The 280,888-nt window shown below is 41.8% G+C and overlaps 1 protein-coding gene, 1 long non-coding RNA gene and 1 pseudogene across 9 annotated transcripts; 1 reads left to right on the top strand and 2 right to left on the bottom strand.

Annotated features, from left to right (window-relative positions):
- Window positions 1-4,472: 4,472 nt before the first annotated feature.
- Window positions 4,473-56,293, bottom strand: LOC109277384 (5'(3')-deoxyribonucleotidase, cytosolic type-like; annotated as a pseudogene).
- Window positions 47,523-209,010, top strand: ADRA1A (adrenoceptor alpha 1A). 8 transcript variants are annotated; one of them, XR_002085090.2, is made up of 5 exons: window positions 99,203-99,533; window positions 100,762-102,316; window positions 202,557-202,942; window positions 207,115-207,224; window positions 207,334-209,010. XR_002085090.2 is itself a non-coding variant. In XM_019466879.2 (4 exons), exons 3-4 carry the CDS (start codon window positions 101,434-101,436, stop codon window positions 203,072-203,074), a joined length of 1,401 nt encoding a protein of 466 aa, XP_019322424.1. In that variant the 5' UTR covers window positions 47,523-47,642; window positions 99,365-99,533; window positions 100,762-101,433; the 3' UTR covers window positions 203,075-206,242. The 8 variants fall into 8 exon arrangements, 7 of the variants coding, with proteins under 7 accessions (XP_019322424.1, XP_019322425.1, XP_019322429.1 ...); XM_019466879.2 differs by lacking the exons at window positions 207,115-207,224; window positions 207,334-209,010 and adding an exon at window positions 47,523-47,642 and having other exon boundaries at window positions 99,365-99,533; window positions 202,557-206,242; XM_019466880.2 differs by lacking the exon at window positions 207,115-207,224 and having other exon boundaries at window positions 202,557-203,086.
- A 7,281-nt stretch (window positions 209,011-216,291) lies between these two features.
- LOC128776509 (uncharacterized) lies at window positions 216,292-217,747 on the bottom strand. The gene is made up of 3 exons (XR_008421584.1): window positions 217,550-217,747; window positions 216,574-216,722; window positions 216,292-216,402 (listed from the first exon to the last, which is right to left on the bottom strand). It is a non-coding gene; the product is annotated as an uncharacterized LOC128776509 (long non-coding RNA).
- Between the last annotated feature and the right edge of the window lie 63,141 nt (window positions 217,748-280,888).

A 280,888-nucleotide genomic window follows, 5' to 3' on the forward strand; every position in this document is an offset into this window, starting at 1 on the left:
GACAGCTCGGAGCCTGGAGCCTGCTTCGGATTCTGTGTCTCCCTCTCTCTCTGCCCCTCCCCGGCTCATGCTCTGTCTCTCTCTCACTCAAAATTAAATAAGCATAAAATAATTTAAAAAAGAGTTGGACACTCAACCGACTAAGCCGCCCAGGCGCCCCAGGATCTAAAATTTTAAAGCAAAGCTTTAAAGCTCTTGGAAGAGTTTTCTTAGAAGGAAACTTCTACTGTTAAGGATTTCTTAAGCAAGGCATTAAAAGCAAATTATAACAGAAAAGATTAATAGATTTGATTACATGAAAATTAAAACCTGCTATACAAGAACACTGTGAGTATAACAAATAAGATTTAGTTTGCTTCCATTTTTTTTCTCCATTACACTGCTATAATGAACATGCTTATACATATTTTTATGCAAATATTTCATCAAATAAATTTTTTAAAGTGGAATTGCTGAGTTGAAAAATAGGTACCACTTAATAGCTCCTGCTTTCTAAATAGTTTATCAATTTATATTTGCATTAGCACTAATTGAGAGTGTTTTCTTGACACTCTTTTCAACATTGGTTATTATGACTTTAACTTTATATGTACAATATTAATTTTGTTTCTGGTCTTCTGTTGTTTAGAGTAATGCTGCAGTAAACATCCTTGCACATGAGTGGTCTTGCATTCGTAAATGTTCCATGCAAAATATAGAACTGTGTAAGGTTCTATATGAAGTAGGCCTAGAGATGAAGTTGCTGAATCAAAAATGTGTATATTTTAATTGCTGTCAGAAGAGGTAATTACTGTGCCACCACCAAGAGTTCATGAGAGGGGTCATTTCCCCATATTCTGGGCAGCATTGTATCTGTCAAACTTCTCAAAGTTCTCCATTTTTGCCAATCTGACAAGTGAAGAATGGTATAGAAATGGTAAAGTCTGCATTTCTTTAGTTATGAGTTCGATTGAACATCTTTTCATATTTTCTAAAGCTACTTGGATTTCCCCTTTTTCTAAATGAATTGCGTGTTCATGTCCTTTGCCTGTATTTTGACCGCATTTATCGATTAACTCCACAGTCTTCATTGAGCACCTGTTGTAATGTACCAGGCTCTATTCTGAACTCTGAGAAAACAGTGCTGCAAATGGCAGATGAGGTCTTCTGGGTCCTGGAACTTACCATTTAGTGGAGGAAGTGAGGTAATAAACACATAAAGTGTAACTTCAATATAATGAAGAAGATAAAACCTGGCATTGGGACAGACAGCAACTGGCGGAGGGCACTGCTTTAGAAGAGGCAAGCAGAGGAGATGCCCTGTTAAATCTGCTCCTCCCACCTCCTCTTTACATTATCTGAACATATGTCTGAACACGTGATCTGTTTCCATGATGTCAAGGTACACACCATTTATGACTCTGTCTGGCAATCATAATTACCCCAAGAAGTTCAGCTTTAATTCTACCTTTAACGGATAAAATTCACATAACCATCCCTTCTTCCCACAGCCTTCACATTTCTGGGTTCATAGTTTTGACTCATTTATTGGTTTGTTTAGATTTTGTCTTAAAAGGGTTGATGTGTATTCTATCCCTTAAATTCTTGCATGCCTGAATAAGGCCAGTCTGTTGGACAGCTTAGCTCGGTATAAAATTCTTGAGTCCCAGTTTCTCTCCTTCCTAATTTTTTTTTGTTTGTTTTTTTAGAGAGAGATCATTAGCTAGGCAGAGAGTCCAAGAGAGAAGGGGAGAGATAATCCCAAGCAGGTTCCACGCGCAGTGTGGAGCCCAACGGAGGCTTGATTTTACAACCAGGAGATCATGACCTGAGCTGAAATTGAGTCAGACAATTAACCAACTGAGCCACCTAGACGCCCCATAATGTTTTAGTTTTTGAAGTGTCTTCTAGTATTGAGTACATTCTGTGACATCGTCTGAGGCCAATTTGATATTTCCACTTCTTCAACATGAATTACCCCTTAAACTGGCTATTTAGAAGATTCTCCCTTTACCCTTGAAGTTCAGAAATGAGACCAGGATATTGATCAGGTCTGTATCATTCTGTTTACATTTTTCCTAAGACATCATGCTCCCTTTCAGGATTGAGATTTGAGTAAATTTTAGTTTAGGCAATCTTCAATCTTTCCAACCTTACTGTTTTTTGAACTTCACATTCTTATTCTAATATCGCTTCTTAAAATGTGGTTTTAATTTACATAAGTTATTTTATTTTTCTCGTCCATTTCATTCCTGAACTCTGCCAGCTCACTCTTTTGTTGCCTTTTGTAGGGTTGTCATCTTGCTCTCTCTCTCTCTCCCTCTAACTCTTGTTTCAAAGAAGCCGTCTTTCTTTAATTCCTCTCAAGTCATGGATGCTTTAAAAAACCTTTCTCCTATTTTGAGGCCAAATTTGTTTTCTGCTTTGTGTTACTTATTTATTTGCCTTCTGATTTTCTTTCATGCTTTCTTTTTAAATAATAGTTTATATGCATAGGAGCTGCCATAGAGTGCATGTTTGTGTTTCCTCAATATTCGTATGTTAAAACCTATGCCCAAGGTCATGGTATTAGGAGGTAGGGTCTTTGGGAGATGATTAGGTCATGGGGCAGGGCCTTCATACATGGAATTAGTGCCCTTATAAGAGAAGCCCCAGAGCACTCCCTGGCCTTTCTGCCATGTGAGGACACAGTGAAAAGACAGGTGTCTATGAACCAGAAGGTAGGCTCTCACCAGATGTCAAATCTACCAGTGCTTTGACCTTGAACTTTCCAGACTCCAGAACTATTAGAAATAAATTTCTGCTGTTTATAAGCCACCCAGGCTATGGTGTTTTTATTACAGCAGGCTGAAAAGACTAAGAAAAGACTCATCACCCATTTCTTTCTCTTTTTTTCCTCATAATTTCTCATTTTAATGGAGGCTATTTTAGGGAGGAGGGAGATGTGAACTGCTGAGTGCCCACTTTTATTTCGATATGTTAATTTAGAACGCTTTCTCACTGGTTTTTATCCTTAGTGAAACAAGTCTCCCCACCCCCATTTTTAGCGGAATTTAAAACACTGAAATATATTTGATATATAACCCTGGATAAATTTAAAGTGTACAACATGTTGATCTGATACATTTATATATTGTAATATGATTGCCATTGTAATGATAATTAGCATCTCTGCCTGGCCACATGATTATCATTTCTTTTTAGTGGCTCGAAGAGTTAAGACCTAGTCTCTTAGCAGGTTTGATGGTTGTAATTGAGGTGAGCAGACAGCTACGTGACTCATGGTGGAGGGCGTACGTTTTCCGTATGGTTATTTAGACCAGTATTTCACCTGCTGTGATGGATGTGCAGACAAGGACCTGGGGCTTCCCGCTAAAATACACACCTGCCTTCATGGAGTGTGGGGTGGGACGGGAGAGTCTTCATATCTAACATACTCTAGATGTGTTTAATTCTGCTAGTCCGTGAGGACACTTTGAACTGAGGGGATTTGGGGTTTACTTCTTTCTTTTCAGCTGATTTAGTACAGCAGGTCCCAGATTGACCCACATCCCCCAGCCTGCCCTGCAGCTCTACCCGTCTCCTGCTCCTTCTGCCTGGGGGGGAGACGGGCTCTGGAAGACAGTTTTTGTGCTTTGTAGGCCTTTATGGGATTTAGGTTAACATTTGATTGTTAAGTTCTAATTCTACGGCATTGTTTTTAAGAAGTTGTTGATGATACAATTTCAGTTTCTGTTTTAGGAAATTTGTTAAAATATTTTTGTGGCCTAAATTACAGTCTGGTTTTGTATGTAGTAACGAAAAATAAATGCATTTCTTGCTTATAGAGGCCAAGGTCTCTCTTTCTCTTTCTCCCTGTCTCTCCCTGTCTCTCCCTCCCTCCCTCTCTCTCTCTCTCTCTCTTTCACACACACACACACACACACACACACACACACTTGACCTTATATCTTACATATTTTAAAATTCCTTTTAATAATAGCTTTCCCCCACTTGTCTACTTGACCTATGAAGAAGGAAAAGAGGTGGAGTGGTATGTTAAAGTCTCCCACTGATATTCTGGTTGTGTTGATTTTCTACAGATTGTTGCTCGCAGTAGAATTTTTGTTGCAGTATTATTCCAGGCATGAGATGTCCTGGCAGTTAAATCTTCAGTGTGAACTCTAATCTTTAAAAATATTTCCTGATTCTTGCAAGTTCCTTTTTTCTTTTTTCTCCGTGAGCCAAAGTGTTTTCTTAAAAAGGTTCCTGAGTGATTTTCCCACCATGCTTCCCGGCCAGCCATCTAGCGACGTTCCAGGTGGCTGGCCCTTGAGAACTGACGTTACTGTGTCTTTCTGCTTCAGGGTGCTGGGTGGTCACCGTCATTGCACTGCCCTGTCATTCAGCTCTGCTGGGGTTCCCTGCCAGCCTTCCTTCAGCTACTGTCCACTATCCCTGGCTTATTCCTGCAGCAGCCCCAGGCCCCCTTGGTCCCGCTGTACCCAGCCCCTTCACTTGCTGTCTATGATCTCCCTCCAGGTGTCCCTCCAGGTGTCCCTCCAGGTGTCCCTCCAGGAGAGCAGCTGTCTCCTAAAGGGGGCGGGGCCGGGTGCTGGTGGCAGCAAGTAAACAAGATGTGCTCCCAGCTTGGCGTCTCCTCTTGGCCTCAGATGGTGTCCTTGTCATCCACGAGCAGGTCCCCCAAGCCCGCCGTCTTGTCCCTCATCAGAATAGTGCAGTCCACGAACTGGCGCTCCAGGTGGTTCTCCACCCACTCAGCCAGCGCTAATTCTCGCCCGCAGTGTTCACACTTCAGCGGAGGGCAGGTGCACACGGGGACCTCGGCGTCCTGCATGTCGTCCACCTCCGCACGGCTTCCGAGGCTCCAGGGATCGGCTCCGCGTCTGGGGAAAAGCCTGGGACCTCGTACACACTGGCCACTTCGTCCACTAGGTCCAGCAGCAGGTCTCTGTACTGTTGCGGGTGAGGAACCCCAGGCGCTCGGCCAGCGCCTCGTCACCACCACCGCCCCCTCCCTGGGAACTGCCTGGGGAAGCCCTGCAGGAGGTCCGCTGGACGTTGGCCCACAAGTGGTTCAAGTCCAACAGCACCTGCGAGAGCCAAGGGCCCTTGTTTTGTTTTGTTTTTTAATAAACCATTTATTTATTTATTTATTTATTTATTTATTTAAAAGTTTTATTATTTATTTTTATTATTTTTTGAAAATTTACGTCCAAATTAGCCTACAGCGAAGTAACGATTTCAGGAGTGGATTCCAGTGATTCATCCCCTAGGTATAACAGAGCCAAGGGCCTTTTTCATGCTTATCGCCTGAGTTCTATTCTTGTTTGTATCAATTTTACAACCTTTGCTTGCTTTTTTTTTTTTTTTTTTGAATGCTTAAATGTTTATATTTGAGAGAAATAGAGAGAGCACAATCAGGGGAAGGGCAGAGAGAGAGGGAGACACAGAATTTGAAACAGGGTCCAGGCTCCCAGCTGTCAGCACAGAGCCTGACGCGGGGCTCGAACTCACGAACTGTGAGATCATGACCTGATCCCAAGTCTGGCAATTGACTGACCCAGCTACCCAAGCTCCCTGCTGTGCTTGCTTTTTATTTACGTTTGCTTATCTGCATCTTTTTACTTTTAATTTTTTTGCATCAGTTTGTTTTAGGTAAGTCTGCATGTATTTGGATTTAGTTTAGGCCCCATTTGATTTTTAATGAACTACTTTAACATCTTTAATTATTACTTAACAGTCGTATTTCATCTTGTATCAGTCACTGTGTTCCATGGTTTTTAAAATATTTATGTTTTCTCACTGTTTCAAGTTTTGATTTTTTTATTTACTTTTTTAAAAAAATATTTCTTTAGTTTTGAGAGAGCTCGTGTGAGCAGGGGAGGGTCAGAGAATGGGAGGCAGACGATGGGAATTGGGCTCCACGCTGACAGCGGTGAGATTCATGTGGGACTAGAACTCCTGAACAGTGAGATTATGACCTCAGCCCAAGTCCAAGGCTCAACCGACTGAGCCAGCCAGGTGCCCCTTACTGTTTTCATTTTTTTACAATGAAATACCATGTCTTATTTTTATCTTCTTCAGCATTTTGAAAATCATGTCCTATTTTTATGTCCCTTGGTGATTAACTTTTTCAAAAACGTTCCTTCACTATTTTTTCTAATTACCAGAGTTAAAAATACACATTTCAGACCCTTTCATTTGTGACGTGTAATTTCATACACTTTGAAAATGTTCTCTCAAAAATCCCTACATACTGATATTTATTATTTATTCAGGCTACGCTATGTGCCCCAAGGGGGTCCAAGTGTCGACTACCTCAGCGAACGAGGCAGACCACAGGACCCACCCTCATGGAGTTCACTCTGGCACAGCAAAGACAGGCAAGAACAAAAATCAGTGTGTCTACACTGCAGAATATGATTTCAGGAAGTCATAGGTCTATATCATTGTTCTTATCTAATTATATTTTATTCTCATGGAAAATATTTTTGCATTGAATAATATAACCAGATTGACAATAATATTTGGGCTTCTTCCTATTTGAACTGGCTATTGCTCCTGATATGCAATAGTTTTTCCCATTGAGAGATCTCAATTTTATCAAATTGCAGGAAGTAAAGATACAAATCTAAGAGCTTCAATGGGATGCCTGGGTGGCTCAGTCGGTTAAGCGGCCGACTTCAGCTCAGGTCACGATCTCGGGGTCCGCGAGTTCGAGCCCCGCGTCAGGCTCTGGGCTGATGGCTCAGAGCCTGGAGCCTGCTTCCGATTCTGTGTCTCCCTATCTCTCTGCCCCTCCCCCGTTCATGCTGTGTCTCTCTCTGTCTCAAAAATAAATAAACGTTAAAAAAAATTAAAAAAACAAAAACAAATCTAAGAGCTTCAAAACTTTCTAAAAACAATTCTAAGCGTTGGTTTTCCTGGCTCTATTTTCTAAGTTCTTACATTACTGAAAATAATTATTTGGGACTTTCATTTATGAAAGAACTAATATTGCTATAAAATTTTTGGATCTACCTTTGTTCCTTAAAATCCTGTACAGTGAAAGAAAATCTTGGGCAATTGTCTCATTGCCTCCTGAGATTTCATGTTATGCAAGGCGAAACTTGAGAAAGATTTTTGCCTGTTGTAAATCATCTACTTTATCTGCCTAGAAGCTTTCTTGTATGTCTCTACAGATGGCTTCTTTCAGTGATTTTCCAAATAAAGTATGGAGGGCATTAGAGTGGATATATATATCCATTTATTATGCCTGCCTTGTAGCACAACTCATGGAGTAGAAAAGAAAGCAGCTTACACCTGTAATGGCATGGGGCTCAGAGCTTCAACTCAAGCTTCCACTAAAGCTCTGAGATTCAGACCACTACAGACGTGCAGAATATGTACAATTTCTACATATGGGTTATTTTATTAAGGGAACATAGAAGTGTGCTATTAGCCTTAGACATTTTTTCCCCCAATTACCTTCTAATTTGTATGAAAATTTCCCCATAGCTTGACAGTTGTCTGTGAACTTTGTTTTAGTAAGAGGGTAAATTTTCGTCTTTTGTGTTTCCTCTTGAGTGATTTGTCGAAGAGTTTGGCAGATTCCCGGGTGGATGCTAATTAGTAGAAGAAATCCACAGTGTTTGTGATTAGTGACCCATTTACATGTTCTTTTGAAAGAGAATAATATTCAGTTTACAAACAATGTATAAGGTGTCAGAAACCATTTTTCAAAATGTATGAGAAATTGAATGCTTCAAACTTTTGAAGAATACTGTCTTGGTCAGAAAGCTATATTGCTCAGCCCTCTTCATTCAAGTGAGAGAAACCAAATTCAAGCTAGTTGAAAGAAAAAGAGAGTAGAGAATTTACTGGCACATGTGATAAAACATCCCGAAGTAAAAGTAACTTCAAGCATGACTGTCTCTAGCAGCTCAAAAAATGTGAACAACCCATTACACCAATGCAAAAATGTATTCTTTCCAGATTGTCCCAGAAAACCGTGTAGAATCGATGGGCTTATTTTGGGTTTTATGGCCACGCCACGGGAATAGTCATCCCATGAGAATGTTGACTGTCTAGGATTGTCCCTTTCCATCTTATAGGTACACACCATATTATCACGAAGGTTGATTTCATGTTCTAGAATTTTCAGAATATATTTTTAGTTGTTTTTTTCCCCCAGCTTTATTGAGATATAATTGACATATGACATTGTGTTAAGTATGCAGTATACAACCTGTTTATTTGATATACTTTACAAACTCATTACCAGCAAAGCATTATCCGACATCAGCATCACGTCACATAATTATCATTTCTTTTTTTGTGGTGAGAACACTTGAGACCAACTTTCTTAACAGCTTTCAAGGATATGATACAATATTTCCAACTATAATCACCGCGTTATACATTAAATACACAGAACTTATTCATGTTCTAATTGGAGGTTTGTACTGTTTGACCAACATCTTCCCTTTCCCCCTACTCCGCAGTCCCTGCTGACCACCATTCAAGTGTTTATCTCGATGCATATGGCTGTATGGCTTGTTTAGATTCCACATACAAGTGCTATCGTACGGTATTCGTCTTTTTTGACTTTGCTCTGTCTCATTTAGCCTAAAACCCGCAAGGTCCATCCATGTTCTCACAAATGTCAGTATGTCCTCCTATCTCATGTTCTGAATATTCTATTGTATCTATACAACACAACTTCTTTATGCACTTATCTGCTGACACACACTTAGGCTGTTTCCATCTATTGGCTGTTGTGAATGATGCTGCAAAGAACATGGGAATCTAGATATCTTTTTAAGATCCTGTTTTCATTTCTTTCGGATATATACCCCAAAATGGGATTGCTGGGTCATATGGTAGCTCCATTTTATTTTTTTATTTATTTTTTTAACGTTTATTTATTTTTGAGACAGAGAGAGAGCGAGCACGAACGGGGGAGGGTCAGAGAGAGAGGGAGACACAGAATCCGAAACAGGCTCCAGGCTCTGAGCAGTCAGCACAGAGCCCGATGCGGGGCTTGAACTCACGGACCGCGAGATCATGACCTGAGCCGAAGTCGGCCGCTTAACCGACTGAGCCACCCAGGCGCCCTGGTAGCTCCATTTTAATCTAAGCATCACCAAGACCCATGTCAAAATGCTTTCCACCCTCTATGTTTTCTTCTAGGAGTTTTACAGTTTCAGGTCTTACAGCCAAGTCTTTAATCCATTCTGAGTTGATTTCTGTTCATGGTGTAAGATAGGTGTTCCGTTCCATTCTTTTGCCCGTGGCTCTCCAGTCATATTCCAACACCATTTATTGAAGATGCTGTCCTTTTCCCATTGTATGTTCTTGGCTCCTTTGTTATAAATTAGTTGATGATAATGCTGGAGTTTACTTCCAGGTTGTCTATGCTGTTCCACTGATTTCTGTGTCAGTTTTATGCCAATACCATACAGTCTTGATTACTATAGCTTCGCAATATAATTTGAAATCAGGAAGTGTGATGCCTCCAGCTTTGTTCTTTCTTAAGGTTGCTTTGGCTATTCAGTCTTTTGTGGTTCTGTACAACTTTTAGGATTTTTTTTTCCACTTCTCTGAAAAAATACCATTGGAATTTTTATAGGGATTGCATTCAATCTGTAGATCATTTGGGGTAGTATAGACATTTTAACAATATTAATTCTTCCAATCCGTGAGCATAAAACATCTTTCCGTTTGTTTGTGTCTCCTTCAAATTGTTTCATCAGTGTTGTAGTTTTCTGTGAACAGATCTTTCACCTTCTTGGTTAAATTTATTTCTAGGTATTTAATCCTTTTTGATGTAATTGTATGTTCCTCCTATGTGCGATTTGTTGGGAGTTTTTATAATGGAAGATGTTGAATTTTGTGAAATTCTTTTTCTGCATCTATTGAGATTATCAGATGATTTTTACCCTTCATTCTCTTAATGTTGTATATCACATTGCTTAGTTTATGGAATTTGAACCATTCTTGCATCCCTGGAATAAATTCCATTTGAATGTACTGTGGAACTCAGTTTACTAACATTTTGTTGAGAATTTTTACATCTGTGTATACCAGGGATATTGGTCTGTAATTTTCTTTTCTTGTGGTGCCCTTGCCTGGTTCGTTATGAGGGTAATGTTGGCCTTGTAAAATGAGTTTAGCAGTATTCCTTCCTCTTCTATGTTTGCAAGGTTTTGAGAAGTAATTGTATTAATTCTTCTTTAAATTTTTGGTAGAATTCATCAGTGGTTCATTAGTTCATTAGTTCTAGACTATTTTTGTTGTCTCCACCTATTTGTACATGTTCCAGTTTTCTTCTTGTAACTTATTTTTGGTTTCATAGCATTTTGATTAGAAGGATGCTTGATGTTACTTCAGTCTTCTTAAATTTATGAGGATTTGTTTTATGGCCTCACATGTGATCCATACTGAAGAATGTTCCATGTGAGCTTGGAAGGAATGTGTACTATGCTGTTGTTGGACGGAAAGTTCTGTAAATGTCTGTTAGGTCCATCTGGTCTAATGTGTAGTTGAAGTCTGATGCTTCCTTATTGATTTCAGAATGCAGTTTTAGAGGTAGCTCCCATGAGGCACCATTTCACACCTACTATGAAAACGATAGTCAAAAAGATGGACAATAACAAGAATTCCAAAGATGTGGAGAAATTGGAATCCTCGTGCATTGCTGGTAGGACTGTAGAACAGTGCAGCTGCTATGGAAATACTTAAGCAGTGTTGCTATATGACTAAGTATTCCATTCCTAGGTATATATCCAAGAGAATTTAAAACTGATGTCTACACAAAAACATGCACACACATGTTCATAGCTTCATTATTCACAACATCCAAAAGCTACAAAAAAACCTGAGTGTCCATCGGTGGATGAACAGGTAAATAAAATGAAAAATTATTCAGCCATGAAAAGAGGCGAAATACCAATACATGCGACAGCATGGATGTACCATGAAAACAGGATGGGAAGTGAAAGATGCCAGACACAAATTGTCTGGTAGTGTATGATTCCATTCTTGGAATGTTCGGAATAAGCAAATCCATAGAGACAGAAGCTATATTAGCATTTCCTAGAGGCTGAGGAAAGGGAACAATAGTGAGTGGGTATAGGGTTTCTCCTTGTGGTGATGAAAACGTGTAGGAGTTAGTCCTGATGGCCTCACAACTTTGTGAATACACTAACGGCCACTGAAGTCTACACTTCTCAGGGGAGAATTTTGTACTATGGGAATTACGTACAATAGAAAAGAAATAATTCTTTTTAAATTTTTTTTTAACGTTTATTTATTTTTTTGAGACAGAGAGAGACAGAGCATGAACAGGGGAGGGTCAGAGAGAGAGGGAGACACAGAATGAGAAACAGGCTCCAGGCTCTGAGCTGTCGGCACAGAGCCCAACGTGGGGCTGGAATTCACGAACTGCAAGATCATGACCTGAGCTGAAGTCGGATGCTCAACCGACTGAGCCACCCAGGCGCCCCAAGAAATAATTCTTTAAAAATATAAAGATGGATTCAGAATGGAGAATGTGTAACCAGACATTTTAAATCAGCGCTTCCAAGAAATTATAACATCTCTGGGGAATTCTCTAGCAATCTAAGGGATGTGGACTGCCTTCAGCCGCTCCAGAGCATAAAGTGCAAACTATCATAAAAGGAACTGTTCAAGGCCCTATTTGTTTTGTTTTGTTAATTAGTGCTGCCTTCCTGTATGGCCAGAATAATTTCATATTTGCAAGTTTTAAATATGATTGATGATAATCATTAATACACAAAAAGCTTCCAAATACTGCTGAATTAAGTGGCATTTAACACCTGGAAGATATTTTAGGTCAATTATAATCTACTAAACTACAAAATCAGCATGCTGCTCATGAAGGTTTCTCATAAAGCAGAGTATAATTCAAAAAGTTCATGTGAAAACAAGAAAAGTACATTTTATGTATGTAAATGGTTTGCCCAAAAAAGGACAAATTTAGGCAAATAGTCGAAAGTTCTTATTTTCAAATTACAATAAAAGAACTGTAAATAATTTACTGTGTAACATTTTTGACTTTTAAACCTATTTTACTTTATCTTTTAAACTTATTTATTTTGAGAGAGAGAGAGAGAAAGAGAGAGAACGCGCATGCAAGCCCGGGAGGGGCAGAGAGAGAGGGAGAGGGCAAGAATCCCAAGCAGGCTCCACCCTGTAGGCACAGAGTCCGAAATGGGACTGGATCTCACAAACCATGAGACCATCACCTGAGCTGAAATCAAGAGTCCAGCACTTAACCAAATGAGCCAGCCAGGCGCCCCTAAAACTATTTTATTATAAAACAAACCACAAATACAGGAAGGTCTTCCGAACAAATACACAGCCTGATGAGTTTTTATGAGGCCTTTTTATAACTACCATCCAGGTGAAGACATGTGGCCTGATTCAATCACAATAACACTCTTACCCCAAGTAACTATTATACTCACCTTTGTAGAGATGACACAAATGTCCATTCTTAGAGATTGTAATTTAATCTTACTCACTTTTTTAAAAGTGTTCGGATTCCGTGTCAATTTCAGCCCACACATTTCTCCTCCTTCCCTTCCTTTTTCTTATCATTTATCTATTAAGGAATCGAGGACATTTGCCCAGCAGAATATTTCACACTCTCAATTCTACTTATTGTGGACTCATCGTGCAGTTCCTCTGTCTTCTTGAAAATTGGCAGCTGATCGCCAGGCTTGATCAGACTCAGTCAGGTTCGACTCCTTTGGCAAGACCGTGTGGAATGTTGTACTCTCACCAGGGGGGATCTGTCTGCTTGTCTCTCTTTGTGGTCTGAGCAGCTGTTGATACTCGATACCTGGATCCGTTCATTCAGTAGTGGTTGCAAAACAATGATCTTTCAATTCATCTTTTTTTTTTCATTTATTAAATAAAACGCTTTTACAAAGAGATGCTTTCCCTCTTCTACTGTTTGTACTATTCAGGCAGACAGTTTCTACAGAGCCCGGACAAACGCTGGATTCTTCGCTCTGAATATTTGCTTGGTTTCTGCACGGTGGGGGTAGAGACAAATGACCTACTAGTTTTTAAAGGTTTAATATTCAAGAATAAAAATCTGAGCCCCTACTCTTATGAAAAGAAAGAAGTAGAGATTTAATATTCTCGCGTATTTTTCACATCTTACTGAAGTATAATATATTTAAAGAGTGTCCATATCATAAGATTGTAGATCAGTGGTTCTTCACGAACTGAACATACCTTGTAATCAGCAACCAGATCGAAAACCAAGGCACTCTCACTACCCTAGAACAGCCCCTTCCAGTCACAACCATCTCTGAGGATAACCGCCCCCCCACTTCCTGATATCCAACAACTGTTTCTGTTTTGTTTCTTAGATAAGTGGGATCATACAGTATAATCTCTTTTGTACTGAGGTTCTTTGCTCTGTCATTATGTTTGCAGCAGTCACTGGATTGTGTATCCATTTTTCTGATAGGATTCAGATTGTTTCCAGTTGCCGGCTGGAGTGTTAAGAACTTTTCAGCGCATGCCTTTTGGGGCACGTAGATGTGCATTTCTTCGGGTATGGATTGCCTTCATTTTTAAACATGATACTAGAACCAGATAGTTTCTTGGGAAAACTACGGAAATATGTAAATAGCTTCATTTTTAAACATGATATTAGAACCGGGTAGTTTCTTGGGAAAACCACTGAAATTTCTGAAATTCTTTTATTGAAAAAATGAGTTGTTGTTAGTAATTATCACCGTACCTCATTTAGTTTCAAAATTGTAGCTGCTACCGCTGCTAACATCAAGTACCAGCCTGTAACAAATCTCAGAGAAAGTGGCACCGCCCATGGCTGCATTCAATCCACTGTCTATGCTTGTCGCAAAGAAAAACCGTAGACAGTTCAAAGCCGGAGGGGAATTTTACTTTTTCTTTTCGATGCCCTCTCGAAGCTCTGTCTGCTCCCTCAGAGCAGTGCCCGTTTACAGGCCACCAGTCGCTGAAGCAGCTCTGCTTAAAAACCTGAATTACCTGGAAATTTATTTTTAATTTACTTTTATAGGGATTCATCACCTGCTATGGGTTAAATCATCCTCCCTCCCCCAAATTCATACGTGGAAGTCCTAATCCCCAGTACCTCAACATATGACCTTATTTAGAAATAAAGTCATTGCATGTGTCATTAGTTAAGATCAGGCCATTAGGGTGGGCCCTAATCCAGGATGACTGGTGTCCTTATATAAAAGGGCAAATCTTGGGGGCACCTGGGTGGCTCACTCGGTTGAGCATCTTGATTTCGGCTCAAGTCATGATCTCATGGTTGGAGAGATAGAGCCTCGTGTTGGGTCTGCACTGACGGCATGGGGCCTGCTTGGGACTCTCTCTCCCTCTCTCTCTGTCTCTCCCTGCCACATGCACGCACACACACACACACACACACTCTCTCTCTCAAATTAAATAAATAGCTAAGAAAAAAAAAAAGGGCAAATCTGGACACAGACCTGCACACAGGGAGAAGGCCATGCAAAGAGGAAGGCAGAGATTAGGGTGATGCTTCTACAAGCCAAGGAACGCCAAAGATCGACCACAAGTCACCAGAAGCTAGGAGAGACACATAGAACAGACCCACCTCTCACATCTCTCAGAAGAACCAACCCTGAAGATACCTTGATCTCAGACTTCGGGCCTCCTGAACCGCGAGCCAATAAATGTCTCTTATGTAAGCCTCCCAGTGCGTGGTACTTTGCAACAGCAAACTTACACATCACCCTTTATAACGTGGTACCCTGGGCTGTTGCCCATTGTCATGATCCTTAATTTGGACTCTAACTTGGACTTCTAACTGACTGACAGCGTGTAATCTTGAGTAAAGGATTCAGCCTCCCTCTGTAAGCATCTGTGTCTTCTTACGTGTAATTAGGATAAAAATCATACCTCTATCACAGGCTTGCTGCAAGAATGGAGTAAAACCTGCATCTAAAGAACTTCTTAAAGTATCTCTAAATGATAATTATTATTTTTTTTTGCAGAAATATCAGAGCTTTATTCAAACTTAGGCCTTTCTAACCAAAGAACCTCTATTCTTTTTTAAAATATAATTTATGGACAAATTGGTTTCATACTAAATAGCAATTTTTCAAATAAGTATTAACTTTTATCATTATATACTAAGTCGCAACCATAATAAATTCCAAAAAGCAGGACTCGTACAAGCCGCGTTCTGTAGAACACAGAAACATGCACGAAATAAATAAATAAATGCAAATTATCCTTCACAACAGATACAAAAGGGCAATAAAAACTGATGTCACAGACCATTTGAGGACAAGGCAATCATGACATCTTATCTTATGGATACAACCACAAAATAAAATAAAAATGGATAGCTTTAAATGCTTTCCATCAAGGAAACATTTTCAGGACAAAACAAAACAGGTAGCTCATGAAACCAGAAAGAGTCACAAAGTGATTCTAAGCCAGCAGGATGAAGAAACTGATGATGACAAAAGCAGGAGAAAAATGGCATTCTGGTAACCAACGTTTACAAAGCATTTCCTAGACACCAAGCCCTGTGCTACATCCTTTTCCCAGACTGTCATGGAATGATCAGTACAATCTTATGAGGTAGGTACTACGATTATTCCCATTTTACAGGTAAGGACACTGAGGTTTCAGAGCTGGCGTAACTCACCCAAGATCATAAAACAGAGGCAGGATGGTGTCCCAGGAAGTATGACCACAGACCCCAAGTTCTTAATCACTGTATACTCCCCCGGTCTTCAGTCAAGGTACAACTGGTCACTCACGTTCTAGAGAACACCTCCCTTACTGCCTCTCATATACTGTTTCTACTGCATATCCTGCGCATTTGAATTTAGTGATTTCTTATAACTCGCTCTTACGGGGCCACATCCCCCAGCCCCATGCACACGCACGTGCGCACGCACACACCCCCACCTGATGCTTGTTTGAGCCCTCTCCATCATGAGACACGAGTGACACGGTTGAACAATCCTCATTCTTAGGCCGGACGTCTAACCATTGGTGAACAGCTGGGCCTCCTACCATTCAAATATGGAAAGGGTCTCAGGGCCCAGCCCTTCTGTGTCCATCTTGCATATGGGCCACTTCTCATCTCTGCTGCCTGGAGGGCACAAGCGGTCCCTGGAGCCCACCTGTGCCTACACCTTGCTGCCAGTGCTCCTCACTGTTTTCTCTGCCCTTCTAAAGGCTTCTGAAATTGGCCATCCGTGGCTTCCTTCACCCACAAATGATTTAAAGTCAAATTGAGAATAGATTTTTTTTCTTCACGTAAGATCCACAAATAAGAACGCATTCCAAGGACAGGAAAAGAAAAATTTAGTATTGGTAGATCTCTGGTTTCTATCAGCTCGGTAGATATTACTCATTAACCGAAAGAGTCAAATCTCCACTCTCATAAAAACAAATTAAATGCAGTTAGCTGAAATATACCTTTATTTGGCTCTTGTAGTTTTTCAGCTGTGACAAAGTAAACATTTTCTTTTCTTTTTTAAGGATCTTTATATAACATAAGAGATCGGTTTGGCATATCCTAAGACAAACCCCACCAATGGAACAAAGGTAGATTACAATTAGTTGTTTTGTAAGCATTATTTTTGGAAAGCCCAGTGTTGATTTCAGCTTTGCACATACCGTATAATGATATAGTAAAGCTGGAACCGTACACATTTAGAGACCGTAATTACAGCAATGCTGTACTTGACTCCCTTATTTGCTGAGTTGGAAACTGAAGTTAAGTGGAGCCAGAGTCTACCCAGTTTACTCCACAAATTTATCCCACTTAGAAAACAAGTAAGAATTACAATAACAACAACACGATGCTTTAAAAAGAAAAAAATGAAACTGCTGTAGTTTTTACCCCTTTGGAATTTGATGCCCCCTAAGGTAGAAAGGAAAAAAAAATAGGGATTTTCATTGGATTTTTATTGCCATTCAAGGAAAAACAGTTTGGGTTAGGTCTTTTGGTTTCTATTCATGTACCCCGTCATAATCAACGGGCCTCAGTCTGGCTGTCTCTTCACATTTCACATCCTTCCTAAAATGTTTTGGGTTCAGAGAAATTCAGAATGTACTTTGTGCTAAACACTCTTTCTTTTCCTTTTTAAGTCACTGTAAACATTTACCTCGGCTTCAGATTCATTTGCACTTATCCCATCCAAACTTCTCACCGCCTAACCCTGCACGGACTAAAATAAAACCAAACACTCTTGCTTATAAAAGACACCGGATTCCAGAATATCTCTGCAGATTCTACTAGGCACTTTCTTCGTGGAGGCATGACGTTCTCTTTAGCCAAGTATAGCTGAATTAAAATATCCACTGGGTTTTCATTCCATTTGAGCCTCCTTGTCCCAGCTGAGCCCCGGGATGCTGCTGGGCCGAGGCCTTTCCAGCCTGCATGGCTCTTGGTTCCATGATAATTCCATGACTGAAACCCAATGTACTCAAAACTCATCATCTCCCTTCCCAAATCTGTTTTCCCTTCTGAGTTCATTCTCAGGAAATGGCACCACCTTCTCCTGCAGCCCCAGCCAGAACCCAGAAGTCATCCTTCACCTCCCACCATGCCACCAGAGCGGGTACATTCACCTGTTAGCATTCGAATTGGCTTTCCCTTTCGTTGCCCCTGTCTATGCAACATTGTTTCTTGTCCACATTTGTGCAGTGACCTCCTAAAACTAGTTGGTCTGTCGCTAGACTTATCTCTCCCCAATCCCTTGCTCACTTAAAAATAGTGATCTTTCCTTTCAACAATAGCTAAATTATGGAAAGAGCCTAAATGTCCATCAACTGATGAATGGATAAAGAAATTGTGGTTTATATACACAATGGAATACTACGTGGCAATGAGAAAGAATGAAATCTGGACATTTGCAGCAACGTGGGTGGACCTGGAGGGTATTATGTTAAGTGAAATAAGTCATACAAAGACAGATACCATATGTTTTCACTCTTATGTGGATCCTGAGAAACTTAACACAAGACCATGGGGGAGGGGAAGGGGAAAAAAAAGTTAGAGAGGGAAGGAGGCAAACCATAAGAGACTCTTGAAAACTGAGAACAAACTGAGGGTTGATGGGGGGTGGGAGGGAGGGGAAAGTGGGTGATGGGCACAGGGGAGGGCACCTGTTGGGATGAGCACTGGGTGTTGTATGGAAACCAATTTGACAATAAATTTCATATTAAAAAATTATAAATTTATAATAAACTGCTATTTAATGGGAAAAAAATAGTGATCTTTCTAAAGGAAAAATTTGGTCACCTGAATCCTCTTCTCAAAACCATTCCATGGTCTCCCATCACTTTTGGAATAAATTACAAATTTCTGAGTAGATTTCACCAGGCGCTTCTTCACCTGCTCTTATCTTCCCTTTCACTCTTCTTTGCTCCTCCCTGCCTGTCTCTCACAAAGTCAAGGGAATTGCCCTCAGCTCCCCAAGTGTGTGCTGATATTTCTTCCCTTTAGGCCTTCTAGCTGTTTAGCATGATAATAGCTCTGATATACTGTTTTGTCATGTACCTGGTGCTGTTCTTTTTTTTTTTTCTTGACTTTTTTTTAATTTATACATTTTAAATTTATTTTAACTTTTTGTCAAATTGGCTAACATACAGTGTGTAAAGTGTGCTCTTGGTACCTGGCACTGTTCTACATAGAGTTAGTTCTGCTGTGCTGTGATATTTATCTTGCAAAAAATCACCATGCTGTGCAAAATCATGCGATCAAAATCTTTATGGAAAAAATGGAGTTGGGGGTGTACCACCCAAAATACAAATCAGTGACACATTTTAAAAAGCTAGAAAATGAATTAAAACTTTGACATAAATTTGATGGTTAAGAAACACATAAATACTCACCATACACATTTTTGCTCTTCTTCAAGGATTCCCAACACAGAGCTCCTAAAACCCTTGGAATTTCCTGAGAGATAGGGGTGAGAGAGGAATATCTTTTGTTATTCATAAGCCCTTTTCAGGGGTTTATGCTAATGAGTCACTCTTGAGGATACAGGCTGGTTATCAGAGGAATCAACTTTGTGATTAGAGGGAGGGAACTTTTAGCTCAGGCTCCTGACCTTTGGGGAGGAGACAGGGCTGGAGATTGAGTCAATGGCCAACGGCCAATGGTTTTAGTTTCTCAGATGATTTGAATGTGCAGCCAGAGTTGAGATCCACTTGGAGCAAAGCTAAACCTGCAGGTGCAAAACATCTTTTTGCAGAGTGATGTGAGAGCCAGAAAGGTCCTTTGCACCTCCACCAGCATTTGGACTGATTGGCCCCAGAAAGTCTGTGAACCTGTGATCAGTAAGACCATGCTGAGGAGAGAGCAATTCAAAGCACAACATTAAACCAGATCTGAAGCATTTGTATAATCTCCTCAAACCAGATTTTATATTATGAATTGATGCATGTACTGTGCCCCCCATTTATTTTTGTGAATTCCAAAACATTCTTGTCTCAGAACAAGAACATCAGCATTAGATAACCTGTTAAGTAGGTGAAGAAGCGTCAGATGCATGGAAAGATTTTAAGAATTGTGACAGTTTGGGGTGCCTGGGGGGCTCAGTAGTTTGAGCGTCCGACTTCGGCTCAGGTCATGATCTCATGGTTCGTGAGTTCGAGCCCCGCGTAGGGCTCTGTGCTGACCGCTCAGGGCCTGGAGCCTGCTTTGGATTCTGTGTCTCCCTCTTTCTCTGCTCCTCCTCTGCTCACGCTCTGTCTCTCTCTCAAAAATAAATAAAGATAAAAAAAAATTGTGACAGTAGTACCATTGGGTGATGAGTGTAAAACAGACAAATTGATCAGAACAGCAGTATTTTCTATGATGATTTAAAAGTTTAAGGATCAAGGTAAGCTCGTGACCCCAGGTTAATGGGGCAACTGTCACAGAATGTATCATAAATTATTAAAGTTTTCTATTCAGCCAGATGAAATGGGCAGAGAACAGTGTTTTCCAATGCATATTTCATGAAATCCCCATTTCTTCAGATTATATGGGAAATGCTAGGTGAAATAAAATGAGACAGGTTTCTTTACTGTCGGATTTTTAGTCTTTCTTATGAAGATGTAGATGGTGAATGTCTAAGAAAGAGATGACAGTAAACTATGTCTTCAAAATTTCTTTTTTTCTCTCCGTAGATTTGTACTTCAAAAGCACATATTGTTTTAAGTCCCAGCATAGAGGGCTGGGGGGAATGAGAACTAGTCAATTCCATCTTTCTCAAAACTGCTTCTAGCTCGTCTAAATATGTGGTTATAACTCTATGGCTTAGGTCATCTTCCCTGCCACTGGGTTCTGGACTTCACCGGGGCAGGGGCCCGCTCTAGGGACCAGAAGGAGCCTTAGCCAGCATGTCAGACTTCATCCGGTCTCTGCCTCCCTCACAGCAACCACCTGGAGAGGGGAGCGAGGATGACAGGGAATCCTAGGCACTTAGACCACTGCCCACACACAGAAATAGTCCTGTGGAGAACTGTCCCAGGTTGGGCCTGGACCTTCTTCAAGGAGCAGGGAGGCTGGCTTCTGAGGCAATATGGCTGGTTGCGGGGGGCAGGGGGGAACCTTGCTCTCTCTGCCTGTGCTGTACCCACCCCTTCACCAGCAAGCTCTCCTCTGCCCCAAAGAGACTTTGACATAAAACAGTACATGAATCAGTAAAGAAGTATAATACAAGAACTGAAAAAAACCACAAAAAAACCCTTTCATTTGCATCTCAAATTAAGCCCTGAATACATATGCTAACATAAATGAATAAGCTATTCATCCATGTGCAAAGAAATAATCTCTCCGCTCACTGATGAAAATAACCCAAGGCCCACTTCTACAGTAATCATGGGCTCCTGGTCCTCAGACTTGGCTACATCTGGGCTCACGGTGGCTCTCGGATGGGTGGTTTTTAGCTCTGTCCATCGTTGTTTTTTTTAAATATTTATTTATTTTTGGGGAGACAGAGAGACAGAGTGCAAACAGGGGAGGGGCAGAGGGAGAGGAGACACAGAATCTGAAGCAGGCTCCAGGCTCTGAGCTGTGAGCACAGAGCCCGACTCTGGGCTTGAACCCATCAAGTACTAGATCATGACCTGGGCCGAAGTCAGACGCCTAACCGACTGAGCCACCCAGGAGCCCCCATCATTGTTTTTGTGATGTATGATACTTCCCATCTCTAATACCTAGTCTCTGTGCTTCTTCTCAGCTTTTGAACAGGTGCTATGCAATTTACAAATCTTCCTGAATAGTAAAATGGACAAATGAGTTTTCTCTGAGCATGAAAGACAAATTGGTAAATGGACTAGCCTGGTCTGGGAGCCAGAACTTCAATGAATTTTCCAGCTTCAAATACAACGAACGCTATTTCACAGTGAGTTATTCTTCTCGGTTTCATTTTTGTAGTATGAATCCTGGATTTAAAATTAGCATGAAAAAGCACTTTCTTGTAGATAGATTCCTACTTCAGGCTGCTTTAAAGCTGCAAAAGGCTTGGTTCAGTGAGTGCCAACCACATAAAAGAACCACCCTCCCGGGAAAAGAATGTTCCTTTCTTCCTTGCAATCTTCGGACTGCTGGATCCCCCCAAAGCTGTCAGGGAAAAGAAATCTTTTCTCCTCTTTCCAGGGAAAGGAAATTCTAGAGTAAACACTAACCATTTAAATAATGATCTGTAAATCTTTTCATTAGTGGCCAGAGGGCAGAGTCTTTTAAAGGAGCGAGTGCAGGCTGTGGCCACTGTTCAATTTGCTCTGTCCTGGAGCCCTGCAGAAAAATGTGTCCTAAGGTAAGGGAATAACAACCCCTGCAGGGCCAGCCAAGGGGTGTTCCTGAGCTCTCTCTCATTCATATGTGCTGTCCAGAATGCCCCAAAACCTCTCTAGACTCTATAAAATAAGAATAAAGAGGGGCGCCTGGGTGGCTCGGTCGGTTAAGCGTCCGACTTAAGCTCGGGTCACGATCTCGCGGTCCGTGAGTTCGAGCCCCGCGTCGGGCTCTGGGCTGATGGCTCGGAACCTGGAGCCTGCTTCAGGTTCTGTGTCTCCCTCTCTCTCTGCCCCTCCCCCGTTCATGCTCTGTCTGTCTCGGTCTCAAAAATAAATAAACGTTAAAAAAAAAAATTAAAAAAAAAGAATAAAGAAATACACCTACAGAAATTAATGAATAGAAAATAGAAAGTCAGCAGAGATGATGAATAAATCTAAGGGCTCATTCTTTTGGCACTATCTTATTCCCTTGCCTTCCTTTTATTTTCTTCAGAGCACTCAAATTCCACTGCATTTTTGCTTGTTTCCTTCATATTGCCCCTTCTTCTTCAACCGTATGATCCCCAAACTGGAAGGGCCTTTTACTGTTTTGTTCACAAAGATACTCTCAGCACCTGTTAATTACACTGTGTGGAAGAGAGTAGGAGCTCAATAATTATTGTTCACTAGATGGAAAATAAAGAAGGAAATGAAAACAACATATGCTGGGGCGCCTGGGCGGCTTAGTCAGTTAAATGTCTGACTTCGGCTCAGGTCATGATCTCACGGTTTGTGAGTTTGAGCCCCGCATCAGGATCTGTGCTGACAGCTCAGAGCCTGGATCTTGCTGTGGACTCTATCTCCTTCTCTTTCTGACCCTCCCCTGTTCATACTCTGTTTCTCTCTCAAAGATAAATATTAAAAAAAAATTTTTTTAAACCCAACATATGCCCAATAGAAGACATCAGACAAAATTTATGTAATCTTGATATATATATAATCTATCTATATCTACATGTAGGTATAGAATATATATATATATATATAATCTTGGAAAAATTAGCTAAAAATATATAAACAATAAATGTTTTTATATTTTAGTTACACTTTATATCACATTAGTTACATGTTATTTACATGTTAGTTATACTTTATATCAGTAAGCCCCAGGTAAATTAAGATGATAATGTTAAACAAAATACAAGAATGAAATATTTATAAACTTGGGTCCTGGGCTGGGAAAAGTCTTTATAAAAGTGATCCCAGAGCAAGCAAAATAGAAAAGATTGGTAGTTGTGAATGTCTTCAAAGAACAAAAAAACCTTTCCAATGTTTAGAAACAAATGAACTAGGAAAGTATTTGCAACATACACTATAAACAAAGGATTTGCATTGCAATATAAAAGAGCCTTTAAAATTCAAGAAAAAGATAAGTGATGTTCACTAGCCTTATTGTGGGGGATCATTTTGTAAAGTTTAAAAATATTGAATCACTATGATGTACACCTGAAACTAAAATATTGTATGTCAATTATACTTAAAAGTATGCCTTTTCAAAATAGACAAAATGTAGAGACAAACGATTCACCAAAGAAAAAATGCAGGTGGCCAATAAACAGGAAAATGTAGAAATGCAAGCTCCTTGTAACCTCATTTTCACCTATTATAGTGGCCCAAAAGATAGCTAATAAAGGAAGATAGTCTTGGTAAAGATGCCGAGCACTGCCGATGGCTTGGCAAATTGGGTCTTTCTGGAAAACAGTCTCACAATTATACCTATTATACAAATCTTTAAAATAAGAGTAACTGTTACAACAGTAGTTTTGCCTCTCAGAATTTGTTGTAAGAAAAATGCTAAGGAAATAGCCAAGATTTAGTCACAGAGACGCCAATAACAATGCTGTTTATAGTCACCCTAAATTGGAAACAAACTAAATATCTATCAACTTTGAATTCAAAAACCAATCATGATTTATCTACATGATTTATATGGCCATTGAAAACAATTATGGACTGGGCATTAGTTGACACTGAACTATGCTTAATATTATTAAGAATATGATACGGACTGCGTTATGTTTTCTTTTAAAGTTCCTAGCTGTTAGAGATACATTCAGAGGTAGGTGAAATGATATCATGTCTTCATTTGGATTGACTTGAAATATCCCTCCCTTTCCCATTCCAAAAAGTATGTGGGTAAAAGAGATGAAAAAAAAAATCATGACTCTGGGGGTCAGTACTTTGTGACCCTGGGCAAGTGACTTGCCTCTCTGTGCTACAGCCCCCATGTGACATGAGGCCAATAGTAAAATTTACTTCTTCAGTTGTTGTGAGGGTTGAATAAAACAATATGGGCATCATTTTCCCACAGTGTCCGGTGCAGAGTCAGGTACCTTTCCAGGATATGGAACATGCAAGGTCGTAGCAGGTGCTCAGATGTGTCTTGTGATCTTCAGAGGGCAGACTACCCTGCTTTTGAAAGGTTAGCTTTTTTCTTCCAACGCATGCCCGTATTTTGATGGTGCAGGGGTAAGGAGGCCTGGGTAACACCAGTGGGGAGAATCCCACGCTGCTGGGAGAGAGCCAAATACTAGCAAAGAGAGTTACTTAATGGCTCAGAGTATCTCTGCTAGAGGAGAAGAAAAAACTGCTTCTTCCACAGTTGTTCTGGGTTTCCTCTGTTGCCTGTAATAACTAAAAAAGCAGTAGAGAGTGGGCAGGAATTGAGTGAGGAGGCCGGGCCAGAGACTGACTTCAGAACCAGCCCTCTGACCCACGGGCTCATTCTTGGTTTTCCTTCCTGAGCGTCATTTTAATTTGGGTAGGACCTTTCTGCCCAATGCAAAAGACTCACTAGTATGGGCATTAAAACTAATATGGGCTCTTCAGCTTAGAGGTGCCCAGAGGGCAGCCCTGTGCATAGGTCTGTTCCAGGGCTCTGCAGGGAAATTTATCCTCAGTTATTTTCCAACTGAGGCCAACATTGGGAGTCTCTGGTCCGTCTCTCTTCCTGTTAGATCCTCAGTGGGGGGGGGGGGGGGGGCATGGCTTAATCAATGAAAAGAGTTATAGGGTGGGATGGACGGGTCAATAAACGGTAGAGAAGAAAACGATCTTGGTCTGTTTTAAATTACACTTAATAAATCACAAAGTGTCGTAGATGAGCTGAGAATAGGAGTCCAAATTATTCTTTCTTTCTAAAACATTCAAACTCATCTCTGAAGCACCGAGTGATTAGACAGACAAGTGTGGCTTCTAATGCAGGCTTTAAAAATAAGACACGATGGGGGTGCCTGGGTGGCTGAGTCGGTTAAGGGTAGGACTCTTGATTCCACCTCGGGTCGTGATCTCATGGTGCTTGGGTTTGAGCCCTGCCCTGACAGTGCAAAGCCTGCCTGGGATTCTCTCCCCCCTTCCCCACCCTTCTCCCATGCTCTCTTTCTCAAAAATAAATAAATAAACTGTAAACTAAACTAAACTAAGGCATGATGGGGGGAAAGATTTGGTTCTTTTAGTTCTGTGTGGATATACTATATATCCTCAGCGTGAGATCGCTATGTCTTTCACGAATGAATATCACCATCTCAGTCCACTTGCCTGTCATAAAGGCAACACTGCACAGCTTCTTGATTTTTACTCCTTCCCTTATTTAAGCACATTTCTTTAAATCAAAAGGAAAGTTTCATTTTTACAAATACTGGGGGAATGCGGAGTTCAAGGCTATTATTCTATTTGCAGTCTTCCATCCGTATCTTCCACTATTGCAGCCAAATCCTTAATGGGTAAGGACGAGTAACAAGGACCCTGGCAACACCCAGTTGTAAGGACATTGATGCAGAAAAACATGATCCTCCAGAAATACTGATTGTGCTTCGGACAATAGAATCAAGGGTAGTGTGTTAGTTTGCTTGGGCTGTCATAACGACTTACCATAGGCTAGGTGGCTTCAACAAACAAATTTATTTGCTCACAGCACTAGAGGCTAGAAGTGCAAGGTCAAGGTGTCAGTAAGGGTGATCTCTTCTGAAGCCTCTCTCCTTGGCTTGTACATGGCTGTCTTCTCCTTGCAAGACCCACACCAGCTTGCTCTTCCCTGTCTGTCTCCTACCTTTTCTCTCTATAAGGCCACCAGTCATATTAGATTAAGGGCTCACTGATATGGCTTTATTTTACCTTAATTACTTCTTTAAAGGCCCCCTCTCCAAATATAGTCACATTATGAGGAACGGGGGTGCAGGAGGTAAGGAGTAACAGGAAAATTCAACATAAGAATTTGGAGGGCACAATTCCACCCATGACATCCAACCTTCTGGTCCACAAAGTTCATATCTTTCTCATATGCAAAATACATCTACCCCATTACAACAGCCCAAAAGTGAACCTATTCCAGTTTCAACTTGAAGTCCAAAATCTTGACTAAATATCATCCAAATCAGATACAGGAGAGACTCAAGGTCTGATCCATCCTAAAGCAAAATTCCTTCTTGGCTGTGAACCTATGAATCAGAAGGCAAGTTATCTGCTTCCAAAATACAATGGGGAGACAGCCATAAGATAGATATTCCCATTCTACAAGGAAGAAATAGAAAAGAAGGAAGCAGTCATGGATCCAAGCAAGTCTGAAAAATAGCAAGGAAAGTTCCATTAGATCTTAAGCCTCAAAAATAATCTTTGGTTCAGCACTCTGTCCTCTAGGCCTACCTACTCTAGTGGCCACCCCTGCTTTTCTGGTCCACCAGGACAGTGACCCTGGTTGGATAGACTATGTGGTTTGGGGACAGGAGCACTAGATTGAAGAGACCCTAGGTGTGGCTCTATTTAATAACCAGCTCTGCGACTTTGAACATGACATTCAAAGTCTCAGCATCTGGTTTCCTCATCTATAAAGTGAGATGGCTACCATTTCCAAGGCTATTTTTTTATCTCTAAAATTATTTAGGTTGTTAAGGAACGTTGGTCTTCTTTTTTGACTATTTCTGTCCTCACAAGAGGATAGATGCTCACTGATTCCAAAATACAAAAATGCAATAATATTTAGGGACCATTTATCTGTCTACAGAGATCACTAACATGATTTTTACAAAATAGTAAAGGAGATGTAGCCATTTTTCAGGATTCCTAATCAAGCAGTAAATCAATAAAACTTGAAACTAAATTCGAAGACATGCTTAATACAATAAAATGCAGACTTTTAGGTTTTGATCCAAGACTATGAAGTTCAGGTGCCTATTTACAGACCTGGCAATATGATAGCCGAAATCACCACTGTGGAGAAGCACTCTGTGCAACCAAATCCCTTCCTGCAAATCTGGGGAAAATTCTATTTTCAATGACACTTGGCACATCTTTCAGCAACTAATTGCCTACTCATTCAGCAGTTCTCCATTTCTCCAGTTAAAAATCCCCCATCTTTTGTCTTGAAGATGGAGGCAGGAAGTGTTGCAGCAGGAAAATTAGAGAAAATGCAAAGGAGTTAAAATGAGAGCTGATTCAAGCCATTAGAAAAATGTGAGTCAGCAGGAGGTAAAACTAAATTATAAGAACCCTGAGGTTAGCAAGTCTCACAGGCTCAGTGCATCAGAGTGCAATCATCTCATTAGGTAGCAAATCATGCCAATGAATTAATTAGCATTGTCATTTCTTAATAACATTGAAAGAACCTCAAGAAAGCCCTTTCATCGTCTTCAGCAATCCAGATCTCTAAAAGTTTAGATCTATCTGCATTCCAAGTGTTCTTTCAAGTAGAATCCAAGCCAGAAGCTAATACTGGCCACTCATCAAGCTGAGCATGGGAGGAGGGGGGTCATCTGCACTTGGGTGATGACTGTACATGTTGCAGAAGATCTATAAGTGACTGGGATTATTGACTATCAGAGACAGGAAGAAATTTAGAAGTTGTCCAACTGAATATTGTGACTTGTCAGATGGATCTCCAGTTCAGGAAAGTGAAGTACCTTGCCTAGACCACCCAGAAGATATAGGAATTCTTCACTATGTTCAACACTCTCCCAACTAAACTGACTCTATACCATAAAACACAAAGGATTTTGTCTTTTGTGGGGTTTGTTTGGTGTTTCTTTTTAATTTTGAAGAAGATATATGTGATAATTCTTTATTTCTAGTGGTCAGAAAGAGAGGTGAAGCTTTCAGCCAAAGTATAAACATAAAAAATTATATATATATATATATATATATACATATATGTATATATATATATATACACACACACACATATATACGTATGTGTATGTATCTATATGTATGTGTGTATATAAATATATACACACACACACACACACACATACACACAATAATGCTCATACATATTTAACAATGTTCAGGTGCATGTGTATATATATATATACATATATATGTTATATCTACATTTGGACATCCATTCTAAAAAAGATCAGCCAGTTTTCAGGCCTGGAAAAAAACATCTTTCATTTTGCTCAAATAATTGTTAAATATAAAAGGCAAGTAGCATAGGGAGAAAAAGTTGCATTTGGAATAAACAAACGGCAGCTTGGATTTGCTTGTGTCCCTTTTTCAACAGGGTGTTCTAGAACAGTACCAGAGTTGTTTTAGGGATTCAATGGCTGACATTCAAAGTGCCTACATAAGTGCCTGGCAACCTGGTAAGCAATTAATAATTTCCCACAAAACAAGATTCTGTTGTGCTTCTGGGGAAGACTGTGGAGTCAGCACGGTCCTCCCTCCAAGTCCTCCCTGCCAGCACTGCTGGACAATTGGCATGGAGCAATTAAGGGGAATTGCCTGAGGGCTGGATCCTAGAGAAAGGGGCCACCTACTCATCACAAGTTTTGAAGAATTGGTTTTAGATTTTATGCCTGTGGAGTTGATAACTATTTAGCAGATCTCCATATGGAGAGAAGAGCCAGAGGTAGCAGAATTAAAGTGAATACCAGCAGAAGCCCTCTTCTAGCTGCTAACATGAAGGAAAGAAGTGGAGGCCTAGATTGACTATTGTCACCAAGATGGCAACATAAGCTGTTGCTGAGTTTGCTCCCAAGAAGAAGAAGAGGAAGAAGAAGAAGAAGAAGAAGAAGAAGAAGAAGAAGAAGAAGAAGAAGGAGGAACAACTATTCAAGCACAAGACACCACTGAGAGAATCTTAGAACACAGTAGTGAAACTGAAGCACCCCTTGCACCACAAAGACTAAGATAGATTGCCCTAGAAGGATAAGAGAGGTAGCTCAATGTTGACTGCATGGCCCCTCCCCTGGCCAGCACAGCACCATGCAAAGAAGTCTCCCTCGAGCCTACAGTTTTTCCAGTTGGAAAAAATGGGGGGCCACCAACTCCCATCAGCATGAGAGTCTCTTTACAGAAGCCCCAGCTCTGATCTCACACCATGGGGGTTCAACTACTGGGAATCTGACTGTGAGAGAGAAAGGGGGAGAGGCTTGCAATAACTAGCATAAGGATGTTGGCAGACCAAACTTATACCTGCAGCGTCCAAACAGTAAAACCAACCAGCAGCTTTGCTCATCTATGGAACCAGGTTGGGATGCACTCTGACCAGGGAATTAGGTGAGATGGAGATCTGCCAACTTGGATCCTGACCAAAGAATCCAGGCAAACACAGAGCCTACTCTGCAGTCTCACTTGGGTAGGGAACCAAGCCAGCAGTCCTATCCAACTGTTCTCAGCCACCGGCAGATACTCCCATTCCTTTTCTCAGAACCTGACCAGTTGCCTTGCCCCAAAATGCACTATATTAGCAACCCCCTTTGCCCAAAGACATTAACCAGCGGCTAATTAACCAGCACATCCAGAAACCCAAACTGAGCTGACTGGTAAAGCACTGACTCTGCGAAGCAAATCTGTAAAGCCTGGAAGAGGAGTCCCATTGCTCAGATGCTCAGGTACCAATATAAGCAATCAAGGATCACAAAAAATTAGGTAAATATGACACCATTAAAGGACGCTAATGAAGCTCCGGTAACATCTCTGAAAGAAATGAATCTGTCAGACAGAGAATTCAGGATAATCCTCTTGAGGAAGTTTAGTGAACTACAGGAAAACACAGGTAGCTAAACAACGGTAGAAAAACAATGTATGAGCGAAAAGTTTGACAAGGAAATAGCTACTATCAAAAACAAACAGAAATCCTAGAGTTGAAAAATACCATACCTGAACTGAAGAATTCAATAAAGAGTTTGAAAAGGAGATGTGATCATACATAAGAATCAGTGATCTGGAGGATAGGACATTGGAAATTACCTAGTCGGAAGAGCAAAAAGAGAAAAACTATAAAGAAGGGGGAAGAAGCCCATGGGAATTAAGGGACATGATGAAAAAAATCCATATATTCATTATAGGAATTTCAGAGTAAGAGAAAGGGACAGAAAATGTATTTAAGGCAAAAATGGCTAAAAACTTCTTGAACCTGGAGAGAGAAATAGACCTACAAATACATGGGGTTCAGAGGACCCCAGATAGGTTGAACCTATATAGGGCTACATCAAGACACATTATAATTAGACTGTCAGAAGTCAAAGATATAGAAAGAATTTTAAGAGCAGCAAGAGAAAAGAGAGAAGTAACAGGAGATAGATCCCCTGTAAGATTATTGACAGAATTCTCAACAGAAACATTTCAAGCCAGGAGAGAATGAAATGACACATTCAAAATATTGAAAGAAAATAATGGCCAACCAAGAATCCCATACTGGATGAAGCTATGCTTCAGAAACAAAGAAGGATAAAGACTTTCCCAGACAAGACAAAAAAAAAGACAAAAAAAGTTGAGAGCATTCCTTACCACCAGACCGGCCTTACACAATGCTAAAGGGAGTTCTTTGAGCAGAAATAAAATGCTAATTAACATCATAAAAACATAAAAAGGCAATGCAAATCTCACTTGTAATGGTAAACACATAGTCACAGTTAGATTCTGCAATATGGTATTAGTGGTCCATCACTCACTTACAGCTTTATTTTTAAAGTTAAAAAAAAGAACGTAGCAAAAACAACCATAACTATAATAATCTGTTATTAGTTACACAATTAAAAAAAAACATGTAAATTGTAACAGCAATAACCTAAAACATGAGGGGGAGGAGGAGGAAAAGTGTGAAGTTGATAAATTCTACTGAAGTTAAGCTGTTATCAGTTTCAAATAGGGTGTTATAAGGGCACCTGGGTGGTTCAGTTTGTTGAGCGTTGACTTCGGCTCAGGTCATTATCTCACTGTCCGTGAGTTTGAGCCCCGCATCGGGCTCTGTGCTGACAGCTCAGAGCCTGGAGGCTGCTTTGGATTCTGTGTCTCCTTCTCTCTGCCCTTACCTTGCTTGCTCTCTGTCTGTCTGTCTCTCTCTCAAAAATAAATGAACATTAAAAAATTATTTTAATAAAAAATAAAATGGGGTGTTATAAATGTAAGATATTTTCTGTAAGTCTCATGGTAACCACAAGGGAAAATTCTATATAATTACACAAAAGAACACAATAAGGAAGTCAAAGCATTTGATATCAAATGCCATACAAACACAAAAACAAAGACAGCAAAGGAGCAACAGATCTACCAAACAACCAAAAAACAATCAACAAAATGGTAATAGTAAGTTCTTACCTACCAATAACTCCTTTAAACATAAAAGAAATAAATTCTCCAATAAAAGATATTAAATGGCTGAAACGGATAAAATAAAAAGAGCCAACAATATCCTGCCTACAAGAGACTAACTTTAGCCTTAAAGACACACATAGACTGAGAGTGAAGGGATGGAAAAAGATTTCAAGTGAATGATAACCCAAAAAAGCAGGGGTAGCAATACGTATACCAGACAAAATAGACTTTAAACAAAAATGGTAAAAATAGACAAAGAAGGTCATTATATAACGATAAAGGGGTCAGTACATCAAAAAGATACAGCAGTTTAAAATATTTACGTGCCCAACCTGGAAGCATCTGAATATGTAAGGCATAAGTTAACGAACCTAAAAGAAGAAATCAACAGTAATACAATGATAGTTGGAAACTTCAATGCCTCACTCTCAGCAATGGATAGATCATCCAGAAAGAGAATCAATAAGGAAGCAATGGCTGTGAATAATGGACCTAACAGACATATACAGAACATTCTATCCAACAATAGCAGAATACACACCCTTCTCAAGCATACATGGAACAGTTTCAACCTTCCATGCCTGGAGTAGAGTCTCTACCCTATGAGTGGAGGCTGGGTGAAGGAAGGCAGCCTCCAGCTTCTCGGCTTCACACGTCTGGAATCTTGCCTCTGTAACATGGAATGGGAGGGATGAGAAATGTTGGCAAACTGCTTCTTCCAGGGAGATACCATAGCCCTTGATCTTTGGGAAAGGAGTTCTATCATATTGACCACAACTGCACAGAGTGAAACTTTATCAAACTGAGGTACAGTGGACAAGAGGAAGGAGCCAGTCATGTCTCAAGCACCACAGACTCCTGCTATTCTTAGCAAGAGTCAGTAGATTTTCTTGAGTACATCTTTCTTCACTTGCTATATTCCCTTAGGACAATTTCCAGGGGCTTAAAGTTGTTGGGTGTCCTTTATAATTTTCCCCACTTATGCTTGGTTTTGCTGGTGAGCGGGTCCATGATGGTCCTCAGGACACACTTCCAAAAGTTCTCTTCTATCTGTCTCTTTTTAAATGAGGTTTTGTGGTTGTGTCTTTCAATGAAACATCCAATTGATACAAATTGATCAAGTATTGGCATATTGGCATAAGATCGTTCATAATACTATTATGATCCTTGAATATCTGTGGATTTTGTAGTGATATTACCTTCTTTGTAATATTGGTGATTTTCACGTTCTTCTTTTCTAGTCTAGGGTAAACCAATTTTATTACTTTTTTTTTAACGACCCAGGTTTTGGTTTTAGTGATTTTATATAATGTTTATCTGTACGCTAAAGTATTGATTTTTGCTCTGATCTTTATTATCACCTTTTCTTTTCACTTTGGGTTTTATTTGTTCCCATTTTTTTAGTTTCTTGAGTTTGGAACAGAGATCACTGACATGACAGCTTTGCTCTTTCATAATATAGTTTGTTTATACGACAAATTCTACCCTAAACACTACTTCAGTGACATTCTACATATTTCAACATGCTGTGTTTTCATTTCTTCAGTTAAAAATATAATTTTTCTTTTGATTTTCCCCCAATTGCTGAGTTATTTAGAAGTGTTATTTATGTTCCAAAGAATTCAAAATTGTTAAAAATATCTTTCTATTATGGGGGCGCCTGGGTGGCTCAGTCAGTTGAGCCTCTGACTCTTGATTTGGCTCAGGTCACGATCCCAGGGTTGTGGGCTCAAGCCTCACATGGTATGCACTGAGTGTGGAGCCTGCTTACGATTCTCTCCCTCTCCCCCTCGCCACCGCTTAAACATGCTTTAAATAAATAAATAAATAAATAAATAAATAAATAAATAAATTTCCAGGCTTTAAGCCCTGCTGATTGCAAGAACCACTTTATTCAGCCCTTCTCATTTTCCAAGCCAATGGCTTTAGGGAAATGTTCTCCTTGTGTATTCTCCTCTGTGTTCCTCTCTCTCTCTCTCTCTCTTGCCCTTCTCCACGACCATGGCTCCCTCTCCTCCGGAGCACCTGCAATCTGTTTCTTCCTAACCCATGTCTCCACCCTTCCTACCTTCTTCAGTGTGGCCTCTTCTCTCCCTTTAGCAGTGGAATTTGTTCTGTCAGTCTTCAGGGCCATTTCTGAGGTATTTAGGGTGATCTGATGGCTATGTCGTGGTGTTTGTGGGACAAAACAAGCCTACGGTCCTCCTACCTTTGATGTCTCTACCGCTTTAATGCTTTTAAATTTATTGAGTCTTGTTGTGTGGCCGTGAATATATTCTATCTTGATAAAGGACCTACGTGCGCTTGAAGCTAATATGTTTTCTGTTGCTGTGTGGTGTATCCTGTAAATGTCAATTAGGTTAAGTTGGTTGATAGTCTTCTATATCCTTACCGATTTTGTATATACTTGTTCCCTACATTATGGAGCAAAAGGTATAGAAATCTCCAGCTCTAATTGTGAATTTGTCTGTTGTTCCTTGCACTTCTATCAAATTTTGCTTCCTATATTTTGAAGCTCTATTTTTAGGTGCGCAAATGTTTAGGATTATTATACCTTCTTCATAAAATAAATTGAACCCTTTATTAATATGAAATGATCTTTTTTATAGTTGATAAAGTTTTCCTTGAAATCTGCTTCATGTGATTCTACCCAAGCCACTTCAACTTTTTTCTTCTTATTATTACCATGGTATATCTTTTCCATCTGTTCATTTTCAACCTCTTTGTGGGTTGTTTTTTTTTTTTTGGCATTTTATTTTATTATTTTATTTTATTTATTTTTTTTCCAATATATGAAATTTATTGTCAAATTGGTTTCCATACAACACCCAGTGCTCATCCCAAAAGGTGCCCTCCTCAATATCCATCACCCACCCTCCCCTCCCTCCCACCCCCCATCAACCCTCAGTTTGTTCTCAGTTTTTAAGAGTCTTTTATGCTTTGGCTCTCTCCCACTCTAACCTCTTTTTTTTTTTTTTTTTCCTTCCCCTCCCCCATGGGTTTCTGTTACGTTTCTCAGGATCCACATAAAAGTGAAACCATATGGTATCTGTCTTTCTCAGTATGGCTTATTTCACTTCGCATCACACTCTCCAGTTCCATCCACGTTGCTACAAAGGGCCATATTTCGTTCTTTCTCATTGCCACATAGTACTCCATTGTGTATATAAACCACAATTTCTTTATCCATTCATCAGTTGATGGACATTTAGGCTCTTTCCATAATTTGGCTATTGTTGAGAGTGCTGCTATAAACATTGGGGTACAAGTGCCCCTATGCATCAGGACTCCTGTATCCCTTGGGTAAATTCCTAGCAGTGCTATTGCTGGGTCATAGGGTAGGTCTATTTTTAATTTTCTGAGGAACCTCCACACTGTTTTCCAGAGTGGCTGCAACCTCTTTGTGTTTTTATATTCAATGTTTGCTTCTTATTAGCAGTATATTTTAATGCAACCTGAGAGTGTCCTTTAATTGGAGTGTTGGGACCATTTACACTTAACCCTTGGTTAGGCTACATTTAAGTCTGTTATCTTCCCATTTGTTCTTTGTTCCTTTTTCCGTCTTTGTTTTTTGCCTTCTTTTGGATTAACTGACTACTTTTAGGATTCCATTTCAACTCCTTTATTGGTTTATAAGCTGTATTTGTTTATTTTGTTATTTTAGGGTTTACTTCAGGCTTTATAATATACATTTTCAACTTATTATAGGCTACTTTCATGCAGTTTTGTTCCACTTCACATAGAGTAAAATAACTTTGCAATAGTATACTTCCATTTCCTCCCTCCTGGCCTTTGCGCTATTTTTGTAATATATTTTATCAAGACGTACCTTGTTTACTGCAGAATACAACATTATAGTTTTGCTTAAACAGTTTAAAAAATAATATATAATCACCTGCGTGGTTAGGACGTGTATCCCCGCCCTCCAAAAGTTTGCGTTCTACCGCTTTGCTTTTAGGAAAGGCCTACTGTTTTGGCTAACTACGTTAAATCCAAAAAGGGTTTCCACTTTGACGAAAACAAAAACAAAAACAAACATCACTGTACTCAGGGAGTTCCTAAAAGTGAAGTGGCATAATGTGAATTTTTGGAAAGCCAGGAGATACTTTATGCCATTTTCACTTGCAGATTAACACTCTACTTTCGTATAACAGGGAAAACCTTATTTCCATTCCTCTTCATTCCTTTGCATAGACGTAGGTTTTTATCTGGTATAATTTTTTTTTTTCCACCTGATGGAATTCCTTTATCATTTCTTGTATCGTGGGTCTGCTGATGGTAAGTTCTTCCCTCACTCTTGTATGTGAAAAATCTTTATTTTTCCTTCCTTTTTTAAAGATTGTTTTTTTCTGGGTAGAGAATTCTAGATTGACAGCCTTCTCTTCCACTATTTTCAAGATGCTGCTTCAGTGTCTTGCTTAAACTGTTTTTAAGAAAGCATCCACCATCTTTGTTCCTCTGTACATAACACGGTTTTCTCTGCCTGCTTTTAAGTACTCTCTATCATTGGTATTGAGCAATTAATTATGACAGGCTTTGACATAGTTTTTCTTCATGGATTTTTTCATATTCTTGAAGCTAAGAACTTATCATTTTCATCACATTTGGAAAACATTCAGCCCCAATTTCTTTCACTTTTTCTGTTCCCCGTCTCTCTTCGCCTTCAGAGGCTTAATTACATCTACCAGCTATTTCATGATACCTCACGCATTTAATTTTTCTTTGTGTATTTAATAGTAAGAGTTTCTATTGCTTGTCTTCAAACTCGATCATCTTTTCTTCTGCAGCATCTAGTCTTCCATTAATCACATCCATGTGCTTAACATCCTACATATTTTAGTTTTCATCTTTAGAGGTTCTCTTTCAATTTAAAAAATCATGTCCATGTCTCTGTTTCATATGTTGAACATATAGAATTCAATTATTGCCGTTTCAGTGTCTTTTTTTGGCTAATTCTATGCAACTGGTTTCAACTGACTATTTTTCTTTTCACCATGGATCATATTTCCTTGCCTTTTTGTATATCTGGCAACCTTTGTTTGGATGCCAGATATTGTGAATTTTGCCTTATTGAACACTGGATATTTTTGTATTCCTATGAAGATTCTTGAGCTTTGCTCTAGGATGCAATTAAATAATTCAGAAATGGGGCGCCTGGGTGGCTTGGTTGGTTAAGCGTCCGACTTCAGCTCAGGTCATGATCTCACAGTCCGTGAGTTCGAGCCCCGCGTCGGGCTCTGTGCTGACAGCTCAGAGCCTGGAGCCTGTTTTGGATTCTGTGTCTCCCTCTCTCTCTGCCCCTCCCCTGTTCATGCTCTGTCTCTCTCTGTCTCAAAAATAAATAAACGTTAAAAAAATTTAAAAAAAAAATAAATAATTCAGAAATAATTTGATCCTTTTGATTTTGCTAATATGATTTTCTAGGCAGGACCAGAGCAGAATCTCATCTAGTTATAATTATTTCCTACTACTAGTCAAGAACCTTCTTAGCACTCTATTCAACCCTCCATTAATCATAAAGTTTTCTAGTCTAGATGTTGGAAACAGGCACTTCTTCAAGCCCATTATGAGTAGCAGATACTGTTTCCTCTCATTCTTTTGAATTTTCTTTCCCCAAGGTCAAATATTTTCTTTTTCACATGGTGCTGTATGTTCTGCTGACCATGCAAGGGACCTGTGGAGATCTCCAATTTTCTCTGTCAGTGCAGTTTTCTATTCTCCAGTACTCAGTCCTACAAACTCTCATTGTTTTACTGTTTTGTTTTTAAGTTTATTCATTTATTTTGAGAGAGACAGACAGACAGAGGGGGGAGGGACAGAGAGAGAAAGAGACAGAGAATCCCAAGCAGGCTCCACACTCTCAGCATGGATCCCCATGCAGGACTTGATTCCAAACTGCAAGATCATGACCTGAGCCTGAATCAACAGCTGCACGCTTAACCAACTGAGCCACCCGGGCACCCCTCTTATTCTATCTGGACTTTCAGCTCTGTGCCCTCAATTCAAGGAGCCTACCATGCTTCACCTGGCTTCATTTTCTTGTTCTGATAGTTAAATGCTCTCTCAAGGCAGTAAGCTTGGACAATTATAGTGTTCATTTGATTTGTTTTCCATCTCTTAGGGATCCTTGTTCCTCACTGTTGATGTCTAGTGTCTTAAATATTGTCTCGTGTAAAGTCTGTTTTTGCCTTTTGTTTGTTTCAAGTTGGAGAATAAATCTAGTCCCTATTATTTCATTTTGGTTAGAAATGGAAGTTTTAAAACTTACAGGAAATGGGTTGAAATTTTAAATATCATCTGGTATCTTTCACAAGGAAATCAAATAAAACAAAACTGTATGTAAAAATAGAGAAAGATGCAGCTGAGATGATAAGAGAACTGACAACGTTTTAAAAAATGCAGAGAAAAAAAATGCCATGGTAACTTTATAAAAATAAACACTGTTTTTAAAAACAATATTGGGTTACAGAAAAATTGCAAAGATAGTACAAGGAATTCCCATATACCCCACACTGAGTTTTTCCTATTATTAACACTTAGCATTATATGGTGCATTTGTCATAATTGATGTAACAGTACTGATATAACATTTTTAACTCACATCCATAATTTATTTGAATTTCCTTAGGTTTACCAATTCCTTGGACCAATTTATGTTCTAGGACCCCACTCAGGATACTATAATAATTTTAGTTCATGTGTCCTTGGACTCCTTTTGCCTATGACAGCTTCTAAGACTTTCTTCTTTTTGATGACTTTGACAGTTTTGAGAACTACTGGTCAGGCATTTTATAGAATGTACCTCAATTGGAATTTAGCTGATTTTTTTCCCTACTGGTTAGACTAGGGTTATTTGTTTTGGAGAGGAAGATCACAAGGATAAAGTGCCACTTTCAAACTATCACATCATGAAAACAAACCAACATGATTTATGACTGCTGATACTGACTTTGTTCACCTGGCTGAAGTTGTCCGTACAGACTTTTCCACTGGGAAGTTCTTTTTCCCCCCATCCATACTACACTCTTTGGAAGGAAGTCACAATGTGCAGTCCACACTCAAGAAATGGGGATTTCTGTTCCATCTCCTTGAAGGCAGAGTTTCTACGTAAATTATTTGGAATTTTTCTGCATGAGTAATTTGTTTGGTCTTCCATATTTATTTATTTATTTATTCAATCAATCATCTATTTAAATCATTGTGGTGTCATAGATAGTTCCTTTATACTTGGGTTATAATCCAATACTACTTTACTTATTTTTTATTTTGTTGCTCAAATATTCTGGCTTTGGCCATCGGAACCTCTTTAAGTTGACTCCCGTGTCCCTTTTGCATACTTCCATCATTGCAGCCTCTATCATTTCCTTACTTTCTGACACTACAAGTTGTTCCAGAGTCATCTCATATGTTTCCTTCTCCAGTCCAAGAGCTAAGTATTTCTTCTGCAAGCCCTGGTTTCTTTTATGAGAAATGTATTAGAAACCAAGATCTGGGCCCTAGGAATGTTTATTGCCATTGGGGCGTCATTTCTTCTAGGCCTTCTTAGCTGACAGAGCAATAATATACATGTGTATACTGATCCAAATATATACACATATCTATAAATATTTCCACATGTGGCTTTATGTGTCTGTTTTAAGCCAAACATGAGTTTATATTGATGCCCCTAATCTAGTCCATTACCACATAGATCATTCTAGCATCCTTTTTCTGTGTATCTATAATATCCATCAGGGCAAATTTGGCATCCACCATATGCCATCCATTAACATAATTGTTCGATACCAGTATACACGTATAGTGGTATTAGAAGTGTTAACTCATACCCAAAGGGGAACAAGTATATCGGTTAGAATATGGTACTTATGTACAGTTCCTTTTAGTCTTATAGACTCTGATTATTTCCACAGGAACATAGGAGGTACTTAGTTTAGTGACTTTGCTCCCACCTGCACTGAGGTTATTTTATGTATTTGTGGTACAATCTGTGTGTGTGTATATTTGTGTATGTATGTATGTATGTATGTATATTACAATTTGATTTAGTCACATTCTTCATTCCATCTTGGATCTCCTGATTTATGACTTTTAAAACGACTTTAGGTATAGAGAATAACAGAATCAACATTGCATCAGATCGAATACATGATAAAAGTTTGAGAAATTTTCTTAGCATTCAGAAGAAAATGCCAAAATACGAAAATGACCAAAAAAGGAAAGCATGTTCCAAAATAATTAAGCTCAAGTAAATCAACATAACCAAAAAGTTTTTGGCATAAAGTAATAGTAGAAAGGTTTTCTGCAATACACTAAAACATGTTTTTAAGGTTGTAATAATTATAATAGCATGGTAAAGATACACCAATAGACTAAAAACCCAAGAGAATAAAAAACAGAGCCCAGAAGCCAACCTAAAAATATGTTAAAATTTAACATAGGTATGAAGGGAGCATTCAAAATAAACTTCATCTGGTATTCTTTTGGAGTCTAATGTCCATGCTAATCTTTCATCACACAATTGTACTGTTCAAATGCAACCATTCTATAATGAGCATTGTTCTTCAAGGTCATGGGGTATGACCAGGATATGCTGGCCTTGGCCACACAGACAGGTTTGGCTGATGTTAGAAAGTCTAACTCCTCTGTGAAATCGGTCCCCAAAGGGCATGACCAACCATCCAAAGAGGCTCAGCAGACCTGTTTCAGATTCGAGCAACAGTAATAGGGAAGACAACGTGGTCCAAGTGACAGTTCAGACAATAGAAATTCACAAGCCTCCAGTGAGAGGAAGTATTTGGGGTAAACTTCAGCCAGAAAGCCTGGTGTGGGGTAAGGATGTGATAGCCCCTGGTGAAAGACATCTAGTCTTGGTCAGCAGTGACAAGGCTTTAGTACAACTTGCTGAAGTTTAATTCACTGAACTTACTAAAGAATTAAGAGGAGCTGGACTGCCAGTCAGGAAACAAAGGCAAGCACCCAAACACATAAGTAAATCAACCCAGGCATCGAATAGTAGGAACAAGGGGGCAAAACCACTTCGGGTCTCTCAGACTGGTGCAGACCCTGGGGCCAGCTGAGCTTTTCAGAGGATTAAACGCTCATAGTCGGCAAAGTTGGAGATGGAGAGTGCAGGTGTTATGCAGACAGGACTTATGAAATGGGTTGCAAATAGAAAGGGCGGTAAGTGAAGGAAGGGGATACATGAAGAGAGATAATAAATAATATAAATAAATAATAAAAAGCTGCTGCAGAAAGTATACGTTGTGATTCTCTCAACAGATGTGTTCATAACAGAAGTTTATTATTTTTACAGGAGTAGTAATAGATCTCCCTCTACGCTGGGTCTGGAGGAGGTATTTTGATCAGCTATCATCTCATGAGGAAAGTGAACATGTTTAGAAGCTTTCTCTTAAGGCAGTGCTCCTCAAAATAGGAACTCTGTATCCCAGGTTGATGTGTTCAGAAGCCTCCCCTCACATCCTTGAAGCTGGTAGTGATGTCCAAGTGCAGGCTTTTCTATTTTTTTGGTCAATACCTCCTCATCCTTTCCCCCCACCCCATTCTGGCAGTCAGGAAGGTGCTGAAAGGAAGGTGCTTGCCAAAGTCAGACTTGAAGATTCATAATTTAGCCTTTGGCCAGGACGGCTGTGTTCATGAAAGAGCCAAGGATAAACCTAGTTCAGACAAATGCCACTTTTTGAAGCCAAGAAATGTTAGAATCGTGACCAGAGTATTATTCTAGAAAATATTGATTCTTTTCTTCTGTCACGTGTCTGTGATGCTTCATGTTTCATATTTACTTAGTATGTGTGCGTGTGCGTGCATAAGACTAGTGCTATATGTGAGAGTGAAACTAAATATGTGAACCTGTGTCCTACAGTGGTTGCCTCCTTGATTCCTTGACGTGAATTCCCAGACCAAGCCATCTCAATAGTTCTGATTTCTTCTATACACCCATCCCGCCCTGGTTCTTCACATCCAAAGAAGGAGCCTAAGTCTTACTTAGTCATGTAAGTAACTTTTACTCTCTAAAAGGAAACTAACATTTATAAAGCACCAAGAATGCATTATTTCATTTAACTCTAAAAATCAACAAGATAGGTATTATTGTTAATTTTATCAATGAAGAAACCTTAAGGATAATTCATTTGTTTATGACCTTACAACTATTAAGTGGCAGAAACAATATTGGTGTATAAGGGAGTGTGTTCTCAATACTCATGTCCTTCCTATACCTTCGTATGTTAGTGATCAGAATTTACTAATTCTGATTCAGAATCAAAATTCTTTTGGAGCTATAGGGGGAACAAAATGTACCTTACAAATAATCCAGAAAACACAGGATTCGATCAAATGCAACCTAGCTAATTTCAGGGCAAATAACTCTTTCTCCAGCCACTCCAGCCACTCTCTCTCCACCAGTTTGTTTACACATGCTAAGAGGAAACAGAAAAGAAAGAAAGAAAGAAAGAAAGAAAGAAAGAAAGAAAGAAAGAAAGAAAGAAAGAAAGAAAAAGATTTCTTCAACAGTGTATTGGGGCAAAATCTAATTCATCTTTATCCATTTTCAGAAATTGGTAGAGACTAGAGGGAAAGAGGAGCTAATGTTTCATGAATATGGAATGCTCGGCTAGAGGAAAATTAATTAAAAGATTGATCCTTTACACTTATATTTGGCAACCACAATTTTCAAAAGCACATCAATAGAGAAATGTGATCCTTTAGACATCAGCTATCTTAGAAATAAACAAAATTAAAGAATCGGAATTTTAAAATTTGCATGTACCTTAGAAATGATCTTAGCTAATAATTTTCAAACCTATGGAATCCTCAGGATTCTATGGAAATCCAAAACCATGGGAGGGGTGAGGGGTGGGAAAGGAGTGTCAGAGGAAATCAATGAAAATGAGTGAACTCCCAAACAAGAGTTAAAAAAAAATTAACTTATAAAAGCCTTTCTCATTAGTAGCAGAGTTCTAATCTTATTTGTGATGGTTAAGTACCCAGCTCAAAAGACTACATTTCCCAATCTCCCTCATAGAGAAGAAACTCTGGCCAATGAGATGACAAAAGAGGTATTACATGAGATTTCTGGGAAGACTTCTTGAAAGGTAAGGTTACCCTTTTGTCCACCCTTCTCAGCTGTGGCCTGGAATGTGCAGGTGATGGTTGGGATTCCAGCCCTCAACTTGAACTCTGGGGGACATTGAGGATAGAAGCCATGCTTTGAGGATAAAGGAACTCAGAATGAGGAGCTTCAGTCGGAGATGACAGTATGGAGCCAACCATACTGTATCAGTCCCAGACTGCCTGTCTCCAGACCTATTTTAAGAGTGAAAAAATAAAATTCTGTCCTGTTCAAGCCAGTATTCATTCCTGTCGCAATTCCTAGTGATAAGCCACATTTAGCATACAAAAGATCAGATGTCCTAAAAATTGCCTTTGAGGTATCAGTTCTAAAGAAGTTAAACATTTATTCACTGTTCTTTTTGAAATCCCAATTTGAGTAACTTCCCAGCCATCTGGGTGCTCTTAATGAAGACGTTGTGACTGTGTATAAAGCACGGATGTGCTCATGTTTCAAAGTGGACTTCACAAAAGAACAGGAAATTTTTATAAGCATTTTTGTGAAATTAAGTCAAGCAATATAAACTTATTCTCAGAAATAAGCAAAATCAGTACACTATGAAAATTAAAAGTGCACACATTGCATAATTTAGAGATGATAGTAAAAAACATTCTTACGTTAAATCAATATATTTTTATTTTTGGACAAAGCTTCACAAAAGCTTTAGAAGAAGAAACAGGTTGGGGCACCTGGATGGTTCAGTCAGTTGAGCGTCCGTCTTCGGCTCAGGTCATGATCTCGCAGTTTGTGAGTTTGAGCCCCACTTCCGGCACTGTGCTGACAGCTTGGAGCCTGGAGCCTGCTTCGGATTCTGTGTCTCCTTCTCTCTCTGCCCCTCCTCCACTTGGGCTCTGTCTCTCTCTATCAAAAATAAATTTTTAAAAATTTAAAAAAAAAAGAAAGAACAGGTATAAGCCGCCCATGAAAATCAGCTATAAAGTCAAAAAGTGGTAGGAAAATATTTAAGGTTGTAAGGTTAAAAAAAGGAAGTACCCAAACAATACATTCCTGTGGATATGTCTTTTCACCAAGGATGTTCAAGGAAGGTTTGAATTTGGTTTTGAAGCGGAGATTATGGAAAAGAGAGTCTGACCACATGTCATGGTGAAAGCTGGACTCCACACCCCATGGCTATAAATCCCCCCTTCATTTGTGAAATATATGAGAATTGTGAATTGTATGTAAAATAGATGAAAAATAAGATCGCAGCTCTCCTTCTCTACATTGCCCCGAAGAAAACCCAAAAGCCAACTCAACACCATGCCTTTCTGTTTTGTTTTGGTTTTGCACCGAGAGATTGTTTGAAGGAATACTTACATCGACATCCAGATTTCTCAACCTCAGCGCTGTTGACATTTGGACCGATAATTTCTTGTGGGATGCTGTCCTGTGCTTTGTAGAATGTTTAGCAGCATCCTTGGCCTCTGTCCACCGATGCCAGGAGCAACATTCCCCCCACAGTCATGATAATCAAAAATGTCTCCAGACATTGCCAGTGTCTCCTGGGGGCACGGTGTCGGGGAGCCGCCCTCCTGAGGACCACTGTTTCGGCTGTGTTTTACTTCCATAAAAGGTTAGAGAGAGTGCCTGATGTTAAGCGAGATTGAAGCAGGAAAAGAATGAGAAAAGATTCCAAGCACTCCTCCACCCAATTCTGTAAAACCTTTTTCTCTTAGAGGAGTGGGACAGCGACAGCAGCGATGACCTAAAGAGGCCCCCCAGCCACACGTCCTTCACGTGCAAGAACACGTTTCTCTGCCCAGGCACTCCTGATGGCCAAGTTGTCCTGGGCACGGTTAGAGCAAGGGAAACCCTCTCCCTGCTGACAAGTGGTCTCTTTTTCCCTTCCCTTTGGCCTCAGGGCACTTTCTGGCAGAGAAGGAAAAAAGGCCTAGACATCCATGAGTGGAAACACTGCAGTCTTTCTTTTGGCCAAGTTGGCTCTGGCTTTAATGAAATTACTTGCAGTTACAGCAAAAGGACCTCAACCTTCTCAAAGGGTCCACTGACTATACTGGACAGTCCATAGCTTCTCTTTCCAGGGCTGCTGCCGAATGAATGTTTGCTAAGACATACACGGACTCTGATTCAAGATGAAAATTACGTATTTACTTACTCCTTCCTCTAGATTCCCGATGGGGATGACCTAAGAATGCAGCACAGGTAAAAATTTACATTGCCATTAGAAACTACAGAAGTGTCGCATTCAAGTGAAGCGCCAGAACTATTAACAGAATTCTGCAAGAAATAAGAAGCTGGATTGAAAGGAAGGCCAATTCATGTGAGGGTCACCATATGAAGAGGGAAAAGCCCAGCCAGAGACTATATGGAAAGGATCTTCTGGGTCTCCTGGGGCAGTAGGTGGGGAAAATGTAAAGCTTACGTCTCTAGGTAATGCATCCGTCAATCAAGGATCACAGAGTGGAGATTCTAGTAAGAGGCTAGCTCCCAGCTTACATTTGACAGTGAGGAATGCGAAGTGAAGTATACACTGTTATTACCCATCAACCCATTCTGTCTCTTTCCCTCCCCCCCATCTTTGTCTTCCTTTTTTCCTTCCTTCCTCATATCTTTTCATCTTTCCTTCCCTCCTTCCACCTTTCTTCTCCTTCCTCTCCTCTTGCCCTCCTCTTCCCCTCCCCCCTCCTCCTCCTTTTTCTTCTTCCTCTTCTTCATCTCCTCCTCCTCCTTCTTTCTTCTTTCTTCTTCTTCTTCTTCTTCTTCTTCTTCTTCTTCTTCTTGTGTATAAGCAGACAGTCATTGAAAGCTTATTGTTCCCAGACACTATTATAAGCATTGGAGATATAACAATGTACAAGATAGTATACATTATACTATTTGTTCTCTATTTGGTAAGACTAGTTGGAAGGCAGAGAACAAAACTACCACCTGGATAAATTTTAGTTGCAGTGAAGGCATAAGCAGGATAGAAAACAGAATGCCACTAAGTCTTCTTCATTTGGGTTCCACCAGATCACAGCGGAACCAAAAGGAGTATTAGAGAACCAGGGGAGGGAGTAAGGTTTCCGCTCCTGCCCCCACCACTCAGACTAGGAAAAAGATGCTTCTACATAAGGGAAGACAGTAAAGGGAAAACATAAGAGGGAGAGTTCCTTGGGTTCCAGAGCAAGGAGTCCTGGCTCTTGGGAGATCTCAGGAAACAGCCAGATCCAGAGGAGTAGAGTTTGTGGAGTGTGTCACAGGCAGATGGGGCATTCCTGGTGAAAGATCATGGGAGCACAGCTGACACCTGGGTGGACTTACCCTGAACTTGGATACTATACTGAGGAAAGAATAACATTATAAATTAATGGAGTTTAAATTTCTACCAATCTGGTGACATAAGACATTATATCTTATGTCCAGTTTTAGAAAAATTCAGAAAAGTTGTCCATGCTGCACACACTAAATTTGTAAACTCGGATTCATACAGCTATATTCATAAGTCTCTCTTATCTAAAGTAAATTAATAAATCACAAAAAAATCCTTTCCTAAATCCCACATCTCTCTCTGTTATCACTCATTCACCTCTGTTCACAAATTTGTTAAACATATTCTTTATTAGCTACTGCAATTTCCTCCTTCCCTACACACTCACCCTTCAACCAACTCCAGTATGGTTTCTGTTCCTGTTATCTACCAGGAAAACATTTATTAAAGTTCTTGGTGACTTGTAGCCTCCTAAATGCAGTGGGTACTTTCCAGCTTATTTCGTTTCATTGTATTTGATCTTTAAACAGCATTTGGCACTGGTTTTGGCTCTCCTTTTTGAAACTCTGGCTTTCCTTGCTTTCATGACATCACACTCTCCTGGGCTTTCCTACTGGCTCAATCTTCTCAGTTACATTTGTAGGCTCATCCCCTCCTTGATCATTAAATATTGGTATTCCTCAAGATTCAGCCCTAGGACCCTTCTCTTTCTACTCTGTCATCCCTCCCTGCATGTTTGCATTTGTGACCATGGCTTAATGAAGCCATTGTTATATATCTATATCTATATCTATATCTATCTATCTATCTATCTATCTATCTATCTATCTATCATCTATTAAATGACTTTCAATTTATATCTTTTGATCAGTCCTATCCTCCATACATTGGATTCTTATATCCAACCACTTATTTGGACCATTCTAGAATATCTCAAACATGTCCAAATTTGACTTTTTGGTCTTCCATCCTGTGTAAACCTGCTCATCTTCTCTAGTCCTTTTATTGGTGATTGGCATCTATCTCTCCACTTCCTCCCATATGCGTCCTTACTCTCTGGCTTTGGGTCATACCGGCCTTCTCTTTGTCTTCAAATGGGCCATGCTCTCTTCCCCATAAGGGTATGCTGTTCTATCTGGAATGTTCCCCCTTGCTGCCTTCCCTTCGATGTAGACTCCTCTTCTGATCTCCACTCAAACATTCCTCCGCAGGAAGTCTTTCCTGTCATCGTGCGGACATCATTTCATTAGGCTCATCTGCTACCTGCCATCATAGCACCATGTTCCTTTTGTTTCATGCGATTGCACATTCATCAATCAGTATCTGACCCCTTCTCTCAATTATAAACTTCCTGAAGGCAGGGGCATTATCTGTTGCTAATCTCCATTTGACCCCAGTGTCAATATGCTTGGAATGAATAAAATAATTATCAGTAAAAGAGAGAACTGCTTTCCCCAAACTGAGTTGTTTGCCTTTTCTTTTTGATTTGTAGTGTTTTCACATGCGGACTTTTTTTTTTTTTTTTTTGTGAAATCTACCGTATCCATCTTTCCTCCTTTAAGGCCATTTTTAGAATGGCCTTTGCCACTCCAAGATTACATAAATATTCACCAAAATTTTCTTCCAGGACTTTTATGGTTTCATTTGCAAGATTTAATTCTTGAATCCATCTGGAATTTATTTCTGAAAGAAGCGAAATAGTGCCAGCTATTTTGTTTCAGAGCCAGTTCTTCCTAAATTGAAAACTTCAGCTATATCCAGTAGTGTGATGTCATTAGAGATAATAGGATTTAGAATCAGAAGGCCTGGATTTAAGTTCAGTTCCACCACTTGCTCACTGTACACATTTTAGCAAGTCATTTAATCTCTTTGCGAATTATCAGAAACCTTTATAGGAGGAAGACTCAGGGAAGACACAGTTCAGGAATCCTCACGAACAAAATGGCCATTGGAAAGGTAAGAGAGAGTGGAAGAATGGCACATCGATTAAGAGTGATGAGCAGTGGGTATTGTATGGCTGCGATGAATCACCGAATTCTACTCCTGAAACCAGTACTGCACTGTATGTTAAACTACCTAAAATTTAAATTAGAGAAAAAAAAAAAAAAGAAAGAAAAGAGTGTGGGTTGAGTCAGCCTATCTGGGTGGCAACCATTTTATCATCCACAAGATGACATAAAAACTGTAACTATCTTTATGCTTTATGGTGGGGCTTAAATACATTAGTGAATGTCAGGCACTTAAGGCTGGTGTCCATAAGCAGTAAGCGAGGGTCCTCATAGCAAGGGATGTCACCTTTTTAGTGAGGGTAGTGGAGAACAGGTCCGTCTGTGCTCTCTTGAAGGAACTAGGAAAGTAGGTAAAGTGTGCTAAGGAGCTAATAGGAATCTAAAGAACACGACGTAGAGCCGTCAGTTTCCTGGCAACACGACCAAAGCGATTCCCTCCCACCTCTGATTTCCGTTTGTTCTTGCAGATCTGCTGTGTGTGGTCTCGTCTTAACGTGTACAGAGGTTTAATGTTTTCAAGTGTCAAGGGTGTGAGCTTATGAAATTCAGTACATTACTACCTCGAAGTTTATAGAAACCTGGTCCTTTGATATCGACACGTCTTAATCATATATCTAGACATGAATACCTCTCAAAAGAAAGTAAAAAATGCCGGGGAAGTCTCCTTCCCCAGCAAGTGAGCTGGGGAAGAGTTACCTCATATGCCCACTGATAATGAACCTCTTCATCACGGTTTCGATCCCCTAAAGTGCAGAAGGAACTGGGGAGGTGGCATACAGGAACTACCTAGTTTCATGGAATAATAAACACTGAGTCGCCGTTGTCACTTACCTTTTCCTATTTCCTTGGGTTGCAGACCCTGACGTGGCCCAGACTCACATGACAACAGGCAGGGCCAGGCCAGGAGCTGCAGTGTCCACACACTGATTGAAATGATTAATGGAAGTGTATGTGTGTTTCACTGAGTTCCAACTAAGGGATTTATTACTGGCACTGGATTTAACACTGTAACTTATTTGAAATTGCTTATCATTTTACAGCGTGTCACATAACTAGATAGCATCAGTCACTTAACTGAGGATATAATAAATCCATTTTATTGGTTTTGTTTGAGGTTTTTGTTTTGTTCGTTTTGTTTTCCCTTTCGTGCTGGGAAGAAAAATGTTTTCTTTCGTTTCGTTTTGGTTTGTTTTTCTGACATGGTTCACTTTTATAGCAGAAAACATCCAACAAATTCCCACAGAGAATTCAGGTGCTTATTTGACATTGATGATTGTAAGTGCAGTTGAGTAATTTTAACTTTATTAACTACAAGATAAATTTATAAACAGAATTCCCATTAGCAGTTCCTATAATGTATCAATTCAGGGAAGCAGCCATTACTGGAACCTTGAAAATAACATGACTTTTCCCCCCACCTTTACCTCCCCCATCACCAGTTCAATGAGCGGGATTGTAGGTGGGGTGGGGGCAGGCATGAGTCTCGGGAGCGTTCTCTGCTACCCTGTTGAGAAAAACAATGCAAGCTCCCTTTCTCTGGTTCTCTCATGTTCGGTGATTAGTCCTCCTGGGGTGTGCAGACATGGTTTTCACTATATAGACTGTTCCAGCCAGATCTGTGATTCTTCTGTGCCAGCCTCCGGGCAGATAATTCAACTCAGCCCTCTGTTCTGCAGTGGGGACCAGTTACATCAAATGCAGAGGCAGGAGTAAAATGCCCCATTTTCTCTCAGGTTCAAGCCATATCTTTCAGGCAAGGATTGGCAACAGCAAAACCAATATTTTGATACCCCTCCCGTCCCCCATAAGCACCCAACCATTTGCTGGGTCGTGTTTCTTCTCTACCTATTGCCAGCCACAGAGAGAAAGTCATCATTAACTGGGACTCATGCTCTCATGACACGATATGATCAGTTTGCTCAATCCCAGGCACCAAGCAGAATCCTTGCTATTAAGGTCAGCAGCAGGTAAATGCCAGTTGACCACATGAGCTGTCATTTGAGTGGAAACAACAACAACAACAACAACACAACACTATTCTAATGCAATCAATTTCAGTTATTGTGTCTTGATGTTAATTATCTGAAACAGCAGAAAATCAAATGTTATCCTAATTTCTACTCAGAACTGAGACAAGAGTCAGATCCCATACAAGGAACATTTACCCAAAGCAGGAGAAATAGGCACAAAATCACGAATTGACCTCCACTGAGGGGGGAAAAAGAACAACAAAACATTCTTTCCTCTTTTGTAATTTTTCTCTCTTGAGTTTTCTTTCTCGGTTTTCGGAAGAAAAGTCCTCAGATGGGATATTAGTGCTTTTTAATTTTAGATGAGAATGAGTCACTTCTTTTTGGAAAACAGCTCCAGGCCATGCACGATTCCATTTCAGGATTTTGGATGGCTCTGTTGAGGTCTTCAGGCAACTGGCAACCCACTGGTCAAGGATTAGTGTCTGGCCCAATGTCACGCCCTCTAAGTTGCCACAGGCGTGTCACAAATATGCTCAATAGACCTAGGTCAGCACTGGCAAGATTTATTATTTTTATTATTTGTACCATTTACTTGAAGGCACTGTTTATTTTACTGGGAACAGGAACTATTTACATTTCGCCAGTTCTATTAGTTTCTTGGGCAGCCATAACAAACTACCACAAACTCGGTGGCTTAAAACAACCAAAATTTATTCTCTCACAGTTCTTGAGGCCAGAAGTCCAAAAATCAACGTGCCCACGGGGGCATGCTCCCTCTGAAGGCTCTGGGGAAGAATCCTTCCTCGCTTCTTTCAGTTCAAGTGGCTCCAGGCATTGTTTGGCTTATGGTCCCAACACTCCAATCTCTGCTCTGTCTTCACATGGCCTTCTCCTCCGTGTGTTCTTCCTTCCTTACTCTTGTTTTATAAAAGCACCAGTCAGTGAATTTATGGTCCACTTTTAGCCATGTTGTCGTCGTCAAGAGTTCCTTAATTTCATCTGTAAATATCCTTTTTCCAAACAAGATCACATCGACAGGTTCCCAGTGGACATGTCTTGGTGGGTCCCATTCAACACACCATGCCAGCTGTGTAAGGAGAAGATGTGGAAAAGTGAGTTAGCTGGCCCTGTATTTCTGATGTATTTCAATGATTTTGAGCCCCACAGAGAGCGCACTGCCTTTCTGAATCTTCCCAGTTGGCCCCATCCCAAATCTGCCTCTTGGCTAGGCAAATCTTGCACTGATTTAAGAAAGAGACACTTGAGGAGATCCTACCATGGCATTCTGTGCATCCTGCCTTTCCCACAACTCCCTGGTGAGTGTTCATTAAATGTCTCATGAAACTAAACTAATATGACAACCTCGTCCATTGTCCGCCCCAGGTAAAACCACCATGCTGTTTAACCTCAACACTCACCTTCCCACACCTATTCCCAAGTGTAGACCAAAGTACCGACTGACCTCATACAGAATTGACGACTGCCAACAACAAACGGACATGGAACACAGATTGGCAATCCTACCTTGTTTTCTAAGCATGCTTTCCAGGACAATATTATATACCTTCACTGTCCACAAGAATCCCTCCCCCAACACTCCTAGTTGTGGATCTTACTTGTCACTGTATTGATAATATTGAAAAAGTCTTTCCATTCTGAAATGTACCACCTCTTTTCTTACCCGGCCACTACTCCTTTCAGCTAGCTTCTCATAACCCCTTCCGAAGGACCTCACTGCTGCAATTAGCCCTTCTTTCAATCAGCTCTCTCTCCTCAGAGCATTCCTACCTCCAGGAATCAATCCTACTAGTATTCAAGTATATTCTCGTAGCTCCAGGACCTATGAATAAACTCTCTCTTGGCCCCAAAGTTCCCTTCTATTTTGTGTCCTTGTCTCCACTCCCCTTTTCAGAAATTCTTGTTTTGTTTTTAACTCATTTTCCTCAAATTTCATTTCCCATTACTCTGTGGGCATTATCCACATAAGAATCTCAATTCCCCTTTATGCCATCAATTTCACTGACCATCTCTGTATCCTTAGTTTCCTTAACTTTTATTTGAGCAATTTCCCTGTATTTTGCAGGTTTCTGCACATTCTTTATAGGTTTCATCTTCTTCATTGTACCAGTAACTTCCTTTTTTTGGTTACATCTCATTTATGCAGAGATAAAATCCTACGGCCAGTATACCTGCCTCAGTTTTCCATTTGGGGGACTTGGTTTTAAAAAAAAACCAAAACTTGGTGGACTGCTAAATTATGCATGAATCCATTTTGGCAACAGCATTGAAATATTCCTCTGTCGTATAAAATCTACATATCATACAGAATGGTCACTGGGCTTTAGAATCTATTAGAGTGGCGAAAATGATCTTAAAAATTGGCAGGACATTTGTTTCCTGTAGAAGTGATTGGAGCATGACCTTTTGTACAAATCATATCGTTAAGTTATTTCCTTGGAGCAAGAGGGTCTAAATATATCTCTAATGGTGCACATTTGTATGGCCCTTTATAGTTTTCAAGGAAATTTCATATCCATTACTTTATTTGATCCTTACAATAGCCCTGTAAGATACTGGTATTTATCTAATTTTCACAGACAGGAAGAATGAGGCTTCTAGAGTCTGTATGACTCACCCAACACCCTCCACCTAGTGCTCAACTTAAACCCATGGCCATTACCCCAGTGGCTCAACCTTGAGTGCACAATAGAATCACCAGGGAGCTTTCAGAAATCTCAACACCCAGGCTGCACTCAGCACTAATCAAATCAGAATCTGTGGGGTGAGATCAAGGCACTATTATCTTTGAAAACTCTCCAGGTAATTTTAGCATGCAACTAAGCTTGAGAAGCGGTACTTCAGCCCCTCGTTTCTGTAGCACTACCGTCACTCCAGTTCAACTCCCGCTTGCTGTCATCTTGAAGACAGATCTTTTACTGCCGTTTAAAGGGGAAGATGACTTTCTTGGGATCGAGTTTCTTGCAACGCAGATATTAGGCTTTTATAAGGGGGGGGGGAAAAAAGGAACCATGTCAGTCACTTTAGATATGTAATTTTCTCCCAAGTCTCTGACGGATGTGTCTACATCTGCATTGATCGGAAGATAAACAATGCCAAAAAGGGGTGTAGTGTGATTTGTGGGAAGTATCAAAACATTTGAACCTGCCTCGTAGGTTTGTGCGCATCGTATGGATATTCATGCTCAAATTTACATTCAAACGTCTTAGGGATGCCATCAGCTTCTTACTCTTTCTAAAGGAATCATAAAGTTGGCTCTGATATTGTGGCTCGTTTGTTTCTTTTTAATAGCTGGGGATAACCTTAGAATGGCTTGGGAATGAGCTTAAGTATCTTAACACTTGTCCTAGGAATGTACCCTACATACGTAAGGTCTGACAACTATTGATTGTAAAATTATTTTTACACCTCTCCCCTCTGAGGCTGCATTGGAAAAGGGCAATTGTTCTGCTGTGACAATGAAATGGCTCTGTTCCTAAGCATGCACTGGGGAGACGCAATGTTGGTAAAATGTTAACTGGCAGCATACTGAAGTCTTTCAATTATTAAGAGAGCATTTTCCTTGCAAAGTTAGGCCGTGAATAAAAGGTAAGTAAAAGAGAAGTATCTCCAGAGTCCAAGTACATTTCAAGGCTCATCGCAATATGATTGAAAGAAGAAGATAGAAACTGAATTAAAAATGATGATCCTTACATCAGTTCTTAAGAATACCAGGTTACATTGTTACATTACATTCTGAAACCATTGCCTCAGTTTGCCATATGTAAAAATGGGGATCCACTTCTGAAACTTTATATGAAGTCTGGAGATTTTGTTTCCTCAGCACACGAGGAGCAGAATGAAATCAAATTTTTTGTATACGGTTTAAGTGAAATACATTCAATTACGATCATTTTGGTGACTGATTATAAGGCAGCTGTTGGAGACTAAGGCTCCGACCAGTTGTTTGTCTCTCAGAATTACCCTAACCAAACAGACAACTTCTTCAGGAATGCCGTTTCCACCAGATGAACGCCCAGCTCAAGAACATGATTACCTGTTGCTATCGCATGAAGTCAAAATGCTTCACTCTAGTTTCTAAGGCACCATATCCCTGCAGCTGTTTCTTCCTGTTTCCCAGCAGGCACTCTGTTCCGGTCAGGCTACTTTCTCTGTGTCACCCCACCCACTTCCCTGCTGATCCCAGATCTGTGTCTTTGTGCACGCTGCCTTCTCCACTACAGTCCCTTCTCTCTCCTCTCCACCTGAGGAAAGCAGTCTTTCTTCAAGGCACAGCTCAGTTCACGTCACCTCTGTGACTCCTCTTTCAGCTGCTCTGGACCTCGCCAATTCCCTCAACCTTCATTATCTATGCAAAGTACAACCATGACCGCGTATTCTCCTGGTCCTTGCATTAAGAATTTTCTAGTACGTGCAGGACCCTTGCTCTGAGGTACCAAGAAGAATGCATACAGATGCCCCATGTTGAGAAGTCAAAGCCCATAATGCATACGACAGACACTATGTTTCCTATATAAGGGCAGGGACAATAGAGCTTGTGTCCGGGTAATGTTTCCGTTACCACTTCAAAATGGAAGGAGTCCCTGAAGTAGATTTTTAAATGTTGGTGTGGTCGGCTGACCTTTTGTTGTCCAGAAAATATGTTGGATTCAACCTTCCTCAAAGAATAATCCATCTTTAAAATTCTGTGACTGGTTATCTTTTTACTGAACAGATGGACTTGTCCATTGATTTAGCACCATGTTGACATTATTAAATTCAATTAAACAAACAGGTTGGCCCATGGCGTCCTTTTCTTCTCCCTGTGCACTCCTCTGAGTGACATTGTCCGTATGTAGAAGTGGCATGCCCCGATCTCAATTGACATATGAATTATGGCCTATCGTGGATTATTAGCAAATAGTCCAGGCTGTTCCTATCTCAATCCATCCTCCTTTTGTGATTCAGTAGAGTCACCAGGGTGTGAGGAAACCACTACTGCTTGGCTCTGTTTTCTCCCCAAATCTGAGGTGACACTTCTTCTCCTGCTCCATACAACAACCTTTCAAGGCTACCATGTTTCTGCAAGGCAGGGGGCACCGTAGCTTCTATCTCCACTATGAAACTCAATCAAGGATAATCCGTGCCCAAATGGACCTGGTTTCTCAAGGGTATAGCTCAGAGATGCTTATGAAGTAAGTTTGTCCCTGCCTCCAGCCCACTCTGCCCTACACTCTGTCCTCCAAGGGTAGGTTACAATTGATAGGTTAGAGGTTCTGAATCACTTCGGGAGATTTTGTTTGTTTCGTAGCAGCTTTATTGACATATAATTTGTATAGTATATAATTCATTTATTTAAAGGTTAGAATTCAGTGGCCTTTAGTCTTTTCACAGAGCCATGTACCCATCACCATGATCAATTTTAGAACATTTTCATCATTGCAGAAACAAACTCCAAACCCTTTAGTTATTACCATTCCAATCCCACCCTAAGCCCCAATCCTTCTCAGCCCTAAGCAACCACGAATCCACTTTCTGTCTCTATAGATTTTCTTATTCTGGATATTTTATATAAATAGGATCACATAGCATGTGGTCTTTTGTGACGGACTTCTTTCCGTCAGCATAATGTTTTCAAGTTTCATCCACACTGAAGCATGTATTGTACTTCATTCCTTTTCATAACCAAATAATATCCTATTATATGGATATGCCACATTATATCTACCCATCCATCAACTGATGGGCATTTGGTTTGTTTCCACCTTTTAGATATTGCCGGTCACGTTGCCATGAACATCTGTGTATTAGCTTTTATGTGAACCTAAGTTTTTAATTCTCTTGCCTATATATCTAAGAGTAGAATTACTGAGTCAAATCGTAACTCTATGTTTCACTTTTTGAGGAATTCCCAGACTGTCTTCCAAAGTGACTCCACAATTTTGCATCTCTACCAGCAATAGACAAGAGCTCTGATTTCCCCATATCTTCACCAACATTTATTGTGATCTGACTTTTTGATTCTAGGTGCCCTAGTGGGGTGAAGTTTCCTATTTTGATTTTGATTTGCTACTTGAGGGCTGATGACGGTGAGCCTCTTTTCATGTGCGTGTTGATTGTTTGCTTATCTTCTTTGAAGACGTGCCTATTCAGGTCCTTTGCCCCATTTCAATTGTGTTACTTGTATTTTTAGTATAGATATGATTTTTAAGTATTTTCTCCCATTCTAAAGGAAATAGTTCCTCATCTTTTGGTTTATAGAATAGTCCAGCAAACTTCTTTCCCTACCCTTGATTTTAAATGCCAGTAGCAATCTTTCTAGTCATTTTGATAACCCAAAATACTCCCATGTAGTTCCAAGTCATGTTTTTAAAACAGTATGATTCCCAAGTCCCCAAATATTATGTTTTCAGCAAGGATGACTGTATCCCCTAAAGTCCTCACTTAAATTTCTAACTGCCTATGCCATTGAACCAGTCCACGTATAAATCCCACAGGCACCTAGACACTCAACACGTCGTCCCCTTCTCCTCTCTGGTTTCCTTACCAAGACACCGTCCACTGTGCATTCTACCATCCACCACCGTTCTCCATCTCTCTTCCTGCTCTCCTCCAACTCAATCGCCATGTTCCGTTGACTCCACCTCCTAAAAATCTCTTCACTTCATTCTTTCAAAGCCGTGGTCACTAACCTTTACCTGGCGGGGGGCGTTGCAATAGCTTCCAATTGTTTTCCCGCTTCGGTGGCTTCACTGTCCAATCCAGAGTGACTTTTCTAAAAGGAAAACCCGATGAAGTGTATTTCCTGCTGAAATCTCTTCACTGGCTTTTTATCATTCTAGTGGCTCTGCCCAGCTGGTGGTTTGAGAACACTTAGGGATTTGATGGAAGGGTTCTGGAAAGGTCATGTCATTCACAACAGTGCCACCTGTTCCTTTCCAGTTTTATCAGTCAGTTAATAGAGGAGGAAAATTTCTCAAAACTAAGCAAAAAATAAATCAATGATTTAAAATATTTTTCCCTTTTAAAGGGAACACTTTGCTAACTTCTCATTTCATATCAAGGGAACAAGTGTGCTGTGGCCAGTGAATTTCAAAGTGAACAAACTCATATCTCACCCATATTATCACTCAACTGAATCTTACTAGCCAAGATGGTTTGAATTACTTTTTTTTTTTAACATTTTATTTTATTTTTGAGAAAGAGACAGAGTGTGAGTTGGGGAGGGGCAGAGAGAGAGGGAGACACAGGATCCAAAGCACAAAGCCAGGTGCAGGGCTCGAACTTAGGAACTGTGAGATCATGACCTGAGCCGAGTCAGATGCTTAACTGACTGAGCCACCCAGGGACCCCTGTTTGAATTACTTTAAATCGTAGTCTTAGAGTTTTTGTATACATAATGGACCACTTATTAAAGAAAGCAAAAAAAAATACAATGTCAAAATTCAAGTTATGAGAAGAATAAAAATGATAACGATTCTGCAATCTAATCTCAAATTGATCCTCACCAGATCTGTGGCTTGTTTAAATTACAATTTGCAGCTGATTGAAAATTTTTTTTCAAAAAAAAAGTAAAAAGAAGAAATATAGTAATGAGTATATTTAAATTGACCATTTATTGGATAAGAATAACACACAGTGTTATCTAAGACCGTAAGTGAGACACAACAACCTAACATCTCCTGTCTCATCATGTAGAAACAAAAAATAAAACAGTTGTTTTTTTAACCCTTGGTCAAGAAGACAGTTTTTGTCAATTTTTAAAGCATCGGTAAGTAATTACATTTTAGTATACATGTTAGTACACATTCCGTTCCCAAACCAAAACAACTTTGCCATTTCTGATTTATTTGTCAACAAATTATGCTTTTCTTACACAATTAATACAAAGTAAATCAAATCATACAAACCACTGTTAACGGGAAAAAGACAGATTTTGTCTTCGATAGAACTATCGTTAAAATTATATTTTAGGAGAGCTTTACAGATCTAGAAGAGGCAACAGTGAACTAGATTGCATATCTCTCTGGTAGGCAAAAAAGAAAAAAAGATGAGGGGTGAGAACCCACCCAAGCCTCCTCTTTTCCCAAACACTCACAGAAAATTCCAGTTTCCTTTACACCATGCTATCAAAGGCTGACCTCATACGGAAAAGTGGTTTAGGCATTAGTTGCCTCATTCAATTGACACTTAAAAGATATAAATGCAGAAAGTTCTGCATTCAGTGTGGGAGAGTGAACTCTTAACAAAATCGGTCTCCCACCAAGAGTAGCGTAAACTCCGGTCAGAGAGACAATGCAATCACTTGAGGTTTGGGAAAACTTCACAAAGTCCGGTAGGTTCAGGGCCCCACATGAGCTAGTCCGCCCCACCTTGCCCATCTGATTTCTTTTCACTCTCCCTCTGTGCTCGTTCTTCTCCAGGCATTCCCGCCGTGCCCACCCGGAACCCTCTCCCCCATGTGTGCTTGCCTCGCTCACATTCTCTGCATCATCTCACGAGCCCTTTCCTCACCATTTGGTAACAAATAACAACCCTCCAACCCTCTGCCTGGCCAGGACATCCTGCCACCTTACCCTGCTTTATCCTTCTCCATAACACCTGCGACCATCTGACATACCGCATATATTTGTTTATTGTCCCTTTTATCCGTGCGTGCTTACTAGGATGCACGGTTCATCCGAGCACCATGCTGGGCCATCCCCAGCACCTAGAACGGCACCTGGAACAAAGCAGTTAAAAAAAAGTGGACACTATTTGACTAAAAGGATGAATATGAGGTATTCTGGAGAACTGGGGGTGGGGGAAGGATTTCATTTGATAGTCTGGTAGCAGAAAGTTTATGCGGACACAGTGATGTCCATGGACAAAGGAATAATGGCTGTCAAGGTAGGAAGCATATGTGATGACAGGCCAGTGACACTACTAGACAGACTGGAATGTGTCTGATGTTAGTATAAACTATAAAACCCTGGAGGGTCAAGCTTATACGTTTCTCATACAAGTTCCTCCGATGAGATCCTTAAGATTCAAAATGTTGAATGACTTGCCGAATTCACATAGCAACCAGAGGAAACAAGGACTTTCTGATTGCTGGTCCAGATCTCTCCACATACACCCATACCCCCCAGCCTACCCTGCTGTGAACTGAATTGTGCCCCCCAAAATGCATGTGTTGACCCCCACTGTGACTGTATCTAGAGAGACGGCCTATCAGGAGGTAGTTAAGGTTAGACTAGGTCATAAAGGTGGTCTCTTTATAAGAAGAGACACCAGAGAGCTTGCGGTCTTGCTGTCCCCCCACCCGCAAACGCACGGGAGAGGCCATGCGAGGACTGACAAGGCAAGGTCATAAGCCCGGAAGAGTACTTTCACCAAGAACAGAACTCTGTTACTACCTTGATCTTGAACTTCCCAGCATCCAGAATGGAAAAAAAATGCACTTTTGTTCTTTAAGAAGATCCAGTCTGTAATACTTCGTTACGGAAGCCGAGCTGCCTAAGCCATGGCCTTTCCTCCTCTGTCACTGCCTCTCCACAAAGCGGGTGTCAAACCACTAATCTATATGACCACATGGCTGTCAATTATGAGGAGTGGGTAGGGAATAGAGCTGAGAAGTGGGTTATAAATGATGTCTTTCCCACACCTTGCCATCTTTAGTCAGCTCACACTCTCAGAGCCTTCACAGGTGACTCACTCGACTAATTCAGCGGCTTAGTTTTGACGTTCACAACAGCTAGCGGAACTATATCTACTTGAACACTTCAGGAGAGATTTAAACAGTGTTTTCCTATTGTCTCAGTCTTTGGGTACAAGCTGAATATTCAGACGGAGGCAGGAGCCGTCAGAAAAAAAAAAAGCTATCGTTTTCATTTTCGGTCTATCAGCACCCCCAAGTCATTCACCCAGTTCGAAAGCAATGAAGCATGGAGTTCACTTGCAATGACACAGATCCAGGCATATTAGTGCAATTATTTTATTAAATACTTTAGAGGACATTTCTTTTGTCTGGTGCTGTAATATCACCTTTTTAATTCGTGAAACTGAAAAAGAAAACTAGAGGCTCCATTCTTATTTTAGAAGAATCCCTGCCAGCAAAAATATTGGTATTTAAAGCCTGGGTTTGGAAGTAGGAAAGTGGAGGAGATTGCATTAAAATTCAATCCAATTCATCCAAAGTTTATAAAATATAAATGATATGCAAAGCATCGGTTTCTCTGTGGGAAATGTAAGAAAACCTAAGGCGGGAGCTCTGCCCTCTAGTTAGAGGTATGTATAGGTATGTATGAGCCACGATGTTGGGTACAAACATCAAATCGTTCCTTCTCCATTCTTACTGAAACGATTATAAAGATTATGAGCAGATATCAGTGCTGCAGTTCAAGAAAACATTATATATATGCCAGGAGCATTGAAGAAATCATTTAGATACAGCAAGATGGGACTGGATGAAAAGAAAGAGCCATCTAGTATTCTGTTGCATGTCTAGAAAATAAGAGAGAGAGGGGCGCCTGGGTGGCTCAGTCGGTGAAGCGTCCAACTTCGGCCCAGGGCATGATCTCATGTCATGGTTCGTGAGCTCAGGCCCCGCATCAGGCTCTGTGCTGACAGCTTGGAGCCTGAAGCCTGCTTCCGATTCTGTGTGTCCCTCTCTCTCTGCCCCTAACCCACTAGCATTCTGTCTCTGTCTCTCTAAAAGTAAATAAACATTAAAATAAATAAATAAACTTGATAAAAAAATTTAAAAAAAAGAAAATAAGAGGGAGAGAGGAGCAAGACTGTATTAAAATCCTAGGAAGCGAAGAAACGAAGACGGGTACTGATGCGCTGTGAAGGGAGATGGAGGTATATTACCTTCAACGTGCGATATTAAGTGTAGTATTGAATAGCTGAGTGAAATACTTCCACTCTACCAGCCAGCACCTGTGGGATGTCCTCCAGAGCTGGAGCCACAGAGAAGGCACGCAAGAGGGACACACACCAGAGGCACTGCTCCACTGGGGATTCAGCATGGAAAGGCTCCATGCTAAGATGCCTCCCACCCAGCCCTGGCTCAGGCTTCTAGCCACTGTGCAATGACTGACATTGAGCAGGGTTGATGGTGTGGCAGCAAGAAATCGCAGTGAAAAAAAAAAGAAGCAGCAACAACAATACAGAGGGAAGCTCGGCTGTCTTGTCTGCTTTCCACTAAAACTGAAGGATTGAGAAAGAAATTGAACTCTTCATTCTTACATAAAGCCATGAAATCCTAACTCTTGAAGCCAGTCTTGGGCAAACCTCGACCTCCCTCCCGAAGGGAGAATAAACAGAAGCCATTGAAACCTTCATATTTTATAACAGGAGGAACAAACGTCACCTTCTGAAACTCACGGTTATTATTAGAAACAGATATTTTAAAGAAATTGTGTCATCTTCATTCTCCATTTCAAAAGGGCACTGTAAGTATGAGATTAAAGTGGGTGTTCATCGGAAGGAAATTATTCGAGATCGGGAAAGAGAAAGGTGATGGGAATTACAATTTCAGAATTCAGAGATTCAGTGTAATATTGAGTAGCTGTAGAGGCTACAGAAGTCCTAAAAAAGTTTCTTTTAATGTTTATATTTATTTTTGAGACAGAGAGAGACAGAGCATAAGTGAGGGAGGGGCAGAGAGGGAGACACAGAATCGGAAGCAAGTTCCAGGCTCTGAGCTGTCAGCACAGAGCCCGATGCGGGGCTGGAACTCACAAACTGCAAGATCATGACCTGAGCCAAAGTCGAATACTCAACTGACTGAGCCACCCAGGCGCCCCAAGAGTGTAGAAGTTGTAACTGGTGAAGTAGAAGACGAGCTTGAGAAATTCTCTAACAACACAGAAGAAATGAGAAATAATGAATAGGATACAAAGTATGAGACCTGAAAAACAAGGTTTTACAAGATACAAAAGAACAGAATAGAACAATAAGAGTTTAAAACAAAACAAAACAACTACAGAAAAAAAACTGACCTAAACTGAAGTAAACCTGTGTCTGTGGGTAAAAAGAGCTCATGTCTACAAGGTCAAGATCAAAGAGATTCTAACAATTAAAAAAAAAAAAAAAAAAAAAAAAAAAAAGCTTTAAGGTCAAATACAATCTCCAAATGGCATCCAGATGAAAAAAAAAATCACATTCAAAGGAATGAAAATCAAGATGATCTCTTTACAACACTAGACACTTGTAAGACAGTGAAGCAACATCTATGGAATTTTCAGGTAAAATATTGTGATTCCAGAATTCTGCACTATATTTAAGCAGGTACACTGGTAAGAACAACAGAAAGACATTTTCACATCTACAAGCGATCAAAAAGTATATCATCCATATATTGGCAGAGAATTTACTCAGAAGGACATAGCAACAACTTGCCTATATTAACTCATAAAAGGAAATAAAATAGCATAAAAAAGGCCACTAAGGCCTGAAACCAAGTCATACACGCGTGAATTAAATTATAATAATTAATACAAGTGTAAACATTTTTTAAAGAGATGATTCATAATATAATATAACCACTTGGGTCTAAAAACCCCACAATATATAAATAAAATTTGAGAGGTAGAATGAAGAAGAGTAGAGGTACTGGTGATAAAAATATAATACGAAAATTCCTCATCTCGTATGTGTCTGGAAATCAACTCTTCCAAGTTTTCTTTGATTTTAGGAAAAGTAGTTATAAATATGATTATTTTTAAAAACTTAAAGGCAACCAATAATAGAATAAAATATTTTAAGTATATAACTTCTTTGTCATTATAGAACAAATAAAAGGCAAAAATAACTCCTCTAAACCAACATGGTATGAAAAATAAGTAAAAAAACAAAAATAATGTATATAAAACGTCATAAAGAATGAAAAACACTCAAAACCATTAATATAGAGCGTAAACCAAGATGGCAATCGTAAGCCCACACATATGAGAAATGACAACGAATGTAAATAGGTACACTTTTCTACTAAATGACAAAAAATATAAAACTATGTCGCAAAATAAAGGCCAATTATATGCTGCTTATAAGAGACAAATACAAAAGAGATACAAAAAGTCAAAAAATTTAAAATGACAAAGACATATCGAGCAAATACAAACAACAGAAATTTTAATATAAAATGGAAAGAAACCCAAATCGGAAGAGTATATAGGAAAAAGTCATTTTACATTGGCAAAATATATAATCCATAATTTAAATATAACTATCACAAACTTATTCTCTGCCTCATAATATTGTGCCCAAACATATAAAGCATAAACTGCTACAAATACAAATAGAACTAACAGAAATGAAGGGGGGGGGGTAACTTCAGACCTAAATCCTCTATGATGGATCAATATACAAAATATAAGGGATTTGAATAATATCCCTAATAAGACGGATTAAATAGATATGGTAGCAATACTACTTAAACATAAGTTTTTTCAAGCATGCACAAAAAGTCTTGTATTGAGTTAGAACAAAAACCAAAATAAAAAGAGAGGAACAGAAATTGTACAGACTCTAATCTGTGACAACACAGTAAAATTATCTTTAGCAACAACAACAAAATCACACAAACCAAAAGTATTCTCAAATTCCTGGACATCAAAATGCGGTGTTCTAAATAATTCGGAAGTTGGTCAGAGATTAATACCACCATTCCAGACTATTTAGATTACAATGATAATGAAAACACTACACATGTCAACATTTACGACATGTTGCTTATACTCAAATGTGTTCTTCCAAAATTTTGAAGAACAAATGATTTCCCCGTGGTATAACCTGTTCCAGAACATGGCAAAAAGATGGAAAGCTTCCCGATTTGTTATATGCAGCTAACATGCTCTGATTTCCAATTCTGAACATGACAGCACTCGAAAGAAAACTCTTGTGAATATAAGCAAATAAAATTTAGCAATTATTCAAAAGAATGGTTGGCCATAGTCAAGGAAGGCTTAACTAAAGAAAGCAAGGCTAACTTAATGTTAGGCAATCTCTTGACATAAATCATATCAATAAAGCAAAAAAAGAAAATCCATACAGTGGTCTCCTTAGGATGAGGGGACAAGGCTGATGACAAAGCACAAGGTAGGACACCCTCCCCCCTCTGCCCCAGGTGGGATATGTGATATTCCTCAGGCACTCCAGACTGCCCAGGAACAAAGGAGAGGGGAAAACAAATGTTTAACTGATAGAGATCACGGTCTTGCACGAGTCCTGCAGTCTCCATCAGTTTACAAATATCAGTAAATTACAAGAAAAAGGCAACATTATCAATAGCCTAATCTCCAGAAACCCATAGACTCCGTTTCCTGGAGCCCCAACATCCCCCCTCCATAGTGATGTGGGGAACAAAGGCAAAAAGGAACCGGCAGGTAAAATTAAATTTCCTTATAACCTGCAGCCCATTGACAAATACTTGAGGCAAATGCAGAGTGTAACATGTCTCCAGGAACCCCTAATGCCTCACAGGAGGGAAAACAACCTTAGCTTGACAAGGTATCTTAGGAGTCCTCTTTAGCATATCAAAGTCCTTCTGGAGGCCTCTGATTTGCTTTTGCTTCTCCAACTCCACACTATATAACCAGTCATTCTTCACAACCCCAGTGCAGCTCTTTCTGTCCATGGATTCTGTCTCCCTGCTTTGTAATAAAATCACCTTTTTGCACCAAAGACGTCTTTCAAGAATTCTTTCTTGGCCATGAGCTCCAAACCCCCACCACCCCAAAACGTCATCAGTTAGAGGCAAAAAAATAAAAAGAAAAAAAGAAGAAGATAATATTCAACATCTATCCCTAATACAAAGTTTAAATAAAGAAGCAGATGGGGCGCCTGGGTGGCTCAGTCGGTTAAGCGTCCGACTTCAGCTCAGGTCACGATCTCACGGTCCGTGAGTTCGAGCCCCGCGTCAGGCTCTGGGCTGATGGCTCGGAACCTGGAGCCTGCTTCTGATTCTGTGTCTCCCTCTCTCTCTGCCCCTCCCCCGTTCATGCTCTGTCTCTCTCTGTCTCAAAAATAAATAAACATTAAAAAAATTTTTTTTTAAAAATAAATAAAGAAGCAGAGAAATATTTCTTCATTAACATAATAAAAACATTTAACTCAAGCTAACAACCAATATCATACTGCTATAAATTTATTGAGCATTGCTTGGCATTTTTTTTTAAACAAAGAAAATAACAGTTTAGATAGTGCAATTTATAGTATCGTAAAGTTACATTTTATGTGTTTTTAAACACTAGTAATACATATACTGTGTGTTACTGCATTACGGTACGGGTTTATTTTATTTTATTTTTTTAATGTTTATTTATTTTTGAGAGAGACAGACAGAATATGAGTGGGGGAGGGACAGAAAGAGAGGGAGACACAGAATCGGAAGCAGGCTCCAGGCTCCGAGCTCTCAGCACAGAGCCCGAAGTGGGGCTCGAACTCATGAACCATGAGATCATGACATGAGCTGAAGTCGGACGCTCAACCGACTGAGCCACCCAGACGCCCCAAGTACTGGTTTAAAAGCCATATATGATGCAAACATTTTATGGGCACTTCAAGAAATTCTGAAGGATTAATTTTGCGTATATTTCATTTGTGTCCTTTTTGTCCAACTTGAGCACTTAATGCTCCTTACCCTCATCATAGCTGATTCCTCTTGAGTGTTTGCTTCCTCTCAGTAATCTATGTGTTCATCTTTCACTGATTTTCCCAGGAATCTTTCCATATTGGCTCAGCTCATAGTAGTAATAGTAACTCTTTATATTTACATCAAAACAATAAGAACCTTCAACCAAAGTATTTCATCAAAGTAGAGCATTACAAACACGCGCTTCCTGGTGTTCTCTTACTCTATTTCAAAGACGTGGATGCCAGAGGACTCCCTTTCAACAATGATTAAGAACAGAATCAGAATCGTTTCCCTCTTTAACAGCTTATTGTTCGCATTAGGAAAAGCAGTTGAGTATCCTTGTTAGAGTTGAGCCATGGGACCCCCTTCAAAACCATTTTTAAGAAAGTCAATACTCCTTACTCTGCAAGTGAGGACTGATAAATATTACTAATTGTACATCCATTCTCTGTGCAGAGCCGGGGTTGTGCCAGGCGGCCCACACTTCTGCTGGGCACACAATGCTTCTGCAGCACATAAAAGACCAGAAGTGGTCAGGAGCTACCACAGTAAGAAAAGAGAATTTGGTGGAGTGAGCTGGGGGTGATTAGGTAATGATGAAATTTGAAGTCGGGTTCGCGAGCAAATGGCTAAGAAAGAATTCTCGAGATGTCTTTGGTATGAAAAGGTGATTTTATTAAAGCACGGGGACAGGACCCGTGGGCAGAAAGTGCTGCACGGGGTTTATGAGGAGCACTTGATTATATACTTTCAAGTGTGTGGAGGAACGCGAGGTATAGATAACATAGGTCTCCAAAGAATTTCTGGATGCTGAAAGCAGGGTCTCACAGGACCCTGCACATTTAGCTGTTGTCAAGATAAAGTTGCTTTTAGTTTTTAAGGAAGTGTAAACATTAAGGCATTAAGGCAGCTATAAACGTCCTGGGGAGTGTTATACACTGCAGGCCTGTGACATCTGTCAATGAGCGGCAGGCTGTAAGGGAATTTAATTTAAACTACATTTTTCTTGCCTTTGTTTCCCTCATCAGGTAATAAGGGTGTGACTAGTAATACACGAGGGGCGTGTAAGGCTATCCACTGTATGATTCCAACGATATGGCATTTTGGAAAGGGCAAGACTACGGACAGAAGAAAAAGTTTAGTGGTTGTCAGGGGTCACGGCAGAGGGAGGGAGGAATCGATGGAGTACAGGAGATTCTTCAAACACCGAAACTATTATGAATTACACTGTAATTATACTATAACGATGGACACATGTCATTATACATTTGCCAAAACCCATAGAATGTACAACAGCAAGAGTAGACGCTAATGTGCAGTATGGACTTCAGTTAATAATAACGCGTCCATGTTGGTTCATCAGTTGTATTAATCAGATACAGTAATGCAAGATGTTAATGATAGAGGGAACTGGGGAGTGGGTACTGAGGGGGGTACTGTGGGTACTAGGGATACTGTGGGAACTCACTGCTCCATTCTTCTGTACACCTAAAACTGCTCTAAAAAGTAAAATCTATCTCCTCCTCCTCCTCCTCCTCCCTTCTTCTTCTTCTTTTTCTTCTTCTTTCTTCTTCTTCTTCTTCTTCTTCTTCTTCTTCTTCTTCTTCTTCTTCTTCTCCTTCTCCTTCCTTCTTCTTCTTCTTCTTCTTCTTCTTCTTCTTCTTCTTCTTCTCCTTCTCCTTCTCCTTCTCCTTCTCCTCCTCCTCCCCCTCTTCCCCTTCTTCTTCTTCTTCTTCTTCTTCTTCTTCTTCTTCTTCTTCTTCTTCTTCTCTTCCTCCTCTTCTTCTTCTTCTTCTTCTTCTTCTTCTTCTTCTTCTTCTTCTTCTCCTTCTCCTCCTCCTCCTCCCCCTCTTCTTCTTCTTCTTCTTCTTCTTCTTCTTCTTCTTCTTCTTCTCTTCTTCCTCCTCCTCCTCCCCTTCTTCTTCTTCTTCTTCTTCTTCTTCTTCTTCTTCTTCTTCTTCTCCTTCTTCTTCTCCTCCTCCTCCCCCTCCTCCTCCCCCTCTTCCCCTTCTTCTTCTTCTTCTTCTTCTTCTTCTTCTTCTTCTTCTTCTTCTCCTCCTCCTCCTTCTCCCCCTCCCCCTCCTCTTCTTCTTCTTCTTCTTCTTCTTCTTCTTCTTCTTCTTCTTCTCCTTCTTCTTTTTCTCCTTCTCCTCCTCCTCTTCTTCCCCCTCCTCCCCTTCTTCTTCTTCTTCTTCTTCTTCTTCTTCTTCCTCTTCCTCTTCCTCTTCTCCTCCTCCTCCTCCTTCTTTTTTAATGGATGAGTAAAAGGAAGATCCCACAGGGATAATGGGAGAAACCGAAATAAGAGTGGAAGAGGTTTAGAGGTCAAGGTGAGCTCAGACCCAGGTGACAGGTTTCAGGAATGTTGAGAAGTGAATCAAGAATGATAAGGGTGGGAAGTGAAGAGGCTGATCTTCACAGAGAGGCAGATAGAGGCTCCAAGAGCACAGAGCAGCTCCTCTTGAAAGCAGCATCCTTCTACTTAAGCTTCCTCATTGTACAGAAGCTGAAATCATCAACCAGCCGTGAAATCGGTTGAGATGCTTGTATAATTCACTTAAATGTATTTGACAAGGTAGCATTAGTTGTAGTATCACTGTAAAACGTGTGTCAGCCTAGTTTCTATAAAAACACAGATTATTGCTCGTTGATAGAGCTGCATACGGATCCTCACTGACCAGTAGTGACCCAGGTGTTTGTTTCACTAGTCAAAGTGCTAATGACAAAGAGACAGGTGTAGTTTTTAAAGTTCTAAAATCTTAGAATTTGGAAAAAAAAATGGGGGGAAGGGATTCTACTCAAACCTGGAAAAAACTAGAATTCGATTAAATACATTGGAAATGGTAAGAATTGGTAAAATAGTTTCTGTTTCTATGTGTCTGTGTTGTTTAACTTGTGCTGTCTTGTTTGCATTACATTTTAAAATAGTTTTTATTAGCCCGTTGCTCCATCTCAAGGACTTTTACTCTACCTTTGCGAAACTATGTGAAAAGTCATCTAAGAGTTTATAATGGGCTCTGTGCCCTTCACAGCCTTCTCCCCACCCATGGGTGAAGCCCTGAGCAGGATAACATGGAGTTTTGGCACATACATTTTGGAATTGGCAAGCCGGGGATTCAAATCCCAGATTCTTTTGTTTATTATGTGACTTTGAGCAGAGTCTCTCAACTGTTTTTGAGCCTCAGTTCTTGTGTTAATCAGAGTTCCCCAGATATGGCTGACATAACTGTGGAAGCTGAGAAGTCCCGTGATTTGCTGTCTGCTGGCTGAAGACCAAGGAAAGCCAGTGGTGTCATTCTAGTCTGAGTCTGAAGACCTGAGAGCCACATGGTGTAAATCCTAGTCCCGTGGCAAGAGAAAAACCAGTGTCCAGCTCAATAGGGAGGCAAGAAATGGACCAATCCTCCCTTTCGCTTTTTGTTCTATTCAGGCCCTCGATGGATTGGATGATGCCCACCGACGCTGAAGAGGGCAATCTACTTTACTCAGTCTGCTGATTCAAATGCTAATCTTATTCAGAAATACCCTGACAGACACACATAGAAATAGTGTTTAAGGGGCGCCTGGGTGGCTCAGTCGGTTGAGCGTCTGACTTCGGCTCAGGTCACGATCTTGCAGTCCTTGAGTTCGAGCCCTGCATCAGGCTCTGTGCTGACAGCTCAGAGCCTGGAGCCTGTTTCAGATTCTGTGTCTCCCTCTCTCTCTGACCCTCCCCTGTTCATGCTCTGTCTCTCTCTGTCTCAAAAATAAAAATAAAAATAAACGTTAAAAAAAAAAGAAATAGTGTTTAATCTGAGCACACCATGCCAATTTGACCCAGTCAAGTGGACACATAAAATTAACCATCACAGGGGCAGTGGGAGACTCCGGCAGTTGAGCGTCTGACTTTGGCTCAGATCACGATCTCGTGGTTCATGAATTTGAGCCTCGCGTCAGACTGTCTGCTGTCAATGCAGAGTCTGCTTCGCATCTTCCATCTTCCTCTCTCTGCCCCTCCCCTGTTCACACAAGCTCTCTCACTCTCTCTCAAAAGTAAATAAAAATTAAAACAATTTTTTTTAAATTAACCGTCACGTTTCCTTATCTACAGAAAGTACTCTGTAGTGTAGGGATAAATGAGTAATCCATGCATGGTTCCTGGCACAACGTCTGCTTGTGTCCCCCCCTAAAATCCACATCTTCAAGCCTTAATCTCCGATGCGATGGTATTTGGAGGTGAGGCCTTTGGGACACAATCAGGGTCAGATTAGGTCATGAGGGTGGAGGCATTATGCTGGGATTAATGCTCTTATAACAGAGGAAGAGACACAAGACCTCTCTCTCCACCATGTGGGGACACAACAAGAAGACAGCCATCTGCAAATCAGGAAGAGGACCTCATCGGACACCAGATCTGCCAGCACCTCAATCTTGGACTTCTAGCCTGCAGAACTGTGAGAAATAAATGCCTGTTCTCGAAGCCATCCAGTGTGTGGGGTTGATTATCGCAGCCGGAACTGGCTAAAACAACAGTGGACACGCAGAAAGTCTAAATAAGTGCTGACAGCTACTCTGTGCCATCCCCTGCCTCTATTTTCCAGCACCTTTCCAGAGAATGTCTCCAGAATGCCCTGATTATCTCTCTTCCTGTCCCTGCTTGGTTTGTCTCACCATCTCCATTGGAGCTCCATCGCCGTGGGTCTAGATTGAGCACTTCGCAATCTTTTTTTGGAATGATGCTTGATTTGGCAGCCTGCTTAGTTCTTTTTTTTTACGTTTTTTTTTTTTTTCAGTTTATTCACTTATTTTGAGAGAAAGAGTGCACACAAAGGGGAGGGGCAGAGAGGGAATCCCAAGCTGACCGCGCAGAGTCCTAAGGGGGGGTTTGATCCCACAAACTGCGAGATCATGATGTGAGCCGCAATCAAGAATCGACTGATCCACCCAGGCGCCCCAGCTCCTTTAGCCCTTGATTCTTATTTGCCTCTGGCAGCAATGTCTTCACTTCATGGCCAGTGGCTGCAAGACTAGCGCTATACTTTCCCACCTTCATCCCCTGGCTCCTGAAACCTGAGTGTTAGTCAGATCCTACCTCCCAGGAAGCAGTTCAGGCACAACATTTTGTACAAACCATCTGTTACAACATTCACCTAATAACGAGACTTCAGAGGAATATAAATATCCAACAACTTGGGGAATGCTTAAACAGATCACAGGGCACGAGTATGGTCAAATACTATGCAGCCTATACAAACATGTTTGAAGAGTTTCAAACAAAATGAAAACAGTGTTTTGCTACAGTCAGATGCGGGGGTGGGGAGGAGTTTTACAAAGACCTGTGTGTGATTCTGGCTTTTCCATTCATTCCCTGTGTGACATATGGCAGGTTGTCTAAACTCCTTGAGCCTCAGTTTCCTCATCTGCTGAATGGGGATGGTGAGAGCTACCTCTTAGGATCACTCTGATAGTTCAATTAGATAACATATGTAAAAACTTTAGCAGTAAACTATGCTAGTAAGAAACACCCCCGAATTCCCATGGGCTTAAAAAGACAAAAGTCTATTTCTTGCTCACATCTCGAGTCCAGCAAGGGTTGCGTGGGGTCTGTGCTCCAGACCATCCTTGACTGGGCAGGCGGGCTGACAAAGCCTCTGTGGTCTGTAACATCACCTGCCACCATGGCAGAGGGTAGGAAATGAGCAAATCATGAATCTGATTGTAAGTTTCTGCCTGCAATGCCTCATGCCTATGCCCAACTTCAGGGGACAGAGAATTGCAGTTCTACCACATATGTGAAAGAAAGAAACCCAGAAATGTAGGTAAATGATGCAAGGGTAGGTCAATATCACAAGTACCTATTACAGTGCCCACGCCTAGAGGTTTTCTATAATAATCATATGTATGTAACACTATACACTTTTGCACGTAAACGTTTGAAATGCTTAAACGTGAGAACAAGATGTTACCATATTAGCAGCGATGACTTCAGATAATCAGATTACTGATGGTCCTTTGCTGCTTCTGTATTTATGCCATAAGAATTAATTTTCTATCATGTGTTTATATTACTTTTTAAATGAAGATAGATGAACAAGACTAATCTGTATTGCTGTGTATGCTTAGCTGTTTTCATCAAGTTTTTAAAAGCATAATCGAATTTAAAAATAATTAATTGTAAAAAAAATCATTAATCATGAGTCTGGGAGATCAGCTGTTTGAAGGACAAAGTCATAACCAGGACACTACTAGTGGAAAAAAAAAGATATACAAATTATGGGTAGAAAGGCAGAAGAAAAAGAAGAATGTAAACAGACTGTATATAGCTAGCATTAAAGATTCAAATGTTCAATTGATGGCTAATGCTAAATATGGGACTTATAAAGTGTTCAAGTAAATACCACTAATGCAATTCTTGTATAATGAGCTACCTCGTTCCAAATTTTTTGATCAAAATGTAGAGTTCCCCCAAAATCTCATCTTACCTGTGTTCAATAAAAATAAAAGCATTATGGCTTCTGGTTAAAATATTCTTAAGAAGCATAGTAAAAATTATAGCTTCTGTAATGGAAAAAGGTAGCTGAATGTTTTTAGGAATTCCCCTAGGACTGAAGAAACTCTAAGCTTGTATCTAATAAAATAGAAATGCTCATATATATTGCAGATTTAATGTCCTCCATTAAATTTCTCTCCATTCCGCGAGGAAAACATTTTTTTTCTGTCTCCTTTTGCAGTGATCAGCCACTGACTGACCTTGCACCTCAGTCTGACTCCCTGAAGAATTGTGACCCCAGAGTCTGGGGACAGGAGCTGGTTGATTTGAGTCACAGCTGTCTGAGCCAAAGATGTCAGTTTTGTTCTGTTTTGTTTCTTACTGAGAGCAGGCTTACTGGAGAGGGGACTTAGAGTTAAATGGTGCTTATAAACCAACCCAAGGCAGCACAACATGTATCACTATTAACAAAGAGGATGCCAGCTAATAGCTTACTGTCATCAAAATTTTTATTTTCTTCAGTGAGTTAATGTCATGAAGAAAGGTGGAGGAGACTACTTTGTATTAAAAGAGAATTTTAAAGCATAACCGTCCAACGAAATGTTCAAGTAAACCAAAAGTAAATACTACCTTGGGAACAACTGGGGAAATTTGACCGCAGACTGGGTATTAGGCAATGTCAAAGAACTGTTATTAATTTTATTAGTTGTGATGATAGTACTGTGGTTATATCAGCAAAAGTCTGTATTATTTAGAGGTGAATATCAAGACGTCCATAATTTTATTTTATTTCTTTTAATGTTTATTTTGTTTTTGAGAGAGAGAGCATGAGCGGTGGAGGGTAGAGAGAAAGAGGGAGACACAGAATCCGAAGCAGGCTCCAGGCTCTGAGCTGTCAGCACAGAGCCCGACACGAAGCTTGAACTCATGAACTGTGAGATCATGACCTGAGCCAAAGTTGGAGGCTTAACTGACTCAGCCACCCAGGTGCCCAAGACATCCATAATTTTTAAAAATTAAGCACAAATAAATAAAACAAACGTAGCAAAATGTTAATAGCTATTGAATGCAGGTGAGGAATATTTAGGGAATCATTATAATTTTTTTTTCTACTTTTCACTATGCTTAAAATACCTTGCACGATAAAAATTTTAAATTTCCCAGAGGAAGGAACCATATTAGGCATGAGAACACATCGATCATATCAGAGAACTATAGAGCTGGGAAAAAAAAAATATTAGAAAACATTTATTCCAATACGCTCACTTCAGAGATGTGGATATTGGTGCCTTGAGTGATTGACGAGTTATCCAAGGCTCCATGACTGGTTGGTGACAGAACCCGAAGAAGAAACCAGGTCTCTTCACTCCCAAGTTATCATTCTGCAAGTACATTCTGGTTGCTGGAATCTGTCCTGCCCACACAGGACTTGTAACTAAGCTAAACATGGCTGCCACTCCAGAGCCACCGACTGTCTGTCTTTTAGGCCATCTGCTGTGGTGGCCTCGGGCACGATCATTACAGCTGTCCCTGTTGCTGCTATAGAATTACAGAAGCTTCGGTAACACCGTCCCATTGCCCAACCCCACCTCAGACGCTGCCCCCACCAGCAATTCAGCAATGAGAAATTCTTCTGACCCTCAGAGTTCTGCCACTGCTAACTTCTTAGGTTCTATCAGAGTAGACAGAAGGTTCGTTGTCATTTTTAGCAAAGTAGATATTCTCCAAAAATGGAGATACAGTAATTGAACTATATTTGCATTTCTATAATATAATGACTCTGGGTTTTTTTTATATTAATCTTTGAAACGTGTTAGCAATGAATAGAAGAAATAACATGAATTAAATATGTTGTTTTCTTAGTAGGAAAGCCCTGAAAGCATTTGGGCCAGTTAGAAAATTACAAAATGCCCCAAATTTTAACAAAAAAAATTGATTACAAGCTTCACATCAATAAGGAGAGTTTAAAATTATAAATTTAATTCTAATTTCTCATTCTAGATTTACAATATTTTCTGCCTTCCTCCCTTTCTTAATGCATTTGTGTTTATCGTGAGAGTTACTAAAGGCAAAATAGTTGAAAATGTATGCAAAATACTGCACTTAGAGAGAAAGAATACTACTAAAACATTACTTCTATGATGACTTTTCTATACAAAACTTTCATCAGCCTATGTCATTGTTTAGCAAGGAGTTTTAGCTTTCTTGTCTCAATTAAGGATTATTTTCAGCTGTGGGATTTTTTCCTATTTTCTAGTTACATTTAGTTCCAATACCCAGACCTATGACCCTCAACAGGCAGCCTATAATATAGTAAAGAGTAGATCACCCTTGGGTTCAGAGTTCATCAATAATGCTTAGGAGTCCTCCTCGGGATGGCTCTCTGAGATGATGGATTTGAGCCCCGTTTTCCTGTTCTTTCCTCCTTTCACTGGCTTCTTGGGACTTCCTTTCCCAGCTGTCAGAACTTGCACTAGCTCCCAAATTCCCTCCCATCTTCTGAAATTTTTCTGGACCTAAACCCTCCTGAACAACTCTATTCCAATGCTCCTTAAATTCAAACACAACAAGAACACTTCATGGTTGAAAACAAATCCCTCCAAATTCTAGAACTGAAAAACATAATCAAACTTAAGAATTTAATTAGTTTGATGTTTATACACTGTCTTACTATTTTAATGGTTACCTTAGAAATTCACCAATTTAAATAAATATGTTTAACAAAAGATTATACACAATTGAAGAGAGAGAGAATTAGTAAACTGCACACAGGCCAGAAAATTCTGTCAAGAGAAAGGGACGGAGTGACAGAAGGGATGAAATTCAAGAAGAGTGGATAAGACATGTGGGAAATTCAGTAACAAGTTCTAACATAGAGTTGATTGAAATCCCAGAAGGAGAGAGAGACAACAACGTAGGCACAGTAGAAAAGACAATGATGGGATTTTTCAAAACCAATGAAACAAATCAATCTATGGATTTAAGGAGCCCAGAAGCCCCAGGTGGAATACATAAAAAAGAAACCCAAACAGAGATGTATTATAGGAAAATTGCAGAAAACTAAAGATAAGGAGAAAATCTTAGAAGCAGTCAGAGATAAAAGATACACCACCTTCGAAGGAACGATGGACTATATAGCCCACCTCTCTAGCAATGTCAGAAATCAGAACACCTTAAAAATACCAAACGGAAAGAACTGGCACCCTAGAATTCTATGTTCACTGGAAATTCCTTCAAGGGCAAAGTTGTACTACGGACGTTTTCAGGCATGCAAAAATGAGAGCATCTGCCCCCTGGAGATCATACTAAAAAAAAATCCTAAAGGATATTCTCTGGGCAAAGAGAAAGCAGAAGTTTGGAGATGCAGAAAGAAAAAAAGAACAACAAAAACAATAAACATAAAAATAAGCCTAAATGAGCATTGATGGTACAAAACAATAATAAAGTCTTGTTTGGATATACGTATATATGTGTATATATATATATATATATATATATATATATACACACATATATATATATGAACATATACATATATTGTTTATATATATATATATATATATATATATATATATATATATATAAACAATGACATAAAACTCAAGAGAGGATTAAAAGAAAGCAAAGTGTTCTAAGTTTCTTTTATTGATACAGAGGTGGGTAAAATGATTAATTAATATTAGACTTTGATAGGTCAAGTATACATGCTAAATTTCTAGGGTAACCACCAGTAATTCTAAAGTAACCAACAGTAAGATAGTGTATAAATTTCAAACTAACAGAAGAAATAAAAGGAATAATAAAATAAGTCCAAAAGAAGGCAAAAATCAAAAGAAACGAAAAGAAACCATAGAAGCGGTAAGGCAAACAAAAGCATACCCTAAGATCTTTGGAAGGATTACCAACCCAAATCACTCTTCTAAGCTCTGGAATTTCAGTGTAAGAAAACTTGTGCCTGATTGGGGGTTGGCATTCCTTGGAATTACAGTGTAAGAAAACTTGTTGAGACTGATTTGGGGTTGTCCTCCTTGTGGGAAGAATAGAATCCAAATCACCCACACTTCTCAAGATTTGAACTGAGGGAGTCCTGTGTGTTAGACCAAGGTGGCCTCAACTGGGTCCCAGAGACAGGGCAGGACAGTGAAGTCCCGGAAATACAATTTGCCTGAGAAAAGTGGGAGTCCAAGCTGAAGAAAAGGATTCAAGATAAGGACCTACGTTGCCATATAAGAGTGTTGATTTCTTCAGTGACGCTGATGTAAGGAGCACCTCTGAACCAAACCCCTTGTTCCAGTGCTTGGAACCTGGGGAAAGAGTCAAGCACGAGAACTCACCAGAAGCCCAAGCAGGAGCAACCTGAGAGGATGCGTCTGGCACTTATCTGCCCTCAGAAGACTGAGAGTCTACTTATTGGTTACCTATTTCTGCTTAGCAAATTAACTCCAAAATTAATGGCTGAAAACAACAAACACTTACCGTCACTTGGTGTTTGTGGGTCACGAATCTGCGTGTAGCTCAGCTGGGTACCTCCAGCTCATGGTCTCTCATAAGGTCATAATCAAGATGGAAGCTTGGCTGTGGCCTCATGTGAAGGCTCCACTGGAGGGTCAAGAGGGCTGCTTCCAAGCTCATTCACATTGGTCATAGTAGACCTCAGTTGCTTGCTTTAGGGACCTCTCCACAATGTGGCACCAGAGTCATTTTGTAATTTAACTTTCTCAGAAGTGCCATGCTCTCACTTCTCATATTTGTATCATTAAAAGTGAGTCACTGGGTCCATCCCACACTCAAGGGTAGGGGACTACACAAGGGGATGAATGCCAGAAGGCAGGAGTCAGTGTGGGTCTTCTTGGAGGCTTCCCACTGCAGAGCTATACCAACAAGACCTCACTGCAGAGAGGACAGCAGCCTCTGACTGCCAAAAACACGACTCTTAATGGTGATACTGTGACACTATGGGACACTATGACGCTTTGTGGCAGGGAGAAGCAAAGGAGATGGTAATAAGAAGAACCACTCTTCATGGAATGTCTAGTCTACGCAAACACTGATCTAAACAATTTATGGCTTGTTATGGGCTGAATGTGTGTGTGCTCCCCAAATTCCTATGTTGAAGTCTTAATCTCCAATGAGATGGAATTAGGGAGTAGGATTTGGGGGGAGTAATTAGATTTAGATGAGTCATGAAGGTGGGGTCCCAATGATGGGACTAATGTCCTTTTAAAAAGAGAGTGACCAGCTCTTGCTCTCTCTCTCTCTCTCTCTCTCTCTATCCCGTATGAGGACACAGCAAGTATGAGGCTGTCTACAAAACCAAGAAGAGGGTTCTTACCAGACACCAGAACTCCCAGCACCTTGACCTTGGACTTCTCAGCCTCCAGACCTGTGAGAAAGAAATGTCTGTTGGTTAAGCCACCCAGTCTATGGTACTTTGTTATAACAGCCTAGGAAGCTTAACTTATTTAAGCCTCACGATGACCCAATAAAAATGCATTATTTTTATCTGTATGTCACCATTGAGGACAACTGGGCACAGAAGAGTTAAATAACGTGTCCAAGGCCATATAGCTAGTGAATGGTGAAGTTGGCTCTAAACCCAGGAAGTCAGGCCATAGACACCATTCTTTCATCCATTACATGCCACTGAGTGGACATCAGCGTGAATTCACTCAATGGATGCCAATGTCCTTTCTTGTGACTGTATAATGCCTCATGGTGTTGAAAATTTTGGACTGGGGAAAGAAGGTAAAATTATCTGCTTTCCTTCTAATATGGCAGGAGGGGCTTAAGCAAGTGTTAATCCAAAAAATAGATACAACTACATCTGTGCCTGTAAAGCCAAAGAACTTTGAAGTTATTTGCTCAAGTTCACAGGCTGACTTTAGGGATGTCTATGTTTTTTGGACTGACTGTCAGATCCCTCTGCTGTTGTGTAACTGTGGTTACACAGAGTGACATCTCGGGTATGTCTCAGAGAGCAAAGAGGTTGAACATCCCAGGAAAGTCATCTATGGTTCTGACCAAACTCCACGAAGATTAGTCTGAAGGAAGTCCTCCAAAGACAGACCACTTTCCTCAGTGGCTTTGGTGGCCAGTTCTTCCCTTTCCCATACTCTTCCTGAAAGAATGCAATAGACAAGCCTTGCCTAAATTAACAACCTGCCGTAAAAATGAGTTGGGACAAATGGAACTGAGTCAGATATAATCCGAGAGCGAAGGAACTTTTTCACTTAGCACCTCTGAATTTCTCCCTCTTCAAAGAACTTTCTCTTCCAGATGCCCCACACCTGAAGTCATGGTTCATCTGCGGGTGGCCATCACTGTATCTACCCACAGTACAAGCCATTTTCAGTACAGCATGGGATGGATAAATTTTCTTACAAACGGGGACTAGAAGCCATTTGCATTTCTTCCTACGAATACCAGAATTCTAAAATGTCTTAAATTAGTTTTGCTTTTGCCTTTGAAATAGATCCACTTACTTTTCCAACTTACTTAGTTCCATGTTTCTGGCAGAGGAGAAGACTCTCAGTGCATGCTGCGCCCAGGATAACGCACCCAGTAAATACGTGTCGGGTGATACAGTGAAGGAAGTCTTCCTCTGAATGCTTTGCACAAACTTGTTTTCATTGACCCAAAAGGAGAATGACTATTTCCATTTGAACTTGGCCTGGCACCAACCCTTTTTGCTCCTCTGGTTTTGATACCACTGGTCCCTCTGCCAATTTCTCACAATTCATCTGGAAGCCTGGGACAACTCGAAATGCCCTGATAGCCAGAGGAACTTCATAGTGTCAGAAAGTAATTCTGCGAGCACCAGCTGGCAATATCCAGGGACTCGAGGCTAGTTTAGATGGAAGCAAATGCTGCTTTTGGCACCTCTGAGTATAGAGGGAAACAAATTGCAACGAGTAGATCTGGTTTTGGTGTCGATGACTGTTTTACTCCGTTATAAAATAGAAGCAGGGACATCTGAAAGTGAGGAGGCAAAACTGGCAAGTGAAAAAGCAGAGCCGGTCTGTGATGGCAGCAGATAAAGGTTACATTTGCATGTGATTCAAAACACTAAGGACCGAGCCACCCCAAGTAGCTGTCATGTAACAAACATATGAGGGTGCCAGGGCCCCAACGACTTCCCTCTGCCAAACCCTCCCATTTCTCAAACTCACTTTGGTTGCTAGATGTGGATTATCACTTGGCTTCTTATCACTTTCTCAGGCTGATGCAGCAAACAAATTTGACTGCCGCCAGTGAGTTGTCCTTAAGCAGTGGTGGGATTCCTGGCTCAACACTTAATTGGAGGCTTAAGTGGCTTTCGGTATTGGTGCTGCTTGCCCATCTTATCTGTAGAATTTTTTCAGATGGGAGTGAAAAGGCCTGTCTGATATATACAGTGTTCCTAGTGAATATTTGTAGATTTTTCTGGACCTGCACTGACCAGTCATTGAGAAAAGGCTTATTTTTTTTTTAATTTTTTAATGTTTGCTTATGTTTGAGAGAGAGAGAAAGACAGAGCGTGGTGAGGGAGGGGCAGAGACAGAGGGAGACACAGAATCCGAAGCTGTCAGCCCAGAGCCCAACGAGGGGCTTGAACTCACGAACCAAGAGATCATGACCTGAGCCGAAGTCGCACGCTTAACCAACTGAACCACCCAGGTGCCCCAAGAAAGGGCTATCTTAAAATTAATTTTAGCTGTAAAAGTCTATAGGCATTGTCAAGAACCAGGCATACTCAATGCCAAAAATGCATTTACATATTTGCATTAAATTTCTAATACCTATTACAATGTGTTAACGTAATTATTTACATGACTACCTCCTTCAACAAACCATGAATTCATAAGGGTGAATACACTGTGTTTTTGATCTCTGCATTGCTAGCTTTTGATACAATGTCTTTCACATAGTAAGTATTCAATAGAAGTATATGATGGAAAAGTCAGCTTTAGCAACTATACCTTTTTTTTTTTCCTTCTCAAATTTTTATTTAAAGTCTGGTTAGTTAATATACAATATGCACTATTGGTTTCAGGAGTAGAATTCAGTGATTCATCAATTACATACAACGCCTAGTTCTCGTAGTAACAAGTACCCTCCTAAAACCCATAACTCATCTAGCCCATTCCCCACACACATCCCTCCATCAATCTTCAGTTTGTTCCCTGTCTTTAAGAGTTGCTTATGGTTTGTTTCCCTCTCTCTTTTTTCTTTTATGCTCCTCCCATACGTTCATCTATTTTATTTCTTACATTCCACATATAATTGAAATCATATAGTGTTTTTCTCTGACCGACTTATTTTGCTTAGCATAATACACTCTAGCCCCATCCAGGTCATTGCAAATGGCAAGATTTCATTCTTTTGATGGCTGAGTAATATTCCATTGTGTATATATACCACATCTGCTTTATCCATTCATCAGCCAATGGACATTTCGGCTCTTTCAATAGTTTGGCTATTGTTGGTACCGCTACCATAAACATTGGAGTGCGTGTACCCCTTCGAATCTGTATTTTTGTATCCTTTGGGCAAGTCCCTAGTAGTAAGATTGCTGGCTCATAGGGTAGCTCTATTTTTAACTTTTTGAGGAACCTCCGTATTGTTCTCCAGAGTGGCTACACCTGTTTACATTCCCACCAACAGGGCAAGAGAGTTCCCTTTTTTCCACATCCTCTCCAGAACCTGTTGTTTCTTGTGTTATTAATTTTAGCCATTCTGACAGGAGTGAGGTGGTATCTCATGGTGGTTTTGATTTGTATTTCCCTGGTGATGAGTGATCTTTTCAGATGCTGTTGAGCATCTTTTCATGTGTCTGATAGCTAGCTATCTGGATGTCTTCTTTGGAAAAATGTCTATTCATGCCTTCTGCCCATTTCTTTACTGGATTATTTGGTTTTTGGGTGTCGAGTTTGATAAGTTCTTTATAGATTTTGGAGACTAACCCTTTATCTGATACGTCATTTGCAAATAGCTTCTCCCGTTCCATATAAGTTGCCTTTTAGTTTTGTTGATTGTTTCCTTCACTGTGCAGAAGCTTTTTATCTTGATGAAGTCTCAATAGTTGATATTTGCTTTTGTTCTTGCCTCCAGGAACATGTCTAGTAAGCAGAGAAACTACGTCTTTCAATTACGAGTCCCATATAAATCTTTTAAATGATAGATAAGTACATATTTCAAATAGAAGGGACCCTACTCAAGTCTGCGATCGCCTATGCATTCCCTCACACAATTGCTATGAAGAACTATATGAGAATGCGAAAGCCTCAGTTTTTGTGCTGAGTATTGAAAAATACTCTCTAGGCGGCCACATTGATGTAGATTCTAAACCCGACATTCCAGAACATTACTGGGGAAATTCGAAGTGTAGAATGATTCCAAAATTGCTCCCATTTGCACAGTACCACGGGCACATAGCCAGACTGGCCCTGGAGACAGAAGCCTGGTGGATGCCAGGCCTGAATGAATTACTCTTTTCCACTTGGGTTCAGTTCACTAACTTCAGAAACTACGTGGGTCGGTTCCTAGAGACTTCCTGGGAGGTACGGGCCAGAGGCACCTGAAAATAGCTAAGATGATCCACCTGCCAAACTCATCAGCCTGTGGGAGCATTTTACCAGGAAAACAGGTGCTCTGGGTGTGCAACCATGCCATAAAACAGAGATCAGCAAAATCTGTCTCTACGGGACCAAATTATAAGTATTTTAGGCTTCGCGGATCACATACGTATCAGTTTCATACTCTTCTTCGCGTATTTGCTTGTTTTTTGTTTGTTTTGATAAACTGTAAGGATATAAGCAGTATTCTTAGCTGGAGGACATATACAAAAAAATAGACAAGGGTGATAGATCTGACCCATGGAGTGCAGTTTGCCAACCCCTGCAAAAGGTCAAATTGATATGGAGATATGAGCACTATTCTTTTGCTTTGTGCGACCTCCAACCCAACAGTAAGTTCATTGTGTTTTGGACCTATTATTATTGACAAGAGTGAAGGATTTAGGTTTGGAAAATATAGGTTCTTACCTTTAAGTCACTGTGTGATTTGGGTCAGCTGATTTCACTTCTCTAAGCTCTGGTTGCCTCATCTTAAAAATGTGAGCAATAAATGAGTATCTTGTAGGACTGTTCAAGGACTTCAGTGAGATCTGGGTGCCTGGGTAGCTCAGTCAGTTAACCCAACCCTTGATCTCAGCTTAGGTCTTGATCTCCGAGTTATGAGCTCAAGCCCCACGTTGAGGTCTGCACTGGGAATGAACCCTACCTAAAAAAAAAAAAAAAAAAAAAGTTCCAGTGAGATAATGCATGTGAAAGTTCTGTGTAAACTAAACTCTTTTTTGTTTTAATTCTTTTTAACGTTTATTCATTTTTGAGAGACAGAGACAGAGCATGAGCAGGGAGGGGCAGAGAGAGAGGAGACAGAATCTGAAGCACGCTCCAGGCTCTGTCAGCACAGAGCCAGACATGGGACTCGAACTCACGAACTGTGAGATCATGACCTGAGCTGACATTGGATGCTTAGGCAACTGAGCCACCCCGGCGCCCCAACTATAAACTCTTTTTAAGTGTTAGCTGTTATTACTCTTAATGTTATTGAACTCATAGGAAATAGAATTACTCTGATGATATGATGTTTTAGTTTGTATACATACAGTTGTCACGACTGAATGTGGGAAAATCCCAAAGAAATATTTGGCTCAAATCATGAATTATTCTAAAGCTTTGAACTTTTCTTAGAAGCTATTATTTTGCTAATTTAGGAAATTACTTATGTGGAAAAACCTTGTGGTTTCTTAACCCTCCACATTTGAAAAAGAAAACCACACAAGAAAAAAATTATTTTTGTAAAAAATACTTGTAGAGATCTATTTTCAAATGCCAAAGTTTCTGTCCTCCTGAAATTAAAATGAGTGAGACTCACTTCTCTAGAAAGACAGAAATTGAGGTTTTGCTAAAAGTCCATGTAATATACTTTGGTAAGAAGTATATTACATTCAATTAAAAGCTGTTGGCTGGTTATAAGGACCATGTTAACTTGTCTAATGCATTTAGGAACCAAACACCAAAACTTTGGCAACAAACAAGACAAAAAGCAAATTCATACTCTTTTTATGAGACTTTTAAGGTATTTCTCCTCCCCCAAGTTATGTAAGGACATCAACAAATTGTGGTAAATGGCAATAACAAGTAGTGTGTGTTTTTACAAAATGTGTACAACAAATGAATTCTAAATCCTTCCTCTTTTCTTTTTAAGCCTTAGCATTAGACATCAGACCACACTCTTTTTTTTTATATAGCCTTGAATGTTTGACATTTTATTATCCCAGTTCATTATTCTCTGGATCCCCTGAACAAAGACTTCACAAAAAGGAGAGTCAAACGACCAATAAACATATAAAAACTTGCTCAACTTCATTAGTGATCAGAAAATGTGAACTAGAGCCACAATAAGCTATTTCTACACACACACAAAATAGCTAAAATTAAGAAGACTGACAATGGAGGGGTGCCTAGGTGACTCAGTCGATTAAGCTCGATTAATTCTTTGGCTCAGGTCATGATCTCATGGTTTGTGAGTCTGAGCCCCACGTTGGGCTCGGTGTTGACAGCTCAGAGCCTGGAGCCCGCTTCAGATTCTGTGTTTCCCTCTCTCTGCCCCTACCCCATTCACACTCTGTCTCTCAAAAAAAAAAAAAGTAACATTGAAACAATTTTTTAATATATATATATATATATATATATATATATATATATATGGAGAATCTTGCACTTCTGATGGAGTATAATTGGTACAGCTACTTTGGAAAACTATGTGTCAATATTTACTAAAGTAGAGCATTTAGGGTTTACAATTCGCCTTATGATCCAGGAATTTTATTCCTGGGAAATATGCCCTGTGGCAGTTCTGCACATGTACACCCGGAGTCTTCTACACACTGTTCATAGCAACATTATCCATAATAGCTAAACACTGGACAAAGAAAGGATAAATAAGTATTGGCTTATTCATACCCTGAAATACCATAAAGCAATGCCAATAAATGATCTACATAATTTACATGGAACAACAAATGTAATCGTGAACTCAAGACGCCAGATATGATTGAATATGTAAGACACGACTGAAGTAAAGCTTAAATATTACCCTAAGTAAAAAATTACACATCAATTAGGTAATCTGGCAGTTGTGATAATCCATCAAACTGTACGTTTGCAATTGGTACACGTTCCTGCATATGTGTTTTATTTGCATTTTAAGCGTTTAAACGAAGAATGATAGATAAGAATTGTTAATGAAAATTACATGACTCTTCACGTTGAAAGGACACAATAGCACCCAATAGAACATCAACAAATTCACATTTTAGGCAACTACAAAACATAAAAGGTAAAAATAAAAGCTACTGAGGAGATAAAAGATTACTTACAAATAGATTGATAGCACAATTATCAGCAGCAAAAACAAATAACAGTAGGAAAAAGATTAATCTTCTAAATAAGAAAAAAGTAAACATTAACTTTTTTTAATATAAATTTTTTTATTAAGAAGGAATATGCATAATAGAACAAAGATCATGTCAAGTTTCATCATGAAATGTCTTTATTATCTAGGAAAGGGACCCCCTTTAAGACTCAAGCATGAGCAACCATAAAGGAAATAAGTGGTAAACTTATAATTTTATCATCAACAGAATAGCTGTTCACGAGTAAGTCGGAAATAAAGATGTTTGCAGATGCACACAGGTCAAGAACGCTTTATATCACATACAAAGCTTGTGTAAAAGAACAGTTAAAGATTATATTTTCACAAGAATGTAAAAATTCATAAAAGATCTTTGTCTCCTTTGCTCACCAATGTGTTTTTTTCACTTGTTTTTCAATGACGTTTATTTTTATTTATTTATTTTTTATTATATGAAATTTATTGTCAAATTAGTTTCCTCATCAATGTGTTTCAACTGCCTAAAACAGCACCCAGTGTCAGGGGAAATTCTCAGTAAGTATTTACTGACTGAAGAAGAAAAGTGAACTCAGAGGGGAAAAATAGGTAGACACAAGCAAGGTGAGGAAAAATTAGAAAATACTCCAGTAAGTTTCATTATAATGATTCATTGTTAATTTTTTTGTTTTTAAAAGATGGAACTACATTATAATTAGCAATAAAGAGAAAATTGGAAGTGTGGTTCAATGGGTAATTAGAGTTTGTGAAAATGATTACTTTTAGAAGAGGAAAGAGAAACAGAAGGTAATTTTATGTTTTTGCTTGAAAAACATATATTTAAGTACGAGTAGTAAAAATGTAAGTACAAATAACAAAAATTCGATAGTAACTACTAACAGAATAGGGAATAATTAAATAATCTTCAAACAAAAGTTAGATGAATACAAAATAACTTTATCAGTACAATAGAAAGGAGAGAAACAAGAGGAAAAGCAGAGAAAATGATCGTAATCAGAAAGCAAAATATGATTGAAATAAATCCAATTTCAAAAACAAACAAATAAATACAATCTATAATCATAATGTATGCGAACAGATATAACTTACCTATTAAAATACAGAAGTGTTAGATTCTACTTAGAAAAAAAACAAAAACCCCCAAGCTTTATAGTACCTATACAGAACAGTCCTATAACAAAATGACCCATAAAAGTTGAAAATAAAGATCTAGAAAGACATTAATCAAAGAAATATGCTGCCTAAAACAAAGCTGGTGTTGCAATGTTGACATCAGAACAAATGCAATTTCAGGTAAAGATCCTTAATAGAAAAAATGGAGGGACATTACGTTACAACGTGGCAGGGACTTTTTCTTGGTCTACCCTCAACACTATGAGAATTATATGACAAATAATCATAAATTGGGATGAGCCCAGCTATAATACCAACAGATAGAATACAATAACTGTCAAAATTATAAAGAGAAAATGTTGTAACCATAATGGTGGTATAAAACATTAAGTCACTTATATCAGAAATGAGTAAATCAGACATCAGACCTAAGATTAGTAAGGCTACGTAAAATTTTCATAACAAAATTGTGTTTGATGTAATAGGCATATAGGGATCCCATACATAAATAAAGGAAGAAAGAATATGCAGGTTTTTCAAGCACATATGAAACATTTCAAAACTGACCATACGCTACATTACAAAGCCTGAAGAATTCCCAAGAGTCAGTATCATACAGATGGTTTTCCTAGACTTCCACGTGATCAAATTACGAATCCACATTAAAACAACAGCTTAAAATTTTAATACTAAAAAGATCACACTCTTAATTAATTCATGAATAAGGAAGAAAAACATGTTGGAATGTGGGAAATGTTTGGAATTGCATGACTATGAAAGCACTACATAACAAATCAAAACTTGTGGCTGTGTTAAGTGGAATTTAGAGGTAAATTATCACTGCAATTACATTTGTTTTGAGAATAAGTGAGAAAGATGTTCAATTTGTGTGTATCTAACATGCCAGAATAATAACATCACGGTAAAACTAAATAAAGTTAAAAAAAAAAAAAGGGAGAGTAAAGGAGAGGTCAAAAAACAATGGAAGAAAAAGCAGAGTACCATGTGTCATGATCCCAAAACAATTAAATTCGAAATCAACAATAAAAGGAAGGTTTCTTTAAAATACAAAACCATTACTAATGGAAACTAAAAGGCACAATGTTGAAAAACTAGTGAGCTAAAACTATAAAACTTAGGGAAAAACTCATAGGAAAATATCTCTGGGATAAGCAGAATTCTTAGACTTGATGCCAAAAGCATAATCCATTATAGGAAATATTGATAAATTGGATCTCATCAATGAGAAGAATGTTTTCTCTAAGTAAATGCACAAAAAGAAAAGCTAAAAACTGGGAGAAATTGAAAATGGATCAAAGACTTAACCATAAGACCTAAAACCATAAAACTCCTAGAAGAAAACCTAGGGAAGAAGCTCCCTGACATTGGCCTTGGCAATGAGTTTTGGGGTATGACACCAAAAGCAGAAACAACAACCACAACAAAATCAACAAATAGGATTACACCAAACTTAAAAGCTTTTGCACTGCAAAGGAAGTAATAAAATTAAATGTCATCTGTGGAATAGGAAAAAATATTTGCAAACCATGTAATTTATGAAGAACTCATACAACTCAATAATAAGAAAACCAAGCAATCTGATTAAAAAATGGGCAGAGGAACTAAATAGACATTTTTCCAAAGAATACATCTAAATGGTCAACAGGTACATTAAAAGGTGCTCGACATCACTCATCATCAGGGAAATGTAAATTAAAACCATAGTGAGGTATCACCTCACACCTATTAGAATGGTTAATGTCAACAAGACAAGCGGTAACAAGTGTGGGTGAGGATGTGAAGAAAAGAGAACAACCCTTGTGCAATGTTCATGGGATTGTAAAGTGGTTTAGTTGCTGAGGAGAACAGTATGGACGCTCCTCAAAAAATTACAAATAGGAACATCTACCTGGCTCAGTTGGTAGAACATGCTACTCTTGATCTCAGGGTCATTAATTTAAGCTCCCTGTTGGGCCTGGAACCTGCTTTAGCTATTGTGGGGTTTTTTTGAACGTTTATTTATTATTGAGAGACAGAGAGAGACAGACCATGAGCAGGGGAGGGGCAGAGAGAGAGGGAGACACAGAATCTGATGCAGGCTCCGGGCTCTGAACTGACAGCACAGATCCCGACATGGGGCTCGAACTCACGGACCATGAGATCTTGACCTGAGCCGAAGTTGGATACTTAACCAACTGAGCCACCCAGGCGCCCCTGCCTGGAACCTACTTAAAAAAAAAAATTAAAATAGAACTACCACACAATCTAGCACTCTCACTTCTGGGTATATATCCAACAGAAATAAAAATAGGTGATCGAAGAGATATCTGCATCCCCATGTTTATTATTATGCAGCATTATTCACAATAGCTGAGATATGAAAACAACCTAAGTGTCTGTCAATGGACTAGGGGATAAAGAAAATGTGGTATATATATGAAATACTATTCAGCTATGAGAAAGAAGGAAATCCTGCCATTTGCAATAACGTGGATAGAACTTGAGGACATTATGGTAAGTGAAAGAAGTCAGACAGAGAAAGACAAGTACTGTATGATATCTCTTATATGTGGAATCTAAAAAGAAATGAATTCAAAATATAGAGAGTGGAGTGGTTGGGGGATGGGGGAATGGAGGAAATATTATTCAAGGTTACACAGTTTAAACTAGTAGATAAATAAGTCCTGGGGATCTAATACACAGTACAGTGACTATAGACAATAAAACTGTGTTATAAACATTAAACTTACTAAGAGGCTAGATCTTAATTGTTCCCACCACTAGAAGAAATGATAATTATGTGAGGTGACAGAGATATTAGCTAATGCTACAATGCAATCATATTGCAATGTATATGTGCCAAATTAAAAAAACTGGGCGAAATTATTTGCAAATCACACATCCAACAAAGAAATAGTATCTAGAACATATATACTCCAGATATATATGTATATATCTCAAAACTCAATAGAAAAAAAAAAACCAAAGAAGCCAATCCAAATAGAAAATGGGCAAAAAGCACGAAGAAACATTCAGTGAGATCATTGAAGAAGATACACAGGCGGCACATAGAAAGATGTTTCACACCACCAACGATTAAGGAAATGCAAATGAAAACACACTACGCACCTACTAGGGTGTCTGAAATAAAAAAGGGAATGAGAGTACCAAATGCTGACAGAGGTATAGAGAACCTGGGCCACTTATGCATGAACTGATGGTAATGTAAAATGGTTCTGCCACTCTGGAAAATAGTTTGACATTTCTTTTATAAAATGCAACGTGTACTTACCATGCAACCCAGCAATTGCGTTCTTCTGCATTTATCTCAGAAATGTGAAAACTGACATTCACATAAAAACCTATATACAAATGGTTATAGCACCTTTATTTGTAATGGCCCCAAACTAAAAACAACCCATATGTCTTTCAAAAGGTGAAGGGTTAAACTAATTGTAGTACATCATGGAATACTGTCCAGCAATAAAGAGGAATGAATTATTCTTACATGCAATCGCTTCAATAAGTATCTAAGGTATCAGGCTGAGTCATTAAAGTCCACCCTAGGAAGGTCACATACTATGTCAGTCTTTTTACAATACGTTGAAATAACAAATTTTTAGAAATGGAAAAGAGTGAGTTATCAAGAGGATGGGGCAGATGGCCCAGGAAAAAGGATGTGAGTGGCTATAAAACAAAGTCATGCAACATGAGATAGCCTTGTGGGGATGGAACGATTCTGTACCTTGGCTCTATATCAATGTCCTGGTTGTAACGTTGTATCATGGTTTTGCAAGATGTTATCAATGTGGAAACTGGGTAAAGGGTACATGGCATCTCTCCATATTATTTCTTACAACTGCATATGATCTACAACTATTTAAAAGTAAAAAGTTGGGTGGCTCAGTTAAGCGTCCGACTCCTGATTTTGGTTCAGGTCATGATCTCATGGTCTGTGGGATCAAGCCCTTCATTGAGCTGCTTGCACGTGCACATTCTCTCTCTTTCTCTCAAATATGAATAAATAAACATTAAAAAAATAAAAATACAAAGTTTAATTAGAAAAACTGATTAAAGAAAAATCCTGATGAAATTAAAGTGTTATCTCAACTGAATAGAGAAGGACAGGTCTCAAACTTCCAGAATATACCTAAAGTGACACTTAGAAATGAATATAAATATAATATAAATTCATTTTAAAATATAAAGACTGGAATTAGTTGTTCAATGATAAAAAACTAAGGTACTCATGGCAGGGTAAACCCAGAGGTAGAAGAAGGAAGAAGGAAGGAAAGAGTAAAGATAACGACAGAGATTAATATAATAGATACGAATAAGCAAAATAAATGAATAAATAAAAAGGTAACCAATAAAATCCCAACCAGCGCGTTTTGGGGGGAAAAAAGCTGCCCTCTTAAAGGACTAATGAAGAAATAGGAGAGAAAGGACATTTAAACAATATTAGGAATTTTTAAAACAGACATATAGAGTAAATATTTTAAAATTTGTAAGACAGTATCATGAAAATGTACATGCCAATAACCATAAGAAGTTAGATTAAAATATAATAAGAATTAAAACCAGAGTAAAATAAAAACTATTAAAGAAACAGAACTGATAGACAAAACTGTTCCCTCTAAAGCTGTTTTTATTTATTTTTTAAAGCTGTTTTTATTTTTAAGTTCAAATTTATTCAAACTGTTCTAGAGAACAGAAAAATAGGGAGAAGTAGATAATATTTTTCTCAGCAAGTACAATTATAATTTCAAAGCAGAACAAAAACAATATAAGGAAACCACAGTCCAATATTACTAATGAGTAGCACTAGAAAAAATTCTAAAGAAATTACAAAAAATGAAATGAAAAGTATGTAAAAAAAATACTATATTGGCTAAGTAGTATTTATGTCAAGAGTGGAAAGAATATTTAGTATAAGAAAATAAATCCATATAATTCACCATATTAATAAAATAAAAAGAGAAACCATATGATTATCTTAAAAGCACAAAAATAAAGAAGACTGTTAGCAAAGTAGAAATAGATGGGAACCCATTTAACTGATAAGATTATTACTAAAAGACACACAAACATCATGCCAAATATTAGAAGTCTGGAAGAATTCCCTATGAAGTAAGGATTAAGACAAGAATGCCTAGAGTTATCCTTAAAATTCAACATTATACTGGGGCCAACAAAATACAAAAAAAAAAAAAACAAAACCAGATGAATAAGAAATAAAATGTATAACATTTGAAAGAAAGACTTAAAATTGTCCTTAAATATAGATAATTGTCTTTGTAGGAAATCTAAGATAATTCAAAATTTAAAAATCAGTATCAACTTTTTAAAGAGAAAAAAATAAAAGAGATTCAGCAAAGAAGATCACTATACAAAATTAATACCATTCCTGTATGTCAACAAAAGAATTTTTTTTAATTTAATAGAGAAAAGACACCATTTATGTCAAGAAAAAGAACTGTAAGTTATCTAAAACAATGAAACAAAGTCATGCAAGATGCTTATGAAAAATGTTTAGGTATTATTAAAGAATATATTATAAGTAAAAGGAGAAATATATCATTGTAGATGATGTAACTATCATAAAGATGTCAATTCTCCACAGAGTAATTCTTGTTCCAATGAACCATCTAATAAGATTTTTGTTGGAAACCAACAAAGTCATTAAAATTCGAATGACATTTCTAGCTTCTGGAAATGGTGGAGTATTTTTGTCATAGTAATCTTTCTGCACATAACAATTATAAATCCTAGATTACATATGTGTGTGTGTGTCCACATGTATATATGTGTGATACAGACTCACACAGTTTATTCCATTTGTGGTAGTTATATTCTATAAAGTCACCACAAACACTGAATTATTGAGTACTAAACCATTGTTCCTATGGGAAACATAGGGTTAGGTTCCTACAAGCCTCAATAGTTTCATCAACTGATCAATACACAACTTTGTTATATGTGTATTTCTGTTTAGAGACAGCTTATTTAATACATATTGTTGATTCATTATCATTAAACTCAAGGCCATCAGTAATCATGCTTGAGCAAAGCTAATCTAACACATGCATTTTGTGATTATAAGATACATCACAACCTAAGTGTAAAAGCACTTAGGAATCTTTGACACTATGCTTGGGGGTCTGGCTGATACAGGAAGTAACAAACTGAGTATCTCACCAATAAATTTAAGCAAGATCAAGAATCATTTTGGACATTTTAGTTTCCCCAGTGTTCCCATTATAATCATGGCTTTGATTATCCATTTTACTTTTTCTGACATAGACCATTGGTCATTACATGGTTTCTATATATGGGAACTGAGAAGTGCAAATCTGGTTGGAGAGAAGCCTAAGGTTTTTGCCTGAAGTTGAGTTTACATAGCAAGTGCATTTTAAATTTAGATTTCATGTCTTTAGGGGAGCCACGGAGAGAAGGCTAACGGGAAACCACACTCTCTACACTATTCTAAATTGGTATTTAGTTTGCTTCATTAAAAATGTATTTTCTTAGGGCGCCTGGGTGGCTTAGTCGGTTAAGCATCTGACTTTGGCTCAGGTCATGATCTCGTGGTTTGTGAGTTCGAGCCCCGCATCAGGCTGTCTGTTGTCAGCACACAGCCCACTTCAGATCCTCTGTCTCCCTCTCTCTCTGCCCCTCCTCTGCTTGTTCTCTAAATAAATAAATAAATAAATAAATAAATAAATAAATAAATAAATGATAATTTAACTCTTCCTTCCAAGAACTTCCCAATTACAACGGATGTTTCTGATAAAATCAGACTGGTTGGATTCCTGATTTTTTTCCTCATGTATGGCTTTTTTTTTTTAACTTTATTAACTGGAATCATTTGATTATTATAAGACAGTAAACAAAAATGATGATGACAGCTTCAGAAAGTGAAGGAAAGAATAGTAAGTGTTGTTTTGTTTTGCTTTTTTCTGATGTTGGACAGAGGAACGTGACCATTTTGTCAATTTATGTGCCATCACTTACAAAAGGCAAAGAAACTACATTAACAGCAGTTAAATTAACAAGACTGGATAAAAACCATCGAATACTTATCCAGAACTTAAGCTTGTCCTTTAGTAAAAGAGAAGAGACACTGTCCTTTTTCAGACTTGAGGATTATCATCTATTTTCTGCTGAACTCTAGCCAGAGGAAATTAAAGGACTTCTCCTTAATGCTTACTGTCTAAGATTTTCATGTTGGAATAACCTTAAAACGAGTGCAGACTCACAGCTACTTCTTATGGGTTAAATTCAGTCTTGTCAGACGTCCTAGGGGTGGAAGAAAAATTCCTTGAGTCGAGAGGAATAAGGAAGCTTCTTCAGGCTCTTTCATGAGGTCAGCCACTCTGACCATGAAGAAAAAAATCACTGACCAGTAAACTCCTATAAAATATGCACAAAATGTTGGGCAGACTACATTCATAGGTTGCCAAGGTATAAATATGTCACTTTCTATTAATTATGAGAGAACTCATGTGGACAGCTTCCCTTTTTATAGAAATTCATTAAGTATTTTACCTTAAATATCTGTGACAGGAAGAAATGACAACAAATATCCAAAAGGACTGAAATCCTTAATGTATAATTTTGGCCCTTCAAGAAGTGGACACCAAGACATGATTAATCATATAAAAGATTTATTGGAGGAAATTCCTGTGAAGGAAAGGAGAGTCAAAGAAGGAGAGCCTTCGGACTATAATCCAAGCCAGAGGGGAGGAGAGGAGGATTAGGAAAGAAAAGTGTCAGATTGTTGCATAGTTATAAGAAAGTTTTGGCTGACTGACGGGAAGTCCTCAAGACAAAGTCTCCCCTTCGATAAATCCTGTGTCTAATAATAAGGGGCCTGCCTGCATCAGAACCTCTGCCATGCTTAGCTGTTGCCTATAGGAAGTGTAGCATGAGCACAGGGATGGATCCAGAAGGACAAAATCCGAGACTGTCCTTCAGTTATGCCCAATTATGCAGCAGGAGATCCGAGGGGTATATTTTTTATGGCTTCCATGACATATAAAGAGTTTTCACAAACGTATAGGATAAAAGGGGAAACCACCCATACAAAAATAGGCAGTGGACTAAGATGCCTACTCAGAACCATCTCTCCCCTTCTATGCACTTCTCTGAATTGCAATGGCTGGAAGAATCTCTGTCATCATTGTTCTGGTGACATCCACCAAAGAGAGGAGCTTCTATGAGATTCTGAAAGTAAAGGAGAAGCAGATACTCTGTCCCGTAACCGTGTTGTGCAGGAACAAAGGTGTCAGCCGACAGCCCAGGTGAGGCTTTGTCAGGAGCTTCTGGGTGTCCTGTACTTTATTGATGCTTCAGGCAGCTGAGCTCATTTTGTGATTTCCTAATCTTCCTATACTTCCAGATTTCTTGAAAGCAAATAGCGGTTTTCCCTGACCTGTTTCCCAAGCTCTTCTATTTGTCTTACAAGCCTCTGATTCCGTGTGTTAAGTCACTTCCTGCTTGAAATATCTACAGCAGTTTCCGACTAAATCCTGACTGATAGAAGCCAAGCAAATCACAACATAGTAAATGCACGTGTCAAGTAAGTGTATGAAAATATGCTCATAATTAAAAAGTATTTTTTTTAAGATTTTATTTTTAAGCAATCTCTATACCCAGCGTGGAGCTCAGACTCACAACCCTGAGATCAAGAGTTGCATGCTCTACCAAACGAGCCAGCCAGGCGTCCCAAGAATAAAAATGTTTAATGAGAGATTTCTTACTTATCACACTGGCTAAAGTTTGTTTCGTTTACAGATATTTATGTTCTTGTGTATTTTATTATGAAACACTCAAGATTGGCAAGAAGCAAAAATCAACTACCACCACCACAAAAAAAGTTTCTATCATACCCCACTCTTACGAGTTTACATTTTGTATGTACATTTGTAAAACCTTTCTAGAGGGCAAAGTATAATTTCTCAAATTTTCTTAATTTTTGATCCTCTAATTTCAGTTATAGAAGTTAATCTAAAGAAAAATTAGAGTACGGAGCGTCTGGGTGGCTGACTTCGGCTCAGGTCATGACCTCGCGGTTGGTGGGTTCGAGCCCTGCATTGGGCTCTGTGCTGACGGCTCGGAGCCCAGAGCCTGCTTCGGATTCTCTGTCTCCCTCTCTCTCTGCATCTTCCTGGCTCACACTCTGTCCCTTTCTCAAAAATAAACATTAAAAAAAATTTTTAAACAAAACACAAAAAAACATTATACCTGAGCATTTATCACAGTACAAGCTATAAATAGGACATTTTTTGGAAAACCTAAATATCCAAATAGTCAAATTTATCATGACATATATATGTAATGGAATTTCTATGCAGCTGTTACAAATCATATTTTTGTAAAAATTCATTAATATGGGGGCGCCTGGGTGGCGCAGTCGGTTAAGCGTCCGACTTCAGCCAGGTCATGATCTTGCGGTCCGTGAGTTCGAGCCCCGCGTCGGGCTCTGGGCTGATGGCTCAGAGCCTGGAGCCTGTTTCCGATTCTGTGTCTCCCTCTCTCTCTGCCCCTCCCCCATTCATGCTCTGTCTCTCTCTGTCCCAAAAATAAATAAAAAACGTTGAAAAAAAAAAAAAAAATTCATTAATATGAATAAGTGTTCAGACATAACATTAAATGAAAAAGCAGGCTATATAACTAGAGACACAATATGATCACAGTATTATACATAATGCATATATATACACACATATCATAAATACATGTATATATTTCAGATATGTATGTATATCATTTGCACACATGAGAAAAATGTATCAAATATTGCACAGTGGTTATTTCTGCAATGGCAGAATTATAGATTATGTCTTATTTTTATTTCCAACTTTTCAAAATATGCTGTTAAAATCATATATTTTATAATGAAATACAGGCCAATAAGCATTTTAATGTGCCCATAGACATCATCAGCAGGTGGAGAAATGACATAAAGCATTTCTACATTTGGTACAGGTATTGATTTTTGGTGTTTCCCTTCCCTTTTAGATGATATTGACAAATTTGATCGATATGACTCAACTCACATTTGCTATACAAGAGCAAAGATTCATTGCTTTACAGAAATAATTTACCTGATTTAGCTATAGACTGACTTGACCCCATATTCCCACCATAATCTACAATGTAGGGATGGGCTCCATGACTCATAAGAGGCTTGGAACAAGTTGTTTTCTCAAGGGCAATGAGAATAAGCAGGACAAATGATGACAAGGGCAGAATTATTATCCCTTCCGAGGCTTCCTTCAGTAGTGTCTGTGCACTGGGTGGTTTTCTCAGTTCGATAAAGGATTAGAACACAATGCTTGTTTAGAGAAGTGTGACTTGATACCTGCATCAATATCATTCTGAGCAATGTTTTTCATTTCCCTTCCACTTTAACTTTTTAAGCCTTACGCGAATTAGTTGAAAAGCCAGGTCTTTTAGGTAGATATTAACATTAAGCCCTCTACTCTGTCACTTGGAATCATAAGCCTGGGAAAACAGCTCCTAATTCCATTGTGTATTGTCTTCTAAGATAATGATTGACAGATTTTTTTTTTCTTGAAGCTTCCTATATTTGCTGACTGTCTCACTAGTCACTAACAGAATCCTGCCAATCGAAGTCATTGGGTGTACGGTGATTGCAAGATCTTCTCCAATTAGACCCCAGTGTCCCTGAACACGCACACACACACACACACACACACACACACGCACACACATGCACACACATGCACACAAGCACACACACACACACACACACACACATGCATGCACACAGGTACAGACACACATCCCCCCTCTGTTTTACACCTGTTGTTGATCTGCCTTTCTCACTTTTGCTTACCAATCTAAATTCTACTTATTCTGCAAGCCCTAAATCAAGCAATATCCTCCCAAGAGCCTTCCTGGAACCTCTCCTGCAATGAATTTCTCAGCTTCCATCACACCCAAAGTCTAGAGAGTAGCATCCTTAGGTCCAGGCAAGAGGATTCCTAACTTGGGTTTTGGGCTTTAGAGATCCCAGAATCTATAAGACTACAGGATTGAGGTAATATCCCTGAGTAGAGCCTCCACCCTTCTTTCTAGATCATGCTCTGGGACCCAGAATCCTCTGCTCCAAATGGCCACACAACCACTTTTAGGGCCTTAGGCCTTTTTCTTGGGCCCATCTTCTCAAGGGCAGACCACATTATAGGCCACTGCCAAAGGCCAAGGTAGAGCTGTCTGGATGTATGGATGGAAGTGTTTGCACATAATTTCATGGTCCTTCAAGACGTGGGACAAGGGGAAGTGAGAAGAAAGGAGGAGCAGCCAGTGAACGGGGCCATTCTTTTGCTTTGCCATGTTGGGTCACTCCGCTTACAGTAGTGGGCTTGGGCGTAATTTTCAGGTCATTTCACAGATTTCTCCAGCTGAATACATAGTGCTCTTGTTAAATGTGGGATTGGGACCACTCTGGGTTAGAAGTGTGTTTCACTTTAACATAGGGCACAAAATGAGCAGAGTTTTTAGTTAATAAGATTAATAACAGGAGGATGGATAAGCTTCATGAGATATAATTTCACTGTCCTAATAACAGTCTTGGGGTTTTTGTGTGTGTGGTGTGTGTCCCTTTAAAAATTAGGAAGCCGAGGCTCAGAAAAGCTGGGTTTTGTCCCTGGTCTTACAGGAATGCAAGGACAACATCTTTAGGACTCTACAGCCTACTCTTTCTTCACCCCACCTCCCCATGGGTCTAACCGAACACCTTCCGGGACGTCCACCTCAACCATTTTTAAAAGCGTAACCCACCAATAGATAGTTTCCTGTTTGTGGGTCTATGGTTAGTGAGGAAATAATTGGTTCTGAGAGTCAGTGTCTCAAAAACTGATGTTCACTGGCCGAGAAGCAGATTTGAAAGATCCACCTGGGGCCAAGCTAGAAATAAAGAGCAGCTCTTCTCAGCATTGGCTCCAGCTAGTTAGCTGGTGGGGGAAAGGAGGGGTGCTCTGCTTGTTTGTTGGGGGCTGGAGGACTGGGAGTTCCAAAGACCTTTGTACATTCTAACCTTGCAGAGCTGAGCAATTTTTGGTTGCTTTTCTTGCTGATAACACTACTTCCCTTATCTACCACAGAACAGATCTTAATAGAGAACTCGCCTTTATGGTATAAGGTTAATGAATATGAAACTCAACAATTGGGGCGCCTGGGTGGCGCAGTCGGTTAAGCGGCCGACTTCAGCCAGGTCACGATCTCGCGGTCCGTGAGTTCGAGCCCCGCGTCAGGCTCTGGGCTGATGGCTCGGAGCCTGGAGCCTGTTTCCGATTCTGTGTCTCCCTCTCTCTCTGCCCCTCCCCTGTTCATGCTCTGTCTCTGTCCCAAAAAAAAAAAAAAAAAAAAAGAAACTCAACAATAAAATATCTCTCTGGTGGATGGCATTGCTAAAGAACATACATGATAGACATATCTGAGGATGGGATAATACTTCTTAATGAAGTAGTGCTTCTTGATCTTTCCATGGACATTCCTCCAAGGCATTAGAGGTATATAACTATAAAAGAGCCTCCCAAACATCTCCTTTCGAAAAAGAAACAATATTAACAAACTTCTGTTCAGGGAAGAGAGTTCTCTTTTTTTTTTTTTTAACGTTTTATTTATTTTTGAGACACAGAGAGACAGAGCATGAACGGGGGAGGGGCAGAGAGAGAGGGAGACACAGAATCGGAAGCAGGCTCCAGGCTCTGAGCCATCAGCCCAGAGCCCGACGCGGGGCTGGAACTCACGGACCGCGAGATCGTGACCTGATCCGAAGTCGGACACCCAACCGACTGAGCCACCCAGGCGCCCCAGGGAAGAGAGTTCTAATGCATACGCCTGGTCAAAGTTATCTCTTTGTTACTAGGTTCAAGGGTACCTGGCAAATACATTAGGAACAGCATATGTTTTCTAAATCAATAAAGATGAAGGAGGATGATGTAGGAGGTGGGAATCAAAGTGGAGAAAATTCGAGTGTTTTCCCAATATCCCAAAACACATACGGGTTTATTCAATTGCAAGGTAAACAGAACATGGAATTTACCAGAAGGAAAAAATCAATAAAACTGGTGATGTCAGCTTTTCATACGCCAGCTATTAACGAATCAAAGAGAATTAGAGAGAAGTAACAGAAGTAACTTTCCTTTAAAAAATACATTTTCTCACAAAAGCTGGGAAAGAATTTGTGGAACTTTACCAACACTAAACTGTGGAAGAAACTACAGCGGGACTATAATGTTTTTAAAATCCATCTGAGATGGATGAGAGACAGATGAGAGGAAGATCCGAGAAATGAGAAATGGATCATATTTCATAAAGTTTAAATATGCTCCCTTTACATCTTCCAGGAATCATAATTTTGTTACAATCAGATTCATTAAATGTTATCTGATTTTACTCTCATCTTGAAACACCTTCAAATAATATAATTTACCCGTGTATTTGGCATAACAACATATGCTCTTCTTGATTTTAACAGAACCGAGTCCAAGTGTTACCTCAATAAAGCTGTTCAAAAGTAACTTTGGGGGCATTTCTGTGAACGCACCACATCCGCAGTAATATCTACCAGGCAGGCGTCAATTTTTCTTTAGTTTTAAAATCGTATCATTTAAAGAAGTTATTTCCTATAAATAAAAATCGCACGCACGCGCGCGCGCGCACACACACACACGCGCGCGCGCGTACACACACACACACACACCACGCACACACAAACATCTTTTTCAAGTAAAGCGAGAACGCAATCCACTCAAGACAAGCAGGAGGGGGGAAAATACGGTTGTGCGCATTCTGCCTGTTGCCGCAGAGTAATACGGTAAACAGCCGATCACCGTACTCGCTGGGGCTACTGCCTGTGTGACGTCAGCGAGAGCTAGCTGCAAAGTTCCTTGCCGTTCTTTGCTGATGTCGGGGAGCTGAAAATTAAAAGGGTGAACGTGGAGTTATGGGTTGGCCGGGTTTTTTTCTTTTCCTGTTTTCACTCTTTATTGTAAATTCTGCAGGTAAAGCGATAGTGAGCCGGGCGCTTAAAGACATCTGTAGAGGAGGGGTGAGTCAGCGGGTGCAGAAGGACTAAGAATTGGTTCCTTGGAGGGACGGTCGCCTCTTTCCCCAGAGAGGAGGCGGCGGGGCTGCTCCTGGGACCGAACCCCCGTCCTCTCCCCGCTCCAGGTGAGTCCGCTGCGGCATGGGGCGCGGGCGTCCACAGGGGCCGGGATGAGGGCAAATCGCCCTCGCTTCCCGCTGAGACGGAACCCGCACTTTGCCCGTGCGCCCCCCGCTTCTTTCACCCGCTCTGACACCTGCATCCCCACCCCACCCCGTTTCCCTTGTATATTCTGGAAAGTTACCTCCTAGTTAACAAGTGTGTCTTTTGGTCCGTATTTGTCGCCCCGAGGTAGAGGAAAGAGGCTTTCTGCAGTTGCTGGCTTTTAGGACCACCTGTGAGCTCTTGAACTTGTGATTTTCACCATAGCCTTTGCCTGGGAGTCCGGCCTCAGGGCTCGACCCCAGAATCGTCAGAAGGCAAGATGGGTCCCCACTCCTCGCACTCCTGCCTCAGTCCCCGTGGAAACCTAAGTATCTCACAAACACCGTGGCCCCCAGCCCCGCAAAGCGAAGCGTCCCGCATCCTCCTGATTTTTAAGCCTACCACATCCGCAGTGGCCGCCACTTGCAAAGCCCCTTCTGCAGAGTGGCACTCGCCCTCTCCACCACTTCTCCCCCGGCACCCCCGCAGCCCGTCCGGGTGTGGCCGGAGGCTCAAGTCCTCCGGCACCGCTGCTCCTGCGGCTGGAAAAGGGCTCCTGGACCGACCTCGGTCGCGTTCAGCCCTCGGGCCCCGCCAGCTTTTTCTCGGGACCTGGCCCTCGGGCCGGCTTCGCGGGTCGACCGACCCACGCGCACCGCACACCCCAGTGTGAATTCCACCGGCGTGAGCGTGCTCGTGGCACTGGCTGGCCGCGGTCCCCGGGTCGCAGCGGTTCCCTCTCCCAGGCCGCCCCCTCCAGGTGACTGCGAAGCAACCTGTTTAAATGGCACCCGGGTGGATCCTCCAGTTTCCACCGGCCAGGCTCGGCGCGACACACGTACGCACCAGCCGCAGTCCCGCCTAAGCGAGCTTCGCGGGGTTTAATCTCGCTGTGCGGCCGCGCGTAATTGGCCGCCGCGGCTCGGGGTTTGTTTGCTTCGGCTCTTGGAGCCGGCCAGAGGCCGCGGGGCCGCGCGCCAAGGCAGGTTCCCAGCGGCTCGCGGTCCCCTTCCGCGCCGCCCGTGCTGCAGCAGGGCACGCCGCTCCGGGACCGCAGAGTCGCCGGGGCTCCCAGCCGCCGGGCCCGGTACGGCCTCGCTCCCCAGGGCGCCCGGTATACACCCCGCCTTTCTCTTTGCGCTCTTTCAGGGGAACGCGGGGCCGACGACGCCCCGCAGCCGCCTCGGTCTTGGCCAGCGTTTCGCGTCCACTTCCCCCGGCCTGCGCGCGCAGAAGCTGGATCTAGCACGAGTCCACCGCGCGCCGGTCACACTGTGGGTAACTGCGGGCCGGGAGAAGCGCCCAGATGCCGGCGGTCCCCGCCTTTGAGAGTCGACGGCACACCGGTACTTGATTGTGGGTAGCGGGGAGGCTGGCGCTAGATTGTTGAATTCCCAGTTACGCGCAGAATGCCCAATCTTCTAAGCAGGACGGATCGGACAGTACGGAGAAGCGGGCTCCTGTAGTTCTGGGATTGCATTTTGCAACGTGTCTCCTCGAGCTTCGCGCCAAGCCTGGGGGAGGGAGGGAGTTGGGGCCGGAAGGCCAGCGCCGCGGGTGGATAGGGTCCGCGGGTAGCCCCGCGTGTGCGTCCCTGGCCATGTCGCCTTTAATGCCCTGCCCTTTTGCGTGGCCTTCTGAGGGTTTCCAGGGCAGGCCGGGGTTGCTTCCCACCCACACGCCCTCTCTCACCCCCAGCTAACCCCAGCGGGCAAGGCTCCCCAGAGCCGAGACCTTTTGACTCTGCTCCCTCGCTCCCGCCTCCGCCCTCGCCCGGGGGTGGCTCCCGAGAGCCGGACCTCGCCGGCCCCGGCTGGGACCATGGTGTTTCTCTCTGGGAATGCCTCCGACAGTTCCAACTGCACCCATCCGCAGGCACCAGTGAACATATCCAAGGCCATTCTGCTCGGGGTGATCTTGGGGGGCCTCATCATTTTCGGCGTGCTGGGCAACATCCTAGTGATCCTCTCCGTGGCCTGCCACCGGCATCTGCACTCGGTCACTCACTACTACATCGTCAATCTGGCGGTGGCCGACCTCCTCCTCACCTCCACGGTGCTGCCCTTCTCTGCCATCTTTGAGATCCTGGGCTACTGGGCCTTTGGCAGGGTCTTCTGCAATATCTGGGCGGCGGTGGACGTCCTGTGCTGCACAGCGTCCATCATGGGACTCTGCATCATCTCCATCGACCGCTACATCGGTGTGAGCTACCCGCTGCGCTACCCCACCATCGTCACCCAGAAGAGGGGTCTCATGGCCCTGCTCTGTGTCTGGGCGCTCTCCCTCGTCATCTCCATCGGGCCTCTGTTTGGCTGGAGGCAGCCGGCCCCTGAAGACGAGACCATCTGCCAGATCACCGAGGAGCCGGGCTACGTGCTCTTCTCGGCCCTGGGCTCCTTCTACGTGCCACTGACCATCATCCTGGTCATGTACTGCCGGGTCTACGTGGTGGCCAAGAGGGAAAGCCGGGGCCTCAAGTCCGGCCTCAAGACTGACAAGTCGGACTCGGAGCAGGTGACGCTCCGCATCCATCGGAAAAATGCCCCGGTAGGAGGCAGCGGGGTGTCCAGCGCCAAGAACAAGACGCACTTCTCCGTGAGGCTCCTCAAATTTTCCCGGGAGAAGAAAGCGGCCAAAACACTGGGCATCGTGGTCGGCTGCTTCGTCCTCTGCTGGCTGCCTTTTTTCCTAGTGATGCCCATCGGTAAGTCTTCAAACTTAACATCTTTGTATTTAGGGTTCCTCATCCCCTTCCCCTTCTGCTAGAGTCAAGGTCAGGGGTGGCAGAAAAAGGATCTGCATTTCAAACAGCAAAGCCAGAGGTGGGGGTGGGGAGGGGAGCAGGTAGGAAATGCTCCCCCGTAGAAAAGTAAATTTCAGTTTCCTTTCTTCTCCAGTCTCATTTACAGTATGTCCTTAGGCACCTTTTCAACTACTGTAAAGCTGCTTCCAACAGATGCAGATTAATTGGTCTCCTTAATAAGAACGTCAGCTTTTCTTAATGCCTGTAAGCATGTGTTTAATTTAAACAGATCCTCTCTTCTTTGGAGTCTCAGAGTCTCCACCACACTCTTAGGCAGGGCTGTGGGATTCCACTTTCACCTCTGCCGTTCTGAACTGCAAATTCTCTTGGCCTAAAAATAAGCACTGTACTTATGCTGAACAAATGTGTAATTTTATTATTAGATTAGATTATTCCTAAGGGTTAGTCATAATGGTCTGCTTAGTTCTATATCTGTGTTAATTTTATTTTCTGGATTCGGTATGGAAGAAAGTGTGGTGAGCCCCTGACAAGGAAAAAAAGATGATTTTATGTCCAAAAGAATTTAAGCTCTAAAGAATTCAACATCATGTTTCCTATAAGTAAATACTTTCCCCTGTATTTTATTTTATTTTTTTTTTTCAACGTTTATTTTTTTTTATTTTTGGGACAGAGAGAGACAGAGCATGAACGGGGGAGGGACAGAGAGAGAGGGAGACACAGAATCGGAAACAGGCTCCAGGCTCCGAGCCATCAGCCCAGAGCCCGACGCGGGGCTCGAACTCACGGACCGTGAGATCGTGACCTGGCTGAAGTCGGACGCTTAACCGACTGCGCCACCCAGGCGCCCCATTTTCCCCTGTATTTTAATAGTAAGTAGCAAAACAAACAGTCCTCTTATCCAAGAGCGTTCTGGAAGCTGCCGATGACACTGTTTGAAAATAATGCAGTAATGTTACAAATCCAATTTTTGCAAATGCTAAATTAGCTGTTGTCAAAACTAATTAGCTCATCGTAAGTATCAGCAAGCTGATCCACTTGGAATAGTCATCTATCCCCGAAAGGCCTTCGTGAGATCCCAAAATGGTTGTTGGCTATTTTTAGTTTGGGAGCTCAAGTATAGACCCACACATTGGTTATCCACTAACTGTAACAAACAAAAACAATATGGTAAAAGTTAATAAAAGTTTGTTTCTGGCACCTTGGAGCCAAATTTAAGTAGCATGTATTTAAAGTACTTTACTTTGCAACTCCGTGTAATAATAGCTATTAGTTTTGGGGGCCAACTTGGTTTCATTTGTCCAGGCTTTTTTATTTCATGCATCCCCTCAACAACTCAGTGAGGTTTGCATTATTATTCTGAAATCACAAGTGTGGGGAAGGTTCTGGAGCTTCTCTAGTACCATAGCCACCGGTCACATGTGGCTATTTAATGCAAGTTAAAGAAAATTAATATTCAGTTCCTCAATCTCACTAGCCAAAGTTCAAGCGCTCAGTAGCCACATCTGGCCAGTGGCTACTGTTTGGGAACCGCAAAGATATAGAACATTTTCATCGCTGCAGAAGTTTCCATCCGACAGGGCTGCTTGAGAGGCCCTTCTGAGTTCACTATTTGACTTTCCATTGTGCCTACCCATCATTGTTGCTGACTCTGCTCCTAGAAGTACATCACAGCTTTGAATTTATTTCAATAGCACTCTACCTGAGCCCCTGCTTCCCTATCTTTCTGCATCCCATCTCTTACTTCCTCCTGAAGTTCGCCTATTTTTTCATGCATCCATGTACTTATCAAGTGTGTACCGAGCAATTGTTCTAGACATAGTTTGAGCAAGGCAGCAGACTCCTTGCCAGTAAAATGTTTGCATTCTTCTGGGGGAGATAGACAAATAAATATATATTAAGAAGTCACGGGTTGCTAAACACTATAAAAAACAAAGCAGGATCAGAGAATAGAGATTTGTAGGACAACGGGGTGGGTGGTCAGACGAGTCCTCTCTGAAGAGGTGATATTTAAGCAGAGACCTAACTGAAGTGAGGAGCAAACTTTACAAAGTCTGGAACGACCTTTTGGGCAGAGGAACGGCGAGTACAGAGATGGGAAAGAGCCTGACCTGTTCAAGGCAAAGCAAAGACCACCGCCTGGCTGAACTACAGAGAATGAGTGGGCAGACAAGTCCAGAAACAGGCTGTGGAAATAGACAAGGTCATGTGGGTCTTTTAGGCCCAAGTAGAATTTGCATATTATTCTAATTGTGATGGGAAGCCATCCGATTGGACAGGTTTTAGCAGGGATGTGGCTGGTTTTATATTTTTAAAGGATCACTTGGGTTTCTGGTTGGAGAGTGGGCTGTTTGGGGGGACGATTGTGGAAGCAGGGACCCCGGTTGGGAGGCCGTTAGAGAAGCCAAGGGTGGAAAGACCGAGATGTCTTGCACTTGGGTGAAACAGGTGGAGGTGGTGGGAAGTGATCACATCCGGTACTTATTTCAAATGTGGAGCTGACAAGGTTGGACATAGGGTATGAGAAAAAAGAGAGGAATTAAAGATAACTTCCGGGTCTGGGGCGTAAGCACCAGGGTAAACAGCGCATTTTACTCTAGGAAAACCAGAGAATGACTGGATTATAAGGGGCTGGCAGGGGCGTGAAGTATAAGTGTTTATTTTGTGTAGCCACGTAGCCATGCCATATAGTCATATATCTATTTGACATCTAAGTAGGAATGCCAAGTGGCAGTTAGATACATGAATTTGGAGCTGAGCTACCATATACACTGAGAACACATCCATATATTTAAAGCCATGGAAGTGAAAGGATCTACAAAGGAGAACATAATACAGAGAAAAGAGAGGTAAGGACTGAGTCTTGGGGCATTCCTGTACTTGAGGGCCAGAGAGAGGAGAACCAATTAGCAGAAGTTGGAAGAGAGTGGCAGGGAAGAGGGAGGAAAACCAAGAGACCGTGTTGATCCCAAAGCCAAATGGAAATGTTTCAAGAAGGCAAGAGTATTCATAATCTATTTACTCTCTTGCCTCCCAAGAATATTCAGCTGTGTCACGGGCGACTGCTCGGCCAAGGCAGAGGAGGGCTGGGACTCAACATTGGACTTGGCCATGTGGAGGTCCTTGGTGATATGATGGGGTCCTCTGAGAATAATAGTCTCAGTGGAGTGATGGAGAGAAAAGCCTGCCGGTGTGCTTTCTAGAGAGAATGAGAGATGGAGAAGTGGGAGCAGTGAAAAGACACAACTCCTGGGAAAGGTTTTCCTAGACAGTGGAGCAGAGAAATAGAGTATAGCTGGAAGGATCTAGAGAGAATTTCCAAAGGTGGGAGATAGGATACCATTTTGATGGAATGATGGTATAGGCAAGGGAGGAGGTGGGGTTCAGTGCCCAAGTGAGGGTGAAGCCGGGGTGTCTAAGCACAGAGGCAAGCACATACGGAGGGGGAAAGGTAATCCCCTCTTTGGTGTATGTTTATGCCCTCGAGAAAATAAGCAAGATCATCAGCTACGAGCGAGAAAGGAATAAGAAATGATTGTTGGTTTGAGGAGCAAGAGAAGATGTGCAATATTCACCTGTGAGGCAAGAGAGTAAATAGATTATGGAAATTTAGTAGAGTCACCAGGAAGTCCTGAGGACATATTTGAGATTTATAGCCAGTCACAAGTTGAAAGTAAGACCAGTCGAGAAGGTTGCGCGTTACTCTCCAACAGCTAAGAGGCTGAGGGTTATGGGTAATGTTGCCGATGACTGTACGTAGGAACCACAGTAAAGACGTGTGTTTGTGCAGGGACATGAACTGGAACAGATTAGGAGTCCTATAGAGTCAGATGTTGGACTAAGCTCAGGTGATGATGGGGGACTGGGGGGTTGGGATTTCTGGTGGTGGCTGAGCCGTCCAGGGAGGTGGGCTGGTTCCTAAGCTCACTCAGGGGAAGGGGGGCTCTGGTCTAACCATGGCCTTCCTCTTGGATCCGCTCTCCTGGGGAGTTAGTAAACATTGAGCTGAAGTATTACAGTGGAGGGGAGTGATGGCAAGACAAGAGCACCCAGAATCACTGGGCTTCCTTTAAATCCAAATAATGGGGTGCCGCGGGAGGGAAATTGAAAACTCCTCTTTGGCAGCCTGACCTGCTGCTCCATACGGCCGAAGATCCCTAAACCTACCAGATCTGTGGTCCACAGCTTCTTCATGGCACCAAACAAGCAAGAGACTATTTCTTCCAGGTTTATTGACTGTATAATAAGTACCAGGCACTGAGTTAGAAAAAGATGCATAAAGCACATTCCCTGCCTTCAGGGGCATCACAATCTAGTTAAGAAAACAAATTAGGAACAATTATCACAAGTGTAGGAGGTGGTATTGGAAGTGCTAAGGGAACACCTGGGTGACTCAGTTGATTCAGCGTCTGACTCTGGATTTTGGCTGACGTTATGATCTCACAGTTCATGAGAGTGAGCCCCACGTCGGGCTCCATGATCGGTGTGGATGGAGCCTGCTTAACATTCTCTCCCTCTGCTCTCCCCCCTGCCCCCTACCTCCCTCTTTCTCTCTCTCAAAATAAAAATTAAAAAAAACAAAAAAACAAAATAAAAATAGGAGTGCTAAGGACTATAACAGTTAACGGTGCCTGGAGGTCACTGTGGAAGCTTCTAGAAGTATCATTGCTGACTTGAAGCCTGCACTACTTCCACTGGGCCATCAGCGAGGTATTATTTGTCTTTAGTAACTGTCTTGAGTCCATTTTTCCTGCGAAGTGTGTACAGAAGAATACACATGCCACTATATTCTCATACACAATGGACACAAGCTCTTAAGTATGACAAGTACGACAGAGAATAGCGGGACTCGAAACTAAGCCAGGCAGGCATGCACGTGGTATAGCAAGCTGAGAAGCCAAGTGCCCACATGTGTGGGAACCAGCCCAGGATAGCCAGGCGAGTGAGCGCTCTCTATCGCTGAAGGTCACTCCTCTACATTGTGACAATGGCTCCTCACAGACTCGGCGCTTTGCTCTTCCCCTGCTCCTCCCCTCGAGGCTGGGTGGATTTGCTGGACTGAATAGTGTGACTGCAGGTATGAATCTGACCTGCCACTTCCAACTCTACGTCTTGCTGGTTTCGTTTTCTTTTTGCATCCTAAATGTCTGGTTGAAACTCGGAACCCCTTGTGGGGAGGGGTGTCACATGTGAGGATGATGTTATCAGCCATGGACACCTGGGAGTAAATGTTTTTAAAAGCCAGGTTTTGATCATGGAGATGACTAGGGAGAAGATGAAGGTGTCAGCCTTCTGTGATAGAAAGAAGGGTAAAAAATATGCCTCAGGGGGGCGCTCCAGCGCCTAAAGCATGTACAGCATCTTTGCCTATTTCGTCTTTTTGCCTAGAACCCGCTAGTCCCAGAGTCAGTGCGCTGGCGGGGGGGGGGGGGGGGGGGGGGGGTTGGGAGCCATGGCCTGAGATTTAAAGCTAGGCTTGCTTCTTCATGAAATAGGAGATGTTATACAGGTCAACTGCCTAGCACAGTGCTGTGATGGCCACAAATGTGAATTTTATCAGAATGTATGTGACTTGCAGACCATTACTGACATACAAGGACGTTGCTATGAGGGCTAGAATCCCTTGGAGGGCCGAGAAAGAGAGAGCATTGGAAAGAAAGGGATAAGGGGGCAATATTTACTGATCGCATAATTGTGTGTCTGAACCTTGGACAGGTTATCTGATTGAAATGCAAAACAGGCATTATTATTATTGGACGTAGGCATTGCTGTTATCTCTGAGCCAAAGGAGGCAGTGTGGGGCTGAGCTGTGGCTCACGTAAACATAGAATATTTGATCATTAATGTTAAAATTAAAAAGATAGCAGGGCACGCAGTAGTGAGGAGGGAGAATGTGGTTTCTTTTTTTGTTTTGTTTTTTTTTCAGTTCATTTATTTATTTTGAGAGGAACAGAGACAGTGGGAGTAGGGGAGGGACAGAGAGAGAGGGAGGGAGGGAGAGAGAGAGAGAGAGAGAGAGAGAGAGAGAGAATCCCAAGCAGGCTCCAAGCTGCCAGCACAGAGCCTGACCTGGGGCTCGAACTCACAAAACCATGAGATCATGACCTGAACTGAAACCAAGAGTCGGACGCTTAACCGACTGAGCCACCTAGGCGCCCCAGCATGTGTTTTAAGATGGGATGTTGGAGGGAAGGCAAAGCTGGCAAGGGGCGAATCAGCGGGAAGCAGTGAGGCAAAGGATTCATTCGTTCAGCAAATTTCATTGAGCATCTCCTATGTCCCAGGCAGCTAGAGAATCACTGGAGCTAAAGACAAGAAAAAAAATCCCTCCCCTAATGGAGCCGAAAATCTGTGCAATTAAATACGTAGCAGACTTTCAGCTGGTGATATGTGACACACAGCAGGGAAAAAGGACAAGTGCGTGTAACATATAAATGACATACAGTGGCTCTGACTCTTATGGATGCCCAAGATGACCAGACCCTGTGTGGCTCGGCTGCAGGCACAGAGGGATCAGGCCCCTGACTCTTACAGAGAAGGTTGACCTCTTAGAGATGTGATGTGAAGACAATCTCAGAACCGTTACGATTTTAAGACGCGAGGCCAGTTTCTGTTACTTCTGCTGTACCATGCGCCATCCCGCAACGTCGTGGCCTAAGGCAGCAACTCTTTTACGGTTCGTGGATTCTGTGGGTCAGGGATGAGTCAAGGCCAGTACGTGTGACTGTTGGGGCTGGCTCTCAGAATTGGCAGCCTCTCTTCCTCCAGGGGTATAGACCAGCTTTCTTACAATGTGGCCGTTGTCTGCAAGTGGGCCGGGGCAGACGCGGCCAGGCCTTTGAAGAGCTAGGCCCAGACTTGGCCCGTGTCACTGCTGTCTCATTCTGCAGTGAAAGCAAGGCACAGGGCCAGCATGGGTGCAAGGGACAAGGACACGGATTTCTGTCCTGATGGGCAAGTGGCAGACGCCCGGAGGGCGGGAGGGTGATTCTGACCATCTTGTGGCTTGTCTGCCACACAATCATATCAAATTGCACTTCTCTTTCACCCGCTAGTTATTTATGGAGAGCTTCCTTCATGCTGGCCTTTAGGTAATGCACCAGGTAAAACCAGTCTGGGTCCTTGCCTTCCTGCAGGCTTCTAATCTCTTTGGAGAGTTAGATATTAATCAGATAATGTCTGATTAAAAAATCCAGACTACGTACAATGAAGAGGGTGTGGGTGGTGCCTTGAGAACATGCACTGTGGAGGTGAGTGACCTGGGGCAGGGAGTGCAGAAAAGCCTTGCTGCAAAGGAAGGCTTGACCTTTGAGCCAGGATGTGCAGAATGGGGAGATGTTCAGTGGCCAAAAGGGTGAGGGGGGCAACAGAACGGGCAAGGACTCTGACAAGGTTGGCCTGATGTCCATGAGGATTTTCCAGATGGCTAGTGTAGCCAGAACTGAGAGGCTGTGAGATAACTGGTAACAAATGAAACTGGAGAAAGAGGGCCAGACTAAGTAGGCTTTTAGAGCTATTTTATGAGTGGTTGAGCAGGAACAAGCCTGTATTTCAAACTATCAAAGGCTTAGTGGAAGGAAGACTGTGGACAGACCAGTGGGAGACCTTTACACAGGACAGGTGAAAGATGCACCATTCTTCTCACGGTTGCAAATACTTCCGTGAGCTGCTGCCTAGTTCTGGAATGCCTCTTTGCCATTGCCTCCAGGGCAGATTTACGAGAAAACCTTTCTCTGATCACAAATAGTATAACCAGACTTGGCTTTAAATTAATTCTGGCTCTTTCCACAAGACGAAACTGTCAATGAAGATTTACCGTCATCTTCAAAAGAATGTGCTGCAGGCTCAGAAAACATCTAAAATGAGTTCCAACAATGCTTTGAACGATAACCGACTCTTTCCAACCAGGCTACAGACAGGCAAGTCATTACTTTGAAGCAGGCGACCCTTAGGGACGAAGGCATTGCTGTGTTTTGTGGCCTCCCGGTTTCAGGTTCGGAATGTGAGGACCTGTTTCTAAGGCATTTTCCTTGTGTAGCAGGTTCGCTGCATTTTAACACTGCCAGTTGGTTTGCCAGCTGGACGTTTTTAGAGCAGCTTCTCATTTTTAAACCAAGTATTTCTTTACTACCTGAAAAAGTCCCCCCTGTTTTCTTATTAGTTATTTGTATTTCGACTCTTGTAACGTGAAATTGCTTGTCTGTGCTTTTGGGCCACTTTTTATAATTCCATTTCTTTTTATTTCTTTTCTATTTGTAAGCTCTTTTTATACATTGAGGACATTAATCACTTATCTGTAGTATATACCCGGTTGCCAGTTTTTTTCTCATGCCATGATCAGATAGTGCAGAGAAAATGTAGCTTCTTTATCTTCCAAAAACCGATGCGATCTTTTTCATGAACTTCCTCAGAAACACACACACACACACACACGCACACACACACAATTTTAGTCAAATCCGATAAGCTCAGCCTGATCCGATCGTTTAAGCAATGTCTTTATATATTCAGTTTCTGTTGAATAACAACAAGCCTTTCAGATTTGCCTTCAACTTGATCAGGTCCAGGGGCTCACACGATTTCGTGGGTATGTAGATAGGAAATTAGGGTGCTTGGCTGACCCTTAAGTGTGATTTTTAGTATCCTGCACTGGGGAGGTTGGTGTAGTCTAGTGACTTAACACTAGCCCCCAGCCCATGCTCTTGTGCCCTGATGAATCTGAGGCTGGTCGTGGTGGCCCATTACTCCACCTGATGACCCAGCCCCACGGAGTCCTCCCTGGGACCTCAGACTCTCAAGGTTTGGCCTGTGACTCCATTCATTCCTGGCTGGGGAGATAGCTGCTCTGTTGCCATTGGCCAGAGAGTCACTTTGTCCCGACTGCCCCCCCTTGATCACCTCTTGCTCCTAAAATCCTCAACACTGTTTCACCCCTGTCTCAAGGCATGGAGAGTCCCGTGGGTGCCTTCCACACCACGCCACAGGCACGTTGACCGGGCTTGCTCTCTGCTCAAACATGCTGGCTGTGACTTTCATAGGTACGGCCTGTCACGTGCCATCTCCCAGATGCCCAGAATGGACAGTGGGAAAAACCACCTTCACTCCCACCTTTTTCTTAAATGCCCCAAGGTCCTTGTTGAGAGGGGAGCTCAGAGCAGACATCCAGCTGCCTCTTCCCACTACTTCCTTCCCCGTTTCCCCACACAGTCCACCCATAGAGGGTAGATGGGGAAGACCTTCCCTTTTTTTTTCTGGCTAAATGGGACGCTCCTCTGAATCATGTCCTCCTTTCCAGGGTGGCATCCACCATCTGTGGAATAGCAATGGCAAATGGATTGCAGGCAGAAAGACAGAGAGGTTTACTAAAATGAGAATAAAGATGAGGAGTATTTAATGATATTATAATTCTTGTACATACATTAGCAACTATGTTGCCCATTGGGTTTTTCACATTTTATGGTTTTTGTGGGTTTTGCAAATATATGGACGTTTAAAAATTTTATGTAGTCACCTATTTTAATCTGTTCCTTCATGAATTGTGCCTTCTCAGGGATGCTTGGAGAGATGCTTCCCCGATGCCAGTCAGATAACCTCTGTTTTCTCCTAGTTCTTTTAGGGCATCATTTGTAACCCATCTGAAATTTATTTTTGCACTTTGGTAGGTGATGTCTAACTGTATCGATTTCGAAATGGTTAGCCAGGTATTCTTGAGAGATCTAGTGAATAATCTACCCTTTCCTGTCTTATTTGGAAAGCCACCTTTGTGATATTAGAAAGAATCTGGGGACTCCTTCTGTTCCATTTACCTGTCTCTCCGCTCTAGCATTGGTGCCCCGTGATTTTTTTTTTTTCATTTAAAATCGTTTATTCCCTTTTCATTGTAGTGTTATAGTTGACATACACCATTATGTGAGCTTCAGGTATACATCATAGTGATTGGAAAGTTCTATACATTATTTTAACTCTTGTGGTTTCATAATACATTTTAATAGTTTTTGGTTTAAGGCCCCTGGAAGAATCTTCTTTTTCAAAACTATCTCGTCCATCCTTGCACATTTATTCTTCCAGAAGAACCCTGGACTCATTTTGCCAAGTGACACCCTGTCGCTCACTGGCCCCACCACACACGAATCCTGTCACGGGTCGATCATGATTGATTAGGATGTATAGATTAATTTGAAAAGTGACATCTTTATCATGCCAAGACCTCCTGTTGAGAAATATGACATGTCACTCCATTTATTTCCCAAATGACTTTTGAACGATTGTTTACATTGTACTTTTCATCGCACTTGCTAACATGTCCTGGAAAAGTGATTATTGTAGGGGATTTGGGAAATGCTGCTTCAGTGTTTCGACACTGGATATGGCACTCATTGTTGGTTTTAGATCAACGTATTTCCTCATACCAAGGCAGTACCTTTCTGTAGTTTATAGAAAAATCTTACCAAAACTGAATTTTTAATTTTATCAAATGCTCCTTTTTTGACACGCATCAGTATTAGCTTTTATCACCGATCTGATAAATTTTATTTCACAGTATTAACCTATCCATGTATTCTTGGGTTAAATTCTATCTGATCAGTGGCATTATTCTTTTTGACGCTACTGAAATATACTAAATATTTTGTTTCTGGATTGCATCTATATTTCTATGTGAAGTGACTGTATTGTTTTATTTTAGTATGCTGTTTTGGTCACATTTTGGTATCAAGTTTATGTTAACATCATAAAGCTAACTGTGACACTTTTCTTTTTTTTTTTTTCTACCGTCCATAACAGTTTAAATAGCATAAGAATTATGTGTTCTTTCAAGGTTTGAAAGAACTTGCCCATAAAACATTTGGGCACAGCTCCTTTTATGGATGCAATTCTTGGAGACTGGTTTCTATTTCTTCCATGGATAGTGGTCTATTTTGATTGTCAGATTTGATAATCTTTGTTTTCTTATTTTCCATTTTCCTTCTCATTGAGGCTTAACATTTTTACAATAGAATTCTCCAGGAAATTCTTTAATTTTTCATTTATTTTCTATTTTTCCCATTTCCCAATCCTGTGGTTATGTTTTCTCTCTCTCTCTCTCTCTCTCTCTCTCTCTCTCTCTTTCTCTCTGTCTTCACCAAGATAGCCCTGGAAGATTGTCTATTCTACTAGATTTTTCTAGGAACCCGTGACCTGGATTTATTAATCATTTTAATCTGTTTTCTGGTGCAATAATTTAATCTGTAGAAATTTCTTTCTTATACTTTTTCTCGTTATATTTTGCCCTTTTGTATAACTTTGTGCAGAATGTTTGCTTCATGTACTTTAATTCTTTCTTGCCTAAGATTCAAACAGTCAAAGCTGTACCTTTTCCTTTAAGCAAGCTTAAGCTCCTTGCCCTATGTTTTGCTAGGCTGGGCTCTCATTGGGTTGTTCTGTCTTTCCACTGTTAATGTCTCCTTTGTCCTGTATAGAAAGAAGAGGATTCGTTGTGGTGTTCTTTTTGTTTGTTAATTTACAAATAACTGGTGTTTTGAATCCTCCACTGTTGAAAGTCAGTTTCAGATTTACCGCATTGTGGTCAGAAAATGTGAACTAAATAATTTCGAGCTTATGGAATTTATGGAGGTTTTCTTTATGACTTAATATATGATCAATAATTAGCAGAGTTAATAGATTTCATACTTAATAGGTATATGTTAACTAAACTTTAATGGTGGTGTTTTTAAGACCTTCTATTCTCTATCTTTACTCATCATCTACTTCATTTGTCAAATATTGAGGGAGGTATGGTTAAATTCTCACTGCTACTGGGAAGAAGTCTTCCAATTTATTCTTCTATCTTTAACAGGTTTGCTTTATGTATGTTGATGTAGTTGCTTGCTACCTAAAAGACTGAGTCAACAATATCTCCATTAAATATAGACTTTTTGTCCTATTTATTTTTCCTTGACATGTACATATAAAAAATTAATGCTGTAATCTTTAATATGTTTCTGTTTGCATTTGCCAACATACCTTTGCCTGCCTTTTTATGTATCAGGTTGTGTATCTTGCATCACATAAATTTTTTTATGGTCTATGTGTCTGTCTAGTCTGTGTATTTGTCTCTTGGTAAGGATTTAACTAATTTCCAGCGATTGTAACAGATACATTTGCTTTGATGTTTGTCCTCTTGCTTTATACTTTCTTCCTTTTCTTTGTTTTCTGTCTCTTGCAAATTGAACCATTTTTTTTCCCTTTGCCTTTTAATTCTGCAATGTTTTGGAAACGTTTTGTCTCCTATTTTTAGTTCTATGAGAAGTTATCTTAGAGCTTTTCAGAAGCATTTTTTTTAAACCTTCAGTTGTGTCTTACCACAACTTCTGTCAGTCACCTTTGCCCACATAAGGAAAGAAGTTTAGCACACTTTGATTTTCCTTTCTTCCTGAAATTCACATCTTTGGGTTAATATTTGTACTTTAGATTTAGGGTATTGCTATTAAACGATTGTATTACCTACGTTGCTTTTTGTTTCTTTCTATAATTTAGTTTAGTAATACTAATCGCCCTTTTATACTGTGATTTACTCACTCATGGGCTCTGGATTTTACTTTGTCTATCATGTAGAACAGAGACCAGCCAACTATGGCCTGTTTTTGTAAATAAAGTTTTATTGTACCCGGATCAAGGGGAGAAGGAAACGAATGATCTTTGCGGTAGTTTAGGTTGGCTAAGGTACAGACCTGTGTATCCATAGGGAGCAGAGAAGGAGATAGAAGGAAAAGGTTTCAGTTTTACGGAGCAGGGTTTCTTTGTCCTGTTTGCTTGGCACAGGGGGTGTGGTGGCCTGTCCTCCGGGTGGCATGACTGGCCCCCTGGGATCCCCATCCAGGAGAGCCTCCCCTTACTTGTCTGCTGACCTTGCCTGGGAAAAGTGAGGGGCCTCCCACCCCATGTGAACCTCAGCATTCATACTCTTCTCAGACACTTGAATACAATTGAGATTTGTCTTTGAACAGCCCCCCCTGGTCTACCTGTGTCTCCAGCATCCGTTATTCAAAGCCCCTGGGGGTATCACTGAGCAGCCACTGGGAAACCTCTTACCTTTACCTTCTTTTCTGGAGATTAACTGAGGACTTATCTGTCCTTCATTGAGGCTGCTCATGACCAACCAACCTGTAATTGCCAGAAATTTCTCAGAGGTTCTGGCTCATGGATATTGCCCTTCCTTAGTGTCTTTCGGTGGTGATAAATCACTGTAAAATATCAACTGTGTGCATTCTTTTAGATTTACTAAGAACTTAGAAAAGGGGATGAGGAAGTTCAGCTTAACCTTGACGTCACCACCTAGGCTCAGGTACCTCTTCCACTGATATCAGCGTGTGAAGCAGAAATTAGACCGACCCCGTGTGTGACCATTTCCTTTGGCACCGTGGAAGCTTGTGGTTCCAGACGGGGCAGTTAGAGGAAGATACCCATGGGGTCAGACAGTGGCAGAGTCCTTGGATAGTCCAGAAGGCCAAGCCTTCTCTCGTGACCCTGACCCATATGAAGTTTAAAAATAATCATGTGAAGAGTTAACACGTCTCTTCCTAGGAAAAAGAAATAAAGTAGTTCACATATCTGATGGGATAGATAGTTCTCTTAGTCACTTCTGGCTGCTGTAACGACTGGGTGTCTTGAACAACAGACATTTATTTCTTACAATTTTAGAAGCTGGGAAGTTCAAGATCAGGGTGCAGCACGGTCAGGGGCTTGGTTCTCCTCCTGGTTCACAGACAGCTGGTGTCTTGGGGTGTCCTCATGTGGCAGAGAAAAGACGAGCTTTGTCTCCTCACAAGGGCACTAATCCCATCATGGGGTCCCTACCCTCATGGCCTCATCTAACTCGAATCACCTCCCAAAGGCCCCACCTCCAAATACTGTCCCGTTGGGGTGAGGGCTTCCACATGTGAATTTGGAGGGGGACGCAGATAGTCAGTCCATAGCAATGGTGCTCCTGTGCCACTTTACTGCCTCAATTTTAATTCCCAGAACAAGCCTGTAAGAAGTTGGGTGCTCATGCAGAGAAGCAGAAACAGAGGCACAACAGAGGAGAAGTGACATCTTGCTGGAGCTGCTTGGCCGGCTTCCCTGGAAGAGAGGAGAGTGGTCCAGCCAGGAGTTAAAAGCCTGGGTTTTGTTTCCTCATCTGTAGTAAAATGGGCTTGTGCGGGGCCAGTGGCTTTCAAACTTGTCAGCTTCAGAACTCCTTGTTCGCATGAATTCAAATGAAACTCCAGCTTCAAATGGAATACTCAGAAGTCCAAGATATGAAACAGATAGGGGACTGGTGTCCTGGACCCGTAGCCTCGCCTCCCTGGCAATGGCCGCTAAGGGGGGTCTGGGACCCAGGTTGCTGTCTGTGCCAAGGGTATCGGATTCCAGATTCAGTAAAGGGTATCAGAAGAGGTTCTGGAAGGAGTTAGGTTTGCATTTTCAAAAGGGAAGGAGGGATAGTTGACAAAAGGCACATCAGCTGTCATTATTCTGGAATGCTGGCAGAGCCGTAGTCTTTGCCCAAAAAGGGTTTGAAAAGGGAATGTTGAACACTAACTTTTTCTTTCTTCTTTGTGTGTGTGTGTGTGTGTGTGTGTGTGCGCGCATGCTATCCACATTTAGCTTATTGCCAGGGCGTGTAGTTGCCCTCGAGAAACCTGCTGCTTGTGAGTTGATCACGTAGTTGATCCCTTATAATGAGAAATGGTTTTTTTTTTGAAACTTACTTGCAGTCAACAACTGTGTTGTTTTTCAACGTGATTTCACTGTCCTTAGGAAATAACTAAAGGACAGTCGCAGAAGTGGATTCTTTCAGAGGAGACTCTGGGAGAAGGTGAAATCCCAGAAAAAGAAACTGTCCTGCGGAAGTCATAACTGGTAGTTCTCAACAAGGGGTAATTTTGCTCCCCGGGGACATCTGGCCACATGTGAAGGCATTTTTGGTTGTCACAGTGTCCCAGTTGGGGTGGGAGGTGCTATTGGCATCTAGTGGGTAGAGGCCAGGCATGCTGCTAAACCCGCCACAGTGCCCAGTTCAGCCCCACCACAAAGCGGTGACCAGCCCCGAATGACGATAGTGCCAGGACCGATAAACCCTGGTTTATAGGACAGGAATTCCTAAGATCTATCAAAATCTTTAGAAACACGTTTAATTATAGTCAATAATTTTGATTCTTTTTACTGTGTTCCAACATCTTGGCCAGTCATTCCAAAAAAACTAAGGTTTCCAGATGCCTTAGGGTCCCTAAAAAGCTAATAGTTGTCTACCCACTGTTGTGTTTTGGTAAAATTTACATAACATAAAACTCATCGTGTTAATCATTTTAAAGGGTATAATCCAGTAACATTCAGTACAATGACAATGATCTGCAGCTGTCACCACTATCTAACTTCTAAAACATGTCCACCCCCAAATGAAATCCTGTACCTGTTAGCAGTCACTCCTCATTTCCCCTCTCCCAAGCCTCTGACAACTGTCAATCTGATTTCCTCTGTCTGGGTTTGCCTAATCTCAAAAGTGCAAATAATTCTAGAAACATATAACATGTTACCTTTTTGCCTGACTTCTTTCACCGAGTGTAATAGTTTCAAGCTCCACCCATATTGTGACACATATCAGTCCTTCATTCCTTTGCGTGATTGGATAATATTTCATTGTTTGGATACCATATTTTATTCATCGCTTCATCAGCTGATAGACATATGAGTTGTATCTACCTTTTGGCTCTGGTGAATAGTGCTGCCATGAATATTCATGCAAAAGTTTTTGCTCGAATACCTGTTTTCAATTCGTTTCGGTCCATACCTAAGAGTGGAATTGCTGGGTCATATGGTACTTCTATGTTTAACTTATCGGAGAACCAAAAAACTGTTTTCCCCAGTGTCTGCCCCATTTTATATACCTCCCAGCACTGTTTGAGGGTTCCAGTTTCCTCACATCCTCACCAGCACTTATTTTCCTTTCCTTCCTTTCAATTACAGCCACCCCAGTGGATGTCAAGTAGTATCTCCTTGTGGTCTTACTTTGCATTTGCCTCATGACTAATGATGATGTTGAACATCTTGTCAGGTACCTGATGGCCATTTGCATATATTCTTTGGAGCAATTTCTGTTCAAGTCCTTTGTCCATTTCTAAATTAAGTTCTTTGTCTTTTTGTTGTTGAATTGTAGGTGTTCTTTATATATTTGTGATACTAGACCCTTATCAGATATGGGATGTGCAAACATTTTCTCACATTCTGTCTATGGATTGTCCTTAACTCTTTTGAGAGTGTCCTTTAATGGACACACGTCTTCATTTTTATGGAGTCCAATCTTTCTACTTTTTTTTTTTTGTTGCTTATGTTTTTGGTGTCATTTCTAAGAAAACGTTGCCTAATCCAAGGTCACAGACTTATCACTCTGCTTTCTTCTTTTTTTAAAAAATGTTTTTAATGTTTATTTATTTTTGAGACAGAGAGAGACAGAGCATGAATGGGGGAGGGTCAGAGAGAGAGGGAGACACAGAATCTGAAGCAGGCTCCAGGCTCTGAGCTGTCAGCACAGAGCCCGATGTGGGGCTCGAACTCACAGACCATGAGATCATGACCTGAGCCGAAGTCAGACGCTTAACCGACTGAGCCACCCAGGCGCCCCTCACTCTGCTTTCTTCTAAGAGCTTTATCATTTTAGCTCTTACAGTTAGGCCTTGGATCCATTTTGAGTTAATTTTTATATTTTGTGTGAGGTAAGGTTCCAAGTTCATTCTTGTGCATGTGGAAATGTAGCTGCCCAGGCACCACTTATTGAAGAAACTATTCTTCCCCTCACACCCTTGCCAAAATTCAGTTAACGATTGATAACTTGATTCCTTTCTGGATTCTCAATTCTCTTCCATATTCCAGATATCTATTATTCTCATGCCAGTACCAGGCTGTTTTGCTTACTGTAGCTTTGTAGTAAGTTTTGAAATTGCTACTCGCTAGTTTTTACATTTCGTAAAGCTTAATGGAATCTTTCAAAAAGACTACCTCTTTTTTTAGAAAACTACATAGAGTAGTATAAACACAATTCTTTTGGAATTCCTAAGTCCAAAAACTCTGAAGATAAAGAGTTCGACGTTACTAATTTAGGGCCAAAAACATAGCCTGATCAGAACTCATTTGGCAGAGAGCCCAATCTGGATTCACATGGTTCTACAGATTTTATGAGATCTGTGAAAATCCACACTTCAGAGTATGGAATAGGTTTTATAGATTTTATATTTGCGCATTACGTTGCTACCCCATTGTACACGTACAGTGTATAGAAAAATATGAGAAACAAATAGTCATGTGTTTCATGTAACTAACATCTACAGCACAGTTGATCTGTGTTGGTCAATACGTAGGCCCTTCGTCTACTGTATATCATTTAAAATTTTTCAGAGCATAGGTTCTGTGGGGAAACATAGCAAAGTGACCTTCGGCAGTAAAAAGTTGGGAGGGATTTTCCTGAGCCCCTTTTTATTATCAGGAGAAACTGAAAGGGGAATCGCTACCCCGAATTCAAGGTCCTGCTTAGCTTCTGTGGCTGATAAGCCAAAGAGTGTTTTTCCTCCTGCTGTTGGCTAGCCACTGTCCTTTCTGGCCTCTGTATGAGGACTGCTTTTTTCCCTTCACGGTTCTGTTCCGCCTCGTCACTCCCGAGAGGAAGCAGACCTGCTCAGATTCCTCTCACCTCCGTGTGGCCCTGTGCTGCCGTCATGGGCTGTATGTGATTTCCAGATGCTCCTTCTCCTTCAGATTAGTTGACACAGATTAACTCCACTTTAAGGAGTTCTTTTGGTTTAAACATGGCTTTTCTAGATCATTCTTTAAAATGAAAACGCCTCGGTCATCCATGTGGTTCTGTGTCTGGCATATCCAATCCTCTATCTTTAGCCCATTATTCAAGTGTGATTTTATTTAACTTGTGGTTTCCCTGTAAATGTACAATGAAGTATTTTTATCCTTGTTTTACCTGCCCAAGAAGTGAGACTCATCAGGGTTGAACAGTTCATCCAGTGACACCAAACCAGTAAGAAGCAGAGATCTGTCATGATTTTACCGCTATACTCTGCTGTTGAGGAAGCGTGACTTCCTCAACAGACACACGTTGATTATATGGCATAAGCAGCATCAGCCGTGCCCACCCCCCCAGGAGAAGATGGAAAACTCTTACACTCTGTACCCTGACCTGTCATGATTAGCTCATGTGATTTCCTGGAAGAGGTAGACACCAAAGGGAATAGAAGCTGGAAAAGGCGAGGACAAGTAGAGGGAGCTGCCAAGAAGGAGGGGGAGCAGAGAGTCGATTCTGAACGGTGTGAGTTTAATGTTCACTGAGTTCTCAGACGTTTTCATGTCCAGCTCTTATCCTGAACGTACCAATTAGTTGAGAAGTGTTCACGAAGCAATAAACATCTACCTCACGCTCCGATCTGAGCTACGTCTTACAGGGGTTACTGAAGAAAACGACTCACTGCCTTGAAGTCTAATTGGGAAGGAAAGGATAGTTCCCATGAAACAGTAATTATCAGGACAAGATGACATTCCCTAGAAATGTTCCAGGAATTCAGAGGCGAGGTGTGTCAGGCAGGGCTTGGAAATGTCTATGGAGGGAGGGAGTCTTCAGCTGGATCTTGAAAGGTAGGATTTGCAAAGCCACGCCCCAAGGTAGGAGTGAGCGTGGAATGTCCATGGGCTAGTGAGATGATCCGCCTGGAAAGGGTAGTTGTGCGTGCACGCGTGTGTGTTTGTGTGTGCGTGCAGGGAGAACCGTGGAAGGCAGCATGACCACGCTTCATGGCATCACATTCTCTTGGTGTTTTGTTGAAAAGCAGACAAGGATTTTGGCCTTGAAGTAAGGGAATGTGGGGAACCACACTGCGGGTTTGAGGCAGGTAAGTGACATGATGGAGCAGTGTTGGAGAGAGGTTAGATCAGCAGCGACGGCAGGGCGCGTTGAAGTGAGAGACCCAGCTGACTGTGTAGGTCTGAACAAGGACCTGGACGGGGTGTGGCCGTGGGACAGAGGGGCAATGCCGAGAGCGGGGATGCCTGCAGGGGGAATCAGTGGAAATCAGAGGCTGCGTATGAGGAATCGGAGTGGAATAAACAAAAGGTAGCATTTGAGCCTAGAGTGCAGACAGAGATGCCAGGGGGAGGAACACGTTCTGGAAAGCCTTTAGTTGTGACCAGATCACACCTGAAATCACGGAGCTGTAGTGAAACTATGTAGAACTGTGCTGTTTAACGTGGTAGCCACGAGCCACATGTGGCGAATTAAATTTGAGTTAAATTCATGGAAATAAGAGAGAATTATAAATTCAGTTCCTCATCCAGGCTAACCACGTTTCAAATGCTCATTCAGATACGATGAATGGCTACCCTACTGGACAGTGTAGGCATCGAACTGTTGTTTTTTTTTTTCAATTTTTTTTTTTTAACATTTATTCATTTTTGAGAGTGAGAGAGGCAGAGCGCAAATGGGGGACGGGCAGAGAGAGAGGGAGACACAGAATCCGAAGCAGGCTCCAGGCTCCGAGCTGTCAGCGCACAGCCCAACGTGGGGCTTGAACCCACGAACTGTGAGATCATGACCTGAGCCGGAGTCGGGCGCTTAACCGACCGAGCCACCCAGGTGCCCCGGCATCAAACTATTTCCATCATCTCAGAGTGTTCAGTTGGACACGACTGATCCAGAGATCAGTGGTGAATATCTGCGTCTTGGTGAGGGGCCGGCCCTCGTGATGGGATTGGGGAACCGGTGCTGCTAAGTCAGTGGGCCCTCCGACAAGGAGACGGGCCCAGGGCTGAACTTAGGGAAGGGTATGAAGTTGGGAGAAAGAAACAGAAGAGGAACAAGCAACACTCGCCTGAGGTTTGGAAAGGTGGAAGGCTCAGTGTGGCAGAAAATCCTGGCAATAAGAATTGTCACTGCCGAGGGCTTCATAGCCAATCATTGCTTTTTTTTTCTCCAAGAAAGGGAAGATGAGTACAAAAGAAGGAATCATCAGGGGCCGGGTAAGAGGCTACCCGTGACAACCAGATGCCCTTGAGATGGAATGAGAAAGGGAACACGAGGAGACGGGCTGGATTTTGAGGGGCTCAGAGACGGGCATCGGGGGAGCTGGGCCAGGCTTGTGGCCATTGCGCTCTGAGATGGACCAGTTGCTTCAAGCCAGAGAATGTGTCAGTTTGGTCTGCTTGCTTCTGCTCTCCTGTCTTCCCTACCTCCCTTCCACCTGATTCTTCCTTTTGATTGATTTCTTCCTTTTAATTGTTTTTTTTTTCCCTCATGCGTTAGACCTTTGCCTTTATGCATAGTGTCTCTACCTGGCTTTCTAGATTTCTCTAAGACTGTTGGCAGCTATAGCTGTCCACCTGTTTTTTTGTCCATGTCCGTGTCATCGGTTTAGGATTGTCAAGAACAAGGACAGCCTCCGTTTTTGTTTCTGCTGTTTAAATGTTTATTTATTTTGAGAGAGAGAGAGAGAAAGAGAGAAAGCGAGCAGACGAGGGGCAGGGAGAGAATCCTAAGCAGGCTCTGCACTGTCCATGCAGAGCCCGTGCAACGCTGGGCTTGAACTCACGAACTGTGAGATCGTGATCAAGAGTCAGATGCTTAACCGACTGAGCCACCCAGGCGCCCCTGGACAGGCTTTGTTTTACTTGTGCTGCACAGGGCTCATCATACTACTGTGAACATATGGGCAATTAATTCAATACTGTTTAGTTATAAAGATCGGTAATTACGCTTGTATTTGAAGAGCTGCTTTTTAAAATCGACGTAGACAGTTGAATGTGTGTACGTGCGTGCATGTATCCACGACTGTTATGTAGGTATTGGCAACTCCACTGGCCCAAGATCATCCACCCTCCTTGCCATTAGAGGGTAAACAGTGGTTCCAGCTTGGTTTCATTTTGCATTATAGTTTATAACGTGCTGATACTAAATGCTTTGTGTGCATTATTTTATTTAATCCTTGCAAACTGGAGTGGTAGGTTTTCTGATTCTCATATCAGAGATGAGGAAATTGTGGCAGAGGCTGGTTAAGAAACTTGCCCAAGGTCATGCAGCAAGGACTAGCGGCAGAGTAGGAATTGCATCCTGGCTCTCTCTGGTGCCCCAGCCCATGCCCTTAATGTTTTCTGTATCTCAGGCCAGTGCTCTAAGGCGACCGGTCTGTTCCTGCTGCCATGACCGGCTTGACCACAATTGCGATCATGCCCACAAAAGGATGTGTTTGCTCTCTGCGGCCATAATTCTCCTCTCATTCCTGAGAGGTGGAAAATGGTTGTGGGGAAGTAACAAGTAACACCTCCTGGTGTCAGCGCAGCCTTCCTGGGGGACAAAATGCTTAGCAACTCTTTCAAAGTATCCAAGACAAAACTTGACCTTTAAGCAGTTTCCCCATTTAGAGTTAAATCTGTCTTCAACAAATATGGTTTGAATAAATCAAGGTCTCCTGTTTTAGCTATTTAACTGGGAAGGTAATATTTCCAATCTGATTTAAAATTTTTCTTTTGCCAAATTCCACGGGCGGGAAAGAAAGGAATACTAAAGTTCAGGATAAAAAGAGACTTCCCGGGGAAGCGCATTGGTACAAACCATAGCTGCGGTCATCATAAATATCACTTTTACTTTCCAAACTAAAGCCTGGGGTTTCCATGGTAACTGCTTTTGCCCCAGCTGCTTTGCGTCGTGTTTTTTTGTGTAGAAGCCAGTGGAGCAGGACCAGGCTATGTTACAAAGTTCAGGTGTCAATATCAAATGGATCTCCTGGGACAAAAACCAGAAAGAAAAAAATTGCGTGCAACACACTCTCCCACCCAACCACTACCTTCCCAAACCCTTGCACTTTGCTACTGTCCTGACCAAATGCCCAGAGCTTTCCAGAGCCTGCCATTTTCTCAAAGTCCAACTGCAGCCTGTAAGCAACTGTGACTTCTATGTCTAACCGTGTGCATTGGAAGGGAATTGGAGCCGCAAGGCTTTTGATTTACAATGTTGCAGCCATCCGTATGTTCTTGGGTAATAGCGTTTCATAAGGGTCAAAATGCAGATGTGACAGTCCGGGCCAAATGCAAACTGGAGAAATTTCATCTTGCCTTCCTGTGACTCACCCAGGCTTCCAGATGGAAGTGATTTCCCAAGGTCACTGCAAAGTTTGGTACAATGGCGTCTCGTACGGAGAACATATGGTAGGAGGGTGCAGGTGAAGCTGGGTCGAGGGTCAGGACTTCGTTTCCTGTTCTCACCCTTGACTCTGGCGGAGCGAGCCCGCCCCTGAGGACTTCTTTCCAATCACGGAAGAAGCGCAGGCACAGTCTGCTTCACCTCTCCCCCAAGCCCTTCTGACTACGCCCACCCCAAGCCCTGCTCCCATGTTCTAGGCATAGTGAAGGGAACTAAGGAAGAAATGTGCCTCCTTCCACCAAATCATTTCCATGTCTTAAAATAAATCCCAGCTTTCCTCTTCTGGGAAGCTACCCCAGAGTGGACTAGGATCTCAAAATATCTTTTATTTACTTTATGCAAGAAACATACTGAGAGCCTACTGGGTGGCAGATACAAGCGGACCCTGACTTCAACGTGTGGACTGACACATAATTGAGCCCCACGTAGGGTCACGATAAGCACAAAGGCACAGTTGGAAGAGGTTGGTTTTCCAATTTGGGGGGCAGTGTGTCCAAAAGGCTTCCTAAAAGACACAACTTGACTAGCACGAGCCATAGCCTGCTAACATTATTGATACGCACATTCCATAATTAAACACGGGCTTTATTAACACACATTTGCATGCAAGTCTGGCTTGGTGTCTCCCCAGATTATAAAAATCTTGAGTGTGAAAACCTGGTCTCTGCTATTCAGGGCTCCATATCTGACTCACCTAGAATAAAGCTGAGAACACAGTGAGGGTCATTGTGGCCTTGACTCTGCCTTCAGAAACAAAGGATAAGTTGGAAGATCCACGGGCAGTTTGAGCGAGTAGACGTGTAGACGCGTGTAGACGTGTAGACGAGTAGACGTGTGCTGACGGTGTGTAGACAGCTGCTATGCTGTATCCAGATGGAGAAATGAATTGACAGCTGTGTCCAGAAGCTACATGATAGGGGACTGGCACGTCGTCCTTTTATTTTCAGCCATTTGTTTTACTTTCTACCATTTCTTTGATAGTAATGGCACCGACATTGTAACTGTGATTTTAAACTCTTGAGTTGCCCTCGCGTAGAAGCGTGACTTTGAACGGTTCACGCTCGCCTACGGTGTGACTCTGGGAAGGTTTCTTCTTTCCAGGCCTCTCATCTTCATCAGCAGAATGACAGGATCCGTTTGGATGATTGTCCCATAAGCTCTGAATTGTATGCTACAGGCCTGACCTGAGTCAGTCGTGATCAGCTCGGAAGCCTCTGGGCCTAAGCGCAGTAGTAAGTTCTGAGTAAACATCTGTGGAAGTAAATGAAAGAGACCCGAAATCTGGTTCGACATGTGAGGTGATAAAGCTGTTTTCAACGTAGAGCTCAGAGAACCCGACCAGCTGCACCACGTTTTGTACGAATAGCGGAGCCGAGGGCTTGGGGTCTCCCCCTGCCACAGACACTCGGAAGGAAGGTGGCATCAGTGACTTTCAGCTGGGCCCAGTCTGCTTCTTCAGATGTACATGCAGGCAAAGATAGCCTGGGCCTCCTGTCGTAAAACATTTAAACATAAAAGGAGAAAATTCAGGGGTGCCTGGGTGGCTCAGTCAGTTGAGTGGCCAGCTGTTTGATTTCGGCTCAGATCACAATCTCACGGTTGCGAGATCGAGGCCCCGAGTGGGGCTCCCTGCTGAGCCTGGAGCCTGCTTAGGATTCTCTCTCTTCCTCTCTCTCTCTGCCCCTCCCCCACTCTCTCCCTCTCTCACAACAAATAAACATTAAAAAAAAAAAAGAAAAAGAAAAACTTCAGGTGTCCGAAGTGCCCAAACGTGGTCTTGCAAACTTAAGTCTTCGTGTGGCTTTTGGTTCCAGAAAACAAAACACGGTGTGAAACATCTGTATGATGGAATGCCTGTCCTGGTTTGTACTCAGTTTCTTGGCTTCACTCTCCACAGTCCTGAGAAACAGGAGTCTTGTGATCAGTGTAGACAGCCAACTGGGACAACTCAAGCCAAAAAAAAAAAAAAGAAAAAAAAAAGAAAATCGAAACGTCCTTATTGTATGTTGTAGTGTTTCCAGTAACTTAAAGATGATTTTATTTCCCCTGTCCTCTGAGTTGCCCTGACAGAGACTAAGGTATTGTGTTAGAATAGGGATCAAAGCCAGCAAAGGTGGGAGCACTCTGAGCCAGAAATACATCTTCAGACACGTAAGCTTTTTTTTTTTTAATTTTTTTAATGTTTGCTTATTTTCGAGAGAGAGAGAGGGAGATAGGCGTGAGTGGTGGAGGGGCAGAGAGATGGAGACACAGAATCCGAAGCAGGCTCCAGGCTCTGAGCCCTCAGCACAGAGCCCCACGCCGGGCTCGAACTCGCAAGCCGTGAGATCATGACCTGAGCGAAGTAGACGCTCAACCGACTGAGCCCCCACACAAGTTAGCTTCTTGAAGTGGGCGTCAGAATAGCCAATGCAAAATCGTTTCATAAAGCAAACCTTTTTTTATCCCGTCCTAGCAAACATCCTCACTGTGGATATCAGTCAGCCCTCAGGCTGTCTAGTTGAGTGCCCAATGGCTATTGTAGACTTTAATGTGACTCTCACTGCTCTTTTTAACTGTGTTTTTTTCATGTAGCTTCTGCACCTCACCTGAAGCTATTTTAATACGATAGAGTCAGTATGGAGGAAAAATAAATCAAAGATCTTTTCCGAGGGGCTTTTTGAAAAGATGCAGGGGGATGCCTGGTAGTGGAAGGTGAACTCTGTGCGCTTTTTCTCTATTTACAAAGACAAGTAATTTCCAGCATGTATGTGCTAAGCCATTTTACGTATATACCTTTGTTCCATAATCACAGTTCTGTTAGCATCCCAAAGTCAAGGCCTATTACCCATTTGGGGAGTGGCAGGGCTGGGTTGGAAGCTAGGACCCTGTGATTCTGGAACCCAGGCCTTTCCCCTGCCCCACGCTGCCTTCCTGAGCTGGAGCATTGCACCCCTGAAGCTCTCTAGAACTCCATTTAACTGCACGAACCCCGCGGTGACGTGAGCACTTAGCTTTGCTGTCACCCACCCCAAGCACACCGCTGGCCCCTCCTGCAGAAGACAGAGAAAAACATCCCCTTCTGAATAATAAGCAGAGATTTGGTTCAAAATTTCCTGAAGTCTTCGTAGCTTAACTTACAAACTTGGCATACCAGAGGCTGCTTATTTGCTCCTACATAACGTACCACACCTGCAGTTTGGAAGCGCAGCTAGGAGGTGAGTAAGGCCACCTTGGTTGTGGCCATGGAGCCCAACTAATTTGTTACACTTCTTGAAGAGTTTAATGAGAGATTTTAGTGACATTGCTGTGGTTTGAGATTTGCTATTGTTTTTGAAAATTATGGATCATTTGAAGTTTTTCTCTCAACACAGTGAGGCAGCGTGGGAACAATACCATTAGCCCAAGGGCGCTGGACAATTTGGAGTGGGGAACTTTCTTCAAGAATATATGGGGTAAAGAAAGGCAAAAAGGGACTTTGGCAGTATTCGCGCGTAAAGTGTTTTTGGCCGGCCAGGGCCACGGGATAAACTCATCAAATAGATCCGCTTGTCGTTTATCACCACGTACATGGCTCCCCCGGGGGATGGAAAGAACCCGTGATCAGGAATCAGGACACTTTAGGTGAGTTCCAGCTTCATCACTGACCACGGTGGGCACACCGCTGAAAGTGTCTACGAGGAATTGCATCACTCGCCTGACAAATGGGGTTTGTTTAAAAGTTGCCCCAATTAGGCACCTGAGTGGCTCAGTTAGTTAAGCATCCAACTTCGGCTCAGGTCATGATCTCACGGTGTGTGAGTTCAAGCCCCGAGTCAGGCTCTGTCCTGACGGCTCGGAGCCTGGAGCCTGCTTCGGCTTCTGTGTCTCCTTCTCTCTGCCCCTCCCCTACTTGTGCTCTGTCTCTCTCTCTGTCTCTCAAAAATAAATAAATGTAAAAAAAAAACCCAAAACTTAAGAAGTTGCTCCAATTATTCCTCAGAATGGTGCTGGAGAGTCCTATGAGGGAGAGGATTTGAGTGCTATCGAAAGTAAAGGGTTGTAAAAATAGAAGATGGTCTTGTGGCACGGGCCACAGGGTGTGAAGAATCCTTAGCTACAGTGGCAGCCGGTTTGTTGATGACGAGGTTAGGACAGTACAGTCAGTGGCAGGTGGCCTGGTACTGATGGTTTGTCACTGGCCTGTGAAAAGAGTAAGTGTTTAGAGGCATTTGGAGCCATATAACAGAGGAATTTTATGTCGGTTGAATATAATAAAAATTGGGGCTTGTATTTGCTTGGCATTTTTTCTTTTTGTTTTTTTTTTTTTTTTTTTTTTTGGTTATTTATTCCTCTTGCATTTAAAAAAAAGTGCTCGTACACGATGCATTTGGAAAAAAAACTAGCCCTTCGCACAAATGACTTGAGAAGCTCTGGTATGCGAGGCATTGAAAGTCCAGGAGACAAGTGAAAAATTAAAGTAAGAGTCTGCATATTTTATTCATCCAGTGAAAGGCCAACAGGAAGCTGGAAAACAGAACGGCTGGTTCCAACTGGATGGGTCACTTCTCTCCCAGATGTTTGGTGTCCTGGAGGGACAACCAGAGGACATGTTCTGACCTTGGAGACTGACTCAGCATCATCAAAAGGAACAAAGGTCCAAAGCTTAGGGCTACAACTGCTTTTCCTAAGATGGTGTTGAGGACCATGGGGGCTGATGGCTCCTTTCCTGGGCTGGGAGGACCTGGGAGAAGATGGCCACGATGCGAAATACCATCCACCAGAGTCCATGGTCAACTGAGAAAAGACAGGATGCTAATTTCCGTGCCCGGAGGGATCGGAAGTAGCTGAATGATCAATCAGCAGGCAGCCTTTCCATTTTGGTATCAATATTTTATAAATTACTGTCATTTTAAGAGTATCTTAAAATCAAATAGGACAGCCCCCATTTCATTTAGGATTTTCATCCATATTTATTCCTCTAGATGAAATTTAGAATTGTCTAGTGCCAAATAAACTGTTAGTTGGAATTCTGTTAACTTACATATTCAAATGAATGGAATTGCTATCTTTGCAACATAAAAACTTCCCAACCCGCTTCATTGAAAGCAGTTAGTTTTCTGTTAGCTTTCTCTTTGTTTATTCTATCCATTTCCAGTTAAATGTAAACCTAAGTGTTTTATATTTTTATTGTTCCTGTGATGGAATCTTGTCCCCCATCACATTCCAATAGTTCTAATTATCGCTAGTATAAAAGAAAGCTATAGATTTCTAATATAGTTAACGTTCAACCAGCTTCCTCCTTGCTTTCCTATTATAGTACTAGGAGGTCTTTTTCCAGCTAATTCTTTTGGGATCTCCAGATATACAAAAATCATCTACATTTACTAACTCTTGTCCTCCTTTCCAATATGTGTAACTTACCTTTTTCTTGGCTAATTACATTATTCTTTCCAGAACAACGTTAATTAAATGAGGATATCCTGTTGCAAGAGGACGAGCCGCTGGATCTTTCTTTCCATATCAGTAGAAACACAGAACTTTGAAGCTTTGCTTCAGCCTCATTTTCCTCTCTGTTGTTCTCCTAACACTTGTTGATAGAAATGAAATCTTTCAGATGATGGCAGAAGGTAATCTTGGGAGAAATATGCACACAGAATGCATTGTCTCCACTTTGCCTTAGTAATATGGTGCAAGAAGGAGAAGATGATATTGAAGGACTCATTACGTGTCCAATTTTGAAGTTCCTGCATTTTTTATAGCATCTTAATTGGCCTCAAGGGGTGCCTGAGTCACCACTGGGCTTCCTAGTTAGGGTTGGGTTGGAACAATTGCTTCAAGTTTACAGCCCCCTATGTAGCTCTGCCCTCCTGTCCTTCTGAGGGCTTTCCTTTGTGTTTTATGCTTGATTTCAAGGTACCCGACCCTGACAAGCAAAAGGGAGACAAAATTTATCCCTTGGTTCTATTTCCAACCCATTCAAAAATAGAATGCAGTCAGAGTTCTCAGGAGCGGACATTAGTTCAGCCGGGAGCTTGGCGCCTGGTTTCCATTGTAACGACGTCAGGGGAAATCATCAGGCAGTATTACCACCAGAATTGCCCAGGCTGGGAGTCTACTCCACAGGCCCTTGGTATGGAGGCTGGCTTGGCTTCAGAACTGTCCGTGTGAGGAATAAATTTAAAATTTGAGAATCGAAGAGGCCTCTCTTCTCTTGACTCTTTTTCTTTGTGCATCTGCGCGCACGGTATCCATAATTTCACAGACTCAGACATGTGATGATGCCCCCTGCAGTGGCTGCTGTGCCTGGCCGTCGGGCCCCTCCCCTCCAGGACTAAAGCGCCATCCCTGTGCTGGATGGTTGACTCGGGCTCCCCGTCCGTCCGGGTGCTCTCCCTCTTCTGATGGGAGCCGCCTCCTTCCCGGGAGCAGCCTGAGTCCAATGCCTGGTCTTTATCCTAATTCGGGATAACTGTCCAGAGCACTACCAGCTCCACGGGGATTGGCAGAGATCCAGCTTACGTCTCTCCCCAACAGGTATGATCTTGACGGCACGTCCCCAAAAGTCAATCCGCTTCTCCGACTTACACCACATGCTTGAATGGTTAGTGCCAGCCTTTCCTTTTATTCTTTTTTGGAGGGGCCGGAGGGAGGCACAGTTCCTTCCCATCTCTTGTCCTGTACACTAATGTCAGCCTCACCGACTTCTTCCAAGAAACCACGTGCTCACAACGTGTTTTGTGTCTGCGCTTTTCCTCTGCTCGTTTAGTTCTGTATGGAAGCCATCTGGGGTCTATCACGTTCATTGGCTCCTCTGTCAACGGGTGCTCCCCTGGTTTCCAGACTTTTGCCTCCCAACAGTGCGCATGGCTTACAGAGGTGCTTCCGTATGTGAGTGCTGCTGCTTCCGTGAGATGGGTTCCTGAGAGGAGGTCTGCTCGTGGAAAGGGTATGCTTGCTTTCGATTTTAAATCCTGTTGCAGACAATCTTCTTAAGACTCTCTTCCACCATTTCACCAGCAATGTAGGAGAGTCACCCACTGCTTGTCTTCCCACCTTGAGCATCCCATCGGAGGATCAAAAGCCTCATCTTTGTTCAGGTCTTTGTCATTTCTCGCTGCAGACGGAAGCTTGCTCCCATCCCTTTTGAAAGGAAAGAGAGTTTGGTGAGGGAAAGACAAGGCCAATGAGCTTGAGAAAGTCCCTGGGCTTCCAGCTGGCTGTTTCCTCTAAATGGATGAGAAATACGGAGTGGAGACCAGGAGGACCTCCCCTCGTGCTCCAGCCTGCCTGCCCGGAGTCCGGTCTGCACAAGGCACAGGGGTCCCGACGCAGGGGCTCCTCCCTGGAGAGGCAGGGATGGGCATGGGAAGGAGCTGCATTCGGTGTGTTCCTCACCCTTCTGGGCCCGAAGGGGTCCTCAGCCACTTCCCTTTGAGTGGAATTACGTGCTTCTTGTCCCTAAAAAACAAACAGGGAGGGAACTGGCATGTTGATGATGTGCCCAGGCTACAAAGGGGGAAGGTCGATGTGACTACTCTGAAATTAAGGGAAATCTGTTTAAGTTGTTTGGACACACAGATACACCTCCTCCAGTGGCCAACACAGCAGATGTGAACGGACAGCTCTGTGACCTGCACACCCTTCCCAACCTGGCCATGATTGGTGATGAGGGTGTTTTGGGGGGGGGGGGGGCGGCGCTCGTTCCCAGGCGAATGTGTCTCTGCCTGTCACGTCGGGCACTGGGCACAGAACATTGCAGATTCTGTCTCTTTCTGCCCCCATATCATCTACATCTCTCTTCTCGGTGCGTGAAATTAAGCCGACCCTATGTTCCCTATGTTGCCGTTATTGTGACACGGAATCATTATCCCTTAATAAGCGTTTCATAACTCCATCTATTTTTGCCAATTGTTTCAAATCTTTCTTATTAGCTATGTTAGGCATGCTATTATCTTAATCTTCTTAACGTCCATGTGAGAGTTTGACAAGTCAGCAGGGGTTCTTGCTGTGGCTGCCAAGGATACATGATTAGGTACCCACGCTCCAGAGCCCCACGGTCTCCCCGCCCCACCAACCCTTCTCCTGAGCACGTTTCTTTTTAAAAGACTTCAGTCCCCTGAAGTCCAGAAAGTAACATGCATCAGTGAGACTCATATGAAGACCAATATCTTGGGCTTTCGTCAAATTCTTTAGCATTGTGAACATAAGTAAAAAGAGAGAGAAAAAGAATGTGTGTGTGTGTACATGAGAAAAAGAGAAAAGAGAGAAAGAGGCAGAGAGATGGAGAGAGAGAGACCCCAGTTGACCCCATCTGGGAAGACACTGTAATAGCCCGGGTCAGCTCGAGAGGCTAAAGAATCATATTTTAATATTCCGAAGGAGTTAACCACAAGGTCAAGAGGGAGTAGTTGACACAGGGGCAGAAGTTGGACTGTTCTTTTCCTAGGATCATTTCAGGGTAAGAAATAATTGGGGTTTTGGCAGCTGAGATGATTGTGGGCAGAGCAGCTTATTTTTCTGTTAATTCCTTAAGTAAACCATCATCTCTGCAAGCTCTTGCCGTAGCCACACTGATAGGATTTGACTGTGCTGTCCCCTCCCCACCCCCCAGGCAAACCATCTCTGGTTTTACCTTTGGTCAACTCTTCCCCTCTTTGCATTAAAAGAATATTGTCTGGCTGTACAACCTCAGCCTCTCATGGCCATTTCCCTGTGGTTCCAGATGTGTGTCATCCTCACACTCAAGAACAGGGAGTCCTGATGATTAAGTTTGGGGTTCTGGAGACAGCAGAAGAAAGCCGGGCTCAGAACCAGATTGACAAGAATGAGATCACAGCATCATAATTTCACAGCCAAGTTCCTCCCCGTCCTCCCCTTTCTTTGAAAGAAAAGGATGCACGGCTGCTTCCAAGGTTCGAGGGTGGGTGCAGACAGAATAGGTCACGAAGCTTCTTTTGGTAAGAGTGGTCTTGGGTGTCAACCTAGTCTTCCGCCTCCCCACAAGGAACCAGTGGATCCAAGAGCAGCCTGTTGCCATCTGGCAAGGACACGCTGGCTGGGAGGTGCTAAAATGGTGGTTTCTCAGGGCACCTGGGTGGCTCGGTCGGTTAAGTGTCCGACTTCGGCTCCAGTCATGATCTCGCCAACCATGGGTTCAAGCCCCGCGTCGGGCTCTGTGCTGACATCCCAGAGCCTGGACCCTGCTTCGGATTCTGTGTCTCCCTCTCTCTCTGCCCCTCCCCCACTAGCGCTCTGTCCTCTCTCTCTGTCTCAAAAATAAATAAACGTTACAAAAATAAAAAAAATAAATAAAGTGGTGCTTCTCAAACTTTGGTGAGCATGAGAAAGACCCAGGAAGCTTATTAATCTTATAGCTCCGTAGGCAAACCCCGGAAACGCTGCCTCATGTATGCTGTAATGGGTCCTTGTGTCTCTGATGCAGGTTGTTGAATGGAGTCTAGCAGAGGCACGTTCTCACACACACCTGCTGTCGTCTTCGGGTTTGCAATACCCCAATCTCCCCTCGGTAGTTAGGGATGCAGAGGCACTACGTCCCTAATGAATCTGCCTGCACTCAGCTTGCCTGCTCCTTGGATGATTTTTTCAGATCTGTAGAAACTTACCAGGTGCGCACAGAGCTGTCTCTAAGGCGGATGGTGGGGTATGGAATTACTGATCTTTTTCTAGGTTTTCACTTTTCATTGGGCTGTTCCTCTGACTCTCATTGCTGCCTCTTTGCCCGTGTTCATAATAAACTCCAAATGCAAGCTGCACGTGTTCAGAAGTGGCGTCAAGGGTCATTGTGACTTGTTGCTGCATTCCTTTGACGTGTGATTAAGCATCTTATCATATTGCCTATAGTTCGCTGCTTCTTGTTGTTTTCTCCCTCCATTTATTGAACCACCCATCTTTCCCTTGCCATTTTTTCTTAACCGGTGAAATTTATAACACAATTGTAAGTACCAAGGAAAATTCCATTCGAATTATTTTAGATTTATTAAAAATACAGGGTGAGTTGAAATCTTCGCGGTAGTGGTTGCATGCTTTAAGGAGCCTGCATACATTTTCATTTTCTCATTTTTTCCAATGCTCTTTGGGACCCGTCTTATCTTCCTGTTATTCCGTTTCCAGGCGGCTCTGCATTATGGATACTACTAGAAGCCATTTGAATTTGCCTTGTTTTGTGGTCATTTTTTGCTGGCCCTCTATTTCTCCCTCTTTTCATATGGTCTTGAATCCAGCAGGGTTTATCCAGACTCCGGCTTTGCCAGCAAATAAGACAGACATGCTATGCTGCAGGTTGCTCTGTGGCTCTGTGTGAGTGATGGTGCAGTCCCTGGCTCAGGTGACAGCTAGAAGGCTCCTAAGTTGTGTTTCCCAGCTTCCAGCAGTCGCTTAGGTAGTGTCCCTCTGCTGTACTGGGATGTGATGCTTTTGCAAAATTATGCACCAGATGACATGTGCTACCTCATGCATACAACCCTATAAGGTAGCTACTGTGTTATTATGCAGATTGTAAGGGAAGAAACAAAGGAATCCCAGGACCAAGTGATGTAACTCATGGAGCTGTACGTGGCAAAGACAGGACTGGAATCAGGTCCTGGATTCTCACCCAGATCGTCCTGCATGTGGTTGTGACACGTCCCTAGCAGATGGCTCGCTAGGCGATAGGCCTGATTGCTGTTTTCAGGGTTTAGGTCAGGTGAATATTAGGCCCCTAACCACCGAGACTTGAAAGAATTGAAATTCACACCCTACGACTTCATTTAGTAGAGAGCTCTACGGGGAGTGTAGTTACTCTAAAACCAAGAGGATTTCATCAAATTGTGGCAATGCCTGTATCACAGAAAAAAAAAAAATATATATATATATATAATATTTATATATTATAAAATATAAATAACACAGCCCTCGGCATCCCAGACCTTTTGCCCCCAGCCTTGGGTTCTTAAATCCTCCCTCCTTTCCTCAGCCAATGGAACCTGCTTTTTGGAGACTAGAAGCACATTTTAGGTAAAGGTGCTAATGACTGATGAGGACTTTCCTGTTGTTATTCTAACAGGGCTAGGGACAGAGAAGAGAGCTAGCACTCTGGATCTCCACACCAAATTTCCGGGCCTCCTGTAAGAACCTTGAGGCTTTCATAACCACAACAGGAGATATTTAGACACTAATCGTCTTCCTCAACAGAAAAGGAAGGCGGCCTGGTGACGCGGAGACCAAGGACAATGTTTTAGTACTTGTAAAGGAAGTCATTTGACTTCACAGATGAGAAAGCAGAGTGTCGGAGAGATTAAATATGTGTGATATGCCACCCGGCTGGTGACTGGCGGAGTGGGATTTAAATCCACGTCGGGCTCACTCCAGAACCTTTCTGTTAAACCTCAGCGTTTCCCATAAACAAGCTTGAGACATGAAAACCACAGCCATGTTATCATCCCGTGGCAGTTCTTTGAGAACCCAAGTTTCTATAAATATGAGTTCTTGTCATATTAAGTCATAATGATAAAAACGTTACTTCCCCAAATTTAGAACTTACCAAGGGCCAGATGCTGCGCTAAGCATGAATCATCTCATTTCGTCCACACAGAAGTACCATGGGGGGGATTCAGATCCAGCACTCCATTTTACAGATGAGGAAACTGAGGTTTGGTGAGTGAAGGAAATTGCCCAATCCACGACAGCTGTGTCATCCATACGACTAGAGCCCTCGCTCTCGGCAAAGCACTGGGCAACATGCAAGCAAAAGGCCCAACGTCCTGCTGTCCTGCTGTCCTGCTGTCTGTCTGGTGAGACTGATGTGTATGTATCAAGGGGGCAGACCAGGGCAGCATGAACTGGGTCCCAAGAGCACGGGGCAGCCGGTGCCATGGAGATTTGGACCAGGAAGAAATAAGCACAGACTAGCTGAGCACCGCCCTTAGGGACCATGAGACTTGTAAGGGCTCATGGAAATGTATTAGTGTTTTCAAAAAGCAAAATGCAAAAATTAATTTTCAGTTCCACGAAAGTATATTAACACATGATATATTCATCTTTATACTGAGTCCTACAATACAATTTGTAATATTCTGTGTGAAAGATGGAGCCCATGTAGGCAGAGGTGGCTAGAACCATGGAAGTCATATTGTGGTCCTGCCATTGCTCCTGGATCCAGGTCGCCCCAGGGTCTTAGGACATTGCAGAGCCACATGTGGAAGGAGCCTGGGTCTCTGAATATGGCACGCAGAACTGCCTGCCAGTCAGAAACACTCAACCACCAACTGGAAATAGATTCAAAGGATCATCCCATGAGAACATCATCTTAGTCATTCTGGCATTCCTCATTTCATTTTTTTAGGAAACACAGCCTTATGGCTGCATGGTCTGAGGAAGGTCATGGAAGGAAATTGAACTTGAGCTGAGCTTGACAGACAGGAAGTACTAACTCAGCTGGAATGCACCCTGTTTTCATTATCTCCGTGATGGGAATGAGGCCAGCTTATAGGTGGGTTGGTTATCTCTTTATAAAGAAGAGGTAACGACTGCTCTGGACAGAACGTGTTTCTGACATAGCCAGCGGCCAACTCAGTCCCTAGAAAACTAGAGGCTTTTGAGAAACGTGTTCTGTGCCAGATTGAACCATTACACTATGAAAAGTTGTCTCTGTGGCTTACCAAGCCCCTGCCCTCATGCAAACACCAGTGCACAGAACTTGGAAGCAAGTTTTCTGTTTTAAGCGGATATCAAATAGGCAATGAACTCTGCATAGCCTTGAACCAAGACATGTATGGACAATACAAGAGAGATGGGAGATTTGGTCCCCTCCCTTAGGGATAATTAAATCAGAATGAGGAGTCTTAAGTACATGCACAATAGAACTGGTGTGTAAGGTGGATACTATAACTAAACTTTGTTGTTTTTTTAAGAAGTGACAGGAGTTATGGGGCGCCTGGGTGGCTCAGTCGGTTAAGCGTCCGATTTCAGCTCAGGTCATGATCTTGCGGTCCGCGAGTTCGAGCCCCGCATCGGGCTCTGTGCTGACAGCTCAGAGCCCGGAGCCTGTTTCAGATTCTGTGTCTCCCTCTCTGACCCTCTCCCGTTCATGCTCTGTCTCTCTCTGTCTCAAAAATAAATAAACGTTAAAAATAAAAAATTAAAAAAAAATTTTTTTTTTAAAAAAAGAAGTGACAGGAGTTTTGTAAGGGCTGAAGTAGTTAAGGAAGACTTTTTAAGGAGGTGGCACTTGGAATTTAGGAAATAAGTAGAATTTAAGTAGGCGGGATTAGGAAAATTTGACAGGAATGGCCAACGGCTTGCAGGTGGGGTAACTTGGCCTTTGGGTGATGAGGGACCTAGGATAATCAGTGCAAAGTACTCATGGTCACTTTGTAGGTCAGGAAGTAGGACAGCATTAGGAAATGAAGGACATCTGTCTTCCTTCCTACTTGCCTTCCACCTCTTGTGATATAAGAAAACTGACTTCGGTGGTAGAAGGAAGTATGGCTAGAGGTAGGAAGGAGAAGAGAAAAGGAAGGAAAAGAAGCTACAGGTGGAAAACAGAAAACAAGCTGGAGGGTGGGGAGCGAGGATTCACAGTAACCCTCAGTGAAGAGGTCCCAAAACACCTTCTCAAAGTGGGGGCTCTCCTCCCTCTCTCTCAACACAGCATGGAGACCGAGGCCTTGGAGGCTCTAGAAAGTTCAAGGTGAGATGTGTGGGGGTCAGTGGTTTCTCTGTAGCATGCAGGCATCACTGTTTGACGCAGTGCTTGAATTTGGAAAAATCAGATGCCGCCACAATGGAGTTGGCACATTGTTCTGCTGGTAATTCAGTTGCAATGCTGTAAATCTGCCCGCTGGCTTGAGAACAACTACTGATGCAGTCGAAATCCAGTGTTCAATTGGAAATGGAAGCTATTCTCTCTTTCTGTGGAAGATTAAGAAGCAAGCATACTCCTGGATCACAGAGCCTGGCTGTCTTTTTCCCCAGAAATAAAGATGGGCTCATTTAACATGATTTCTACCTGTTCTTCTGCAATTAGTGTTTAAGTGACTATCTCTGGGTATTAGTCACTCCGAGGAAATGAAATGATGCTATGGTAATTGGCCATGTGGGCTTCTTCCCTTCCCTGGGGACTTCACTTGGCTCAGAGAACATTTTTTTTCACCTAGGCCCTGTCTGTACTCTTTATTTAGCTAATTAGAGGGCTTAAGAGAATGAGTTGGCATTGGGTAGGAGGGAGGGAAGAGGAGGGGAGGCATATTATAACGGGAAGATCACTTGATTGAAACAGAATATCTGGTTCTAGTCCAAACTAATAAATTTTCTCTTCTGTTGTGTTCTTTATCTTGGACAGCCCTGTTATATACATTTTCTCGCTTCATCCTCACGATAATCCTTTGGTATTGGTGTCACAACCCCCTTTACAGTGATGAGAAAAATAAAGTTCAAGAGGTTGCTCTGACTGAGGCTCCCCGGAGAGATTGGAACTCCAATGGGCCTTAATTCACAAGCTCTGCTGTCCCTGTGTCTACTTACTAAATAGACCTCTCTTAAAGGGAACAAAGCCACCTCACTTCTCCGTCTTTACTTTCCTTAATTCTTCTGACTCCGAGAAGGTGCTAGCTCTTCTGGAAACTCTAAGTGTCTTTCTTTATGGACAGGTGGAAACTATTAAGCATCCCTTCTACCGTTCTCTTGCCTTTTTTTTTTTTCCTCTTTTTTTGCTCCGTATCTCTTTTGTTCTGCTTTTCTTGTCCTTTCTATATATCCAAACCAGGGCTTGTGTTAACAAGTGTGAAGGTTGAGCAAGGGAGGGAAGCAGATCTACTCATTAGACACTTCGTTTTCCAGCCCTGAGCAATGCTTCCTTCTAAATGAGATCACGGCACCACAGTACAAGGCAAAGACCCGAGGGCTTAGAGTCTTGAGGATTTCACTTCCAGTTCTGGTACCATCTCATTGTGACACTTTGACCAAATTCTGACCTTATGGCACCTCCAGTTACTCATCTCTACAACTGTAATATACATCAGGAAGTGGCTGTTTCCTTGAAGTCACAAAAACGTACAAGTGTCAGGTATAAAACAGGGGATTATGATCCCGGTGGAGGTCTGAGTCTCCATTTCACACAGGATGACAGGGAGCTGAGTTTTCTGGTACCACCTAGATATTTGGTGGCACAGAGAAGTAAAGAAGCCAGGCCACCTAGTACCCATCCTGGTGCCCTTGGAGCAGTCCACTTGTCCTCGTTTGCAGGATGGAATCCACAGCCCTAAGGGGGAAATAGTCTGTCAAAGAACCTCATCTAGTTCCCTTGGATGACTTTTCATCAGAGTATGGCAGGGGGGTAGTGGGATCTTTTTGAGGTAGGGATCACCAGGGACCAATTTCTCATAGCAGACCACATTCTTGTTGCTAACTGAGCTCCATGTGAGGCATTGCTCTATGAGGAAGCAGATCGAAATTGCTGCCCCTGCCCGTCTCCCAGCACAGAGCCATCCTGTAGGATGGGGCTCAGCAGGTGACAGAGTGTGGAAGGCAGACGCTATAGTGTGTGGGTGAACGAGCATGTCATGGAGAGGAGCACACGTCGGAGGAAGGCTAATCACACATTTTGCGTCCTGTGGCTGTCCTCCTCCATTTCATTCATTTCTTGATGGTATTTATTCTTCTATTTAGGTCTATGACAAAAAATTGACAGCTCTCGGTTAGAAGGGGAAAAATAACATACTTGAGTTATTGTATCGACTACAAATATCACCTCAGGTTGTGTATCACAGTGTCTTCAAAGCAGTTTTCCATATTTTTATTTACTCTGCATGAATACCGTGAGTATTAGTTATCCCCATCTATAACAGTGTCGCTCTGAACTAATAGAGTAGCCACTAGCCCCATGTTGCTATTTAAATTTAAATGACTTAGAATTGAGTAAACTAAAAGCTTAACCTCCTCAATCGTACTAGCTGTGTTCAAGTTCTCGACAGTCATGTGCTAAGCACTTGCACATATCATCTTTTTCAGCTATCGAAGCAAGTTACAAGGTAAGTACAGCTTTACAGGTGGAGAATGTAAGTCTTGGACATATTTGTTCCCTTGTGAAGATCATATGTGGCAGGAGAGTGGTGGATATTGACCGGTCTAACTCCAAATGTCCCCTGTAAACCACCACACCGGACTGTACTCCTGATGGAGAAACGGCCACAAGAACAACAGCAAAGGCTTACAAAATGTGACTAGGGACTTCTACTTCCAGAGAGATAGAGTGGACACACTTGCACCTATTCCTCCCACTTAATTACAACTAAAAATCCTTGACACTGTATATAAAACATACGAAGACTTTGAAAAATAGAAGGAAGACCAACTAGAGATCTTCAGACCCAAGGAACACCACAGTGATACATTTCCTGGGCTTTCTCTTTTGCCTCCTAGATCACAGACTTAGCAGAGTGAATTAGATAAAAAACATGACTCACCTATATGCTGTCTACAAGAAACTTACTTCAAATATAGTGATATATGAGAGTTGAAAGTAAAAAAAAAGACAGATCATGCAAACAGTAGTCCAAAGAAAGCAAGAATGGCTACTTGAGCACCAAAGTAGTCTTCAGAGCATGTATTACTCTGACCGAAAGGTCGATCCACCAAGAAGGCCTAGCAGTCTAAATGTATAAGCACCAAACAACATAGCTGCAAAATATGTGAAGTAAAAACTGATATAACTGACATGAGAAATAGAGAAATTCACAGTTGTACTTGAAGATATCAACACCCCTCTCTTGACAGTTGACAGAACAACCAGACTGAAAATAAACAAGCATGTAGAACTCAACACACTATCAATAAGAGGGTTTAATTGACATAGAACATGCCAATCCAACGACAGCAGAATTACATTCTTTTCAAGCACTCACAGAACACATATCCTGATAGACCATATTCTGGACCATACGACACATTTCAACAAACATAAAATTAAAATCACGCATGTGGGGCACCTGGGTGGCTAAGTCAAGCATCTGACTTCGGCTCAGGTTATGATTTCCCAGTTCATGAGTTCGAGCCCTGTGTTGGGTTCTATGCTGACAGCTCAGATTCTGGAGCCTGCTTTGGATTCTGTGTCTCCCTCTCTCTCTGCCCCTCCCCTGGTCTCACTCTGTCTCTCTCTCTCTCTCAAAAGTGAATGAACATTAAAATAAATAAATAAAGTAAAATCATGCATGTGAGTGTGATCACTGATCACAATGGAATCAAACAAGAAATCAGTAACAGAAAAACATCAGGGAAAATTCCAGATGTTTAGAAGCTAAACAACACACTTCTAAATAATCATGGACCAAAGAGAAAGTCTCAATAGAACTTTAAAAAATACATTTAGATGAGTGAAAATGTAAATAAAAGATCAAAATGTGTGGGGCACAGCTAATGGCGTGCTGAGATGCACATACTTGCATGATAAAAATGTTGTAAAAAAGGAAAAGTCAAATAAATAATCTAAACTCCTACTTCAAGAAACGAGAATGAGAGAAAACAAAATAAATCCAAAGTAAGAAGGAAGGAAAGAAAGAAATAAGAACAGAAATCAGTGAAATTGAAAACAGAAAAACAATAGAGAAAATAACACAAAGAGCTGGTTCTTTGTAAAGATTAATAAAATTGACAAGCATTTAGCAAAACTGGCCAAGAGAAAAAGAAAAAAGACTTAAGTTACCAATATCAGGAGTGAAGCTGAATGTCACTACAGATCCTGCAAATGTCAAAAGGATGACAGAATACTATGAACAGCTCTACACACAACAATTTGACAATTTAGATGAAATGGACTACTTTCATGAAAAGCGCAAATTACCACAGCTCACTCAATATAAAATAAATCAGTTAAATAGCCCTATAACTATTAAGGGAATTGAATCCATAACTTTAAAACTCCCAGAAAAGAAATCTCCAGGCCTAGATGGTTCCAGTGAAGAATTCTACCAGAAGAAAAATTGACATCAATCCTACACATCTTTTCCAGAAAATAGAAGAGAATGGAACATTTCCTAACTAATTTTGGAGCTAGTATCAAAACCAAAGACAGTGAATGAAATGAAGAAAGGAAGACCGGTAGGTAGGAAAGGAGGGAGGGAGGAGAGAAAGAACTACAGTCTAATATCCTTTATCCTTCCAAAATTTCTTAACAAAAGAATAGCAAATAGAATTCAGCAGTATAGAAAAAATTCTAGATCATTATGAAGTGAGATTTATTCCAAGGATGCAAGGCTAGTTTAGTATTTGGAAATCAATGTAATTCAACATATTAACACACCAAAGGAGCAAAAGCACATGATTATATCCACTGATGCAGAAGAAACATTTGACAAAAGCCACCGGTGCAGTTATGATTTAAAAAAAAATGCTATGAACAGATGGGGAAGCTTCCTCAATTTGATTCCATTTATCTGTAATAGACCTACAGGTAACATTAAACATAATGGTGAAAGCATAAATGCTTTCCCTCTACAATCAGGAATAAGGCATGTATGCCCCCCTCACTATTCTTTTTTTTTAATTTTTTTTCTATATATGAAATTTATTGTCAAATTGGTTTCCATACAACACCCAGTGCTCATCCCAAAAGGTGCCATCACCCACCCTCAATAACCATCACCCACCCTCCCCTCCCTCCCACCCCCCATCAACCCTCAGTTTGTTCTCTGTTTTTAAGAGTCTCTTATGCTTTGGATCTCTCCCACTCTAACCTCTTTTTTTTTTTTCTTCCCCTCCCCCATGGGTTTCTGTTACGTTTCTCAGGATCCACATAAGAGTGAAACCATATGGTATCTGTCTTTCTCCGTATGGCTTATTTCACTTCGCATCACACTCTCCAGTTCCATCCACGTTGCTACAAAGGGCCATATTTCGTTCTTTCTCATTGCCACGTAGTACTCCATTGTGTATATAAACCACAATTTCTTTATCCAGTCATCAGTGGATGGACATTTAGGCTCTTTCCATAATTTGGCTATTGTTGAGAGTACTGCTATAAACATTGGGGTACAAGTGCCCCTATGCATCAGTACTCCTGTATCCCTTGGGTAAATTCCTAGCAGTGCTATTGCTGGGTCATAGGGTAGGTCTATTTTTAATTTTCTGAGGAACCTCCACACTGTTTTCCAGAGTGGCTGCACCAATTTGCATTCCCACCAACAGTGCAAGAGGGTTCCCATTTCTCCACATCCTCTCCAGCATCTATAGTCTCCTGATTTGCTCATTTTGGCCACTCTGACTGGCGCCCCCTCACTATTCTTATTCAGCACATTGCTGGAGATACTAGTCCATGCATTAAGGCAAGAAAAGACATACAGATTAGACAGGAAGAAATAAAATTGTCATTATTTACAGATGATACAATATCATATTTGTAGATATATGTATTTATTTGTAGATATGGTATCTCTGTTGAGAATTCCAAGGAATCTTAAAAAAAAAAAACAACCCAAATTCTAGAACTAAAAAGTGAGTTCAGCAAAGTCTCAAGACACAAGATAAGCAAACAAACAAAAAAACGGGGTGCCTGGGTGGCTCAGTCAGTTAAGCATCCGACTTCAGCTCCGATCATGATCTCACAGTTCGTGGATCCCAGTCCTGCATCAGGTTCTGCACTGACATCTCAGAGCCTGGAGCCTGGTTCGGACTCTGTGTCTCCCTCTGTCTCTCTGCCCCTCCCCCACTGGTGCTCTGTCTCTGACTCTCAAAAATAAATGTTAAAAAAATTTTTTTAAACAAGATAAACAAAAAATAATTCTTTATATGCTAGTAATGAGCACATGGACACCAAAATTAAAAATATAATACCATTTACAATTGCTCATAAAAATGAAATATTTACATTTAAATCTAACAATGTACAGTATTCATATGCTAAGAACATCAAAATGCTGATGAATGAAGTCAAAGATCTGAAAAAAATGGAAAGAAATATTGTGTCCATGGACTCACTTAGTAAAATGATCAGTTCTCCCCAGATTCATACCCACTTACTACACAATTGCTCCCCAAACCCTGGCAAGATATTTTTGTAGTTATATACAACACAAGACTCTTCTGAAATTTATATGGAAGGTCAAAGAACTAGAATAGCCAAAACCATTTGAAAGAAGTAGACTCTCAAAACTTACTATATAGCAAGACTAATCAAGACTGCGTAGATTGGCAGAGGAGCGGACACACAAAGTGGAGACCCCAAAAATAGACCCACACAAATCCATCCAGCTGATTTTTGACCAAGATGAAAAAGCAGTACAGCAGAGGAAAGACAACCTGCCTCACACATGATGCAAGAGAGGTTAGATATCCAGGAGTAAAAATTAAACCTTCACCTAAATCTGACACCTTATAGAAAAATTAACTCAGAATGGATCATGGACCTAAACATAAAACATAAAACTATAAAAGTTTTAGAAAAAAAAAAACAAAGGAAAAAAATCTAGCATCTAGGTCTAGACAAGACATGATACCAAAAGCACTATTCGCCAAAGGAAGAATGAACAGATTGGATTTTATAAAAATTAAAAAAAAACAACCTTTCACTCTACAAACAACCTCGTTCAGAGAAGGAAAAGCTAACTTACAGACTGACAGAAATTATTTGCAACCCATATACTCAATAAAAGGCTGGTGTCTAGAATATATAAGGAGTTCATTAAAAAATACCCAAGCAATCCAGGTAGAACGTGGGCAAAAGACATGCACAGATATTTCTGTAGCAAATGGCAAATAAATACATGAAAGGATGTTCGGCATCACTATCCCTTAGGGAATGCAAATTAAAATCACCATTAGGTATTATTACACAACCATCAGGATGGCTAAAATACAAAATAGTGACAATAACAGATGCTGGCCATGATGCAGAGAAACCAGATCACTCATAAATTTTTGGTGGCAATTATAAAATGATACACTTTGAGAAAGTTTGACAATTTCTTAAGAATCTAAACATGCAACTACCATACAACCCAGTAATTGCATTCCTGGGCATTTATCCCAGAGGAGTGATATTTATGCTCACACAAAAAGCTGACAGGAATATTTATAGCAGCTTTATTTAATAGCCCCAAATCAGAAACAGCCCAGATGTTCTTCAGCAAGGGAATGGTTAAACAGATTGATAACATTCCTATTCAGTAATAAAAGGAAGGAGCTGGGGACACCTGGGTGGCTCAATCGGTTGAGGGTCCGACTCTTGATTTCGGCTCAGGTCATGTTCTCAGAGTCATGGGATCAAGCCGTGTGTCGGGCTTTGCACTGGGCATAGAGCCTGCTTGGGATTCTCTCTTCTCTCTCTCTCTCTCTCTCTCTCTCTCTCTCTCCTTCTGACCCTCTCCCCAACTCGTGCTCTCTCTCTCTCTCTCTTTCTCCTTCTGACCCTTTCCCCAACTTGTGCTCTCTCTCTCGAAAACAAACAGATAAGCAAGGAACTATTGATACATGTGAATGAATTTCCAGAGATTTATGCTGAGTGGAAAATAAAACAAAACAAAACCCCCAAACAATTACACACTGTATCACTTTATTTATATAATATCCTTATACAAAGTTATAGAAATGACAAAATTATAGAAATGGAGAGCAGAGCAGATTAGTGGTAGCCAGAGATTAAGGAGAGGTTGCAGTTGGGAGCGAGGTAGGGGTGCTACCTCTGCCAGTGATGGAGAAGTGCTGTAATCTTGACTGTATCAACGTCAATATCCTGGTTGTAATATTGTTACTGTGTTTGCAAGATGACACCATTGGAGGAAACCAAGCAATAAGAGATCTCTCTATATTATTTCTTACAACCGTATGTGAATCTGCAATGATCTCCAAGTAAATTATAAGTTTTAAAGAATGTGACTATTTTTATACACCTATTATGTACAGAAGCTGCATCCTTTTAGAATCTCAGTGTCACGAAACACATTCTCTTTTGTGACAGGCTTGTGTACAGGGGTGTGCATATTCCCACAAAGGCATGGCTTGTAGCAGAGATGGATAGAATGCTTGATATATGCCTTAGGAAAGATAGTAAAAAGTCTAACAGCAAAATGAATGTTTACACTGTCCAACTGAGTGGCAATGAAGTTATAGGTCAAAGGCGATCAAGGATGTTTAATCAAGAAATTACTCCTAGAGAGGAGATTTAAAGAATTTTTTTAAAAGAACTTAAACAAGGGCGCCTGGGAGGCTCAGTCGGTTAAGCGTCCGACTTCGGCTCAGGTCCTGATCCTGCGGTTCATGAGTTCGAGCCCCGTGTCGGGCTCCATGCAGACAGCTCAGAGCCTGGAGCCTGCTTCAGATTCTGCGTCTCCTTCTCTCTCTCTCTGCCTCTCCCCTGCTCATGCTCTGTCTCTCAAAAATAAACGAAAACATTTTTAAAAGTTTAAAAAAATAAGAAGAAAAGAATTTCAGCAAGGCGCCTGGGCGACTCAGTTAAGCATCTGACTCTGGATTTTGGCTCAGGTAATTATCCCATGGTGTAAGGTGGAGCCCCCTCCTGGGCTCAGCCCTGGGTGCAGAGCCTGCTGAAGACTCTCCCTCTCCCTCTGCCCCTCCCCTGCTCTAGCATGCACGCGTGCATGCTCTCTCTCTCTCTCTCTAAATAAATAAATATGAAAATAAAGTAAAATAAAAAAGAATGTAAGCAACTTTACAGAATAAAAGACACTGAAGAATGATTCTGTCACTTTAAATTTTTTCACTTAAATAATTACATTATCTATTTCATAAGGTGATTGTGAAAAATTAAAGGAAAGGATGCATGTAGAAACACTAACCACAGTGCCTGGCAGGTACTAAGAGATTCATAATGGCTAGTTATTTTGTTCTTAATGGAATTTTTCCTACGAGGTGTAATTTATATGCAGTAAAATGCATTCTTTTTTGCTGCATAGTTATGTGAATTTTTTTAAGTTTATTTGTGTATTTTGAGAGAGAGAGAGAGAGAGAGAGCACAAGTAGGGGAGAGGCAGAGAGAGCGGCAGAGAGAGAGAATCCCAAGCAGGGTCGGCACTGGGAGCCTGGTGCAGGGCTCAAATTCATGAACCATGAGTTCGTGACCTGAGCTGAAATCGGGAGTCATCGCTTAGCCCACGGAGCCACCCAGACACCCCATTGTTATGTGAATTTTAACAAACACATACAAGTGGGTCACCACCAGCACAATCAAGGTATTAAAAATTCCATCATCACAAAAACTTTCTTCTTGCTGTTTGTAGTTAACCTCTCTCCCCGCCCTCAGCCTCCAGCAACCACTGATCTGCTTTCTGTCTCTATAGTTTTGCTGCTTAAAGAATGCCATATAAATGGAATTATGCAGCATGTAGCCTTTTGAATCTGGCTTCTTTCACTTAGCATAGTACATTTGGGAGGCACTCATTTTATTGCGTAAAGTGCTAGTGGGTGAATATAAAATCAGACCTTTGATCGACCTGGAATTGATTTTTATGTATGAGATTGGAATTCACTTTGACTTTTGTTCCCTATTTGGGTAACCAGGTTTACCAGGGCTGTTTATTGAACCATCTGTCTTTTCCTCACTGATCTGCAATATAACCTTTGTCGTATATTAAGATTCCATTCATATACATACATACATATATATATACACATACATATATATATATATATATATACACATACATACATATATATGTATGTGTGTGTGTGTGTGTGTGTGCATATATATATATATATGATCACTGGGCTCTCCATTCTTTTCCTGGTCTCTTCAGACCTAAACAGATTCTTAAACCGATGTAACTTATTTTACAAAAGCTTTCAAATATCTTGATATTTAGGAACCGGAGTTCTTCCACGTTCTTCTGTTGATTTTCCTTCTAAGTTAATTTGGAGAAATTTGGTATCTTTACAATAATGAGTCTTTCCATGTAAAAACACGAGATCTCAGTGATGGTAAATTGTATGTAACAACTGGACTGAGCTAAGGGATGCCTGGATAGCTGAGAAAACAGTATTTCTGGCTGTGTCTATGTGTCTCTGGAAGAGATTAGCATTTGAATCCAGAAACTGAGTGCAGAATACTGATCTCACCACTGAAGATGGGCATTTATTCAAGCCACCGATAGCCCAAATAGGACAAAATGGCAGAGGAATGGTGAATTCACTCTCTCCTTGTGAGCTGCTTGTATCATCTGCTTTTGAACCTCCGTGCCTCCTGGTTCTCAAGCCTTAGGACTCAGACTGGGGCTTACACCATTGGCTCCCTGGTCCTAAGGTTTGAACTGGAACTATACCACCTGCTTTCCTGGGCCTCCAGCTTACAGATGACAGGTCAAGGAACTTCCCAGCTTCCATAATCATGTGATCCAGTCCCTTATAATAAACCTTCTCCTATATCTCTCTATGCATCCTGTTGCTTCTGTTTCTCTGGCAAGCCCTACCTCTCAATTTATTTAGGTTTATCAGTGTCCTTCAAAGTGGTATCCTTTTCTCCATAAAGATTTAGTTAATCTTTCATTGGTTGTCTTGTCTTAGATACCTTGCACCTGTGTTGCTATTGTGACATGTATTTATTTAAATACATGCTTTAACAGTGCCTTGCTGAGTACGGGAATACAATTTCTTTTTGTGTACTGACCTGCCATCCAGAAAAACTGTTGAGTTTTTATTAATTCTGACGCGTTCTCTAGTGGGTTCTCTAGGAGTTTCTGCATAGCATTCATACATCTGTGCATTTGAGTGACTCGTTTCTTCCTACCCAGTCGTTACTTTCTCTTCTCCTCCCGCATTGGCCAGGACCACCTGTACAATGCTGAAAAACAGTGTTGCAGCAGCCATTATTTTTGCACCTGTGACTTTACTTGTTTCTTTTAAGTTTATTTATTTTGAGGCAGGGAGAGAGAGCGAGAGAGAACGTGAGCAGGGGAGGGGCAGAGATACAAGGAGAGAAAGAATCCCAAGCTGGCGCCATGCTGCCAGTGCAGAGCCTGATGTGGGGCTTGAACTCTCGAAGCGTGAGATCATGACCTGAGCCCAAATCAAGAATCAGATGCTTAACAAACTGTTAAGCCCCATTACTTGTGACTTTAAAGAGGATGCTTCTGATATTTCACCACTGAGTCTAGTGTGGCTGTTAAGTTTTTGGTGGATAGTCTACCCAAAAAGTAAGAATGTATCTTTCCTCGTTTGCTAAAAGGTTTTGTTCTTTATGGATGTTGAATTTCATTAGTGCTTTTCCTGAATCTTTGGAGAGAGGCATTTGTTGTGTTTTCCTTTAATATGCTAATATGGTAAATCACATTAATAGATTGTTCTAATATTTCCTAATAGACAAAACAATTCTCTAATATTAAACCACCTTGGCTATGGATTTTTCTTTGTTGTAAGGTTTTCAGCCACAAATTAAATTTCTTTCTCAGATATAAGAGTAATTAGGCTATTTGCTTCTTCTTGAATAAGTTTAGCAGTTGTGCCTTTCAAGGAATTTGTCAATGTCATCTCAGTTGTAGAATTTATGATCATAGAATTATTTGTGGAAATGTTTCACTATTAATTTAATGCCTGTAGGGTCTGTAGTTCTTTCTGAGTACTGCGTTAGCTTCAAACCACGTTTTTTGATGTTATGTTTTCTTTTTCATTCAGGTAAGAGCTTCTGTATTCTCTACAATTTCCTCTTTGATTCATGAGGTGCTTTTTCTATAAGTGAGTTGTTTACTTCCTAGTATTTGTAGATTTTTAAGTTACTTTTTCTGTAATTGATGTTTATTTTAATTCTATTATTGTCTGATAATATATGTGGAAGAATTTCAATTCTTCCAAAATTGTTAAGGTTTATTTAATGGCCAGAAAATAGTCTATCTTTGGGAATATTTCGTGTTCGCTTTGAAGAGTGTGTATTTTGCTCCTGTTGAGTGGAAAGTTCTGTAAATTAGGTCAAGTTGTTTGAAGTATTGTCCAGACCTTTTGTATCCCACCTTTTTCTCTTTACTTAAGAGTAAGTGTTTAGGTCTCCAACTGTAATTATGGATTTGTTTAATTCTCAGTTTTTTTTTTACATATTTTGAAGCTCTATGATGAAGTACATACACCTTAGGATTGTTACAGCTTCCTCAGAAAGTGACTATGTAGTATCCCATTTTATCCCTGGTTGAAAGCTACTTTTTCTGACATAGGTATAACTCCTCTAGCATTGTTTTGATTAGTATTTTCCTAGTATATCTTTTTACATCCTTTTTCTTTTAACATATCTATGTCTTTATACTTAAAACCGTTTTCTTATAAACGTATGGCATGTGCATGTGTGTGTGTGTGTGTGTGTGCGCGCATATAGCTAGGTCTTGCTTTTTAACCAATTTGATAATCTATGTCTTTTAATTTGTTTGTTTAGTCTTTATATTTTATGTACTAATTTCAGTTAAAATCTACTACCTTGCTAGTTGTTTTCTATTTGTTCCATCTTTGGGCTTTTTTTTTTTCCTTCTAGTTTTGTGCCTTCTTTTAGATTATTTCACTTTATCTCTACTATTGACTTATTGTTGGTGCTTTTTTTATAACTTTAGTGAATACTCTAGTATTTACAGTATAATCTTTAACTAATTGTATTCTGCCCTCAAATAGTATCATATCGGTTACCTATAATGTTAAGGACCTTCCAATAGTGTACTCCCAATTCCTTCCTCCCAGTCTGTTGTCGTATATTTTACTTTTGCAAACGTTATAAACACACAATACGTTGCTACTATATTTGCTTTAGTCAGTTAACTTTGGAACAATTAAAATAAGGAGAAATGATTTTATATTTACTTTCAGCTATTCTGTTTGCAATGTTCTTCATTAGTGTGTGTGTGTGTGTGTGTGTGTGTGTGTGTGTGTGTAGATTCAAATTTCTACCAGAATAATTTCCTTTCACGTGTCTTATAGTACAGGACTGTTGGCAGTAAAGTCTCTTCATTTTCATTCGTCTGAGAAAGTCTTCATTTCTCCTTCATTTTTGAAAGATATTTTCTGTGGTATCAAATTCGGAGTGATGTTTTTATTGTCAACACTTTAGAGATGGCACATCATTGTTCTTTGGTTTGCACTGTTTCTCATAAGAACCCTGCCATAATTTTTATTTTTGTTCCTCTGTCGGTAATGTGTAATTTTTTCCCCCTCTGGCTGTGTTCAAAATTTTCTGTCCTTGGTTCTGAGCAGTTTTTGTTGTGTTTTATTGTGTTTATCTTGCTTGGTTTTCTCCAGTGCTTTAAAGTAAACAGTTTGTTGCCCTTCCCATATCAGCTAAGGTTTTTGATCCACTGGGGATATACAGGAAAAAGATCCAGCTAGGATTTTATGCCTTTCTTGCAAGGGCTGTTATTAGCCTACCCTAGGCCCACACAAAAAGGAATACTTTCTTAAGACTCTGTTTCGAGGCTCTCTTTTGTTGAATAGCCTGTCTGGAGATTTTAAAAAGGTGGCAAATTGATACACCTGTCAAGCAATCAGTTCAGTCTTATCATAGCTTGTAATAAATCAATGACCACTGTTTATTATCTTTCATTTTGTTTCTACCTTTCCTTCCTCACTTCCCTTTTTCTCATTCTTTCTGCCCTGGGAGTAGATCTTCCAAATAAAGCATTATTATTTAATCCTTGCATCAGTCACTATTTTGTAGGTAACAGATATAGATACCTTACTGATTAGTTTTCATATTTCTTCTTTTCCAATAGAGGTATTTATGGTTGTATATTTCCCTCTAAGTACTGCTTTGGCTGCATCCTACAAGTTTGGATATATTTAATTTTTGCTATGTTTCAGTTCTCAGAAGAAACTTTTCTCTTCCACAATCAGGATCCAGGCTGAGACTGATAAGGTTCCTACTCATCTACCTTTTCACTGGAGGCCTAGCCCTTGGAAGGTTCCGTGTTTCATGCAAGGATCTCAGTGTATATTGCTCCCAATCTTATACAGGCCCAAGACCACATCTTCTGCCCCTGTGTGGTTCATAAAAGTCATATCTCTTGATCATCAATAACAATAAATGTCCATAAGGCAGCCTTAGATCAGTGTTATGTCAATACCATGTTTTCAAGTACTCTTTGTTGTTGGACCCTGGAGACTCTTTTTTTTTTTTTTTTTTTTTTTGCCATCTTGCCACTTAGCTATGTACTTAAATGGGGGCTTATTAAAATTACCTATTATGTCTAGGTATTCTGGCTATAGGAGGTTTTCCAATATATTTTGCTTCTCCTATTTCCAGAAATAGAAGTCTACATGTGATCTTTAAGTCATTTTAAAAGTATTATTTTACTATTTGGTACCACAGAATTCAATCTGATATGTCTCGATGAGATTGATATTGGTAGTGAAAATTTTGGACATTTCGGCCCATACGTCTAGCTGTTTTTGACCAACAAAAAGAATAAAACATATGTTTTTCTAAATTATTAAATGAGTTAAATAGTTAGATTGGTATTAGAGGAGGAAGTGATCTAATAGAGAAACTTTGGTTTTAAATATTTTTTTATAATCTGAAAAAAAATGACATTCTTTACTAATTTAGATTTTCTGAATCACATTAATTAAAAGTTCAGTTCAAGAGATAAAAGAAAAAATATATTTGAATTTTAAGGGAGTCTTTTAAGTGACAAGCATTATTGTTATATAAAACTGGTATGTGTTGAATACTGAAAATGAGCGCAATTCAGAAAAATATACTTTAAAAAAGAAAGTTAAAATTCCATTATCTATAAATAACCATCATTATCATTTGGACATAACAGTCTAGATATCCCTCCAGATGGGAAAATGGATGGATGAGTGGATTGATAGGTGGGTACTTAGAAAGAAAATTATAAAATAGTGTCGTATTTTTTTATTTTAAAATATTAAACTTAAAGTATTTAGCAGAAATAAAAAATATACCAAAGCTAAGTTGAAGGAATCATTTAATTTCAGAAAGTGTTTCTTCACCACATCAGATAGTAATTACTAAACGTATTTTTTTAATAAGAAAAAAATCATGAAAATCATTAAGCACACTCTTTTTGTCAGGATAAGCCAGACTCAGGGTTTATGTGAAATAGTCTAATGTTAAAACTTAGCAACTGATTCATTATTTTGGAAATATGGTGCTGGCCAAATAAAACACATCTGGGGTCCCCAAGCTGCAAAATTTCACCAAATAGGAATCAGGACTTTATTACTTGTAGAGAAATTATTCTCCTGCTTCAAATCTTACAGAAAACTTTCAGCTTTCAGAATTGCCCTTCTGTCTAGATTTTAGAGTCCAGTCTTAAAAGACTTTTTTGTGTGAACTTGTTTTTTTTTTGTTTCATTTTGTTTTCTATGTTTTTTAAAAAATTTTTTAAATGTTTATGTTTTTGAGAGAGAGAGAGAGCATGAGCAGGAGAGGGGCAGAGAGAGAGCGAGACAGAATCTGAAGCAGGCTCCAGGCTCTGAGCTGTTAGCACAGAGCCCAACACGGGGCTCGAACTCGCAAACCGTGAGATCATGACCTGAGCCAAAGTCGGACACTTAACCGACTGAGCCACCCAGGCTCCCCTGGGTTTTGTTTTTATGCCCTATTGTCCAGTGGTTGAAACAACTGTTACAGCAGTGGAGAATAAAATAATGAGAAGAATAAAATAATGCTAACTCGTGAAAGCTATTTGTTGACCGTGTTTCTTTGTCAGAATGAGGTGGCTGCTTGGCTTATGTGAGTCTCATATCACTGGAAAGAGTTAAGCATAGCCTGAATGTCCACAGTGTGGAATACCAGTCTGAGATCTAGGCGTTGGATGGATGGATGATGGATGGATGGATGGATGGATGGATTGGATGGGTGGATGGGTGGATGGATGGATGGATGGATGGATTGGATGGGTGGATGGGTGGATGGGTGGATGGATGGATGGATGGATGGACGGATGGATTGGATGGGTGGATGGGTGGATGGGTGGATGGATGGATGGATGGATGGGTGGATGGGTGGATGGATGGATGGATGGATGGATTGGATGGGTGGATGGGTGGATGGATGAGTGGGGTGAGTGAGCGGATGGGTGGATGCATGGACAAGTGGATACATGGGAGGGTAGCTGAATGGATGGATTTATGAATGGTGGATGAGGGTGAATGAATGTGTGGATGGACGGTTGGGTGAGGGTGAGTGGATGGATAGACGGATGGATAGACAAATGGATGGGCGAGTGAATAGATAGATGCAAGGGTAGTTAAGATTTCTTTTAGCCATAGGTTCCCTTCTAGGAAGAGTCTTTATTAATTCACTTCTTTGTAAGGAATGGGATCAGTGAGGCAGAAAGTTTGTGGGGGTATGGTTGAAAAAGGAAAGACAAAATGATGCCAAATATTTGTTTTGCCTTCTTTCTAATCTTTCCTTAAAAGCCTCATCCTAGTCTTGTCACTGAGAATCATTTTGCCTGTTCCTTTGGTGGCTTAGAATAGGTCTCCTCCCCTCAATATAATGAGAAGAAACAAATATTTACCAGCTTTTGTTCTTTCAGAGCAACTAGACAGCTTTCACTACTCTGAAACTCTAACTCAAAAACTTTTCCTCTAGCATGTTTTACTATTTAAGAAGTATAATCTTTCATAACCTATTCCTTGGCTGGCAGTTTATAAGAAGAATATGGTTGTACTTAATGCTTAGAAATTGTGATTAGACTATGTTTCCTATTACTATGCATATATCATCAGAAAAAGTGATGTCATTATTATTTAAATCTAAGTATTAGTTCATTGATTATGTATTTTTTTCTGAGTAGATATAAGTTGAAGGAATATGGAGAAAGCCCCAGAACAAAAATGGGTGAGTAAGAGTTGCCATTGCTAGGAGCAGAGGCAGAAGGGGAGGAAAAGTCAGGAGTTGGGAGCATCAGAGACAAAAAATACACAATTTTGCAGAGGATTCATCTCTGGATTTATCTGGTCGGAGTCCAGTTTTCTTAGCTTCCCATTTGAATAGACCACCTTGTCTTCTTCCAAAAAGAAAATTATAAAATAATTCTAATTTATCAAATCAGACTCTTTTTTAAAAGGCTCATGTCTGCCAAAATATATTTATAAGAGCGTTCATTAAAAAAAATTTACAGGGGCGCCTGGGTGGCTCAGTCTGTTAAGCCTCTGACTTCAGCTCAGGTCATGATCTCACGGTTTGTGAGTTTGAGCCCCGCATCAGGCTCTGTGTTGATAGCTCAGAGCCTGGAGCCTGCTTCGGATTCTGTGTCTCCTCTCTGCCCCTCCCCAATTTGTGCTCGCTCTCTGTCTCTCTCTATGTCTCTCAAAAAATAAATAAATGTAAAAAAAATTAAAAAAAAAAACATTTACAAAGGAGCGCCTGGGTGGCTCAGTTGGTTAAGCAGCCTACTTTGGCTCAGGTCATGATCTCACGGTTTGTGAGCTCGAGCCCCACGTCGGGCTCTGGGCTGACAGCAGTCAGGAGACTGCTTCAAATTCTGTGTCTCCCTCTCTCTGTCCTTCCCCCACTCGCGTTTTCTCTCTCTCTCTCTCTCTCTCTCTCTCTCTCTCTCAAAAAATGAGTAAATGTTAAAAAAAAAAAAAAGAATGTCATTTGTATAGCCCAGCAAGAAACAACCCACATGCCCATCATTTGTTAAATAGGGTAATACATTGGTGTTATATCTCTACTGTGGGATTCTATATAGGAATAAAAAAAATGAACTACTGATACCTATGACAATATGAATGAATGATGTTGAATGAACAAAGTCAGACACAAAATCGTACATACTGCATGACGCCATTTATATGAAGTTCAAAAGCAGGTGAAACTAAGCTATAGTGTTAGAGGTTAATATAGTCATTACCTTTGTGAGGAGCGTTGACTGGAAGCGGGCATGAGGAAGCCTTATGAGGTGCTGGAAATGTTCTGGGTCTGGATCTGGGAAACAGTTTCCTGCATGGGAACATCCGTGTAAAACCATTGAGCTGGACACTAAAGATGTGGAAACTTTACAAATCTTAAGTTATACCTCATTGTTTTTAAATGCAAGGAATTTGAGAGTTGGTCCCCACTTATGTGCTGCCATGGGTTGATGAAGAGTTTCACGAGTGGCCTCTGAGTGAACTGGAGTTTAGCAGCAACGTGTGAAGAGAGGTTGGGGTAAGGGTGAACTTGTTTTTGGACAGCTCAATGGGGAGCCTTCTACCTTCGTTTCTCCCTCAAGGACCTCACACAAAATAATGATGAACAAGTGAATGCACCCAGAGTGAGCCCATGTTTGTTAGTGGACTTAGTGTGTGATATCAAATGTCCTGCATGGATTCCAATCATTTCCTTTAAATCCATGATTTTGTATTAGTTAACTCCAAAAAGTGGTTGAGTATACAAGCACATTTGGAAGAAATGATGAAAGAATAAAATTTCACGCCAGGTGACTCTTGATTTTTTTTCAGACACTTTTCCAAAGAACTTACTAATCATATTTTTAATTAAAGCAACTTTATTTTTTATTTCGCTTTCACATTGTCTGAGGATAAGTCAAGTAGGAAGCATACTAATTAAAAATGATTGCAAAATCTGCTGTCCAAGGAAGAAAGATGTGTTAGCCATACGTGATTCTATGGAAGTGGGTATGTGGGGTTTGGGGCATGGACCTAAAATATTGGTTCTGGTTTCCACCAAAGACTGTGCCAACTCTGTAATAAACTAGTTTATTTTCTGCAAGAAACATCACTGGACATATTTTAGGCTGGAACATTCCAGGGCTACATTGCCAGTGTGACATACGAGGAGGATGCTTATAAGGGCTTGTCTTCTTATTTGAGATGTTTTATATCATTCCATAAATATCAGTTGCCTTTAACTGAGTTTTTTGAAAGATTCCCCACCATTTCCTTCCTGAGCTGGAAGATTCTAACAGATGGCTTCATTTAGAGTACACATGTAGCTTGTCTCCCTAGTGAAAGAGAGTGGCTGTTTTAAGCTTGCTGCCTGTCACCAACCCTTACGATGAAGAGAGGAAAAAATTCACAATTATGACTACATTTGTTAGGAATTGCAGTGGGAATTCAGAAATGCATCGTGAAATTAACCCAAAGTGGAATTTGCCTGAACTACTAGAACTTGGATGAGTACTCTTTGGTAAAAATGGCTTTGGTACTTGAGATGACCACAAGTTGGTCGAGATCTTGGCTTTATTGATTTGACCTCTGAGTTGAAAGCATTAATGGTTAACAAAAAAGATGTGTGCAAGCCACTGGGGTTTAGTTAAGGGGAGGGCAGCCAGTTTTCAAAATAGCAACTCTTAGAACCAGAGTCCCACTGCTGTCATGAAAGTTGCAAGCAGAGACACAGGATAGAGTGTAACCATCTAAGAAAGAAGTTCCGTTAACTGTGTAGGAAATCTGAGAAACAAATTGCTCGAGAAACTTTGCCAAAATTATATGACAAGCCATGGCCTTTACAGAGGTAACCCGTGTCCAGGATTATCACGCTTTTGTCTTTGTTTGGGTAGGTGATATCATTTTGCGTTTTATGAGGCTAATTCAGTGGCCATGACTGTCTCTCAGCCCCTTGAGGGAAAAGATCATCCCTGCATTCCATGTCTAGCACACTGCCTAGTGTACAATAGAGGTACAAGCTTAATGCTTGTTTGAGTTTAAGTGTGTCATATATATCACTGAGGCAGAGAAGATTTTTGTGTTTACAAATGGTTACTATCTATTATTCCATGGGATCATCCCCATTCCTTAATAAAAGTTGCAAGGCAAGGGTCAGTTTGGCCTTCTAGCACAGGTTGACATCGTTTCCTGGGACACAGAAATGAGTGGTTCCTGATCTTAGGAGTTTCTAGTGTTTCTTGGCTCATGGAAAGTGAGACACCAGGATTCTGGTTCAATTTCCTCTACTGAATAATGCGATTCCTTTGGGGACTCCATATAACACTTGTCAGAGATGCTGGGTTTTGGAGACTAATGGGTTTTCAGTATGTGGCCAGAGTGGCAGGCACATAAAGGGAGAAGAATATTCCAGGCAGAGAGAATGGCATAATCCAAGTCATGAAAGCCAAAAAGGCAGATATCAATGGGAGTTCAAATGGCTTTGGTATAAAGTTCATTCGAGGGATTAGTGGGAGATAAGATTGGAACCGCCCATTGAAATTATATTGTAGAAACAGAACCAACAGTTATTTGCTTAGCACATGGCATATGCCTGCCCTCAATAGAGATGCTAGGGATAAGATGTATACAGGCAGGCAGGTCCCTACTCTTAAGAGAGCTCACTGATAAATAGACATCTAGGTCTCCGATTATAAGCAGTGATGTAAATTTTCTTCACTAAGCAATGAGACAGCCTGATGGCAGGAAATCGTCCCATCCAAATTGTGGGGATTTCCCTCCCAAAGCTTTCCAGATGGTTATAGTGGAAAAATAATTCTATATTATTGTTTTAAATGTCCCAGGATGAGTTAACTTTCTAACGGACTAGAAAGTAACAGTCAGAACAAGAAGGAAGGATGTATGCCCCAAATGTTGTACAAGAAAAAAAATTGAGGTTGTTGCTCCACTGGATGTCAAAGTCAAGGAAGGGAAGTCACTACAGGCAGTGAGTAAGAGAGTGAGCGTGACATCTTGGTGTATACATTTTTATTAGGAAAACCTAGAAGCAGAGGAGGTTCAGAAGAAGAAAATGAGGTCAGTTTTAAAGTTGCAGTTGAGTTGTTTCTGAGATGGCATTTAGTACGACACAGACAGCTGGACAGGGAGATGATATGCGCTGGCAGGAAGCCTTTGTTATCAGTGTGGAAGTCATCTCTGGAGTCCTAAGGATGGCTGAGATCACCAAGGGACAAAAGGCAACAGCAAGTAAAAAAACAAACTGAAAAACTCTTCAAAATTACTAGGCTATCCATTTCCACCATGTATATAGTAGGAAAAATAAGGACCAAGCCAAGTGTCAGCAATAGGGGACTCGTTTCCTAAACTGCTAACCACACACAGGGGAATATAACCCAGCTATTGAAAGGAGTGAAAATGTCTGTACACGTTGACAGGGAACTGAATACCAAGGTGTATGAAGTGGAAAAAAGCCAAGTGTAGAAGTATATAATAGTATGCTACCTTTTGTGTATGAAATACAAGAAAATAGGACTGTATTGGGGCGCCTGGGTGGCTCAGTCAGTTGAGCAACCAACTTCGGCTCAGGTCATGATCTCACGGTTTGTGAGTTCGAGCCCCGCGTCGAGCTCTGTGCTGACAGCTCAGAGCCTGGAGCCTGCTTCGGAATCTGTGTCTCCCTCTCTCTCTCTCTTCCCCTCCCCCACTCATGCTCTGTCTCTCTCTGGCTCAGAAGTAAACATTTAAAAAAAAAGAAAATTAAAAAAAAAGAAAATAGGACTGTATAGAAAAACTTCCTTATATTTGTATAAAATAAAACATTAGAAGAATAAATAAGAGGCTAATAAAAATGGTTACCTAATAAAAATGGTAAGGATTGAGGGGAAATAGTATAGTTAGAGCCTAAGGCTATGATATCTCAGTGCATACCTTGTTATATTGTTCTAATGTTTCAACCAAGTAAATGTATTAGTTATCCAAAGTATGAACTTAAAAAAGTAAGAAAGTATAGAGTGCATGGCCGTATGTCTAGCATAAAAGACTCAGGAACTGGTTCTGTTTCCAGACAGGAGCAAGAAGTGATAATGGAGAGAATTAGCCACTACGTGAGTCCTTGAAAAGGAAGGAGGAAACAGAATTTACAGGTCAGGAGCTAAAAAGTACGTGGTCCTGGCCCCTCTGGTGGATTTCTTTCTCAGTATCGCCCCCAACCCTTGTTCTCTAGCCAAGCCACCCCTCCCTGTCTTCTCTTGACTATTCTAAGTGTGTCCTCACTTTTGTTCATGCCACATTCCCACCAATGAGAATACTCGTCCCAGTGTTTCTCACCAACAAAAATCTTCATTCTTTTATCTAATAAATGTCCTGGCATCTCCATTCCCTACATACAGTGGCAGACCCCAGACCCAAATGAAGGACGGCTGTTCTCTCAAAGGTGTTCACTGTTAAGAGGGCCAGACATTGAGATGAACAAAGCAGCGTGGCATCCAGGAACAGCTCTTCACAGAGGGTGGTGCTGGTGCTGACTCTAAATTGTAAAAACCAGTAAGAACCGACCAGGGGAGAGATTTTCTGAGGGCAAATCAGAGGGAATCAGAGTAACACCGCTCTTCTTTCTAACTTAACTGGGCCAATCGTTTGTATTACTTTCATTTCTTGCATTCATATGTTAGCTCCCTATGCGGTTAGTCATCCTCCTTGACTCATGCACATAGACTTCTTATTTAGTTGCTAGAAGAAGCCCCAGGAGAATAGCTGTGATCACCCCATTGTATCGATAAAGAAGGGAGACCTGGAGAGGTAAGTGGCTTCCCCCAAGGCCAAAAGCAAATTCCTCTTAGAAGGTGATGCTTAATGGGAAGGAGTTAAGTTGTGATCTTTATGAAGGAAAATAATTATTACTGTGAAAACTGTTATAAGGCTCTCTCGTCTTATATTTATTCCACCTTCATGAGCCAAGGGTGTCTGGAATTTTTCACTCATTCATTGAACACATTTGTTTTTGTAGCATTCTTGCCTCTGAAAGTTTTATACTATGAGCAAAGCCAAAGTCAAGCTCTGTGGGCCCTCAGTAAAGAAGCAGATAATCCAATAGCAAGTAGCCAGACATGTGAGCCTGGCCTTCCTCCTGCCCCTCATTTGTCTTCTGTTGGTGGCCACAGATGTCACCTTTTCTCTGGTGACTTGAGGTGACGGGCTGCCCTGTTTCTCCATTTACTTCTTAAATGGAGTCTAGAACGTCATTTATCCTTTATGTGAATACATGATCAGTTCTTTCTTCTTTTCCAGAACTTCCCTGGGGCCATTTCTAACCAGGGCCAACTGTACTTGCTCTATTTCATCCTGTTATTTGAAATGTTATTTGTTATTTGTAATGACCGAACATGTTATTGGTAATGACTGAACTCTCAATTAATCCAGAACAGGGACTTAAGGAGCAGCCCAGATTCTCTGGCAATATCAACCTTTCCACTCTAAACCCTGAGCCATTTTCATTTACTGCCCCATGTGAGGCATGACATCTTCCCACTAATTAATAGCGACCCTTCTGAGTGATGAGTTACTATCTGGATTCCCATGCGCCATCTGGAGAAGAGCCTGGACACCGGAGAGTTTCTATTTTTATCAGGCTCTGGCATTGTACTTACATTCCATTAAAACTGAGCCAGAAGTCACAGAAAACTTAAATTGTGCTCTTTTTCCACCTAGGGCCACTATATCAACTTGATAAAGAGCTTTTCGCACCCTCTTATCTATTGTACTACAAGGGAAGAGCAAAACAGCAGTCTATTTTCAAAGTCAACTTTTTGGCGTAAACATTCGGCTTCTGAGACCAGTTTCACTGCATCATGAAGGAAGACTGTGGGGATATTATTTTGATACAAACACGGGAGGCTGAATGAACTACAACCCAGTTAAAAATAGGACAGCCATAATTCCCCACAGTGGGTCATGCTTGGGGTAGGGGAGAGAGCAGAGGTGGAGTGGAAGTGGGGGCATGATCTGCATTTTCTTTCTTCCTTCAGAGGAAGAATGCAGCTCATTCTTCAAACAAAAAGGATGTGGCCACCTGTTGTAAGGCCAAGGGTGTAGGGACTAAGAGCATGGGCTCCAGAGCTGGGTTGCAGCTTCTTCCATTCTTCTTCCATTTCCTTCTTCCATGGCATTAGGCAAGTTATTTAGCCTCTCATGCCTACTTTCTCATCTGTATGAGTACCTTACCTCATAAGATTTCTGGAAAATTAAATAACACATGGAAATCATTTAGAAAGTTCCAGGCACCTGGTGAACCAGCAACAGGTATAGGTCTTGGTTGTTCTTCATTTTAGCAAGCACTTTGCCTCGTTTTTTAGAATGGAAATGATGCCTGCCTTGGAGATCCTAATCAGTAAATATGAACTCAGTGTTAATTTGGTGTCAAGCCTTGACACTTGAAAGAACAAAAGAAAATACTATGAATAATTATGCTAAGACAACAGGCAGGAACTGAGACTTCCCTGAGCAAACTAGGAAGGTAACATAAAGTAAGGAGGTAGGTAGGCATATGTAACCCCATTTTCAGTGGTCACAAGGAGGTGCTATCTAACTGATCATATAGCATTTAATTTTTGGCCAATAATGAACCTCTGAATCACCAGTGGCATTAGAAAAGAATTTTAAGTTATGCCCAGATATCTGTGGAACCCATGTGTGTGTGTGTGCATGTATGTGTGTGCACGTATGTGTGTGTGTGTGTGTGTGTCTGTGTGTGTGTAATCCAGAACTGATTCCAAATGCGCGCCATTGATGCTCACTGATGATGAGCTGTGAAATCCTAATTTCATGCTTCTCCTTAGCTGCTAATAATAAACAATAAGAATAAATTAAATTTCCATCAGACCTTACAATTGCTATTGTTTTTCATACATGTTATCTCGTTTGATCTCCTATACAACCAACTGCCAAGACATCAGCTGTTTTTCTGAGGGGACAGCTTTTTCCAGAGGTTACCTGACTTCTGGAATTAGCCATTCTGGAATTAGACCCCAAACTTTTAGTTTAGAGACTTTTCAGTCTGTATCATCATTTGTTTGTTAAACAAACAGTGATAAATGTTAGAGTAATTCAGAGCACAACTCTGGCCCTTATGAAGTCGTGGATGTCTGCCCCCAGGCAAACACTAACCTGTTTTCTGTCACTATATATTAGCTTGGAACTTCTAGAATCTTGCATGAATGGGATCACAGTATGTACACTTTTCCCTCTTTCCTTTCATTCACCATGATTTAGTAGTGTGTTTTGTGTATCAATAGTTCCTTTTTATTGCTGAGTAATATATATATTATTTTTCGGCTATGTTTAGGCTATAAACATTTTTTTAAATGTTTAAATTTTATTATTTATTTTTGAGCGAAAGACCACATAGGAACAGGGTAGGGGCAGAGAGAGAGGGAGAGAGAGAATCCCAAGCAGGCTCTGCCTTGTCAGTGCAGAGCTCGAGGTAGGGCTGGATTTCACAAACCGTGAGATCATGACCCAAGGCGAAATCAAGAGTCAGATGCTTAACCAACTAAACCATACAGGCGCCCCTGTTGATGAACATTTGGACTATCCAGTTTGGAGCTATTATAAATAAGCTTGTATATAAGCCTTTGTGTAGACATATGTTTTTATTTCACCCAGGACATATCTATGAGAGAAATGACTGAGACATAGCATAGATGTGTGTTTTAACTTTTTAACTCCCCAGATGTTATTTTGCAAAGTGATTGGATCATTTTACATTCCCACCAACAGTGTATGAGATTTCCAGTTTCCTTTGCCAACCCATGCTATTTTCAGTTGGTTTTTTTGTTTTTTGTTTTTAGGTCTATCCATTGTAATGGATACACAATGATATCTCGTGATGATTTTACTTTGCATTTTCTTAATGACTAACCATGTGTATTATGTTTTCAGGTACCTATTGGCCGTTTGCTCCTATTTTAGTAAATTGTGTCTTCAGATCATTTGCATATTTTTTTGTTTTGAAAATATTGTCTTATTATTGAGTTGTAGGAGTTCTTATATATTCTGGGCACATATATTCAGAATATATTCAGACACATATCCTTTGACATATATGTTCCAAATATTTTCAGTCTGTGCTCTGACTGAAGACTGAAGACTTTAAGAAAGTTTGATATTAATGCTTCTTTAAATGCTTAGCAGAATTCACCAGTGAAGCCATCAGGTCAAAAGGTTTTATACTGGGCAGGAGTTTTGATTATTGATGAAATCTCCTTCCTCATTTCTGGTTTGTTTAGATGACCTATTATTTCATGATTTGGTCTGTGTAGGCTGTATATTTCTAGGAACTTATCAGTTTCTTTTTTTAAAATTTTTCTCATGTTTATTTGTTTTTAAGAGCAAGAGAGGCAGAGCATGAGCAGGGGAGGGGCAGAGAGAGAGGGAGACACAGAATCCAAAGCAGACTCCAGGCTCTGAGCCATCAGCACTGAGCCTGATGTGGGGCTTGAACTCATGAACTATGAGATCATGGCCTGAGCTGAAGTTGGACGCTTAACTGACTGAGCCACCCAGGCACCCTGGAATTTACCAGTTTCTTCTCAAGGCCAGCAAGATCCCCAGACCAAAACCAGACAAGGGTACTACAAGAAAAGAAACTTAGAGGTCAATATCCCTGGTAACATAGATGCAGACATCCTCATCAAAAGACTAAAAATCTGAATTCGACAGCAAATTAAATGCATCATACACCATGATTGAGTGCGATTTATCTCTGGGATAGTAAGATATTTCAGCCTATACAAATCAATAAATGTGACGCACCACGTTAACAGAATAAAGGACAAAAATCGTATGATCCTCTCAAGAGATGTAGAAAAGCATTTGACAAAATTCAGCACTCTTTCATGATAAAACCACTCACCAAATTAGTTGCAGAAAGAATGTACTTTAACCTGATAAAGTTATATATGACAAGCTCAGAGCTAATATCATACTCAACAATGGAAAACTGAAAGCTTCCCCTCTAAAATCAGGATCAAGACAAGGATGCCCACTCTTATCATTTCTATTCTTTATAGTAATGGAAGGTCTAATCAGAACAATTAGGCAAGAAAAATAAATGAAGGGTATCTAAATCAGAAAGGAAAAAGCAAAATTTTCTGTTTGTTGATGACATGACCGCACCAAAAAGCTGTTAGAACTAATAAATGAACTCACTAGAGTTGCAGGATACAAAATGAACATACAAAAATCAATTGCATTCTTAGGCACTAACAGTGAATTAGACAAAAAAGAAATTAAGAAAATAATCCCATCTACAATGGCATCAAGGCCAATAAAATACTGAGGAATAAAATTTAACCAAGAAGATGAAAAATCTGTCCACTGAGAACCATAAAACATTGATGAAAAAAATTACAATGTCATTTTTCACAGAAATAGAAAAAAACTCTAAAATTTGTATAGAACCACAAAAGACTGTGATAAGCCAAAGCGGTCTTAAGCAAAAAGAACAAAGTTAGAGGCATCACACTACGTGATTTCAAAATATACTACAAAACTATAGTAATCAAAACGGCTTGATATTGCATAAAAACATACATATAGACCAATAGAATAGAGAGCCCAGACTTAAATCCATGTATTTATGGTCAATTGGTCTTTTATGTATTTGTGGTCAATTATGGTCTTTCAGACCATATGATTTTTATGTATTTATGGTCAATTTTTATGACCGTATGTTTTGTATTTATGTATTGTGTATTACGTATTTATGTCATATGTATTATGTATTTATGGTCAATTATGGTCTTTCAGAAAGGTGCCAGGAACACATAATGGGGAAAGGATAGCCTCTTCAATAAATGGTGTTAGTAAAACTATTTTTCCACATGCAAAAGAATAAAATTGGACCTTTATCTCATTCCATATACAAAAATCAACCCCAAAGGGCTTAAAGACCATGTAACAGCTGATATTAAAAAACATAGGGGAAAGCATCTTGACATTGGTTCGGGCAATGATTTTTTTTGGATATGTCTCCAAAAGCACAGGCAACAAAATTAAAAGTAGAAATGGGATCGTATCAAACTAAAAACCTTCTGCACAGCAATGGAAACAACCAACAGAGTGAAGAGACAATCTACGGAATGGGAGAAAATATTTGCAACCATCCACTAATACGGGGTTAATATCCAAACTGTATAAGGAACTCAGCTCTAATAGCAAGAAAATACATAAGCTGATTAAAAAATGGACGACGGACCTGAATAGTCATTTCTCAAAAGAAGACATCCAAATGGCCAAAGATATATGAAAAGGTGCTCAACATCACTAATCATGAGGGAAATGCTAATTCAAACCACATTGAGATATCACCCCATACCTGTTTGAATAGCTGTTATCAAAGAGAAAAAAGGTAACACGTGTTGTCAAAGATGTGGCGAGAAGGAGAAGAGGGAACCTTTGGACAGTGCTCATGGGATGGAAGTTCTTCCAAATAGAACTACCATATGATCTAGTAATCTCACTTGTGGGTATTTACACAAAGGAAATGAAATCAAGATCACGAAGGTAACTGCACTCTGAGTTCATAGCAACATTAATGACTGTAGCCAAGATATGGAAATAACACAAGTCCCTCAATAGAATACATAAAGAAGGTGTGGTGTATACATATATACAATATGTTATCTCATATAATATATAGAATATGTATAGAATATTATTTAGCCGTGAGAAAGAAAGAAATCCTGCCCTTTTTTGACTACGTGGATGATCCTACCTGGAGGACATCCTGCTAAGTGAAACAAGCCTGATAGGAAAAGACAAATACAGTATGATCTCACTTATATGTGTAATCTGCAAAAAGCAAGTCCAACTCCTAGAAGCAGAGGGTGAAACAGTGGTCATCAGAGGCTGTGAGGGTGGGGATGGGGGAGATGTTGGTCAAAGAGCATAAAATTGTAATTACATAGGATGAGTAAGTCTAGAGAACCAATATATAGACATGATTGTTATACTTAGCAATACCGTATTAAACGCTGGAGATATGCCTAGAGTTATTTCAGTTGCAGTCATCACACACAAAAATGCATAGAAGTCCCTGACAGTTTTTAAAATGTATTCCTGGATATTTTAGGGTTTTAAATGCTACTATAAATGGTTTCCTTAACTTTGTATGTTACAAGCATTTCCTGCTAGCATATAAAAATACAATTGATTTTTATATATTAATCTTGTCTCCTGTGACTTCGCTAAATGCATTTATTAGTTCTGGTAGTTGTTTCAATAGAGTCCCTGGGATTTTCTATGTACACAATTATATCATCTGCAGACAAAGATGGCTTTCCTTTGTCTTTTCCACTTTTGTGCCTTTTATTTCCTTTTATTTTATTTATCTCAGCTGATATCAGGGGAAAACAATTCAATATTTCACCATTAGCTATAAGCTTTTCATAGATGCCATGTCTCAATTTACCATTCCTAACTCACTGACAGTTTTTATCGTGACTTTTTAGTTTTGTCAAATAATTTTTCTCTATGTGTTGAAATGATTATATGTTTTTTATTCTATTAGTATGGTGAATTTTATCATCTGATTTTTTAAAAGATTGAAACAATAATCCTGTATTATGGGAACAAACTCTAATTGGTCATAATGTATTATCCTTTCCATATATTGTTGGTAACTTGTCCAATTCATCAAAGTTGTCAAATCTGTTGACATGGGGCGCCTGGGTGGCTCAGTCGGTTAAGCAGCCGACTTCGGCTCAGGTCATGATCTTGCAGTCCGTGAGTTCAAGTCACGCGTCGGGCTCTGTGCTGACAGCTCAGAGCCTGGAGCCTGTTTCAGATTCTGTGTCTCCCTCTCTGACCCTCCCCTGTTCATGCTCTGTCTCTCCCTCTCTCACAAATAAATAAAACGTTAAAAAAAAATCCGTTGACAGAGTTATTCATAATACTCTCTTATTATCCATTTGATGTCTATATAATATGTGATGGTAACACCATTGTCATTCATGATATATGATATTGCCTATTCCTTTCCTCTCTCTTTTGCCTTCCCTCCCCCACCCCCTCCCCTTCTACCCCTTCTTATCTCCCTCTCTTCTCCTTCCCTCCCTCCCTCTGCTGGATCAGTCTAGCTAGAGATTTGACAATTCTATAGATCTTTTCAAAGAGCCAGCTTTTGACTCTCTTAATTTTCTCTATCATACGCCAGTTTTCTAGTCCATTGATTTCTTTTTATTATTTTCTTCCTTCTATTTATTTTGAATTTACTATTCTCTTTTTTTCCTAGCTTCTCAAGTTGCAAACTGAGGTCACCAAGTTTAGGCCTTCCTTCTTTTCTAATGTAATCATTTAAAACGCTTAAGTTTCCCTCTAAGCTTTAGCTGCATCTTTGGATGCTTTAGCTGCATCCATTAATTTTGGTATGCCTTATTTTCATTATCCATTAGTTCAAAATATTTTCTAATATCTCTCCCAATTTCATTTTTAAGGCCATGAGTTATTTAGAAACGTGTTGGGTAATTGTAAGATAGTGTGGGTTTTCTTACATTTCTTATTGTTCTGATTTCTTATATGATCAGATTTTGTACGATTTCAATCCCGTTAAGTGAACTGACTTTTTGAATGAAGCGTTTATGGACTGTCTTAATAATGCACCATGTGCATTGAAAAAGAATACGTACTCTGTATCCTCAGGTGTAATGTTTTGTGTAAATGACGATAGATCAAGGCGGTTGATAACATTCAGAGTGTATGTGACTTGCTGAGTTTTGTCTACTCGTTCTTTGCTGAGAGGGGACTATTACAATCTGCTTTCGTTGTAAAATTATATCATCCCTCTTCCATTAAGCTTGTCAATTTTGGATTCATGGATGTCGAGGGTCTGTCAATTGGCAGGCACACGTCTATAATTTGTATCTCTTTCTGGTGATTTTTTTTCTTTTATGATTATAAAATGCCCTCTTTCTCTCTTGTATTTTTGCCTTGGAATCTACTTGTTCTGCAATTAATATAGCCACTCCAGCCCTCTTATGCTTGCTGATTGCATGGTACCTTTGTTCATCTATTCACTTTAAAATTTTCTGTGTGCATTTTTTAACGTTTATTTATTTTTGAGACAAAGAGAGACAGAGCATGAACGGGGGAGAGACAGAGAGAGAGGGAGAGGGAGACGCAGAATCGGAAGCAGGCTCCAGGCTCTGAGCCATCAGCCCAGAGCCCGATGTGGAGCTCGAACTCACGGACCGTGAGATCGTGACCTGAGCTGAAGTCGGACGCTTAACCGACTGAGCCACCCAGGCGCCCCTCTGTGTGCATTTTAAAAATACATCTGTGTATATTTAAAGTGCCTGTGTGTGTGTATAAAGTCTCCATGTGTTTGTTTTAAGTGTGTCTCTTATAGGCAGCATATAGTAGGAACTAGCTTTTTTATCTATTTTGTCAGTCTCTGCCTTGTTAACTTAGACTAGTTAAAATCTAATGTGACTATTTATGTAGCTGGATTTACATCTATCATTTTATCATTTGTTTTTGTTTGTGCCTTGCACTTTTTGTTTCACTCTCTTCCCTTCCCTGCTTTCTGTTGGATTATTTGAATATTTATTGGTATTCTTTTCAATGTACCCATTGTATTTTTTCCATATATCCTTGTATTATTTTTAAGTGGTTGTTCTAGAGTTTACAATATACATATCTATATACTTACACAAATGCATACATGCATAGCCTACTTAGTTTATATTTATACATAAATATATATTATTAGAGTAGTTTATTATTCTATTATATAATAGTTTAGTTTATATTACACATAAAATGTAGAAACCTTGCAACCAGATAGGAGTCTTTAAGTCCCCACCACTGACCTTTTGCTATAATTGTGAGATGTATTATATCTTTATAAAATTCCATGAGATGTTATCATTTTTGTCTTCAACCGTAGTAAGTATTGGCTTAAAGAACTTTAGAGTGAAAACAATTGTCATTTATAGTTACCATTTCTGTTGTTCCCAGTTTATTTCTGAAGGCTCACATTTCCCTCTGGTATCAATTTCCTTCATCCTAAGGAACTTCCTTTAGCAATTGTTACAGAGTAGGCCCATGGTGACAAATTCTCTCACGTCTTCCTTCATCTGAAAATGCCTTCTTTTTGCCTTTATTTTTGAAAGATCGCTTTGCTGCCCCTAAAACTCTGGGTTGCCATTCCTTTTCTTCCAGAATTTTAAAGATGTTATTTCACTGTCTTCTGATCCATGGTTTTTGATAAGAAACTTGCAAGAATTTGAATCATTGTTCCCCTGTATGTAATCTGTCTTTTTTTCTTTAGCTCTTTTAAGATTTTTGTCTTTATCTTTGGTTCTCAGCAGTTTGATTACAAGGTATTTGGCATGATTTTCTTTAAGTTTATTCTGTTTGAGGTCCACTGAGCTTCTTGGATTTGTAAATGTATGGCTTTTGCCAAATTTGGGATATTTTTTGACCTTTATTTCTTCAGATATTCTTTTCTGCCCCCAAAGTCTTTCTCCTCACTTTGGGGAATCCCAATGGCACATGTGTTAGATTCTTTGATACTGGTCCACAGGCCCCTAAGTCTCCATTTACTTTTTTCATTATTTTTTTTTTCTTTCTGTTGTTCAGATTGGATCATTTCTATTGGTTTAAGTTCGTTATCTCTATTCTGCTACTGATCTCATCCAGTGATTTTTAAATTTCAGATACTATATTTTTCAATTCTAAATTGTCCATTTGATTCTTCTTTATGCTTTCTATTTCTCTGCTTGGAATTCATTTTTTTTTCACTCATTTCAAATGTTTTCCTTTATCTTACAGAGAATAGTTTAAATAAAAACTTTAAAACTATTCTTATAACTCAAACATGTTGGTCATCTCAAGGCTGACCTCTTTTGATTGACTTTTCCTTTGCCCATCTTATTCTTTGTACTTTGAGTAATTTTAGATTGTATCCTGGACATTGTGAATGTTATATTGTGTAGGTTTTGGGTCCTGTTGTAATCCTCTGGAAACTGCTGGTATTTTTAATTTTTAAATATTTTTAAACTGTTGGTTCTTTGAGACTGCAAATTGTGTCTTGTTGTTTTTTTTTTGTTTTTTTTTTCTGTGGGAAGTGATTCAGTTCAGTTCTCTAAGACCTTGCTATATTTGTTTGGGCCTGTCCCATACGTGCATGGTTCATAGTGGCTCAGATAAGATCCTGAGGTTTCCCTAGGTTCATACACATAATTAGGCAATATACTTCTTCAGTCATGTCTTTTTTGGGATTTCCTCCATTCTTTCCACAAGAACTCCTTTTAATGGTACCGCTGGCCAGAAAGAGGAAGTTTTTTAAGGGACGTTTAGCCACCCATGCAAGTGCCCCCATTTAGCTCTTCAGCTGGGGCCCACCCTCAAGGCAAAACAATGAGGAACAAGGAAACAAAACAAATCAGAAACTTTTCCCACCCCATCCTGCCTTCAAAAGTTGCTTCTCTAAATTTTGACACCCACGCACAATCTAGCATCTTTTACTTTTACATTTTACTTACTTTTCTGAGTCTTCAGTTATTGATTGATTGATTGATTGATTGATTCATTATTTTATTTTATTTTATTTTATTAGTATTATTATTATTTTTGCAAAAGAGAGAGCACGAGTGGGGGAGAAGGGCAGAGGAAGAGGGAGAGAGAGAGAATCATGACCTGTGCCAAAATCAAGGGTTGGACACTCAACCAACTGAGCCACCTAGGCACCCCAAGTTTTTAAATATTTATCCATAAATTTTAGTTTTAATCACAAGAAGAATGGGGCATAAGGAGTTTCTGCTGTCATGCCAGGACAGAAATTCTCTGTTGCTTGTTTTTTTTTCCCCCAGCGTTTTATGGTGAAAATTTTTAAACATAGAGAAAAGTTGAAAGAATTACAGTGATTGTCCATATGCCCACTCTTATCCCATATCTATCCATGCTTCTGTGTAGCCATTAATCCACCTTATTTTCCAATATATTTTATTTTTGTATTGTTTCTCACAGTTTTGTTTTTTTTTTAATTTTAGAGAGAGAGTGTGCAAGCAGGGGAAAGAGGCAGAGGGAGAGAGAAAGAATCTTAAGCAGGCTTCTGGCTCAGTGTGGAGCCCGACAGGGGACTTGATCCCATGACCCTGGACCATGACCTGAGCTGAAATCAAGTCAAATGCTCGACTGAATGAGCTACACAAGCGCCCCTCACGTACCCGTTTTCATGTACAATTTAGTGGCATGAATTACATTCATGATGTTGTATAACCATCACAACTATCTATTTCCAAAAGCTTTCATTACTCCAAACAAAAGCTCTATAACCATTAAGAAATAGCTCTCTATCCCCTATTCCCCCAGCTCCCTGGTATCCTCTAATCTACTTTCTGTCTCTTTGAATTTACTTATTCTAGATATTTCATAAAAATGGACTCATACAATATCTAACCTTCTGTGTCTGACTTCTTTCAAAGTTTATCCATGTTATAACATGTATCAGCACTTCTTTCCTGGCTATGGCTAAATAATATTCCATTGTATGGATATACCACATTTTATTTATCCATCATCAATTGTTTATACTTTCTGGCTATCATGAATAACAGTGGTCTGAGCATTCACGTACAAGTCTTTGTATGGCCATGTTTCCAGTTATCTTGATTGAGTATATATCTACTTAGGAGTGAAATTGCAGAGTCATATGGTAACTCTGTTTAAATTTTTGAGGAACTACCGTACTGTTTTCCACAATGACTATACCGTTTTGCAACCCCACCAAGCAATATATGAAGCTTCCAGTTTCTCCACATCCTCACCGACACTTCCTATTGTCCATCTTTTCCATTAAAACAATCCTAGTAGGTGTGAAATAGTAGCTCATAGTTTGGGTTTGCATTCCCTTAATGACTAATCATGCTGAACGTCTTTTGATGTGCTTACCGGTCCTTTGTTTCTTATTTGGAGAATCCTTTGCCCATTTTTAAATTTGGTTATTTATCCTTTCATTGTTGAGTAGCTGTGCTTTTGAAGTATAAGTTACATATAATAAAATACATCTTACGTCTACATTTTTGACGAGTTTTGACATATGCATATACCTATGTAAACTCTACCCTACTGAAGTAAAAACTGTTTCATCATCCTGCCCCTTCTTGATGAACCCATGCTCTTCTCAGTCAAACTACAGCATTTATTGGCTTTCATCTGTAGAGATTAGTTTTGCCCATTTTCAAAATTAATGTAAGTACAACCATACATGTACTATTTTGTGGTTGGCTTATTTCACTCAGCATGTTTTTTGAGATCTGTTCTTTTGTTGCAAGTATCAATAGCTGCTCCTTTTTCCATTCTGAGTAGTTTCCATTGAAAGAATAGATCATAGTTCAGTCATCCACTTTCCTGTTGATGGACATTTGCATTGTTTCCAGTTTGGGATCTGTTAGGAATAAAACTGCTTTTAACATTCACGTACTAACTTTCTGTGTGTGGATATAGATTTTCATTTCTCTTAGGAAATACCCAGGAGTAGAATTGCTGAATCATGGGATAGATACAGATTTAACATCATAAGAAACTGGCAAATGGTTTTCCCGAGTGTTTTTATATTTTCACCAGCAATGCGTGGAGAATTCTGCTGGCTCCCCCACAATGGTAGTATTGTCAGTCTTCTTTATTATAGTCATCACAGTGAGCTTGTAGTAGTATCTCACTGTGCTTTTATTTTTTTTAATACTTATTTATGTTTGAGAGAGAGAGAGAGAACATAAGTGGGAGAGGAGCAGAGAGCGAGGAAAACACAGAATCCGAAGCAGGCTCCAGGCTCTGAGCTGTCAGCACAGAGCCCGACACGGGGCTCGAACTCATGAACCGTGAGATCATAACCTGAGCCGAGGTTGGACGTTCAACCGACTGAGCCACCCAGGTGCCCCTGTCTATTCATCTCTACTGTTACCTTTTGATGAACAGGAGTTTTCATTTGGGTGATATTGCTTTCTAAGCCTTGTCTGTGAAAGATCTCCCTGCTCTAAGATCACAAAGGCATTTTGGTATGTTTTCCTTTCAGAACTTCATAGGTGTAGCTTTACGTTTAGCTTCATAAACCTTATCGTATTATTTTTTTGTGTAGTATGTAAGGTCATAGTTCATCTTTTTTTCTGTACAGATATCCAATGATTCCTGCACCATTTGTTGAAAAGACTTTCCTTTCCTTCACTGAATTCTTTTAAACCTTTGTGGAAACTCAGTTGACTGTGGGTCTATTTCTGGAGTCTCTGTTCCCTTCAGTTAATCTGTATTCTTACATTCATACGATACTATAAGTCACAAACTTAGGCATCGTAACTCTTCCAACTTTGTTCTTTTCCAAATTGAATTGGAAATTTTAGATCATTAATGTTTCTACGTAAATTGATGTATTGAGATGTTCTGTTTCTTTGCATATCAGGTTTGAAAAATTGTGTATCAAGGAATTTATCTATTTCACCTGGGTTGTGGAATTTATTGGCATGAAGTCCAAAATATTCGCTTATCATCCTTAGGGGTTGTGAGCTCAACAGAACACATTGAAGATGAAACCACCTATAGTAGAGACCTTGTTCCATATCCTGGGCTCAGCTGACACCCCAGAAAAGTATGCCTCAGGAGCAGGACTACTCTAGCCCTAGAAGTAATAATAAAACCTAAACCCAGGTCTCAACAGAATCAAACTGATCTGCCTCTCAGGTCTTCTAGGGACCCCATCCTATGCTTACATGGTGAAATATTTGAGGATCCCTTCCAGGGGACCCATCCGCAGACTGTTGGGACTTGCTTGCACCACTTTCTCCTCTCTGGGCCCCTGCCTTTCAGCTTCCACCCATCTCCGCATCCCTGAGCCACAACCTCTGTTTCCCTCTATCCAGAGAGATGCTCTCTGTCTGAGCTTCGTGAACTTCCCTGTGCTTTGGTTAAGAAAATGCCCCTAAGGTTCAAGCCAGGGTGACTGTGGAGCACCTCTCCTGCATTCCCTTCTCTCAAGGATCAAACCCCTAAATGCCTCAAAACAGGTGCTTCATATATTGTGTCCAATTCTATTATTTTTATGGCATTAAATAAATAAATGCAATGTTGATAACTCTCAGGATTTTTTAGCTAATTAAATTCAACATTTATGATTGAAAGTTGACACCATGTAAGGCATTGTTGAGAATCAGTAAAGTAAAACACTTGCTCTGAAGGATATGCCTGGGTGGAGAGAGCAGAAAAAAGCATAACAAAGTGTCATATACAAGAAGTTAATAAGACATAAGATGAAAAAGTGCTCAGGGGAGTACAATAAGAGTGTTTAATTTTGACATGGGGTTGGTGGTGGGTGAGTGGTGTTTTGGATAAGTTTCTTAAAGAAGTAACCTTTCACGTGGCTTTTGAAGAATGGTAATCTACATAACCCCCCGGATTACCTCCTTTTGTAAACTTTAGGATATTTTATAAGCTTTGTTGTCTTTTCTGTAAGCAGATGCCATCCGAGTGCTACTTTTCATTAGACTCCAGTTAGTTAAATGAGTTGGCTTTCTCTACACACACATTAAATGACATGTCAAGACAACTGAATTATTATCTCTGTCTGGGGAAATAATCTGGGAATTAAAAATGTCCTTGGAACAAAAGTAAATGAGAACGAGCAGGAGGTAGGTGAGAGGTGACAGTGTTTATGGCAGTGTAAGCAGAGGGAAAAGTATATTTGGATCTGCTTAACATATTAGGACTCCTTTTTAGAATGTGTTGCTTCTGCGTGGGTTAATATCCTGTCCTTTTGTGAGTGAGAGAGACCCGAAACTTTGCCCAAACACTCAGCTAAAAGAGCAGATAATTTGGAGCATCACTAGAAGTTATCCAAAGCTAACCTATTTGTCAATGCAGATAAACAGTTTGCGTCTGACTTTGAATCACGCAAATAACCAGCTCAACAGCCTGAAGACACCTTTTAGTCCCCCTGCTTTGTTTCAGCACCTTGGGCATAGTGAGTGCTTAATGATCATTTATTGAAGTAATCACCATGTCTTGACCACTTTGCCCTTGAAAGCCCCCTCAAATCCCTTCTTTTCTCCATATCCTTAAAACACTTAAATACAGCAGAGCTCAGACTTTTTGGTCTCAGGCCTCCTTTACATTCTTAAAAATTATTGAAACCCTCAAAGAGCTTTTGTTTATATCTATATCTGTTGATGTCTAATTAGAAATTAGAACTAAGAAATTTTTTAAATTTTTATTCTTTCAAAATAACAATAAGAAACCCGTGAATGTTAACGTAACTAGCATTTTTGTGCAAAGGAACTATATTGTCCAAATTTTTAAAAAAATAATGGAAAAAAGTAATATTGTTCCATATTTTTGCAAATCCCTTTATTATTTGGCTAATATGTGGACATCTGGGTCCTCATCCCCACTTTTGCATTCAGTCCGTCACAGTAATACACATCATGTCCTTTCTGGAACATTCCACCGTACTCTTGTGGCAGGATGAGCATGAAAAGGCAAATAATGTCTTAGTATTATAATAAATCTATTACCCACTTTGCAGCCCCATTGGAAGAGAGCTTTGAGGACTGATCCTTGAATATGACTCTCTTCATTTCATACCTGATTCAAGTCCCATCTCTCTAAATATTTGCTCAGTGAGTAAATAAACCTCTCCAACAGATACTGAACATATCTACCGTAGAAGCAAGGCTGTGTGTTTGCAAGAGTTCTCTGTGATCACATACTGCAGAGGCTGCTGGGTTATCGCGGTATCAGTCTCCATGCCTTTGCCTGATTTCGGAGGCTTCCTTTCATCTCCGCCCAACGTCTTTAATTTGATTATATCTCTGCCCAGATCCATTGTGACCCTCCTTCTGCAAGGTTCCCTTCCCATCCCTCATCTCATAGGTGCACCCGTTTGTTATCCATTCCCGAGGCCCAGTGTAGGGACCATTTGTCACAGTCGTTCCTCCGTGAATGCTTCCCTGCCTCACTGACCATCTCTGACACTTTTTATGACACTCTATACTATGATTTACTAGTGGATCTCTACAAGTCTTAGTTCAAAATGGATCCAGGAGGTGAGGAAAAAGGTCTCACCTCTTTTGTTGCTCACGGTCCCAAATATATTTGACTTTTAAGCAAAACGAGCCAAAGAGCAAACTCACCTAAGAGAGTTGGTTAAGTGTCTGACTCTTCATTTCAGCTCAGGTCGTGATCTCACAGTTCGTGTGATCGAGCCCCGTGTCATCAGGCTCTGCACTAACAGCATGGAGCCTGCTTGGGATTCTTTCTCTCTCTCCCTCTCTCTCTGTCTGCCTCTCCCCTGTTCATGTGCGGGTACGTGTGTGCATGCGCTCTCTCTCAAAATAAATAAACTTAAAAAAAAGAGTTTTAAGACACTTAGACATACAGACAAAAGCACCAAAAATTCAGATAAAAAGTGAACTGTCTTCATAATTAAATGCTTCTACTCTTTTTTAATTTAAAAAACTTTATAATGGAAATTCTCGAACATATACAAAGAGAGAAGAGAGGAATGAAGCTGGTATACCTATCGCCCAATTTTAACAACTTTAAATAGATATGTAAGCAGTTTTATCTTACTCATATTCCCCACTTGATACAGATTCTTCTGAAGCAAATTCTAGACAGCATATCATTTCACCTGTAACTGTTTCACTATGTACCCATAATATAATTATAGACAAAAGCCAACAATAATTTCTTATTATCAATATATCGAATTAGTGTTCACATTTCTCCAATTTTCTTATAATACTTTTAGAATCTTTTTGCTTAAATCGATATCTTCATAAGGTCTATATATTGTGAGATGCCTTTATGTTTCTTAAGTCTTTTTTATTCTACAAGTTTCCCCTTGATCTCATTTTTTTTCCTTTCCTTGAAATTGTTACTTTATTTTATTTGAACAAATAGTTTTCCTTAGTCTAGATTTTGCTGACTTCATCGCTGTGGTGCCATTTAATGTGCTCCTTTCCTCCTATAGTTCATGGAAATTGGTCAGGCTTTAGATCCCAGAAGGTTTTCTCAGATGTTGATTTGTTGTAAAAATTAACTCTTGTGGCGCCTGGGTGGCTCAGTCGGTTAAGCGTCCGATTTTGGCTCAGGTCATGATCTTGTTGTTCGTGAGTTGGAGCCCCGCGTCAGGCTCTGTGCTGACAGCTCGGAGCCTGGAGCCTGCTTCAGATTCTGTGTCTCCTTCTCTCTCTCTGCCTGTCTCCCACTCATGATCTGTCTCACTCTGTCTCAAAAATAAACACTAAAAAACAAAAAATTTAAAAATTAAAGAAAATTAACTCTTAAGTGGTATATACTTCCATCAGGAGGCACATAATGTTTTATCGACTCTCTTAAGATATCAATAAGGAAGACCATAGCCTAGATCCTTCAATTCAGTTTATTTATTTAGGTTGCAAAATGGCAACATCCTAACTCTATCATTCTATCTTCATTTTTCATAGCTTGAAAACACCTAGAAGGAGCAACTTTCACTCATCAACTATTTGATTCACTGCGATGTAGATTTTACCAGAAAACCAGGATAAATCCTGGCTTCCTTACCTATTTCCCAATTTTAAAAAGAATAAAGTGGATATTTAGCATCCCACAAAGGTAATCAGTGAGGATCCCCGTGCCCAGCATCACTAAAACTTCTGGCTTGGAGCACATTATTAATCTTTATTGGGATGATTAATGCGTTTTAAATCTTTATTGAGTCTCAAATTGTGGCAACTTTGGCTAGTGGTAACTTTTTGAGGCTAGTTCCTGAGTACTTATGACATGATCCAGTAGTCTCTCATGACTACCCCGCGTGTGCTTTGTGTTTCCTGACCAGACCTGGAATCAGCCGCCTCTCTAAGAATCCTTAGTTCTTTGTAGTGGAAAACGGTATTTAGGTGACACTATCTAGTGGGGTGGTTATTAAAACTTGCATCGATCATTTTCTGTAGGTTTTTTTAGTAGTCAAAACTAGGAAATAAGATTTTTTTATTTTTTTAATGTTTATTTATTTTGAGAGAGAGACCGAGCACGAGCAGGGGAGGGGCAGAAAGACAGGGAGACACAGAATCTGAAACAGGCTCCAGGCTCTGAGCTGTCAGCACAGAGCCCGACACGAGGCTCGAACTCACGGAGTGTGAGATCATGACCTGAGCTGAAGTCGGACGCTCAACCGACTGAGCCACCCAGGCGCTCCTCTCTCCTATTATTTATAGCTCCTGTTTCTTTTCTTCTTTCAAGGCATTGATGTAATCTTCTAGAGCATCACTCATTAATTATAATTTTAGACATCTTTGTCTTGTTCATAATAAACATTTTTAATAATCAAGGGACAGAAAGAAATCCTTCTTCTGCTTTCACACAAATTCCCCTTAAAGTGAGAGATAATTTTTGCTTTAGTTGTTAGCAAACTATTGCTCCCACGGGCCAAATCCAACCTGCCTCTTTTTTCCATAAGCTTGTGAACTAAGAATGATTTTTGTACATTTGTAAACGTTTGAAAAAAAATCAAAAGAAGAGTGTATTTTGTGACACATGAAAAGTACATGAAATTCACCTTTTAAAAGTATTTTCTCGGTTGCCTGTCATTGTAGTTTTGATTTCTACTCAAAAATTACCAGTAGGTACTTTGCTGTGTCTATATTTTAGTCATTCTACTCTGAGTATAGTTTTATTAGTTTTGTCTAAGAGCTTTTTTAGAGAGGGAGAGAGGAAGAGAGAGCATGCACATGTATGAGCTGGGGAGGGGCAGAGGGAGAGAGAAAATCTTAAGCAGCCTCCATAGCCAGTCCAGAGCCCCATGTGGGGCTCGATCTCATGACCCTGGGATCATGACCTGAGCCGAAATCAAGAGTCAGATGCTAAGCCAACTGAGCCACCCAGGCACCCCTAAGAGCTTTTTAAATCTATATACATATCCAATGATACATATTCAATGTATTCAATGTATTCAATACATATTCAATGATATGTATCCAGTATCATTTCATACATAAAAGCTAACAAATACAGCTTTATTGGGAAGTATTCCTTTTATCAACATAAAAGAAACCTACTTATCCCATGAAATTCCTTATGGCTTGAATTCATTGTTTGATACGAATATTGCTGCCCCAGGTTACTTTGCCTTGGCTTAGTATATAGTTCCAAAGTATATTGTTCTTTTAACCACACAATGGTATTTTGTTTTTGATTTCATTTGTATTTGGGTTCTTTCATGAACCATATATATTTCTATTTTTAACTCTGAGAGTCTTTGCTTTCTTTAATAAAAAGGTTATTTTTTTAAGTAATTTCTGGTTCACAGCAAAATTGAAAAGAAACTACAGAGATTTCCCCTATACACCCTCCCTTCACACATGCATAGCCCTCCGCCATTAACAACCCCACCCGTGGTACATCTGTTGTGATTAATAAATGTACATTGACCCATCATAATCACCCAAAGTGCATAGTCAACATCAGGGTTCACTCTTGGTATTTACATTCTATAGGATTTGGACAAATTTGTAATGACTCGTATCCACCATGACAATGTCATACAGAATAGTTTCACTGCCCTCAAATCCTCTGTGTTCCACCTATTTATCCTACCCTTGCCTCTAGCTCATGGCGACCACTGATCTTTTTACTGTCTCCATAGTTTTGCCTTTCCCAGAATATCATGTATTTGGAATCATACAGCATGCAACCTTTTCAGATTGGCTTCTTTCACTTAGCCATATGCATTTAAGATTCCTCCATGATTTATCATGGCTTGATCGCTCATTTCTTTTTGGCATTGAATACTGTTCTGTGCAGGATGCACAATCTATCCATTTACCTACTGAAGGACATCTTAGTTGTGTCCGTATTTGGACAATTACGAATAAATCTTCTGTAAACATTCATGTGCATGTGTTTGTGTGGACATAAGTTTTAAGTTTCTTCAGGTAAATATCAAGGAGCACAGGGCACCTGGGTGGCTCAGTCAGTTAAGTGTCCAGCTTCAACTCAGGTCATGATCTCCCAGTTGACAAGTTCGAGCCCCGTGTCAGGCTCTGTGCTGACAGCTCAGAGCCTGGAACCTGCTTCAGATTCTGTGTCTCCCTCTCTCTCTGCCTCTCCCCCACTCACGTTCTGTCTCTCTCTGTCTCAAAAATAAACATTAAAAAAATGTTTTTAAATATCAAAGAGCAGAGTTACTGGATCGTATAGTAAGAGTGTGGCTAGTTCTGTAAGACACAGCCAAACCGTCTTTCAAAGGGCTGTATCATTTTGCATTCCCACCAGCAATGAATGAGAATTCCTGTGGCTCCGCATCCTTGCCAGCATTTGGCATTACGATGTTTCAGATTTTGTCCAGTCTAGTACGTCTGTAGGGGTATTGCTGTTGTTTTAATTTGGATTTTTTTTAATGACATATGGTGCAGAGCATCTTTTCATATGCCTGTTGGCCATCTGTGTATCTTCCCTGGTGAGATGTATGTTAAGGTCGTTAGCCCATTTTTTTTTTTTACTTAGATTGTTTTTCTTCTTGCTAAGTTTTAAGAGTTCTTTGTATATTTTGGATAACAATTTTTTATCAGGTGTGTCTTTTGCAAATATTTCTCCAGTCTGTTTTCTTGTCACCACATTGTCTTGTCATCGACTTTTGCAGGGCAGACATTTCTAATTTTAATGGAACCCAGCTTGACAATCATTACTTTCATGGATTGTGCCTTTGGTGTCATAACGAAGAAGGCATCACATACCCAGTCATCTAGATTTTCTCCTATGTGGTTTTCTAGGACTTTTATAGTTTTGTGCTTTACATTGAAGCCTGTGATGGATTTTGAACTAAACATTGTAAAGAGTGTAAGGTCTATGTCTTGATTCACCTTTTGTGTGTAGGTGTTCAATTTTTCCGGCACCGTAGGCTGAAAAGATGATGAGATTTTGTCTTTTTCTGCAGGGCTTTATGTCATTTGTGTCTGTCTTTTCAATTGATATATTTGAGCATCTTTGTAATAATTCATTTTACTCCTCAAAGGGTGAGCATGGGTATACTAAAAATACAAACTTTAGTTAACAAATAGTTATAAATTTATTATTTTATTTTTGTATGTTTCATAGGATTAAGTAATAGTAAATCAATGTGTCTGAACTTTCTATGTACCAGGCACTAATCCAATATTAGCTCATTTGATTATCACAACATGAGGTAAGCATTAATATAAAAGGAAGCTGAGGCAAAGAGAGTTACTGAGAAAGCAGTGACTTTAGTATATCTCACATTTAACTATTATCATAGAACTTGATATGTTTTTGTGCTGCTCGGAGGTCATCCTTCCACTGATGGAGCATTAAGAGAATTTTATCAGGGATTGGTGATAAATTTCATTAAATGACTTTTATCCCTGTCGCGCTCATTGTATGTTCTTTTCTGAACTATTATTCTTACCTCCCAAAGAAATATTTAACATTCCATCTTACAAATGATGAGAAAAGATGACCACCCAATGGGGAAATGGGCAGAACTAATTAACAGGCAATTTGCAAAGTACAAGAAATACAAGTGACTAATAAAATGTAAAAAGATCATATTTTACCTGTCATATTGGCCAAGAGAAAATGAGTACTTCCTGCTGCTGAGGGGGGTGGGGTAGGCATTCTCTGTGTGCTGCAGTGCTAAAAGTAAGCATTTTTGAAGCGGATCTGGGTTCCAATATTGATGGCTCTTTCTAGCTGTTCTTTCACACAGACATTTATTTATTCGTACAGCCAGCAAGCATGTATTGAGTTCTTTTTGTTTACCAGGACTTTTTCTTGTGCTCCTTGCATTTAAGGTGATTACGTTTCATTGGTGGAACAGACAATTTAAAAATATTTCATGATATTGGGGCGTCTGGCTGGCTCAGTCAGTTAAGCGTCCAACTCTTGATGTTGGCCCAGGTCATGATCTCACAGTTCATGAGTATGAGCCCCGAGTCAGGCTCTGCTGTCACCACAGAGTCTGCTTGGGTTTCTCTCTCTCTCCCTCTATCTCTGCCCCTTCCCACTCGCTCGCTTTTTCTCTCTCAAAATGAATAGATAAACTGAAAAAAATAAAATATTTCATAACATGACACTGTATGTTAACTAATTGGAATTTAAATAAAAAGTTGGAGAAAAGGGGAAAAAAAGAAAAATGTTTCAGAAAGTGACAAGAGTTGATAGGGAATAAAAAGGAATAACATGAGCTCATGTGACAGGGATGCTGACGTGGGGGGTAGGGGGGAGTCAGTGAAAGAGGTATTCCTTAGATAATATGCTCAGGAAAAGCATCTCAGAGGAGGGATATAAAAGAGAAAGATCTAGACAGGCAATCCCAAGGGAAGAGCATCCCCAGAAGGGAAAATCAAGCATCGAGACTTTGAGTTTGGGAAATCTTGGCAGTTTGAGAAATAACAAAGAGGTTCAGCATGGCTATGAGATACTTTATTGCCAAACGGCAGAGGCCAGCTCCTTGTAGTCCTTGGCGGGGATTTAATTCTTTACTCCGATGAGGAAAAGTGATATTTTCTGTGAAATGGGCTTCTTGGCACCCAATCTCATGGAGCACCTGTACATGAAAAACTAGCACAATGTTTTAGCACATAGTAGACACTCGTTATAGTTCATTGTCATTGTCATCACCATATTGCCATTATTTTATTTTATTTTATTTTTTTATTTTTTTATTTTTTAATTTTTTTGGGGGCAGAGAGAGACAGAGCATGAACGGGGGAGGGGCAGAGAGAGAGGGAGACACAGAATCGGAAACAGGCTCCAGGCTCCGAGCCATCAGCCCAGAGCCTGACGCGGGGCTCGAACTCACGGACCGCGAGATCGTGACCTGGCTGAAGTCGGCCGCTTAACCGACTGCGCCACCCAGGCGCCCCATTATTTTTTATTTTTTATTTTATTTATTTTTTATTTTTTTTTTTTGCCCCATTATTTTTTAAAAAATTTTTAATGTTTTTTATTTATTCTTGAGAGAGACAGAGCATGAGTGAGGGAGGGGCAGAGTGAGAGAGGGACACAGAATCCGAAGCAGGCTCCAGGCTCTGAGCTGTCAGCACAGAGCCTGACACGGGGTTCGAACTCAGAAGCTGTGAGATCATGACCTGAGCCAAAGTCGGATTCTCAACCGACTGAGCCACCCAGGCGCCCCGCCATTATTTTTTTTATTAGGGGCACAAGAGCAAAAAGACATCTCTTCCCCAGAGAGAACTAAGTCTGTATGTATCAAAAAAACATACAAAAATTTCTTATCATATGACCCAGATTTCTTTTTCTAGAAATTTGTCTTGAGAAAATCCTCCGTAATGTGCCTTCCAAACCTACCCACGCATGTGTTTTATAGTTATTTATATAGAGAAAACTTGGAAAGACCAAAACTTCAAGTTAGGAAGAGTAGACAAATAAGTTTTATGATATTTACATGATGAAATACTTTACGATGCCGTGAAAAATAGCGTTCTGGGGTAAAAATAAAGTAGAAAAATGTTCATGATATAGTAAGTGGAAAAAGTATGGTCACAAAAGCGTGTGCTATAAATACAGTCCCAGTTGTTTAAAGTGTGTTCTTATTTCTAGATCATAGCATAACAGTTTGACTTTTGTTTCACGTGTGTGCACGTTCACACGCGTGTACGTGGGCACCGTGATTAGGAATGGTACAGACCGTGCACACTGAGCGTGTGTTAGTTGTAGCATTGTTGAAATTTTTTTTAAGTTTATTTATTTATTTTGAGGAAGAGCCAGCATGAGGGGGGTTGGGGCAGCAGGAGACGGAGAGAGAATCCCGAGCAGGCTCTGCATTGCCGGCACAGAGCCTGATGCGGGACCGAACACACGAAGCTGTGAGATCACGACCTGAGCCAAAACCAAGAGTCGGACACTTACCCGACTGAGCCACCCAGGCACCCCAGTTTTACAATTTTTTTTACACAATATTTTTTTAACATACTTGCTATGATGTTTCTTTTTTTTTTCTTTTTTATTATTAAAAAAATACTTTTAATGTTTATTTTGAGAGAGAGAGAGAGAGAAAAAAAAGCATGAGCAGGGGAGGGGCAGAGAGCGAGGGAGACACAGAATCCGAAGCAGGCTCCAGGCTCTGAGCTGTCCGCAGAGTCCGACGTGGGGCTCGAACTCATGAACTGTGAGGACATGACCTGAGCTGATGTCGGACGTTCAACTGACTGAGCCACCCCGGTGCCCCACTATGATCTTTCTCAAACTATTTTAGTGTCTAAACACAGATAAACTAATTCGAAAAAGAAAGTGAATATAAATGTTTATGTTAAGAAGTTTCTAGAAATTTCTTAATAATGGATTCAATACTGCTTCATTTTTGGTGTCTACACCAGGATCTCATTTTGCCTGTGGGAATTCAGTGGTAAACACTGAGTACTGCTTAGCCGCAGAGAAGCCAGACAGCGGGCAGTGCAGATTTACAGCAAGTTCGGTATTCGGGGGTGCCGTGCAGGATCCGGAGCCCCGCAGAGTTGGGTTAGAACTCAGCTTCACTGGCTGATGGTTCTTTGGCAACTCATTAAACTCCCTAAGTTCCAGTTTCCTCGTCTGTACACTGGGGAGAAACAGTATACACCTTACAGGGTGTGATAAGGCAAAGCACGAGGTCATGCACTTAATATGAAGCCAGAAACTCGAACGTGCTCAGTAAATTTCATCTGCTATTCTAGTCATTACTCCTAAAATCACCACCATCCCCTTCATGGTGTTCTGAAGAACTCTGGTAGGTATTATGAGCTCGGGAAACTTTAAAAGCCTTAAAACCTTAAAAACAAAATCAAACCATATCTAACTCCTAGGAGCCTTTTCATCTACAACAGACAAAAGCAGGAAACAGAAGGGCCTGGTGTGGTAGAAAGGCCAGATGTCCCTTCACGGGGGAAGAGTGCCAAAGAGAAATGCGGTAATTAATACGTGGCCCTAGCTCCGGTCTGGACACAGCACACCTTGGACAGGCACCTATCGTTTGCCTAATAGGACTCAAGCTGGTCCAAGAAAACCTTCGGGTGAACAAAATTACCTTTCTTTTTTGTAACCAAAATTAAGTATTATTGGACAACAGGCTATCCAAGAAACGTGAACCTATGTCAATGGGAATGTACCTTTTCCCCAGTACACTGAATAAGGTACTCAAAGTACTTGGGGATCTCAGAGCAGCCTGGCTGGTCATGGTTTAAGAAGATAATGGAGTCCACAGGCTATCAAGGAGGGCTCAAGGTGGCCTGAGCCTTAGAGCCAGAACAGGAAGTCCAGGCACATCTCACTAGGAAGATAGACCCATCACAGATACTCAGAACAGCTGGTTTCTGACCTTGAGAAGTCTCCCTGCAGGTTAAAAATAGACCAGGTAAAGACACAATGAATAACCAGGATACTCTGAAAGATGCAGAGCTGGTACAATGGAAGAAGATAGAGCTCAGATGCAATGAATGCTTACAACCCAACACCATGCCCACAAGTATGTGGGAACCGAGGCACAGGCAAGGGAAGAAACTTGCTCTCAGCAGTGGACTTGTAAGTGAACTGCCAGGATTTCTTTCCCAGGGAACACAGAGTGGCAAAAGCCTGTGGCAGGAATCAGTAATTTTATGCAGCAAGATAGATGGCGACTATTTCCATCTCCTGTCCTTCGCTTTCCCTTTACGCTCCGTGTTGAAGGATTGCGGATCTCAGTTCTCCTTGTAGGCTGGACTTTGTCTGGTGTTTCTTTACAAGTGGTCAGGCCCACCTTCTGACCTAATCTTACCTGATTGTTTTTAAGCAAACTTTATTAATAGAGTTTTATCAAAAGGTTCTGACAGAATATAGTGTTCGTGGTTTTTCACATGGCCAACCATGTCTATCCTGAACAAACAAAATTATTAACACTCAAGAATGGATTTCTATTTTAGTCACTTGAGTTCTACATGTCTCTGCTTTCTGAAAAATAGTACATGAAATGTGTGATTAATTTTCTTTGCCACTCAGATGATTGTTTTTGTACTGAACTTTGAGTACTGTAACACTGTGCGCTAATTTCGCTATAAAGCCAGTAAAACACAGACTGACTCTTAAGGCAGCATAATCTGAGGGTTAAAAGCATGAGCTTTGGCATCAGACAAGCCTGGATTTGAATCTGAGCCCAGACATTTCCTTTAGTTGTCAGTTAAACTCCTTGAGCCTCAGTTTCTTCATCTGTAAAATGAGGTTGATAATGTATTCACATAGGGCTGTACAGGGGAATTAAATGGGATAATGTTTGGGAAATAACTTGCATGATGTCTGGCATATAATAAGTGTTCGATGAATGTCAATTTTATTCATGAACAGATATTTACTAAGCACCTACAATGCACCAAGTACAATTCCTATCTTGATGAAAGTTATATGTATAGGGAAAGACATTAAGCAAATCAATACACATGTAATCTTACAAAAATAAGTGTGACAGGTACAATGAATGAAAAACGTAGGATGCTTTGGTAGCATTTAACAAGAGAACTTCTCTTAGCCTGTAATCTGGGGTATGCGAATGTACAGAAGGAGATCACAGATAGTTTTCCTGAAGAACTGGGATTTAGGCAAAGACCTAAAGGATGAAGAGGAATTAGCACTGCAAAGGGGATAGAAATGGAGATAATATTCCATGCAAAGAGAACAGGAAGTGCAAAGGTCCCGGGGCAGAGAAGCATTCCATGAATCCAGAGAAGATCAGAGTGATCAGAGGAGGAGTCAAGGAAGGTATGCAAGACAGGACAGAAGAGGGAAGGAAGACCAGAACATTTGACTTGATGAACCATGTTAGTGCTTTTGGATTTTATCTAAGAGCACTGGGAAGTATTTGAGACATATAAGCAGAGATGTCACCGAATTGGAGTTGCATTTCATAAAGATCATCCTAAAGAAAAGAGAGGATTATGCATGCATGCAGGAGACCAATGACAGGGATCCTACAGGTGACAGATTAGGCCATGACAGTGGATATAGAGAGATGTGGAAAGGCTTGGATGACATTAGGTGGTATAATCTACTGGAGATATCAAGAACAAGGTACTGGGCCCAAGTTTTTGTCACAAACAAGTGAGTGAATGTTAATAATCATTTTTAGAGATAGGGAATGCTAGAAGACAAGCAGATTAGAGAGTGTCATTGTACATACATTAATATCAAAGCTCCTGTAGATATCTAAGTAGAAATGCATATGTGGGTCATGAGCTCAAAAAGTGAACAAGGACCTCAAAGTATACACTTGATATCCAAATGCTAGCTACCGAGATATTAATTTTGAAAGTGTCCATATTTTTGGAGGGCCTGGGTGGCTCAGTTGGTTAAGCATCCAGCTTGGACTCAGGTCATGATCTCACGGTTCATGGGTTCGAACCCCGTGTTGGGCTCTGTGCTGACAGCTCAGAGCCTGGAGCCTGCTTCGGATTCTGTGTCTGCCTCTCTCTCTGCCGCTCCCTGCTCGTACTCTGTCTCTCTCTGTCTCAAAAGTAAATAAAACATTTTAAAAATTAAAAAAAAAAAGAAAGGGTCCATATTTTTTGGAGGCAGTTCTCGGAGTGCTCCCAAGTAATTGGACATATGTCTACTCTTGCAATGAAAAATTTTAATGGATTAATAATGGAAAGATTCTGAAGTGAAGACCAGAGTTATTAGTCTAGTCCTCCCACTCACCAGTTCTGCAACCCTGAGCAAGTGTCTTACCCTTTCTGCATCCTTATCCATTTGTAGCCCAGATGTCAGGTTGGCTTTTGGGGCCTCGAGAGTTTACAGGAGGTGGCTACAAATGACTTCAACAACAATTTAGATCAGAATGTGTATATTGGATCCCAAGTAGCTAGTGAATAAAATTTAGGAATTCTTGAAACGTAGGTAGATTAGTCCCACTCACAGAAAAATGTAAGTCATGCTAAGCAAATCATTTGTCAGATCCAGTGACGTGTCCATAACCTTATATGTGTGTACCTCTTAAAATGCTTCTGGTGCACAATGTCTTTACTGCCACATTGGAAAGGAAGCAAGACGTTCAGAACAACCAACTTTCCTTCCCCAGTGGTGTTGGCTTTCTTCGCAAGTTTTAAAACTTCAGGGTTAGAATGTACCTTAAGGAATATCTTCAGAGGATGTTTTATGATGCTTGAATCCCCAGTATGACACCTCAGGGATGGGTATTCCAGAATGCTTCCATTGATGGGAAGAACAACTTCCAGGAAAGCCCGAATCTGCCTTCCTCCAGCTTCTAGCCATTGGTCAGAAGTCGAAGCCAGACCAATGTCCTGGTCTCCTAGTTGGCCTCCCTGCCCCTAGCGGCCTCCCTCTTTAGAAATTCCTAGATAAATGTGAGTCTTATGGGAAAAAAAAAAAAAAAAAACCTAGGAAAATGGAAGCCTGCCGGAGCCTCCAGGTTCAAACATGTTTCTGTGCCATCCACTCGCTAACACTGATACCTCTCTTGAGGCACAGCGTGGAGCTAACCTCTGCCTCACCAGAATCAAATTGGAATATGCAAAAACAGTGAGGGTCATTATTTTCTCTTTTTTACAGTTTATTTATTTTTTTGAGAGAGAGTGACAGCGCGTGCAGGGGAGGGGCAGAGAGAGGAGGAGAGAGAATCCCAAGCTGGCTCCGCGCTGTCAGCGCAGAGCCCAACACGGGGCTCGAACTCATGAACGGTGAGATCACGACCGGAGCCGAAACCAAGAGTCAGATGCTTCACCCACTTAGCCACCCAGGCGCCCCGCCCCCCAAGTATCATTAGTTTCATTTTGACAAACTACGGGAGCTTTCTTCTCTTCCTGTGAAAATTTGTCTGTGGATGAAAGACAAATTGACAACCACAGCCAGGTAAAAGTCCTGTGGCTCTAACGCTTGCCCAGGGAATGAGCCCGGCTGTGCTGGAGGTGCTCAGGAAGGCTCTGGGTCCAAGCAGCACATCCAGAAATTATTGTTTTTTACTTATCAGATGTGTTCTGAATTAATCACCTAATCTGAGCAAATACAGCGTGGGCATTTCAGAGGGGAATCACGACAGCTGGGAGCAGCCTTTCCCTAGAAATGGCACTGTTTTTGGTAACGGAACATCACAACACACAGCAAGGATTGGTTCTTTTCGGGCTGCCCCAAATACACTTGCCCCTGTCTTTGGCTCTTCTTCACCATTTTCCTTGTTTATTTTTCAAGCATCTTTATTCCTGACTCTGGAATTTTGCAGAACTTTCCGAACCACCGTCATCACGACCACTGGGACAGTTAGAAATTCATGAGTGGTTTCTCTTCTCTGGCCTTAGGAAGACTTTTTAGTGGACATGGTTTCTTCTGGTTGCCACATATTTATTTCTTAGGATTAAACTATGATACGTCAACCACTGTGACCCCAAACCACATCCTAGTGAACTAAAGATACCGTATCAGTCGGTTAACAGTTATGCAGACGTTCAACTCCTGTTGGTTATAATTTATACTTCTCTGTAATACTAACTAGAGTCTTTGGGCACTTGGATCACCATCTCTACTAACTAGTTATCTAGCAAAGTCTCCCAAACCTGTGGACTTCATAAGTGCTAGTACAGAATTTGAACTTGATCTTGAATTCAGTGGAGAGTCATTGAAATGATTTGATCAAGGAAGAGATGATCAAGTTTGCTTTCCTAGAATCTCTCCGGCTACAGTGTAGACAGTAGGTTGGAAGGAGGTAAGGCTGGAAATTAGTGAGCCGAACAGATGGTCCTAGCTGGAGATGATGGTGGCCTGGACTAGGATGGATGGCGACAAGGAGAAAGAAGTTTCAGCAGTCTGGACTGGGAGATTGAGGGATGTCACAGAGGAGTGGGAGACTGAAAGGTTGAGGGTGATAGTGGGTTTCCAGCTGGGACAGCTTAGGGGAAAGGGTGCCATCTACTGAGGATGGATGGAGGAGAGAAGGAACAGCAGGTTTTGTGAGAGACGGTGAGTTCCGTTTGGTTATGTTAAGGATGAAATTGTTTGGAAACATCAGGAAAGATGTCCAGTAATAGTTGTATATGCAGAACTGGAGCTCAGGAGCCAGATATGCCCTAGGATAGAGGTTTGACAGTCGTCTAGGCAAAGAAGGAAATCGAAACCATGGAAATGGACGAGCTTCCCCGATGGCTTCCTCCCCTGTTTGAATATGAGACGGTTCTCAGTTGCGACTACAGAAGGTTTGCCTAAGTTTGAAAAGAGTGAGGTTGTCCACTGCCAGCAAAACTGAGATTTCTCAATATTGCATCTATTATGAAAGACAGAAGCATGGTCAGTTCTTTGTTTCAAAGATGTCTGTAATTAAAACAGTGCCATACTCTATTGCCTTTTTATTTTTTATTTTTTTAAGCTTATTTATTTATTTTGAGAGATAGCAGGCAGGGAAGGAGCAGAGAGACGGTGGGGACAGAGAATCGCAAGCAGGCCCCGTGCTGTCAGCATGGAGCCCCATGCAGGGCTCAAACTCATGACCCAAGATCATGACCTGAGCCAAAACCGAGAGTCAGACACTTAACCGACTGGGCCACCCAGGCGCCCCCTACTGCCTTTTCAAATCAAAGAGAAAAAGTTCCCAATCCCTTTTGCATTTTAAAATTGGTTTGCCCAGCTGTATTTAGAAGCCATATTATAGCTTCCCAAAAGACCCTGTGTATTTTGAAAACAAGCTATTAAAATGCCTATGCATGTATGTTATGTCAGTTCGAATACCCCCTGTTTTTGGTGGAAGTGAGGCACTCAGCTGGTCTGGTCCAGCTTGAGCCTAGGACTGGGGAGAGGTGGCAGGGGTCCACAGCACCCCCCCAACCCTGATCCCTGGCTTACCTTGGGCAGGGGCGGAGGGGATGCCAGAGCTGGGAATAGAGATCAAAGTATTCTTCAGATTCTGCCTTAGACAGAGCTAGATGATATTCCTGGAGGATGGCCATAGTATCAGGGCACATCCCTCTGGGTGACCCGGTGAGAGGACCTGGTGTGTCATTTCCAAGTAGGGAATTATCCGGAGAACTCAGATTTGGCCTCTTTACAGGCAGTCCAGAACCCAAAGTCCATCTGCCTGCTCGCCTGTTTACCTCTTACTACAAAAGCACCAGCCAACTCACCCGTGTCCTTTCTGGCAAGACTCCGGATGAAACCTGCCTGAGCCTTTAAGCTGAATGTGAAGGGACATCGTGCTGAGAAACTCCCGTGCTTCCTCCCTGGGTGACCGATTTGGGTCGTTCATGCCACCGCGTCAGATTTGTGGTGTTTGGCCTTGGATTTGCATCCTACGAATATGAGAGGCTGCTGTCGTAATTAGAGGCTTCGACGTTGCCTACAAGACCCCGTAAAATATCTTTATAAGTACTGGAAGTAATAATTTCATGAAGTGCCTGGGACTTAGCTGTACAAAATTATTTGTAGAATGGTTTTGTTTTTATGTCAATATGAGCGCCTCACAGATGGGGAAGATAAAGTGTTGGAATGCGAGTTAAGACGCCGGCTTTCTCCACATAAGCATATGTTTCCAGCTGTGAGCAATTGAAGCCGGAGTTTGATTCAAAATGCCATTTTCTCCCATCAACAAGTGTCAGCCCCTAATGCAGCAAACATTTACTGAGAACTGTGTTCATCACTGAGGGAGATGTAAGGGACAAGAAGCCGTGTGTGTCTTTAGAGAGACTAGAACCGTAAGGATTGAACATGTCACTCGTTCACTGGTGTTTATCATGGCTTACCATATGCCATAAACTGTCAGAGGTGTTGAGGAAACAGCAGCGAAATGGAAAGACAGGAACTTCTGCCCCTCAGAGAGTTTGTATTCAAGAAAAGCTGGGGGGAAAGAAATAAGTATAGAAATGAGTCAGCGGTCAAAGTGGCTAAAATGAACAAATCAGGAGACTATAGAGGCTGGCGAGGATGTGGAGAACCGGGAACCCTCTCGCACGGTTGGTGGGAATGCACACTGGTGCAGCCGCTCTGGAAAACAGTGTGGAGGTTCCTCAAAAAACTAAAAATAGATCTATCCTATGACCCAGCAAAGCACTGCTAGGAATTTACCCCAGGGATCCAGGAGTGCTGATGCACAGGGGGACATGCACCCCAATGTTTATAGCAGCACTCTCAACAATAGCCAAATTATGGAAAGAGCCTAAATGTCCATCAACTGATGAATGGATAAAGATGTGGTTTACATATACAATGGAATACTACTTGGCAATGAGAAAGAATGAAATCTGGCCATTTGCAGCAACATGGATGGAACTGGAGGGTATTATGCTAAATGAAATAAGTTAGGCAGAGAAAGACAGATACCATATGTTTTCATTCACATGTGGATCTTGAGAAACTTAACAGAAGACCAGGGGAGAGGGGAAGGGGAGAAAAAAGTCACAGAGAGGGAGGGAGGCAAACCATAAGAGGCTCTTAAGGACTGAGAACAAACTGAGGGTTAATGGGGGTGGGGGAGAGGGGAAAGTGGGTGATGGGCACAGAGGAGGGCACCTGTTGGGATGAGACCTGGGTGTTGTATGGAAATCAATTTGACAATAAATTTTATTTAAAAAAAAAGGTGGTGATGAGTGCTATAGAGAAAAGCACTGAGGTCCAACGATTGGGGGAATGGGGGAAAAGACAAGATAGACTGCCATGCGGAAGGGTTCATGAATGAGCTGGAGTTTGAACACAGCTTTGAAGTTAGACCATCTGAATGGGTTCCAGATGGATGGAGGTAGGGGAGAGGGACAGTCCTGAGAGAGAAGCAGGAGAATGAAGGGGAGAGCCATCATCACGTGGATAGATTAACCAAATTACGGTGAACAGTCTGCCATGGCCAATAGAAAGCCTTGGTGTTGGAAATTCGCAGTTCAATTTCACGAGCATTTATTGGAAGTACTCACAGGATGTAACCTCCAAGAACAGGAACCTTATGCATTTTCCTGACCATTCTAGCTCCAATGTCTACAAAAGGCTGTCTGACTGAGGGTGCTAAGTGCATCATTTGTTACATGAATGAATAATGGGTGAGGAGGTTGTGCAAGGCTGGTGAAAACCAAATGATGAAGGGCCTTGAGTGACAGGTGATGAGTTTGTATTTGATCTTGTGATCAGCCCAAAGATAATTCACAACACGCATCCTGACAGATCTCACCATTATGAGGTTCCCTTAACTGTTTTACTGAGCCTTTTGGAACTCCTCCCTTCCTTTTTGTTATTTGTGAAAATTTTTCCTCATGGCTTCCAGCCGTTGCTTCTCTTTCTGTCCCATCCCCTTGGAGACGACCAGGTGACCAGCATCATAGCCACTCAGCAGCCCCCATATTACCGACGGGCATGGGGGCCCTGGAGCTGCCAGCAGGCTGACCATGCTGTGCTCCATGCCAAAGAGCAAATGCCATACTTGCTCTGTGTGACTCACTGTCAGTGGGCCTCCGTGTTGCATGTGTCCCTCATGCAACAGGTGTATCTCGTGACCACAGCCCTTGGATGTCTCCTCTCAGCCCTTCTTCTCCTCCAGCTTAGACACAAATCTCCAGGAAGGACATTAGGATGTCCTCCGCAAAACCTAGCCCCAAACCTTGGGTTCCCTCCCTTCCAGTCTGCCGTCTTCCCTTCCAGCGATCCCTCACAGGGTTCCTTAATCATCTCGCTTGACCAACTGACTGGCCATTTGCAGCAACATGGATGGAACTGGAGGGTATTATGCTAAATGAAATAAGTCAGCCAGAGAAAGATAGCATCTCACTTTTGACCACTTCAGTTTTCCTCGACGTTGAATGCTTTTATAGGGGGCCAGGGGTGGCAACGATGGCCTGGTGCAAACCTTTCATTTTACAGACATGGAAACTGAGACTCGGGAAGGGAGAGTGACTCACCCAGCTTTAAACAACGATCCGCGCCTTCTTGGTCCCTGGTCCCGACGAGGCTGCAGGGTGATGACCGGGCACTGTTGGCTTAACAGTGGTCAAGGCTGGAAGTGAAGAGACGCTCCATGCTCTGCCTCCATAATGCAGGGGTGCTGGGACGGGTGTGGAGGGAAAAGGCAAGTCTTAAAAGGTGTTTCAAAGGCAAACGTCAGTGAGGCTTGGGGACCGGTTGCAATGTAAGAGGCAGAGAGGAAGAGGAGGAGGAGTCAAGTACGCATCCTCCTTTCGGACACTGAGCCAGACCCTGGAGTGGCACTACAGTAAGCACAACAGCCTGGGCCTCTTGCACGCTCCGGAGGGTAAGACGATCAAAGAAAACTTAACGTGGGACGGGGTCAAAACGTCCACGCTTCCAGTTGTAACACAAGTAAGTCAGAGGCTGTGATGTATGGCATGTGACCACAGTTCATAACACTGTATTGCAGACTTGAAAGGTGCTAAGAGTAAATCTGAAGAGTCCTCATCACAAGGGAAAAAAAAAAATGTTTGAGAACGTACAAACCACGACACGCGCCACAGAAGAAAGCGACCACGCCAGGCTGAGGACTACTCTTCTTCAGACCGGGTGGTTGGAGGAAGCTTGTGTGGAGAGATGACGTTTCAGACAAGAGACCCGAAACAAGGGTGACCCTAACGAACGTGGTAACGTTTGGGAAGTAAACTGGTTCGTGAAAGGAGAGCACTTCTAAGGAAACCACCGGTAAAAGAATAAGACGACGTAATTGCTAGCATTTTCCCAAGTCAAGCTGTGCTTTGTGAAGTAAAGGAGGAAAAAATCTTGCTGGCTTTTGGAAGCGTTTGAATTATGGATTCATTTCAAAAGGAAACACACCGCACGAGGTACTCTTTAGGGTCTGACACAGCTGGACACGAGTTCTTCTCCCCTGACTTATTGCGGGGGTTGGGGCCAAACACGGGTGATCTGGAAGACCCAGTCCCCTTTTCTGAAAGGAGAAATGCTGGTTGGGGCTTTGACAACTGGTGACAGAAGCCTTTTGTAGAGCTTTGATTTGAGCAGCCTGGACTCCTCCAGAGTAAAATCCCTAATTCTGCAAAGCCACACTTGGCCAGCCAGAAGGGTCTCATAAAGAGTGTCTCCCGATTGGGATGCCTGGGTGGCTCAGTTGGTTAAGCGTCCAACTCTCATTTTTGGCTCAGGTCATGATCTCGCAGTTCATGGAATCGAGCCCCGCATCGGGCTCTGTGCTGACCTTGTGGAGCCTGTTTGGGATTCCCTCTCCTTGGGATTCACTGACTTTCTCCCCATGCTTGGAACATGCGGGGTGCTTTTCTGCCGCAGGGCCTTTGCATCAACTCTTCCCTCTGCCTAGAACACTCAGCTGTTTCTCATCCTTTAGAACAAAAGTTAAATTTCACCTCCATCAGGCCTGCCCTGAGCATCAGATCTAAAGAATCCCTCTCTCTCTGCCCCTCCCCCCTCACGCTTTCTCTCTCAAAATAAATAAATTAACTTTTTAAAAAACGTGTCTCCCACTTGCAGAACTGTGAGGTATGAGAGAATGCCTCCCCAGGTGACCTCTTTTCTTGCCTGGGCTGGAAGAAACAGTGGTTCTTGACAACAGAAACCGGAGACTAACGTACCCCAGTCCCTGGGGAAAGGGAAAAGGGCCAGCACTGCCCTCCGCACTGGGCAGTCCCCGTAGCACCCCAGGTTTCTTCTGTTCCGTGCCGTTTGCATCTTTCCCCTACTCACTGCACCCTGCCACACTTCCAGCCTTCCTCTGCTTGACTGCTACCCCAGCTTCCTGCCAGAAAGTTCAGAAAAGACTCAACATACTAACTCTCTGAGAGGATCAACCATATCATTTCCCTAACACGCGCAAGCCGAGAGCTCAGTTAAATAGAAAAGAGCAGGTCCTTCTAAAGAGGTGTTGAACTAACATCGTCTTGCCCCATTTGTAAGCTTAATGCTGTCATCAGGATGAACGGGCTTAGTGAGGTACACCGGCCAGCGGTACTGCTGGTTCTCAGTAGCTGGGAGCCAGGCTTAGCCAACTTTTGTGTCCCCGAGACCACAATGAGAAGCCAATGGAAGCTGAATCCTCTTTTCTCAGGAAAATGAGTCTCCGTACATACACAGACTTGTATTTCACTTCATGGGAGGCCTATCCATGAATCTTAAGTTGAGAGCCTGGGGTTCCAGCTCATGGTTCATGGCCAGCATTGTTAGATATTCTGACCATCATTCTAGGTGGATAACCTAAAGACGCCTGTCTGGCTGAGGACTGCTCAAAGGTGGTCCCTGGATGAACCTCAGGAGGGCTCAGGCATGTCACTGTGACAGCCAAGCTGGGAGCCCAACCCAGAGACATCTGGTAGATTCTGGGATGATAAGAAACTTGGGCCTGTGCTTACCCTCTGATTCCTATAGCTTTTCGCTGGGATTTTGTTCAATGGGGCAGAGTTTGCTTCTTGGTAAGAAGATGCCAACCGACCTGGCCTGAATGTTGCTTGGACCGGGACTTCCTGGTCTGGGGAGCTGGCCGCCTCTTTGTAGGACAGCTCAGATCTCTCCTCTGTTCATTGGATGCATACCAGTCACATTAGACTGGTACCACACTCACAGAGAGACCACTGGTTGGACGGGGAGAAACAATGAGGGTCATTTTCTCCCATGGTCACATAACATTAGCTGCTTCTTTTGGAGTCCACAGTTTTTTTAATTGGAGTCATCTAAACCCCAAGTTTCAGAATGTGATACCCTGCAGATGGGCTGTTCCAAGATCATCGCCCACTGTGCTTTTTTCCAGTGTCTGAACAGTACTTTACGGGTTTTTAAATGCTGTCATTATTGATGGTGCTGCTCTCCTCCCCTTTGCGTCTCATTATCTCTGAAAGACCTGTCGTCATCCTATGACAAAAGCTGGACCTAATTGCCATTAACTCGTCCGTGCCATGGTGGGGTTGCTAAATGGCACGCAACGCCAGGAGCAGAAATGGGTGAAACAGAGCAGAGTCTGGGTCTGGGCCTGGCGGGACCACAAATGAGCCAGGTGATTTTGTGGGAACCATTCCTCTCCTCGGCCTTACCATCTTCATCTGTTAAGGAAGGAAGGCAGTGGTGGCTAGGCTCTATGTTTCTGCCAGTCTCCGCATTCTGGCATTCCGTGACTCCAGCTAATTAGGGCTTATCATAACCCAGAGTCTCTCAAAGTGGTCATTAAGGTAAATGTCAAGTTTTCAGGTGGGTGAAATGAAGCATGGAAGCTGGGAGGTAAGAACTGAGAAGACTGACTCATAGTTTTCTGCTTCCATACCAAGTCACCCTGATTCTGAGAGAGTTGAACTGCAGAGGAAGCTTCTAATTACCAGTGCTGAGTTGGAATTTGAGAACTCCATTTGTATCCTCACCGCCTTTTAGAGTGAGCTGCGCTGGCAGAAAACTCATTAAGGAGACCAACACTGGCAGAAAAGTTGGTTTTCTCTTGTGTTGGGGGCATTGAGAGAAAACACCTAAAATGTGGCTAGAAGTGGCCAAGACTTAATGTCCATGGCTCCCAGTGTCCCCTATCATAAGCCTACAGATGAAGCCTGGATCAGAAATGAAAGGTGATGTGTTCCCAATGGAGAGGACACTGAGTGACGAGTCATAAATGGTGTCATTTGAATTCATCAGCTTCAATTTCCCCTTGAAATCCAGAGGCCTTGACAGTGGAGGTGAGGATTCTGAACATTCACTTCAAGGGTGCAGATGTTAATGGTGCTTGGGGATGAACTCATCTGATCAAGTTTCAGTTGACCAAGATGTTCGAAGCGTCCCCAAAAGAAGAGTCAGAAATTCTGTAGCAGGACCAAATGGTGGAAGGGAACTCAGTGGAATGGGGAAAGAGTCCCTAGGGACTCGAGGCTTTTCCAAAGCTCGAGACTTTACCCAGGCGGGTGCACAAGCAAGGGATGGCCTGACCTGAAGGGGGAGGGGTTCAGAGAAGTAAGCTGGGAGCAGTTTGCTCCCTTCGAAGCAGAGTCTGGACAGGGAGTGCTGAGGAACACAAGAAACCAATGGAGACAAGAGACATAGAAGCCCCTATGCTCACGTGGGTAACTCAAAACTCTGGCTCTTCCTAGGAAGCCCGATGAGAAAAACTACAGTGTCAGATACCAGATGATGCAGCAAGGAGAAAACGATAGTGAAACCCTATTACAGAGAAAACCAGAGGGTTGAACAGAAGCTGGGCAGAAAAAGGGGAAGAAAAAAAGAGCAGCAGAAGAAGGAAAGCACCAGCAAGAAGAGAAATACAGGGCTACAGCTGTCAGGCAGAGAAGAAAGCCAGGCCACATCCAGGAAGCAGAATCATGGAGAGGACAGGGGTCGGCCATTCAATCAGTAGTAACTGGGAGGAGGCCTTCGAGATGCAAGCACCATGCTGGGTTCTAGAGCTCCCCGAGCAAACAACCCTGATGCAACACAGGTTCAGATGGGGCTTATGGTCTAGTCAGAAGTACCCAGGTCAGAGGCACCCAGATCAGAGATGTTGGTCCCCCAACCGGTGGGTTCGACCCTGGTGCCCCACGCCATGGTGGGTGGAAACAGGGAGTAGCACGATCCAGGAGCCTTCCCATCCTAAAAAGCATCGTCATCATCAAGAAGAAAGGGATCTGAGAAGAAATGGAAGCTGGGGATAGAAATAGTGGGGATTGCCAAGAAGACAGTGCCTGAGTGGGAAGGTTTGGACAGAGAAGGATGGCTGGATGAAGGGACCCCACAGGGCAGCAGCAACTGTTTTCCAAGCCAGATCCCAGCACAATCTGCCCTTCTTAGGGGAGGAAAAATGAACGGCAAAAAGAGATTGAAGGATGTGAATAAGGAGGGAAACACCCCATGCTGGCTTTTCTCACCTTTTTGGAAAGTTCCCGAAGGAAGTGCAGTTGTGAGTACCTCTCCTAATTTCTGCCAGCAGCTGCTGAAAGAGAATCACCCCCAAGGGAGGATGAACATCGCCAGCAGAAGTGGATCCCACGACCTGCTCCTGTGGGATTGTCAGATTGGGAATGGGCAGATAGGCTAGGTTTAGATACATCCAGGTGCTGTCACACACTTAATGGAATAAATTAAAAGGGGTCATTTATGGAAAGGCCTCTTGTCCAGGAAAATCTCCCAATCAGTCTGAAAAGCCAACGTCTCGAGACTTACTTAAATTACCCAAGACAATATGTCCAGAACATTAAAGCTGGAGACCATCTGACATTCCAATCTTGGTGTAAATGCATTTTAACCACCTCCCTGCCTTACCCTATACCCTAGCTGCAGGGGGGAGATGGTGTTTTGAGCACATAAAAGGGCAGACCATTATTTACCTCTTAAATTGTGGACATAGCAAGAAGGCCAGTATAGACAAAGCCCAAGCGCTCAGCTCTGGGTCCGCCAGGCCTGGAGTTCAAGGAGGTTCAAGGGACGGAAGAGATTTATTGAGATTTATGAATGCAAAACTGGGCTCTGTGAGCATAGTGACCTCAAAAGGATTGTGGGAGATTCCAGGGTTCCCAAATCCCTTTATTAGCATTCACATTCACAATTCATATATTTTTTTCTTTGCTATTGACATTTTTCAAATAAGAGAAATACACTCCCCTGCCTACCTGATTTACAGAATGGTGAGATCCCCAGACAAGGTGTGCCCTGTTCGTACATCCTCATTAAGCCCAGGCCAAGACATGTCTTTGTGAAGAGTGTTCACTTAATCATGTCACTGGCACTGTTAGAAAGAAATAGTGGACAATGTATAGGCATCATAATGTTAAGATGATTTTTTTTTTCTAGAACTGACCATATTCACACAAAACCACCAGTCATGTTGGCAATGGCCACTTTCTCCACCCCTCAAATGAAGCTTGAAAACACATCTCTCCAATTTCGCTTCCCCCAACTTCACTCCCCATACACCATCTTCTTTCCCAAGAGACGTGTTATTCCAGTATATTTTGAGATCCCATAAGGGAACATAGGTCCTAAAGTTTCAGAGGTAATAAATGCTCCCATAACCACCATCCCATTTTGTCTTCTTCGGTTCTGCAATATTTAAGTTCACTTTTTGCTTGTAGTTGTGAGATCCACTGCTAAATTTCAAGACAACGTTTGCCAGAGTGGATTTTCGGTGCACCCAGTAGTCTGTCATGACTCTGATGGGTCTGTCAAGCAGAGAGAAAAAGAGAGACAGGAAATCAAGATCTTAGGCTGAAGCAAAAGAAAAAAAAGGTTGTGCAGAGAATAAAGAACACCGTGAGTCCTTTACCCATCCCTACGTTAGTGATTATCCATGAAGCTTGCGACAACCTCTTCGATCATTATTTTTTAAATTTGAAAATTGACAAATTAAACAAGATAACCCCTAAGACTGTTCATGCATTAAGTCTCCATGGCTTTGTCACTGTGCTACCAAGAGCTACGTGACCATTACTGTATAAGATGTAAAGAGGTCTGCAACTTGGTTCCTCCCGTGTAAATTAATGGATAAGACTTGAACAGGTAAAGAGGATGGGAAGGAGCATTTGAGACATCGGGTCCCAACTTAAGAGGACAAAAAATGGGCAACAGTTGCAGGAAAGCAGTGCATGCGGTTAGAGTAAATATATTAATGGCAGAAAGCTAGCTTACATGGAGTACTTTGGAAGACCCTGAAGGTCAAGTGACTGACAAGCATTTGGCAGCCATTACAGCATGTCGAGCAGGGAGGCCTCAAAAGGCAGCATCAAAAATAATCGGCATAATTTCAGCGTGGTAGAAAACCACTGGCCAAAAGTTGGCATAGCCAGTATTTTGTGCATGCTGGATTCTCATTAAAACATACAACTCCCAGGGCGCCTGGGTGGCTCAGTCGGTTGAGCGTCCGACTTCAGCTAAGGTCACGATCTCGCGGTCCGTGAGTTCGAGCCCCGCGTCGGGCTCTGGGCCGATGGCTCAGAGCCTGGAGCCTGCTTCCGATTCTGTGTCTCCCTCTCTCTCTGCCCCTCCCCCGTTCATGCTCTGTCTCTCTCTGTCTCAAAAATAAATAAACTTAAAAAAAAAAACAAAACATACAACTCCCCTGCTCAGGAGAGAAGAGATTCACAATTATTTAGGCTGTGTCTATATAACACCCCATCGAGGAACAAAGGGCATATTTAGGTATCCCCGTTTCGATATGGATTATTTTAATGGATTCCAACTTGTTTTTAAATTCAGTCAAAACAACTTGCATGTGCCGACTCAGCCTAAATTTCATCATCTTATTATTTAAAGTTGCGTCGCCCCATCACGTGATGTTTCATCATCGAGAACTGGTGCATCCCCACCCGATGGGTCGGCTCCCTTAATACGTATTGCACATGTGAACCAGGTGAGAAGGGTCTCCGAGGATACTACGAAAGGGCTACATTCAGAGGGGCTAGCCGGTCAAGTGAGAAACGCAGGTGCATTTGGAATCATTTGAAACATTTTAGCGATACGAAAGTATGTGTGTGCTTTTATTTGCTTGTTTCCCTGGCCAATTGGCCTGTTGGCTTGCAAATAATGTGTATGAATCTGTGTGTTTTCTTCTAGGGTCTTTCTTCCCTGATTTCAAGCCCTCAGAAACAGTTTTTAAAATAGCGTTTTGGCTCGGATACCTAAACAGCTGCATCAACCCTATTATATACCCATGCTCCAGTCAAGAGTTTAAAAAGGCCTTTCAGAATGTCTTGAGAATCCAGTGTCTCCGCAGAAAGCAATCTTCCAAACACGCCCTGAGCTATACCCTGCACCCACCCAGCCATGCCCTGGAGGGCCAACACAAGGACCTGGTGCGCATTCCAGTGGGATCCGGAGAGACCTTCTATAAGATCTCCAAGACGGATGGGGTCTGTGAGTGGAAATTTTTCTCTTCGATGCCCCGTGAATCTGCCAGGATTACAGTGTCCAAAGACCAATCAGCCTGCACCACAGCCCGGGTGAGAAGTAAAAGCTTTTTGCAGGTGTGCTGCTGTATGGGGCCCTCGACCCCCAGCCATGGAGAGAACCACCAAGTTCCAACCATTAAGATCCACACCATCTCCCTCAGTGAAAATGGGGAGGAAGTCTAGAGGACAGGAAAGGTCAGAAGGAAGGCAGGGGGCGGGGGATGATCTTAGGCACCCACCCCACTTCCTACTCGGAAGGCCAGTTCACTCTTCCTGGATGACAAGACGGGACCATCAGACCAGGGACCATGTGGGAACGGGGTGGGGGAGGAGACCTTGGGCAGTGGGTAAGGCTCAGGGAAGAAGGGGGATGTCACACGACCATCCAGCTCTAAATGACGATAAACAGCATTTCCTTGAGGCTAATGCTCTCGCGGTCATCCTCTGAGGCCGCTTTCCACGTCTGGCCCTTGCAAACGAAAACCACCATGGGAAACAGAATGTCATACACAATCCAAAAGACTATAAATATAAGGTTATGATTTCATCACGAATATTTTGAGCACACACTCTAAGTTTGGAGCTATTTCTTGATGGAGTGAGGGGGATTTTATTCTCAGGCTAAACTTACTGACAGCCACGTTGGATATTTACAAGGAGAGGGCCTGGAGAGGAAGAGCCTTAAGATGGAGGCCAACATCCAGGCACATTCTTTTGAGAGTGCATTTTAAACTCCACTATTTCTGATCCATCCAGTTGCTTAACTTGGGTGAAACGTGGCAGTGAGGTTTACCTTTTGCAGCAGTTCGACTGGATGCTGCCCCTGATTCCCTAAAGATGAGGGGGAGGGGGCACTCATTTTGCCTCAGAATTAACGGAGGCACATCCTCTATGCTCGGGTCTGGATAGTTGGGGAAAAGATGGCTTTTCCTGATAGGAGGCAGTAGAGGTGAGGGCCCGTTTTTTCAACTTACTGCTACAGAAAAAATTCCAGTAGCCAATGCCAAGATCAAATCGAGGAAGGCTTCTTGTGAAACCTACTTAAAGATCAAGAGGTTGGGGTGGAGTGGGTGCTGATTTCATGCTAAGAGGCTGCAAGCTTACTGCGCAGCCTTTTTGATGTGGCTTAGAAAGGCTTTTCTTGGCAAATGGCTTACTTTTTCCAGAACTCCATTATGAAAATCCAGAGCTTGTAGTACCTTGAAAGGCACATCCTGACTTCCGTTTTTTCTCAGCTGCTTCGCTACCGCATAATGAATGAGGTTCAAGGTCCTGAATGCACATGCAGCCTGGTGGAATGAGCCTTATGATCCAGGGATACCCTTCCTGAACTTTGAAAGATACACACGCTTAGCTTGAGAGGAGACTGACTGGTCACCAGAAAATCATCTAAAGGAGGAATTTGCAAATAGTTTTTGACAGAGGCCCATTGCTTCTGGTAAAAGATCCAGGAACCTGTTCATTTCATCTATCCCCACTTTCTACAGGAATGGGGGGAACTTGCTTTATGTGTTCCAAATTTTGGTAAACCTTCATAACTCTGAATATTACTAAAGATGAAGATGATCATGATATGCAAAAGTTAAAATATTTTTCATGTGCCACAGTAAGAATTTAAAATAAGACTTATGTTTTTAGAATAATTCTGGACTAGAATCACTGGTCTAAAAACTACTGGTCGACCATTTCTGTGGCCTCTTCCCCCCATTTGAGTAATTTCCTCTTAAGAATTCCCAAGCAGATTGCAGCCCCTGTTTAACTTTCACAGCAAAGGTAGGAGCTTGTGATCTTTTCTTCTTCCCTTGCAGCACAATGATAATTTCTTCAAGTGCACCTTGAAGGCTAATACCTTTGCACACTGCCATGGTGGGCGGGGGGGGGGGGGGATGTTTGCATGTGGATTTGAGTTTGTGGCTGGTTGTGCCGGGACATAAAATATTTTGCCTTTTCAACCCTTTCTGGAGAATGTCCTCCTCCTGACCAGATACACACACTATGTATGCCTTGTGCTTATAACTTTGATTCTGGCATTAGATATTGGCTGGATTTTTAGACTCTGGGCCTGTCTGCATGTCCCATAACAGCTCTACCAGATGTGGGGGTCCTATTATGGATGTAAGCATCAAGAAAGGACTTGAACAAACAAAACTTCTCTTCTGCCATGATAGGAAAGATAAGTTTCATTGTTCACAAGAGTTTCGTCCAGGATCTGAATTTTAAAAACCACTTTTCCCAGGCTCCCTTTTACAGGAACAGCATCCCCGGGAAAAGAATGGTAAATGTCTTGTTTCCGTAAAATATGGCTCTCTTAAACAACATTTCCAGACAAATTTAAATTTTAGGTTTTATTTGGGGAGGGAGGGGATGAGGAGGAGCAGAGAGACAGGAGAGAGAGAATCCCAAGCAGGCTCTGCACAGCCCCCACGGGGTTCGATCTCATGACCGTGAGATCATGACCTGAGCCCACATCAAGAGTTGAATGCTTAACTGACTGAGTCACCCAGGTGCCCCTAAATGTTGGATTTTAGAAAGCTAAGGATCACCAGAAAGCCAGCATTAATGCCATTTCTAATCAAAACAAGCAGCTAGAAAATCTTTCGGCCATCAGATAAAAGCCATGACAATTGTATTCATGTGAAACTATCCATAAATAAATTATCTGCTACACTCTTCACCAACCACACTCCCTCCAGGGAGGCAAACTTTAACATTTATTTCCTTTCCCATAACATGATATTAAGTATAAACATGCCAATTTGACAAGAAATCGATAATGTCACCCAAGACTTAGTCAAAGTGGGATAAACAATACTTGAGTTATTTTTTACTCATCCACAAAAATCTCTGTACCTTTGAGCATGCCAAAAACTCTCCAAAATTGTCACAGTTAAACAAATGATTGTCATATTTATACTCACATGTTTACTGCTTCTATTTGTAGTTTGAAGAATTTACCCAGAGTAACAGTGGTCAAAATGTTTTCTCAAATGTGTTATAAAAAGCAGTTGCTTTGAGACTCTCTGAACATCACAAAGAATCAACTTGACATAATGGGATGGGCAAAATTTGAGTTGCTTCTGCAGTTCAAATTGCGTGCCTTAAGAAAGACCTTGGATGTCTGTACTCAGACATTTCCCCAAGTTACTGCAAGGATTTCAGGAGAGCACTTTGCTTGTCACAGTTTTCTTCCTCTTGCCTCACTTGTGTCTCATCCAAGACCACTCTGCTGTCATCATTTTGTGTATGCTAACGCTCCCCAAAATATTAAGGCTTTGAACTCTCACTACCTACCTGGGATCATCCATCCATGGTGGACAGCGATGTTTGGGTAAATAAATATATTCTTAAGGCTTTTTTGTTAGGTTCTTTGGTGCGCCGGGCATTGGCAGGGCATCTTGTACCCCATTATCTCTAAACCTCATACCAATTTCACGTTTCTATTTTAGAGGTAAAAAGCTGAGCATTAAGAGTGATTAAAGATTTGCTGTAGGCCAGTGAGGAACCATGATTCAGTCCTGGAGCTGCCTATAACGCTAAAGTCTTACCTGTTTCTCCCAGTGCCTCTGCCCCCTAATTAGCAGGGGTGAATGCTCCCCAGTTTAGATTGGATATGCTGAGGATACGAAACTACACCCAAATGTTTTAATGTCTTGTCTCGTTGGGATTTGCCTTCCATTTAACCTCAGTAAATGTGTTGCCAAACTCCATCCCAGCCAAATCCCCCAAACAGATCATAATTAGAGGATCTCGTGTGTACAATTTTTTTTTTTTTGAGTCGAAGAGAGAGAAGAGAAGGAATTATAGCTATATCTCCAGGAATTACACGGAGCCCAGAGAGCATATCAAACATGTGAATTTCATATCGGTCCCTATAGGGAAATGGCTCAGAATGCTGATCCCCAGGTAGCCAGACACGTAGGCAACCCTTGAAAATGAAGAATCAGGTGGCATCCGTGGCTATGGATTAGCTGGCATTCACCTGTTCTTGGATTTCCTTTTGCAAATGAAAGCTTTATGCCCTGAGTATCTCGGATTGCCTCACCCCCTCAAAGTGAACTGTCACGCAGACCTTCTGACCCAGTAGGTCTCGTGGTCCCGGCCTGGGAACGAGAACATTTTCGGAACTATCTGCCGGGGCGGGTAATCATTGGCTCATTAATCGCAGCTACTTGATCACGGCTTGACAAACATTCTCATTTGCTTCTGGGGTTGGTTCTGCACAGGTCCCCTTGCCAAAAGAGATGCTGCCTCTGCGTATGAGTGCTTGTTGACTTAATTAAGGAAAGAGCTCTGCTCGTCAGCAAAGGGAGAAGGGAGCCCAAGCACATGGAAGGTAAACTCTGCCAGCAAAACTAGGGTGACCCAAAAGAAGGCAGTGGTGGCCAGTAGGAAGGCATCAGAGGTGTGCCCACCGTTGATCTGATTTCTTTTTATACTACTAGGACTTTTAACCATGAAACTGCCTGCACACAGCTCCGGTCCAGCCCGATTGGAACACACTGTTGGCACCTGCTCCTTGTCTACGTGCTGTGTTGGGGAGCAGGGCTGAGCCCAGGCTGCTGTGGGGTCCACCGTCTTCAGAAGGCAATGACAACAGTGGCCTCCTGGCCCTCCAAAGTCCCCGCAAGATGAATGAGTGGAGATGACTTTGGGGGCTGGGCTGGCAAAAAGCAAATTAGGATTTCAGCAGAGGACACCCAGCCCCTTGCCGTTGCCCCCATCTGCCTTGCTTCATTCATGCCTCCCAAGACCCAGATGTCATAGGGGCTGAGGGTGGAACCCATCTGCCCCGTGCAGGAAAATGTCATTTCTTCTTTGCTGCTGCAATATGGATTCCTGAGTCTCCCGCCTAAAAGGAAACCTATGGCGGTGGGCAGGGGGCACCTGCCCCCTGTGTTGAGAAGGAAGGGAAGACCTACCCCGGGCATCGCTCAAAGAGGGATGCATGGTTTAGTAATATTTGCTACAACTGATAAGCAAGGAACTGCCCTGAAGCTGGTTGCTTCTCTGTTTCCCAAAACAAAATGATTGTCTTTCTTTTCCGTGTCACCCAGTCATTTATTACATCACTGTCCCTTGACATCATAGTCAACATAGCCACCTCATAAGCTGGCAATGCTTAGTGTTAAACTATGAGAAGTAGAGACTTGATCAGGTAAGAAGAAATCTAAGAGCAAATCCATACTGTGTAGGAAAAAAATAATGAAGGCACCGACCTGTTAAAAAGCCCAGGTACAGTAGGTGCATTCGGATGTAACAGAAAAGAAGCTAAAACAGAAAGTCCCGGTGTGAGCTTAGTATTTCCTTCCGTTTATGTAATGCTTTGTACTTGTCCAGGTAATTTCGCCTATCTCGGGTCATTCCTGTGAAGGACAGAGAGAAGGAAGGGTGTATTATCTCTACTGAACACATGGAGAAACAAGGGGACATAGAGATTTAAGGATGCTTTGAATAGCCCCATATCCAACCTCTGATTCCTCTTTTCGTGATGCCCTCAGTATCCTCAAGGACCACTGTGTTTCTTGGGACCGTGAATTTCATATGTCACTCATTTGTCTCTGATCCACATTTTCAGTTCCATTGTCACCTTCTCTGCTATTACATCCTTGCCAGCGGCTGGACAGTGCAAGACTGTCCTAGGGGTTCAGTGCACATTTGTCTCTGCTTCCCTTATTGGCTAAAGGACAAGCAAATGTGATTCTGTTCTGTCTCCCTAGATAGGCAGGACCAGAGCCAAGGAAGTAAGCAGAGCAGGGGGCTCTTGGCTTCCTCAATAGGGTGGCACTGTAAGGCAAAGCCAGCAGTGATTAACAACCTAAGGACCTCAGGAATGCAAAGATGGAAAAGGGACTTTCTGGAAGGCTCAGGTGAGCCTGAGGGTGGTTGTTACAGTACCGTTTTGTCACTGTCGGCAAACTGCCCTCTTCCTCCCCTGCACCGGGCACTGCATTTGGCACAAAAAAATACTTAAGAGGCACAGACAGTCCCCAGCTGGGTGTGTTCCAAGTTCATCTGTTGCAAAGTCAAGAATGCGTGTTGCCAAGAAGCATTGTTATAGATGGGGGAGGGGAGGGGTGTTCCCAAACCAACTAAAAAATAAAAAATCTATTTAATGTATACATGGGGCTGGCAAACTTTTCCTGTAAATGGCTAGATAGTAAATATTGGAGGCATTGTGGGCCATATGGTCTCTGTCACACATCTTTTTTTTTTTTTTTTTTTTTTTTTTTTTGGTTTTTGCCTTTTTTTTTTTTTTTTTTTTTTCGGACGATCCTCTAAGAACATAGAATCCATCCTTAGTTCATAGGTCATTGCATAAAAAACAGGCCATGGGCCAGATACAGCCCATGGGCTCTACTTTGCTGTCCTTGATCTATGCCATCTCTAGCTTATGGTATAAGAATACTAATAATAATGTCAAGCAGTGGATTTTAGTGTCTAGCTTACAAGCATCTTTTTAAAAAAATATGCCATTGATACATCTCCGATTGACTACATTAGTATTTCCAACCTTCATGATTTGTTGGAGAGTGCCAAGTTCATACGTGGCGGGGGGTTGGGGGGGGCGGCTTGCTCCACGTAACCCACTCACCCAAAAGACATATTTTAGTTCATCACTGCAATTTGCTATCCGGGCACGAGGACAAGAGGGAGGCACCAACCACCCCTTCCCACTTTCGGGTTCTGTAGAACAAGCAGGCTGCGGAAGCTCGGGGAGTCTACAGGGAGGTTGGGGCAGGGGCGGGGGTCTTTCAGCTTCTCACACCACTGGCAAAATCTCCCGGCACAATCCATCTGACTCCGCAACAATCAGTGAGTGCCATTTGACCGTGACTGGTGTGAAATCCCTCCAAGAGCACTGGAGCTTGCTGAAGTGGGGGTCCCTAGAGGCTTTGGGGGCCTCACTTGGCTCTTGGGAAGGCCTTCAGATCATAGCAGCCTGCACCAGGAAATTCGAGGGTCCACCCTGGGGATCCCCAAGAAGGAGGGTACTGAAAGGAGGGAAAGGATATCTTCCAAAGACAAATACTAGCTTCTAGCAGGACTTCTCCCTCTCTTCCTCATCCTTTTCCTTCTTCTTTCCCTGTTTTTCATTTTTTGTTTATGTCTGACATGACCTAACTAAACTCAAAGTGGCATTGCTGTGGGGAAACACTTAACCCTCCCCTGTGATGACAAAGCCATGTTTCTCGAAGTTAGCGTGCTATCGGAGGGACTTCCTTCCCCGTCCCCTCTCTGGTCCTGCTGGGCAGTGAAGGGGAAGAATATGTTGTCAGTTGGACACAAGGTGTGCAATTCTGGTGGCCTAGGATAACGTCCACAGTGTTGAGAGATGAGACTCTGCAGCAGGGCCAGGGGATAAGGCATGGAATGGGAGTGGGTGCAGAACTGGTAAGGAAGGACCTGGAGATATCAATAATTATATCAGTAATATATATAATAATGTAGCAATACCAAAAATATCAGTGCTAACACCAGTGCCTACGTTGGGCACAGCAAGGAAGGCTTGGGCACACACTACGTGGCCACTTCCCTTCCCTCTCCGTCCCCTTCCATCTTGGTCCTTTCCCTCTCTCCTTTCCAGTCTCCCTTCCATATCCCTGCCTCTCTCTCTACATCATTCCACCCTCTACTTTTTTTTAAACTTATGAGCGATGAATGCTGGGGTAGGCACCCTTGTCCCAGAAGGTGCCTGTTCCCCTGGGATACAGTGCTCCGTGCAGAGTTCTGGGTGACAAGGGGGGGGGGGGGTTCCCTCACTTCTCCCGTCCCCTCCCCTAGTCAAGCCTGACACTGCAAGCTCGGATCCCCGGAGCCTCCAAGGAGCCCCAGGCAGGAGATGGGTCCACAGAGCGAGGTACACTTCAGGCCCCTCCCCCAGGACTTGAACATGTGCTCCCATTGCGGTCTTTCTGTTCTTATACTATTAGTTCCAAATGAAGGGTGCAGACACAAAGTGCTGGGGCTCAGGAGTGGTTTCTGGGTTATTTCTCTCCCTATCCACAGGCAAGCATCTCTTTTATCAGTGCCACCTCTCACTCTGACGTTTCCAAAGTCTTTACCGAGCCCTACAATGTCACCTTCTCTTTCTCTTCTGCATTGTTTGTCTCTTGCCTCTGTGTGCCTTTACTTTTCACTTCTCCTCTTAGCCCTTAGGGCCTTCGAGACCATAATTAATCCCAAAGTAAACTTGGTTTCATGTCAGCATTAAGCAATGATTGTTCCCTCAGAAGGTACACCCTAGGCAAAACTCAACAAAACTCAACTGGGGGAAAGGTGCTCCTTCTCATGTGGTGCTCCCACCCCTGACCCGATCCCCACCAGCCCCTCTGCTCCTAGAACTTATCCATGGACTCCTTCTATTCTTTCATCATAACTTTGGGCCAGGAAACATTCTTCTTTACGCAGAGGGTGCTCTCCTACCGAGTGTGCTCCTGCTTCTGCTGACGCGGCTCCGTGCATTTGTAATCCCCCTGTAGTAGTCTGCTGGGGTTGTCATAGCAAAGTACCACTGACAGAGGGACTTCAACACCAGACATTGATTCTCTCGCAGTTCTGGAGGCTGGATGTCTGAGGTCAGGGTTCTGCAGGCTTCTTTCTTCTGTAGCCTCCTTCCTTGGCTTGCAGATGGCCGCCTTCCCCCAGCGTCTACACATCACCTTCCCTCTGTGTGTCTGTGTCTTAATCTCCCCTTTTTCTCAGGACACAGATTGGATCAGGGCCCACCCCAATGACTTCATTTAACCTAAACTGCCTCTTTAAAGATCCTTTGTCCAAACGCAGCTATATTCTGAAGTCTTGGGGATTAGGGCTTCAACAGACGAAATGGGGGGGGGGGAGATTAGGGGAATTTAGCTCCTAACACTTTCCTCCCCACTCTGTCCTTTCTGCCCATGAAAACTTATCCAGAATTTTTTCTTCAAATCAAAAGCTCAAATTCAGCCCTTCCTGACCATCCTCTCCAAATTCTCTCTCGATTGGGCCTGACAACCAATTGTGCACTTTATTTTTTCATCCTTCTGTTGCTTTTTAAAAAATCTATCTATCTATTTTTTTCACTTTAAAATGTACTTTACACTGTGCCTCTACAGGTTCTGTCTTTAGATGAAACCTCCTGGAGAGCAGGAGCTGTCATGTGTCTTTGGATGCCCAGAGCAGTGCACAGCCCCTAGGGGATCCTATCTAAGGAGCAGGGCCGCTCCTGAGCAAGCAAGCAGACAGGGGATGAAGAGGAACATGGGACCAGAGCCAAGCGCTAGTTACAGGAAGGGGCTGGAAGATCAAGTCCAGGGCCTTGGAAATGCCAGATGATGCACCAGGACAGCTCAGGTAATAGTTACTGGGCTTCTGAAAAGTTACAGTGAGATTGTAATCAGGGGTGCCGACCACAGCAGTGAGGAAGCCCAGGTTAGCTGCCATCTTGAGTCGGGCAGGCATAGGATCCCCTGGGAGGCATCTGCATGCAGGAAAGCAGACCACCACCAAGGAAGGGGACAGAACCTAGACCCTGAGAGCAAAGTGAGACAGAGATAAATGGGGTGAACAACCAACAGCAGAACCCAGTCCCAGGAAATGGGTCACTGAGGAACAGACTGAGGGAAAGATCACCACGGGGTCCCAATCCCAGCGATGGGTGAGTTCATGCTATGTTTCAACGTCTGCTCTGCACCAGGAGCCGCTTGAAAAATGAACGCCAACAAGCCTTTGGGTGGCTTTTCCTCCACTGTCTCCCAGCCTAGAAAGAGCAGAGGAAAGGAAGCTACACTGACTTGGCTGGATGTGTGGATGTAGATGGTCATTCCCTGCTAAAAGTCATCTTAATTCTGACCTTCTGAAGACCACCTCCCACTATTCCTGTCCCCAGCCCTCAGGGACTACAGTATAGTCATTGCTGCTCCTGCCTCTCGGGGAATGCTGCCCACCCTGTGTGGTTTCAGACTATCTCGGCCTGGTCACCTTGCTTCTGTTGGGAAATTCAGTCCCATTTCTGTTTTATCCACCACCTAAGCCTTTTATTGTAGACGAATTGTTCGCCCGCAAGGTGCTTCTCTGACAGCCATGGAGTGATGTCTTCTCTTCTGCCTGGTTCCCGCTGGGAAGCCAAGAGCATTTATCCTCACTTGGAAGGACTGGGACTGCTCTAACTGCATAGCATCTACTGTTGTGCTTTCCGGGCAAGGAACTTTGGTTTCCCATCCCCCTGCCCCCTCCCTGGGGCACATCTCTTACTGGAAGGGTTTCTGGCCCCACAGTATCTATCACAATGGAGCAGCCTTGTTGGCTAAGAGTTTGTGCTTCAGAACAGCTTCAATCCAATCTAGAAATTACAGGAGGAAAAAAAATCACATGAAAAGCCAGGGCCTACCAAAGTATTAAGTGTGTTTAAGGCCAAACCATCCCAAAACATTGGGATATATTGATTGAGTGTAGCAATGGCTTATTGATTTTTCTACTAAAACACAACCACAACAGAAAAGACGACAAGAAACTTGTCTTTCTTCCCCAGTCTGGTCCTCATTCCTTTTGCTAAACTCAGCCTTATCTTCATAATGAAAAGGTTTCAGCTTTGCAGCTTGGCTAATTGAAGTCTCAGTGGTTGGGAGGCCCTTGGCTCATTAATCAAAAGCTGAGCACGAACGCTTTGCAGTCCACAGCACCTCCCCCACCCAGCCCCTGTGCCCTAGCAGAGGTGACAGTCCTTGCAAAGAGCAGAGAAAGAGGGAACATCGACGAATAGGTAGCTTTAATCAAAAATAAGGCTGCCCAAATGCAACCTGACGAGAAGGCTATTCAAGTAAGATGATGAAATATTTGTAAGAACAAAACAAGCAAGTATTCCAAATGTTCGAATAACAACAGCTCATTGTTAGTTGTCTCCGTACTTTCTTAAGAGAGGCAAACGTTGGCTAGAGACTAACTGGATTAAAAAGGGGGGTCCCACGCTTGCTTTTGTCCCCACCTCCAGCAGCTCCCCCGACCCTCGGCCTTCACTATTGTGAACATCGTGTCCGATGCCGATATCTCAACCGCAACCCGCGGTCACTGACGTTCTGCAACAGCAATTCTTGCCTCGGCTATTACAGCCTGAATCACAACACATGCTTTCTTCATCAGATGTGGAGGGAAGAAAATAGCTCCTTTTGTCTCTGGGGTATAACAAGTCCCAGGCAGCCCACTTTCCAGTAATACCGCACCTACTTAACCCAATATTGCAGACAACGAAATGAGCGTGCTCCATACGGGGCACTGTGATAAAGTATGCGGAGAGTAAGTAGGAGAAATTACACTTAGAGCATCTACTCTGTGCCAAGTCCATCGCGCATTCAGATATGGTGAAATGTAAGATTTTTCAGTCACTTTACAAAAGAAATGTTTTCACAAGAGACCCGAGAAGAGCCGTGGCCTGGGAGCCACAAGGCCTGGGCTTAATTTCAGGTGCCCATCTCTGTACTCACCTAAGTGATCCTGGACAAGTCATTTGACATCTCTTGACTGCGTTTTCTCACCTGGGACACGGGGCAGGCAAATGAACTAGCGCACGTGAAAATGTCTCATGGGGCTGATAAACCGTAGGAAATCATCGCGGGCACCCAACAAACGCTGGCACCCTTTCCCTGTCTTCATTTCCCCTCCCAAACACTATGTAAATAGAACAATTATTATAAGTTACATCACCTTTAAGGTGTCTTAAAGCACCCAGAACTGCCCGTGCAAGAAACAATGGGGTAAATCTCTCGCTTTCCTTTGCTTTCTACCTCAGTTCAGACTGATCTGTGTCCAGATGCGGGTCTTCACTAGTTCAAGGCACTAATTGAGCTTTCATTCGAAAGTCGCAAGAGGTGTTGTACCATTGCCGGGCTGCTATCATTCCTAAATTTAGAATGCGGGCACCAAATCCCAAGTTTCAGTTATGTACACCCCGCCCCCCCCCCCCACCATCTACCACAACTATGCTATTTCCTTGGGGTTGGAAATTTCCCTACCAGAGCATTTTGTTTTAATTTTTAAAAAATCAGACCCACTGTACTAGTTTACAGCTTTCCACCAAATTCTCAGATTATAGACAGCCTAGAACGAGAGTCTCCAGTGATGGTGATTGCAATCTTTCTCAAATTAACTACTTACTTGGCAATAGGAGGCATTGTGTTACCGTGGTCTGAAAGACACTACATAGCATGCAGTCCTTATATAAAAGGTGTGTGTGTGTGTGTGTGTGTGTGTGTGTGTAATTACATAAACGATGTTATAAGAAAGAGAAGTAATGTTGACCCCTGGAAAACAGTAGAACATTTGAAGCACAGTTTGGGATTAAAACCATCTAAAGAAATAGGGCACCAGCAGGCCTGGGTGACTATCAGAAGTTTCTGCAAGACAAAATAGCAAATTCCCAGGCATGCCCCCCAGGCAGTTTTGATTTCAGCCAGACTTGAAACCCACGTCACGGGAACACCAAGTCAATCTCAGCTCTAATTTCAAGTTGCCAGTGAGCGCCTTGGCACTTCTGTGGACCCCCTTAAATGATCTCTGGGACCCTTCTGGGCAGGTGGCTCCACAGGAAAATCCATACCGCAAGCTCCGCCCATCATGGCTCAGTCTGTGTAGGGCAGGCAGCCATCTTGAGAAGCTGTGTTTGACAGGGACCTGCTGCCATCTCCGGGCCAAATGGTCTCTTGTGACTCGGAATCTCAAACTTGCTTTAAACGGAGGGGGAAAAGTCACTTTCGGAGATGAAGTTCTTGGCACACTCTGCTTTGTGTAAACACAGTCTATGGCTATTTCGGTCTTCTGGGTTTTGAGAAGCCGGGCTATGGCAAGGGTGAACGGGTTGGTGCTGGCCCAAATTACAAAGAAGAGTTTTTTCATTCTTTCAGTGCTAGGGGAAGGAAAACTGAGAACATCGTCTCATAGGGAGCAGAAAGGGACTGGGTTGGCCAACAGGGAAATAAATGTGGGCCTCAGTTTACAAAGAACCAGCTCTACCAAAGTTTGAACTTGTGAAAATGGATACATTGGGTTTGTAGTAAGAATTCTTACTCTACAGAATTTTGGTCGTGTTGACTTTTGAAAATGGATACATTGGGCTCGTAGTAAGAATTCTTACTCTACAGAATTTTGGTCGTGTTGACTTTCGAAAATGGATACATTGGGTTCATAGTAAGAATTCTTACCCTCTACAGTTTTGGTCATGTTTACGCATGATGCTTAGTATATTGAAAGTATTAATGTAAGTCATTAAAGGTCAATGTGCCTTTTTTTTTTTTTTTTTTGAGGAGGCATACATCCATCACATGAAGCCAGCTTCATGTCCGTGAGTGCTGTCCTCAAGGTCAAATGAAGGGGGTCCCAGCACACCTCCCGCTTCCTGCTACCCACTGTCTTTTGAATCCACCTCAGAAATCTGTAAGTCTTAACTGCCACATGGATTTACTTCTTTGTTGAACATTCACCTAAGACAAAAGTCAAACATATTACTCTTGTCATTACTGGGACACTAGTGACTGAAGGAGAGGCTGTGGATATAAAAATAAGAGAGAAAAACAGGTTTGGGGGAGAAATAGTGCAGTGTTTTGAGAGTCAGCATAGTACAACTTCCTCTGTTGCATTCTTAAGCTCCCTTTGTGTCCCTCGAATTCTAGCATGTCTGTAAAAGTACAGGAGGCCATGCTGCAAAACCAGATCACCTTTTTCCAAGGGACGCTGTCATTGCATAGAGCAGTTCTTTCACTCTTATGTCCATTCTGTAATATTCCATGAGGGCTCCAGGCTCAGCTCCAGACAGTGGAGGAAACAAGGGTGGACACATGATCCTCCCTCTCAGGGTGCCTGTGGTCTACGGAGAGGACAGGAAAGTCAACAATTGTAGTAGAACGTGGTAAGCTCCGTGACACAAGAACTCACGCAAGGCCAGGAGAGTTTAGTGTAAGGCACCAAAGCCACCCTCGGAGTCAGGCTTTTCCAAAAAGGGTGGACCTCTCATTTGGATCTTGGAGGACAAAATGGAGTGGGAAACAGAGGGAGTCATTCCTAGCAAGTAAGGAATGAACCCGTGCAAAGGCCCAGGGGCTGGTGAACCTTGGCATGTGCCGGGGTTGCCTCCCCCTCCAGTCTGTCGGGGCACATGGAAATCAGCCTCACATTTCATGGTGGCCAGTTGGCTCTGCAAACCCCATTCCCCAGGTTCCGTGCAGGAAAACCATGCCTGGTTTTCTTCTTACTCTGTTTAAACCAAGGATGAACCAAGGAAGAGCCAGTAAATAATGAACCAGCGGCTTTCCTGTTGGAGCTCCTATGTTTGGCCTGGCTGAATATCGAAAAGCCTTGGTTTCTCAATTATCTGATTCTCTTTGTTTTCAAGACTTAACACAGCATTACAGTGGGATGGCTAAACAGAAAAAAAAAAGTCTATTTCTTTCTCATTGTGCAAATAAACATTCGTTGAACTTGAAATGGTTAATCATTAAGAATAGCCAAATGCTTTGGAAGTCTTTGCAAACAAGTCTTACATGATGCAATTCAGTGTTTTTTTAATTGAAGAATTGTTTTTAACAAGGAAATGTTGTACAATATTAAAATAAAGAGTTTTCCCTACCACCACCACCCCCCCTCCCCCCCCCCACACACACACACAATGCAGAAAATAAATGGATCACTACAGACCCATGAGGCTGGCTTTCACAACATCCATCATTGAAGGGTCGGTATCTTATGCTGTATCAGGACGCTGCCATAGTAGCTAAGGGTACCTGGGAGATTTTGCAAATCAAATGCAGCAGAGGTGGTGGGAGAAACTGAAACAAAAATGAAGACCTTGGAACTGCATTTCTACAATCAATTAACGACTGGGAAGGACTTGACTTGCTGGGGCTAAAGGAAATCATTCTGGAAGTTCATTTTGTCTGTGAACTCAAAACTGTATTTTAGTAAATAAAGCTGATGCCGTTCAAACATGAACCCCGTGATGTTTCCTGGCTTACGGCAGCTTTTCTGCTTGTCTACTCATTAGATGTGTTAAAAATACAAACATGGCATTTTCCACTTTGCCAGAGAAGCAAATGTGGGCTGAATGGCTGATTTTCGCTGCTACGCTTTTCCTGTAACCCTTAACAATTGTTGCGGTGAATAAGGCCCCTGTAGGGATATTTGCCAACTATGCAGTGTTCGTGGACCATGCCACCTTCTCCAGGTTTCAGTACTTGGTTGATTGAGTTGATATCACCACCTTTCCCTCCATGTAACAAACAAAATTCATCTGAACCTCGCTGAGAGTTTGGTATGTGTTCTTTGCTCTAAAAGAGAGAATTCTCTCCTAAGTCAGATAAATATGTTCATGCGTGTGGATTGTTATACTTGAACTTGCTGCTGCATTCCGTACTAATGCATATATATGACACCCAAGCTGACTGTGATTGCTTCTGAAGCATCTAATTCCTTTTAAATGGATTCAGTATCTTTGGAATGTGCTGTGTAGGTGTTTCTGAATTTTCTACATGCCATTTTTACAGGTTCATTTGTTTTATGGTACGATGTGGTGAACAATCACATTGGTTCTTTTTTTTTTTTGAAGAAAACAAATGTACATATGACTAGGCAGATGAATAAATTATTGAAAAAATATACTTTATGAATCACACAGCCCACTGTTTAAAAGGAATTTATTTCATTTGTTTAATAAAGTGACTGTTCAAGTCATAAGCATTTATATTGCCCTTCTAAATATGGATGCCATAATATTTAAGTGTTGTTGAATATTGATGTATGTTCCCTAATAAAATATCTTAAACCTCTGTCTTTAGATGCACAATGCCTTAGTTCTTCGATCGTAATGTGTTGTGAACATGTTGGTTGAAAAGTAGAGTGGATACCTCAGAGAAGGAGACTCAGGTTTTGACCAGCTCAAGAGTGTAGGTGGTCCATAAAATACACTGGTTGGCGGCATTCACGACACAGGTAAGAGCCAAAATAGAACCACATCATCTGATGTAGAGGCAGGGGAAGGTAGTAGTGGGAATGAGACCCAGAAGAATATTGAATCGACGTCTGTAAGGCTGGGCGTATTAAGTGACCCAAAGCCGGGGCAATAGGTTACGGGGAACTAGCAGTCAGAGAAGGTCATGGGCAAGAATGGTTCAAGGGGAGTTTTTCAGTGGAAATTCTTGCCTGCCCATGCTCTCACAGCCTGGGAGCCCCAGGGCTACGCTTTTAGCCCCATTCCCTCAAGGTAGCACGCTGGCATCACTGGGGACAAGAAGGCTGGGGTCGAACTGTCACAGGCTCCAGATTCCTTTAGCCACTTGCCAAGGCTGTTATTCAATATGTCTGAATCTTTGTTTCCTCTTCTCAAAAATGGGGACAATTACTGTACATCACTCAGATTATTGCTAGCATAATAAAATAAAATGCTTCCTGTGAAATGTTTGGAAGAATGTCCGACATCCGGTGAGCACCCAGCAATTTTCATTGTGACCGCTCAGGAGTATGACCGTGGCCTTCCTGGTGATGAGGGCTCATTATTTTTTGCCCAAAGCCCTTAGCATCTAAGTCAGATGATAGTGTCGCGTATCCTATACCGATCTGGGTTTTTGCCAAATCGTGTCCTATCCTGCAGATGCGCTGCTGGTCACATTCCAGGCCCCCGTCCTCGTCATGGTGGTGGCTCTACTCCCTGGACCCCCACAGAGGGTGGGCAGGGGAAGGCAGACACAGGACGGGGGAGAGGGAGCATCGTAAAGTAAATGAAAGTTTGTCGTTGCTCAGGCTTTCTTTCCACAGAGCTTGGAAGTGACATGACAGGATCACCAGGTTATCCTGATGACTTCTCTTCTTAACTAATTTAGGTTTTGCCCCAGGATATAGATTATGGAAGAGAGAGAAAATGGAGACATGGTCAGTTTTGCCACTGATTGCTTTCTATGAAGGTGGGGGAATAATGTGAAATAAAGGGGCCATGATGACACGAGGGCTTTGTTTCTGTTTGCATTGTTCCACGGCTAACATTTACTATGGAAAGCCCTATTCTAACTGGTTCCAGTACATCATCTCATCGAATCCTCATAACAATCCTGTAAGGAAGCGCTGGGAATCGATTAGGGTGCATTTGGCTGGAACAGAATACCCGGAGAAAAGTAGCTGACGCAGTAAGAAAATGTATACTATCATCAATAATTTGGCATGAAAACATTCATCTTTGCCAAAACGCTCTGGAATCAAACCGCCTGGGTTTGAATCGTAGCCAGGGGGATATGTCAGTAAATGTTCAGCAACCACATCTCCGGGAAAAAAAATTAAAACGAAAAAAACACCATGTGCAGTATTTGCCAGTTTCTGTGGTGTAAATTCTCCCATGCGGACAGATATCAAGCTGCCAAAATGACATCAAGGAATATAGTTTTGGGAACAGACGTACGCGGTTGTCTCTTTGGAGCCTGTACAAGCCACACCACGGATCCCACCTCTGCCCTTGGTAGTGTGTAGCCTAAGCCTCTCTCTGGGTTCGTTTCCTCATCTGTAAAATGGGATAATGAGAGCACTTTCCTCATTGGATTGATACACATAAAAAATTTCTGTGCTTAGCATACAGTAGTGCTTAGCGCACAGAGCAGAGACCGTCTCCAAAGAGCAAAAGTGTTCATCCTTACTCAATTCTTAGTGCAGCAACTCCTCTGAAGTGTGTGTGGCAGTACTGTGATCCTTTTTCAGACATTATATTGCATTGACTCTGCCCCCTGTGATCCCCCATTGAATTCGCTAGTCTCGGTTTCCGACTGCAAAGTTTCTCACCGCAACTCCGCCCTTTTGCATTTTTACTTCAACCATTTAATGATCCCATGAACCAGTTTTCTCAAAGAGCCTCTTAATGCCATACCGTTCTGCCAGCCAATTATTAGTATCTCTCCTGTTTATAAATGCAAATTGCCTCCAACAGAGTTTATGAAAAATAATTATTCTGTTGTAGGTGGACAGAAAAACCACTCTCCGTGCCCACTCTCCACACTGTTATTACGTTCTCATCCATACTCTCTTTCAAAAATAATATATCTACATGACAAACTAAATACACAAAAGCACTACAGAATCAGGGGATTGGGATGAGTTTGGGGCTCCTGAAAACTACCACAGGCCACTCTGTAGTTCTTTTCTGGGGGAACAAAGCCCAGAAAAACAAGAACCAAATGGGAAACAAAGTATAACTTATTAATTCCAAAGTTTTCTTACACTACCTTGCTTGCATCTAAAATGTCCAGATTTGGGGCATCTGGGTGGCTCAGTCGATTAAGCATCTGACTCTTGATTTCAGCTCAGGTCATGATCTCACAGTTTGCAAGTTCAGGCCCCACATCGGACTCTGTACCTAGCACGAAGACTGCTTTGGATTCTCTCTCTCTCTCTCTCTCTCTCTCTTTCTCTCTCTCTCTCTCTCTCTCAAAAATAAATAAATACACTTCAAGAAATAAATAAATAAAATGTCCAGATTTGAAGAACAAACTCCAATGTCCACTTCCATCCAGCCCCATGAGCAAGGAAGGCACTGGTAGGAAAGCTGAAATTGAAAGTATAATTATAGCCACACCTACTTCTCCAAGTGCGGTCAGGATCACAAGGCAATGGGGATGGAAACCAGAAGAGGAAGGGCCAAATCCTGCTCCCTAAGAACACAAGGTCCCAGAGTATACATTTCTCCTCAGCGTGGTAGAGGTGGCCGTCATAAGGGCAATGGACAATAGTGAAAAGGAAAGCTGAAGTCTCTTCCTTTCTATGAGTAAAGGTAAAAATGCAAGAAGAGAAGCACTATCCTCCTCATAGGTATACCATAGCTGGGTATAAATTGAAAAGTAATATTTTCGCCTCCTTTCCTACTCCCCCAAGCTAACCACCACCACCATTTTCTTGTGAATCCATTCATTCAACATGTATCTATTGAGTATGTGTCATATGCCAGGCATCATCCCAGGGATACATTAATAAAACAAAGCAGGGGAAAAAGGCTTGCCTCATGAAACTCCCATTCTAGAGCATCTTCCAGAAATGTTCTATGTACAAGCAAACATCTGGATCTTTTAAATATGTTTATAAAAGCAGAATAAGCCACAAAGTCTGATCTGTTATAGTAGATGCATTTTTAGTAGTTTGGTGATTTAGCAATTGGTTGATGCCTGATTATCTTAGATCTCTGAGCTTTTGCCTTAGCAAACAACTCACAAAGTTAATTAAGCAAAATCCCGTCTCTTGCCCTTTGGAAAGTTACAGTGTGATATCATGTGTCCTAAAAGATTTTGAGAGCTTATTTTAGAGCTTCTAGCATATTTAGGGGCCCATAAACTTATTTCAACAGTGTTGTCACTGCTTAAAATATTTTTGGAACTCTTCAGAGATTGCCTTTGGGATCAATTTATGTACGGTTCCTCCCCTAAAAAATCCTGTGTATTACCACAAATAGTACTAGACTGGACCATGAAAGGTCTTTCTCCAACACGGAAGGTGAGCCTTTCAGCTGGGAGACAACTTCAGAGGTCGGCACTGTTTGACTCTGTGTGTGACTGGTGCCAACGCCTTGGCCAGACTCCTCTGTCATCCTGTTGGCCCAACCCGAGCTGGGAGAGTCAAACCACTATAAAAAGCCATTCTGCATAAATTCAGTGGAAAAAATTAGGTCAATGGTTTTCAAACTGGAAAAAACAAAACAAAACAGTGCAATCCTTTCTTTGGATGGAATCTTACACAGAAGCCCAATATGCAGGACAAAGAAAAGCAGAACAGTCTGGAATGATGGTGGGGTAGGGTAAAACCCCAACCGCACACAGCCCCCAGCACACACATGCCCTCCCCCTGATGACCCCTGAGGGGTCCCTGCAACACTCTTAGGACCCCCTGGAATAAGACGTAAGCACCACTGAACTGCATATTCTCCTGGGGCAATGGGTATCTTATCTTCCCATAACCATGGCACATAGCACTCAGCACAGAGCTATTCCCAAGAGGGAATATAAAAGGGTTTAGGGGGCCCGGTGTCTCCTTAAAGAGCTCAGTTTTTAAGAAGCCTGCTAAAGATTGGTGGAGGGCGAAAAACCAAAGATAACTACCAAACAGATGCTCATATCTCCAAGAATGATTTCCTGAAGGTTGAAATGCAGAAAGTATAGAATTTAATGAAGACCACCCAAAGAAACAGAGGCATGCTAACTCTTTGAATTAATAACGTGATGCGGAAGGGATAGGCCCACAGTCAGGGTGAATGGTGTAATGACAACTAATGACAGAGGGCAAGGCTAATACTCAATTTCCATTTTGTTCCCTTCTTCTTCAGCAGAGAGGATAATCTAGTTACAAAGGAGAAAAGTAATGGATATGCATTTGAGCAGAAGTCCATTGGAATCATGACCAAGGCAGGTGGGGAGGTCAGGAGAGGTTCCTGGCTCAGGAGCAGTGGCAGCGTGGTCGGGACCCATGGAGGGGGAGGAACTGGTTCTCTGAGGGTCCCAGTGTCCACCAGCCACCTTCCCTCAGCAAGTTCTGAACCAGTTGGGGAAAATATTGACCAGGGAGTGGCAATTAGTTAACACTTGTTTACTACTTACCAGGGGACAGGTATTGTCCTGAGTGTTTTGTATATACTAACTCATCAAATGCTCCCAACTAACCTATGAAGTAGATTCTATTATTTTCCCCCTCTTCTAGAAGAGACACTCAGGCCCAGCAGGGCCTAGAAGTTTGCAAAAGGTACACATCAGTTAATGGCAAAGATAGAATTTGAACCCAGTTTCTCAGATGACAGAGACCAGTCTCTTAACCAATATGCCATGATGGCTTTGGAAATTGGACTGTTGGGGCAGTTGTTAGTGAAACTCCAAGTTGGAGGTTAGAGGTTACATCCGTAGGCAGATGAGCTTTGTGAGGGGCTGCCCGCAGGCAATGGGGGCCTCGGGGCACGTGGGGTGGGGATGCCACCCAGGAATGGCACAGCCTGGAAGGACGAAGGATACCGCTGCTCCCAGAGACCAGCTCACCAGATTAAAGGATTAAAAAAGTCTGAGCTGGGCCTGTGCAGTTTGTTTCTTCCAACTTCTTCAATCAGATGAAGTTGCTCCATGGGATGATGGAAGGGAAGACAAGAAAGAGGGAAACGCCCCTCCCTCTAACCCTGAGCACATAGGAAGCTTGGGAAAGTCGGGGAAGCATTGGGCCCCGCATGTCCAGGAAGAAGCAAAAATTCAGGGCAGTGCGAGGGCCCAGTGATAAAGCAAAGTGGGAAGGCTCACTCCCTGCAAATGGTCTAAAACCAGGAGACATCCCGGGATTCAAGAGGCTGCCAAAAATGAAAATGAGGGCTGGTCAAAGAGTCAGCACCTATGTCATTCATGACATGACTTCGAACACCGTTATGTGACAGGCACTTTACGCATGCGGCCCAACCTGCCCTTTACAGCCAGCTTTTAATGCACACAGTCTGCTCCTTTCACAGATGAGGAAACCGAGGCATGGCGGGATTTAAGCACTTGTTCAGCTTCCCAGCTGTTGAATGCCAAAGCCACGTTTCCTCCTGGCTTATAGTAAACCTCACTTTCCGACAAAGAAGGAAGAGAAACTCGCTGCAAGGCAACAATATTCAAATGCTACTCTGAATTACAACATTGCTTCTAAAATTCTCCATTTCGTAAAATAAAGCTTTTAACACAATGCTTAATGTGGCTTCTCTGCAAACGCATATTCGATACCTACAGTTGACAATATTCCCTCTTCCCAAAATTAGGACATGCGGGTTTTGAGACAAAGTAGGGTCTTTAGCTGTGAGGCATCCCTGGACACAAAGTTGTTCAAGGACGCTCGTCCCCAGTTCACAAAGCAAAGGTCATCAGCTTAATTAACACTGTCCTATGCTCAGCTACAGTAAGGAGCCCCCAAACTAATTTCATAATCCCATGAGTGAACTGGTACAACTTCTTTCCTGACTTTCTAGGAGGAAACCATATGAGGGACCCAGTACCAATAAAATGTGAACACCAGCATCAGGGCTCTGAAATTATTATTCCTTTTGTAGCCACTTCCAACCTTGCAGCTGGGAGCCTCCTTTAGAACTCAGATCTGGAAAACTTCCAGATATTGCTTCCAGAAAAAATTCCTCCCGGAATTCATCCCAGGAACGCTCTTTTTAATTACTTGCAAAATGGTGCCCGAGTTAATACCCTTGCTCCCCCGCCTCCCCCACTGCTAGCTGGTAATTGCGGAGTTGCTGATGTAATCACTGCTTGCCGCCCACATAAAGGACAAGAGGGGTCCAAAGGACAAGAGGGGTCCGGTCACATTAGGATGAATAGTAAGGGGAAAAAAGAGACCCTCCTCTCCAGGCTTATTACCCTGCAACCACTCAGGAATAGTGCGGTATGAGAAGAGTTCACAGCCGCATTTGGAAGAGATAACTTCAAGTTGTGGCAGCAGCTGTAAACCCAGAGGAGAAAATGCAGGAACAAAGCAGAAAGGGTAAGACTGTTGTGCGCCGGGCACAAGGTCCCTGCACACTGCTTTGGACTAGTCACCTGAGAAGCAATCAAGAGAAATGAAAAATTACACTGACTGGCAAGCAATGGTTTCCCACGGGCTCGGGGTTAACAGCTGTCCTGGCAGGCAGTTATAGCCCTCAGCCTTGACCTTCAGAGGCCTCACTTTGGATATGGCGAGAAATCCATGAAGCCAGGGTGATGCCTTCAACCTTCTAGGCCACAGTCCAGTACCCTAGGCCCAACATGCCCTGCCCAGGTGGCCCAGAGATTGCTTCTGAAACCTGCCCTGCCCTCTCCCTGCATCTGCCCACTTCAGCCCAGGGAGCGGCCAAGGGGGTGGTTTACAGGGCTGTGTGCAGAGCCCGGACCTGTGGCCTCCAGAGTTCAGACCCAGTCACACAATGGAATTGGGGGGTGAAAAGGGAGAAGTGAGTCGCAGCCAGAAGCCAGCTCTCCAGCATAGGTGTGGCCATCTGAACCTGCCTTCCAGGTCATTCTGAAAGTATATTTGGCCTAGTAGGAGGAAGAACATACAGTCAAGTCTCTAATTCACAGTGGTTATGTTCTATAAAGTCTCCACAAACACTGAATGAGAGACTACTGAACCATTGCTCCTAGGGGAGATACAGGGTTATATTGCCGTGAGCCTCTGGATACTTCTTGTCAACCGATCAATACATGACCTTGTTGATGCGTGTTCCTGTTTGAAGACACCTTATTTAATATATATTGTTGACTCATCAGCATTGGACTCATGGCCAACGGTATTAAAACTCATGCCTGAAGGAAGCTTCTCCAACACAGACATTTTCTCTGTAAGCCACATGGCAGTCTTCTTCCACTTAGGAACACCGGACTGCACTTCAGCCCTACTGTCGGGCATCGTTTTAAACAGCAAAATCACCAACAAAAGCACAAAAGTGAAAAAAAAAAAAAAAATGACACTAACTAAGCTGTAGAAAGGACATTTGTTTCGTACAAGAGCTGAAATGGGAAGGCAAGTTGCTTTTTTTCTACCTCAGCTGGGAACGTAGCAATGGTCGTAAATATGGCACAAGTATTGACCCGGGGGTTAAAAATACATTCTAGCAAGTAGACAGGTTTTGCAAATACGGAATCTGGGAATAGTGAGGATGACTATGTTTGATTTAAGATGCTAGCATTTGTCCCCCATTCACACTCTTGCCGTGGTCAGAAATGCCAAGGGTGGGCCTGTCGACAAGCAACAGATTCTTGAAGCAATCCACTCCGGCAACTTTAAAATGGTGCGTCTGCAAAGAAAAACGACATGACAGATGGCTTGAGTCTCAGGCTTTCATCAATGAAAGGGCAGAAGGAGACTTCGGGGGCCAGAGCAGAGCTATTGACCAGTGAACAGCAGCCAATAAGTGGACAAGCCTGACCTTGACTTCGGGGAATCAGAGACCACATGCATGACTACTAGTGTGCTTGGAAATATCAAGAGAATCATCCCCATCTTTCCTGATGGCCTCATGTTCTCAGTCTCCCATTGCGCTCCTCACCGAGTCCGGAGCCCAGGACTTCAGAGCCCTCGGTCCCCTAGCTCAGTCATCCTTGCCCTGCAGAGCCCAGCGAAACTAACTGGGTGCTTCAAAACCAATCATTGCTACTGCTTAGGACATGCTCTCCATGTGCCAGGCAATACGCTAAAAGCTTTACACGCACTACCATTTATTGTTCACAGCAATATTATAGATGGTAATTGCTAATCCATATTTTACACATCAGAGAACAGAGGCTTCAAGGGGTTAAAGAACTTGCCCAGGGTGAAGCCGCTAGAGAATCGGCACTGTAGAGCAATGTATATTGATCGATGAGTTCCAATTTGATTTAAGCCCTCAACACACTTGTCCTGGAGCAGGGCCACTTGCCTCCGCTGCTGTTCCAAACCTTGGACGTTCTTTGGGTCCCAAACCAAAGTTTCCCACACAGAAGTCCTCACTCCCTATTTTAACAGCAGAGATAAGAGGGCGGGCACTGCTTTTACTGTACCTCCAACCCTGCAAATTTCATCGACGCTACACCAGGAATAAAATAGTACCAACTGCCATGTAGCGATTCCCAGGAACTTTACAAGTTATGTTTTATTATCTTGACAAAAGACCCTGCTGGGGAATTCATAGTATGTTTTATGATTTACTAGTACAAGTTCCCGCCATCATTTTTTTTTCCTTTTTCAAAAGCTTTCGACCAGGCTTAACCATGTCATCTACCAGGGAATTTCAGTACCATAGAATTCGTTTGTTACGTCCCAAGGAGAAAAGTCACGGAGATTTTTATTCCAATGGCGTTAAATTCATAAATTAACTTAGGGGAATTCTTTTTTTTTTTTTTTAATGTTTATTTATTTTGAGAGAGAGAGAGAGGGAGAAAGAGAGAGAGAGGACATGAGCGAGTGGGGGAGGGGTAGAGAGAGAGGGAGAGAGAGAATCCCAAGCAGGCTCCGTGCTATCAGCACAGAGCCTGACACGGGGCTCAATTCCACGAACCGTGAGATCGTGACCTGAGCCGAAATAAAGAGTGAGATGCTTAACCAACTGAGCCACCCAGGTGCCCCAACTTAGGGGAATTCTTATCTTTATTATGGGCCTTTCCTCCTGGGCAGGGACCAGGGAGGGACCTGGGCAGGGACCCCTAAGCCCAGCTCAGGCTGAGGGTGGAAGTCAGGGTAAGAGTATATACATCTCTTTCAGTGGGGACATGTAAGGGGAACATTGCTCCAAAAGCTCAAAAGGGGAACCAGCCCCACAGAGGGAGAAAGAAGCCACTGAGCCTGGGGTCCATGGACAGGGGAGGCCTCAGGCCTGCTCAACTCTATTTAGTTCTTCCATAGCTAGAATTTTCTGTTATACATTCACAGCATGAGTTCCTTGATCAAAGTCCATTGTTGGACATTGAGGTGATTTCTGATTTTTGCCTCTTATACAACACTTCCATAAACAGCCTCATGGCTAAGTCTTTGCACAAACCCACTATTAGTTCCTGGAGATAATAAATAGAAGTACAGCTTCTGTTTGAAAGCACATGTCTATTTTTAAGTCTTTGATACAGATGGCCAGGTTGCCATCTGGAAGGTGTCAATTTACCTTTCTGCCAGCAGTGTTCCCAAGCACAGATGTCCCCATGCCCTTACACCACTCATTCCACCGCTATCCTTTTATCCATTTTATTCTTTTTCAAGGTGTGAGATCCCAATGGCCTCCCGCTATGTAAGCGTATTTGATTCTCGGGAAGCTGACACATTGCTTCATAAATGTCTGGACAACCCGTATAGCTTCACTTCTTTGTACCTCCTGTGTCTCTTTTCCACTATCGTGTTGGCCTTTTCTTATGTAACTGAAAGGACTCCACACACCAAGAAATTCAACTCTTTATGACATGCGTGGCAAATGCTTTTAAGTGTTTTGCTTGTCTTAAATTTTGCTTATGTTCTGTTTTTATGTAGTGGGCTTGTATTTTGCTTCACTTTTTTTTTTCATTTTATTTTTTTTATTTTTTTAATACAAAATTTATTGTCAAATTGGTTTCTTTTTTTTTACTGTTTTAGCTTAATTTTTTTTAATGTGAAATTTATTGTCAAATTGGTTTCCATACAACAGCCAGTGCTCATCCCAATAGGTGCCCTCCCCTGTGCCCATCACCCACTTTCCCCTCCCTCCCACCCCCCATCAACCCTCAGTTTGTTCTCAGTTTTTAAGAGTCTCTTCCGGTTTGCCTCCCTCCCTCTCTAACTTTTTTTTTTCCCCCTTCCTCTCTCCCATGGTCTTCTGTTAAGTTTCTCAGGATCCATATAAGAGTGAAAACATATGGTATCTGTCTTTCTCTGTATGACTTATTTCACTGAGCATAACACTCTCCAGTTCCATCCACGTTGCTGCAAGAGGCCAGATTTCATTCTTTCTCATTGCCAAGTAGTATTCCACTGTGTATATAAACCACAATTTCTTTATCCATTCATCAGTTGATGGACATTTAGGCTCTTTCCATAATTTGGCTACTGTTGAAAGTGCTGCTATAAACATTGGGGTACAAGTGCCCCTATGCACCAGCACTCCTATATCCCTTGGGTAGATTCCTAGCAGTGTTATTGCTGGGTCATGGGGTAGATCTATTTTTAATTTTTTGAGGAACCTCCACACTGTTTTCCAGAGCGGCTGCACCAGTTTGCATTCCCACCAACAGTGTAAGAGGGTTCCCGTTTCTCCACATCCTCGCCAGCATCTATATCTCCAGATTTGTTCATTTTAGCCACTCTGACCGGCGTGAGGTGGTATCTGAGTGTGGTTTTGGCTTCACTTTTTAAAAAAATTTTAGGCAGTCAAATCTGTTCATATTTTCTTACGATTTCTGACCTTGCTTATGTTTAGAGAGACTTTTGCCACAACATGCTTTTCAACTGCATTTTCCTCCCATTCTTTAAGTATTTTATAAGCTACACTTAAGACTTTTTTCACTTTGGAATTTATTTTGGATTACAATATAAGGTCAGGCTCTAAATTTATTGTTTTGTAGATAGTTATCTAATGATTCCAACAAATTCCAGTGGCTTGACTTCCAGTTCTCGTCACTGCTTCTATAAACCCACCAGGAATAAAGGGGGTCGGCATTTAGTCCCTCAGAACTTTGGTGGATGTATCTTTCCTCTTATGCCCAGAAATCTTTGAATTTAACTCATTCAGGTATCACAATAAACACTGAATCAAGAAGTCACGTCATTTGTTTTCCATTTCCAGTTATATGCAGTCATTTCATCCACCCAAACTCAACAGATAGGCCAATTCAATGTGCCCCAGAGATTTAAAATACCTCATCAATTTCAACACCATATTAAAGTTTTACATTTTAAATTTACTTTTCTATCAATTCAATGCCCTACGCCCATAGAGAAACCATGGCCCTACCCAATGAATCTTCCTATATGCCTCTAATGCAAGTTATAAAATGATTTGGAGCAACCCCCAAGCTCATCTTCTGTCTTGGCCCCAACAGAGTGTGTCATCAGGTGCCTGGGTATTGATTCTGCTCCTCGTCAGCCAGAGTCAGGTCATCATGCCTGTCAGCACCCCCAAAACTGGAGCAGACCAATCCTAGACAACCGTCAGTCGCACCTTTCCAAACCTCTGTATTTCCCCCCAGTGTCAGATTTGGAAAACAGGCAGAACCAGATACGTCTCCTTGCAGCAGCTTCCAAAACAAGCATGCATTCCTTTATTTAGTTGGATATCCCACACGTTAGTGGGGTTCAAGACGGGCCATGAAGCATAGTTGGCACTTAACGTTTCTCAAAGGAGTAAGTAGACAGAAATGGAGATAAGGAAGAAGAAAATAATTCATAGCTTCTCTTTTTCCAGGCTAGCAGCTAGTCTAAAAGAGTATTTCTGTCAGCTAAAATTCATTTGGGAGATTTTGTACAGTTTTCTGGGGGGGGGGGGTGGTTGGGGAGGGCATCCATCAACCAGAGAAACTAACTTCTCTCTTATAAAGTGGTATATGAAATAGCTGTGAATACTTGGTATTTTTAGTTATGTGAATTGTGACCCTTCTGGTGCCCAAGTAATTTCTAAGACCCCTTCTTCCTTTCAGGGTCTCTTCCAATTAAATTCCATTTTCAAGATGTCAGAGATTCTCTTTATCTTCTTCTTGATCCATGGGTCCCTGGTACCTCGAAGCCAAATTCAGTGTAATGTCTGTCCAATGACACAGTCTCCACTCTGGCTTATAAACAGGGTGCTATGATCTGAATGTTTGTGTTCCTCCCAAATTCATATGTTGAGAACCTAACGCCCAAGGTGATGGTATTAGTGGGTGGGGCCCTTGGGAGACCTTACATCATGAGGGTGGAGCCCTCATAAAAGACATCAGTGACCTTATAAAAGAGACCCCAGAGGGATCCCTTTCCTCTCCCACCATGTGAGGACACATTGAGAAGTCAGCATCTTCTAGAAGGTGGCCCTCCTCAGAACCCAACCATGCTGGCACCCTGAACTTGGACTTCTAGCCTCCTCGACTATGAGAAATAAATTTCTGCTGTTTATAAGCCATCTAGTCTGCAGTATTTTGTTACAGCTCGCTGGACAGACTAAGACATAAGGCACTTGCCATTTATAAGAACCCATCTACAAATGCATAGCCAGAAGTCTAGTCAGTCTCCTGTTCTTCGTTCCAGAGAGGCATATAGTAGAGTGCTTGACCTCATGGCTTTTAGTACCAGGCTGCCTAGATTCTAATCCTAGCTCTGCCTTTTACTAGCCGTGAAGAATCTCCTCTGTGCCTTTGTTTCCTCATTTGTAAAATGAGGGTGATAATAATAGCATCCACCTAGCAGGGTTATTGCAGGGGTTACGTGATTGGACACACGTTTACAGCTTAGACACATAGGTGGACTGACACATAACAAGCACTATGAGTGTTCGCTCTCATTCCAGTTATGTCTGTAAGTAGTCAACAAATCCCAAGGCTGTCGAAGCCACATGCTGCTTCTGTCCAAAGTGGCTGTGCCTGAGGATCTGTCACCAATACCATGCCCCTCTTGGAATCCATGCCACTCTCTTGAGTTTGAGTCCTAGGATAGATATTGCTAGCACGTCAGAAAATATAAGCCTTTATTTTTTTTAATTTTTTTAATGTTTATTTTTGACAGAGAGAGAGAGCATGAGCGGTGGAGGGCAGAAAGAGAGGGAGACACAGAATCCGAAGCAGTCTCCAGGCTCTGAGCTGTCAGCACAGAGCCCGACGCGGGGCTCGAACTCACAGACCGAGAGATCATGACCTGAGAAGAAATCGGACGCTCAACCGACTGAGCCACCCAGGCGCCCCTAAGCCTCTGTTTTTTTTTTTAACATTTGTGTACTACGGTAGTACCCACCTAAATCCTTCTTTTTGGAGTGCCAGGTTAAGGAACTGTCAGCTAGGTTAAGAGGCAGGATAAAAAAGAATAAAGACACCAGGGTGATAAATGCCAAGCCATCTCCAGCCTTAAAAGCCTACACCCTATAACAGCCTACACCTGTTATTCCAAGTATGTGTGTGAGGGTGTTTCTGGACGAAGTTATCATTTACGTGGTAGACTGAGTAAAGCAGACCGCCCTCCCTGATGTGGGTGAGCCTCATCCAGTCTGATGAGGGTCTGAATGGAACAAGTGAGGGAGGGAGAATTTGCTCTGTGGGTCTCACTGTCTTCAAGCTGGGACATTGATCTCCCATCTTTGGACTTGGGGTCTTACTGAAACTTACATTTTCACTCTCCTGGGTCTCCAGCTTGCTGACTATAATTCTTGAACTTGTTAGCCTCCATAATTGTGTGAGCCATAATTCCTTTCAATAAATCTCTTTATCTATCTAAACGTCTATCTATCTATCATCTATCTACCATCTATCTCTGTCTTCTATTAATTCTGTTTCTCTAGAGAACCCTGAAAATACATGCATATGGCCTTTTCAGGCTCACTTCTTTCACTTATGCTTTTAAGATTCCTCTATGTCTTTTTGTAACTTCATAGCTTCTTTTTATCACTGAACAGTATTCCGACATCTGGATTTACTACTGTTGTACCATTCACCTCCTGAAGGACAACTTAGTTGTTTTTGAGGTTTGATATAATTATGAATAAATTTGCTATAGATTTAAAAAAAAAAAAAAAAGCCTGCACCCTGGAGGTCTATGTGAGCTGAGTGTACTGTGGTCTTTGAATTGAATCTCTGTTTTTTGTGGGCCCCAAGCTCACCTGCTGCAGGGTAGAAATGGCCTGCAGGAGGTGACTGGCCAGGCTGACTCCACTCTGGCTCCAGAATTGATTGCTCATCACCACTTGTTCCTTTGAGAACTTCCCCCACCACAAGGGCCTGCTCTCTTCCAATGGGAATTCAACACAGACAAGATCATCTGGCCCCACACTGGCAGGATCTGGAAGAACAACGCAAGGCCCGAGGCAGATGCCCTGGCCACCCAGCAGTGGAAGGCTATGATCCTGAGGAATGGAGTCAGGATCCAGAAACCTGGCATCATCCTATTTTTATCCACAGTTATTCCTGTTGGCAAGGCGAGACAAGTGACACCTGATCATTAATAACAAGGATTTGGCCCGAATCCCTCTCTGGCCTCCTGCCAAATCAATCATGTCACTCCCTGCTTGAAAACCTCCAATGACTTCTCATGGCTCTCAGGATAAAATCCAGAATCCTTAACAAGTCCCTGGCTGAACAGGCTTCTCTTTCACTTCCTCTCTGCAATTACCTGTTCCCCCAGCCTTGGTCTGGAAAGTTCCTCCCTCTCCATTCAGCCTCTTTCTTCTCATCCTTTGGATCTCAGCTTAAACACCACTATATCCAAGACTAAGTCAGATCCTCTTTAAAAAGAGAGAGAGAGAGAGAGAAGAGAGAGAGAGACAGAGAGAGAGATCCTCTTTGTATAGTCTTATAACACACCATACTTCTTGGTAGCTCTTGTTAAATTGTAGTTACATAACTAATGTACCACTATTTGGTCAATATCTGTCTCCTTGGCTAGACTGTGAGCTCCACATGGGTGGGGACCTTGTCTGTCAGAACCCCTGTGGCATCTGTGTGTCTAGTCCAGTGGCTGGCACACAGCAATAACTCAAAAATACCTGTTGACCAAGTAAATAAACCAAGGAGGGTTCCAGTTTTAATACTAAGCAAACAATTTCTAATTCATTATGCATTCTGGCTGTAAATCTTTCTATCCTTCTTGCAAATGACAATCTCTGTTCCTCTAAATGACATTGTCCTAAGCCCTCCCTAACCAAGATCACATAAACAAGCCCTGAAATACAGGCAGTCAAGCCACGTTATTTTTTTCCTCTTTGTCATTCCTAAACCACGTTTTCCACTCCAATCCCTATAAATCAATCTGTCTTGCTCTTCCCACAAGGCATTAGCCTTGACCTTTGCATTACTGCTTTTTTTCCTAGAAAGCTCTTTGCTCTTAAAAGAAAACCGAATGGCGTCAAATCCTCTCCATGCCATGCCATCTCGGCCTTTGCACAACTAAAGTACTACACAACACGTCTTTATTGGTAAGCCCTGACCCTTGTCTCAGATCACACAAAACCACACTCTAAGGCCTTGGTATGTAAGCAAACCTCACCCCTAAATTAGATGATCTCTAACAGTGCTTCCAGCATTAATTCTCTGCAATTCCATGATTATATGATTACTCATAAGGGGATTGGCTAAGAGTTAAATAAGCCTTTACAGTTGGACAAACTTACATCCTTGTTCTGGCAGTCATCTACCAGCTGTGTGACGTTGGCCAGTTCCTTAATCTCTCAGAGTCTGGGTGCCTTTTTATGTGATAGGAGGGAAGTCACTGGGGGAATGAAACGCAATGATGCTGATGAATGTTTAGAACATTTCCTAATCCTCAAAACCATAGTTGTTGTGGGTGTCATCAATATCATCATTTTACTGAGTCATCTGCATTTATAGAATTAAATCCCTTCATCCCAGCCCACGGAGGCCCCAGCCTAACCCATCCTAATTCAGCAGATGCCTCCAGAATGGCCATGGGGATGGGCTGTACTAAAAAGGAGGAAGGAGACAAACAGGTCAATTGGTAAGAGCGTATACTTAAGGATTCATCCATTTATAGAAATTGTCTCACCAAATTTAGTTAAACACAACTGTATTAGTCATTGTTCCCAGAGACACAGGCTAATAGGACCTACATACATAAAGATTTATTATAAAGAGATTTATTATAAGGTATTGACTCACACAGTTATGGAGTCTGAGAAGCCCCACAATCTTCCTGCCAAGACTCAGGAAGGTTGGAGGTGTCATACAAAGGCCTATGAACTAGATTGCCAAGGTTGTGTATTCCAGCCTGGATCTGAAGGCCTGAGAACCAGGGGAGAGAAGAGACAGAAGATCAATGTCCCAGCCCAAGAAATCGGGCAGAGAGTGAATTCAACCCCCCCTCTACCTTTTTGTCCTCTTCAGACCCTCAAAAGGTTGGGTGATGCCCACCTGCATTGGTAAGGACCATCTGCTTTACTCAACTCATCAAATGCTAATCTCTTCCAGAAGCACCCTCACAGACATGCCCTGACATAATATTTAACCAGCTCTCTGGGCAACCCATTCAGGGGGACACATAAAATTAGCCATAGCCACAGTGATTACAAACATCGTGTTATGTTTTTAAATTTCTTGTTGGGATTTGGATTGTATGATACCTAAAATTTGGACGAATTTTTTTCCAACCTGTTAGTGTTCATGTCATGTAGACAGTTTATGCGACCTCAGTACAGAATACTATGTTCATTCAGTAGAGCTCATAGAAATAACTTGTGTTGTGAAAATATACTACCACTGACAAGCTATTCCATCTCTAGGCTCATTGCCCTTTATAATCTCCCTACACATCCTCATTGCATTAGTGTGCTAGGGCTGCGGTAACAAGTTATCACAAACTTGGAGACTTCGAATTTATTCTGTCACAGCTCTGGAGGTCAGGAGTCCAAAATTAAGGTGTGGGCAAGGTTGGTTCCTTCTGGAGGCTCTGGGGGAGAATCTGTTTCATGCCTCTTTACTAGATTCTAGTGGTTGCTGGAAATTCTTAGTATTCTTTGGCTTATAACTGCATCAGTCCAATCTCTTCCTCAATCTTCACATGGCCTTCCCCTCTGTATCTCTGTGTGTCTCCTTTCCTGGGTTTTATAAGGTCTCTTGTCATTGGATTTAGGTTTCAAACTAATCCAGGATGATCTCACCTCAAAGTCTTTAACTTAATAACATCTACAAAGTCCTTTATTCCAAATAAGATGGTCACACTGCGAAGTTGTGGATGGACTTATCCTTTGAGGGCTTACCCTTCAACCTACTATACCCACCAGACTAATTTTTCTCAAGTATCATTTGGCAAATATTAATTAGCAATATATAGCCTATAAAATTAATTGTAGACTCTTTAGCCTGATTTTCAGTGCCTTCCACAATCTTACCTTAGCCTGCATTTCAGTCTTATATTTCTTTTTTTTCCTACATTAAGGCGACATTTCTACCAGAATTTTCTATTCAGTAACAAGCTACAATTTTCTCTCCCCTGTCCACTCTTAGAAAGCCTTCTCTTGTTTTTCTCATCCTTTGTGACAAGTCTCCAACCCCATCAGCTTCTCTGATGATATCGGCCTGAAGGATAGGTATTTATTGTTTGTATCTTCCATCTGAGGGACTCTTGTACTGCATTTTGACATCTTTTATGCTAGTATTTCAGCAATTACTCAAACTATATAATTTTTTTAAATTTTTTTAAACATTTTATTTAATTTTGAGACAGAGACAGCGTGAGTGGGGGTGCGGGCAGAGAGAGAGAGAGAGAGAGAGAGAGACAGAATCTGAAGCAGGCTCCAGGCTCCTAGCTGTCAGCACAGAGCCCGACATGGGGCTCGAACTCGTGAACTGCGAGATCATGACCTAAGCTGAAGTTGGACGCCCAACTGACTGAGCCACCCAGGCACCCGTGAATTATATTATTTTTTAACTTTATACATTTATTCTATGTCTCCCATATTTTAAGTTCTTTGAGGTAAAACAACTTTTTCTTAAATTCCTTACATCCCTCCCCCACAAGAATCTTTGTCACTTTGATTTAGAGAATGTGTTAGTCAGAGTTCTCCAAAGACACAGAACCAATTGAATGTATGTGTGTGTGTGTATACAGAGAGAGAGAGAGAATTTACTGGTGCGGAGAAGTCATGAGATCTACAGCAGGCAAAATGGAGACCCGGGAGAGATGACATTTCAGTCTGAGTCTAAAGACTGGAAAAGGCCAAAAAGCCAGCTCAAGCACTGGGCAGAAGTTCCCTCCTATTCTGCCATTTTGTTCTGTTCAGGTCTTCGACTAATTGCATAAGGCCCACCCACACTGGGGAGAGCAATCTGCTTTACTCAGTCTATCAATTCAAATGTTAATCTCATCCAAAAACACCCTCACAGACACACCCAGAATAATGTTCGACCAAATATCTGGGCACCCCATGGCTCAGTCAAGTTGTCAGATAAAATTAACCATTATGGAGAGATACACAGGGGTAGAAATTAGCCCCAACTCCGCTACTGAGCGATGCACTGCTGATCCCCCAAATCAGAGTCTCAGCAACTTGGAACCACTCAATCTTCCTGCAGGTTTTCTCCAGCTAGAGTTTGAATGAGCCGTTTTTCCAGACTCTTCTCTTTGTAATGGGAAGCAATGTTCTTCCCCTCGTGGCTCCTGACACAGGAGCAATGAAATAAAGAAATATTTATTAGTGAGCCAAATAACAATGTAAATACCCGCTCGCCTCTTATCTTCCTATCCCATATGCCACATGGAATCGGTTTTGACAATTTATGTGTGAGAGGAACTGAAAAATCAAGCTCACAGATTCCAAGAGGAATGTTTTAAGATTCCCTTGAGAATCATTACATTTATACCGATACACTATATCTGAAAGGTCACTTCACTCCGGCAATACATGCCTAAAACCCTGTACTCTGCACGTAGCATGTAATAAATACTGTTGGGTCAATGACTGCAGAATATCCAATTTTACTTTTATGCTCACACTGCTAAAATACTTTTCTCCTATGAATGTGACATTGTATTTCACTTCATCACTTGGGGAGGTTTATAAAAGAGAATGATGCTGTGATTAATACTATGAATAAAAGCGCACTAAAAATAAAATACACTCAGTCCAATAATCTATTTTCCACTGCCTGCACTTCTAAACTATACATAATGTCTTATCGAACACCACCATTTTTTTATACCTCGCTTGCAAAGCTTTTCCTGTGACATTCCCTAGTGCCTTTGATTCCCATTTATTTTAGGATACTGTTATCCTGTATCTGTACCTATGAATCTCCAGCAATAACCTAATTCATTTTCAGTGTTAGCATTTCTGATTCATCCATGGCATGCTGAGCACTGGGCTACACGCACAGGCTTCTTAAGTAAGAATATGCCGGCGTAGCTTTATCTGTCAATGTCCGGCCAGGAAAACAGGCATCCCTCTAAACACCCCAAAGATAAATATCATGCAGGGAATTCGTTTTAAACGTATTGTAGTGGCAGGCAGGGCAAAAGAAATAAGGGCATAGGGAAAGGCTGCGAGAGCAAAAGAAAAAAAGAGAATTATTACCTAAATATCAGAGCGTTGGCCCGGAAACCTCATGCCCACGCTTGGTGCTCAGCTACTTGAGACATGGCCACAGCTGCCAGAGGAAGCACGACGCTGGCTGAGGTCACCGGCACCCCACACCCGCCCCCGCCACCCCCCCCCCAACACTACTGAAGAGGGCCTCTGCTGCCGAGCCCACAGGTGCCTGCAGAGCCTCCGCCACCTGCCAATACAGCTGCCACTGTCCCCATGGGTCTCTCGTGTTCCGCGCACCCTGCTGGCTCTGCCGCGGGTGCAGAGCTTTGACCGCCAGGAAACGCAAACGTGCTGCTGCCGCGTGCTGTGCTTGGACTTGCCGGATTTCGCAAATAACAGCACAGGATGCCATTGGCGTTTGAATTTCAGGTGAACGACAAGCAATCTTTCAGTATCAGTATGTGTCGGGAGTCATAAAGCCCTTTACCTCTCACTCGGGAGACTTGATTCTTCCACCAGATTCCGCAAGACAGTTACTACCAGGCCAACTTCTCAGCTTCAAAGGAGGGTAAAAGTCAAATCCCAGACCCAACCTTGAGGCGCGCTCAGCTCTAGGACCCTCCTGGTCTCCAAATCCGATCTCCGTAGTCAAGTATGCAATATAAGTGTTTGAAGCTGTTTTTTTAATGTTTTGTTTATTTTTGAGAGAAAGAGAGAGACGGAGTGTGAGCGGGGGAGGGGCAGAGAGAGAGAGGGAGACACAGAATCCAAAGCAGGCTCGAACTCATAAACCACAAGATCACGACATGAGCCAAAGCCAGATGCGGAACTGACTGAGCCACCCAGGTGCCCCTGAATTTCTGAGGCTAAATTATCAGCATCCTCCCACCTCTAGCTACCCAAATGTCTTGCAGGGGGGAATCTGGTACAAAGGCTCATACACACAGCCTATGTTAACACATACCCCGGCATGCCATCAACTCTAGAAAAAAATCTACTTCAAATAAATTGAAAACTTGAATGAATTAATTGGTTGAGTCACTTTTCAAATGACTATGATTCCATGGCTCAAACATTCTTAATTTGCAGGCTCTTTTGTTTTTTAATGTTTATTTATTTTTGAGAGACAGAGTGTGAGTGGGAGGGGCAGAGAGAGAGGGGGACACAGAATCCGAAGCAGGCTCCAGGCTCTGAGCTGTCGGCACAGAGCCCGACACGGGGCTTGGCCTCACAAACCATGTGACCATGACCCGAGCCGAAGTCAGATGCTCAACCAACTGGGCCACCCAGGTGACCTTCTTTGCAGGTTCTTTAGCCGAGTTTTCAGCGACCTCCTCCATTTGACTTCAAGTTTCCGACAGAGGGCTAGATCATCTGACTCAGACCCAAGTACAGTCAGTACATCTTAACCGATTTCAGCGTGTGCCAGAAAATATTAAACGTAACAGAATTCTTGACTGCAAGCCACAGAAATCAACTCTCCCAAACTTGAGATTTATTGAGAGACTATCAGCAGGCTCAGAGGATTGACCTCCAAGATGATCTTTTGGGAGTCCAGTAGGTATCACCTCTATTTACGATGTGGATTTTGAGATTGGGACTCCAAAGTCTGGAGTCTCGTCATAGTTCAACTACATACGGCTGTGCGGTCTTCATTTAACTTCTCTGAGACTCAAGTTGTTCATCTTTAAAATGTGACTGACTCCTGGTCTCCTGATCTCTCAGGATTGTGAGGAGGGTCTCCGGCAGAAGGAGATAGTTTACATCCCTCAGTGCCCGAGTCTCCCTCCTCCAAGGGGGCCAAAGATCTGGTCAACACAGGGTCCCTACAATGGCAACTCTGAATGATCAAAGCCCCAAAGCTGGCATTTGCGATGTTGCCAGTAGTTTTTGCATTTTGTGGTGAAAAACAACATTGTCTTGAAAACAGAGCTTCTCTTTGTTCTGGAAGAGACCACTTTGTGAGAGCTGCGTAGTTATGCAGATGTGTCTGTCTATAGATGCGAGAAATCACTCATGTGGAGGTGATCCAGGCTCCTTGGGTTAAGTGTTCTATTCAGTAAGTTCACCTGGGTTCTTTTTTTATGTTTTTATTTATTTATTTTGAGAGAGAGAGAACGCGCGCACATACGGACGGGGGAGGGGCAGAGAGAGAATCCCAAGCAGGTTCCACGCTGTCAGCACAGAGCCCGACCAGTGCTCAACCTTACAGCTGAGATCACGACCTGAGCCAAAACCAAGAGTCGGACGCTTAAGCGACTGAGCCACCCAGGAGCCCCTCACTCGGGTTCTTTGGGCGCATAACCATGCTTACATCTGTTACATATAAAAAGATGTTCCTTAAATGTTTATTTTGACTCTCTAATCCTTAAAAAAAAAATTATTCTTTGCTCTTGAGGGAATGTGGGTGTTATTTTTCTTCCAGGCATTTGCTTACCAACAATGAGGCCCTGTGCCCGGAATGCAAAATATAAACTCGGTCTCCTCGGGAGGAAAGATTGTAGAAGGGCCTGCATGGAAACTGGTGCCAGGCGCCCTGAAGCATGCTGTTGGTTTTACGCGCAAGTAATTGTTTAGAAGAAAGTAATCCACGCTTCGAGAAATCTTTGCTGTGGTTGCCTTACCTGGGCCGTGGGAGTGGGATGAGGGTCCAGGTGTTCCCTGAGGGTCTATGTCTCCAGTAGTCCGTAAACCTGCAGAGCAGTTAGCCTGGGGCAGTTAGGGAGGCCCTGGGCCTGAACTCTGAGCAGTGGAGACGCTGCAGATGTGGGCCCCCTAAGCCAGGCCTGCCAAGGAGCAGGTTCTTGTCAGCACTTTCATTAGCCCTGACCCCGCCGTCAAGTGGTGCACGAAGGCACAGCTTGGGCGCGGTTGTGCTGGGGGGAAACAGGGAGAGCATCCCTCCTTCCAGAGGCCAGAGCGTGGGTGTCCATGGTGGTCCCAGAGACAGGGTTTCCTGGGGGAAGAAGTGAGGCAGCAGCGTGGAGGCCCCATGAGGAGCCGGGGCAACGAGACACTGATTCTAGACACTTGCCGTCAGCGCCCTGGGAAACCCTCAGACATAGTCAGGGAGGCGGGGATCCACATTTTCAGAGGATAACGTTTCCAGAAAGTACGTCAGTGTGTGAAACGTTTATATAATCCCATTTGATAGACTCAGGATGATGAGACTACAGAGGTGTGAACACGAGGGCTGGCACTGAGCATTTAATAGTCTTCCTCACATTTGAATCTGACACGACCCTATGACATAGTACTGCTAGTCTCATTTCACAGCTGAAGAAACTGAAGTTTGGTGATGTGAAATTATTTGCACACCGTCACATGCCTGCTAAAGGGAACAGCTGGGACTCGAACTTGGACACGCTTAACACCGAAGTCTGTGCCCCTAACCACTGTGCTCAACTGCATGCCGGAGTGAGCCACTCTTCGAAGGCTCCCGGGATACCACAGAGACTTGGCCAAAGACTGGTCAAGTAAGTCAAAGAGGGAAATTGTGACAGTCTGTCACAACTGAAGGGAAAAACCTCGGGCACTGAGATCCATGGAGTCGGGGCTCAGAGAGCTGGGGGTTGAACACGCTGCAGGAGACACGAGCAAACAGGGTGTTGTTCTGGGAAATTACCTAGACCAGCCATTGTCCTGAGCCATTCTATGTGCGGCCCGCTTCCTGTCGGGATGGGACGGAGACTTTCCTGGGTTGGCAAGGATAGCCCTTGTGATGATTCATTTTATGTGTCAATTTGAGTGAACTAGGGGACGTTCAGATATTTGGTTAAACGTTATTCTGAGTTATGTCTATGAGGGGGTCTCCAGAAAAGAAACTGGTTAGAGAAGATTGCCCTCCCCAGTGTGGTTAGGATTCATCCGATCCATCGAGGGTCCAAATAGAACAAAAAAGCAGAGGAAGGGAGAATTTACTCCCTCTGTCTGACTGCATGAGCTGGACATTGATCTCCTCTTGTGATCTGACTGGGGCTTTCACCAATGGCTTCCCTGGTTCTCAGAGTCAGACGCAAATATACCACCTGCTTTCCTGGGTCCAAGGTTTGAAGACAGCAGAGCATGGGACTTCTCAGTCTCCACAATAACATGAGCCGATTCTTCACAATAAATCTCTTTGTTTCTCTCTCTCTCACTCTGTGTGTGTGTGTGTGTATGTGTGTGTGTGTATGTGTATGTATCTTCATCCTCTTGGTTCTGTATTTTCGGAGAACCCAAATACAGGCTTACAGGTGATTTGGGTCATTCTTGAATGTGGATGTAGGCTTCCATGGGCCTTGATCTTGAAGCTGGGCAGGTATCCTATTGACTGAATGGACCTGGCTATAACAGAACTTGACCCTGTTCACGCTTCTATTTCTTTTCTTTTCTTTTTTAATGTTTTTATTTATTTTTGAGACAGAGAGAGACGGAGCATGAATGGGGGAGGGTCAGAGAGAGAGGGAGACACAGAATCTGAAGCAGGCTCCAGGCTCTGAGCTGTCAGCACAGAGCTCGATGCGGGGCTCGAACTCATGGACCATGAGATCATGACCTGAGCCAAAGTCGGAAGCTTAACCAACTGAGCCACCCAGGCGCCCCATCACGCTTCTATTTCTAAACAGATTTTGCTATTTCTGTAGACAAACAAGCCTTTATCCTTTTAAAATTCATATGTAAGTATGGGCAAATAGACCTGGGAGTGTCAATTCATACACGCTAAAGAATGATTTGGCAAATCTATATGAAAATTGAAAACATGATTGCTTGAGACCAAACAATTCCACTTCTACACATTTATTCTACAAAGTCATACTAGTGAACAAAGCTGTATTTACAGAGATGCTTATGGCAGCACATTTTTATTTAACTGTTTACTGTTAAAATGTGCATTACTATTTGCAATAAGGAAGGACCTTCTAATTTATTAACAAGAGACTAGTTAAGAGGTGCCTCGGTGGCTCAGTCGGTTAGGTGCCTGACTTCAGCTCAGGTCATGATCTCATGGTTCATGGGTTCCAGCCCCACATCTGGCTCTGTGCTGACAGCTCGGAGCCTGGAGCCTGCTTTCGATTCTGTGTGTCCCTCTCTCTCTGCCCCTCCCCCACTCATGCTCTGTCTCTCTGTATCTCAAAAATAAATAAACATCAAAAAACTTAAAAAAAAATAAGAGACTAGTTAAATAATTATGCTACATCTATCCTGTACATGATATGTAACTATTTTAGCCCGGGGACACCTGGGTGGCTCAGTCAGTTAAGCGTCTGACTGTCTAACTTTGGCTCAGTTCATGATCCCGCAGTTTGCGGGTTCAAGCCCCGCATCGAGCTCTGTGCTGACAGCTCAGAGCCTGGAGCCTGCTTCTGATTCTGTGTCTCCCTCTCTCTCTGCCCCTCCCCCACTCATGCTCTGTCTCTCTCTGTCTCAGAAATAAACATTAAAAAAATTTTTTTAAACGTGTTATCAAGGGTGTTATGGATATTTTTATTTATGCACTCCTATATTGCTTAAATTTTTGAAATGAGCACATAACTTTTATAATAAATTAAAATATTTAACCTCTTTAAAAGAAAAAACAAAACAAAACAAAGACTTTGATCACTTTGGGTCATTCCCTACAGTCTTCTTCGCCAGAAATTCTGTCTACTATTCAGTACTCCCCACTTGAGGCATTTCGGAAACGTAAGGTTGATTGGTTGGTCGGTTAGTTGGTTGAATAATTGATCTATTAGGCTTGAGCTCTCACGATCACTGGGAGTGGCATTTCCTGGGTAGGAGCCAAGGATTGCCAATATCTTGCAATCCATGAGAGATTTCTGCACCAAACGTCAAAAGTGCCTGTGCTGACAAATTCCAAATCCTGCTTTAGAACATCAGACCCATTTCTTCCTACTCTGGCCTTTGGTCTGAGTCCTTTACCACTATCAGCCATGGACATGCAGAGCTGCTTCTTGATGTACAGGAGCACAGATCTTGGAGAGGAGGAAAAACACTAAAGACCCGGGCTCCTGAACTAACCCTGTATCTGCCCAGACCTACCATTGTCAGTGGGGCAGTGGCTAAGCTGCCCAGCAGATCCCTGGCATCCCTACAGCATGTGATCGGCTCTCACTAAAGCAATCCAGATGATGGCAACCATTTCGACTGTTGCATCACCCAGCACTTGCCCATTATGATGACTGAGAAGTAAATGAATTAAAAATCACCTGGGTGGCTCAGTTGGTTAAACAACTGACTCTTGATATCAGCTCAGGTCGTGATCTCGAGATCTTGAGATGAAGCCCCGCGTTGGGCCCCACGCTAAGCATGGAGCCTGCTTGGGATTCTCACTCTGTCCCTCCCCCACCTCTGAAATAAATAAATAAACGTTAAAAACAATCATCCGGCCTGAACTTCCGTCCAATGGGAAACTCACACACAGAAAAGAAGAAAATGTATTTTTTAATGGACCAGCAATAATACACTAAGAGCCCTTTGACCTCAAATATAGAATCTCAGGACAGGAAATCAGGACTTTTAAGCCAATCAGCTCCCAGCCCTCATAACCTCTTGTTGAAAACCACAATTTGTTTTCAAGAAAACAGTGCCCATAACATACTCTGTTATCAATCGACTAGTATCCCTGTTGCCAAAAAGCTTCTGCAGTCTCAGGTCTGCAGTCTGGCTATTTTTAGGTGAACCCAACACCATAACATCACTGTCTCCCTTGATGCATTTCACAAAACCAAAAGAGGCAGTCGCATTAAATTACAAAGCTTAATTTTCTCATTCCTGGCCTCCTGGCATTACCCCGAGACACTTCTACTTCCATTAGGGAATACTCAATTATAAATTCAACTCAAAAATACATTTGCATATGGCCTGGTGGACGCTGATGAGCTCCAGGGGCTTCCTCAAAATGACCCGCCCCTCGGGTCTGAATGTCAACGCTCTCCCAGGTGCTGCCCGAGGACAGGGTTAGATAGCAACAGGGGAACGTGCACTGAAGAGACAGAACGGGGGGACATGGCCCAAAGGAGGCAGGCAATCCTTCCTTCACAACTAGCTCCTAAAGGAGGGAGGTGGAGGCTATCACTCCTCCAGGGGACCTCTTTCCTGAACCCCTGACACAGAAGAATGGGTAAAACACCCCATAAGCTTTATCCCCAAAGGTGTCTGAGATTATCGCCCCCACGCCCTGGGGCGAAGTGGCACACAATGCCTTAATGAGAGCCTCGCTGTTGCAATAGTCCTAGTTCAGTGACAATCTCACAAAGAAGTGCCACCAAAACAACGACGCAGGCTTCATCGTTGGCTGGAAAGTCTGTTTTTGCCTAGGGACAGCTGGCGGCAATCGTAATTTACTCATTTGGACCGAATGAATGGTGTCTTATTTCCTCCCCTCTGTGCAAACCCTCAAGTATGGACATTAGAGGAGGCAGAGTTCTTGAATGTCATCCGATGCTGCTCTTTGCCAAGAAAGTCTTGCTCCCTATTTTTAAGCTCCTAGAACAATCCCATTTTAGGGCATTTTTTTTTTTAATCTGGACGAGGTTTGGGATAATTTGCATCACCTGTTTTCCTTTAAAAATGATTTCTCGGGGTGCCTGGGTTGGCTCAGTCGGTTGAGCCTCCGACTTCGGCTCAGGTCATGATCGGGCAGTTTGTGAGTTCGAGCCCCGTGTCGGGCTCTGTGCTGACAACTCAGAGCCCGGAGCCTGCTTCAGATTCTGTGTCTCCCTCTCACTGACCCTCCCCCGTTCATGCTCTCTCTCTCTCTGTCTCAAAAATAAATAAACATTTAAAAAAATTTTTTTAATAAAATAAAAAACAAACATGATTTCTCGTTTTCCCACACTGGGAGGCCCTTCTGGATTCCATGTTGGAATATTCTTGAGTCTCTGTTCATTCAGTTAAGAAGGAAGCAGGCTTCATGCTTATTGAAGGAACCAGCTACAGAGACTTTGTCAGTGATTTCAACCTTGGCAGTACATTAGAATCACATGCAAAGCTTTTTAAAACCCCAGTGCTCCAAAAATGACATACATTTGATTCCATTTACATGATGTTCTTGAAGAGAGGTGCGTGGGAGGGGCTTTAGGGACAAAGAACAGATCCATGGTTGCCAGGGTCTGAGCCTGGGGGGAGAGGAGGGGGGTCTGGCCTCAAAGTATGTACAAGGACAATTTGGGAGGTGTTAGAATTAGTCTGTACCCTGATTGTGATGGGTGTTACGCGACTCCATTTTACATGTGTTAAACTCATAGACATGTACATCAGAAAAAGAAAAAAGTGAATACTACTATATATATTTTTTATTTTAGATCTCAATGTCCAGGCCATATCCAGACTAATTAAATCTGAACTTCTGGGTGGGATCCAAGCATCCATATTTTTTAAAGCTCCCAGGGGTTTCCAGTGTGCAGTCAAGGTTAAGAAACACTGGTCTATGGGAGTAATGTGTCTTTGACATGGAAAGCTGCTGTTTTGCTAGCAGCAAATTCCCCACTTCCCAGGGGAATTCTGTCACTTGGGACCCACTTGTCACACTCTGGGGTGTAAAGTAGGTTTTTGCACTTCAATTCTCACAGAGACACTTTTCCTTATGATTAGCGTGGATTTCTATCTCTAGGACTCCTGCTCACTGCCCCCAAATAGTCCCACTAGACATAGAAGAGACTGAGATGTTGTGTTTGAGGGCTATTTCACCATCACTCTGGTCCCCTCTCCTCCCCCAGACACAGAAGGTAAAATATGTTAAAAATTGGCACATGTGATCACAGACAGGCAAGAGTTTTATGATAGTGAATTTTATACAACAACTTGACTGGACCATGGGCTGCCCAAACGTTATTCTAGGTGTTTCTCTGAAGGGGGTTTTGGATGAGATTAACATTTAAATCAGTAGACTGTGTAAAGCCGATTGTTTCTGTGATGTGGGTGGGCCTCATCTAATCATTTGAAGGCTTGAATCGAATGGAACACAAAGTCCAACTCTTTCATGAGTAAGAAAGAATTCTTCCCACCAGCCTGTCTTCAAACTGGGACAATGGCTGTTTCCTGCCCTCAGGCTGGAACTCAACTATCAGCTTGTCAGTCTGTTGACCTGTTGAACTAGAACTACACCCTCAGCTAGCTCCCTTGGTTCTCAGGTCTTCAGACTTGGACTAGAATTACACATCCGCTCTCCTGTGTCTCCATCCTGCTGACTCACTCTGCAGATGCTGGGACGTGTCAGCCTCTGGAATTGTGGGAGCCAATTCCTTATAATTAAATAAATAAATAGAGAAATAAATGTATATTAATATGTGTATACGTACATGTGTGTACTTACATATGTATATGTATTTGTATACATATATATGTATGTATATGTATTTGTATACATATACATATACATATACATATACATATACATATACATATACACAGACATTCTATTCTATTGGTTCCACTTCTCTGGAGAACTCGGATTTCTTAAAATTCATATCCACTGGCCAAGTAAGCCCAGGCTACTCCAGTTTAAAGGTAACATAAAGTAGGGGCAGCTGGGTAACTCAGTCAGTTAAGCGGACTCTTGATTTCAGCTCAGGTCATGATCTCACGGTTCATGACATTGAGTCCTACATTGGGCTCTGCGCTGAAGGTGTGCAGACTGCTTGGGATGCTCTCTCTCTCTCTCAAAATAAATAAATAAAAACTTTAAAGAAAAATACAATAAATAAAATAAAAAATGAAGGTACCAAGAAGCCACTGACATGACCGTTCTAGAAATACCATAGAACACTTACATGCCCTATCCATCATGCACTTCTGTTCCGAGACACCACCTCAGGTGCTCAGAACGTGGACCTCACTTCCTGCCACTGCCTCACCGATCACCACTCCAAAATGAAGAGCAGCAAGGAGAGGAAGGAAGAGTTTTCATTGCCTTTTCCTAGAATAGGTGAAGATGTCCTCCTTGGAACAAACTCAGAAAGGTTGGTTCAAGCAGATCTTTGATTATTGCTTCCATTCCAGTTGTTTCGTTTCCTCCTTGGGAATACCTGAAATTCTGAGGTTGGCTCTCTTTGCTATCTTCAGTAGCTGTTATCCAGCCCACATCATCTTGGTTAAAAGTCCTTGTATTTTTCCTCTGCATTCTTAGAGGTGATTATATATTTGCGCTCTACCTCGGGGGCCCATCACTTTCTGCCCACCCTTCAGTTTACTGCCATCAGTGGGGATAGCCACTCGGCTGTTGCATTTTTAATTGCTTTGCAATGGTTCCTTAATTTACTCCACTCCCTCCTTGTCTCATTCTGCTATATATTCACAGAGATAGTTTCCCCTGTTGTAAAGTCCTAACCCTTCATTATTTACGCCGGGTCTTCCTGCATCCTGTTGTGCCAATGTTCCCTGGAATGTTCTTGTCCTTCTGCAGTAAGTTGTTTCAGACTTTACTCTTCATCTGAATATTCAGAAAGAGGTTCCCTCTCCTTTCTTTTGTGGGAGATTTCATAAGCCCTGTGATGAAATGTTTTCCGTTGGCTTATTCAATAAAGAGAAGATATCCATCTGGATTCAATGTTTACTGAAATTCAAGGTGTGTGGACTGTCCTTGGCCCTGAACCCTCTCCACGAGGGTGCTGACTGAATTTTATTCTCTTTATATGCAGCTGGAGAGGAGTGGATATTTCAGCTCCTGGATCAATGTTCATGTCTAGGAAGCTTTTACCTGATGTGATTCCGTTAAGCTAAAATGAAATCAAATTTTTCAGGTATTTCCAGTACCTGACTCTGATGCTGTGAAGGGACAAAGCACATACAAAACTGTAATTCCCTAAAAGTACCACTGTTGAGTTCTTTTAGTCTCTGACTCCCACATAGAATGCTTAATTGTGGGATGCGGGGGGTGGGGGTAAGGAGGGAGGCGTTAAACTTCTCATGATGTAACGCACCCTTGCTATCTTCTTCTTCTTTATGCAATCTGTGTGGGGAGGTACAGCAACAGGTAAAGAAGGAACGAGGGTGCCTCTCAAAGCAGCGGCCACTCGGTGTAACATTTTTCATTCTTCTTTTATTGAAGAGTGATTGAACATCTAGTCTGTGTTTGGCACTCTTGTATGATGAGGGCACATAGCAAAACAAAGCCCCCACCTTGTGGAGGTTATGTTCTGGTGGGTACAAAACCAATGACTGGCCAAAGAATTGATCAGGTGGGGAAGGGTCATGAAGAACACTGGAGGTGGGATGTAATGGAGGGGCTTAAGGATTTAGGAAAGGCATCTCATAAATTGATTTTTACCAGCTTCTTTCCTCCAAATAAATATTATATCGAAGTCTAGTATAGAAAACACAAAATCCTTCAGTTACGATGGGCACTCCTCTTCCTTCAATTCCCCTCAGAGGTCCTTGGTTCTGTCCACAGGGCTTCAAAAGATGCAACCAGAAAGCCACTGAAATGAGCCCCTGAAACACATTTGCAAACATTTTAATGGTAGTTTGGTTTTTGAAACAACTGATACTCATGCAGAATGAACCTAGTCCCTAAAGTGAATGAAAATTCTGGAGGATATCATTCAGATTCCAAATAAGCCAAGAAAATTTAATACAACAAAAAGACTGTTTTTCTTACAAATGCCTGTAAACTGACAGTTTGAACTGGTGGCCGTTGTGAAAAGAAATCTACAAATTGTTCCAACAGTGGCCTCATTGTCGGACTAAAGGGGCAGACTTCTAAAATGGGTCCTTTAAAAGAAAGCAGTTATTCAAGTGAAGGATTTCTGATAACTTTATTAAAAACCAGTCCCACTGCTTAAGGAACCTGTGTCAGGTGGTGGAGAAAACAAATGTTTTGTGTTCAGAAGAACCTGATTTTGGAGTCCAGATCTGCCCCATGATACGTAAGGCAAGATACTTAACCTCTTCGAGCGGAAGTGTTCTCATCTGTAAAATGCGAGTATGGAGACATTTCACTACAGGAATCACACACAGCCAATAACCATCTGGACATGTTCCACATGGTTTTATTCAGAGAAACATAAATCAAGGTCACAATGAGATGTCAATTTACACTGATTTGGTGAGAAACAATGTAAAACTCTGGCAGAACCAAGTGTCGGAGAGCATGTGGAACCATTGAATGCCTTACAGATTACTCACAGATATAAAACCTGGTGCAACCATGCTGAAAAACAATTTGGCACGATCTTCTAGAGTTGAATATTTTTAGATGCTGTGCCTCAGCAATTGCACTGTTAGAAACACACATGGGAGAGATTGACCCACATACAGCAAAAACACATGAGACTATTCTCCATATTTAAGAGTCTGGTTTTTCATCTCTTTTTTCTTTGTTTCTTTGTTTTGTTTCTTGACTTCCACATGTGAGTACAATCATATGGTATTTGTCTTTCTCTGATGGATTTATTTCACTTAGCATAATACCCTCTGCATCCACCCATGTGGTTGCCGATGGCAAGATTTCATTCTTTTTCTGGCTGAGTAATATTCCATTGTGTATATACACCACATCTTCTTTATCCATTCCTATATCAATATACACTTGGGTTGACTCTTAAATACAGAGAAAAAACTGATGGTTACCAGAGGAGAGGTTGGTGGGAGGATGGGGGAAATAGGTAAAGGGGATTAAGAGTATACTTGTCGTGATGAGCACTGAGTAATGTATAGAATTGCTGAATCACAGTATCGTACACCTGAAACAAATATTACACTGTATGTTAATTACACTGGAACTAAATAATAATAGTAAATAAATAAAGACACGCACAAGAATGTTCACAGCAATATCATTCACAAAAGAAAAATCCTAGAGACCACCCTGGTGCCTAGCAACTGGAGAGTGGACAAACTGATGTGCGGGCACACAATCGGACAGAATACATCAGGTAAGATGAATGAAATACAACCATCCGTACAATATGGATAAATCTCAGCAAAAGAATATGGGATATAAAGGGTAGGTTTTGAAAAATGCAACTACGCTGCGAACTTTTATAAAGTTAAAATGAGTATAAGAATACGTATAGATGTAATAAAATGATATAGAGACGAGCACAAGGTAACAGGATCTAGGATGATGGTTACCTTAGTTGGGAGGAATCAGTGAAATGGAAGTAGATGTAGTTATTGTCAAGATGCCGTGGGGCACCTGGGTGGCTCAGTCAGTTAAGCATCTGCCTATTAATTTCAGCTCAGGTCATGATCGCACAGTTCGTGGAATCGGGCCCCTCGTCGGGTTCTTTGCTGACAGCACGGAACCTGCTTGGGATTCTCCCTCTCCCTGTCTCTCTCTGCCCCTCCCCTGCTGGCGCTCTGTCTCAAAATAAATAAATAAACGTAAAAGAAAAAAATATATATCCCAGCTTTTGTTTTGGGTAGAAGATCTGGAGTGTTTATTACATTAATACAAAATATCCAACTATATAAATAAAAGTAGACCATGCATGGTACAATAACAAGAATGTGTCATAAACCTAAGATTATGATTAGCCCAATTCTCTAACGCTGGGATCCAATAAAAAATAATAACAAAATAAAATAGAATGGGGCTGAACAAGACTTACCTAGCATTCATCTATATATATCTTGCTAGAAATTTCCTTAAAATGCAGTGTACTGTCGTTTATCATTACTTTTGCTTAGGAGGCCAAAAAAAGGAAGAAGAAAAGAAGAAAATAGAATGGGGCCAATAACACTTACCTCACGAAACTTTGCATGAGTTAATGAAAAAAACATATGTAAAACAGCTGACACTTAGAAATAGATCTTAAATATTAACTCCCTTAATACGTATTCTTTACTTAACAGTCACAAAAATATAGTGCTATTTCTTCACATTTCCTTGCTAAGATACGGAGTAGTAAAAAGAAGGGAGAGTCCACTTAGAAGACTAGTTCTCCCAGCTGCTAGCTGGTGACTTAGGACAAGCCATTTGGACTCCATGAACATAGTTTACTCGCTTGAAAAAAAAAAAACCAAAAACAAAAACAGTGAAATAAGACGCTTCGGACCCCTGAATGTGGTACTCATGTCACATGTGTGACTCGTGTCACAGGAAAATCATGTCCTGTGATTTTTCTCATTTCATGAAACATCATGTTTCTTTACATATTTTCCTCTATCATTCCCAAGAATACCCAACATACAGAATGGGATTATTAGCCAGTCTGCTTTCTAGCATTCACTGTACAAAAGTTAGAATGACTTAATCAATAGTAAATAATGTATAAATGGTAAAGAAATAAGAAACTGAAAATCCTTGTTACACAGAAATTCCCATCTGTGACCACCTTTCATTTAAGTCACTGTAGCTGAAGAGTTTTAAAAAGTTTTCGGCCTTAAACAAAGTATATGAAACTACTGGAACCCAAATGGTTTCTCAGACTTTAGTGCAGGTCAAGGCCCAGAAAGAATAAGATACAAGATGAACTATAAGAGGAGTAAGTGGATTAAAGGCAGAACCAAAGGAGATGGAGAAAATGGAAAATTGGCAGCGTTTTCTGGGGAGAGTGAGAGGCCTGGTTTCCTTGCAAATGAGGCTGTGAAATAAGGAAGGAAGGAGCACAGGGAAGGACGTGAATCAAAGGGCACTGCAGGGGGACCTGGCTGGCTCAGTCAGAGGAGCATGTGACTCTTGATCTCAGGATCATGGGTTTGAGCCCCACGTTGGGTTGTAGAGATTACTTAAATAAATAAACCTTTTTTTTTAAGGGGGCACTGCAGACCAAAGATGGTCAGTTATCATTCCATCAGCTGGGGATACGGGTGGCCTGTGTACAGCATGGGAACCCCTGCCACTCTCTCTCTCTCCCACACACACACACACACACACACACACACGGTCTCACACATACACAACTCTACTAAATAAAACTCAAGCAGAATAAAATCTGAAGTTCATGTTCCCCCCGCTCCAAATGGGTAAATGCATGATGATATTTTATTTCCTCCAGATAGCATCCTAGTGAATATGAGAAATATTGCAGTCAGTCACTAATCCAGTCTCTTAATCAGTTCCAGGACATATTTACTGGATATTGACTATAAAAATATAGCTAGTCAACTAGATGAAGTAAGGCATATAAGGAAGGAAATTCAGAGTCTGACTCAAGGTAGATATGACCGCGAAAAGAAAGAAGGGAGGAGGAAGAAGAGGAAGGGAGAGAGAAGGGGAGGGGAAGAATTTCCCTCATACTGCTGCTGCTGAGGCAGGAAATTGATTTAATCCTTTCAGAAAATAGCTTGTCATGATCTGATAACATTAAAGATGTACACACCCTCCAACCCCCAAATCCCACTCCTAAGGAAATACTGTACAAATATGCTTATGTGCTCCTGAAATGTGGTCATAGTAGCATGAGAGTTGGTAATTGCCCCAAACTGGAAACAAAATGCCCACAAAAGAAGCATAGTTCAATTGTCGTCTGTTCGTCCAATGGAATACTATACAGCAATGAAAAATTTTTTAACTATAGCTACACGCAGCAATGAATAGCTACACGCAGATGAATCTTAAAAATGTAATGCTGAACAAAACAAGCCAGGCGCAAAAAATACCCATTTGGCACAATCCCACTTATAAAGTTCAAAATCTGGAAAAAATAATTTTAGGAGTGCATACATAGGTGGTAAATCATAAAGTAAAACAAATAATGGACATTGTGATCTACGCGATGGTTAATCTTACATGTCAACCTGATTAGGCCAGGGGACCCAGATACTCAGTAAAACACCAGTCTAGAGGTGGCCGTAAAGGCATGCCTGAGATGAGATTAACATTGAAATCCGTAGACTTTGAGAACTGGAGATTGCCTTCGTAACTTGGGTGGGCCTCACCCAGTCAAAGTCCTTAAGGAAAAAAGGATGAGGTCCCCAGGAGAAGGGATTCTGCTTCCTGATTGCCTTCAGACCCTTCCAAGCGATGTCAGCTCTTCCCAAGGTCCCCAGCCACAGGCCTGCCCTGTCAAGTTTCAGATTTGCCAGTCTTCACAGTTGCATGAGCAAATTCCTTAAATAAATATATATATATATATATATATATATATATATATATATATATATATATATATATCCCTCCCTGCCTCTCTCCCTGTCTCACTCTCTCATTCTCCATATATGCATGTACATGTGTCCTATTGATTTTGTTTCCCTAGAGAACTCTAATACAATCATCTAGAATGAGCCTCTGGGTTGCTAGGAATATTCTATTTCTTATCCTAGGTGGTAGTTACAGAGATGTTCATTCCTCAGTAATAAACTGAGCTGTGTATTTCTGTTTGAGGTACTCTTCCGTAGATGCTTACATTTTAAGACGAAAAAGGATTTATAAAAGTATTACTTTCCAGCTAACATTGAGAAGTTCACCGGATAGTGTATGTAGCATCACATGGACAGCTGGGGAGTCATGATAAAATATCCAAACATCATTATATCATATTCTCTGGCAGTGCCCCATCTTCGCCTCCCCCATTCTCTAACAACTTGAGTCTCTTTCTTATGAAGCCTGCATGGTATTTTATACCTCTTTCTACCTTTTCGTATCTCCTCGATTAGACAGAAAGCTCTTTAAGAGAAAGATTCATATCTCTCATTTCTGCATCCACCTTCGAGCACGGCGTACCTGCAGGACAATGGGGGTGTCTGCAGGGCTGGGGCAGAACATATGATCTGAGCAGTGGAACAAAGCCGATTGAAGAAATAAAACCAGGCAGGGAATATAAAGGAGGGAATTCGGTGTCTGATGCAAGAAAACAGGAGCCATTATTATTCTCTTATCCTTTTTACTTTACATAAAGACCGCACTTTCAGGAAAAAGAACCTCGATGCTCCAGTTCTCCATGTGGCAGGGCTCTTCATTAAGAAAAGATCTAAATTCTATGCTATTGTAGTTCCAATGCTACTGAAACACTTAGATTTCCTCTTTTCCTTTGGCTTTCAGATAGGGAGAAATACAGCTGTTCTAAGGCATGAACAGCGTACTTTAAAACATAGCAATGATCATCCTAGAATAATGGCCTTTGGTTTCCCTCATGTAAGCACAGGATCCAACTTCTTACACTGAATTATTGGACCCAAGATACAAAAGGTTAAAACCTAACAACTGGTTAGATTGAATTTTGCCCACAGAGCTGAGTAATATTTTTCAATTACTTATATGGTCATTTTGACATCAAGGAGACTTCACCACCACCAAGTTAGACTTTCACTTTTTGTGCTCTTGAGTTCATGCATTTAACACCCAGAAAAAATTGTAACTTTTATGAACATGACAATAGCACCACAGAGGGTTGTCAGCATTTGGGGACTATGTTGGTCCCTAGTTCCAGTCAGCTCTGTACCATTGTTCTCTCTGAAAACTTCTTCACTGCTTTGCTTTGTCCTTAGATACACATAGACTCTTAATGCAGCTTTCTTACCTCTATAGCTTTTTTTCTTTTAAGGTATTACATTCATAACAGAAAGATAAAGCAGCCCTCCATAATTGAATCCTATGTGAACCACAAAAAAAAATGAAATTAAGGAAAAGCAGAGAAAATAGGAGATGGGGAAAGTGTCTGAACAAATGGCTGAAATTGTGGGCAACTTTCCAGCTTGATTTATGCTGCTCTTAATTGCCAAGTCCCAGGAGCCTCTTCTGCTTGTTCTTTAATAGGAGAGGGAATGATCTATGCTTCGACCCGGAGTGAACCTGAAATGATGGATGGCATGTGCATTCAACAATTATACTCTTCTCGTGTGTAGAAGACTCCCCCTGCCTGAGATGAAAGCTTAGCTCACTTGGTTTGTAATTCCCATAAAGGTCAGAGCCCACACCATGTGCACAGAATGCCACCGTGTCGTTTCACCTATTTTAAAGGGTGGTGTTTGTTGCAAATTCTTTGTCCTGGAATTCAGGCAGAATGTTTCACACCTCAATGCAAAAGTGAAGGAGAAGCACATTTGGAGGTCATTATTCAATTGTAAGGTATTATAATAGCATGTGTTCTCTTACATAAAAGTAAAATTTCTTTTGAAAGAAAATGACAGGCAAAAATTCATCACCTCGTGTCCTGCTCGGCAGAGGTAACCACTATTAACTCGTCCATGTGTATTATAGGGGTGAGTGTCGTTATGGACTGAACGTGTATCCCTAGAATTCATCCACTGAAGCCCTAATTGCCAGCGTGACAGTATTCAGGGGTGGCATCTTGGAAGGTAATTAAAGTTAGATGAGGTCATGAGGATGGGCCTTCATAATGGGATTAGTGTCCTTATGCAAAGAGGAAGACACTGGAGCTCTCTTTTTTCCCTACGCACACAAAGAAGAGGCCATGTGAGAACACAGCAAGAAGGCGGCTGTCCAAAGGCCAGGAAGCAGTTCTCACCAGGAACCAAATCGGCGAGCACCTTGATCTTAGACTTCCAACGTCCAGAACCGTGAGAAATAAATTCACCTTATTTAAGCCACCCAGTCTGTGGTATTTTCTCATAGTAGCCAGAGCTGACTAGTACAGGTGTTTGTTTGTTTGTTTGTTTGTTTGTTCATTTGTTTCAAGTGAACCAATGGTTTTCCATCCCTCTCACTCCCAGTTTCCTTTTTTACTTGGCACAGGTGAGTTGTGCTCTATAAAGAGAGAAGGGTTTGTCTGGTAGATGTTCCTCCCTGTAGCAGATTGGCTGAAAGCAGGGGCTCCAGTCTGTTTGTTCAAATCTATAATACACAGTTAATAGCTGTGTGACCCTGGGCAAGCTATTTAATCGCTCTGTGCCTCAGTTTGCTTACCTAACATAGGATATGTACAGTACCACTTTCAAAGGGCTCTTGGGGGGGGATTAAATTAGTAAATATATTTATACTATCTAGGACTGCATCTGTTATACGGTAATCGCTCTACAAGAATTCACTTCTACCGTATCTGTTACTACTGCGGACTTCTCGGGTGGAATACCACAAGCACAGAGCTGAAACTTGAAGAATAGGTCAGAGAGACAGAGGCAACATGGGAGGAAGAGAGAAGAGGAAGATAAGCCGGAGGGAAGAAGGTATTCCAACTCACCCAACTCCACAAGGACCGAAAGCAATGTAAAAGAAAAATTGTCCTAAGCCCAGCCTGTGATAGAACCTTTGTGTATGATGAAATTCAAAACTCATTCTGAAAAGAAATTAGTATTTCTGATCAAATGCTTGAGCAATTTTCTGATAAACTTTAATGGGATTAAGACTTGTTCTGGGAAAAAAAAAAAAAAAAAAAAAAAAAAAAAAAAAAAAAAAGACTTGTTCTTGGAAACCATGCTCTGTGCCGTCAGTCAAGACCCTAATAGTCACACATCTCTGGGTACAGGGTAAAGTCCCAGGTTCATCTCAGTATAATCATTAATAGAGTGCCCTTGTTCTCTCAAATTTGTGCCAGTTGGGACAATTAATTCTTTGGACAAGTACTCTTTTTTTTATTTATATAGTTCAACTTTTTATATATAGTTTAACAATGATTAATCATTCTATTTGCCTTTAAATGTGTCTTCCAAAAGTGAATCTCTAGAATATATTAAAGTCTTTTCCTATGTAGCAAGACTAAAATAAAACTTCGGCACATGTTTTTAACTTACCTGCCAGGAAATACTTCTACTTGGCCACAACTCAATAGATAAGAGAAAAGGTGCCCTGTACCATCCTCCTGTATGGTTGTGATGTTAGAAATAATTCGTGACCATCAACAAATAATTGGAATTGAAAAATAAAAACACAACAGCATTTTCACTAGCACCGAAAAAGTGAAATACTAAATATAAATCTAAAAAAAAAGTATAAGATCTATATGAAGAAACTACAAAACTCTGATGAAAGAAATCACAGAAGAACTAAAGAAAAAGTAAATAAATGAAGGAATATCCTATGTTCATGGATAGGAAGACTCAAGATGGTCAAGAGGTCAGTTCTTCCCAGCTTGATCTATATATTCAATGCAGTCTCAATCAAAATTCAGCAAGTTATTTTGTGAATATTGATGAGCTAATTCTTTAAGTTTATAGGAAAAGGAGAAAGACACAAAACAATCAACACAACATTGAAGAAGAACAAAGTCCTAGGACTAACGCTACCCAATTTTAAGATTTACTAAAAAGCTACAGTAACCGAGACTATGTAGTATTGGTGAAGGAATAGACAAATTGATCAGTGGAACAGAATAGAGAGCCCAGAAATAGTTCCACACAAATTATAGTCAACTGACCTTCGACAAAAGAGTAAAAGTAATTCAGTGGGAAATAAAATAGCCTTTTCAATAAATGGTGCTGAAACAACTATACATCCACATGCAAAACAAAAAATCTCAACAGTCCTTAAACTTTTCACAAAATTAATTCAAAATGAACTATAGAAGTAAACGTAAAATTGAAAACTATCAAACTCCTAGATGATAACACAGAAATCCTAAGTGACCTTGAATTGGCGATGACTGATTTTATTTATTTATTTATTTATTTATGTCATTGATTTTTTTAATTAAAGTAACAATTAACATGCAGTGTTATATTAGTTTCAGGTGTACAATATGTAGTGATTCAACAATTCTATACATTACTCAATGCTCATCATGTTAAGTGTACCCTTAATTCCCTTCACCTGTTTCACCCATTCCCCCCTCCATCTCCCATTTGGCAACCATCATTTTGTCCTCTATAGGTAAGAGTCTATTTCTCGGTTTGTCGCTTTTTGTTGTTGTTGTTCATTTGTTTTGTTTTTTAAATTCCACATATGAGTGATATCATATGGTATTTGTCTTTCTCTGACTGACTGATTTCGCTTAGCATTATATCCTCTACATCCATCCATGTTGTGGCTAATAGCAAGATTTCATTATTTTTTATGGCTAAATAATATGCCATCATATATAATGGTGATGACTTTTTAAGTATATCAAGAGCACAACTCATGAAAGAAAAATAAATTGGACTTCATTAAAATTTAAAACTTTTACTTTGCAAAAGACATTGTTCAGAGGATGAAATGACAAGCCACTGACTGGGAGAAAATGTCTGTAAAACACATATCTGATAAACATTTTGTATCCAAAATATACAAAGAAATCTTAAAACTCTATGATGAGGGGCACCTAGGTAGCTCAGTTAGATGAGCATCCAACTGTTGATTTTGGCTCAGCTCATGATCCCAGGTTGAACCCCACATTGGGCTCTGTGCTGAGTGTGGAGCCTACTTAAAATTCTCTCTTCCTCTGCCCCTCTCCCCTGCTTATTCTCTCTCTCATTCTCTCTAAAAATTTTTAAAAATTAAATAAAAGACTTCATGATAAGAAAACAGGCATCTGATTAAGAAATGGGCAATAGATCGGAACAGACATCTCACCAAAGAAAATATGTAGATGGCAAGTAAGCATATGAAGAGGTGTTTGCTCCACATCATAAGCCATTAGGGAATTGCAAATTAAAACAATGAGGTACCACCAGCACTGTTAGAATGGCCAAAATCCAAGATACTAAAACACCAAAGGTGGCAAAGATGTAAAGCACCAGGAACTTTTACTCATTGCTGGTGGGAATCAAAATAGTACAGCCACTTTGGAAAATAGTGGCAATTGCAATTTCTTAAAAAACTAAACTCTTATAAAACTTAAACTCTTACCATACAATTCAGTAAACATACTCCTTAGTATTTATGCAAATGAGCTGAAAACATGTCCACACAACAATCTGCACATGGATGTTTATGGTAGCTTTATTCACAATTGACAAAACTTGGAATCAACCAAGATGTACGTCAGCCTTCAGTAGATAAATGGATACATTCATGTGTGATACATCCAGACAATGGAACATTATTCAGCACTAAAGAGAAATGATTAATCAAGCCATGAAAAAACATGTTAAAATATGTTAAATTCATATTACCAGGTGAAAGAAGCGAATTTTAAAAGACACACTGTATGATCCCAACTATATGACATTCTAGAAAAGGCAAATCTGTGGAGATGGCAAAGAGATCAGTGATTGCCAGGAGCTTGGAGAGAGGGAGGGAGGGAGGGAGGGAGGGGTGGAGCACAGAGCATTTAGGGGGCAGTAAAACTGTTCTGTATGATACTGTAATAGTGGATACATGTCATTATACGTTTATCCAAACTCACAGAATGTAAATGCAAAGAGTGAACCCTGATATCACTGAAGGACTTAGTTAATGATAATGTGTCAAAATTGGCTCATTAACTGCATCAAATATACCACACTAATGCAAAATGTTAATAATAAAGGAAACTGGGGAATGGGGAGAATGGGCAAATAAGAACTCTCTGTGTTTTCTGCTCATTTTCTATAAACTAAAACTACCCAGGGGTGCCTGGGTGGCTCAGTCAGCTAAGCGTCCGACTTCAGCTCAGGTCATGATCTCATGGTACGTGAGTTCAAGTCCCGCATCGGGCTCTGTGCTGACAGCTTTGAGCATGGAGCCTGCTTCAGATTCTGTGTCTCCCTGTCTCTCTGCTCCACCCCTGCTCGCACTTGGCACTTCTCTGTCTCTCAAAAATAAATAAACATTAAAAATAAATAAAAATAAATAATAAACTAAACTACTCTAAAAAATGAAGTCTATTAATAATTTTTAGAAAAAAAACTTTGTTTTCTCTTTGACAATGGACTGTGCCTGACTTGCACACCCTTTCAGATTTTTTTTGCATACATAACTGAAAAATTAAATGAACAACAATAGGATCATAGTTATCAATATTCTTTCGTGGAATTTATCTTTTCTTCTAACTGTATATTCTAAGGATTCTTCTAAAGTACTAAATGAACTAAATCTAAAACATGATTTTGCCTACATTGATTTTCATTTATGTAATACGATAAGTGATTATACCAATTTCCTATTTTAGATGTTTAGGTTAGTCCCAGCAGCCGGTAAGTAAATAGCATGGTAAATAGATAAGTAGGTAAATAAATAGAATGGTAACATTCTTTCAATTATATCTTTCAAATGTAAGTTATTCTTTGATTTGGATAAGCTCCTAAACTCAAAGTTGTTTAAGTCACATGCATAGTTAAGACTTTTCATATTTATTGCAAAATTTCTCTCCAAAAACATCCCAGTTTTTGCTCCAAGCAGTCTGTTCCCTTGCCAACATCAAATATTACCATTACATAAAATCTCTACTGATTCATTATTATTAGTGTTAATTTGCATTTTACTACGAATGAGCTTAGATATTTCTTAACATGTTTTTGGCCATCTAGAATTCCTTATGATTTGACTGAAAAGTATTTTTATTTACATATCAACATGGACCAACACATATTTAATTAACATATTCAAAGGAATCCTGGACAGAGACCCAGTTTTATTTTCAAAATGGACCAACACATATTTAATTAACATATTCAAAGGAATCCTGGACAGAGACCCAGTTTTATTTTCAAAAAAGAAAAAGAAAGCACTAAATCTCTAAATCTATAGGCCCAAATGCTTAATAATGGCAATTAATTCAAAGAATGCCTTTAAGTGTAAGAAACAGATGACAGCGATTAATTTTCTTCGAAGAACTTCAGATTTAGAATTTCCAATCCTGTTAGTGACTGCCTACTGGTAAAGAAGTTCATCGTCTATTAAGCATCTCAGTACTAGTTGGAAATTGTTTTAATAAAATTTTGTGATACAGCACGTCTAGGAGAAAAGAATCAATCTACAAGAAAACAATAGACACAAAGCAAATGCCTGAAAATAGGAAGGCGGCCTCTACCCACCAACCTTTTCATTCACCTGTATGATGCTGAGCGGTGCTAATTGATTTGAAAGAACTAGGTTTGCTGTGAAGAACTGGCCTGGACTCCTTGAAGTCTTAGGTCGATTACTCGGAGGCAGTAGAATGATAAACTTCCATTTCCCTGACTTTTGAAACGCAACATCCAGCTCCTCATAAGCTTTCAGCCGAACCCTTAAAGTTTTATGAAGAGAATTTCAGGAAGTTGAACCACACCTAGGAGATCTCAATACATCTCTGAAATGGAAGTAGCCCGTGAAGCAGAGTTGAGCGTCCACCGTTTGAACTCAGCTATGGAAGGCCTCGGGCCTGCCTTGAAGACAGGGCTGGGAGGTCTTAATGGAAGGTCTAGGTGTGTCAAAGTTCACCATCCACCCAACCCTACAGCCATCACCAAGCAAGCAGAAAAACTAGATACTCCTCCCCAACACAGTACCAGCAAAGACCAAAGGAAAAGCAAGACATAAGCTAGGGGATGAGGGAAAGAGAGAGAGAGAGAGAGAGAAGGAAGGAAAGAGAAAGAAAGAAGAGAGGGAGGGAGGAAGGGAGGAAGGGAAGACAGAAGAAAGAAAGAAAGAAAGAAAGAAAGAAAGAAAGAAAGAAAGAAAGTGAAATGTGGGAATGCAAATTGGTGCAGCCCCTCTGGATAACAGTATCTCTGGAGGTTCCTCCAAAAATTAAAAATGGAGCTTCCCTACAACCCAACAATTGCACTACTAGGATAAGCATGCAAAGGATACAAAATGCTGATTCAAAGGGGCACATGCACCCCAATGTTTATAGCAACGCTATCAGCAATAGCCAAATTATGGAAGGAGGCCAAATCTCCATCTACTGACAAACGAGTAAAGAAGATGTAGTATGTGTGTGTATATAGATAGATAGATATAGATATAGATATATATGTATACACACACACACACACACACACACAGGAATATTACTCAGCTGTCACAAAGAATGAAATCTTGCCATTTGCAACAATGTGGATGGAGCTAGAATGTATTATGCTAAGCGAAACAAGTCGGAGAAAGATAAGCATCATGATTTCACTCATACATGGAATTTAAGAAATAAAACAGATGAACGTGGGGAAAGGGAAGGAAAAGTAAGATAAAAAGATAAAAAGAAAGAGGGAGGCAAACCTTAAGAGACTCTTAGGTACAGAGAACAAACTGAGGGTTGCTGGAGGGGAGTTGGGTGGGGGGATGGGCTAAATGGGTGAGGGGTACTAAGGAGGCCACTTGTTGGGATGAGCAGTGGGGGTTATATGAAAGTGATGAATCACTAGATTCTACTCCTGAAGCCATTGTTACACTGTATGTTAACTAGCTTGGATTTAAATTAAAAAGAAAAGAGAAGAAAGAAGAAATGAATGAGCTGCCCTGTTATCAGCCAAGTAAGAACAAAGACACAATGTGAAAGGCACTTACATAATGACACGCTCTGCCCTCTTACCTAGTTAGCATGTCACCTGCAAATCAGCCTTTTTATTGCCTCCTACTTAGAACAAGCAAAGTTTACCAGACCTTCCTCAAATGAGGAAAACCCACAACAGGAAAAAGAGAGACAGACGAAGGTAAACGTGTTGGTGACGATTTCATGCGGCCGGATTCCTCTTTTTTATTTCATCTGATATGACCTATGAGCACAACTGCAAACTTGTTTGCAAATTCCCAATGGGCAGCTGCTGTTGCTTCCCTAAGAATATGCAGAGACCCAAGATGTCAATTCACCATGTGGCGGGGCCTGATAAGCAGTCGGCCAATTAGAGGATTCTACTCATCGTGGCGACAATGGAGGGCGGTGTAGTTTCTTGCACGCCTCAGTGTATTCCCTTCGGTTGAGCGTCCGACTTCGGCTCAGGTCATGATCTCATGGTCTGTGAGTTCGAGCCCCGCGTCGGGCTCAGTGCTGACAGCTCGGAGCCTGAAGCCTGCTTCGGATACGGTGTCTCCCTCTCTCTGCCCCCAGCCCACTCGCATTCTGTCCCTGTCTCTCTCAAAAATAAATAAACATTAATCATGAGAAATTGACATGGAGGGACACACTGGGAAGGATACCTTCAAGCTTCCAGGACCACTATGCCACCACATTCCTGTGATTAAATGTCTTGTCCTAGGCATGGAAAATGATGGTTGGACATGTCTATCAAAGTCCATTATTTTTTATCAAAGCCAGGAATGTCTTTCTATTGACTCTTTCAATTTCTTTTTCCTTCTTTAGTTCAGGGATTTCTGGTACTGCTCTATTTTGCTTTCAAATCTAGAACTTGAAGCAAGTAGCTGGTGTGCTTCCTTGACATTTCTAGAGAACTGTCACAAACTCTCGTATTTGTAGTTGAGTACTGGACGTTTTGGAGGTTTCTGTCAGTGCTCAGTATAAGCTGTTGTTAAATTGCTTTCAATGAAATGATGAGTGCTTCATTAAAGCTGGTGTCAACCTCACAATCCAGATACTAATTTGTTTACAGGAAGAGAACTTATAGCAATTAGATTGAGTTCTCAGAAATAAGACCTGAGAGACACTCTCTGGTGTCTCAATTCTGATCTTAGAAAGGGAAAAGCAGCGTTTGGATGTTTTGTGCATGCTACCCAAGGCCAGAAAAACACAATTCATGGATAAGTCCTTCCTTGCATCTGCTAGGAAGAATATAGTGGTATTGTCCTGTTTTTAGGAAATGAAAATGCAGCGAGTAGTGAGAGACACGAACAGGCGAGCATAAAACTTGGCTGTATGTCCACCCTGGCCATATAGCATTGGCACAGGACATTGCTGATACTGCTACCAATGTCTCGAACCAGAATCTCTTTAACCAGTTCTCGTGGAAAAGTGATGAGATTCACACCAGACACTCTTTCAATACCCAGGGAATTTCTCTAGGAGCAAATGTGTCCCAGTCTATGCTCTCGATTCTGATCAAGCCTTATCAAGTTGGAGAGGGCACAAAGACAAACCTTCCTTCTCCAACAGTTACCACTTATAAATGATCCCCCCAGGTCCACTTCTTACAAAATATGAATTTCTCAGATCTTCCCTCAGTTGTAAGGAATCATTCCAGGTATCCCGGGTGAACATACTTCCTAAAAGCAACGCAAAGTCTCCTGGCGGATGAAAGGAAGTTCATTCACACACTGGAACTCGAACTTGAATTCGAACTCACTCCTATCTTGTGTAAGCATTCACCGAAGTTCCCTAACATTGGTCTACATTGCTAGAACTGAAATTTAAATTCTACTTGTAAGTTCTAAGTATGTCCGGGAGCAACCAACACAGTATTAAGTATTTGACCTTTTTAATACCAAAACAATAGTAGTTAGCAAACTAATTCATCTCACCTAAAAGTGAGCATTCAAAGAAGCTTCTAAACAATATCTCATTGTTATTGAGGACTAGAACCAAAGTTCTGAACCTTAGTCCTCCCTGAAATGTCAAGGAATCCACACCAATAATTTCTTGCATTTTTATATTTTGCCAAAAATAAGTCACAAGACTATATGAATTTTCTGGAGAGAAAATTAAAAATAATCTTACTGCAGTATTGAAAATGTCTCTTGAAACTGCCTTAAATCCAGACTAACACTGCCCAAGTTTCTAGTAGGTGCACCTGTACTAATAATATGACTTATTGGCTGAGGTGGAGTTAGCTAAATTTTCCTAACTGTATCACTTTCCAACAGATGCTTAGAATCTTTGTTTTCATTGTCCAGGATGTAAATTAAGCTCTTGAGCTTGTATGACTTGGTTCTCCCTGAATCTCCAAGGAATGGAGATGGGATTCTCACCAAGTTCTGATTCTTATAAACAAAGCAGGGTTTGCAATAGGAGCTCTAAGATTTCCAAAATACGAGCATTAATGTAAGAGCACAGTGCCTTACAGCGAAGGAAACAACCAGCAAGACTAAAAGGCAACCAAAAGAATGGGAGAAGATATTTGCAAATGACATATCAGATAAGGAGTTAGTTTCCAAAATCTATAGAGAACTTATCAAACTCAACACCCAAAAAACAAATAATCCAGTGAAGAAATGGGCAAAAGACATGAATAGACACTTCTCCAAAGAAGACATCCAGATGGCAAACAGACACATGAAAAAATGCTCAACATCACTCATCATCGGGGAAATACAAATCAAAACCATAATGAGATACCACCTCACACCTGTCAGAATGGCTAAAATTAACAACCCAGGCAAGGACAGATGTTGGCAAGGATGCAGAGAAAGAGGGTATCTTTTCACTGCTGGTGGGAATGCAAACTGGTGCAATCACTCTGGAAAACAGTATGGAGGTTCCTCAAACAATTAAAAATAGAACTACCCTACGACCCAGCAATTGCACTACTAGGTATTTATCCAAGGGATTACGGGTGTGCCGTTTCGAAGGGACACATGCCACCCCATGTTTATAACAACACTATCAACAATAGCCAAAGTATGGAAAGAGCCCAAATGTCCATCGATGGATGAATGGATAAAGAAGATGTGGTGTATATATATATATATATATACACACACACACACACACACACACACACACACACACATGATGGAGTATTACTCGGCAATCAAAAAGAATGAAATCTTGCCATTTGCAACTACATGGAGAGAACTAGAAGGTATTATGCTAAGTGCAATTAGTCAGAGAAAGACAAATATCGTATGACTTCACTCATATGAGGACTTTAAGAGACAAAACAGATGAACATAAGGGAAGGGAAACAAAAAGAATATAAAAACAGGGAGGGGGACAAAACAGAAGAGACTCTTAAGTATGGAGAACAAACAGAGCGTTACTGGAGGGGTTGGGGAGGGGGCTAAATGAGTAAGGGGCATTAAGGAATCGACTCCTGAAATCATGGCTGCACTCTATGCTAACTAACTTGGATATAAGTTAAAAAATAAATTAAATAAAACATTTTTTAAAAAAGAGCACCGTGCCTTAGTTCTCTTTGACATTGCAAAGAATTCTTGCCTTTACCCACAGAGAATCCATTGCTAGTAACAAACTGGTAGCAATGCCATGTGCTGTGAGCTTTCAGCGGGAAAAAAGAACTTCATTAGAGCAGTAACAAATCTGGACAGAAATATTACTGCAAATATTACTGTCATTGTCTAAGAACTGAAGTCAAAGCGTTGGCACTTGTGGCCTTCTATTTCCTCTTAAACTTCAAGGGATCTACTCCAGTTGAACTGTGCCATTTTGCTTCCTATGAGCAAACGGGTATTTTTTGTTTTGATTTTTAGCCTCACAGCAGGTGCAAGGAAGACATTAACAGCCCTGGATGGCCAGCATTCAAAACACCTTCCACGTGTGGGCCTGTAATATTTGGACCTAGCTTCAAGGCTCTGCAGTTTCTTCCAAGTTTTAGAAAGTCATACCAGCTGTTTCATTCACGTCTCCTTCAAAAAAAAAAATCGTTTTTAAAGTTTTATTGCTTCTCAAATGAACATTGGCATATTTTCTTTGCGCAACAGTCTTGAATATGGTGACCCTTCGAAGAAGCCTCCAGACCTTGCTGTCGCCCTCCAGGTAGGGCACACAGGAGCGAGAGGTTGTTCACTCAGTTCTCAGGGCAACACCAGGGAATTAATTCTAGTTGATTCCTGGAAGACTACTTCTGGAAATTGAATTAGTAAAGGCAAACATGTTTGGGGCAATAAAATGAAAGTACTGTAAAGCTACCTGGTTAGTCATCAGCCTAACAAACATTAACTAAGATACCCCAGATTGTCACCTCAGCCAAGGAATAGATTTAAGCTCAGATATTCCTCTTAACCAGTAGCCTCAAAATTTCCATGAGTCCCTACTAGGTCCCGCCATGGATAAACAGGATTACTGGTATTCAGAACAAATGTATTTTTATAAATTGTGATATGTTCCATAAAGGGAATGGACAGGATGGTGTGAGAAAGAAACATTATGGGGAACAGTGAGCGGTTGGGGAAAGACAATGCAAAAACTGGAAATGTATGTCTTTCTATCAACTACAAAGGCATCACTTGCTCCTTCCAAGTCCATTTCCAGGGAGCAAGTGAGGGCAAGCTAGGGTGAGCTTCCCAATGGCAGAAGTGAAGGTATTCTCCACTGGGATATTGAACAGCACTTCTGCCTTGGCAAGAAGGGATATTGGTACAGTTTCTGAACCTCTGTCATTGCCTAAGATGAGACTCAAGGGCTAGAGCTTGGGTCACTCCCTTCTTGCAATTTCAAGGGTTCAAGTCAAGGTGTTCTGCTTCCTGGATTATTTCCCAAGGACTAACTTTGTAGACAGTGAACACGAGGCTGTAACAGACTCTTAGCCTTGGTCCTGGCCCCCTGTGGTTCAGACAGAAGCTTCCACATGTTTTGGATGCCTAGGATTTGACTGTATGCTAGATCTTCACCCCCACCCCCACCCCAGGAATCCACTCACACAAAGCATTTGGAATTAATATGAACTTTACTAAAGATCTCACAAAGGAGACAATAGAGAGACGTGTTATGTCACACAGCCCATAGCACCCCCTTTAAAATCTTCATTAAAAACTGTTGGTGCCCCAACCTCTGCACCCAGTATGCACTCCCAAAACCATCACTGGGGTCCTTTAGTTTATTGTATCTACCCTCGTACAGAGGTAGCTAAACACCATCTTTTATTTTGTCACATAATCTAGGGGATCCCATTTAAAATCCTCACCTCTGGTAGTTTATTTTTCTAAACAGATTAAGTACTCCTACAAACAGGGATCATGGTGAATGAAACTGTCTAATTACACTAATAAAGGCAACCAAGTAATAATCAAAAGTAGAGGGAAATTAGGCATGGTTGTACAAGCACCAACAAGAGAGAATCCAATTTGAAGAGTCAGAATTGTGATTACAGTCAGCTGCAACACATTGATTCCATGAACAATAAAGCCCAGTCAGCAATTGTGGGCACCCAAGGAGCTGGACCAAGGGCCTGAGGAAAGGAGCTCCTAGATATCAGCAGGGAGTCAAGGCCTAAGCTGAAAGGAATTTGGAGCAAATCTCCAGTTTCAGAAGGGAAATAAAGGCAGAAGTCCAATCATAAAGCCCAGTCCAACCTGGGCTGCTCAGTTGGTTAAGCATCCATCTTCAGCTCAGGTCACGATCTCGTGGTTCGTGGGTTCAAGCCCCACATAGGGCTCTGTGCTGACAGCTCAGAGCCTGGAGCCTGCTTCAGGTTCTGTGTCTCCCTCTCTCTCTGCGCCTGCCCCCACTTGTGTGCTCTCTCTCTCTCTCTCTCTCTCTCTCTCTCAAAAATAAATAAACATTAAGGGGCACCTGGGGGCTCAGTCGGTTAAGCGTCTGACTTCAGCTCAGGTCATGATCTCACGATTCGTGAGTTCGAGCCCCATGTCGGGCTCTGTGCTGACAGCTCGGAGCCTGGAGCCTGCTTCGGGTTCTGTGTCTCCCTCTCTCTCTGCCCCTCCCCTGCTCGCATTCTACCTCTCTCAAAAATAAATAAACATTTTAAAAATAAATAATAAATAAATGAATAAATAAATAAACATTAATTTTTTTTTTTAAGGATTGGAGAAATAGGAAATGGTGTGACTGAAAGGTAATATAGATATCCAGGAGTCAAACTCATTTCTGAGAGGCTTCCGGCTTCTACTCAAAAGTGGGCAGTTCTAAATCAAGTTGGAAAACATCAATATAACTCTACCTGGGAAGACATGGCCATTAAGAAGGACAAAGGATGGGGACTGCTGAGCTGTATGGCCTGGGGCCAGGCACTGCAGTTTGATGCCGACCCTCAGTAACTCAGTATAAGCCACGAAGTTAAAAAGTTATCATTTACATTGCTCTGGAAAACAGACACTCCCCAAGCTTGTCATTCTTTTTTTTTTTTTTAATTTTTTCTTTTAACGTTTATTTATTTTTGAGACAGAGAGAGACAGAGAAACAGAGCATGAATGGGGGAGGGTCAGAGAGAGAGGGAGACACAGAATCGGAAGCAGGCTCCAGGCTCTGAGCTGTCAGCACAGAGCCCGATGCGGGGCTCGAACTCACGGACCGCGAGATCATGACCTGAGCTGAAGTCGGACGCTTAACCGACCAAGCCACCCAGGCGCCCCAAGCTTGTCATTCTGAGTGACTATTTCTGAGAATCACTTCAATCATGGATCCATGAATTATAAAAATAATACAAAATAATAAAACAATTTCTTGGATTTTTTTTTCCTACCTCAACTTTCAATGTCTTTGGTCTACGATGTTCTATTATGTTCTGAATCGACCCATTTCTCTTGTCAGGCAGCTAAGCATGAACTAAACTCTCCAGATGTTTGCTTAATTTTTTTAATAAAATATTTCTTCTTCATCATTTCCTCGTAATTTTATTGTTTCTTTGCAAAACAAGACTCAGGATATATAATGAAATAATTATATATTCAATTTCAGAATATTTTGAAAAGTAGTTTTTTGCAAACAACCTAAACTCTCAAAATTAGACGAATAGGTTGGAAAGGTATATTTCAACATAAAGGAATAGCACACAATCATTAAAAGCAATCATAAGCAGGCACTCAAGGGGAAAGCTGATGACCAACTGTTAAGCAAAGAAAAGTAAAAATCTAAACTCTCCTCTGGACACTCCAGAGGATCAAACACAAAAGCTGACGTTGGAAGAAATAGCTTAGGCTCCAAACAAAGTTCAAGACCGTGCTCGTCGATTCCAGTAGGAAACTGGTAATTCATGTAGAAGCAGATTGTAATGATGCTAAACCAAGGGGACAGAGCATAGCATAGGACTGGGCCAACGGTATTGACATGGGCGAGACGACCCAAGATGCAGGGTTCCATGTGCCCGCTACTACTACTGGAAGTGGGTCTCACGCTCTGCTTGGCTGGGCAACTGAAGCTTGGACTCAGCAGTAGCCTACATGCGCTGCGGTTGGGATTCCAGAACTTTCCTGGCATAACAGAGAGGAAGGAATCCAAGGGGTTATGGAGATAGGAACCTTCGAGTAGATTTGTCATACACAACCTGCACATCTATTCGCACCCCTTCGATGTTCCCCACGAGGACTCAGGGAACACCTCCCCTCTAAGGTATCAAGAACCGCAGTGGTGAGCAAACCACCCACACCCCCGCAAACCTCACTGGTAGCTGTCTCCTGGATGCCAGAGTGACATCTCCTGAGATGGGCTCTTTGGCTTCAGGGGAATGACGGGATCCCGGAGCAGCAGAGCCTGATGGCAGCACCTAGCTGTCAGAGACAAGGCGGCACAATTAGCGAGGACAGCAAGTCTGACATGGTAAATCAGAACTTTTGATCTGCATGGTCTCCCATCTAATGTGGCTCACTGATCACAGTATTTCTAGGAAGAGAATGGGACAGACAGCCTACTAACGTCCCTCTTGTTCTACATTAAAGGAAAACTCCACATTTGGTGGTCAGAAATCTAACTGGAGTCACAACAATGGAAAAACTACTCCTCCCCTCAGCCTAATTCACAGACCCTTGATTGAAAGAGGGACTGGGTCATCTTAAGGAAAGACCCTGCAACAAGGTCACAAGTACGTACTCCTCCAAGCTCTCTCCCAAAGGACGTGAGAGCCTAGTAAATGGTGAGTGTGCCCTGTGGGGAAGGAGAATGTCCAGGCTTTGTCGGGATTAGAAGATGCTAGCTCAAGGGGCACCTGGGTGGCTCAGTCGGTTAAGCGTCCGACTTCGGCTCAGGTCATGATCTTGCGGTTTGTGAGTTCGAGCCCCGCGTCGGGCTCTGTGCTGACAGCTGGGAGCCTGGAGCCTGCTTCGGGTTCTGTGTCTCCTTCTCTCTCTGCCCCTCCCCCAGTTGTGCTCTGTCTCTCTCTGTCTATCAAAAATAAATAAAATGTAAAAAAAAAAAAAAAGAAGATGCTAGCTCAGAGTGGATGCTTATCCTAAGAACCTAAAACATCTCTATGATCCACTAATCAAAGTGGGAGGTTATAATCATGAGCTGACAAGTGACCACGGTGGGCCCAGGAGGTCCAAGGATCATCCTTCTCATTATTTCTCCATTTCCTAATGCATAATTAAAACGGACACATTCAACAACTGGAAGAATCCCCACATTGGCTCTCGGAGTTCTCCAAACATCCCTTCTCTGCTAGGACAGTAAACCCAGAGCTATACAACATCCTGAGAAGAGTTTGCAGACATCGGAGCACCACTGAACTTGAAGGAAGGAGGGGTGAAATGTACCACTCCCCTCACTCTATAGATCTGTTTGGCCCTTTGGGAGGTGGATAGATCTCAGAGGGGTCAATTATTGTCAAAGTAAACAGGTGCTGGCTTCTATTACAGACGCTGCTCCCTATGTGAAAACCTTCCTGGAGCAAATTGGGACAACTCATTGCATCTTGCATGCAGTACTTGAGGTGGCAGGTTCTTGGTTGTCTCTACCTCGGCTTCCAAGGACCCCTAGAAACAATCTGCTTTCACTGGCAGAGCCAACAGTGCACCTTCAAATTTTGCCGGAGGGTAGAAATATTAATGGCCTTGACATCCACAAATACCACACCAGTCTGCTATACCAATGACATCATGCATAATAGATGTGATGCCTAAGAAGTAACAGGTACCTTCGATGCCTCTGTAAGAAGATACGTGCAAGTTGGGTGTAGGGGTGGAGAGAGAGATGAGCTCTGTGGTAAGCGCAGCATGTCGGGATATCTTCTCCAAAGTGAAAACAGGTGGTGCCTTCCCCCTGTTGCCTCTGAAAAAGGCGTAATGCTTACCAGGTCCCTTTTTATTTTTATATTCTTTTTTAATATTTTTTAAGCTTATTTATTCTGAAAGAGACAAAGAGAGTTAGAGCTGGGGAAGGGCAGAGAGAGAGAGAGAGAGAGAGAGAGAGAATCCCAAGCAGGCTCTGCAGAGTCAGTGACCTGAGCTGAAATCAAGAACCAGATTTCAGTTTAACTGTTTAACTGACTGAGCTGAACAGATGTCCCTGTTTTTTACTTTTTTAAAGTAGGCTCCACGCCCAGTGTGAGGCTCAAACTCACCGTCCTGGGATCGAAAGGTAGGTGCTCTACCAACGGAGCCAAGCAGCTGCCCCATGTCCTTTCTTATTTTAAAGGGAACATGTCACATTGAATGTGCTATTCTGACCCATCACAGTTCCGGTTTTAAGTGGAGACCAGAGGCCAAGAGGGAGTCTGCAACAGGCCCAGACTCAGGACAGAGTGTTCTGTCATTTGCGCCTTGTGACACGGCATATCCATGACGCATAAGGTTTCTGTGGAAACTAACAATGTGGTGTGAAGTTTCTGACAAGCTTCAGAAGTGCAGAACCTTAAGGTTTGGGAGCAAAGCCTTGTCCTGTTCCACCGATCATTATTTTCCTTTTGGGAAATGGCTCCTGGCTTTCTGTTGGACTTGATAGGGATTGAATACCTCACCATGGGATAGCACGTGGTAATGGGACCCGAGCGTCCCATTGTGAACCGGTATCATCGGATACGCTTAATCACAACTTGGGGATGCACAAGATCAGAGATGCACGTTTCCAAGCAGAAATGGTGCAATGCATGAGTACCTGGCATTGAACATCTGTCGCAGGCTTCCTGGACGTCTGCTCCTGTTCAGTCCCCTCGAACAAGCTCAGGAGGAGGAGTTGCTCATACTCACTGATGGAGGCAGGGGGGGAAAGGTTCTGCCCTTGTTTGGGATGGTTTTGCACAATACATGAAGAAGTGGCCAGAGCCACCGTCTATACTGACTCATGGGGAGTGGCTAATGGTTGGGCAGGTATCGAGGACTTGGAACAGGACTGGAAGATGGGTGGTAACTAGGCTGTTTGGTGACAAAGAGGTATGTGGGTGGATCTCTGGGAATAAGCATGGGATGTGACAACATAGGTGTCCCATGTCTAAATACAGGGCCTCACTACAGTGGAGGCTCTTCCTAATTAGGCAAGAGCGAGCCAGCCCGTTTCCCAGAAACCCAGTTCTTTCTCTCTCTGTGCGTGTGCAAGTCCCTGGCGTTGGGGAAGGGGCGGTCTTAGTCAGATCCGGCTGCCATAACAAAATACCATAGATTGAGTGTCTTAAACAACAGACATTTCTTCCTTATGGTTCTGGAGGCTGGAAGTCCAAGACCAAAGGGCTGGCACAGTTGACAGGTGGTGACGGTCCTTTTCCAAGTTGCAGATGGTGACCTTCTTGCTGTAACCTCACAAGGTACAGAGAGAGATACCTCTCTGGCTTCTTTTTATAAGAGGACTTGTCCCACTGATAAGGGATCCACCCTCATGACTTAATCATATTCTTCCAAAGGCCCGACTCCAAATGACATCGCACTGGGGATTAGATTTTAACATATGAATTGCAGGGGAAGAGGGAGACAAACATTTAGCCCATAATGGGGGCTTTGCATAAACCGGTTAACTTGGGTCTCTCTCCACCAAGGCTAATCTAGCTACTGCCAATGCCTAACCCGTCAGGCGTCCATTCCTGTGAGAAGCGCATCCACTGGACATAGACACAGCGTTCCACGATGACTGCCACCGGGCCATACTGGAGTCCTCATACCTTGGAACCAATGGCAAAAAAGGAGACTCCTGAAGTAGCTTGAGTGATTGGTGCTGATTCCAAGTGACTGGGTTACTTCTATATACTGGAGGGAAGGGGATATTTCTGGGACCCAGTGGTTCCAGTGGATGCTCCAAAATTTCCTTAGTACTACCCTGCTCAGCAATGATAGCTAATGAAAAACTATGATGACTAAAAAAAAGACAAGACCACCGAGGATTCAGACCCTTTAGGAATAAAGATTTGGGCCACCCTAACAGGTAAAGAACCCCAATCAGCTGAGGAAAAGGGGAACATGGAATAGCCAATGAAAGCTCATGTATAAAAATCCATTTTTATATTAGAATATAAAAAAGATAGTGCAGAGAGTGCCTGAATATCTATGCTTTTCACCCAGTTCCTCCTAATGTCATCATCGTCCATTACGGTGCTACATTTGCAAAACCAAGAAACCAACATTGGTACATTATGAGTCACTAAACCCAAATTTGGCTTTCCATCGATGTTTTTTTCTTCTATTCCAGGGTCCAGTCCATAATATGATTCCTAGATTCACTTGTTACATCTCCTTAGTGTCCTCTGGCCTGTGACAGCTTCTTAGCCTTTCCTTGTTTTCCATGGCCTCGACAGTTTTGAGGAGTATGGATGGGTCAGGCATCTTGAAGAATGTCCCTCAAGTTAAGTTGGTCTGACATTTCTCTCATGATTAGAGGGGGGTTACAGGATTTGGGAAAGAATACCACGGAGATGAAGCACTCTTGTTGTCACATCCTATCAGGGGGTATATGACATTCACATGGCATCAGGGGTCTCTCAGCCCTCATCCCTTCGTTAAGGTTGTGCTTGCCAGGTTCCGCACAGGTCACCATTTACCCCTCTCCATACCGTATGTGTTAACAGTGAGTCACCAAGTCCCGTCCAACCTCAAGGAGCAGGGTGGGGCAGAATTGATCTTCCCCTCTTGGAAGGAGGACACCATCTACAGACGTTATATGGAACTCTTCTATAAGGAACAGTTGTGTCTGTTTGCTTGCTCTCTTGTTTGTTTGTTTGTTAATTAAATCATTTATTTATCGTAGTATGGACTCATTTACACTTTGGGTTAGAATCTAATGCTACTTTATATTCTATAGCTCAGATTGGTCCATTGTAGCCATAGGAAAGCCACTCAAGTTGATGCCTATGTCCCTTTGACATACTCCCCATCTTTTTGTTTTTTTGAGCGTCTCCTTACTTTCTGGCACTACAAGATGCCCCAGGCTCATCTTGTGTTTTCCCTGCCCTAGATAGAACTCTGATTCCTTTTTTTAAAGAATAGTATTTAGAAATCAAGATCTGGGCACTGGGTGTCCTCATTGCTACGGGGGTGTCATTGCTTCTAGGCCTTCTCATTGGACAAAGCTAGGTGATATGTACGTACATACTACCCCGCATGTATAGACACATCTGTAATTGTTTGTGGATCCACCCACCTGTATACAGAAGTTAGGTGAACCTGAGTTCCTACTGATGTCTCCAACTCAAGCCCAGTACTACAAAGTTCATTCTAGCCTTTCCTGTAACTTTGAGAAAAGGAAGTCTTAAACATTAACTATAGCCTTATAAACAAATAAAAGAAAATAAGTACTCCAGTGGCTTATGCATATTTTCACTTTCTTGGGCCGTGTGTAGTGCATCTCGACTAATGTTTCCCTCTCTCTCACTTTCGTCTTTTTTATTTCATGTCAAAATTTATTGAGTTTCCAATAGTTTTGGAATATTCCAGGGGGAAGTCTAACTGAATTGGGGAGGTAATTATATCACACAGAGATCGATGCCATGACTGACTCCTCTTGACGCTTCATGTCTCCAATTGGAGGCGGAGGGTGGGAGTCCTGGCATCTTTGCTTATCTGAAAGACAGCCCCAGCCCCACATAGACCCCCCTCCAAGCTCCTGTTTGCTGATGACCTCACCCTCTTCCCTCCCTTGCTCCCGTCCTAGGTGTGGGAGATGCTACCTGCAACACCTTGTTTGTGTGTTACCTCAGTTTCCCCTGTGTGCTTAGTCAGTTCTCCAACTCCAGTGTAGCCAGTTCTCTATGTTAAATTTTCTCAGTTAAAACAGCCAGTTTAGTTTCTGTGTTCCCACCTGGATCCTTGCAGATATTGACCAAGGTATATAAGCATGCAACTAAGAAACCACAAGCAATAGGCAAGATGAAAATGTCTGTTCCGGTGTGGCGAGCCCATGGGTGCTTCTGTATCTTCCTCCAAATATTTCTAAAGTCCTGGTATAATTTGGTTTCGTAACTCTGTGCCTTTTCACACTTTCAGGGGACAGTGTGTACCCTGTGCACCAGGACAAGCTCCTCCTATGTGTAATGATAGGTAGGGAGACCAATTTATGTAACTCACTGGTAATTTCCAGATGGGAGGGGATAGAAACCAAGTGCTAGGAGAAAAAGCAAATAGACTACTCATAGAGATGCTATCTAATAGAGAAAAAAAAAAAAGGTTTCCTGGTCACAGAAAACAATCCCAGGGTTCAAAAAGAGCACAACATTTTATTACATTAAAAGTGCCACTCTCTTTTACTTGCCCTGACATTTGGAAAGGGATGGGGTACACAGTAAACCGCGGTACACCCAGGAGGAACGAGCTGTGCTTCCGGAAGCATTCTGCAAGGGAGACTGATGTCCTGGCCTGAAGCATCCTGGAAGCGGCATTGCAGGCGTTAGCGCCCTCTGTTGGGACGAATGGACGGCACCCTGGGTGTTCTTGGCTGAATCGTGTCCCCTCCAAAATGCAGCTGTTGAATCCCTAACCTCCAGCCCCTCAGGATGTGATCTACTTGTAGATCAGGTCTTTAAAGAGGTGATTAAGGTTAAATGAAGACCGTGAGGGTGGGGGCCCTCACGCGGTGTGACTGGTGTCCTAATAAAAAGAGTGCACACACAGGCGGAAGACCATGTGATGACATAGGGAGAACACAGCCATCTGTAAGCCAAGGAGGGAAACCTCAGAAGAAACCTTGACCCTTCAGTATTGGCTATCTCTTCTCCAGAACTATGAGAAAATAAACGTCTTCCTTAAGCCACCCCATCTATCGCGTTCGTTAGGGCAGCCCTAGCAAACTCATACACTGAGTCTTCGATTACCATGACCACGGCCCCTCCTCCTTTGACCTTACGCCAGAAAAATGCACATTTCCTTACTAGACAGGGCTGTTCCTCAGATACCCTTTCTCGGTGAAGTGAGGATACCAATGTTTACCCCATTGCTACAGACTCTACTGTTTTGGAATGTTTGTCCCACCACCCAAAGTTAGTCGTTGAAGCCGCCACCTCCAAGATGGCGGTATTTAGAGATGGGGCCACTGAAAAAGGCATCAAAGTTAAATGAGGTCATAAAGGTGGGGTCCTGATCCCAGAGGATCAGTGTCCTTCCGAGAAGAGACGCCAGACAGCACTCTCCGCCCCCCCCCCCCCCCACCCCTCCACCGGCACACACACTAAGGAAAGGCCATGTGAGGACAAAGCAAGACGGCAGCCATCTAAAATCTAAGAAGAGAACTGTCAACCAGAAACCAAAACTGAACCAGCCAGGCCTTCATTTGGACTTCCAGCCTCCAGAACTGTGAGAAAATAAGTTTTTAAGCCACCCAGTCTGTGCTATTTTATTATGGCAGCCTTAGTAAACGGATACGCCCATAGAGATACATTAAGGGGGTAAACAAGAGCATAACCAGCTCCAAATTCAATAAATACTAGCAGCAATTATTAAAAATCTGAGGTCAGTGAGTAGAGAGGAAAGGTGACTTTACTTTTTAATGGCCAGAGTTACCCAAAATGGAAGCAGATCCTTTCGAAGGTATGTCTGCCACTATGACGTTCAAACATAAGCCAGAATACTCTTGGAGGCTGTTGCTACAGAGAAGATTCAAGCATTAAAAAGAGGCGGTGAGGTGCCTGGGTGGCTCAGTCGGTTGAGCGTCTGACTTCGGCTCAGGTCATGAACTTGCAGTTTGTGAGTTTGAGCCCCACGTCGGGCTCTGTGCTGACATCTTAGAGCCTGGAGCCTGCTTCGGATTCTGTGTCTCCCTCTCTCTCTCTCTCTGTTCCTCCCCCCTTCGCACTCTGTCTCTCTCTCTCTCTCTCTCTCAAAAATAAATAAAAATTAAAAAAATTATTTTTAAATGGTGGGAGAACATGTCTTTTCAGCTCCCTTGGAATCCCAAGAGTTTTTGAAAGTATGCACTGGGATTTTCAAGTTTTTCTTTCTTTTTTTTTTAATTTAAAAAAATTTTTTTTACATTTATCCATTTTTGAGAGAGAGAGAGAGACAGAGCACAGTGGGGGAGGGGCAGAGAGCGAGGGAGACACAGAATCTGAAGCAGGCTCCAGGCTCCCAGGCATCAGCACAGAGCCCGATGCGGGGCTCGAACTCACAAACTGCGAGATCATGTCCTGAGCCGAAGTCGGATGCACAACCAACCGAGCCACCCAGGCGCCCCTCAAGTTTTTCTAAGATGCCTTACTATCCATTTTCTCTAGTTAAAATACACTCAGTCCTATAAAGTGTTAGTCAATGCCATAAAAAATTATCAGAAAAGGTGTCCTTGTTGAGCTACCCTCTTGTGTGTGTGTGTGTGTGTGTGTGTGTGTGATGCTTATCGTATTGAAAATTCCCACTTTCGTGTTTCCCTAATATCAGTGTAGCACATTTCTCACAGACCACTTGCCCAGTGATGATAAAGTCACATACATGCACATACATGAAGAAAAAGCCAACAGGGGCGACTGGGTGGCTCAGTTGGCTAAGTGTCCGATTCTTGGTTTCCACTCAGGTCATGATCTCACAGTTCGTGAGTTCAAGTCCCACATCGGGCCCTGCGATGACAGTGCAGAGCCTGCTTGGGATTCTCTCTCTCCCTTTCTCTCTGCTCCTCCCCGCTTGCTCTCTATCTCTCTAAATAAATACATAAATAAAAACTTTAAAAAAAGAAAAGAAAAGAAAACTCCAACAGAATAGTCCATCTGTGGCTTCCTCAACTATCTCCAACAGAACAGGGCAACCCTAACAGATCTCTCCCTTTTTGGCTTATCACAGGAAACTTCTTCCTTACCCAAGAACCTGCATGAGCTTTAAGGGTTGATATTATTAATTAGCAACTGAGAGGTCTTGGTCAGTGTGCCCTTAGCCCCAAACACGTCCTGGCATTTTTCTCCTTCAGGGAAACCCCTGCCTGGCCTGCCCCGCGTGCTCCATCATCCTGGCCTGGTTTGTGCCTGCAGGACAGCTGACTTAGGCTATCATTTTGGAACCTACTCTCATAGGACACAAGAAACACCACCATGAGTTAGACTTACATGTCCTTCTCTGCCCAGTTTCCTCTCCTTGAGGAAAGCCACAAACGGAACTCCTTCGGTTTTAGTGCCCCTCGTATCTGCACACCATTTGGAAGTAACAATTCCTTTGTGTGTGCTTTGAACACCGTTGAATTTTGTCAAAGATGGACAGCTGTGTGAGGCTGGCCACTGACATCAGCAGATAATAGCTGGGACTCAATCTGTTGGAACCAGGAGCACGGGGATTATGCTGGACGCGCCCTCTCGTGGACAAAGACAATATTGCCTTGGTCTCTGGAAAACTACTGAAAAATTATATAAAACTCTACTGAATCTATTTGGTAGCTTTAGTAAAGTCAAGCATATTGTCTTCCAAAACTGATTAGTAAGTTTGTTTAATTTTATTGAAGTAGCATAGTGGCTAGAAGCTTGGGATTTAAAGACAAGACAGCCTGGCTTTGACTCGCAGCAAAGCCACTGTCTAAACTTTGGTGAATTACATTAACTCTTTATGTTTCAGTTCCCTACTGTGTGAAATACCATCACGCCATCGTAACTGAATAGGTAAATATATGCAAAGTGCTTAGAACAGGGCCAGCACTAAATAAATGCAACTTCTTAATCTTAAAAGATGCTGAGAAGTCAGGTGCCTGATTCAAAATTACCTTCTCCAGAAATCCTTTCTCATTAGCCCTACTTTGATCAGTCCCATAATGGCTAAGAGTCCTATCTCTGAAACTGACACGATCTTTGTGTCAACACTTCAGAGGCTATCTCCTGCCCCCCTCCCCCCCACACTGTAAGCCAGCATG

The sequence above is a fragment of the Panthera pardus genome, unplaced genomic scaffold (genome assembly GCF_024362965.1).
Source record: "Panthera pardus isolate Hobbes unplaced genomic scaffold, ASM2436296v1 HiC_scaffold_13, whole genome shotgun sequence".
Taxonomy (NCBI): Eukaryota; Metazoa; Chordata; class Mammalia; order Carnivora; family Felidae; genus Panthera; species Panthera pardus.

Coding starts and splice junctions, on each gene's coding strand:
- ADRA1A (XM_019466879.2), top strand. CDS start 101,434: ATGGTGTTTCTCTCTGGGAATGCCTCCGACAGTTCCAACTGCACCCAT. Junction 102,317..202,556: donor TTTCCTAGTGATGCCCATCG/GTAAGTCTTCAA, acceptor GTTTTCTTCTAG/GGTCTTTCTTCCCTGATTTC.